Below are 288,358 nucleotides of genomic sequence, written 5' to 3'. Positions count from 1 at the left end.
TCTTCTGTCATCTCCCTGGGACTGTTTCCCACCATCAGCTGGATAAACTACAAGGAGTTTGGGGATCTCAGAGAGATCCAGTAATCTGGATACCAACAAAGGGAAGTGCTCCTCAGGAATCCTGTTGTCTGCAAGCTCATATTAGTTTATAAAAGTGCCTTGCTGACAGAAATTACTTTTCTGATTGAATAATCCTGCTATATGTGATGCCATTTCTGTAACCTACTCTATTTCTGGGATCAGTGAAGTTCTGCAGTATAATGTTTAACCACTCATCCTCTAGATGATTTACCCCCCTTCCTGACCATGCCATTTTTTGCGTTACAGTGCTGCGTTACTTTAACTGACAATTGCGCGGTTAAGCAATGCTGTACATAAATTACATTTCTGTCCTTTTTTCCTACAAATAGAGCTTTCTTTTGGTGGTATTTTATCACCTTTGCGCTTTTTATTTTTTGCTCTACAAATAAAAAAATTCCGACAATTTTGAGAAAAAAATATTTTTTACTTTTTGTTATAAAATGTATCCAGTAAAAAAATGTAAAGAATCTAATTTCTTCATAAATTTAGGCCAAAATGTATTCTGCGACATGTCTTTGCTAAAACAAATCCCAATACAAGTAAATTAATTGGTTTACGTGAACATTATAGCGTCTACAAATGGTGGTATATGTACTGGAAATGTTTTGTTTAAATATATATACTAGTAATGGCGATCAGCGACTGCAGGGGGCATTCTGACACGGGGGGGAGGGGGGGAACTGACTAACTGGCATTGACATCCCACATCCCAATGACACTAATACAGTGATCAGTGCTAATGAAAAGCACTAACACTGTACTAATGACACTCGGCAGGAAGGGGTTAATATCTGGGGTGATCAAAGGGTTAACTGTGTGCTGTTTTACTATGTGTACTGTGTGTGTACTTTACTGTGTAAGCACATTGCTTTGTATTGCTCTGCATAGCAGAGCAATACAAAGCAATGTGCAGAAGCTGACAGGGGAGAGATCTGTATTGATTACATACAGGTCTCTCCCCTGTCAGTGATACTCGTCAATCGCCGGGTGCCGGTAGTGAATCACCAGCCAGGACCCAGTGATTGCCAGCCAAGGCCGCCAATGGCAATGCAGGTAGGGCATCTGTGCGCCCCCTACCCGGAAATGCAAAATCACCTATATATACATGATTTTGCGCAGACCTGCCACCCTGTAGCAGTATTTTTGCTATAGGGTGACAGGAAAGCGGTAAAAGCCCAAGTTTGTTTTTTTTTTTAATTTTTTTAATTAGTATAAGGGACAGCAGGGGCAGACTGACAACTCATGGAGCCCCCAGGCAATAGGGGATCATGGGGCCCCTGTGTCCTTGCCCACACCCAAAAAAGCCTATGAAAAAGCCAATGAAAGGTACCAGGGGCATCTCATGGGGGCCCCCTACTGACCCCGGGCACTTGGGCAGTGCCCGAGTGCTCAAATGGTCAGTCTGCCCCTGAGGGACAGTACTTACATCTTACAACGAGAAATGTCTCTTGTGCTGGTTGCTGCTCTCTTAAGTTGAAATCTTCAGTCTTCTACCCCCCATACCCCCCCCCCCAATACTCCCACACCGGTAATCTTCTGGTGCTGCAGGGGTTAATACACTGACACTGTACTAATAACACTGGGCAGGAAGGGGTTAACATCTGGGGCAATCAAATGGTTAACTATGTGCTGTGTGCTGTTTTAATGTGTGTGTTTTACCTGGGAAACATGCTGCTCTGCAGAGAAATACACAGCAGCATGTTACTGCTGGCAGGAGAGAGACCTGTGTTGTACACACAGGTGTCTCCCTGTCAGGGATACTCGGTGATCGCCGGGTGCTGGCGGGGAATCTCCTTCCGGGACCTGGTGAAAAGCATCTGTAGCCGCCAATGGCGCTGCTGGTAGGGCGACGCACAGGCGCCCCCTACCTGGAACTGAAAAATCACATATATATATATATATATATATATATTGTGACAGTGTGGTGATCTGTCACCCTGGATTCTCAACAAGGCAGGTTGAGGGGCTCCAGGGTAAAGGTTTGATACGGAGGAAAGTGGCTTTTCACTTTCCTACTTTGTTTGTAAGGTCCATTTTGGGATCTGGAGCCTGGAGATTTTGAAGTGATTTGGGAGGGATGAAATCTCCAATCCTGGGACCAGGTGTTGGAATAGGCCAGGAGACTGATTGCACAGGTGTGTGCAGGCCTTTAGATAGAGTCAGGACTAGGGTTCTGGGCTCCACCCCGGCAGATAGGAGTCAGGAGGGCTCCACTTGGAAGACAGGAGGTCACTGCCTGGAAGTCAGGTGGGCTTCACCTAGGAGAGGTGGAAGCCAAAAGCAGCAAGGGGCTGCTAGAGACTAGCTGTGTGCTAGTGGCCAGCTGTGAGCAAGAGCCATAATTCTTTAAGAAGTCTGCAGGAGGCAGACATCAAGCTGAGTGTAAGCCAGGAGGCTGAATCATTGTTTTGTTTGATGGTGGATACCCCTGCGTGGGAAGCTTTATGTTCTGGGACATTTTCTGTAAATAAAATTGGGCAAAAAGGCCCTTAAAGAAAGCGAGTTGCTGTGTGCGTTAACAAACCTCTACCACTTTGAAGCGAGTTCCCACAATATATATATAATGTGTGTGATTTTGCGCAGCCCTGCCGCCCTGTAGCAGTACTTCTGCTATAGGATGGTAGGGAAGTGGTTAAGTACCATTTGTTGACCCCTCCCACTTTTTGGGCACTCTAGTTAAAGCCCAACTCTAGGAAAATAAAAAATGATCCCTTACAGTGAGTCTGCAGTCTAGATCGATCTGCATTTAGACTGTCATTAACATTGCACTGACACTTGCTGCACATTGCAAGGGCAGTGCAGTTTGAATGCGGTACAGGAAACATGTACAGATTGCAGGTTTCCTGCACTGCATTCTAGTGTGAACCAGGGTTAACTGTTGACATCAGGACCCTAGATCAGTGGAGCATGGGGGTGCAGAAGATGCAGGGACCAGTCTAGGTGGAGGGAGGAGCAGAGGATTGGATATGTTGGACAAAAATATGGAAACGCTACATGATTTGCAGATGTAAAAGGGGCAACATGATTTGTGTTGAAAGTGGAGGTGATAAAACATTCTTTCCCAACTAGCTAACATTATACTGATTACAAATGCATAGAATGCATAGATCCCTGAGACTCAGGCCTAACAAATAGGATTCCAATTTGGATACCGTAACTTCAATGTAGATAAAGAGCTTACTTTGGTGTATTATTGTTCATTTAGTGCATAAACAAACCACAAATATAATATATCCTACACTTTTATAAACAGAATAATACAAGAAAAAAATAAAGTTCAATTTTTTTTTTAGCCTGACTTAGAGAATTCAAGTGGTAGTAAAAATTATTAAAAAGAAAAACTGGTCCTCCTGCAGGTTCTTGTCATTACGTGCTAGGTTGCATTGCATACTAGCACATTATGACAGACTTACCTACAAAATGGATCCCTACAGCGGCGTGCTGTCACCGCTGACAGGGGTTCCATCTTTACCTGGTTTCCCTTCTGGGTTTGTGGGCTCCAGCAGTTTGAGTGGCTGAGCCATAATGACATTGCGCCACAGATCTCTCAATGGAAGGCATGCTGTCTATTGAGAGCATAGTGCACTGGTAACGTCACTGGCTGCTACACATGTAATTATCTCCTTAACAGTAAATGTTTAGGAGATAATCATTGTACCTACAGGTAAGCCTTACTATAAGTCAGAGAAGACAGGATCCAACATCCTTTTTACATAATGCAGAGGATTAACCCCTTAGGTTCCACAGTGAATATAACAAGCATGCTTTACTGCATATACAGACTGATTTTATTGTTGTGGGTTTAGTAACACTTTAACACACAATTTGCACAGCACCCACAGAGGTGACAGGACTGATTGTCCTCTAAAGGCTGCACTGGAGAGGAAGGTTGTCACCAAGGGGAGGAAGAATTGAGTCCAGAATCTCCAGACCAAAACGCCAGATCCTGTCTCTCCTCCTCTCTGCATGTGCTTGCAAAGGTGACAAGGGGCTCAGTGCTGGAGGCAGCAGTGGTGGAGTATGCAGTGGCAGAGTTTCTAGCTGGCAGAAAGGTGTTCATTTGAAACAGAACAGGTGCAGTATCTGGGTTAATGGGGTGCAGTGTCTGGGGTGCTGGGAGGCAGGAAGGTCCACAGTCAGTGGTCAAAGAGGATGCAATGGTGAAAGTGTTGGGTGGAAGGGAGATGCATACGAGGGTGCGGAGTGCCAGGGGCATAGGTCGTAGGTCTGAATGCAGAAGCAGCATACTCATTAACCTGCAGAGAGGCCTCTTTGACTGAGCACCATCAAGTATGATGTAGACTCCTGGACCACAGCATCCACTGATTTCAGGTATTGCAGGTGAGTTTAGCATGGGAAGGTCATTAGGATTAAGGTATTTAGAAGTATAGTTGGTCTTTAGGCCTACTTCAGGACTTATACATTGCAGTAATGTGTGTTTTAACGCAATGGTAACACATGGTTCTTGGTGTGGAGCTATTTATTTATTATTGTTACTTTTTGTATCTATTCTGTTTCATTCATCACCACACATACAAGCTCTCCCTTCATCACCACTGCCCTACACACACACACACACACACACACACACACACACACACACACACACACACACACACACACACACACACACACACACACACACACACACACACACACACACACACACACACACACACACACACACACACACACACACACACACACACACACACACACACACACACACACACACACACACACACACACACACACACACACACACACACACACACACACACACACACACACACACACACACACACACACACACACACACACACACACACACACACACACACACACACTTTTTCTCACCACCATGCCTGAACACCTCTTCACCGCACTTTCACCATAGCTGCCGACTCCCATCCTTATCACCCCCACACACCAACCCATAAATCTCGCCACTGCACCAACACCTACTCTTGCACTCGCTGCCACTGGACTGCTGCAGTGTACCAATGCACATTCCTGTGCTTGGCACTGCTGCAGTGACATGCCCTTCTGTATTCAGCCCCTTCAACTAACAAGCAGGCTTTTGCAAGTAACAATATGCTATAAAGCATAATAATGAAAGAAGAGGTGCAGACAATGCAAACCAGGCCAGTTAAGAGTCCAATAATAAACAAAGAAAAATTATACTTGCCACACATGCCCAAAAAACTTCAAAGTACACCTGGTGTATGTAGCATGTCCAGGCCTTCTGCAATGATGTCCCCTCCTCCCACCTGCTGGCAATTCTCAGCTTTGAAAATAAAGCTGTGAATTGCTGTTTAAGAGCCGGTTCACATATATGCTGATTGAACCACATCCATTCCACATTACATGTGAAATAATATTGCTTCTTATGATGCCTGTTCACAGACGTCCTGTGCACTGACAGTGCAGATTTGATGCGGATTGAAAAAGAGTGCTATCAGATTTCTGAGCAGTGCGGTCTGGTTAAGGTGCAAATAAAGGCTCATTGACTACTATGGGAACCGCTTCTGTATCACACATGTCCAGAGGCACTGGGCACTGCCCTAGGGCCCGGGGTCAGTAGGGGGCCCCATGAAATGCCCCTTGTACCTTTTTTTTATAGGTTTTATTTGGATGTGCTTTGAGTGTGGGCAAGGACACAGGGGCCCCATGATCCCCTATTGCCCGGGGGCCCCATGAGTCGTTAGTCCACCCCTGCACATGTCATGAGTTTGTGAACACAATTTCAGGCCAGTTTTCTCTCCTGATCCTGACCTGATCCTGATCTAAACCTGACCTGATGCTGATCTAAAGCTGATCTCAACCACTGAACAACTACTTTGTAAATTGGCTTCAATTTGCACAGCACGTGTGAATCCACACTATAGTGCCTTGAAAAAGTATTCATACCCCTTGAAATTTTGTGATGTTACAACAAAAAATGTAAATGTATTTATTGGGATTTTATGTGATAGACCAACACAGAGTGGCACATAATTGTGAAGTGGAAGGAAAATGATAAATGGTTTTCACATATTTTAACAAATAAATATGTGAAAAGTGTGGTGTGCATTTGTATTCAGCTCCCCTGAGTGAATACTTTGTAGAACCACCTTTTGCTGAAATTACAGCCGAAAGTCTTTTTGGGGATGTCTCTACCAGCTTTGCACATCTAGACAGTGAAAGCCCATCCTTCTTTGCAAAATAGCTCAAGCTCTGTCAGATTGGATGGAGAGCGTCTATGAACAGTAATTTTCAAGTCTTGCCACAGATTCTCAATTGGATTTAAGACTGGACTTTGACTGGGCCATTCTAACACATGAATATGCTTTGATCTAAACCATTCCATTGTAGCTCTGGCTGTATGTTTAGCGTCGTTATCCTGCTGGAAAGTGAACCTCCTCCCCAGTCTCAAGTGTTTTGCAGACTCTAACAGGTTTTCTTCTAAGATTACCCTGTATTTGGCTCCATCCATCTTCCCATCAACTCTGACCAGCTTCCCTGTCCTTGCTTAAGAAAAAAAGCATCCCCACAACATGATGCTGCCACCACCTTGTTTCACAGTGGGGATGGTGTGTTCAGGGTGATGTGCAGTGTTAGTTTTTGCCACACGTAGCGTTTTGCTTTTAGGCCAAAAAGTAAAATTTTGGTCTCATCTGACCAGAGCACCTTCTTTCACATGTTTGCTGTGTCCCCCACATGGCTTCTCGCAAAATGCAAACAAAACTTCTTATGGTTTTCTTTCAACAATGGCTTTCTTCTCGCCACTCTTGCATAAAGGCCAGATTTGTGGAGTGCACGACTAATAGTTGTCCTGTGGACAGATTCTCCCACCTGAGCTGTGGATCTCACCAGCTCCTCCAGAGTTACCACGGGCCTCTTGGCTGCTTCTCTGCTTAATGCTCTCCTTGCCCAGCCTGTCAGTTTAGGTGGATGGCCACATCTTGGTAGGTTTGCAGTTGTGCCATACTCTTTCCATTTTCAGAAGATGGATTGAACAGTGCTCCATGAGATGTTATAGTTGTAACTGTTTAGATGTTTAGTTGTTTCAATATTTTAGTTAGGGGTGTCAGCGTAAAGGGGGCTGAATACAAATACACTCCACACTTTTCAGATATTTATTTGTAAAAAATGCTGTTTGAGTTGATTGTAGCCGTATTAGTGCATTTGCGACAGAAACAATTGAGTACTGACGTGATACTTTTTTTATTTGCACCAACATACAATTTTGAGGATAAGCTTTTGGGGAATGTCCCCTTCTTCAAGGTCTAAGCAGTACTACTCTCAAAGTTAGCAGAATGTTAGAAGAGATGAAAGAAAAAAAAAAGGAGGCGGGAGGGGGGGATACTACACTCACACAGAGGGAGTCGAGCTACAGCTAATAGTCATAAAAATGTTGGATAATGATTGAGGAATCCCATGTCCAAATTAAGGCCCTTATCTCTTGTGTCAAATAGATTTATCATTCTTGGTTCAAAAGTTTTTCTTTCCTGAATAAACAGGTAAATAGCAGAAATTTAAAATCTGTTCTGGCTCATAAAGGGTGTACAGATGTAGTGAAGTGGTTAAAGTAGGTGTTTTTGTGAATATTTATTAGTTGTAAATCCTAAGTGAATTGCATTTAATTTAATAAAGCACTGTTTACCATAAACAACTGCATTTGTTTTTAATCACATATCTATATTCATTTTTGTTTTTCATCCTTTGTTACACCTCTGTGCTGTTGATCTCCTTCAGCCTCTTCACAACCACTTCCTGTCTACATGCATGCACTCTGGCATTGATTGTATGGTATTTCTCAAGGACAGGTTTTGTGATGATGACAACAGTGGACTAGGTCTGCATAATGTGGATTGAAATGGCCACTTGTAATTTCCAACAAAAGGTCAGAATATTTTTGCCAATTAACTGGAAGGCCCAGACAAGGACCTTTGATTATCTTACACTGTTGGAATATATATAAGAATTTATTGACTAGGTTTACATATTCTTTAAGGGCTGCATCATTCGGCATAATATCTGCAATAAATGTCCAACTATTCTGAAGAAATGATCCAAATAATTTAAAAGTATAAAGACTAATGGCATATACACTATATTGCCAAAAGTATTGTGACACCCCTCCAAATCATTGAATTCAGGGGTTCCAATCACCTCCATGGCTACAGGTGTATAAAATAAAGCACCTAGGCATGCAGACTGCTTCTACAAACTTTTTGTGAAAGAATGGATCGATCTTGGGAGCTCAGTGAATTCAAGCATGGTAACGTGATAGATGGACTTATTAAACAGGTGGCAACCTGTGAAAGTTCCTTGCTACTAAATATTTCATGGTCAACTGTTAGTGGTATTATAAAAAAAAGTGGACGCAACTGGGAATAACAGCAACTCAGCCACGAAGTGGTAGGCCATGTAAAAGGACAGAGCGGGGTCAGTGAATGCTGAAAGGCACAGTGCGCAGAAGTCACCAACTGTCTTCATCAATAGCTAAAGACCTCCAAACTTTGTGTGGCCTTCAGATTAGCACAAGAACAATGCATAGAGAGCTTCATGAAATGGGTTTCCATGGTCGAGCAGCTGCATCCAAGCCTTTCATCACCAAAGCGTTTGATTCAGTGGCGTAAAGCACGCCACCACTGGACTCTAAAAAGTGGAGATGTGTTCTCTGGAGTGACAAAACACACTTTTCTGTCTGACAATCCAATGGACTAGTCTGGATTTGGTGGTTGCCAGGAGAACAGTACTTGCCTGACTGCATTGTGCCAAGTATAAAGTTTGGTGGAGGGGGGGATTATGTTTTGGGGTTGTTGGTTGGGCTTAGTTCCAGTGAAGGGAACACTTAAGGGGTCACCATACCAAGACATTTTGGACAATTTCATGCTCCCAACTTTGTGGGAACAGTTTAGGGATAGCCCCTTCCTAGTCAAAGATGACTGCTCCCCAGTGCACAAAGCAAGGTCCATAAAGACACGGATGAGCGAGTTTGGGGTGGAGGAACTTGACTGGCCTGGACAGAGCCCTGACCTCAACCTGATAGAACACATTGGGATGAATTAGAGTTGAGACTGTGAGCCACAGTGGACTTTTGTGGACTGAGTTGCGTCAGCCCTGCCCAGTTGTCTTTTGATAAACTACTAAAACACTTCCCTATACTATTCTGCAAAACATAGAGGCTAATTCTTTTGTCATCTAGGATAAGAATTAATTCAGAGGAATTCAAAACAGCCCTAATGGCACTTTTCTGGCAGTATTTCCCTTAAGAACTACCTGCACCTAATTCAAGCAAGCATTTGTACCGGAGTTGGTAGCATTTCTGACACGTGTGGAAAATCCAGGTAGGCTTTACTACCACCACTTTAATAGTCTGTTACTATGGCAGCAATAAGTTCTTAAAGAAGTAAGGCCAGATTAGGAAACTGGTAGCAATTAAGACCAACTCTGAGCTGGCATACAGAGGTACATCAGTAGTCAGAACATGCTGTGTCTGGGCTGGGAAGCTGTTAGCCATGCAGGGATGTATCCACAGCCCTGTTCAGCTCTCAGCCTAGAGATTCCCCAGATGAAAGCTCAATGTAAACGGGAATACAGGTGTTATGGGCAATCTCCATACTTGGCAAATAACGTTTCAGTAGGCGGAGAACTGACAGACAAGTTCCCCATCAGGTCTATTTTATTTTTCATTGACAGGATTGGGAGGATTCAAAAGCCGCTATTGGACTGAATAGTGGCTATATATCTGCCCACAGTTGTATACTGTCAATCAAAAGTGAACTAATCTGTCACTTCCCCATCAGACTCCCCCCCCCCCCCCCCCCCCCCAGTACAAAACTCCTCGGCCATGTGCCTGTTAGTGTGACGGGTGCAGTGACCCAGGAGGGAGTGCACTGAGGAAGCAGTGTGGACATTCCATGGACACTCCTTTCTCAATGCAGACAAGGATAGATTAATGTACCTGTCTGCGACAGGTGCATGATCAGGCACGAGCACCAACAATTTCAGTGCTGAATCTCGACTGACTTCTAAAGGGTTACTATGACACCCTTTATAAATTCCCCCGAGTGAGATAACACAAGAAGGCTTGCACAAGACAGAGCAAAGTTCTGAGTTTAAGGCACGATCAACAGTTTCTTTAAAGACAGAACAAAACATTTTAATTGCGCATTTAACAGACTAAAGGGAAACAAATGAGAGAAGTCTTTATTAGGGTTTACATACATTTTAATATGAACATGTTTTACGCTTTTTCTAACTAGACAGGTTATCATGAGTTGAACAAAAAGTATCCCTCAAGAAATCCAATGCAAAGCACATTGCAACCTTCTTAAAATAAATTGTATCTGAATGTGTGACTTCAGTTAAAAAGAAGGCAATTATTCCTTATGTAAGGATAGTAGGCAAAGCCATGAAAATCATCCTTTTTTTTTGTCTCTGGGCTGCTGGGCTGACCATGTATCCAGCACAGAACAGAAACTTATTTTTTTTACAAAGGTTGCATTTGCAAAACCTAATCCTTACCATATAAATGATATATAATGAGCAGTACAAGTACGAATTCAAGTAGGGTACTCAAAGTCTTTCCATAGGTCAGTGTGGTGTAGTGCCATAATATTGTGGCGGTAACATAAGCTTAGTATGTACAGTCCTTGAAATCAAAGAACAGAGGCACAGCAGACACTCCACTTCAATTATTCATCTAGGCTGCCTAGGTATATCCCACTAATGCTGTAATTATTGCAATCCCTCCCAGGAATAAAACAGAAGATGCAGAAAAGAAGAAAGGCCACATTTAATAACAAGGTACTGCTTACTCTGCATTGAAGTCACAGAAAATACAGCAGAGTTAAAAAGGAATGTAATCCAAGTGAACTAAATACATGTGTTTACTTAAAGGGTAACTCCACTGTCATGGGAAAAAAATATAGCCAATACAAAAATTACATAAAGTAGATATATGGAGTATGAAAAAATAAACATACATGCTCACCTCTATGCTGCAGCATCAGTGTGATGCTGCAGCTGTCCCGCACTGGTACTAAGCCTGAGAACTGAGCAATCACATGACAACTGATGGCTCAGTTCATGATCTTCTCAGAACTTGGAGTGGTGACTGTCAGTTATCGCTGTCCAATCTGCCCTTCAGCATTCATTGGAGTGCAAGGCTGGACAGGGGATGGGCGCAACAGGCTTTGGCTCTCAGTCACGCCAGCCGAATTTCAATCAGGCAGCTAGGTGGGTCTCAAACATATGGCTGGTATCGTTCCAGAGTCTGGAGCGGCTCTGTAACATCAAAGGTAAGTGCACTCCTGTGACCCAAAAATGAAATATGGCCAGAAAAGCTTTGGCCATACATCTCTTTTAATATAACATATACAAATAGCTACACAAGCCCTATTGTAATTCAATGTTAATAAAAGTTACCTTTGCTTTTCAAACTGCAGCCACTGTACATTTTCTACAAAATCCAATGCAACATGGGTCCTGGGGGTGTTGCATACACAGCTGGGGTCCAGAACACCTCCAGAAATGTCATCTTCTGCTTGTGTGAAGCATTCTGCACTAAGACACTAGGCAAGTTTTAGGTATCCTCTGCAACAAACATTTTATTTTTGATGAGATGCTCCCTTAAGCCTGGTACACATGATGAGAATATCAAATGAATGATCATCCTTTTTTTTTTTGCATGTTAGTCTCATATAGAAAACGAATAGGTTACTAGAGTTATGAAAATTCTCGTAAGACAGAATACAACTTCCATGATGATGTAAAGTATTGTATTGTAATGTATTCTTTCATTTCCAGGCATGCACAGTCTTGGTCACACGCTTGATCAATCGTTAGTTCTGTTGTCTTACAAGATAATTTTTCGTGCTTGTCCCTTCAAATAATTTAGCATGAACTGTTCTGATTGGCTCTCAAAAGCTGTGTACTAATGATTAAATTATCAGACAATAAGCCCCCCAAATTTTTGTTTTTCGTGCGATTCTCTTCCATTTGTCCGTTTTTCATCCATCCGTTGATGGATGAAAAAGGGATATCAATGCATCTTAATGGGAAAGTGAATGATCATCCATTGACATCCGCTTACATCCACTTCCATAAAAAATGGAAGGAACGGAAAATGGATTTAAACAAATGGTCCATTTTTGCATCTGTTTTTGCACTGGTAGTGAATGTAAAAAACTGTTGTAAAAACTGATGTAAACTGATGAAAAACGATTCCATTTTTTCTTTGAAAAAACATGACTGAACTGATGAAAAAAATGGAACACCCGTGTGAAAGGACCCTAAGGGCTAAACGTTTTTAAAAGGATGCAGAAACTACAGCTTTGCTGACCAGAACACTCCAAGTGCACCAGCTGATTAAAATGAATTAATTACACCCATTCAGAATAAGTATCCCAAAGACATAATGGAACAAACAGCTTTTTCTTCAAAAATCTCTGCAGTGTACATTGATCACCCACAAGGGACTATTTTTTTTCTCAACAAAAGTGGAGTGACTCTTTAAATGGAAGCTGTTACACCTCTGAAATGCAAGTTACCTAGCTGTCTGTGGCATCAAAACTTTGAATCACTGACCTGGAACAAGCATGCGGTAGGTTGGTCAGAACTCCTGATCTGTATCCTTGTTCAAGGTAAGTTAGAAAGTACTAACGTCAGTGGAACAGAATAACAGCCAGGGACCAAGCATATTTCTAGGGATAGAGAACAGAATGGCAAAAAAAAAAAGTTTTTGCAGCTTCCCATGTCCCATTCTGAAAATTCCCTTTTACTTCATCTGGAGTATGCAGCTCAAGTTTGGGCACCAATTCACAAAAAGAACATTGGGGAACTGGAGTAAGTACAGAGAAGGGTAACCAAACTGATAAGAGGCATTTAATCTCCAAGCACGGAAAGGTTTCTTCACAGTTAGAGCTATAAAATGTGGAATAGACTTCCTCAAGAGATGGTTCTGGCCAGCTCAGTGGATTGCTTTAAAAAAAGGCCTGGATTTGTTCCTAGATACACGGAATATAACTGGATATAACATTTATAGGTAAAGTTGATCCAGGGAATATCTGATTGCCTCTCAGGGGATCAAGAAGGAATTTTTTTCCCTGCAGGAGCAAATTGGATTATGCTTTTCTGGGTTTTTTTGCCATCCTCTGGATCAACTGTGGGTATAGGATTATAACTTTTTTTTATGGTTGAACTGGATGGATTTTTCAGCCAGACTAACTATGTACCTTCTTGTCTCAGAAATACAATAAGACATTAGTAGAAATCTCTCCAAAGTGAGAAGTAAGGGAAAGTCCCTGCTTAGTCACTAGTTAGTTGAGCAGGTGTACCCTTTGGAAGATTTACCCACACCTTCTGTTTCAGGGACAACCATAAAATTTTGGGTCCATGATCACCAGGATAAATAGAGAAGTGAATCTTCCCAGCAGGGACACGAACAGCAATTAAGATCTTGACTAGCGGGTGTAATGATATGTAAGTGCTGTTCTGTGCAGCAGTGCTGTGAGTCCAGGCCGGCATGATGATTGCTGGACATCATTCAACCTGAAAGAGTACTGGAAATGGACTACAGAGCAGTAAAGCTGGCCATACACTGTTCAAAATTTAGCTGGTTCAGCAGGGCCAGCTGTGTTTCATTCAGTGTTGGCAGCCCTGCTCAACAGAAGTCCATCATTTAAATGTCTGCAGCCATTGATCAGTGTATTCTGACAACGACCGGTGCAACTGCCAGAATACAATGTATGGGCAGTGGGGAAAGGGGGGATTCTTTAAGTCACCTCGTTTTTGTGGATGAAGGAATCTGTTTTTTTAACCCTGCTAGATCAGCAAACAAAAACAAAAGCAGTGTATGGCCAGCTTAAGTTTTCCAGTTCAAGATTAAAATAAAAAAATCAATGGTTACTTTGGACCTTTCTTCCAGTTTTACAGAATTAACATTAAGGGGCAAAGTACTAAAGGCAAACAGGGTGCTCACTTTGCAATGGAAGTTGCCCTTTACAACAGAATTTTCACATAGATTAGTGAAGGAAGTGAAGCTCCACTGACTTTCATTATCCAATCATGTACATACAAAATGCTGTTTTTTTAAAACATTTTCCTTGCATGTAATTTGATATTCTTTCAAAGTGCAATTTCACCACATACCCCAAGTTCTGGGGAAAAAAAAATTCCTTGCAAAGTGAACAGCTTATTTTCCTTTAGTAAATCCATGTAGAAGAGGAGTGTTACTGAACCACAGAGCAGAAAAGCTGACCTTACACTGATAGAGTTTCATTCAGCAGGGACCGTCAGAGTTTCAATCAGTCTGTGGCGGCCCCGCTTGGCAGAAGTCGGTCCTTTGATCAACTTCTTTCTATCAGGGGGAAACTTTTGTCGATCAGTGACTGCAATTGCTGATCGGTGTATTCTGAGAGCACCAGGTTCCATTCCATGTAAGAATACAATGTCCGAGTGGAGGGATTCCTCCATCTGCCTCATTTGTAGGGATGGAGGAGTTATTTACTTTTTCTTTTGTTGGCTGAATTTTGCACAAAAGCTGCACTTTTTAAATGTGCTAGGCAATTTATATTTTGTTTCTAAATATTTGGGGTAGAGGTAAATGTATTTTATTATTTATTTTTAATATTATTAATACACAAATGCCAATGTTACAAACCTATCTTGGTCTGAATTAATGCTGGAGCTAAGATGTCTAATTATTAATCATTTTATGACTGTTGGCACTGGCACATACTGTACATGAACATATTGACAGCGAAGATATGGAGATACCATGAGCACTTATACATGATTGTTATACCTGCAAACATACACAGTTCCCTTCTGCAGGACGGCACATATCTTAGATATCTGTGCAGAGAAACCTCTGGGAGCAAACTGATAAAACTGCAAGAATTCTCTTTGCTGTGCAAAGTGTTTACTAGATAGAAGATCACACATACTAATCTGGAGTTAGCTGGAAAAATACTTGCTCTTGAATCCATGCTAGTAGTTTATATCTTCCAGACACAACCAGGATTGTTTCACAACATCCCCCATACACCACCAATAGCTTTTAGGAGCCTTTCACTGTCAGTTTTTCAGATGGACCTGATTAGAAGTTCCATGTAAGTCTATGGGCAGGCGGACTTTTGTCATGTTACAACCAAAAACATAAATTTATTTTATTGGGATTTTATGTGATAGACCAACACAAAGTGGCACATCATTGAGAAGTGTAGGAAAATGATAAATGGTTTTAAAATTTTTTTTTATTTGTAGTCAGCCCCCTTTACTCTGATGCCCCTAACAAAAATCTAGTGGAACCAATTGCCTTCAGAAGTCACCGAATTAGTAAATAGAGTCCACCTGTGTGTAATTTAATCTCAGTATAAATACAGCTGTTCTGTGAAGCCCTCAGAGGTTTGTTAGAGAACATTTGTGAACAAACAGCATCATGAAGGCCAAGGAACACACCAGACTAGTCAGGGATAAAGTTGTGGATAAGCTTAAAGCAGGATTAGGTTATAAAAAAATATCCCAAGCTTTGAATATCTCATGGAGCACTGTTCAATCCATCATTCGAAAATGGAAAGAGTATGGTACAACTGCAAACCTACCAAGACATGGCCGTCCACCTAAACTAACAGGCCAGGCAAGGAGAGCATTAATCAGAGAAGCAGTCAACAGGCCCATGGTAACTCTGGAGGAGCTGCATTGATCCACAGCTCAGGTGGGAGAATCTGTCCACAGGACAACTATTAGTCGTGCACTCCACAAATCTGGCCTTTATGGAAGAGTGGCAAGAAGAAAGCCATTGTTGAAAGAAAGCCAAAAGAAGTCCTGTTTGCAGCTTGCGAGAAGCCATGTGGGGGACACAGCAAACGTGGAAGAAGGTGCTCTCGTTACATGAGACCAAATTTGAACTTTTTAGCCTAAAAGCAAAACGCTATGTGTGGTGGAAAACTAACGCTGCACATCACCCTGAACACATCATCCCCACCGTGAAACATGGTGGTGGCAGCATCATGCTGTGGGGATGCTTTTCTTCAGCAGGGACAGGGAAGAGTTGATGGGAAGATAAATGGAGCGAAATACAGGACAATCTTAGAAGAAAACCTGTTAGAGTCTGCAAAAGACTTCAGACTGGGGAGGAGGTTCACCTTCCAGCAGGACAACAACTCTAAACATACAGCCAGAGCTACAATTGAATGGTTTATTCATATGTTAGAATGGCCCAGTCAACGCCTAGACCTAAATCCAATTGAGAATCTGTGGCAAGACTTGAAAATTGCTGTTCACAGATGCTCTCCATCCAATCTAACAGAGCTTGAGCTATTTTGCAGAGAAAAATGGGCAAACATTTTACTTTCTAGATGTGCAAAGCTGGTAGAGACATCCTCAAAAAGACTTGCAGCTGCAATTGCAGCGAAAGTTGGTTCTACAAAGTATTGACTTTGGGCTAAATACAAATGCACACCACACTTTAACATATTTATTTGTAAAAAAATTTGTAAATTTGTAAATCCATTTATCATTTTCCTTCCACTTCACAATTATGTGCCACTTTGTGTTGGTCTATTTTATAAAATCCCAATAAAATACATTTACGTTTTTGGTTGTAACATCACAAAATGTGGAAAATTTCAAGGAGTATGAATACTTTTTCAAGGCACTGTAGATCGGTATGAAAAGGTCCACTGTCAAAATGCAGAAAAAAATAGGTGCCATCTGTCCCGTTCTACCTTGATCCAGCAGGGTATCTGCTGAATGGACCAGACCCAGTCCATGTGAAAGGCCCCCTAAGGTTTACCTTTCCTGGGACGATTATGTGGGCTGCTATTGCTCCATTTGAAAATGCTAGTTCCTTGGCCATTATGCTGATTTCCTTTCAGTACTTTCACACAAACTGAACTCAGTCCCCAGCACCCCCTTGGGTGAGCACATCGCTGGATCCTGCTACAGGTAAGTGTCTGATTATTAAAAGTCAGTAGCTACAATTTTTGTATCTGCTGACTTGAAATTTTCAGAAAACTGTCTGCAGCTCCTTTTTAAGGTCCCCGTATTGTACATGAGGACACCAAGGATCTGCCTGCAGAATGGAGCTTTAACCTCTTATTGCTGCTGCCTCCCAGCCCTTTACCAGGATCTAAATGATGGGAGGCGAAGGCAGGCATTCCGATCATGTGACGGCTGTGATTGGCAGTCACGTGATTGGAGGAGCTTTCCAGTAGCCACACATTACTGTGCTGGGAGCGTGCTCCTAGGGATGCATATATGAGACTGCTTGGTGTTAAACCCTACGTGCTGAGAAGCCACAAATATGCATACGGAGGGCGAGAAGAGCAGAGTGCCAAACTCCACTGCAGCACGATGTAAGGCGAGTGATAGAGCCTCTTCATCTGTCCTTCAGATGTGAACATTTACCTCCGCAAAGGTGGATTTTCTTCATTTCCCTGGAGTCTTGCCTTGTACACCATGTAGACACACTCAGTTCATGGTACGGCACATGTCACTTCTGTCTCATCCTATAAACCTTTCTCCCAGGTTGACGTCTCTGGAATTGGCGCTGGCATGGTGCCTGCTTGCTATGGACGCCTCTGTCTCACCCTATAAACCGTTCTCCCAGGTTGACGTCTCTGGAATTGACGCTGGCATGGTGCCTGCTTGCTATGGACGCCTCTGTCTCACCCTATAAACCGTTCTCCCAGGTTGACGTCTCTGTAACTGGCGCTGGCATAATGCCTTCTTGCCATGGACGCCTCTGTCTCACCCTATAAACCGCTCTCCCAGGTTGACATCTCTGGAATTGGTGCTGGCATGGTGCCTGCTTGCTATGGATGTTCCTGTGTCTCACCGTATAAACCGTTCTCCCAGGTTGACGTCTCTGGAATTGGTGCTGGCATGGTGCCTGCTTGCTATGGACGCCCCAGTGTCACCCTATAAACCGTTCTGCCAGGTTGACGTCTCTGGAATTGGTGCTGGCATGGTACCTCCTTGCTATGGATGCCTCTGTGTCACCCTATAAACCGTTCTCCCAGGTTGACGTCTCTGGAATTGGTGCTGGCATGGTGCCTGCTTGCCATGGACGCCTCTGTCTCACCCTATAAACCGTTCTCCCAGGTTGGCATCTCTGGAATTAGTGCTTGCATGGTGCTTGCTTGCCATGGACGCCTCTGTCTCACCCTATAAACCGCTCTCCCAGGTTGACGTCTCTGGAATTGGCGCTGGCATGGTGTCTGCTTGCCATGGGCGCCTCTGTCTCACCCTATAAACTGCTCTCCCAGGTTGACGTCTCTGGAATTAGCGCTGGCATGGTGTCTGCTTGCCATGGACGCCTCTGTCTCAGCCTATAAACCGTTCTCCCAGGTTGACGTCTCTGGAATTAGCGCTGGCATGGTGCCTGCTTACTATGGACACTTCTGTCTCATCCTATAAACCGTTCTCCCAGGTTGACATCTCTGGAATTGGTGCTGGCATGGTGCCTGCTTGCTATGGATGTTCCTGTGTCTCACCCTATAAACCGTTCTCCCAGGTTGACGTCTCTGGAATTGGTGCTGGCATGGTGCCTGCTTGCTATGGACGCCCCAGTGTCACCCTATAAACCGTTCTGCCAGGTTGACGTCTCTGGAATTGGTGCTGGCATGGTACCTGCTTGCTATGGACGCCTCTGTGTCACCCTATAAACCGTTCTCCCAGGTTGACGTCTCTGGAATTGGTGCTGGCATGGTGCCTGCTTGCCATAGACGCCTCTGTCTCACCCTATAAACCGTTCTCCCAGGTTGGCGTCTCTGGAATTAGTGCTTCCATGGTGCCTGCTTGCCATGGACGCCTCTGTCTCACCCTATAAACCGTTCTCCCAGGTTGGCATCTCTGGAATTAGTGCTTGCATGGTGCCTGCTTGCCATGGACGCCTCTGTCTCACCCTATAAACCGTTCTCCCAGGTTGACGTCTCTGGAATTAGTGCTTGCATGGTGCCTGCTTGCCATGGACGCCTCTGTCTCACCCTATAAACCGCTCTCCCAGGTTGAAGTCTCTGGAATTGGCGCTGGCATGGTGTCTGCTTGCCATGGACGCCTCTGTCTCAGCCTATAAACCGTTCTCCCAGGTTGACGTCTCTGGAATTAGCGCTTGCATGGTGCGTGCTTGCCATGGACGCCTCTGTCTCACCCTCTAAACCGTTCTGCTAGGTTGACAAATCAAAGAAACAACAATTTAACCTTTCCCACAGGTGTTCCTCAAGTAGAGCAGCACATTGTAAAATTGAAATAATTTGGGAGTATGGATGTTTTCTATGGAATGACAAAGGTGAATGACAAAATAAATGCCCCTAGGGTATAATGGGAACCAAAACTTTCAGCTGTCATTTTTCTATTGTCAAAAAATAACTATCATTTTCAACTGTCAAAAAAACCCTCATTTTTCAACCCTCTTTTTTGCCACTGCCAAAAATGAACTATAATTTTTTGCCACTGTCAAAAATAACTGTCATTTTTCAACTGTCCTGTTTTGCCACTGTCAAAAAATAACTTATTTTCTACCACTGTCAAAAAATAACTGTAATTTTCTACCACTGTAAAAAATAACAGTCATTTTTCATCTGTCAAAAAAACCTCTTTTTTAACTGTCCTTTTTATGCCACTGTCAGAAAAACAAACTGTAATTTTTTGCCACTGTCAAAAATAACTGTCATTTTCAACTGTCAAACAAACTAATATTTCAACTGTCATTTTTTGCCACTGTCAAAAATAACTGTAATTTTCAACTGTCAATAAACCCTCATTTTTCAGCTGTCAATTTTTGCCACTGTCAAAAATGAACTGTAATTTTTTTCCATTGTCAAAAGTAACTGTCTATTTTCAACTGTTAAAAATCCCCTCTTTTTTAACTGTAATTTTTTTGCCACTGTCATAAAAAATAACTGTAATTTTTCAACTGTCATTTTAAACTGTCAAACAAACAAATTTTTCAACTGTCATTTTTTGCCACTGTCAAACATTAGCTGTCATTTTTTTTGGCCACTCTCAAAAATAACTCATTTTCTGCCACTATAAAGCAATTAACTGTCATTATCAACTGTCAAAAAACCTCTTTCAACTGCCATTTTTATCCACTGTAAAAAATGAACTGTCATTTTTCAACTGCCAAAAAAACTTTTTTCAACTGTCATTTTTGGTTTATGTAAAAAATTAACTGTCATTTTTTGCCGCTGTCAAAAATAACTGTCATTTTTCAACTGTCACCCTCTTTTTTCTACTGTCATTTTTTGTTACTGCCAAAAATAACTGATTTTTTTTGCCGCTGTCAAAATAACTGTCAAAACACCTCTTTTTTTCCAACTGTCATTTTTTGCCACTGTCAAAATGTAACTGTAATTTTTTGCCACTATAAAAAATAGCACATTTTTTGCAACTGTAAAAAAATTACTAGTTTTTTGCCACTGTAAAACATTAACTCTCATTTTTCAACTGTAAAAAAACCCTCTTTTTTCAATTGTCATTTTTTTTGCCACTGTCAAAAAATAACTCATTTTTCAACTGTCAACAATTAAGTGGCATTTTTCAACTATAAAAACTGTCGTTTCTCAACTGTCATTTTTTAACTGACAAAAAATAACTGATTTTCAACTGTCAAAAAAAATAATTTTTGGACTGTCATTTTTTTTCCACTGTCAAAAATAACTGTCCTTTTTGCCATTGTTAAAAATGAACTGTACTTTTTTGCCACTGTTAAATATTAACTGCCATTTTTTAATGTCAAAAATAATTGTTCTTTTTCAAATGTCATATTTCAACTGACAAAAAACCCTAATTTTTCAGCTGTCATTTTTTGCCACTGTCAAAAATGAACTGTAATTTCTCAACTTTCAAAAACCCCTCTTTTTTCAACTGTCATTTTTTGCCACTGTCAAAAATAACAAATTTTTCAACTGTCAAAAAACCCCTCTTATTTCAACTGTAATTTTTTGCCACTATCAAAAATGAACTGTCATTTTTACCACTGTCAAAAATGAACTGTCATTTCTCAACTTTCAAAAACCCCTCTTTTTTCAACTGTCATTTTTTGCCACTATCAAAAATAACAAATTTTTCAACTGTCAAAAAACCCCTCTTCTTTCAACTGTAATTTTTTGCCACTGTCAAAAATAAGTGTCATTTTTCAACTGTCAAAAAAACTTTTTTCAAATGTAATTTTTGTCACTGTGAAAAATTAACTGTCATTTTCAACTGTCAAAAAAACTAATTTTACAACTGTTGTTTTTGCAATTGTCAAAAATAACTGTCATTTTTCAACTGTCACCCTCTTTTTTCTACTGTCATTTTTTGTTACTGCCAAAAATAACTGATTTTTTTTGCCGCTGTCAAAATAACTGTCAAAACACCTCTTTTTTTCAACTGTCATTTTTTGCCACTGTCAAAATGTAACTAATTTTTTGCCACTATAAAAAATAGCACATTTTTTGCAACTGTAAAAAAATTACTAGTTTTTTGCCACTGTAAAACATTAACTCTCATTTTTCAACTGTAAAAAAAACCCTCTTTTTTCAATTGTCATTTTTTTTGCCACTGTCAAAAAATAACTCATTTTTCAACTGTCAACAATTAAGTGGCATTTTTCAACTATAAAAACTGTCGTTTCTCAACTGTCATTTTTTAACTGACAAAAAATAACTGATTTTCAACTGTCAAAAAAAATAATTTTTGGACTGTCATTTTTTTTCCACTGTCAAAAATAACTGTCCTTTTTGCCATTGTTAAAAATGAACTGTACTTTTTTGCCACTGTTAAATATTAACTGCCATTTTTTAATGTCAAAAATAATTGTTCTTTTTCAAATGTCATATTTCAACTGACAAAAAACCCTAATTTTTCAGCTGTCATTTTTTGCCACTGTCAAAAATGAACTGTAATTTCTCAACTTTCAAAAACCCCTCTTTTTTCAACTGTCATTTTTTGCCACTGTCAAAAATAACAAATTTTTCAACTGTCAAAAAACCCCTCTTATTTCAACTGTAATTTTTTGCCACTATCAAAAATGAACTGTCATTTTTACCACTGTCAAAAATGAACTGTCATTTCTCAACTTTCAAAAACCCCTCTTTTTTCAACTGTCATTTTTTGCCACTATCAAAAATAACAAATTTTTCAACTGTCAAAAAACCCCTCTTCTTTCAACTGTAATTTTTTGCCACTGTCAAAAATAAGTGTCATTTTTCAACTGTCAAAAAAACTTTTTTCAAATGTAATTTTTGTCACTGTGAAAAATTAACTGTCATTTTCAACTGTCAAAAAAACTAATTTTACAACTGTTGTTTTTGCAATTGTCAAAAATAACTGTCATTTTTCAACTGTCACCCTCTTTTTTCTACTGTCATTTTTTGTTACTGCCAAAAATAACTGATTTTTTTTGCCGCTGTCAAAATAACTGTCAAAACACCTCTTTTTTTCAACTGTCATTTTTTGCCACTGTCAAAATGTAACTAATTTTTTGCCACTATAAAAAATAGCACATTTTTTGCAACTGTAAAAAAATTACTAGTTTTTTGCCACTGTAAAACATTAACTCTCATTTTTCAACTGTAAAAAAAACCCTCTTTTTTCAATTGTCATTTTTTTTGCCACTGTCAAAAAATAACTCATTTTTCAACTGTCAACAATTAAGTGGCATTTTTCAACTATAAAAACTGTCGTTTCTCAACTGTCATTTTTTTAACTGACAAAAAATAACTGATTTTCAACTGTCAAAAAAAATAATTTTTGGACTGTCATTTTTTTTCCACTGTCAAAAATAACTGTCCTTTTTGCCATTGTTAAAAATGAACTGTACTTTTTTGCCACTGTTAAATATTAACTGCCATTTTTTAACTGTCAAAAATAATTGTTCTTTTTCAAATGTCATATTTCAACTGACAAAAAACCCTAATTTTTCAGCTGTCATTTTTTGCCACTGTCAAAAATGAACTGTCATTTCTCAACTTTCAAAAACCCCTCTTTTTTCAACTGTCATTTTTTGCCACTGTCAAAAATAACAAATTTTTCAACTGTCAAAAAACCCCTCTTATTTCAACTGTAATTTTTTGCCACTATCAAAAATGAACTGTCATTTTTACCACTGTCAAAAATGAACTGTCATTTCTCAACTTTCAAAAACCCCTCTTTTTTCAACTGTCATTTTTTGCCACTACCAAAAATAACAAATTTTTCAACTGTCAAAAAACCCCTCTTCTTTCAACTGTAATTTTTTGCCACTGTCAAAAATAAGTGTCATTTTTCAACTGTCAAAAAATTTTTTTTCAAATGTAATTTTTGTCACTGTGAAAAATTAACTGTCATTTTCAACTGTCAAAAAAACTAATTTTACAACTGTTGTTTTTGCAATTGTCAAAAATTAACTGTCATTTTTTTCCATTGCCAAAATCAACTGTCATTTTTCAACTGTCAAAAAACCCTCTTTTTTCAACTGTCATTTTTTGTCACTGTCAAATTCACTGTCATTTTTTGCCACTGTCAAATTCACTGTCATTTTTTGCCACTGTCAAAAATAACTAATTTTTCAACTGTCAAAAAAACCTCTTTTTTCAACTGTCATTTTTTGTCACTGTCAAAAAATAATTATAATTTTTTGCCACTGACAAAAATAAGTGTCATTTTCAACTGTCAGAAAAACCTTATTTTACAACTGTCATTTTTTGCCATTTTTAAAAATTAACTGTAATTTTTTAACTCTCAAAAAAAACCCTCTTTTTTCAACAGTAATTTTTTGCCACTGTCAGAAATTAACTGTCATTTTTTGCCACTGTCAAAATTAACTGTCATTTTTCAACTTTCAAAAAAAACTTTTTTCAAATGTCATTTTTTTGCCAGTATCAAAAATTAACTGTCATTTTTCAACTGTCAAAAAAACTCTTTTTTCAACTGTCATTTTTTTGCCACTGTCAGAAATTAACTATCATTTTTTGTCACTGTCAAAAATAACTGTCATTTTCAACTGTCAAAAAAACCTAATTTTACAACTGTCGTTTTTTGTCATTGTCAAAAATTAACTGTCATTTTTTTTCCACTGTTAGTTCAAAAATGACATTTAATTTCTATCAAAAAACCTCTCTTTTTTCAACTGTCATTTTTTGACACTGTCAAAAATTAACTATAATTTTTTGCCACAGTCAAAAATAAGTGTCATTTTTCAACTGTCAAAAAACCCCCTTTAAATGTCATTTTTTGCCACTGTCAAAAATTAACTGTCAAAAAAAATTTTCAACTGTCAAAAAAAACCATCTTTTTTCAACTGTCATTTTTTGTCACTGTCAAAAATAACTCATTTTCAACTGTCAAATAAACCTCTTTTTTCAAATGTCATTTTTTGCCACTGTCAAAAATTAACTGTCATTTTCAACTGTCAAAAAAAACCTCTCTTTTTTCAACTGTAATTTGACTGTCATTTTTTTGCCACTTTCAAAAATTAACCGTCATTTTTTGCCACTGTCAAAAAAAAAATTTTTTGACTGTCATCTTTTGCCACTGTCAAAAATTAACTGTCATTTTTCAACTGTCAACAATTAACTGTCATTTTTTTAACTGGGAAAAAACTCATTTTCCAACTGTCATTTATTGCCACTGTCAAAAAAACGAATTTTTCGACTGTCATCTTTTGCTACTGTCAAAAATTAACTGTCATTTTTCAACTGTCAATAATTAACTGTCATTTTTCAACTGGGAAAAAAATCATTTTTCAACTGTCATTTTTTTGCCACTGTCAAAAACTAACTCTTTTTTTTGCCACTGTCAAAAATTAACTGTCATTTTCAAATGAACCAAAGAAACATGGAAAGGCCAATTATGGACTTTAGAGGCACTGCAACAAAAATATCTTTAAAATCACTTTATTATTTGAATGTAGACCATCACATACAGGTTACTCCACTAAGAATGCAAGACTCCCATGAAGGGGTGGAGCATTCTATGCAGATTACAAAACTTGTCAATAATAGTTAAAATTAATACAAAAATACCGTATCCCGGTAAGGGTATCAAAAGACATAGATCAGATGTCAATGTTAGTAATCGCTCTGTAGTTACTCGACATGTTTCGAGAAAGTATCGCTTCTTCAGGAGTCACTACATAAAAGAAGGATTAAACATAAGTATAACATAATATAACATAATATGATGCTATTAGTTGTTAGTTGTATAATTCCATAAATAACTTGAGGTATCGGCTACAAAGCAAAGGGTGTGTCGGGATAGATGGTAATGGAACAACCACGTGTCGGGCAAGTCAGCAGGGGGATCTCACAAGGATGATAGACCACTAAGTAGTCCTTGAAAGGGAGGTCTTTAATTCTAAGAAAGGTATATAAACCATGAAATAAGTAAGAAAAAAAAAGAAACGTAGCAATTATTATAAAGGTGAAAGATGTTGTGCTAACCATCCAAAATTGAAGACTACAAAATTGATATTATCGTCAATTTTAAAGCTCAAAAGGGGCGCTTAAAAATATTCCCTGAAGTAAACAACATAGAAAAGATATATTAAGGCCTCGGGAGATTCCACTCAGCCAAAATGGTTACTAACCAGCGTTTGTAAAATCTGAAAGGATCAAAAAAAAAAAAAGGGGGAAGAAATAATGAAAATTCTTATTAGGACGGGTATTTAAACATATTACCATTGTATTAAGGCCGGTCAATGTATGGACCACTCCAATATCAAGTGGTAAAGTACTAACCTTATTAGGGTACGAACAGGGGAGGCGCTACAAGGACATACGACCAATGATAGTGTACGTTGGTCTCACAAGATAAAGATATAATAAAGCATATGAGATAACTAATCCAGCTCATATCTGAAAAATAAAGTAAAAGAACCACCAGGGTCCAAAACTATGTAAAAAGGTAACTACACAGAACAGTGTATGAAAAATAATAGTATGTATCTTGCATACCTGAACCGGGAGATCTGGACCTGGCCGGTCTCACCTAAAGCACCTCCTGTTGTGGAGGTCATAGATGGGTCGAAAAATTTTTGGGCAAAAAAAAAAAATCGGCCAGTTTTCGCACCATTAGTGGGTTAATTGGTCGGCCGTTTTTAGGGATTTAGACACATTTTTTTAAATCGGTGAAGTTGGAAATAAAATCGTCCGATTTTATCGGCAATGATGTGCAAATTGGCCAATCTTTTTACTGATAAAAAATCTGCGCATGAGCCATGACCTGCAAGAAGAAGAAAAAGAAGAAGAAGTAGAAGAAAAAGAAGAAGAAGAAAAAGAATTCCAGTCCGCTATTATATTTGACATGAAAAAGTATAGCGGTTGCAACAATATATCTATTTGTATCCAAATAAAACCATCTGTATCTGAAATGGATACAAATAGATACATTGTTGCAACCGCTATACTTTTTCATGTCAAATATAATAGCGGAGCTCTCTGCAGGGACAGAAGTAATTAAATGCCAGCCATAGACGGGATGAAAATCGGCCGATTTTTTTATTTACCGTTGGTGGTAACATCGGCCTATTGAAAGACCGATTTTTCATTTTTTTTAAAAAAAAACGTCCGGTTTTCAACCCATCTATGGCCTGCATTAAGGGCCGAACTGCCCTGCTGACAAGACTGCCTATGATGGTATGAAGATGTTTTATGTAGGAGCCCGCCGCTTTCCGTCCCGCTGTAGCTGCAGGACCGAGAGAGGCAGCTCCCTCTTACGGGATCCCAACGAGGGACGCCAGCAGCGCCGTGTTGGGGCACATGACGTCACCACGCTCGCCCAAGAACGGCCGCGCATGCGCACAGCGGCGCATCCCCACCACCAAGAGGGGCAGGAACATGCCCCGAGTGACACTCGGCCACCAATTTTACAAAGTCTGGTTAGTAATCATTTTAGCTGAGTGGAATCTCCTGAGGCCTTAATATATCTTTTCTACGTTGTTTACTTCAGGGATCATTTTTAAGCGGCCCTTTTGAGCTTTAAAATTGACGATAATATCAATTTTGTAGTCTTCAATTTTGGAAGGTTAGCACAACATCTTTTACCTTTATTATAATTTACCTTAATTATAATTATTATAATTTTTGGGGAAAGGGTGTACTTATTTCATGGTTTATATACCTTTCTTAGGGTTAAAGACCCCCCTTTCAAGGACTTCTTAGGGGTCTATCATCTTTGTGAGATCCCCCTGCTGACTTGTCCAACACATGGTTGGTCCAAATGTATTTATGGAATTATATAACCAACAACTAATAACATCATATTATGTTATATTATGTTATACTTATGTTTAATCCCTCTTTTATGCAGTGACTCCTGAAAAAGCGATACTTTCGCAAAACATGTCGAGTAACTACAGAGTGATTACTAACATTGACATCTGATCTATGTCTTTTGATACCCTTACCGGGATACAGTATTTTTGTATTAATTTTAATTATTATTGACCACCCCCTCCTGGGCGTCTTGCATTCTTAGCGGAGTAACCTGTATGTGATGGTCTACATTCAAATAACAAAGTGATATTAAAGATATTTTTGTTGAGTGCCTCTAAAGTCCATAATTGGCCTTTCCATGTTTCTTTGGTTCATTTGAATAATTATTATGGGATGTGGCATATAGGAGCCTGCTATATGCCCTCACAGTTTGTCACTCTGTGCTGAGTATTTCTTTCTGTCATTAACTGTCATTTTCAACTGTCAAAGGGTCCAAAACTATGTAAAAGGTGACTACACAGAACAGTGTATGAAAAATAATTGTATGTATCTTGCATACCTGAACCGGAAGCCACTGTCAAAAATTAACTAATTTTCAACTGTCAAAAATCCCCTCATTTTTCAACCGTCATTTTTTGCCACTCTCAAAAATAACTGTCATTTTTCGACTGTCAACAATTAACTATTTTCAACTGTCAAAAATAACTGTCATTTCTCAACTGTCATTTTAGAACAACACATTTTTCGGCTGTGCAAATAAAATTCATTTTTCAATTGTGCTTTTTTGCCACTGTCAAAAATTAACTGTCATTTTTTGCCACTGTCAACAAATAACTAATTTTTCAACTGTCCACGATTAACTGTCATTTTTCAACTGTCAAATATAACTGTCGTTTTTCAACTGACGAAAATAACAGTAATTTTTCAACTGTTAAACCCTTAGCAGACTACTCTCCACTTTCAATGGTGATGTTTAAAATTGAGATGAAGTGGGATTATCATTGCTTTCTATACAATGAGAGAGGTGGATGACAGAAGGGAATGCCCATAGACTATAATGAAAAGCAAAATATTAATGTACTTGCAGCCAGATCTGTGTCATGTAGTAAATAACTTTTCCCACAGGTGTTCCCCAAGTAGAGGATCAGATTGGAAGAATTATATTATTTAGGATGTTTTCTATGGAATGACAGATGAATGACACCAAGGAATGCCCAGAGAGTATAATGGGAAGCAAATTGTGGCTAGACATATGAAATAAATCCTTAGCAGACATACTCTCTTTGTTCAGTGGTGATGTTTAAAATTGAGATTACATGGGTTTAATATTGTTTTCTTGTAGAGTATGTCAGCTAAGGATTTATTTCATATGTCTAATGGTTCTGATGTTGTCACATCTTACTTCCCATTATACCCAATCAGCATTCCATTTTGTCATTCACCTTTCTCATTCCCTAGAAAACAGCTATAATCCAAGATCACTTCAGTTTTACAATCTGCTACTCTGCTGGGGGAACACCTGTGGGAAAGGTGAAATTGTTACATGGCACAGATAGGTCTGAAAATACATTCATACTTTGCTAATATTATACTCTATGGACATTCCCTTCTGTCATTCACCCTTGTCATTCCATAGAAAGCCATCATAATCCCGCTTAATCTCAATTTTAAACATCAACACTGAACTTGGTATGTCTTGATCATTTTTTTTTTTATACACCTAATGGTTTTGACTCCAAGTTACATCTTGCTTCCCATTATATTCTATGGGCATTCTATTCTGTCATTCACCCTTATCTTTCCATAGAAAACAATAATAATCCCATCTAATTTTAATTTTAAACAACACCACTAAATGTGAAGAGTATGTCTGCTAAGGATTTATATGGTATGTTGAATGGCTCTGATTCCACGTCACAAATTGCTTCCTGTTATACTCTATGGGCATTCCTTTGTGTCATTAATCTGTCATTCCATAGAAAACAGCTATAACCCTAATTTATTTCAATTTTAAAATCTGCTACTCTACATGGGGAATACCTGTGGGAAAGGTGAAATTGTTATGTTTCACAGATTTGTGTGCAAATTAGATTTATTTTGTTTTCCATTATTGTCTATGGGTATTCCCTTCTGTTCCATTATTGTCTATGGGCATTCCTCTCTCTCCCATTATTGTCTATGGGAATTCCCTTCTGTTCCATTATTGTCTATGGGCATTCCCTTCTGTTCCATTATTGTCTATGGGCATTCCCTTCTGTTCCATTATTGTCTATGGGCATTCCTCTCTCTCCCATTATTGTCTATGGGAATTCCCTTCTGTTCCATTATTGTCTATGGGCATTCCCTTCTGTTCCATTATTGTCTATGGGCATTCCCCTCTCTCCCATTATTGTCTATAGGAATTGCCTTCTGTTCCATTATTGTCTATGGCCATTCCCTTCTCTCTTATTATTGTCTATGGGCATTCCCTTCTCACCCATTATTGTCTATGGGCATTCAATTCTCTCCCATTATTGTCTATGGAACTTCCCTTCTGTTCCATTAGTGTCTATGGGCATTCCATTCTCCCGCATTAGTGTCTTTGGCCATTCCCTTCTCTCCCATTATTGTCTATGGGCATTCCCTTCTGTTCAGTTTTTGTCTATGGGACTTTCCTTCTATTCCATTATTGTCTATGGTCATTCCTTTCTGTTCCATTATTGTCTATGGGCATTCCCCTCTCTCCCATTATTGTCTATGGGAATTCCCTTCTGTTCCATTATTGTCTATGGGCATTCCCTTATCTCTTAATATTGTCTATGGGCATTCCCTTCTCACCCATTATTGTCTATGGGCATTCAATTCTCTCCCATTATTGTCCATGGGCATTCCCTTCTCTTCCATTATGTCTATGGGCATTCCCTTCTGTTCCATTATTGTCTATGGGCATTCAATTCTCTCCCATTATTGTCTATAGGCATTCCCTTCTGTTCCATTAGTGTCTATGGGCATTCCCTTCTGTTCCATTATTGTCTGTGGGACTTCCCTTCTCTCCCATTATTGTCTATGGGCATTCTCTTCTCTCCCGTTATTGTTTATGGGCATCCCCTTCTCTTCCATTATTGTCTATAGGCATCCCCTTCTCTTCCATTATTGTCTATGGGCATCTCCTTCTGCTCCATTATTGTCTATGAGCATTCTCTTCTGGTCCATTATTCTCCATAGGCATTCCCTTCTCTCCCATTAGTGTCTATGGGCATTTCCTTCTGTTCCATTATTCTCTTGGCATTCCCTTTTGTTCCATTATTCTCTATGGGGATTCCAGTGCCCTGTTAAAGTCTATTGGCATTCTATTCTGTCATTTGGGCAGCACAGTGGCTAAATGGTTAGCACTTCCACCTGGCAGTACTAAGGTCATTGGTTCAAATCCAAACCATGGCACCACCTCCCTGGAGTTGGCATGTTCTCTCTCTGCCTGTGTGGGTTTCCTTCAGATGCTCTGTTTTCCTCCCGCACTCCAAAGACATGCTGGTAAGTTAATTGTCTCCTGTCTAAATGGGCCTTAGTATGTGTATGTATAAGTGTATATGTAGAGTGCTGTGTAAATTGACGGCACTATAGAAGTACTTGTAATAAATAAATTGAATTCCTTTTAGTATGTACCTGGCATGGTGTAGACTCCTCTGTCTCACCCTTTAAACTGCTCTCCTGGGTTGACGTCTCTGGAAACAGAGCTGGCATGGTGCCTGCTTGTTATGGACGCCTGTGCCACCTCTGTCTCACCCTATAAACCGCTCTCCCAGGTTGACATCTCTGGAGATGGAGATGGCATGGTGCTTGCTTGCTATAGACGCCTCTGCCACCTCTGTCTCACCCTATAAACCGCTCTCCCAGGTTGACGTCTCTGGAGAAGGAGATGGCATGGTGCCTGCTTGCTATGGACGCCTGTGCCACCTCTGTCTCACCCTATAAACCGCTCTCCCAGGTTGACATCTCTGGAGATGGAGCTGGCATGGTGCCTGCTTGCTATGTACGCCTGTACCACCTCTATCTCACCCTTTCAACCGCTCTCCCAGGTTGACGTCTTTGGAGATGGAGCTGGCATGGTGCCTGCTTGCTATGGACGCCTCTGCCAGCTCTGTCTTACCCTATAAACCGAGCTCCCAGGTTGACGTCTCTGGAGATGGAGCTGGCATGGTGCCTGCTTGCTATGGACGCCTGTGCCACTTCTATCTCACCCTATAAACCGCTCTCCCAGGTTGACGTCTCTGGAGATGGAGCTGGCATGGTGCCTGCTTGCTATGGACGCCTGTGCCACTTCTATCTCACCCTATAAACCGCTCTCCCAGGTTGACGTCTTTGGAGATGGAGCTGGCATGGTGCCTGCTTGCTATGGACGCCTGTGCCACCTCTGTCTCACCCTATAAACCGCTCTCCCAGGTTGACGTCGCAGGAGATGGAGCTGGCATGGTGCCTGCTTGCTATGGACGCCTGTGCCACCTCTGTCTCACCCTATAAACCGCTCTCCCAGGTTGACGTCGCAGGAGATGGAGCTGGCATGGTGCCTGCTTGCTATGGACGCCTGTGCCACTTCTATGTCACCCTATAAACCGCTCTCCCAGGTTGATGTCTCTGGAGATGGAATGGTGCCTGCTTGCTATGAACTCCCCCTGTCTCACCCTATAAACTGCTCTCCCAGGTTGACGTCTGAGGAGATGGAATGGTGCCTGCTTGCTATGGACACCTCTGCCACCTCTGCACACACCAATGTGACTGGAGCAGCCTCCACAAGTGTTTTATTTCAGTAATCTCTGAATAAACAAACTATTCCCTCATACACTGCCACACCTGCATTCCTAGCTGCCTCCCTTCAGGTTTTCCTACTGATACATGAGGCTGTACATAGAGCTGTGTGCAGTGTACATCCCACACATAACAGGGAACAGTGTGCGAGGCTCCAGGTGAAGGAAGCTTTCCACACACACACACTGCTCTCCTCCCCTCCCCCTCTTTTATTGACTGATCGGTCCGGGCTGGGCGTAGCAGACCTGATCACACAGCTCACCCCGGAAGCTGCAGGTACTTCTCATTCTACAGGAGACATGGGAGAGGTCAGGACTTCTTCTCCACTCTTCTAGCTGTGTTCGTGGCTGTACCTCCTGGAGCATGGCTGTCACACAAGAGGTGGTGATGAACTTTCTCCTGGAGCAGGGAGGGAAGGTGAAGAATTCTGAGCTGCTCAAGAAGTTTAAGCCTGTGCTGGATTCCCCTGATCCTCAGGAGAAGGCAAACAACAGAGAACTCTTCAAGAGGTTTGTGAACACTATAGCAGTGGTGAAGGAGGAGGATGGGTGTAAGGTGGTGGTGCTAAGGAAGAAATATACCCATTTACTGGCAGACTTAGTACAATCTGCAAACACACAGGAGGATGAGGAAATTCAGAGCAAAGGAGACCTGGAGGAGGAAGCACAGCCTCTACCTGTAAGTGACAACACACTGGAGCCATCAGTCAGCACTGACACTGAAAGGTCCTCTCAGAAGGACTTCTCTGAAGCCCAAAATCATACCTTGGACTCTGGTGCTGGAGAACCTGACCCCGCTGATCAGGAGGATCTAAGCAGCTTCCAGGAATCAGATTCTGTTACACAGCATGAAAATGAGCAACCCAGGGAGTCTGTTTTCGATATTGTGTCTCGCATGGATCATTCAGGACCGGTGCCTGTTCCCAAGTCATGGTCTGATGGACAGCCCAAAGAAAGTCAGAAGCCGCACATGCTGCCTTTGCGGTACGCGCAGACGTCTTTTGATGCTCTAGAGGCAAACCAGGATGAAAGCACATCTGTGCTGCTATCAAGCTGCCCACCGGTGCTTCAGGAATCTCCACCACCACCATTGAATCTGCCTCTCCCAACTATTCACGAAGCCCCCTTGCCTAGATCACCACGAGTGGGCAGGAGACACCTCGATGATGTGGGTTCCAAGTCCCCCCATATGAAGAGGGCTTCCAAAACGATGAAAGCTAGCGAAGAAAACAGATATTCTGATGTGGTGCCGTTAATCCAACGTGAGCATGAGTGGTTGGTGTCTGCCACCAATGGACGCTGGAACCATAAACTTCTGGGTTTTATGATGATTGACAGCGAATTGGCCGATAAGAGAGACTTTATTTCGGGGTTTACTGCTCTGCATTGGGCAGCCAAAAGCGGCAACATAGAGATGGTTAAAGTTTTATTTGAATCAAGCAGAAAAGGTGGCGCTAACATTAATGTCAATGTGAGGTCCTTTGGAGGGTACACCCCATTACATATAGCTGCCATTCATGAACATAAGGATGTTATAATCATGCTGGTCAAAGATTATAATGCGAACATCCATATACGAGATAACAGTGGGAAAAAGCCTTACCATTATTTGAAGAAAGGATGTGCTGTGCCTGTACGATATATACTGAAGGATCCAGCCTTCTTAGCTATGGAAAATTCTAACCCTCTGAAAAGGAACTCCAAGGTTGGAACCTCCATATTGGGGACCACTAGCACCTTTCTTGGTGTCATTTCTGATGACGTTGCTTTCCATGACTTGACGAGAGGCCTCAAAAAGCCTTCTTCCCTAAACAAATTTTTTACAACACCCTCAGGACCCAAGAAAAAGCTAAAGGCCAGAGACAGCTATCCGTCCATATCGTCTCTTTGTGAAGAACCTGAGGAAGTGGAGGAGGTAGCTGGAAAGCGCAGACCGCTTTCAGAATTTTTTCAGCATTAACTATTAACTGGCTCTACTGCTATTTTGGCACTGACAAATAATCTGTTGTGCACTTTCTTCACCTTGAAAGTAGACTTGGAGGGGTTGATTTACCAAAGGCAAATAGACTGTTCACATTGCAAGAGAATTTGCCCCAGAGCTTAGTAAATGAGGTGAAGCTCAGCTGACTCTGCTGACTCATTCAGTCATGTGCAAGCAAATAAACTGTCTTTTTGTTTTCACATGATTGGGTATTCTTTGCAAAGGGAAACTTTATCATATTCATTAAGCTCTGGGGCAAATTCTCTTGCAAAATGCAACATCCCTTAAAACAGCCTATTTTCCTTTGGTAAATCAACCCCATAATGTCAGACGGTGGTATGTCTGTAAAACTGGAGGAAATGTCTAAAGCAGTGTTTGTCAACTTTTATGATAAAGAGGGTCTCAGGTGTGGCCCCTGTCATTGCCAAAGGGCCACACATAATATTTAGTGTGATGCTACAGAGACTGAAGACAAGCTTCAGGAGATAGTCAAATGAGATGGTCAAAGACTATAGGAGTTGTTGGAGACTGGGGAGATTCTTCAGAAGACAAAAAACTAAGAACACTTTATGTAAGGATGACTAGAAATCACTGCTATTACAGGGTTGAGGGGAAAAATAGACTGCTGTCTGCAGGGGCCTCAATGGCCAGCAGACTGGGAACCAGGGATCTAAAGCAAATATTTTTTTTCTTATTGTGGAACACTTGCATATGGATCTTCGATTTCTTTCAAGAGTTTTTATGATAGTACCTAAAGGTAAAGCTAGCCATACACTGATCGAAATGTGTCCAGTTCACCAGTGACTGACCAAACTTCCATTAGTGTATCGCTGTCCCTGCTCAACAGAAGTCAGTCATTTGAACGACTTGTGTTGGACATGCTGGAAAAAGTTTGTTGATCAGCTGCTGCAGTCACTGATCAGTTTATTCTGACAGTGCCGAGTCTTGCTGTCAGAAATACAGTGTCCCAGTGGGTGGGGGAATCCTTCATCACCTCACTTGTATGGATGGAGGAATCATTTTTTTTTTCCCCGTTCACCCTGCTGGGCATATATGGCCAGCTTTAGGCCTCTTTCACATGGGCAGACTCCAAGCGGATCTGCTTGCTCAGCGGGAGATCTATCTGCTGATCCCCTGCTGCGCAGGCAAATGACAGGTCATGTCCGCTCCACTTGTGCAGAGCAGACATGGATACAACCCGCTGTTCTATATGGAGCGTTCGTTTGCAAACAGACCACCTGTCCATTTTAAATCATCTGATCCACTAGATGGATGGGGAACGGATCCCCATATGTGTTTTTAGTGGATTGGATCGGATGTAGGCTAGTGTAAATGGACACAAGTCCACTTATATCCACCTCTCCATAGAGAGCACTGGATGGTCTGATCAGGTCTGCCTGAAAAATAGAAAGGCAGACCTGATCGGTCCACTCGAAAAATAGGCAGACCGTGTGAAAGTAACCTTATACATAGATATTTTTCCCTGCAGTAAGCAGCCTCAGACCTGAACTCACAGAATCAAGGTTTCACCTGGTTGCTGCAGGGGCATGTATAACGTTTTCTGTTTGTATTGCCTTTGATGAAGCTACATGTAATGTGTTTATTTAATAAGGGAAGGAGCAAAGTCAAACAGCTCTAGCAGTCATTCTGCAGTAACAGGTATTGTTCTGACTTCTGTAAATTCATCTGATTGGCTAATATTGATATCTGTCATTTATGCACCATCACTGCTCTTTGCCCTGTCTAGTTAAATAAGCCTAATATAGTACTCGATAACAGAATCAAATATTGGTAATACCAGATAATGTATGACAAGAGTTCTCATGAGCACAAGCTCATCCAATTTTCTAATCATGTGTCAGTATATAACCACACAGTACATGTGACTCAGCAATTCTAGTAACTATGTGGAATTTTTTAAAACTTTGGATTTCATTTTCAGTAGGGTTATATATGTATGGGAATGGTGCATTTCTGTGTCTGTGATTTACAGAGTATCGTTATGTGAAAATTATTTAAAGGGCAAGTGGCTGCAGAAAGTAACGTGCTGTTTATAAATTAAGCCTATTCTCGAAAAAGTAGTATGTTAAAAGCAAAATATGTTTCTCTTGTGTTTACTAGTTTGTGTTGATTCCTGTTCTGTACAAGTGTACAATATATACTTTTAAACTGAGAATATGAACCAAATACAGACCTCTAGAGGTTAATAGACATCCCTCCTATTGGTCAGCAAGGCTGCCTATCATATACCCACTGACCAGTAGCAAGGATATGGAAGCAGAAGGGTACATGGCTAAGCAGCAGTGTTAAAGTGTTACTAAACCCAGGACCCTGCATTCACTATATCTGGTTTCCCACAGTACACAGAACATGGAAATGCAATTATTTTAGTAAATATAAACTGCTAAATACCTTTTCTTATCAGCAGTTAGAGCAGTCTTGTGACTTCTATTAGTGTCCTGCAAAGCACTAGTTAATCTTGTAGGAGGAGTTTTCAGTCTTTTCTGACTGTCTTATGAGGCTGAGCAACCCCTGATCCTCTGTCCAGACAGCACTCATTGGCCCTGTGCTGAGCACATGCACCCCCCCCAAAAAAAAAACCCTCTAGCAATACACACGAAGCTGAGCATGTGCAAATTGCCTCCTAGGGCTCTGTACTATCAGTAGATGGATTGGGGACAGTAAAAGAAGGGGAGGATCAGAGAAGACAGGATCAAACCGCTTATTTACACAGTTTGGAGGAGCCCCTTCGGTTCCACAGTGAATATAACAACCATGCTTTACTGCATATACAGACTGATTTTACTGTTGTGGGTTTAGTAACACTTTACGCCTGGTGCACACTAGAAGCTCTTTTTTGTCTTTTGTTTTTTTTTGTTTTTTTATTTCAACCCAGGCTGAACAAAAAAAAAAACCTGAGAGATCGCTGTACTAACACAAGCAATGTTAGTGTGGCGATCTCCTCAGCTGTGCCTTTGTGTTTTTACAGGGGGACTGCCCCCCTGCCAGAACACACTGATTTGCATTGGCAGCAATTGGCTGCCAGCGCTGATCAGATGCTGGTTTTTTAGCATGCCCGTTCAACAGAACACACAGCTGTACCCACGAGCCAGTAGTTGGCGGGTTTCTGCTGAACCAGCCGTTTGTTGGCACAAGTATACAAGGCTTTATGGAATAAGTTCTGTCCCAAGGTGACACTGTACTGTGTCTGTAGTAGAGGTGTGTTTGGACTAGGGAACACATCTTCATAACATTGGGGGTAGGTGTTCTGCCACCCACAGATGTGAACTGGGTAGGGTTGATTAGTTGAGAACATGCAGAGAGCACAGGAAGTTAGCCCAATGGATTTCTGGCAGGATCAGCAGGTATATTTCTGTACTTGCTTACAAGAGGCAAAACATGGGATAAGTGTGTGTATTGCAGAGATGAACTGCATATTTTGTTTTTTTATCCTTACACTTTAAGTCACGGGTGTCAAACTGGCGGCCTTCCAGCTGTTTCCAAACTACAAGTCACGAGACATTGCAAGATTGACAGTTGCAAGCATGACCCCGAAAGGCAGAGGCATGATGGGATTTGTAGTTGCGCAACAGCTGGAGGGCCACCAGTTTAACACCCCTGCTTTAAGCAATCCCAGGGTGCTCTGAAGATATCACAAAGCTTGCACAGACACGTCTTGGTTCCTGCATTAAAGGGATTCTCAAAATTCATTTAATTTTAAATAGAATTTCAGTTTCTTATTGATGTCTGTGTCCTTAATGGGGAAACTTTACTTATGTGCTATTAAAAGGTATTGCTACAAATGGAACTTCATGCTTGCTTCCTTCCTGACTGCATTCTCCATGTAGTCATCTGATGAGTCTACAGAGGACTGGTAATGGTGTCAATGTATACAGTATATCAGGTATAAATGCTATTTATAAAGGCATAAGCAGAAAGATCTACCTCTTTTCTGTCACCTCTGGCAGCTGGCACTGTCCACTACTCTTCACTACTTCCAATATGTGGACGAGCCCTTGGCATCCTTAATTTACAATGCATTACATCTGCCTAACCCTAGCATGAGATGAGGGGCACAATATACTAGGGTTCATTTACTAAAGCGGGAGAGTGCAAAATCAGGCTCACGTCTGCATAGAAACAAGTCAGCATCCAGGTTTTATTGCCAAAGCTGTACTGAACAAGCTGAAGTTAGAAGCTGATTGTTTTCTATGCAGACGTGAGCCTGCTTTGGCACTCTCCAGCTTTAGTGAATAAACCCCACTAGTGTATATATAATGTCTTTTGCTTACTGGAGTTTATAAATGTTGTTTTCACTTGAATTTGGCGAATATTTCAGTACACCGACGATTAGGATTTTGCACATATGTGGTTCATATGCAGATTGGAAATTCTGATTTATTTGCCTGCATACTTGTTTCATGGGAGTTACTGATTTAGAAAGTATGAAAGCCATAGACAGCCAGACAGCTAACATTTCATCTTGTGACAGATGTCCTTTTTAAAGAGGCTTTGTACTGGATAAAAATAAAATCAGTGTAATACATATTCAGGTGCTTCACTCTTTACTTTCCAGAGGTCTATCACTGAATCCCCATTAACATATGCAGTGTGCTTAACATTTAAACATAAATAGAAACTTCAGACATCAGAATGTGAAGATTTATTCTACTGTAGGTCGTGCATGCAAGCCAACTAATGACGCCATGAAACTACATGATAAATGCACTCCTATGCAGGTGGAAAATACAAAATGCAGGTAGGAAGGTTGAAAATGCATTTAAAGGATAAGTTCACCTTTAATACCATGTTACACCCATATTCAGGGTGTAAGATGTAACGATCAGACCGGCCCCCACTTTAATAGCTAGAGGGGTATCTTCTCCCCCCTCACTAGCTATCAAATTTTTAAAAAATGCGGCCATTCGGGGCTCTGCCCACCTGGCCATGTCATTCATACACAGCCCTCTGTGAATGAGAGACTACAAGTCTCAACAGCCTTGTCGGTTTGTAGTCCTCAATTGACTACCGTTGTGGAGTATATTTTCTTGCTTGTACATCCCATATGGGCAAGCAGACATACTGACAGATCTGCAGGAGACCTGCACAGCACCAGCAATCTGCTGATCACTGGTACAGGCTCCTGCAGACAAAAAATAATAAATATGCATTTTATTTACCTGAAAAAAAATGTGCATTTATTTTTTATTAAAAGGTGAACTTATCCTTTAATCCCTGGCTATGTAATTGTCCGGAGAGCACATACAATGTGGGGTGAGTGGGCCTTCTTTAAGTGGTATTAAACCCAAAAACAAAAATGTGATATACTGCAGCTTTCCCGTTTATAGATGTGGTGGCTGTGTTTAGTTTTTTTTTTCCTTTATTCTGACCTGGTGATCTTACCAGTAAGTTTGTTATTTTTCAACTTCCTTCAACAGGCCAAATTTTCCAGAAAAAGCGGCAGTTAGAAGGTTGAGACAAACCATTTAACACTGACAGGGGTGATTACAATGATCAGCTTGTATTCATTTATGTAATACCTTTTATCCTAAAAAAATAAAAACCGTTTGCTGTAACCACTTAAAACATGTTAACTGGAGTTTGGCTTTAATTTGTTAGTCAAGTCCAAGTAAATCTGTTTGTACCTAGAGCATCTAACGTTACTGTCTTCCCAGACTGACAATGTTGCTGTCCAAAGGTGTCTTCTTTGCATTCCAGTCAGTGTAAATGTTGTTTATTAAAAATCTTACAAACAAACAACATCATAAAAAAAACATATTTACATATATACAGAATAAAATATAAATATATATAATTAAACAAAAACAGCTTACTTCAGCAAAGAAAACAAACAGCTTTTTTGCCTGAAAAAAACAAAACCGAACCAATCATATTTAAGTATCACTATTATCATCATCTTTATATTGCATCTTAACAAAACCTGACCATCACCTAAACACACCATCAGGCTAAGAAACGATTAAACACTGATCTCATGCATGCAGCCTTTCTTCAAAAATCTGATCTTACAAACATCTAGGGCACTGGTGGGCAACCTTTTTTTTCAACTGAGCCAAAACCACGATTGAAATTTATTTTGAGAGCCACATTTTTAAAACTGAAAATACATCCCCCCTATAGTAATTCATCCCCCCCATAGTAATTCATCCCCCATATAGTAATTCATCCCCCTATAGTAATTCACCCCCCCCTATAGTAATTCATCCCCCCTATAGTAATTCATTCCCCATATTGTGTCAATTCACTTACCTTTGCTCCGCGCGTTCCTCTCGCCGTGTTCCTGCGCAGTTCCGGTCTTCAGGGCGGACTGTGAGAGGAGAGGAGTTCGTCACGCTGCCCCGCCTACATCCTGACAGCCAATGTTTGCCACGCTCCGCGGGCTGGAAAAAAAGGTCCGGCGGGCCGTAGTTTGCCCATTGCTGGGCTAGCTGCAGAGTCCTGACTTTTGGGGCGGCCGCCCGAGAGGAGGGAGGGGAGCGGGCGCCCGGCACACAGAAGAGCCGCATTAAAGTTTGTAAAGAGCCGCATGTGGCTCGCGAGCCGTGGCTTGCCGACCACTGATCTAGGGGATGTGAAAGGACAGAAAGAGAAGCCACGCCCCCCAGAAACTGACAGACAGCAGCTACGGGGACCTGACATTCCTCCACGCCTTTGTCCAGGCACCCGGGCGCCACCTGTCCTTCACAAGACCCGAATCTTTCCAACCCTTCCAGTCAGTGTAGACCCCCTTAGGGCTCATGTATGCTGCAGCTGATAAACTCGTGTACATGTGTTTTGCATGCGTTTTTGATGAGGTTCCATTGAAATCTTTATTGTAAAGTGCTCAGCAAAGGGTTTCCGCTATATAAATTCTGTTTAATAATAAGTCTGTTACACGCCAAACACAATCTGGTGCAGGAAAAAAAAAAGTCCCTGACCCGTTCAAAAATCTGTGCACCAGCTCAAAAGGCAGAGATGTGAACGAAATCCATAGAAAATTATGTTATATGGACTGTAGTGTGTTTCTGCAAACTGGCAAATGACCTGAAATCCACATAAGTAGGAACCCACAGGAAGAGTATTACTAGCCGGATCACCAGGTGAAAAAAAAAAAAAAGACTAAAAAAAACAAACCTAATGCAGACACAACATTGACTAAGCTGCAATAAATTAAATGTTTTTGAGTTTAATACCGCTTTAATTCTGTGCTTGATGTATTAGCAATCAGAAACAACTTTTCAAGGCAGGTTTTATGGCTCTGAGTAAGCCATTTCTCTGAAGTTCTTTCAGACACTTTAAAAGATCAGGCTTTTTGCATCAAAGACAGAAAGCAATATAACATGGGTGTGATTAGAAATGCTGTTTTATTACTAACAGGCAAGTAAAATGGGTTCCCAGAATGCAAAAGAAAACAGGGTGGACTACCCTGAGCATGTATGTTATGATCACTGACCCCAGAGACTTTCAGTTTTGAGTAGAGTGTGCTTTCAAACCATTGAAAATGGCTACAGGAAATCAGCTACAGGTTGGCCTCTGTAGTCTGAGAACTGGCATTTTCTGTGAAGAAACTACATCTCCCACAATCCCTGGATCTCTGTGTAGTGTTCTGCAGGTGAAAGTGGCATAATAATTAGATCTGAAACAGGCACAAGCAGGCAGAACAACTGAAGGGAAGAGATGTATTTTCATCACATTAGCACTCCCATGTTTGTGATGCAACATAGAAAAATGGCTGGGCAAGGATTGGATGCTGCGTGACCTGGAACAAGAAGTTGCCTGTCCCCTGACCCTACGTTCACACCTAAGTGTTTTGCGTAGCGTTTTGCAAAAACACACTATAGTCCATTTAACATGATTTCCTATGGGACACGTTCACATCTCCGCGTTTTCACCTGGTGCATCTTTTAAAAAGGGTCTGGGACTTTTTTAAATGCAAAAAGTTGCGTTTTTGGTTCTATAGACTTCAATGGAAACGCTGCAGAAAAGCATGTAATGCGTTTTGCTGCATTTTTTCATGCTTTTTGAGTTCTAAATCTGCCTAGCAATAAGAAAAAAAACAAAACACATCAAAAAATGGCAAAAACACACTGCAAAACGCACTACAGAACCGGAGCAAATGCAAACTGCATAGGTGTGAACCTAGCCTTAGTGAATATGGCCAAGGTAGGTGAATGAATACATGGACATATGGCAATCAATCAGCCTTGACACTACAAACTGTGGCCACGTGTAAGCCTATCATTACTAGGCAAGACAAACAACATAGGGAAAATAACTAAACTAATACCTAGTTAAAACAACAAAAATGTTTGAGAGTGCGAAATGCCTTTATGGTAAATTTAGTTGCATTTGCAAAGTTTGTTGGATACCTTCGTTAGCTAACGCATTGATTTCCCTTGTTTGATATTGCTATTTAAAGTACATTAGCTGAACTATAGACCAGAAAAGACTCAGACCTATATATCAGCATATTACTTGATTGAATGAGATTACGTTACGCTATGAAGTAGACCTTCTCCTGTGATGTTGGAGTTGCAGAGGTTACATTACGCTACGAAGTAGACCTTTTCCTGTGATGTTGGAGTTGCAGAGGTTACGTTACGCTACGAAGTAGACCTCCTGTGATGTTGGAGTTGCAGAGGTTACGTTACGCTACGAAGTAGACCTCCTGTGATGTTGGAGTTGCAGAGGTTACGTTACGCTACGAAGTAGACCTCCTGTGATGTTGGAGTTGCAGAGGTTACATTACGCTACGAAGTAGACCTTTTCCTGTGATGTTGGAGTTGCAGAGGTTACGTTACGCTACGAAGTAGACCTCCTGTGATGTTGGAGTTGCAGAGGTTACGTTACGCTACGAAGTAGACCTCCTGTGATGTTGGAGTTGCAGAGGTTACGTTACGCTACGAAGTAGACCTCCTGTGATGTTGGAGTTGCAGAGGTTACGTTACGCTACGAAGTAGACCTCCTGTGATGTTGGAGTTGCAGAGGTTACGTAATGCTACAAAGTAGACCTCCTGTGATGTTGGAGTTGCAGAGGTTACGTAATGCTACAAAGTAGACCTCCTGTGATGTTGGAGTTCCAGAGGTTATGTAACGCTACGAAGTAGACCTTCTCCTGTGATGTTGGAGTTGCAGAGGATCCTGGGAAATCTTTTCTTTTCAGTTAAAATTTTTGAGCTGAAAATCCTGCATTGAGCAGCAGATCTGAATAACTTCTTTGCCTACCTGGAGATTGAATAATATTACAGCAGACTAGGCAGAGTCCATGAATTATGAATTGAATAATATCTGAATTTGTATATAGTGTGTGTTTACATTTCCAGGTAAATACTAAAATACTTGATTTAAAGCTCAGACACAGTTCGAAGTGGTTGTAAACCCTTACGTATACCCAGTGAAGTGACTGTCCGTAGGAGATACACAGAGATCAAACAAATTCTACATAAGTTGTACCTGTTTATCTGTATCATAAAACATATTTTACACAGCATCGGAGCACTGAAAAGCAGGGGCCGGGGATTTGACATCACACATAATGCAGAGCTAGAGCACAGATTGGAGGAAAGGACACACGCCTCTAACAGGCTCACAGGCTTATAGAAAAAACATACAGAGCTGAGGCTATAAGTGACCTGCTGTGCGCCATTACTAAAACTAAAGTTTGTATTCTCTGTAAATGTTACGTTCCCTATCGGCCACTGGTGCGTTCCATGCATCATATGACCCATGCTACTATAGGTTGAGACAGCGAGGCTCCTGCTAGGATCCACTGTCAATTAAAATTAGTAGGGCTGGGGACATGTCAACCAGGCTGAATAGTGGGTGACAGTTCAGATCAGGTGCTGAAGAATGCAAAGTGATGGCACAGCACAAATCTATTTCCATTATTGGTGTGATCGAAATACTGCAAGAATATAAAGGGACTGGAAGGATCAACAGGTATTTACTCCTAATTATCAGGATTTACATAAAATAAAGATACTGTATATACCCGAGAGTTACTATGGGCAGATAGATGCAATTAGTGAATCTCTAAATTTGTTCACTTCAAATAAAGTACAAAAAAAAAAGAAACAAGTAAACAGTGAAATTCTCTGAAACATGCAACATACCATCCCCTCACCACTGCTTACTGCAGGTAAAAACTGACAGCTGCCTGCATGCTAGAACACATTTAGCCTGGGTTCACACTGATGCGGCACAAAATTTGCACCGGTTTCTGTGAGATATCCGCACTGCATCATAATCGCACCGCGTTCAAATGAATCATTGCGGGTGTGTATTTTAAGTTATCGACACCCTGAAATCAGTTCAAAAAACGCAGTGCGATGTGGCTCAAATCACACCACACAGAATTTGCTTGTGATTTGCACAGGAATGTGGTGCGGTTCCTGTGCAAATCACAAGCGGTATGTTGCACTGCACAAGTGTGAACCCATGCTTAGGTTCCATACACACTAAGGTTTTTCAAATCACGGTCGGAATCGCCACAATTCTGCCTGCAATTTGAAAACGCGCTGTAAAAGTGAAAACACGCAATCGCATATTCAGGTGCCATTCATTTCAATGGCACCTAAAAACACAGGGTGTTTTTACCACGGTTGCTGCGCGTTTTTCTGTGTGGCAAACGCGCCACGGTTGCGTAAACAACATCACAGGATGTGCGACACCGAAAACGGGTTCCAGAACATTTTTTGGACATCGCGCATCCTGTAATTCTGTTTGCGCAATTGCGGTGCTTTTTCCAGATGGAAGAAAAAATGCACTGCAATCGCAGCAAAAAAGCCCTGCATTTTCCGGTGCCGTTGAAATGAATGACACCTGAAAACTCATTCAAGCATTTTCACAATTTTACAGCGTGTTTTAAAATCGCAGGCAGAATTGCAGTGATTCCGCCTGCGATTTTAAACACCCTAGTGTGAATGGAGCCTCAGGGTGCGGACACTGTGAACAAACTGGATAGTAATGAGCAGGGGCGGACTGACAACTCATGGAGCCCCCCGGGCAATAGGGGATCATGGGGCCCCTGTGTCCTTGCCCAAACTCAAAAAAGCCTATGAAAAAGGTTCCCAGGGGCATCTCATGGGGCCCCCTACTGACCCCGGGCCCTTGGGCAGTGCCCGAGTTTCCAAATGGCCAGTCCGCCCCTGGTAATGAGTTTGCTAAAGCACTGTTCAGTAAACGGCACTGATCTCGATCGGTTTCCTGATGGTGACAACAGTGTACCATGTCTGTGCATTGTGTGACAGCATGACAACTTGTAATTTATACAAGGGGTGCAGGGACTGACAAGGAGCACACCTGAGAGACAATTGTCACCCTGTAATAGGTGCCTATACAAAGACCTTTGTGACAAAATCTGCAGCTTATGTTTAAAGTAGAACTAAAGGCAAAACATTTTTTTTATAGTTTTGGATAAAGGGGATAGGGATTAAAACACTTGTCAGGTTTTTATTGCTAAACATGAAAATGTTATCATTTGGGACAGTGAACTTTATTACTTATTGTTTACATTTTTTTATCACTGACGGCATAATTGTTATTGTTTGTTTAATTTTTGCGCTGTAATATTATTTTCATGTTTGGTGTTTTTTACCTTATGAACAGCGGCATTAATTGTTTGGATTATATAATAATTTTAATTTTATATACGTTTTTGGTTTTTATTACTGCCTGTGTCCCCATTAGGAAGATTCATCCTTCCCTATTTGTCCTGTACACTGTTGTCACCTAGAGTGAAAAAAAATTCCAAATTTTGGGTTGTCCCCAGGACAGTAATAGAGGGGACATCTTCAAATGGGGACATTTGTTCTGATGACCCTGCTGATAACCAGTGATTCCCTCACTTTGGAGAGATTTCTTCTTACTTTCTGTTTTGGCTATGAGACAAGAAGTGAAAAGAAATCTCCCCCAATGGGACACAGATGAAAAAAAAAACCTTACAGGTTATACCCTCCCTTACTCTATCCAAGATGAAAAAAAATAATGGTTTACCTACTTTAAATTTAAGCTGGAAATTTTTAATTAACGATTAAAACATATTTGAAATTACATGTTAAATCTATTTTTTATCTACTTTAAATCAAAGTAATTATAAAGTACATATTTATCAGTGTTGCAACATGTGATATAAAACGCACAAGTCCTGGCAGGAGCACATTAAGGAGAACTTAGCTTAGAGCAAGATATGACACTGTGAATTAATTTTTAGGTTCCTTTGCAGCTCTGTTGTAAAAGCAATTCCAACAGATTAACCGTTTCAAACACACCATAGAGTGCAATGCATTTTTTTGCCATCTGCCTGAGCACACATACAAACTGCAGGACATTTGATTATATCTGGGATGATCGCATGAACAAAGTGATGTGCGAGAAGTAAATTCAAAGATTACTGGTCACAATGATGGCGGGCTTAAATGAAAAATAAAACAGCATCTCTTTCCAAATCACAACTCTAAAAAATTCCTTTCATTCTTCAGAACTCGAAGCAACTTGCACGTGTTATCTTGTATGAATGATTCAAAGTATTCCTAAAGCCAAGATAAAAGTGTAATTTAGACTGTAGACTACACAGGTCTGCGACTAAAAAGCTGTTTGAATATTTTCATCTAATTTCTATGTATTTTGGTATGCTGAAAACAAATAAAATATTGAAAAAACTCCACAAAATGAAAAATTGTCTTCAAATTTATCAAATTTTTTTAATTTTTGGTTTTTTTTTATATTATGGGTTTTTAACCAAATTTAAAGTCCAAATTACTATTAATTAATTCACATAAGTGCATTTAAGATATAAAATGCCAAAAAAACCCTTAAAGGGGTTGTCCGAGTTATGTAAAAAAAAATATAGCACTGTAAATCTGATGGTCAGCAATATACTGTATACATAAGCTAAGCAAGTTTTAGGGAAAAAAAAATTCTATTTCCTCATTTCCCTAGTTCTCTTCTGGCCCTTTGTTGTTATTTGCAGGTAAACAATCTCTTCCCCTCCCCCCCTGCAAAGGGGGTGAATACAAGTGCTGTTCTGAGTGACATGTCTGACTACTGGGATACTCAGCAGCATGCTGTATGTGTAAGCCTCAGCCCTGAGTTTGTGCTTCTAATGGTAGAGGGGGTTAATCTTTCCTGAAGAATCTAGTGGGTGGGATACCAAATACCCTTTTTTTCTGTGTCTATGGGACAGTCGAGACCGACAAAATCACTGGACCAAGAAGAGTTGGCAGCCGAGGGTGCTAACAGTCGGTGAAAAAAATGTCCTCCGAGAAACTTTGGTACCTTCCCATAAAGTTCTTCTACCACCTCTCCACATAAAATTGGGATTGATGAAGCAATTCGTAAAATCACTTCCAAGAGATGGAGAATGCTTCAAATACTTGGTCACCAAGTTTCCAGGCCTGTCGGAGGTTAAATTGAAGGAAGATGTGTTCGTCGGACCAGACATTAGAAAGCTTATAGGTGATCAAGAGTTTGTCAATACCATGACGGATCCTCAAAAAGAAGGGTGGATTGCATATAAAGAAGTCGTACAGAAATTTTTAGGCAATAACAAAGATCCTCACTACAAAAAAGATCGTCGGACGAATGCTGAAAGCATTTCAAGCTTTAGGTTGCCTGATGAGTTTGAAAGTGCATTTCATCCAGTCCCACCTTGACTACTTTCCTGAAAATTTTGGAGCTGTGAGTGAGGAACAAGGTGAACGATTCCACCAAGACATTAAAGAGATGGAAAGGAGATACCAGGGAAAATGGAGCATTACAATGATGGCAAACTACTGTTGGATGCTTCAGAGAGACATTCCAGATGCTACTCACAAGCGTAAATGCACCAAGAAGAGCCTCACAGGGAAGAGGAATCGAGTTTAGTGTGTGTAGGTGAGCTCATTTCAGTTCAAAAAAGGATTTTCATGAAAACATTGTAATAAAACTTTAATTTTATAAATCTATTTCCATTTATTTTGAGGTATTGCCTTATTTAATATAGTTACCTAAATTGTCAGGAAACGGGATGTCCTCTGACAAAATGGAGGTCATTTTCGGATTCAGCGCACCAAAAAACATAAAGATTACGTGCAATAACCAAAACAGCAATTTTTTTGCAGACCTGTGTTATCAGTCCTTAGATGAGCTTGCTGCACTCAGGCTACTTTCACACTGATCCACCCACAAAAACACAGCAAAAACACATAGGTGTTCTCAGGCATTTTTGAGGCGCTTTTCAGGTGTTTTTCAGAATTTGTTTTCTATATCAAAAGAATAGGAAGAAGTGTTTTTGGGGATTTTTTTTTAACTGAACAAAAATGCTCCAAAGATGCTGCAAGCAGGAGTTTTTACACCGCAACGAAAGCGCAACACCCCAGTGTGAACACATACATAGACATACTTGGGAAGCATTTTTCTTGAGCTTTTCAGGTGCTTTTTTAATTCAAAAACTCCTCAGTGTGAAAGTAGCCTAAGTGTTAATTTTTCAGGCTTATTTCCCCATATATTTAACTGTTGATTCTGCCAGTAACATACTTCCTGTTCTAGGTTACAATGCTCCCTCACTGCATTGTCACCCTAGGACAGGAAGCGTCTTGGGACTACTGAACACCTCCCTATCACCATATCTCCATAACATAGTGGAGAGATGCTCAGTAGTTCACAGAACTGGGCAGGACTGATAACACCGCAGAGTGCATGGGAAGTCTTGAGCAAGATGAACAGGTATTTTTTGCACATAAAACACTTTCAATGGTATATTTAATAGACCAAAAGAGACCAAATAATTGAGGTTTGATGTCAGGATTGCTATACATTTTAAACACATTTGTTGCTTCCGAACGTTTTTGTGGATATGGCAGAAGCATAGCCTCTCCCTCCTCTCTGCCTGCTGTTTTGTTATGGCTGTATGGAGTTTCAATTAGAGAGAGACTGTCTACTAGCTTCAGCTGAGCTCTCTTTTTTGGAAAATCCATAATGCTTTATTAAACCAGTATCATGTGTGTACCTAGTATAAAACATTTGGCATTGACATGGGCATGCTGCAGGGTGAAAGTCATGGTTGCACGCATGGAGATGCACAGGTGTTCCATGCATGCCCATGCAGGCAGCCCCATTTATATCTATTGGGACAGAGTAGCTGCATGCACACAGCTGCTGCTCTCCATGTAGACAGTGTGCGTTTAGGGCCGTGCACCTTCACGGCTGTCATAATAGGAGCAGCGACTGTGTCCATGCAGCCGCTGCGTCTCATTTCGGCTACCTGCACAGAGGCTGACACCTGAGCAACCCCATGCGGGCAAACACGTCCCATGCTGTAGCACACCCATGTGAACGTGGCCTTAATCATTAATGTAAACATTTGTGCAAGAAAGAAAATTGCTCGATCCCCCCATTAACACAGTCAGTGCTAATGGTGGAATACCTTCTGCCGTGCTATTGTGTTCTTGTGCTCTGCTGGTGGGGAGCCTTCCCTCCTGGCAGAACACAATGAATACTTCTGGCGGCTATAGCCACCGGCAGTAATTGCTGGTTACACTGGTGTTGATCAAGGAATGGACTTCAATACAACCAGCCTGCCTATAGATGGATTTAACCACTTTCCTACCGGGCACTTATACCCCCTTCGTGCCCAGGCCAATTTTCAGGTTTCAGTGCTGTTGCATTTTAAATGACAATTGCGCGGTCATGCAACACTGTACCCATATGACATTTTTAAAAAAATGTTAACACACATAGAGCTTTCTTTTGGTGGTATTTAATCGCTGCTGGGTGTTTTATTTTTTGCGCTATAAACAAAACAAACAAAAAATTTGAAAAAAAAGTTTTTCTTTGTTTCTCTTATCAAATTTTGGAAACAGGTACTTTTTCTCCTTCACTGATGTGCATTGATGAGGCTGCACTGATAGGCAGCATTGATGGGCACTGATGAGGTGGCACGGATAGGCAGCACTGATGGGCACTGATAGGCAGCACTGATGAGGTGGCACTGGTGGGCATTGATGAGGACGCAATGATGATGCTGCACTGAGAGGCGGCACTGATGGGCAGCACTTACTGACAGCCCTGACTGGCAGCACTGACTGATGCCACTAACTGGAGGCACTGCTAGACACTGATAGGTGGCACTGATGGGAGCACTAATGGGTGGCACTTCTGGGTACTGATCGGAGGCACTTTTGGGTGACACTGCTGGCCACTGATGGGAGGCACTGCCGGACACTGGTAGGTGGCACTGTTGGCACAGGTAGGCGGCATTGCAGGGCACTGATCATCAGGGCACTGATCATCAGTGCCGATGTTCTCTGTGGCAGCTGCTGGTTATCGGCAGTACTTTCCTCACGCTGTGACATTGTATCCGTGATCATTGGACACAGGTGATCATGTGGTAAAAGGCTGTTGTGATTGGCCTTTTACCTCATCATGTGATCAGCTGTGTCCATAGGACACAGCGATCATGAAGATCACCGGGTGCGCACCCGTGACACCCTCCCAGAAATGGGTAACCGTGCTGTAGCCGTCATTCGGTTACAGCGCGGTTACTAAGTGGTTAATCTTGGCTGGTATCTGCTGAACTGACCAATCCATCTATGGTCGGCTTAAAGACACCAAAGCTTTTCCTCTTAGTAATTAAGTTTTGGTCCTAATTCTCCTCCTCCCATTCTCTAATCCTTTTTCCTATATTTAGGTTCGACTGTCATGTTGCTACTGAAAAAGTAATTTGTAATGTTCATTTATAGTTAATTACATACGAAGACTGTATTTAACAATCGTTATCCACTAATCAGGGCATGAAAGGCCACTTCTGTGCTAAAATCAATGTTTTACTTGGGTAGAAAATGAATAATAATAGGTCATGTCATTTAACACCTACATTCCTCTTAAATGTGAATGCAAACCGAGAACATATTTATGCTGGCTGTAAGCCAGGTGCTTAGGTTAATGAGTTATAAATACACACAACTGCTCTCTGAATGATTTCTATATTTAGCCTGTGCAAAGTACAGTATATGTATTTATCTGATTTATATTTACATCCCCATTTTCAGCCTGATCATGGGAGATTGGGAGGAGCACAGTCCCGGTTACTCTGTGTTATTAACCTACATACTGTACCTAGATTTATTCCAGCTTTTCAGATCTTGCCATATATAAAGAACTATATGTTAACACCACACAGCGCAAAAAATATATATAAATTCAATAAAAATCATATATGCATATAAAGAAGTCCAAAAGAAAGTCCCAAAATTATAAATGTGCTCCAATCACAAAAACAGTGCTCAAAGAAATCTTCAAAGTACTCACACCATCCGTGATTGACAATCTAATCCCCACTCACCAGATGGAGTGGACGCTTTGCTGGTATGGCTAAAGAGTCAAACAAGCTACAAAGATGGGGTGCATCCTCCCCAGATATGTCTGTACTTGATGTCCTCCAAAACGATCCCCACGTATAGATAGCAATGGAAGGAAACAAAAAACACACTATAGACTATTTATTAATTAAAATCATTGCTCATAATGCACTCACATGGTAAAATATATAATCACGCTTTTTTGTAAAAACCCTTCTGAGGCTCACAGCATATCTCATAATGGCAAATCAACTTCATATAGATCGCTCCTTAGGAAGTGAACTGGCAGCAGTTGAAAAAAATCAATCTCCCTTCAGGAAAGGCAGGAAATGGCTCAGGAGCGCTGCAAACCAGCGTGCGCTACACTCACCAGACATGACGTCACTACGCCTCCACCAGAACTGGAAATACATCAACACATTTCGCCCCTCTTCCAGGGCTTCTTTGGTTGTTGCTTTCAACATATAGGCCTCATGCACTCTTGAAATTTTTGCTATCTTTCCTAGACGCCTCTCCTGCTGACAGAAAAAGCGTTTTGCAGAAAAAGCGTTTGATTCTTGTGAACACATGTAATGCGCTTAGGTGCATTTAGGCAGGTCAAGCGATTAGGAACGTTTACACACATTTATAGACGTCAAGCCTCTAAATGCCTCTGCTTCTAAACTTTTGTGTATGCATGGCCACAAAGGTTAACATCCAGGGGCGTTTAGTGGCAGAAAAATAAACGCCAGATGCCCTTAAGAGCAGCGTCAAAAACGTTCATTGTGCATGAGACCTAAAACATATTGTGCCTTTTTGTATAGTAAGCTTACATTTTTGTTTTCTACTATGGCTCCTTTAGATGATTTCGATATGACACTTTTAAACTTACTTTTTAAAATAAATACATTCCGGTTTAGTTATACTATATAGATAGAAGAATTAGACATAATATATAATTTTAAAGTGAATAAGTGGCCACACTACAGACCAGCCTTTCTTAACATTTTCAACACAGAGGAACCCTTGAAATAACTTTCCAGTCTCAGGGAACCCCTGCTAAAAATGACTATATCTACAACTCATGATACATTAGTGTGATGATCAGTGGGAAGAATGCTCCTTACACATGTGGTCATTGGGAAGACTTATCCCCTTGTAGATAGCTAAAAAGATCAGTGGCGTTAGTGGGAACTTATCTGAGAGGCAGAAATTGCTCATTGCTCACGGAACCCCTGGTAACCTCTGGAGGAACCCTACTTGAGAAAACTTGCTATGCATATTCAAGTATCTACTGTTAACCAGAAGTAAGTGGGCTTTTAAACAGGACACTGACCTCTATAGCTGCAGGCAGTGTGGAGAAAAGCATCCACAAATTTCACAGCAGAAGCACTGAGTTCCTTGCTGTCGGTTTTCCCAGCAGCTCAGCTCTCCCTGCTTCCCAATACCAGGTCACCTACAAATCACCTACAAAAGTAGCCTGCTATAGATAAAATGCACTGCAGCAGTGGCCAAAGTGTCAGAGCTAATGGATAACCTTCACATGTGTTACATAATTTAATGGTAGTATTGAATGAGGGTAAACTTGCCCTAGAATCTTCCAGACCTCCACTGAAAACATAAATATATCAAACTCCTATTAATTTACAGACATGGCCTCTTTAATCTTATTTTCCTAACAAGAACCCACCCCTAAAGCTAAACTTTACCTGTACCCAGGGGCAGACTGACCATTTGGAAACTCGGGCACTGCCCGAGGGCCCGGGGTCAGTAGGGGGCCCCATGAGATGCCCGTGGTACCTTTTTCATAGGCTTTTTTTAGTTTGGGCAAGGACACAGGGGCCCCATGATCCCCTATTGCCCGGGGGCCCCATGAGTTGTCAGTCCGCCCCTGCCTGTACTTACACCTAATCTAATATTTAGCCCAACCTATCAACATGCACATAGCAATTTGAGGCTTCCTGATAACTCCTTAGTCAAGCATTTCAACTGCAGCTTAGTTATGTGTGATCTGTGTAAAGTGTTTTCCTGACTATTCCTCCTAGGTTGTAAGCTCTAACGAGCAGGGTCCTCTGTTTCCTCTTGTACCAAATTGTATTGTAACTGTAAGGTCTACCTTCATTTTGTAAAGTGCTGTGCAAACTGTTGGCGCTATATAAATCCTGTATAATCATAATAATAATATTCCATGACAGTATTCTAATGGTTGACTCTGCCCTACCCTCTAGTTTCTAGTTCATTCTCATTTGTATGCTGTCATGAAAACTGAAAAAATATTGACCGTTGACAAATATTTGCTATAATTTTGCTTTCCTGATCTATCTCTTTGGCAGAATAGGATCCCTCCCAAGTTGTAGAGGAGTAATATCTATGGAGCCTGTTAACTGGAAACCAGGAAACATTTATAACAGCATGGTCGTATAGAGTTGAGGATGAGGTGAAGTCAGCAATTAGTACAGTTTGCTTTATTTTATTTGTGGAATGCTTTATTTTTTCATTACATTTTAATATTCAAGGTCTAAATTATTTTTGCTCAAATGTAAACTTTAAATTTAGATAGAAACATAATATTTAACCACTTGCCTACCAGGCACTTATACCCCCTTATTTACCAGGCCAATTTTCAGCTTTCAGCGCTGCCGCACTTTGATTGACAATTGCGCGGTCATGCAACATTGTACCCATATGAAATTTTGCTCATTTTTTTCTCACAATTAGAGCTTTCTTTTGGTGGTATTTAATCGCCACTGGGCGCTTTACTTTTTGTGCTATAAATAAAAAAGGTGCAAAAAATTTGAAAAAAAAAAAAAAGTTTCTTTGTTTCTATTATAAAATTTTCCAAACAGGTAATTTTTCTCCTTCACTGATGTGCGTTGATGAGGCAGCACTGATGGGCACTGATAGGCGGCACTGATGGGCACTGATAGGCAGCACTAAAGGGCACTGATAGGCAGTACTAATGAGGTGGCACGGATAGGCGGCACTGATAGACAGCACTAATGAGGTGTCACGGATAGGCGGCACTAATATGCAGCACTGATAGGCGGCACTGATAGGTGACACTGATGATGGGTACTGATAGACGGCACTGACTGGCATCACTGCTGGGCACTGACTGGCGGCACTGACTGGCACAACCGCTGGGCACTGACTGGTGGCACTGACTGGCAGCACTGCTGGGCTGCACTGGTGGGTGGCACTGGTGGGCAGCATAGGTGGGTGGGCACAGGTGGGTGGCACTGGTGGGCGGGCACAGGTGGGTGGCACTGCTTGGCACAGGTAGGTGGCACTTCTGGACACAGGTGTGTGACACTGCAGAGTGGCACAGGTGGATGCACTGCTGGGCACAGGTGGGTGCACTGCTGGGCACAGGTGGGTGATCTGCTGGGCACAGGTGGGCGGAGCTAGTGGGCGCACTGCTGAGCACAGGTGAGCAGAACTTGCGGGTGTCACTGCTGGGCACCGATCATCAGGGCACTGATCATCAGTGCCCTGATGATCGGTGCCGATCCCCGCTCTGACAACTGCCGGTTCTCGGCAGTACTTTCCTCACAATCTGACAGCGTGAGGAAAGTGCAGCCGAGAACCGGCACTTGCATTTCCCTCTGATCAGCGTTTCATTGGACACCGCTGATCAGGTGGTAAAAGGCCGCTGTGATTGGCCTTTTACCACATCACATGATCAGCTGTGTCCGTAGGACACAGCGATCATGGAGATCGCCGGGTGCGCGCCCCCTGGGGCGCGCAGGAGAGCGCGTTCTGGTGGGACGTCATATGACGTCCACTCAGAACTGGCCGGCCGCAGTGCAGCCGTCATTCGGCTATCTGCGGTCGGCTACTAGTTAAACATGTTCCTGAAAGAGGGGTGGGTGTAGATTAGAATTTACCTTTCCCTAGTTGCTTGGAAGATTTATAATGACATGGTCCTATGGGGTTGAGGTTGGGGCAGGGTGAACAGTTAGTATACTGCTATGGAGATAGGAATATTATGGTTAGTATTTGTCAAGAATTTTCTGTTATCTTACAGTGTAAGAAATTCTAATTCTTTACGTATTACATCAAACACTACCACAGAAATGTACAGTGCTTTGAAAAAGTATTCATACCCCTTGACATTTTCCACATTTTGTCACGTTACAACCAAAAAATGTAAATGTATTTTATTGGGATTTTATGTGATAGACCAACACAAAGTGGCACATAATTGTGAAGTGGAAGGAAAATGATAAATGGTTTTCAAAATACCCGATACCCCTAACTAAAATCTAGTGGAACCAATTGCCTTCAGAAGTCACCTAATTAATAAATAGAGTCCACTTGTGTGCAATTTAATCTCAGTATAAATACAGCTGTTCTGTGAGGCCCTCAAACGTTTGTTGGAGAATATCAGTGAATATCATGAAGGCCAAGGAACACACCAGACAAGTCAGGGATAAAGTTGTGGAGAAGTTTAAAGCAGGGTTAGGGTATAAAATAATATCCCAAGCTTTCAACATCTCACGGAGCACTGTTCAATCCATCATCTGAAAATGGAAAGAGTATGGCACAACTGCAAACCTACCAAGACATGGCCATCCACCTAAGCTGAAAGGCCGAGCAAGGAGAGCATTAATCAGAGAAGCAAACAAGAGGCCCATGGAAACCCTGGAAGAGCTGCAGAGATCCACAGCTCAGGTGAGAGAATCTGTCCACAGGATAACTCTTAGTTGTGCACTCCACAAATGTGGCCTTTATGGAAGAGTTGCAAGAAGAAAGCCATTGTTGAAAGAAAGCCATAAGAAGTCCCATTTGCAGTTTGCGAGAAGCCATGTGGGGGACACAGCAAACGTGGAAGAAGGTGCTCTGGGTAGACCAAACTTTAACCTCTTGGCCTAAAAGCAAAACGCTATGTGTGGTGAAAACTAACACTGCACATCACCCTGAACACACCATCCCGACCGTGAAACATGATGGTGGCAGCATCATGTTGTGAGGATGCTTTTCTTCAGCAGGGACAGGGAAGCTGGTCAGAGTTGATGGGAAGATGGATGGAGCCAAATACAGGGCAATCTTAGAATAAAACCTGTTAGAGTCTGCAAAACACTTGAGACTGGGGAGGAGGTTCACCTTTCAGCAGGACAACGACCCTAAACATACAGCCAGAGCTGCAATGGAATGGTTTAGATCAAAGCATATTCATGTGTTAGAATGGCCCAGTCAAAGTCCAGACCTAAATTCAATTGAGAATCTGTGGCAAGACTTGAAAATTGCTGTTCACAGACGCTCTCCATCCAATCTGACAGAGCTGAGCTATTTTGCAAAGCAGAATGGGCAAAAATGTCACTCTCTAGATGTGCAAAGCTGGTAGAGACATATCCAAAAAGACTTGCAGCTGTAATTGCAGCGAAAGGTGATTCTACAAAGTATTGACTGAGGGGGCTGAATACAAATGTACGCCACACTTTTCACATATTTATTTGTAAAAAAATTTTGAAAACCATTTATCATTTTCCTTCCACTTCACAATTATGTGCCACTTTGTGTTGGTCTATCACAGAAAATCCCAATAAAATAGATTTCCATTTTTAGTTGTAACATGACAAATTGTGGAAAATGAAATGTATGAATACTTTTGTATTAAATGTATGAATACTTTTTCAAGGCACTGTACAGTTTTATTCTACCCTTACATCTTTATTGGGAATATATTTAAATACTGTGGGGGCCATTTATCAAACAAACTAGCAACAAAACTACTACAAGCTGCCTCTCGTTTAGCAAAGTGTATGAGACAATTTTACTGTGTATTTGCGACTCCTACACTTACAGACCTGTGCAAAAGATTTTCAAAGTTAGACAAAATTAGCAATTAAGATGAGAGAATTTTACACTATGCAAACCCACATTTTAGAAGTTGTCTGGGCCAGTTTTTACAATATTCTGTCCCAGATGAATGAATTTAAGATTCAAGCTGTAACCTTGTAGCAAATCTGTTGCACAATCTGTCTTGCTGCCCATTTAGCAATGCCTTGTTGTGCAAAATAGTAGATAAATGTCCTCCTCTGTTCCCATTTGAATTTTTAAAATAAAATGCTATTTACAAAATATATAATTCTGTATAAAAATAAAGTACACCTTGTTTGTAATGCACAGACACAGAATAATATAGTAAAATAAAATAAACCTTTTTTTATAGTGCACTGACAGTAAATAATCTCAATATGCATCAATAAAAACACAAAATAAAAAGAGTGTGCTAAAGGTGTAATAAATACTACAGATGGAAATGCTGCCAGCACTGAATATAGGATACATTATAAATTAGCAAAAATGAATACAAAAGTGCAGCACTTTTCCCAAAAGGTGATATTAAAGTGGTACTTAAGGCTCAAGGGTTTTTACCTTCATGCATTCTATGCATAAAGGTGAAAAACCTTCTGTGTGCAGCAGCATCCCTAGCCCCCCCTAATACTTACCTAAGACTCCTCTCGATCCAGCAATGTGAATTGAAGCCTTGGCTATCTCGGGACTCCCTCTTCTCATTGGCTGAGACAGAAGCGGGAGCCATTGGCTCCTACTACTGTCAATCACAGCCAGTGAGTTAATGAGAAGAGAGAGGGGGCAGGGCTGAGCCACGGCTCCATGTGTGAATGGATACACAGAGCAGTGGGTGCCCGCATAGCAAGCTGCTTGCTGTGGGGGCACCAGATAGGAGGTAGGGGCTAGGAGAGCCTGAGGGGGACCCGAGAAGTGGAGGATCCGGGCTGCTCTTTGTTATTTTTTTCTTTAAAAAAATAAACCTTTATAATCACTTTAAACAATACATAAATAGAATGAAATGTGGTTATTTGAAAATGAAAAGTGCTTCTCTTACTCAATTTCAATACATAGCAGGCTTATAATTAACCATATGTGTTTCATCAGCTAGGGGCCCCTGAAGAAGTCAAATCTGACAAAATGTGTAGAGTGGAGTCGGAAGCCGTGATGTCACTGCTCATGCGTGCTTTGATACCAGGGATACTGTGAGTTGTGGTTTTCTCTGTAGAACGCTGTATGTTACACTTTTGAAAACTTTTTTGCTCTTTTTTTATGCTTTTACATATTGAGATGGAGTTGGAAAGAAAAGCCAGAATATAAGCGGTGGAATGTCATCACTCCATTTGTTATACCAAGCCACAGTTTGACTTGTCTTGTCAGTCACATTCCCTTTGGTAAACCTCATAGTCTGGCATGGTGAGTAGGCATAGTGAATAGGGTTAATTGTAAGCCTGCTGTGGGATGACATGGAGTATGACAAGCACTTGTCTGTTACATACCATTATGGACTGTAGTTTCATATAACCATATTTTATTTTATTAATATATTGTTTAATATCACTTTTTGGGAAAAGCACTGCACTTTTGTATTTATTTTTTGCTAATTTCCATATGCATGCTGATTAATTTGTGTATTACTTTGTCCCAGCAAAAGAGTACCGGACAGTAATCTTGAAGAAGTCCTCGGCCTGATAGCACCCTGTATACTAAGCTGCTTGGCACCCTATGTGACTGCACTGTCAAACCAGGTCTATGCACACTGCTGTGATGGTGTCACACTCCTGTGATGGGGGGTGACACCACCCGTAGGATTACTGAGGCATCAGCTGTCCCTCATCTACACTAAAGCAGGCAATAGAAGCTAATCATGCAATGGGAATAGAGATCCCTCAGATTAGGTAAGTATACACCTTTTATTACAGGGTAGTTAATATAGGACTTAGGATGGGGGTGGGGGCAAGTTTAAGATCAGATAGGTTTAGACTGGACTGTAATAACGCAGAGAGCAGTGTTGATGTCATTATTTTTCCAAAGTGTATTGTCAATGCAGAAAGTTGTGAGGACGCACACCCTGGGCTCAGTAGAAGTAGGTTGAAATATGTTCCTCTATTGACACAGAGACTGGTACTGGACCACAGTGAGTGGTCAGCTTTTTACCTCTTATTTCAGAATAAGTGCTGGAATACTTGTGTAGGTCACACTCTTGTAGCACCCCTCAGATATGTTGGACCACAAGCTATGCCAAAGTTACGGCAAACAGCCTTAAAGCGGAACTCCACCCAAAAGGGGAAGTTCCTCTTTAAAGATTGGTCCCCCGCTCCCCATTAAGGATTTATGGCCTTTGAGGAGTGTGGGGGGGGGGGAACAGGTACCCGACTTTGACAGGTACACGCTCCCACTTCCGCTGCGATCACCTAGGTGATCAGAAACGGAAGTTGTCTTCCTACCCTCCCTCCCCGAAGTCTTGTGGGACACATGACAGGTCCTAGAAGATGATGGGGCCATTCAGGAAGCGCAGCGCTACTCACACATGCGCAGTGGGTACCCGGCTGTGAAGCCGTAAGCTAGCACAGCCGGGTGCCCACACTGAAGATGCCGGCCTCCTGGAATACAGGACGGCCAGTGAAACGGGCTGCGGCGGGGGCAACGCGGGACCGAGGGACAGGTAAGTGGCTGTTTTTTAAAAGTCAGCAGCTACAGTTTTTGTAGCTGCTGACTTATTCTTTTACAGAATGAGTGGAACGCCGCTTTAATTATAGCATGCTTGCCGAAACAAGTAAGTAAACCAGATGTGCTAATGAAAGCTATGTTTTAGCAAGGACATATGTCAGGTGTGCGCCTCTCTTTCTTGGACTAGTATGGCTTGTTTGGGATCAGCACCTAGGGCTGCAGCACCTACCTCTACACCTGCCATTTGCTTGGCTTCAGGTGGTGCGTGTTTTTTGGGACTGCCAATAGAGCATCTGTGGAAAGAGCTGAAAAAACAAGTCTTATCCGTGGAGGCCCCACCGTGCAACTTACAGGACTTTAAGAATCTGCTACTGACAGCTCAGTGCCAGATACCACAGCATACCTTCAGAGGTCTAGTGGCATCCATGGCTGGAACGTTCAGGGCTGTTTTGGGGGCAAAAGGGGGACCTACATAATACAGGTATTAGGTGGCTGGTCATAAAGTTATGGCTGATTGGTGTATGCCTCACAGACACTCAAGTCAGGACACACATTGTTAATCTGATTTAAATGCACCATGTATAATATAATATGACCACACAATTTTTGTACAATTTTAGATTTATCAAAACTGAAATGTAATATGAGGTTCTACCTAAACTATCCAATTATTTTTTATCTGTCAAGCAGACCCTTGCACTGCATATTTGTTGGTAGATCTAAAGGACATTGTACAATCAGGTTGTAATGTGTATGGTGAACCTTAGCCCACCACAACAAGCCATCTGAGTTAGACAGTTATAGCAGCAGAGAAGCCCAGACTGTGTGTGCTGTATGTCCTTATCCCAGCAAATCATGTACAACCATGAACAAAATATGTAGTCATGGTTTTTGTGTGGACATATAGAAGAGAAACTGAGTACTATAAAAATAAATGTATTATGTACCATTACAAATCTATTACACAACATTAAAAATGACTCTCCACACAGGGGTTCGCAGTCTGAAAAGCTTCCAATTACAATTCACATGTGGACTTGGTGCGGTTTGGGAATCCTTCTTCAGGAGCACATGTGACTTGAATAGAATAATATCAATTAGTAGGGTAGACGGGGTGGGTTGTGTGAACTGAGTTCATTTCTAAGACACTTATCAAGAGCCCCCTCTTTGGAATATACTGTATGTGCCTTGCCTACCATGCTGTCTTTATGGTGACTTACCTACATTGGGTCTGGATGGTCCCTCATTGGGAAGTGGGTCCTTCTGTTTTAAGATTATGTATACAAGACCATTGGCTGTTTACTGAATGTACCTGAATTTCCCACCTGAGAGACTGTGGCCCCACCTTAGTTTACTCATTTGCACCTGTATAGGCAATATACACATGCTATGAATTCCAGTCTACCCTACTGATTGATTTTGCTCTATTAAAGATTAGGAGTGGGCTCCAGTGTACGGATTCTGTCACACGTTCTCCCGAAGAGGGATTCCCAAAACTCATTGGAGATTTAGTAAAGCTGGTGCACACAGAATCTGGTGCAGTTGTGCATGAGAGCCAATCAGCTTCTAACCTCAGTTTGTTCAATTAAGCTTGGAAGCTGATTGGTTTCTATGCAGAAGTGCACATGATTCTGAGTGAACCAGCTTTAGTAAATAAATCCCATTGAGTCCACATGTGATTTGTAATCAGAATCTTTGCATGTTGTGAATCACTATGTGGGGAGTCATTTTTAATGTTGTGTAATAGATTTTTAATGGTACATAATAATGTTGTTTTTACGGTACGGTTTCTCTTCTATAGGTCCACACAAAGTCCGTTACTACATATTTTGTTCAAAGTTGTACATGACAGGGGTGTGGAGAGTTTTGAAAAAACTACTTGTCCAGGGACTAAATTAATGTCCCAATCTACAGTACTTGTCCCTCATGACAATATGCTTGTCCTGATCAGAAAAAAGAAAATCAATTTTAACCAAAACCGTATATAAATACGAGGGGCTGTTAGGAATGTCTGGGACTGTTAAAATCAAAATGGGCTTTATGGTGACTTAAACGTTTAATTACTTTAGCATTGCGCTGTTTATCTCCTCCTCCCCTCCCTGTCTGTCTCCAGCACCACACTCAGGGTCTAGCAGGGAGGGGAGAGACCTTGCAATGTAATGAGCACCAATTGGGTGCTCATCAGGAAAGGGGAGTGTCAGGTTTATCCTTTATCCCTTTTGCTGCCAGAGCTATTTTTGAGCTTTTTGTACGTTTAAAAAATAATTTTAGGCTTGAAGATTACACAAAATCCCCAAACATGATATATTTTCTGAAATCAGAGAACCTAGATAATGAAATAGTGGTCGTTCCAATTTTTTATGTCTCATGATATTACCACAAAGGTCTAGGGAACACAAAATATCAGTAAAAAAATACACAAAATTAATTTAGGGCACAAAAAAGCAATAAATTACCCTATTTTTTGCAAAGTATAAAAGATGAGGTTCCACCAAGTAAATAGATATCCAACATGTCAAACTTTAAATTTGTGTGCGCTCGTGAAATGGCTACACACTTCAGTACCCTATATACTTTATAGGCGACCCTTTTAAAGACCCTTATAGGTCATTAGTTTAGTGTTCTGGAGGAGAATTATTGCTCTCATTCTGGCGTGCATGACGATATGTAACATGTGTATCGTAATGGACGTTTTCATGTGTAGGCACCCCGGTGTGTGCTTTTACTTTTGTACGTGCGTATATGTGGGGGTCTCAATTTTTTTTTTTTGAGGGGATGTTATGTGCTTGGGTGCAACTTTGATTTTTTTACTATTAAAAAAATGTTTCTACTTAACTTTTTTATTCATCACATAGGGGACAAAAAGTGAATGGGGACCTGGAAGTAAAGTCAAACGTCACTTCTGGGTCAGGACAAGAAGGGGAGGGAAGCGGACGTGTTTGCTCTCTTCCCTCCCCTCTAGATGCCGACGCACACTGAGCCAGTCCTGGGCCCACAGATAGGCAAGCAGAGCCGGGGAGACTTGGCAAGCGGGGTGGAGGTTCACACACTTTTGGAGGCTGGCACTGTGGGCTGTGTGGAATCAGTTGGCAGCACCGTTGCCGTCCGAATGCTTCCACCTAACAGGTGAGCCCACTGCTTGCCTGCAGCAGGGCTAAAGATTGTAAAACACTACCTGCCTGATGCCCGGAACTACATGTCCTGGGCATCGGGCGAAACAAATTCAACATCCCTGCGTGAGTCAGAGTATTGTTGATGGGTATTCAGTAGAGCTGAGTTATTGTCACACTTACCCTCCTGCACTCCCCCTAGGACAAACCCCCAAAGCAGACACCCCCTCAAAACTCACTCATTAGCTGATCATGTACAGGGGGAGCTCAGAATGAAGGAAATGTGAAGCAGGGAAGGAAAGTGATGGGTGAAGCAGGGGGAAGGGGGCAGGGGCGGACTGACAACTCATGGGGCCCCTGGGCAATAGGGGATTGTGGGGCCCGTGTCCTTGACCAAATTCCAAAAAGCCTATGAAAAAGGTACCAGGGGCATCTCATGGGGTCCCCTACTGACCCCGGGCCCTCGGGCAGTGCCCGAGTTTCCAAATGGTCAGTCCGCCCCTGGAAGGGGGATTTCTTTTCCCTCTGAGCGCCTACTATCACTCAAGCAGCAGATGTGGATTCGCTGGGGGTGCTGCAGCCACCCGACTTTTTCTTTTGTATTGCAAGGCGCTGCAGAACATGAAAAAAATGAATGTCAGGAGACAGCAGCATTCCCAGCAAGTCTGCACCGGGTGTGGATCATACCCCCATTAGTACGCCATAAGTTCAGTGTGCTCAGTTGAAAAAATGTGTTCAAATGAAAGAGGATCAAAATAGCACATAAACACAACCAATGTCACTGGGAATTTTGAGCAGATCCAAAAACTTTAACTTCTATTTAATAAAGTCATGTATGTGAGTAGCAATGGTCTGTAAAACAAGGATGACAAAATAGTTTGGTCAGAAAGCCCACATCATATGAGCCTTTTCATGACGCAAAAGATTGTTTTGTTTTTGTCTGTATTAGAAGTTGGCTCTAAAATTATTTCCCCATTTTAGCCATAGGTCAGCTCTCTGTGCTTTTTTTTCTGTGTAGGAAAAATGGTCAGTCCGCCCCTGGTAGGACCTTGTCATGTCATTTTTATCAAAGACCTACTACCCTTGGCTGTGATCTGACTGCCCCGTGTCCATACCAAAAGGGGTTAACAGTACTGTTTGCTGAAATCTGCTACTAAAAGCTGAAAATAGCCGAGGTAGACTAATTTGTCTGCCGAATGTGTCTAATAGTCAGACTAGATATAGCAACTAGTGAGCTAAGCAGGCCGTGGGAAGAAGGCTACAGCCAGTGTTGCTGAATTCCCTTCGATCTGGGTATTGTTAAAGCAGTAAAAATGTAAGCACTGCAGTGCTGTAATTACCTATTGTATGTACATTATGTTCCTTCATAGCTGCTTTTAACTATTAACTATAAAAGGTACTTATGGACTGGTATAGGCAAGAGAATAGGACTTTCACTATACAGGTCTCCCTGTAAAACAAAGATAATTAGTCATTTGATATGTCTTCCAGTAAAAAGGTAGGCGCTGTCAAAAGTGGATGTAAAATTTCTTGTATGTCCGAGGTGGTGTCAAATGACCATTACAGGCGTACCTCGGTTTACAAAGTTAATTCGTTCCGCGGGACTTTTCGTATTGCAAAAAATTCGGAAACCAAAACGCAGTTTCCGATAGGAATGCATTGAAAACCGTTCTGGAGGTCAGAAAAAAGTAAAAAAAAAAGTCTTTTATCTGTTCAAAATTCTTTATAAAGTGCACTTTAAAGGCATAAATACTGTACAGGGACATGATTAAAAATGTATTCGTAAATGCATTGAAAACCAAATCGGAGGTGAGAAAAAAGAAAAGTCTTATCTGTTCAAAACTCTTTATAAAGTACACTTTAAAGGCATAGTACTATACAGGGACATGATTTAAAAAAAACGTAAATGCATTAAAAACCAATTAATCTGTTCGTAGTGCGAAAAAAATTTGTAAACCAAGCCATTATTTTCAATGGATTTTCATTCATAAACCAAAAATTACGTTAACCGAGGCGTTCGTAAACCGAGGTATACCTGTATTATTATTATTATACACGATTTATATAGTGCCAACAGTTTGCGCAGCGCTTTACAAAACGAAGGTAGACATTACAGTTACAATACAATTTGGTACAAGAGGAAACAGAGGGCCCTGCTCGTTAGAGCTCACAATCTAGGACCATCCGTGTGTATGCTGAAAATGCTGTGAGGTCAAATCCAACAATACTACATCCCTTTTATAAAAGTGGAAAATAAATGGAGGAATTGGCAGTCCAGACAACAGAATGAAGTAATGCCCATAGTTCACAGCTGATACGGTTTTGGCATGGAGGGGGGAAATTTCCCAGTTTGGACCCCAATCAACCTGACCCTCATTCCTCTACAGCTGTCCCTCTTGTAAGTACGATATGCAGATCTGCAAAAATAAAAGCACTAATCCTTCTCCACTGTGTGTCATTTACTGAAAATATATTTGTACAGCCTTGGGGCACTTCCCTACTCGTTTTGTTTAACAAGTGAAATTAAGATTTATACAGTTGTGACCAAAATTATTCAACCCCCACTGAAATTGAGTGTTTTGGCCAGTTTGACATTGCTTTTGATCATTCAGTCATCTTGCTTACATTTACATTAAAGAGGCACTTGTAGGTCAGACAAATATAACATAACAGTTATAATGAAATAACCACAAATGTCTTTTCTGTGCTCACAGCATTATCAGTTTTATTCAACCCCCAAGTGACATTCAATCTTAGTACTTAGTACAGCATCCTTTTACAGTTATAACAGCTTTTAAACGTGAAGCATAGCTTGACACAAGTGTCTTGCAGCGATCTACGGGTATCTTCGCCCATTCTTCATGGGCAAAGGCCTCCAGTTCAGTCACATTCTTAGGCTTGCGCACTGCAACTGCTTTCTTTAAGTCCCACCAGAGGTTCTCAATCGGATTTAAGTCTGGTGACTGCGATGGCCACTCCAAAATGTTCCAGCCTTTCCTCTGCAACCATGCTCTAGTGGACTTGGAGGTATGCTTGGGATCATTGTCCTGTTGAAAGGTCCAACGTCTCCCAAGCCTCAGGTGTGTGACGGACTGCATCACGTTTCCATCCAATATCTCCTGGTACTGAAGAGAATTCATGGTACCTTGCACACGCTGAAGCTTCCCTGTACCTGCAGAAGCAAAACAGCCCCAAAGCATGATTGACCCTCCACCATGCTTCACAGTAGGCAAGGTGTTCTTTTCATCATAGGCCTTGTTCTTCCTCCTCCAAACATAGCGTTGATCCATGGGCCCAAACAGTTCTAATTTTGTTTCATCAGTCCACAGAACACTATCCCACAACTTTTGTGGTTTGTCCACATGGCTTTTGGCATACTGCAGTCGACTCTTCTTATTCTTTGGAGACAGCAAGGGGGTATGCCTGGGAGTTCTGGCACGGAGGCCTTCATTACGCAGTGTGCGTCTTATTGTCTGGGCTGAAACTTCTGTACCCACATCTGACAAATCTTTTCTCAGTTCCTCAGCAGTCACACGGGGACTTCTCTCCACTCTACGCTTCAGGTAGCGCACAGCAGTCGAAGTCAGCATCTTCTTTCTGCCACGACCAGGTAGCGTTTCAACAGTGCCCTTTGCCTTGAATTTGCGAATGATGCTTCCTAAGGTGTCTCTTGGTATGTTTAACATCTTTGCAATCTTCTTATAGCCATTGCCCTTCCTGTGAAGAGAAATCACCTCTTCTCTTGTCTTCCTGGACCATTCTCTTGCCTTCACCATGTTTGTAACCACACCAGTAAATGTCTAGAAGGAGCTGAGTATCACAGTCATTTTAAAGCTGCCTAATTGGTGCTTATTATGCTTGATTGCTGCTCGGTGACATCCACAGGTGTTTTCAATACCTGATGGAAAGCACCTGTATGAACCTCTGTTCTTCAGAGTGGTAGTCTTTAAGGGGTTGAATAATTGTGGCAATGAAGAAACCACATAAGAACCATTTACTACTGTATTACATAAACAATTGATGTCATTTTAGTTGCATTTGGGTAGTTACAACGTCCTTGTAGGATTTGATTCTGAATACAATTCCAAATGTACACTATAGTCCCTAAACCCCTTTACAGCATTGGGGGTTGAATAATTTTGGTCACAACTGTAGTAAGCCATTCAAAATTACATTGCAAATCTATAGTTAGTAATTGATACCCATCAAGCTTACATGGAAGTATATAACTCTTGAATGATTTTGAGCCGCTAACTAAACAGAGACCAGTGATACATGACTATATTTTTTGGTCATGGCATTTGTCAGATACTGAAAGTATAACAAAGCCTACACAGCACACAGTTACTGCGTAGGCCACATGCTGGAAATAGAGGTCCCAAGTAATAAAATAAATAAAAATTAGGAAGAACCAATTAAAGGGGAAGTTTTTTTTTTTTTTTGGAAGGGTAGGAGGGAATACAGAAGCAAACACACCAGTTATATGTAATGGTGTGTATCCCATTACCTACAGGCTGCTGCTCTTTGAAAAATCTTTCTTTCAGTACCTCCTTCATAACTGCTGGTTATTGTCCTGAGCCGGTGTTTTCTGGTGCAGTAAGAGTTAACAGCAGCCGTTGCTACTTAGAAAGGTTACACCCCTCGCCCACTTTACTATTCTTGCGCAATGCACTGCGTTCTGTGAATGGAAGAGGAACAGTTGAATGATGGAATCTTCACCGTCCATTCACAAAACATTGTGGGAGAATAGTAATACAAGTTCTGTGAATAGCAGAAAAGGCAGAAGAGACCAGCCAAGTGGTGTAACTTTTTAGAGTAGCAGTGACAGCTGTTACCTTTCACAGCACCAGAAGATAGCCGCTCAGGGCAGTATCTGGCAGCTATGAAGGAGGCACTGCAGGAAAGATTGTACACCAGAAGCACCCAACCACCTGAAGATAATGAGATACACACTATTACACATGTAGTGCTGTGATAATTTCTTTGCCCATTTTCCAGTGCATACTTCTGTTATGCAGTGTTTGTTTTGCTCTTTTCCAATATGGCTGCTATGCTCTCTGGGCACTGAGGATGAGGTCATCAGAGAGAGCACTTGTGCAAAAGAGAGGTTTGTGCATAGCTGGCAGAGAGAGAGCTCAAACTGTAAGTGTTGCAGCCTCCCCTCACTGAGATATGCAAAAAAGACTGTTAATGCTTTAATGTTCCTGTTTGGAAGATACTTTATGTTGGATAGTTCACTGAATGTGATTTCTTCAATACATGGACTTTCATATACAATGATGTGTGGATTACTGTCTATGTGGATGATACATTTCTCAGTTGGGATTTCACTTGTTATCCACAAGCCCCAATTGAGTGGAGGCACTAGCTCTTGTTAGAGATCTTGTCCTGATCACACAGATTATAAGGACTCTGCTCCTAAATACTATACAGGTGGCGCCATCATACCCCAGTAGCCGCAAAGAGTGTACAAATAGCGCTACACACATAACTAATGTGTTGGTTCTTTATCCCGAAAAATAAATACACTTCAATTCCCTTAAAAGTGTCCTAATCAGTGACATGATACTCATAATGCTAGAGACAACCTGCCAGTATTGACTGAGACATTATAAAGCAGGTACCAAACACTACCTGCACAGACCTTGGACTGCTCTATGAATCCCTGGCTCCTGTTGCATGTATAATGAGCGGACCTATACCTTCTTCCCATCCTATTTCATTTGGTTTATCCCTAGTGTTTGACTTACTGACCAAAAGGAGCAGGAAAAGTAACAAGAGATGGCCCAGCCCTGAAAACTACTAAGAAGGGTTTTGCATGTTGCAATGGCTCTGGATTGAGAGTACCTGAGAGGCTGTGTGGAGTCATATGCAAACAATGCTGCACTGTAATGCTGTTTAGTATTTGTTTGGTCAACAGACTAAGAAGCATAACTAACAAGTTCAACTTTGAAAAATTAAAACAATGCAAAATCATTATACAGTGGGGAAAATAATTATTTGACCCCCTGCAGATTTAGTAAGTGTGCAAATTTCCAAAGAAATTAAGGGTCTATCATTTTTATCATAGGTGTATTTTAAATGATAGACAGAATATCATCAAAAATCCAGAAAAAAAACACAATAGAAATGTTATAGATTGAGTTGCAGTTCAGTGAGTAAAGTAAGCAAGCAAAACATGATTTAGTACTTGGTGGAGAAACCATTGTTAGCAACCACAGAGGTAAGATGTTTCTTGTAGTTGGTTACCAGGTTTGCACACATCTCAGGAGGGATTTTGGTCCACTCTTCTTTATAGATCTTCTCTAAAATCTTAAGGTTTCTTGGCTGTCAGTTGGCAACTCGAAGTTTCAGCTCACTCCATACATTTTCTATAGGATTAAGATCTGGAGACGGGCTAGGCCACTCCATGACTTTAATGTGCTTCTTCATGAGCCACTCTTTTGTTGCCTTGGCGGTATGTTATGGGTCATTGTCATGCTGGAAGACCCATCCACGATCCATCTTCTGTGTTCTGGCTGATGGAAGAAGGTTCTCATCCAAGATTTTACAATACATGGCCACGTCCATTGGCACCCCAATGTGGCAAAGTCGGCCTGTACCTTTAGCAGAGAAACAGCCCCAAAGCATAATGTTTCCATCCCCAAGCTTGACTGTAGGGATAGTGTTCTTAGGGTCATAGTCAGCATTTTTCTTCCTCCAAACATGGCATGTCAAATTAATGCCAAAGAGCTCAATTTTGGTCTCATCTGACCACAGCACTTTCTTCCAATCATTCTCTAAATCATTTAAATCTTCAATGGCAAACTTCAGATGGGCCTGTACATGTGCCTTTTTGAGGAGGAGAACCTTGCAGGCACTGCAGGATTTCATTCCATAGCAGTGTATTGTGTTACCAATGGTTTATTTGGTGACTGTGGTCCCAAATGCCTTGAGATCATTCACAAGCTCCTCCCATATAGTTCTGGGCTGATCCCTCACTTCTCATGATCATCCTTACCGCATGAGGGGAAACCTTGCATGGAACTCCAGACCAAGGGCGATTGATGGTTATTTGTATTTCTTCCATTTGCAAATAATTGCTTCAACACTTGTCTCCTTCTCACCAACTAGTTGCCAATTCCATTCCAGCCTTGTGCAGATCTAAAATCTTTGGTTTCGCCCATGATGGTGAGGTTTGAAGAAAGAAATTCTGTGGACAGGTGTCTTTTATACACACATAATGAGTAGTGGTGCACCAAAATGAAAATTCTGGTGCTGAAACCGAACATTGTGGATGCACTTGGCCGAAAACCAAAAAACGGACAGTTTTTAAAAATTAAGTTATATTTTTGGAAAAAAATACTTTAATGATAAAAGAGAAAAAAAAAACCCCAAAATATTTACCCCAATTTTTTTGTAAATTAAGAAAGTTGATGTTATGCCGGGTAAATAGATACCCAACAGTCATGCTTTAAAATTGCACACACTCGTGGAATTGCATCAAACTACGGTACTTAACAATCTCAATGGGTAACGCTTTAAAAATTTCTACAGGTTAGCAGTGTAAAGTTACAGAGGAGGTCTACTGCGAGAATTATTGCTCTGACGTTTGTGGCAATACCTCACATGTGTGGTTTGAACACAGTTTACATATGGGGTGTGGCTACGTATGCATTCACTTTATCTCACTCATCCCTTTAAAAAAAAAAAATGTAATCACTTTTATTCCTTTCACAAGAAATGCATGCATCCACTGTGATAGAAACAATTAGTAACAGGTCCTCTTTATAGAGAGATATGGGGTCAATAAGAGCCCACATCTCTCCTTTACAATGTAAAGCATTAGATCAAAAAGAGCATTGATTTAGTGCTTAAAAAAAATGTCCTTGTTTACAAGGCTCTGGAACTGGAAGGGACATCAGAGATGAGTGGAGGCCATCTTTCCTTCACTTATCTCTATGCCCAGCGCCAGGATCGTTTGGTGGTTTCTCACGTAAGGCTGAGAACTACCGAGCGGCGTCCAGTGGCATCAGCGGCAGGAGGGTGGCTGCAGCGGCGAGGGGGCGGGGTTATTTTCAGCACCTGTATCGGTGCTTATTTTCATATTGGCTAACAGCCAATAAGGGTGTTTTAGGCCGAAACATTTCGGCCACCAAAATTTCAGTGCACCCCTAATAACGAGTTGTCATTAGGAGCACCTTCTTAAATTGACAGAACTAATCTGTGTACCACATGAGAACATAGTCTGTGGGAACCGGATTTATTGTTGGTTGGTAGGGGATCAAATATTTATTTTACTCACTGAACTGCAACTCAATTTATAACATTTCTATCATTCTTAGATTGTAAGCTCCAAGTAGCAGGGCCCTCCTATCCCTCTTGTATTGAACTGTATCATTGCTGTATTGTCTCCCCTTATATTGTAAAGCGCTGAGCAAACTGTTGGCGCTATATAAATCCTGTATAATAATAATAATAATGTGTTTTTCTGGATTTTTGCTTGATATGCTGTCTCTATCATTTAAAATACACCTATGATAAAAATGATAGACCCTTCATTTTTTGTAAGAGAGCAAACTTACTAAATCTGCAGGGGATCAAATAATTATTTTCTCCACTGTAAATTATTACAAAATGTTTGAACTCCAGTCAAATTTTTTATTTTTGGATAAAGTGGGGAACTTTGGTTGTACGTGAAACATTTTTTTTTATAAGGATTTGCACAATGTTTCAATGATACAATCAGTATATATACACACACCGTTACACAATTGCTTCCACGGATATTGGGTATAGGTAATACTAGCATTTCATACAATGTACATTCTATCCTTCTTGCTTATGCATCCCTTGTGGGGTGTAAAGGGCCTGTGTCAATTCGCTTCACACATTTTGCATTCCCATACAAGTGTAACACAGGTCTTACAGGACTGGATAGTGTGACAACCAGCTCTATTTATGCCTGTTCTGGAGTGTTGGGAGTCCCCTGGAGGAAAGTTATAATGACAAAGAGGCACAATTTGCATTTTTTTCTACTGTTTTGCATTGGAGAGTCATTGTCAATAGCTATTAGGTCTTAATTGTTCTCTGGGTTCCTGGGAGGATTTCCCATCACCTCCTGTCACATGACAACTGACATTGGGATAGACAGAGTCTCAGCAAAAGTAGACAGGGATACAAACCCCACTCTAATAAACAAAGGATTTCCTTTCACTATCTGCATCCTCTTTGGACAGATTTTGTCTCACTTTGTACCTATATCAACAAGCTTTGGTTTGCATCAGACAGGTTTTGAATTCCCATACAAGTCTTTAGGAATGCAAAACTCACTTGATGCAGGTCAGAAGGGGGTTAACAGCAGGTCAAATGTACATGTTAATGACTTCTGAAGGATCTCAGCAGCATCTTAAATTGATGTCATTGACACAGGCCCAAAGCCCATTGATACAGGTCATTCTTCTCTTCAGTCTCCTGTCAGAGACAGGCAATATGGAAAATCCTTTGTAAAAAGGGACAAAGAGTTTTGGTTAGAGTTCCAGTTTGATTTTATGCTAAACATCACAATCACACCAAATGAAAAAAAAATGAAAGATCGCTGCTAGAATTACACATTTTTAATGAAATAATTTGTGTCAGTCAGAAAACCGAAGGACATGGACACTATCACTTATAACAACAACAATAATCAAGACAAAACATTGATAATTTATTCAAAAAAAGGCACACTTTTTTAAGTTATGTAACTTTCAAACCTTTATGCCAACGAATTCTCTTTTATTTTAAGCTTGATTAACACTGTCACAAACACTTTCAGTAATAATCCTATTACGACTTAGCAGCAGCATAATCAACACCGAAAAACTTCATATCAAAGCCCGAAGGGCTCTGCGTCATGTCATAGTATGCCAGTAAGGATGTGGCCTTGCATTCTGCTGGCTAATTAAGGAGGAATGCTGTTGTGAAGACTCTCCAACTGTTCCTCATGAAATTTAATCTTTTCTTCCAGGTCTTTCTGCTCAATCAAGAAGTATGTATTTAACCTCACATAGTGTTTGTAGTCCTCTAGCTGGGCTTTGCTTAGATATTTGGCCAGAATTCCAGTGACCACTTGCTCTCTGCGGTCCAAGTTGTCCTTTAAATCTTTGGCATCCTCCCTCTGTCTGGATAGGAGACTGTGACGTTCCTTTAGGGATTGCTGATTAGTAAAGTAAAAAACATAATCAGACATGTACAGAGTAAAATATAGAGCATCCAACACTATTCACTTTGTAAAACAAAAACTGAATTGTGAAATAAGACCTATAAAAACAACCTAATTACCTTTTAGTATAGTTCTGTCATATTGTTTTCAACTTGCAGTGTGATGCTTTTACAGGGTTTTTAACCACTTGCTGACTAGCAGTAGTACAATTACTGCTGGCTGGTGGCATGAACAGGCACAGTGACATACTCGTCCTGCTCATGCGCATTGGCATGCCCCCTGGGGTGCACAGTGACACGATCCTATGACTGTGGGGCCGATGGACTCAGCGGATCACAGTGCTCACAGCGGCTTGGATATCATGTATTCACTTTAAGCAATCATACGCTAACATGTAAACAAAACTGTCATGAATGGAAACCATTCATGACAGCTTGCTTACTATTGTGATCTGTCGCATAGCACAAGGCCATTCACAACGACCTTGTACCATGTGATAGCTGTAGCCAATCAAAGCATCACAATGGTAAGTAAGCTGCCATGAATGAAAGCCTTCCATAACAGTGATCATCACTGTTATAAGTAATCAGAGTGTAAAAAAAAAACACTATAGTGACACTGAACTACTCTGATGAGTGTATGTAAAATGAAATTGTAAAGAAAAAAAAAATTGTACGAAAAAAAAAAAGGAAATACAGTTTTTATTCAAAAAAAATGTGACCAAAAATTGCAACTTCAAAAAAACTCACCATGCCTCTTACTAAATACCTTCAACTGCCTACTTTCAAAAAGGGGCCATATAGGGGGTATTTGTACTGACTTGGCATTTAGGACCTCAGGAAAGGAGACAGGCAGTCAATTTTATATATATATATATATATATATATATATATATATATATATATATATATATCTCAATCATAGATTATAGACTAAGAAATATAACCGATCTTGGTTATTTCTACCAAAAAATGTGGCAGACTAAAGAAAATTTAGTTTTTTTTTTTTCAAACTGTACAGTATTTTTTTGTTTATATAATAAAAAATATAAAACCCCATTGGTGATTAAATTCCAGCAAGAGAAAGCTCTATTTATGTGAAAAAAAAATGACAGAGCAATCGCTGAAAATAGCACAGTGCTGAATAGCAAAAAAAATGGTCTGGTCATGAAGGGGGTAAAACCTTCCAGAGGTCAAGTGGTTAATAATTTATTTGTAATCAAATAGCTTGTTCACTATGCAAAGTTAAGCAGCCCATACATTTGTAGTTTTTTTTTTGTTCAACCTGCAGGGAAAATAATTTATTTTTTTTTTTAAAGTTTCAATTCCCCCATTCATCTGTCTCTCCTCTACACTGAAGCTGGTGCTGTGACCTGATCATGTGACCCGACAAGAGCGGCTTCAGAAAAGGTAAGTATAGACATCTTTTCTTTTACTAGGTAGATAAAATAGTCCAAGAATGGGGGTGATAATAGATTTAGGCTCATTTAAAATTTGACTGGAATTGCACTTAAAGATTGAGGGTTAGGCATGAATGCAGGGTCTCATTTGCAGTTATTTATGATTTACAGGTTAGGGACAGTTAGAAAAAACACCAGGCTATCAGCACCAAAAATGTGCTTCTTTAAATCATCCAATCATAGTATAGGACTATAGTAAAGCCAAATAATCTCTAGTCCTAACTGAAGGAAAAAAATCATCCCTTGTGATGTATTATTATTATTATTACTATTAATATTATTAAGAATTATTATTATTAAAAGGGCATCATCTTATCTCCATTAATGTACCATCACAGTAAGTTTGCACTGGCGAATCAGAAATTAAAGTAGACCCCAAATAAAGTGTTCACTTTTTGTCAAGTTACACATAGCCCTAAGACAGGAAAGTAACTTTCCGATGATAAAATCTGGAATTTACAAAAACAGGATTCCCACAAAGGAAATCATTATGAAGTTAAAAACGAAATGTATAATTACTGGTGTCTGTCAGTGCTGATTACATTAGATTTCCCTGTACACATGTAATATGATTTAGTACTGCCCACTGGTGTGTGAATTTATTACTGCAACTCTGAAATACAGCCTCGGGAGATTAAAGCGTAACTACACTGCACTACAAGCAAAAATGTTTTTTAACTCATTTTTAATATTCAAAGCAAAGCAATCTCCTTCCTCCATGTATGTCTCCATCTATTATTTTGCAGAGAAATCACTTTGAAAAACACCCCACTTAGCAGTTAGGGCCATGGCCACCTAATGTAAGGGCAGATGATTCATGTAGAATTTATTTCCTGGAATATATCTGCCCTTAGTTCAGGCATACAAGCAGGAGGGCGTGCTTAGCTGAGAAAACTTCTCCTCCCCTCCATCCCCTGGGATGTAAGACATCATTTGCCTAGGCAGCAGACCAGGAAGTAACTGAAGAAACGTAATGTACACATACAGTAAGAAAGGAAAACCAACAAAGCCTGCAGAAAAATACATATAAACATTTATTCATTTTTTCTGATGACAAAGTGATATTTATTTTTTGGACAATTCCTGACAATTGACTATTATAAACTGCTCAAAAAAATTAAAGGAACACTTTGAAAACACATCAGATCTCAATGGGGAAAAATATCATGCTGGATATCTATAGTGATATGGACTGGGTAATGTGTTAGGAACGTAAGAATGCCCCATCATTTGATGGAAATGAAAATCATCAACCTACAGAGGACTGAATTCACAGACACCCCGAAAATCAAAGTGAAAAAATGATGCAGCAGGCTAGTCCATTTTGCTGAAATTGCAGCAATTCAAAATGTTTTCTATTTTGTTTTCTGTATGTTTAACAAGTATACACAATCTTTGTTTTACAAATACATTTCCAGAGAACTTTGGGTTAGCTAAAACACATCACAGCAGTAATTCTTTTTTTTCTGGCAGGCTGTTACTTAAAGTTGAATTCCAGTCAAATTCTAACTAAGCCTAAGGGCTCATGTACACTGCAGCTGATAAACTCACGTTTAGGAGCTGTTCAGCATTTTTTTTCAGCAGCCCCTGAACTCACCCTAATGTTTTCCTATGTGTCCATGTACACATCGTTGTTGACAGGCATTTGAGTTTACAGTCGTTTTTTTTAATGCAGAAAACCTGCGTTCAGCAGTCGATTTTATCAGTGTTTCAATGCAAAACGCTTGTAAACACTTGTAAACGCGGAAAAACGCGTTTATTAGTGTTTGCATTTGAACATTTTTTTTTAACCACTTGCCGTCCGCCTGCTGTTTATAAACGGCAGGGCGGTGGCAGTCCAGGGTCGGGTTGCCGTTCATAAACGGCACCCGCCTTTTCTAGCTGTGCGCGCTCCCTGGGAGCGCGCACCACCGCGATCCGGTGCCCGCTGTGTCCTCCGGACACAGTGAAACACCGATCGTCGGACGGGACCTCTGTACGAGGTCCCGATCATGTGATCACTGATTGGCGAATCAGTGATCACATGCAAAGTAGTAAGCAAGATGTCACTTGTGACATCATTGCTTACTATGTGTGAAATCTGTGAATGATCACAGAGGTCACATGGTACAAGGCTATTCACAACAGCCTTGTACCATGTGACAATCTGTGACCACTCACAGCTCACTCAGTAATTCTCAATGACTGCAAGAATGCAGACAGAGAGAAAGAGAAATGATTGCTTTTACATCCTATATGGGTGTAAAAGCAATCAGTGTAAAAAAAAAAAAAAAAAAAAATCTTCATCACCCTCCACAAGTAGTACAGTGTCACCATGGTGACAGTGTACTGCTAGGGTGACAGTATGTAAAAAAAAAAAAAAAAAAAAAAAAATAATAATTTAAAAAAAATAAAATAAAATGTAAAAAAAAATGTTTAAAAATTATAATTTTTGGTTATAAACTAATTTGGATTTTTTTTTTTACTAAAAAAATAACGGAATAAATTTTGGCTAAGATTTATGATGAAATATTATTTATTTGCAAAATTTTATTTAAGGAAACGCTTTTTTTCATTTACATAGTAAAAAAAAATAAAAATCCCAGCGATGAATAAATACCACCAAAATAAAGCTTTATCTGTCTCAAAAAAATGGTAAAAAATTCATATGGGTACAGTATTGTATGACCGCGCAATTGTCATTCAAAGTGTGATAGCGCTGAAAGCTAAAAATTGCCCTGAACAGGAAGGGTTAAAAGTGTCCGGACAGGAAGTGGTTAAACTCTTCCAGTTCCCGATGCTGTCCAGAGCGTTTTTTCATCATGAAAAATGCATGCAAAGCGTTTTCAAGGTACTCAGATGGACAAAACACTCAACACAGGATGTTCCTACCAAGCTTGTCACACAATGACCAATTCACACCTCAGACCTCTCCCACCCTTGGAAACAAAAGATATGTTAATGACCATTAAGCAGCACACAGGTGGTGCAAACTCCTAGGGCATTATCTAAGGTTTATAGTGGCAAGAAAGAATCTGATATCTATGCACACCTGTGTAGAAAATATGAACTTACCATCTCATCAGCATCCGTATTTTCATCTGTTCTGCTCAAAGCATTTTCCACCCGTGCTAACCTTGTGGTCAGACAGAAAAGCAGGCTCACTACTTTCTCCAGGTCTCCGATAAACATCATGTAGCGCTCATACTCATTGGATTTACAGACCTCTTTCACTATGGCTTCCATATTGGTACCGTGAGATGCGTTGTCATTGATCTCAGACAGAAGGGATTCCCTTTGGGCAAAGAGTTCTTCCAGTTGTGAGATTATGTTGGACATAAGTTCCATCTGAAAAATAAAATAAAAGAATTTGTAAACAAAAAATATTTGATGTCCTATCAAATGATAAAAGTGATTCTATAGGCTTCCTTTTTATTTTTTTTAAATAACAAAAACATGTCATACTTATCTGCTCTATGCAACGGTTTTGCACAGAACAGCCCCGATCCTCCTCTTCTCAGGTTCCCTGCTGGTGCTCCAGGCCCCTCCCCCCTGCAGAGTGCCCCTATAGCAAGTCGCTTGCTATGGGGGCACTTGTGTGTGCTCACTCCCGAGACAAAACTGTGTGTCCATAAGACAAACATAGCACAACTCAGGCCCCCCCCCCTTGGCTGTGATTGCCAGCAGCATGAGTCAAGGGCTCCCGCTGCTGTGTCTGAGCCCATGAAGAGAGAGAGATGAGAGAGACTCTGCTCTCATGCACATCGCTGGATTCAGATCGGGCTCAGGTAGGTATTTAGGAGGAGCTGGGGGGGGGGATTCGGCGGAAAGCTGCTTGCAGAAGGTGTTTTAACCTAGAAGTGGTTGTAAACCTCACATCAAATATGAACAAAGCATATCCCTCTATAGTGTGTGCTTATCTCAATAAAGAGCACTAAGCGTCTCTTCTGTCTGCTGCTTGGTTTCTCTGCTATCAGCATGAATCAGTTCTGACAAGTTTTCCTGACACCAACAGAAAATAAAGGCGATAGGGGAAGGACCTCCTGCAGATTGATAACCTTAGCTCTGTTCCTGTGAGCTGTGTGAAGAGGGGTGTGTCCCTTCCCTCCAATCAGCTCTCAGAGCTCTCCTCACTGAGCTCTGCATAGTGTAATTTCAGCTCTCCACCCCCTTTTTTCTCACTGCTCTGACAAGCTTTATAAATTCTGGACTTTAAACAGCTGTATAGGAGAGAATACTGCAGATAGACAGGTACAACTTATATAGGAGGAGTTGTTTCATCTCTGTGCACCACCACCAGCCAATCACTTCACTGGGTATATGTGAGGGTCTACAACCACTTTAATGCAGAGAATGCATCATGAGAAAAAAACCTCTGTCTTTAGAACTACTTTAAGGAGCACTGGTTGCTTTTTGGCAGCTATTTGGCTTTGCTGTGTCATTATTAAATTTAAATCTTTCCCAGGTGAAATGAACATCCCATATTCCTGAGAGTCCATGGGTGGCCAACCTGTGGCTCTCCAGCTGCTGCAGGACTACAAGTTCCATCATGCCTCTGCAAGTCAGTAACTTCCCATCTTTACAATGCCTCATGGGAAATGTAGTTCCACAACAGCTGGAGAGCCACAGGTTAGCCACCCCTGCCTGAGACCCTTAAGGTAATAATATTCAAAATTCCCATCTTCACAGTCCATTACAGGGTCCCCCCAAGTAACTTCCAAACATTACCTAAAGCACCTCCTGCTGGTGATATGTGGTGTTGCATATCGAACTATAAAAAAGGGACACCTGTTATGTGAACTACTGTGTTACAATGGTCAGAACAGTCTGTAAAGCACTAATCTCACGTTTACAAATTAGTAGCAGGAAGGGAGGCCCCCTCTTTGTTACTACTGGGAGGATTTCTAGCAAGTATTAGATTAATTTTTTTTTTTTTTTAATCTCATTTCATTCTGATTCAAATCAGTATTGTGACCAACCTTTTTAGCGGTGATTTCATTCAGGCTTTCATCAGACATCCTCTGAAGCAGCAGCTTAGTCTTTGAATGTGATTTAGACATACCTTCAACATTCACCCTACTGGAAAGAAACACATGACATTATACACAAAGTAAGGCATTCATTTGACAGCTGGAAGAAAGAACCACAAGCTATCTGAAGTGTGTCTGTATACTGATAAAATAAACAAAAGAACATGGCTGTTATAATGATAAGCTGTATAGTTAGTCCTCATGCACACTGGACGTTTTTTACAGCGGCTGTTTTTGGCTTTTGACGTTTTTACTACAGCCAGTAAACCCCCCAGCATGTTATCCTATGTGTCCATGTATACATAGACTGTAATCAGTGTTTTTTGGCAGGGACATTTTTTGGCTGGAAAAACCCCCCAGAACTACTGGGTTTCTACAGGAGTTTTTTAGCTGTAAAAACACTCTAACGTTTAAAAATGCAGCAAAACGTGGTGAAACGCGGCAAACCAGCGCTTGTGGATATTTTTTTGACCAAAAAACCCTCTAAAAATCAAATACATGAAAAAAACGCAGCAAAACGCCACTGAACGCTAATACAAAAACGATGAAAAACACATGTTTTCAACATGACTTCACACAGTTAACGTTACCAGCGTTAATAAAATGCCCAGTGTGCGTGAGCCTTATGAGTTAACAGTTTGATGAAATTTAGAATAAAAAATGGACTGGTACTGTATTGGAAATCCAGTTTTAGTATAATCCCAAAGCAGAAATCCAAATTTGTGCAGCTTGAGATACTTTGACATATTCTGCCAAAGAAATCAGAAACCATATTGATTACAGATACAGACAGAGGTTTTACTGTCCATAGTTTCTCAGGGTGCTATCTTATTTACATGAATATTTAGGGAATTATGTTTTTGCATCAACTTCCACAAGATCTTTTAGGCTTGGTTCAAAACCATGCGTTTTTTAGTGCGTTTTGCAGAAATGCACTACAGTCCATTTAACACGGTTTCCTATGGGACACATTCACATCTATGTGTTTTTCAGCTACTGCGTGTTTGGAATTCAATAGACTTCAATGGATGCAAGGCAGAAAAGCGTGTAGTGCGTTTCTGATGCATTTTGTGTTTTTACCTTGCATAACAAAAAACAATGCATCAAAAGCATGTCAAAAACACTGCGCAAAAATGTAAAACGCACCACAAAAAATGCAGAGACGGATCAAACGCAACCTTCATAGATGTGAACCAGGCATTAAAGTTAGTAATGTACAAATTATTTAAAAGCAATTACATATTTTTTTGGAAAAATATTAGTCAAACATTTATTGCTTATTCAAACTGGCATGGCAAAGCATGTTACAATTTACCATGGCACCCTAACATACAGTAATGCATATAACATAGTGTGATGTGCTGCAATTAAATTCTCTCTGAATGGCACCCAGATGGACTGTTACAGTTGAGGGCAACGCAACCACACTGCAGAGAACACAACACACTTGCTGTATGGTACAATTAAAAAACAAAAAACATGCATCTTAATGCCTGGTAATGAACTGAAAAAAACCAAATGAACATGTGAATAGCCAATGTTTAAAACAGAATAAAAGTTTGGTGTTCTATAATAGTAGCAGACTGCAGCTAATACCAGTCAATCAACATCTGTTTAAATATTCAGGACCCAGGTGAATAATCCACTTGTATCCTGAACACAAAAAACGCATTTATATGGTCAACTGCTTTTGTTGTACATCTGCGAAATCTGGAGGTTGAACTAATGGTCATGAACATACATCCATAACTTGAAGTCTAGCTTTACACAAGCTGGGTTCAAAAGTCATACCGTATAATGAAAGAGCTCCCATTAACCACAAACACCTGGTTTAGGCAATTAAATGCTAAATGGATAATTCCATTATGGCAGATGTTGGAGTCCCCAGTTATACCACACACATGCCCTGTCTCTGCAAGTGCTACATCTTTTTTCTGTATTCTGTATTAGGTAAAGCAAGTGAAAACTGTACCAGGCATAGTAAATACCTGCCCTTACAAATAAACAAACCTAAAAGCCTAGGTATTTATTAACAGAGTTTTAGACATATAATTAGTCACCGATGATTAAGACCACCATTCAAAATAGCAGGTCAGTTTTAGGAAAAATGACCCGTTAACACTTCTTTAGCAAATCATATTAAAAATATCAGGCTTACCTATGTGAATTAATAATATATTGATCATATCAAGGTTTAACAACAAGCTACTGCTCACCTGCATGGGGTATCAACACAGATATGATTAAGACCTACTGGGGGTTGATACACGTGAGCCTGGAGGACTGTATGTTGTATTCCGTATCTCAAGAGCTATAGCAGATGATATTTTGAATGGTGGTCTTAATCATCGGTGACTATATGTCTAAACTCTGGTAGTAAATACTTGTGGTTTTAGGCTTGTTTATCTGTAAGGGCAGGTATTCACTATGCCTCGTACAGTTTTCACTTGTTTACCTAATACAGAAAGAAGATGCAGCACTTGTAGAGACAGGGCATGTGTGTGGTATAACTGGGGCCTCCAACATCTGCCATAATGGAATTATTCATTTTGCATTTAATTGCCTAAACCAGGTGTTTGTGGTTAATGGGAGCTCTTTCATTCTACGGTATGACTATATTTATTCAAGCAAAAAGACTAGTTTGTGTTTGTGTAAGTGTACAAACTGGAAGACTGTTCATAAAATGACTTACCAATCTTTCTTTAGTTCCCGATTCCTGCATTTTTCCAATACTGAAATATCCACATGGAAAAGGCTTTTCATGAGACTGATTGCAGATGTCCTCACAGGGAGAGGTTTTAGAATGTCCACCAAGGACTTGTCTTTGGATACAATCTCTTTAACCAGTTCTGAACACCTCTCCTCTGCAAGGACCTTCATTGTGACTCCAGTCAAGTCCTGTTTGGCAGAATCTCTGCTCTCCTGCATACTGGCATCCATTTGTTGCCTGATGGATCCATTGCTCTGGCTGTCTTCATCATAAACCGCAGAGCTGACTGTCTGTGAACTGATCACCTGGTTGCTTGGGTTAGGACCTAGCTCCTCCTGCCGTATGCTGTGCATTGACTGAAAGCCAGTGGATTTTATCTGTTTATGTACAACTACAGTGTTGTGATCTCCAGCTGTAAGGAAAGGCGGCTCTCTGACTGCTGAACTTTCACAAAGGTCCTTCACATCAGCTCTCACCTCATTATCATACCCTGGAAGATCTTCATCAGATGGTTCAAAGCTTAAAGAAAACAACCACAAGTTATTAATGATTAGTGTCCAAGGATCACATTAGATAATATGAAACCGATACAGTGTGTACTGTAATAATGAGCTAAAAAAAAAATATATATATATATAAATAAAATATATAAAAATATCACACAAGTTAGTCAATGTGCCGACATTTAAAAAGGACATACAGCTCCTGAATTGTTTGAGCCTTTTCTAGTTTCTATGAACCAAAGTACATGTCCATTCCTCCTACTGGCTCCTGCATCTCACTTCCTAACTCTGAAATCCACCTACAATCTGTCCTCTATAACTAGGAAATATACTATGAAAACAATGAAAGAAAAGTTTGTCTGCCCAATGAAAGCATCATTAGGGGTTAAAGTCAGAGCAATACACCTAGACATCAACTTCTCCCTGTCCTCTGTACATGTGCTCCATCCATTTGTCAGCCAAGTCAGATAGAAGATTGTGCTGGATCTTGATGACAGATAACCTTATCAAGTAAAAGTAGACCTCCCACTCACTGCCCTTTACTTACAGTGGGAGATCTGGGCTAAACTTAAAATCCAAGCATGCTTGTAAAGTGTACATTTTACTGAGTAGCTGGGAGATCAAACCTATAAATAAATGTGTAAAGCCTTTCTGTTTCATAGTTCAACCAGCAATGACATATTGTGTTTCCCAAAGACAAATCAAAGAGGTTACAACCATTTAATAGATCACATCAGATGTAATATTATTATACAGTATTTATATAGCGCCAAAGGTTCGCTCAGCGCTGTAATATGCAATATACAGCGGGTAAAATAAGTACTGAACATGTCACCATTTTTTCCAGGTAAATATATATATATTTTTTTATTGACATTAAATTTTCACCATGTGTCGGTAACAACCCATGCAATTCATAGATACAAAGAAACCAAAACAAATAAGGTCAGAAATTAAGTTATGTGTAATAAAATGTAATGACATATGGAAAAAGTATTGAACACTCTAACTGAAATTTATTTAATACTTCGTACAAAATTATTTGTTGGTAATGACAACTTCAAGACGCCTCCTGTATGGAGAAAATAGTCGCATGCATTGCTCAGGTGTGATTTTGGCCCATTCTTCCACACAGTCTTCAAATCTTAGGTTCCGTGGGCCTCTATGAACTTTGATCTTTACTTCTTTCCATAGATTTTCTATTGGATTCAACTCAGGTGATTGGCTGGGCCATTCTAGCAGCTTTATTTTCTTTCTTTGAAACCAATTGAGTTTCTTTGGCTTTGTGTCTGAGATCATTGTCTTGCTGAAATGTCCAGCCTTGTTTCATCTTCATCATCCTGGTACAGTGGGGATCGAAAGTTTGGGCACCCCAGCTAAAAATTTGTATTAATGTGCATAAAGAAGCCAAGGAAAGATGGATCCAACCCCATGCTTAACAGTTGGACAGAGGTTCTTTTCATTAAATTCTGTGCCCCTTCTTCTCCAAACGTACCTTTGCTCATTCCGGCCAAAAAGTTCAATTTTAACCTCATCGGTCCACAGAACTTGTTTCCAAAATGCATCAGGCTTGTCTATATGTTCATTTGCAAAGTTCAAACGATGATTTTTGTGGTGAGGACGTAGAAGAGGTTTTCTTCTGATGACTCTTCCATGAAGACCATATTTGTACAAGTATCTCTTTATAGTGGAATAGTGTACCACAACTCCAGTGTCTGCCAGATCTTTCTGGAGGGATCGTGCAGTCAAACGTGGGTTTTGAATTGTTTCTCTCACAATCCTGCGAGCTGTTCTGTCTATTTTTCTTGGTCTTCCAGATCTTGCTTTAACTTCCACTGTTCCTGATGACTGCCATTTCTTAATTACATTCCGAACAGAGGATATTGACATCTGAAAACGCTTTGCTATCTTCTTATAGCCTTCTCCAGCTTTGTGAGCGTCATCTATTTTCAGTTTTAGTTTTCTAGACAACTGCTTAGAAGAACCCATGGTGCTGATTGTTGGGGCAAGGTCAGATGAGTCTGGGCATTTAAAACCTTTGAGATTGACATCACCTGGTCTTCCCAGACGATGATTGAGAACAATCCATGACACTGGCAGGTCTCAGCTTGGCAAAGGGGGCAGTGCATGCTATAAATTCTGCAGGGTGCCCAAACTTTTGCAGTCGCCATTTTTTTGTTTTCTGTTATTTTGAAAGTGTAAATGATGGAAATAAAATCTAACTTTTGTTGACATATTATAAGAATGTCTAATCTGTAATTTGATGCCTTTTGGAGATTTTTCCATCTTTCCTTGGCTTCTTTATGCACATTAATACAAATTTTTAGCTGGGATGCCCAAACTTTCGATCCCCACTGTACATAGCAGCAGATTTTTATCAAGAATGCCTTGGTACATTTTTCCCTTTATCCTTCCTTTTGTCAATGATATGAAGTTTGCCAGTACCGTATTGCTGAAAAACATCCCCATACCATGATGTTCCCACCTCCAAACTTCACTGTTGGTATGGTGTTTTTGGGGTGATGTGCAGTGGCATTTGACCTCCAAACATGGTGTGTATTATGGCATCCAAAGAGCTAAATTTTTGTCTCATCTCACCAGACTATATTCTCCCAGTATTTCACAGGCTTGTCTAAATGTTGTACAGAAAACTTTAAACAAGCTTCAACATGCTTTTTCTTCAGCAATGGAGTCTTGCGTGATGAGTGTGCATACAGGCCATGGCAGTTGAGTGCATTACGTATTGTTTTCTTTGAAGCAATTGTACCTGCTAAATTCAGGTCCTTCTGAAGCGGTCTACAGATGGCCCTTGGACAACTCTTCTGATAATTCTTTTCACTCCTCTATCAAAAATCTTGCGAGGAGCACCTGGTCATGGCCAGTTTATGGTGAAACAATGTTCTTTCCACTTCCGGATTATGGCCCCAACAGTGCTCATTGGAACATTCAGAAGTTTAGAAATCCTTCTGTAGGTGTAATACCTTGATAATGAGACACCTTTTTATAGGTCATCAGTTGAAACTGAACCAACTGATATTAATCTGCACTGACAAGGGGCAGGATTGCTTTCTAATTACTGATAGATTTCAGCTGATGCCTTGGCTTTCCATGCCTTTTTGCACCTCCCATTCTTCAAGTGTTCAATATTTTTCCCTGTGTCATTCCATTTTACTCCACTTTAAATAATGTGTAATAACAGTGAAACTGTCAAAATAAGTCAGCCGCTATAAAAACTGTAGCTGCTGACTTTTAAAAAACAGACAGACAGACACTCACCTGTCCCTCAATCCCTCGGTGTCCTCCAGTAGCCCGTTTCACCGGCTATCCTGTGTTCCTGGCGCTGGCATACCAGTGTGGACACCAGGCTGTGACAGCGTGCGGCTTCACAGCCGGGTGCCCACTGCATATGTGTGAGTAGAGCTACGCTTTCTGAATGGTCCTGTAGTCTTCAGGGACCTATCACATGTCCCAAAGTACTGCAGGGAGGTAGGGGATGAGGACAACTTCCGCTTCTAATCGCCTAGAGGATCACAGCAGAAGTCAGAGTGGGTACCTGTCAATTTTCGGGTACGCACTCCGCAAAGGTGCCAATCCTTAATGGGGAGTGGGGGACCAGTCCTTAAAGTAGAGCTCTGCTTTAATTTCTGAACTTATTTGTTTTGGTTTCTTTGTATGTATGGATTGCATGTGTTACTACCAACATGTGGTGAAAATTTCAAATCAATAGCACCTTTAGAAATATATTTACCTCGAAAAATGGTGAATTTTTCAATACTTATTTTACCAGCTGTATAGGTCCTTTATTTGAGGTCTTCAATAAATAAAATGATGACCATTAAAAAAGTAAAACATGAGCAATGTCAAATTTTCATCTTTATCCATTTAAAGTATTCCATTTTCAGGAATAAAGCAGGAAATCCTTTCAGCCCCTTAATAGTTGTTGGCATTGGGGATCCCTACATTCAGGTCTTTACCACTCTGGCAGCTCATAGCCGAGGGCCTCTTGGAATGGACAGAAGAATTCCATCCTTTATAACTTTCAGAGAAAACTAGGTTTAATGACAAAGTATATGAATAATTTCTTGGTATTAAGAGACTATTTCAGGCTCTATCCATTGTTTCAAGGCGTAACAGTCTAGATCAGGGTTTCTCAACCAGGGTTCCATGGAACCCTAGAGTTGCTCCAGAGGTTGCTAGGGGTTCCTTGAGCAATTTTTTCCTCTCAGATAAGTTTCCATTGACACCATTGATCTTTTTAGCCATCTGTAAGGGGGTAATTCATCCCAATGACCACAAGTGTAATGGGCATTCTTCCCACTGATAATCACACTACTGTATCATGAGTTGAAGATATAGTAATTCTTAACAGGGTTTCCTTGAGACCAAAATCTGAAATTTGCAAAACCTTTCACAAAAGTTAAAACCATTAGAAGAAAGAGGTGGTGACAGAAGATGTACCAGGATTATACATTGCAATGTTTAGTTTCATACTAAGATAGTGAATATGTATTACATTTAAAGGGTACATACATTTTTTTTTTTGGATAGAGTGGTAAGGGGTTAGGACCCGGTCATGTTTTAATAGCTACTCTCTACTTTTCCTGGTAAGCATGATCATCAAGACTGAAAGTGAGGGAAAATCCAACAGTTTGATTTGTCATGAAAACAGGAATAGAAGAAAATATAGGAGGAATCTTCCTGTGGGGACTCTTGCTCCTGTGACATCTGTATAAAAGGGAAATTTTCTCTTCTTTTTGTTGGGTCTATAGGAAGGGAAGTGAAGGGAATTCTCTCCAATTGGACACAAGTGGCAAAAACCATTACCTACTCTATCCAAAATGTAAATAAATAAATTTGGCTTTAGATATACTTTAAGGGAAACTTGTCATGAGACTGTTGACCTCTTTGAAAATGCTACTTGTCTGGTTTTCACATTGATCCAGTGGATTCAATTCATTCAAAGCAACTGATCAGCTACTACCAGGTAAGAGAATGACTTACCTGGTCTGAATCTTTGTTCTGGATCCATTGACTGAGGAAGTGTGGATACCAGTTTGATCAGCATTTTTACAAGGTCAGCTATGACAGGCCCCTGTATTTAAGTCTCAGTCTCTATAAATATACAGTACCTCCAGTATTAAAGAAAGCAAACATTACCTTGATATATGTGTATTTAGATGGACAGGTAAGGCACCAGGTGATGGTGAACTATCCTCAGAAGTATAGTGTACATTCTGTTTCTGCTGCATGAGGTTAAAAACCTCATCATCTTCTACTTGCTGACAGGGTGAAATCTCAGTAGCCGTAGCGTAAATTTGTGAAGGAAGAGGGTTGCTGGAATTGTCTGAGGAAACAACACTTCTTTTCTGGGCCCTGGAATGTTTCTCTTGTGGCAAATTTTCAACACCTGATCTGTGAGGCTCCAGAAAGTCCTCCTGACTTGGTTGTCTGGGCTTCTTTCCTGATCCATGCTCAGCACAGGCCTTAAGCTTGTCTCGATGGAGCACAGCTGTGCCACTTGTCGAATCTGGCTGGGGCATCAGCATGGCGACTTTAATGTGGTAAATCTGATCACTGCTTTGACTCAGCACAGAAAGCCTTGTTTTGTCTGAGCTTCCTAATTCTTCCATGGACTTCCCCCGACTTCTGGCTATCAAAACTTTTTCTGTTTCACTTGCATCATTATCTTCCATGACAGACAATCTATGTTGGGTGCAAATATATAGGTCAGTTTCACTTTCAAAGAAACATAAAACATAGATCAATAAGAAAATATGGAGTAATAATTAAAATGAACATTGTAAGTATCCTTTCAAGAGGCCAACATAGGCCATATTGACAGTTTCCACCTCAATGGGCCTTTTAAAAGCTTTTTCAGTCAAATTATTCCACAATGTTTGTTTGGTAGCCTGAAATCAGAAACCATTCACAGAAAAGCTGGGCAACAAAACTACCAATTTTATGACCAGTATCAATGTCAAATTTGTATCTTCTCCCACCCAATATAAAAATAATTTTTGGTTATACATCGGTCTGTGTTACCTATTCCTGAGCTATGCACGTTGTGCGATACGCGCTTCTGAACCCTGTGTGATAAGTACTCCTGAATCCTGCACTCTGTGAAATACGCACTTCTGAGCCTTGTGTGATATTCACTCCTGAGCACTGCACAATATCCTGGAGCCCTAGACCCAGTCTGATGCGCACTCCTGGACCCTGCATCCCGTGCAATACGCACGTCTGAAACAGTTGTAATATGCACTTATGAGCCCTGTACTCTACGCATTATGCTGTGCATGCCATGTTGCTGCTCTCTACCAGAAGAGTACCTGTGTAATTATATGGCCAAAAGTTTTGAGCATGACATAAATATTCATTTTCACAAAGTCTGCTGCTTCAGTGTTTTTAGATCTTTTTGTCAGATGTTACTATGGTATACTGAAGTATAATTGCAAGCATTTCATAAGTTTTGAAGGCTTATTGACATTTCCTTGAAGTTTATGCAAAGAGTCAATATTTGCAATGTTGCAATGTTGACTCTTCTTTTTCAAGATCTCTGCCATTCGCCCTGGCATGCTGTCAATCAACTTCTGGACCACACCCTCATTGATGGCAACCCATTCTTGCATAATCAATGTGTGGAGTTTGTCAGAATTTGTGGGGGTTTTTTGGTTCAACCACCTCTTGAGGATTGGCCACAAGTACTCAATTCATCTGGCCAGTTTCCTGGCAATGGACCCAAAATTTCGATGTTTTGTTCCCCAAGCCACTTAGTTATGACTTTTGCCTCATGGCAAGGTGCTCCATCATCCTCGAACAGGCATTGTTCATCACCAAACTGTTCTTGGATGGTTGAGAGAAGTTGCAGTTGCAGTCTGCAGTTCGCCTCATTGTGCGTGCAGATGCACTCACATCTGCCTGCTGCCATTCCTGAGCATGCTCTGCACTGGTGGTGCCCTGATCCCGCAGCTGAAACAACTTTCTCTAAAGTCCCGCCGCTTGCTGGACTTTCCTGGGTTCCCTGAAGCCTTCTTCACAACAATTGAACCTCTCTCATTTAAGTTCTTGGTGATCCGATAAATGGCTGATTTAGGTGCAATGTTAGTAGCAGCAATATCCTTACCTGTGAATCCCTTTTTGTGCAAAGCAATCATGACTGCACGTCTTTCCTTGCAGGTAACCATGATTAACAGAGGAAGAACAATGATTTCAAGCACCACCCTCCTTTAGGGCGAATTCACACTACATGCATTTCAGTGTGCTTTTTTTTTCTGCATCCAAAACACACAAAGTAGGTTATATGGTTGTCAATATCATAGTTCACATCAGTGCTTGCAGTTCCATTGCATTCTGGTTGCAGAAAAAAAAAAAAAACGTAGAACAGATTGCATTTTTCCTGCACAGAACTGTACAGGAAAGAGGTAAAATGCATCAACAACACCCTGAACGCACCAAAAAATGCACTGGAATGCACATGTCCCTATTTAAATTGAAGAAAAAAAGAGGGAACGTGGCCAAAACGTGCATGCAGAAACGCATCTGGACTGCGTTTCTCTGGTGTGAACCTGCCCTTAAAGCTTCCAGTCTGTTATTCTAACTCAATCAGCATGACAGAGTGATCTCCAGCCTTGTCCTTGTCAACACTGATACCTGTGTTAACAAGAGAATCTATTCTATGTTTATTTCGGGTGGGCTGAAGAGCAGCTAGTACCACATCCCATCACCACTTCCCATATTGTGAATATCCAGTATTATATGAGAAGAAAAGGGATTTTTTAGGTGCTCGACAAAATTTGACACTTAGTATGTACTAAAATCAATACAAAGCTTTATTCCATATTAACATAGAAAAAAAACTACATCACATTAGTAGTTTTGAAAACTATAAAACCAACATGATACTTCATATGGCTTGAAGTTCACAATACAACAATTCCAACTCAACATGTTTCGCAAAAGTTCTGGCTTCTTCAGGAAATTTACAGGTAGTTCATTGTAATTGCAACTAGAAAACAGGTGTGTCTTGATATATGGAAAACCCAACAAACAAACATCCACTTTTATACCCTCATAAGTGGCAAATACATGCAACTGCCTGTAAATCTCCTGAAGAAGCCAGAACTTTGGCGAAACATGTCGGGTTAAAATTGTTGCATTGTGAACTTCAATCCATTTGAAGTATCATGCTGGTTTTATATTTTTCAAAATGTATTCACCCTGAGGTGAACACACAGGACAAGGGGGCAAACTTTACATCTAGAGGAAAAAAAGATTTAATCACCAAATTCTGAAAGGTTTGTTCACAGTAAAAGCTGTGAAAATGTGGAATAAACTCCCTCAAGAGTTGGTTCTGGCCAGCTCAGTGGATTTCTTTAACCGCCTCCCACCTGCCATATAAGGTAATGACGGATGGGCGGTGGTTCTCTCGTTTTGGGAGGACATCATATGACGTTCTCCCACTCTAACTGCGTGTGTGCGCCCCCGGGGGCACGCAGCGCAGTGGTTGGTGGTGCGCTGTGTCCCTGGGACACAGCGGATCACCGATCAGCAGAAAGAGCCGATGACTTTGGCTCTGTCATGTGATCAGCTGTGTCCAAACACAGCTGATCGCATATAAATAAGGAAATGCTGGTTATCGGCATTCCTCTCCTCACGAGCTGTCACGCTTATGAGGAGAGCTGGTGAGGAGATGAGAGATGGTAATCGGCATTCCTCAGAGGGGACATTTACACTGATCATCACGGTACTGATGATCAGTGCCTTGATGATCAGTGTAGCCCCATCAGTGCCACCTGTCAGTGTCCATCAATGCCAACTGTCAGTGCCCATCAGTGCACATCAATGCCACATATCAGTGCACATCAATGCCACATATCAGTGCCTATCTGAGCTGCCTTTCAGTGCCAACTATCAATACCAGTCAGTGCCACCTATCAGTGCTAGTCGGTGCCACCTATGAGTGCTGACAGTCAGTGCCACCTTATCAGTGCCGCCTAACAGTGCCAGTCAGTGCTGCCTAACAGTGCCAGTCAGTGCTGCCTAACAGTGCCAGTCAGTGCCGCCTAACAGTGCCATATATGAGTACCGCCTTTCGGTGCCCATCAGTGATGTCTGTCAATGCCCACCAGTGATGCTTGTCAATGCCCATCAGTGCCACCTACCAGTGCCTCCTTATCAGTGCCCATCAGTGCAACCTATCAGTGCCCATCACTGCAGCCTCATTAGCACACATCAGTGAAGGAGAAAAATTACTCATTTACAAAATGGTATAACAGAAACTAAGAAAAAACTATTTTTTAAAAAAAATTTCTGTTGTTTTTGGTTTGTTTAGCAAAAAATAAACCCAGTGGTGATTAAATACCACCAAAAGAAAGCTCTATCTGTCTCAAAAAAATTATAAAGTTTTCATATGAGCACAGTTTTGCATGACCGCGCAATTGTCATTCAAAGTGCGACAGCGCTGACAGCTGAAAATTGGCCTGGGCAGGAAGGGGGTGAAAGTGCCTGGTAAACAAGTGGTTAAAAAAGGCCTGGATTATTTCTTAGATACACAGAATATAACTGGATACTAACATTTATAGGTAAAGTTGATCCAGGGAATATCCGATTGCCTCTCGGGAGATTAGGAAGGAATGCTTTCCCTTGCAGGAGCAAACTGGATCGTGCTTTGCTGGATTTTTTTTGCATTCCTCTGCATCAACTGTGGGTATAGGATTATAAAGACGTTTGTCTTTTTTTCAGCCGGACTAACTACTGTATGTAACTATCTGATCACTCTTCATAACATTGTGGAATATATGCAAATTGCTAACACAAAAACCGAGAATGACATATTTATGTAATTCTCAAAACTTTTGTCCAGGGTTGTGTGTGTGTCTATATTATATATACATATACATACACACATACATACACACACACACACACACACACACATACACAAACCGCCAAGCTCAAATGAACCATTGTGCAAAGTTTTATCTCATCTGGCATAGCTTCAAGAGTTCAATAAACATGCTTGTCCTAGAGTCCTCATATAAAAGTACTGTACTGTCAGCACATCCTAGATTTTTTTTGTTTTCTAAAGCTAGTACGGAAAAACACTGTTGCACCACACATTTCTGTATGTGAACATATGTACTGTATACACACACTCATTCCTAAACTCAGCTCTGAACCACTTTGCAAAGGTTTGTCTTATCGGGCACGCCTATGTTCAATAAATGTTCTGACCTTCATCCTCAAAGTACTTAACAGCCTGTACATACCGGCATGAATTGCCAAATAGTGTTCCCAGCTACTCATCACATTGCTTTCGTGGCTGTAGGTCAGAAGGCACAGTCCAGCACAAATAGTAGAGTGCCCAACAGTACAGAAATAACAGATAAGAATATATACTCAGATCAGTCCTGATCCATGTGAAAGCTGCCTAAAAAAATACAACGCAATACATATTTGATACAAAAATCTGTAGTTACAGCCACAAAACAAGCTATCACTAAAATTAATTAACTCACAATTTTTTTTTGTTAGAAAAGCATAATCATCTGGATTTTGATAAGAACAAAAACAGGCCTCCGAAATAACTAGTGGCTCAAATTTCTCAGGATCCTCACCCCTGCTCATGGTAGAATTCAGACAAGTCAAATGAAGATTAATAGAATAATACTGTCTCAAGCTTTCAGATCTGCCTTGCCCCTTTATCTTTATAAAGTAATGACACTGTGGATATTCCTTCCTCAGTGCACTTACTCCCTCCGTCCCTCCCCAACCACTGTGCCCATCACAATGACAGGTACATGACCAAAGAGTTTGTACTGCGGTGGGCAGAGCCTGATAGAGAACTAGCTCCTCATCAGGTCTGCTTTACTTTTGATTGACAGTGCATGACAGTGGGTGGATCCATAGCCACTATTCAGTAAAAGAGCAGCGTTTGAATCTGCCCCCTGCCATGCAATGTCACCTTGACAGGGATCAAGTCTCTCAGTTCCCCATAAGGTTCCACTTACCCAGTGACCATTTATTTCTCAAATATGGGCGTTGGTCATATTTGGGTAATGACCTCACCCTGTTTTCCGTTTGGGCTGGGGAATCTCCCAAGTGACAGCTAAATGAGATCAGCTACATGACATAATAATGGGAATGAAAATAAGGGTACATCCAACATTTTGAGTTGATACCAGAACAAAAATAGAGTGAATAACCTTCCACTGGGAAAGCATGTTCCCGTAATTAAGAGTGGATTTCCCTTACATGAGAAAGATATCTATCTATCTATCTTATCACGTGCTGTTTAGTCTACAGGAAATGAAAGAAAATGTTCCTAATAAGACACAGCATTTCTACCCAAAATGAAGACATATTTCAAGTTTGAGGGCTTGTTCACACCAGATGCTTTCAGGTGCATTTTTAAATGTGTCCAGAACGTATGCACAATATAAATAGTGTCAGTTCCATTAATAATGTATGCCATACAAAGCATGCTGGGTTTTAATGTAGAAAGCCCAGCACAGGCCACCTTCATGGAGACACCCTTGTTATGTACAGATACAAGTTTATTTACTGTGAATGGTGGCGTGGACAAGAGACAGAACAACATTGGAGCAGGGGTGGACTCATGGGGCCCCCGGGCAATAGGGGATCATGTGTCCTTGCCCAAACTCAAAAAAGCCTATGAAAAAGGTACCAGGGCATCTCATGGGGCCCCCTAATGACCCCGGGCCCTCGGGCAGTGCCCGAGTTTCCAAATGGCCAGTCCGCCCCTGTATTGGTGGAGAACTCGTGGCACCTACTTACATTGCAGTCAACACTGGATTTCGCAGACACTACATTTGCCACAGACCTTGGGTTTGAGCGAGAGCAGGTAAAAAGTTGTAGCAGAAGAAATTAAAAGCAAGAGTGGCAATAGTGGAAATATTATAAGTAAAGGAAGATGCATAGGAGTGCACGACATGGAACTTCACATGGGAGGAGACAATCAGAATAGGTGGCATGACATTGCACACCGGGGAACAAAATACAATGCATAATTATGTACATGTTTTGCTATGTGCACGGTTATCAAGAGCGCAGACACAGGATATCATAGAAATTACATCTCAGTGCTATACTCTGTTAATCGAGATACTCGAACCTGTTACACTTCTCTAGTGCATGCCACCTGGTGGCTCATAGTAGTAAATATGAAAAGGACAAACAGTACTCAGCATACATGAGTACACCTCAACAGATTTGTCAGAAAACCTTTACTTTCCTTTCAGAATCAACTTTTTCTATGCAACACTATACTACACAATACTCCCACAAATGTGGGCAATTGATTTCAAACAAGATTTGTTATTTTGCACTCACAAAAAAAGTTTTTTCCTAACAAATTCATTCAAGACAAAAATGAATACATGCCAATGAAAGTCTTAGGAGCAAAGCTAAATTTTAGACAATAAAATCCTAATAAACAAGAATTCAACTACAGGTGAGTCTAATTATTCATTAAACAGATGTCCAGCAGACAGCTAATTATAAAAGGTGTTACTTAACAAAGAAAACCCCTTCCCATTTCATGCTGTCAGCAATGGCAGCACATGGAAGAGAAATGTCACAAGGCCTGAGAAAGAAAATCATTTCTTTACACAAGAAAGGTGAAAACTACAAGATGATCAGCAAAGCTTTACTTTCAGTCAAAATACTGTAGCAAAAGTGATACAAACATTTAAGAAAGATGGAACTGCAACCATCTCAGAGAGACGTCCAGGCTGTCCACAAATATTAACACCTCGACACATCTTCTGATGAGAAGGGTTGAAGAAAATTGCCATGCAAGTTCACTGCAGTTAGCTAAAGAAGTAGAAAGCCAAACTGAGATGATTGTTTCCTGTGACACAATACGGTGTACACTGCAGAGGAATGACATGCATGGGTGTTGTCCATGAAGGAAGCCTCTCCTAAAGCCAATGCACAAAAAAGCTTGCATAGAATTTGCCAGGGCCCATGCTGAAAAAGAAGACTACTGGGACTCTGTACTCTGGAGTGATGAGACCAAGATAAATGTTTTTGGAACTGATGGTTTTAAAAACTGTATTGTGTTGCAAAGGTGAGGAGAACAAATAAAAATGCATGGTGCCTACAGTGTAACATGGTGGCAGTGTCCTTCTGTGAGGCTGCATGAGTGCTGCTGGGGTCAGGGAGCTGCATTTCATTGATGGTATCATGAATTCACAGATATATTGCTCTGTATTGAAAGAGAAAATGCTACCATCACTCCGTGCCCTTGGTCGTCATGCACTTTTTCAACAAGACAACGATCCAAAACACACATCTAAGGCCACTGTTGGATTTCTGAAGAAGAACAAGGTGAAAGTATGTCTCCTGATCTGAATCCAATTGAACACCTATGGGTAATTCTGAAGAGACAAGTTGAGCATCACTCTCCATCCAGCATCCAGGCTCTAAAAGAGGTCATTCTTAAAGAATGGAAAATTAGATGTTGCAATATGTCGCCAACTTGTTCATTCCATGCCTAGAAGACTTGGTGCTGTCCTTACAAATCATGGAGGTCATACAAAATACCAGATGTAGTAGTTTTCATTGTGGGGTGTAATAATTTTTGTATCAATTAACTTAAGTAAAACTGAAGATTTTGTAATCTAAGTTATATTAACCTTACTTTCATGTAATCAGCTAAACAAATGTTTTATAAAACTCAGTTTTGTCAAGATGTTGTAAATTGTTCTTGTGTTCATTGAGATATTGACTAAAATCTTACTTTTCAAAAGGGGTGTACTCATTTATGCTGAGCACTCTATGTAATCTTTAAAAGGTTACTAAAAACAAATTTTCCATTGAACAGCAATTACAGAAAACACCAAAAGGTTTTTTCAAAAAAAGAAAAGAAAAAAGAGAAGATTCTGATAACTACAGGCGTTTTCCATGTAACTGATTGATTAGGCTATTAGTTCAGTAAAGGTAAGGAAGACAATTACATGTATAACTAATATTAATAACAAAATAATGGAGACAACCTAAGATCATATCTTCTGAGTTGATTATGCAGAAATCTAAAAGAGGATAATTGAATAAGAGTTCATAAACTAGCAATAATGCAAAAAAAAAAAAAAAAAAAAAAAAAAAGAACACTGCACAAATTATTTTTTTTAAGGGAAATTACACAAACTAATTCTTAATTCTACTAGCTGATCCACTTGTAACTGTAGCAAGTTGTTGAAAAGTCAAGTCTAACTAAAATGTATTGTAATTGTTTTAGGTAGTCTTTAAATATTTGGGTGAGTTTCCCCTAAGCAGTCAGTAGATGGAGCTCCAAGACTTTAAAAATGTAAATATTTCCCAGTTGGCTGTTGAAATGACCATTAAGAAAGAAATAAAATAAAGTGATGGGGATGTACAACACACATTTACTCAATACTCCTTTGAGAAATTCTATCATAACAATAACACCCAAAGCACAGTGAATATCCCATCACCTTTTAAATGAAAGGCAGGCGTAATCAGTAGGGTACAATTCAGAATTGGCCAAAGTCTTTCATTGAATATCACAAAGGATCTGACTTTTCATGGTTTTAGCTACAGCACAACTAGCTTTGAACAATTCATACTGTGGAACATTCTGTATTCTTCTATGGAAGATTAGTTGACTTTAATGTAAGTTTTGCTCCCACCACTGTTCATAAATAGTATGCTTTTCAACATTTGGACAGGATTTGTCTGATCATGTGTAAAACAGAGGCTGGTGGCAGGATTAGATATTCTTGCAATCTACCCTTACTATAGTAATTAGCACAGATTGTCAGCACTGCATTTCTTGAACCATTACACTTTATCCACCTTAGATCATGCAGCATTATACTTTAAGCAAGTCATACAGTAACATTACCTTGTTAACATGTTATCATTTGACATCTTTTAAAAATGTTATATTTAGCACGCTCATATCTCATGTGCAGAGACTGGCAGTCACTAGAGGGGGCACATAAAATTGTTAGTGAAGTGACAGGGAAGCCAATAACTATTGTGGCACTAACATATCCTAGAGTCCTAGTGCCCCACCTGCAGCCCTTTGGTATATGATGTGCAGCCCTCGGTAGTCTGTAGTGGGAACACTGAATAGGGTAATAGCATTGATCTCTACCACCCTCATGTAACATGTTCCCATCTTTGTATTGTCTTCTGCAGCATATCCCCAGCCAAAAATGTAGCATGTGCACACTCTCTGACCCTCATTTCCTCTATTAGGTCTACAATTTCTGGCAAGTCAAGCATTTCATATATTGAATAGAGAAAACAGAGGGCACACCAGCCTAGTGCATTACCTTAAAAATATGTTTATTAAATGTTAAAAGTAGGTATTGTACTCACAAATTGTCAATACAGTCAAAGGCACATCATGAAGGAACAGCTCTGTCCAATTCGCACTACATATCTGTCCGTAATGGGAACTCTGGACATCCAACAGTCTGACGTGTTTCGAGGACTAGCCTCTTCCTTCGAGGTAATGCACTAGGCTGATGCGCCCTCTGTTTGTTTTTCTCTATTCAGCATATTTGGACTCCCCCCAGTCTTTTGAGGGCAGCAAGGCATGCACATCCCAAGAATTTCGTTATGTGGTCCTAACAACATTGAGTCCATCCCTAAGCGCAGGAGTATGTGGGTTTTCCATTTCTACACTGCTATTTCATATATTGAACATTATGTGCAGATCTTTGGTGATATTGGGGACCACATTTGACAGCTAACAGCTGTGCCTGGAGTTCCTTTTTAAAGCTGAATCCAGGTATAGCAATAATTACATAGCTACAGTACATTTTTTCCAGCTTGGACCAATGTTAGTACATATGTGCCATACCTGTGGGATCCCCCTAGAACAAGGGCAAGCAACCTTAAAGAGGTGGAGATCCACCTGAACAACATGGGAGAAATCAAAGATCACCAGGCACAGTGTCGCTTCCTCACACCTGATTTAAACCTCTAATTGTCGTACTACTATGTCACAATTGTGTGCATTGTATGGCATGGGTTTAAAGCAGGTGGTGTGCAGGCAACATATCACCTCCTAACCACCTGTCAAACACACTTGAATCACTTTTCAGAGGAGCAGCAGTGCCTGCTACACTTGTGAATAAGCCCTTAGCTGCATTAAGCAGAGGCACCCTTAGGGCTCATTCATATGTAAATTTGGGGGTGGTAAAAACCTGCAGTTTTACTGGCCCCAATCCTACATCCTATAGCTTCTGAGTCAGCAGCCAAAGGTGTACACATGTTGCAGCAGGAATTAAACCCCATGTTGTATTTGACGGGTGCTACCACCTGCCAATCATGACCTATTCAAGTATACGGGGCACTCTGCAAGCACTCCGCAACTGTATACTTCTGCAGGGTCCAAGGGGTTAAAGCAGGTAGTGCTGCCTACTTTACCCATTGTTTGCTGTACTGCACAAGGTTTCAGGACATTTGCAGAGTGGCCTCATTCAATTGAATGGGTCATGCTTGGCAAGTGCTATAGCCACCAACCATGACATGATGTACAACTTCTGCTACAGCTGCCACGTGTACACTCCTGGCCACTGCTACTAAAGGGGGTGAGGTTGGGACAGGGATGGTAAAAACATGTCTTAACTATAGGATTTTACTACACCCCAAACTGCAAATGTAAATTAACCCTTACTGTTCTAAGCCCAATATAAGGTTAGGCTGTTTTCACACTGATGTACTGCGGTTTACCTGCACAGCGGGTGCAGTGCAGTGCATCTGCAACTTTCCTGGTTAGTTGTGATTTGCCATAGACTTTTAGGATATCCTGCAGGTGTAGTGCACTTTTTGAAAGGGCACCAAAATTCTTGGCGTTTTGGTGCACTTTCAGAAAGTGTGCCAAACCTGCAGGATATAATAGAGGTCTATGGCTAAGTGCAGCAAACTCGCAGAAAAGCTGCAGGTACACTGCACTGCACATCAGTGTGAAAGCAGCCCTATACTATTATGGGCAGTCAATTGCTTCACACTGAACTGAAGATCTGTTCTTTCCTGCTGCTGGCACCACTCTGGAGACCGCTAGCCAGAATAACAAGTGGAGAGCAGTCGGTATCACTCCACATGGGACAGGAGCCAGCACTACAGAGGAGGCATCAGCTTATGCGGCTCTTGCTCCCTACTACAGCTCCAAGTTTACAATAGTTCCTCTGCATTGCACTCTGATGCTCTGGGATGGTGGGTCAGCAAGCCCAGATCACGATCTACCAATCACCTGGCCGTAATCAACTGGTTGCTGACCTCCACCCTAGAAGCTGGAAATTACTGTAACAGGTACCACTACTACAGTGATCTCCATTTGCTTCAGAGTCCTGTACCAAGCAGCTACCCTACTGCATTGTGAACACAGGAGGTAGCTCAATCGGCAGAGGTACCCTTAGAGAACAAATTTGAGAATGATTGAGAAAATGCTAAGCTTTTCTGTTTCTTATTAAAAGCAGTACACACATTGATATAAATACAGCGGGTAAAATAAGTATTGAATACGTCCCCATTTTTCTCGGTAAATATATTTCTAAAGGTGCTATTGAAATGAAATTTTCACCATGTTTGTAACAACCTATGCAATCCATACATACAAAGAAACCAAAATTTAAGTTTTGTATCCTACAGTAAAACATGGAGGTGGTAATATCCTGTTATAGGGGGTTTTCTCTGCAGCAAGAACTGGAGCACTTGTCAGGATAGAAAGAAAAATGGATGGGGAAAAACTTTCTGCCAGAAAGTTGTCAATGGGAATAAGGTTTACCTTCCAACATGACAATGACCCAAAGCACACAGCAAAAAATGACCAAACAGTGGTTGAAGGATCAAAAGGTGAATGTCCTTGCATGGCCTAGTCAGAGCCCAGACTTAAACCCCAATGAAAATCTGTGGAATGACTTGAAGACTGCAGTCCACAAATGGTCACCATCAAACTTAACTGAACTTGAGCAGCTCTGCAAAGAAGAGTGGGCATATATTGCAAAGTCTAGATGTGCAAAGTTAGTAGAGACATAACCCAACAGACTAAAAGGGTGGAATTAAAGCAAAAGGTGGTTCAACAAAATACTGACACGGGGTGATCCTACTCCAACTCACTGATTCTGCTTTTGAATTTTTAAATTTTTTTTCTGACATGTTGGTGTCCCATCTTTCACTTGGATTTATAAGTTGCACTAAGTAAATACAGCTGGATAAAACAAAAACCGTGTGTTTTCATATCAGGCTGTAAAGTAACATATGATTATTTTAAAAAGGGGGTGATTGTTTTCTATACCCAATGTACATATGATTACCTATGTGTCGATAACACTGCTGCACATATGGTGGTCAGTGATATTAGTTATGCACCGCATGGCCTATCTGACCACTCCCCCATTGGTGGTGCAGGTTCGTGCTAGACCCTCTACTATGCTGCGGCAAGCTCCCTGGAAAATGAATGCTTTTTGGCTTCATCTATTCCCCTCTCCAGACCGCATAGAGTTGCATATTTCTTTATTTTTGTGGAAAACTGTACATATTATTTTTTAATATATAATATAGTGCAGGCTGCTCCAAGGCAGGTGGGGCTGGAAACAGGAGATGGGGGAATTTGGAGTACCACTGTATGATATGTGTTATGTTATTAATGGCGACTTACCTTTTTTCTCTGGAAATCACATACCCTATGTAAAATACAGTAAATTAAGAAGAATGAACTGCCTACAGAATTCTGTAAGGAATATATCATCTATAGGAAGTCAAGAAACTCTGGAAAAAAATCTCCATAAGGCTACTAGAACTCAGAATGAAATAAGCATTCATAACAGGAATTCAGAGCTTTTAGCTTTCCCTAGCTACTATTCCAGCTCAGCGACTTAAGCTAGCCATAAACATCAAAATTCAGCCTGTTCAGTGCATGGCCCTCCCTGTTTGACAGAAGTCGATTGTTCGTATGCTGGGTCCCACTGTCAGAATATAACTCAGCAGGAGGGATTCCTACCTTGTTGGTGTAGATTGAGGAATTCTTTGTTTCATGAATGAAAAAACAACAACCTGTCTATGGCAGTTTTACAAAATAGTGAAGCCATGATCAAAATGACAACCATGGAGCCTGTACTATGTCAGTAAGGTCAACTACCATATCTTCATCCGTACATAGTTTAATTGTCTAATAACATTCTCAGTTGCATCCGGATGTAGATATGTTTCAATATGAATTTATCCGGGTTTATGGATCCATGTTGCTTACCTATTTTTGGAAAAATTGCTATGATTTTGTAGTGCTGATGTTGAGAGAGTCAGGTTTCCAAGAGAGTTCTAAAGAAAAGCAAAAAACCATTATTGGTTAATTTCTAAAGTGGCTTTATTGACAATATAACATGTAGGAGTCTTTCTCACAAAATGTACCATTTTATTGGGCAAATGATACCATTTCAAACAGACTTCTGTGAGTACTCACAGCATTTTTCTTACAGGTGCTCATGCTAAGGGATCTCTGCCCCCTACTCACAGAACGTTCTTGGGTGTTAAAATTCTGCAACTCAGAATCTTGGGTTTATTTCTCAGCAACTGTACAAATCTTTTGGTTTTTTTTTGCCACAGGGCGTGAGAACAATAGTAGAGGTATGCCTAGCCAAGCAGAGTATATTTAAGTGCTCTTTGCAGTTTTTTATCAATGCTCTTTAAATCCCAACTCTGGGAAACAGGAAATAATCCTTTGCAGTGGGTCTACACCTGCACCTCAAGGCATTAATTGCTCATTTAGGTCTAGGGGAATTACTTGTTCCTCTGTGTTGTTATACTGGTCCCACAGCATCTTCTCTCCTACACTTGAGTGGTCTAAGATCCTGACATCTTTAACATCAATGTAGGGTTTATAGCCTTGCATTGGATATGATGGCGCCGAGGGGTAATCCACTGACAGAGTGTGGGGGTGCACCATCTGCCAGGGGAGTGGAGGATCAAGTAAGTTAAAGTGTTTCTCCTCACCCCTAGGCTAAAACAAACATTTAACCCTTGCAGTGCAGGTGCAGCCCCATTACAAGGGATAATTCTTAAAGTTGGGCTTTAAGAAGGATAACAGATTCTTTAACCGTATTTCACGTACCAAACTTTAACAGTGGAATACGTTTGGCCTTATATATGAATGAAGTAGGTGAAAACTAGAACCAGCAGGGCTAACAAGAGGTATGGTCTAACATCACCATCTAAAGTGAATGTAATAAAATAAAAAAAGAAGAGGTTATAATTACCTGGAGAGAGAAAGAGAGAGGTGAGCGAAAGAGAGAGGTGAGCGAAAGAGAAAGGTGAGCGAAAGAGAGGAGGTGAGAGAAAGAGAGGAGGTGAGAGAAAGAGAGGAGGTGAGAGAAAGAGAGGAGGTGAGACAGGTGAGAGAGAGGAGAGAGAGAGGTGAGAGAAAGAGAGGAGGTGAGAGAAAGAGAGGAGGTGAGACAGGTGAGAGAGAGGAGAGAGAGAGGTGAGAGAAAGAGAGGAGGTGAGAGAAAGAGAGGAGGTGAGAGAAAGAGAGGAGGTGAGAGAAAGAGAGGTGAGAGAAAGAAAGAGAGAGAGAGAGAGAGAGAGAGAGAGAGAGAGAGAGAGAGAGAGAGAGGTGAGAGAGAGAGGTGAGAGAACGAGAGCTGAGAGAGGAGAGAGGGAGGAGAGAGAGAGGTGAGAGAAAGAGAGGAGGTGAGAGAACGAGAGGGAGGTGAGAGAACGAGAGGGAGGTGAGAGAAAGAGAGGGAGGTGAGAGAAAGAGAGGGAGGTGAGAGAAAGAGAGGGAGGTGAGAGAAAGAGAGGAGGTGAGAGAAAGAGAGGAGGTGAGAGAAAGAGAGGAGGTGAGACAGGTGAGAGAAAGAGAGGAGGTGAGACAGGTGAGAGAAAGAGAGGAGGTGAGACAGGTGAGAGAGAGAGGAGGAGAGAGAGGAGAGAAGTGAGGAGAGAGAGGAGAGAAGTGAGGAGAGAGAGGAGAGAAGTGAGGAGAGAGAGGAGAGAAGTGAGGAGAGAGGAGGAGAGAAGTGAGGAGAGAGGAGGAGAGAGAGAGAGGGGTGGGGTGAGAGAGAGAAAGAGAGAGACAAAAGATAAGAGAGTGGGGGGAGAGAGAGAGAGAAAGAGAAGAGAGACTCAGCAGAATGTCATGTCCATGCTGCTAAATCCTGCAGTGGTCACGTTTCAATTATATTGGTAGGTAAACCTCGAGAGCCAACCGATCAATTTTACTGGAAAGCCTTTCACTGGATCTTAAAGCCAGTACCAAGCACACAGCTTGACTTAACCATTTTTCTACCAAGCCATTTGGAAATGCCATTTATAAAACATGGGTAGTCAAGTGGTTAAAAAGGACCTGTCACCAGCACTATGCTACCATATTAACATATAGAGGGCTATTGGTTAAAAAAAAAAAATTATATATATATATATATATATATATATATATATATATATATATATATATATATTTTTTTTTTTTTTTTTACAGCCAACACCTCCAAAAACATGCACATACATGCGTATAAATACCCAAAAGGCATGTGTTGGGTTTGACCATGTATGAAAAAGATTACCGTACATTACAAATGTTACATATTGCTACATGCACAGGAGTGATAGCTGTAACCATCATTGACAGTTAATTCTAGATGACCTGTAAAGGCTTTTAGAGCTCATTTACACATGCAGCAAGGACTCCTGCACCTCTGAAAAGTGATCCACTTGAATTGGGTCAATTCAGCTGGCAGTAGTGCCTGCCAAATGTAACAGGAGGGGGGGGCTGGTTAATTCATAGCCCTACAGAAGTTTGTAACTGTACACTATAGCAGAGCAAACTATTTTCTTTAAATACGTATGATTCATTTTGCAATGTAAAGATTTGTCCCAGCTATTTACTAGTAACTGCATATGCTGTGATTTTTCTAATAAGGTCTATGACGCAATCATCTATATTAAACTGCAGTACACTACACAACTGAACACTTAACAGCTGACAGCATAGTGACTGTATTTAGCACCCCTGACATGTGGCCACCAAGCCAAGAATGATTTTATTTCCATTTGATAGCTCTATTTTTAACTCTAGGATCTTTGCAATCTCCCAGTGAAAAAACTAATAGAAGTAAAGTACATGCAATAGATCCATGGCATCACCATTTTATTGTATTTTCCCTGAAGGGAGAACAAAGTGATTACTGTTAGCGGCTATAATAGCCCCTAGCGATAACTGCATGTAAAATCCGGCAGGCTGGTTGTACCCAAGTTGATTGATCGATTGTACATTCAGCTTGCCCATACATTGTTCTAATCTCGGCCAGTCCTTGCTGAAGTGGCTGAGATTTGAACCATCTACAGCCGGCTTTAGTCACTCACGACACAAATATAAGGATAAAGGAGAGTTTTTAAATGTTAAGATAGTACTATACAAATTCCACAACATAACTAGAAGAAAACATACATGTTACCTGTGTATTTGTACTTGCCTTTAATCTTTCTTGGCAGCCAGAGGTGGAAGACTCTTTAACATAACTTTTGCTGTCATCTAAAGTACATTGGTCAAAATAAGTTGTCTTTTCCCCCATTGTGTCTGCTGAATGTATCTGTTCTCCTAGAAGAGACATCTTTACAGATCTGTCATTCCATGTAACTGTGGCATCATAAGAAGAGGAAGTTCCTGTTGATCTCCTGTGATGATATATTAAGGAATCATCACTGCATGAGGTTTCATCTGTAATACTTTTGCATTCAGGAGAAGATTGTGTTCCTAAAGTCTTTTGCAAATTGGACTGGTGAGTGTTAAGTGACCTTCGATTTGCTTTTCGCTCCATATACTCAACAAGTGCATTGTGTTGGATTTGTTTTAACTCTGTTTTTGAAATATTTGAAGAAGAAAGGGTCCGTTCTTTATCCAGAGATTTCATCCTATAGTGATCCCCAGATTTATTTTGAACTGACCCATCACTGTTCCAAAGCAAGCCCGAATTATGGATGCCAAGATGGTCAAGCTTCTCTGGTTCCGAGTAACATAATTTCCTTTGTTCTTTTGTCAGTCTTTTCCTTCCTCCTATTCTTATAACTATAGCTTTCTCCGACTCATCTTTTTTGTGACCCTTATCTGCAGAAATATTTGGTTGTGTACATTTAGCATCTTCATTTGGACTGGATAAAGAATATGATCTTATATGGTCAACTGAAGGTCTTTTAGGAGGATTAAGTTTTAGCCTAACAGGTAAACTCATCTGCAAGTCCCTTCTTTTAAAAGAGGTTTCTCTTAAGACTTTTTTTTGGGCAATCTTAAGTTTCTCTCTATAATCAAGCATACAACTATCTTCATATGAAAAGGTTGGGTCACCTGTGGTATCACAGTCCGTGAGTTCATTTCTAAGCTTTTCAGCAAGTTGTGACTGGCTTTTTGTTTTATGGAATGGTTTCTGCAGTTCAGCCATATGAGAAATAGAAAAATGGCCTTTCTTTTGAAAGGTATTAGATTCTTCACTTGTATCTGGTTGCTTAGTTTGTTTTAAATTGTTCAACATTGCCAAAGAGTTGCTACCACCAGCAAGATGATAAAGCATTGGGGTTGAGGCCTTGGTGATTTTTTCACTGGGTAAATCACACACATTAGCACATTGAGGAATAACCTCTTGCTTTTGGGAGAGCAAAGGGATAGGTTTTATTGTTGCATCTTTCTTGAGGTTGTGAGCTTTTGGTTGCTCACATAAATCTTCACCGTGCACAGTATAAACTGCCTGGCTGGTTCTTGTGTGATGACGTCTGTATTTGATATTGCACTTTCCAAGATTGTCAAAGTCAATATCCTTTACGTTCTGGTCCAGGAGTTGATATTGTTCTCTCTGTTGTTGATTAAGTGCCAGTTCTTCACTTTTTGTTCTTTCATAACAATTGGTCTCTTTACCTTGTTTCCAAGAACCAGCTTTTTTCTTATACCCACGAAGTTTCTCAGTCACAAAGTCATTCCAAGAACGCCTTGCGCTTTTTTTGGTTTTGCTATCCATTTGGGGATTGTCAACAGGTAAATCAAAGCGATTATTGTGGGTGTTCTCTTCCCTTTCTATAGAGAATGATTTTCCTATATACATATCCATTTCTTGAATACAGTCTTTATTTGATTTGTCAGTCTGGGAACCTTGGTAATGCTCATCACAAGAGCTAATGACCTCATCGAGTGCCATCTTATCCTCAGAAGGAGCTACAAATGTTGAACTTGGCAAATGAGAACGGCTGTTTCCTTCCATGTTTCCAGATTGGCTCAGTTTGTTTTGGACTGACCGTCTTACCCAAGGAGGGCTGTGACCATGACCTTGGTGTCTGCTTATTTTGTGCTCCGGTAAACAAAGGCTGCTGTTGCTTGTGGGACTCCTTTTAGTTTTATGACTAATGTGATCTTCAGGGCCACTGCTAGCATCTTCCTTAGAGTCCTCACAATGCAGGTGCTGTTGTAAATTATTGTGTTCTATTACACTCGGATTATAAATAGCCTTTACATACTCTGAGTCCATGTACGATATCTGTTCATTGTTCAAATTACAGATATCATGTTTAAATGAAGTCTGATAATCGGCAACATAAGAACTACCAGAAAATGAGCTATAAGCAGAATCCACTATGGCAGCCATAGCATTTACAGGCGTGAGCCTATCTGGAAAGTCACCTGAGATCAAGTGGTGTCTAAGAGCAGAAATGCCACTTGTGCTTCTTGTACTCCATTCATCTATGGCATTACTAAAAGACGACATCACTAGGTGAGAATGCTGATTGGATAAAGCTAAAAATCACGTTAAGTCCTCATTGCATGGTCATCTTTGTTTGATGATCATCTTCCCATGCATTGCATTCCTGCGAAAAAAATAAGAAATGTGGTTTTTGTTTTAAATAACGAAATAGGTAAAAAAATGTACATTTGCAAATAACAGACAATTACGTTTATCATTCAGCATGTTAGTGCTTTTTACTAACTCCAGGCTAATTTAAAAAAAAAATAAAAGGTAGCACGTAGTTGAATAAACAGTACAGTAATGTTGGCATAACAGGCCTCCCCTGCGCTGAAGCCAAGCATATTGGGAACAAAGTCACTGATCTGCTTCTGAATGCTGTAAAAATGAGCTTGCCACGAACTAGGCATTCATGCCTACCGGGGGAAGTCTGGAGAACAGATGCTCCATGATTCTCCCCTTTCGGCATCCTAAAGCCATCCCTAGTGATCTCAGGCTCCCAGGAGTGGTCCCAGGGACAGTGCGGTTGGTAGTTTTAGAATGGGGGTCACACACTGATCAGATAGCTGTAAATCACTTACACACTATATATAGCAGGTCTGTATTAATTGAAAACCATGTTTACAGCTGTTATTGGATTGGTGAACTTATTTTAACCCTTTCTCTACCATGATGTGTAAGACATATCCTTGACAGTCAAATTGGGTAAAATTTAGGTTGGGTTAGAGACTATGCATAAGAAGATCATCAAATTTTAATACAGCAGGTGCAAATCCTATTGAATGATTGGCATCCCATTCCAAGTGTACTTTGTACCAAAATTCGTGGAAATATATATAAATTAGAAATCTAAAATAAAAGAACCGAGAAATCCTGAGGGTCTTGATCTAACGTAGCATGAAGAGATCATAAAAATGCAAGGTCACTTGGTAAACTAGGCCCCACATAGACCCACAAAACACCATGTTTTTTTCCAATAGAAATTGTTGATATTGCTGTTGGCTTCTGCTTAGGGTACATCATAAAAAAAGTATTACTTTTTTTGGTTTTATTATGGAAAACAAGTTGCCACAGATTATACAACAGTCACAATATACACTTGACAATACAATAATAATATACACTTGACAAATCAGAGTGGTTCTTGATTCTGAGATTTTTAGGGTATGAGAAGCAATCCCATGCAATCTCATGGAACGCCCTCCCCCACCCCTCTTTCCACCACCACCGCAATCTTTCGTGTGGGATTAATACAGCTAACGGACTGTCAGGGGCTCTCATCAAGAGAGCTTAACTATGCTCCTCCTTCCTGTCAGATCTGCTATTCATACAAGCCGTACTACAGAGTCGATCAATGACACAGGATCTCTGAATGGAGGGGGCAGAGCTATCAATCATATGCCCCTCAGTTTGTTTGCTGGCTGGAAAATTAGCTCGGAATTTCTCTCTTTTGTTGTTTGACATGCGTCGCCCTTCCATGTGCTCCTTGCTGTGAAGGCCAGTTATAGACTGGGGCAGTGGCCATTTTTTGTACAAACATATATCCATCCCCTATTCAGAGATCCTGTATCAGTCATAAATATAGTATACCTTCTTATCTATTTACTAAGACTAGCAACATATAGAATTAAAAATAGTAAGGCCCTGTTCTCACTGTTGTGCTTTTGCCACACTAAAACACACCTTACCGTTTAAATCCCCTGTAACTGTTCACATCATCGCACTGTGTTTGCGCTGAATTTTGAAAAGTTCTGCTGCATCTTTGTTGCACCTTCTATAGAAGTCAATGGGAACGTACCAAATACATGTGGGCAGGGCCTACTTGCCATGCACATGAGGGTACCTTTCAAGTGTGTGTGCACTCCTCAATGCCCAGGACCAGGCAGGGCCGCCTTTTTTTTTTTAAGTCAACATTTTGGTGGTATCTTGGCTTAGAGATGAGCCATATACAATGTTCAGTATTTAAATGTACAGAGTCCCTCTGTAAAACGTGCTCTCCCAGATTACCACACGCCTTACTTGTGAAACATTGCATTTAGGAGGGACACCACTGAGCCTATGCACTCTCCACCAGTTCACAGTATCTCTGCCACCTCACTCCTAGTGACAGAATGGGTTCCCACAGTGCACCTAGTGTGGACCTCAAGCGTGCACATTGTTAACTCCTTCTGTTCTCACGTACCATGAAGCTAAGCCTGTGGGGTCTCTGTACTGCAGGTTCGGTCCCAGACACATTTTGGGGGAACTAACCATTTTGTAGGGAGCCTGTGGCCAAACCCTCCTGCAATCAGAGGATCTGTTCCCTACACTAGGTACCACGCTTTACTGACAGGCTGCTGTTCACGTGTCACCAGTTCTTGATTACCTATAGCAACCATTCTCTTCCTCCAACTCTCCTGCCAAGTAAACCTTTTGTAGTGGCCTAACTTTAATACCCATGTGCACTATACAGGCCCTGTTATTTTGATAAGACATGTACCACCATGGACCCCTTTCAATGTCTTCAGACCTCGGCTTGAAACAGTTGAAAAGCTTTACTAAAACACACTTAGAAACCGTGCCATATAAAGTGCAGCATAGTCCTTCTCACCAACTGTGTTGTGGCAGCCCAGGCATACTAGTACAGATGCAAGTCCATAATTGCAAAGTGCATCCCAGGTGAAGCCCCTAAGGGTGACGGATGAAGGTTGCTTCAAGCTACACCCTTCACGGTGGTTCAGATCTTCCTGCTTCCCATGCAGTCTTGTCCAGAAGCCCCCTGAGCCTGGCCTTCCCCATATATATGGGAAAGCAAGGCATATACAGGAATTAAGGAAGAACCCAAAAAGCCTGGGAAACTGGTGACCAAGAGCTTAACCCTTCCCTAACCTGGACAGTCTAATCTTACTAGCTTATAACAACCTACCCTTAGTAGGCACGTGCCTACACTTGCATCAAAATGCACTGAAAACAATATGCATTGCACTGAAATTTAGGACAACGTATTAAAAACACATATCATGTTTTTAAGAACACCAGTGTGAATGGGCCCATAATGTTGATCAAGCGACTACAGTTAAAGTTTAATAAAAATAAAGTTTATATATATATATATATATACACACATACACACACACACACACACACATATATACATACATATATATATATATATATATATATATATATATATATATATATATATATATATACATATATATATATATACACACACATATACACACACACACACATATACATACATACACACACACACACATATACATACATACACACACACACACAATGAATGCTGTGTATTTACACAGAGTATTTTTGTCCTTAAAAAAAAAAAAAAAGTAAAAAATATTTAGGTTGGAAAATTAGTCATTAAGTTATAATACGGTTAACTGACACATATAGTTGCTGCTAAATTTGGCCTATGACCTCTGAGCAGGAAAGGGTTTAGAACTGAACTGATCTGGGTAATCATCATTGCAATAGCAAGCGAGGATGAACACACAGTAGCAAGGGTGGTTTGCAAAATTTAAAAAAATCTTGCGATGTGATTGGGAAACTTGGTTGTAGACATCATTTGCATTGTACAGTCACATACTGCTTGGGTTTTGCTTTAATAAGGTACAAGCCACACAGCCTCATTCCAAGACTGGACATTTCTCAATCATTTTCTCACAGTCCTCAATTATAAAAATGGCATTTTTATCCTAATCTGCTGAGTAATTTGTTAAATTTCATCAGTCAAAAATGCCAGAAATGTTCTGGTAATGTGTACAGATGGGATAAGGGGCATTTGCACATTCTAGACAAGTCCCTAACTTTTAATGGGGAGAAAATACATTCCTTCATACATGGTATGCTAAACAAGCTATAAAAGGATAATTTCACAATGTTACCAATTTGAACAATTTAATATTCTTGTATACACGTGCCCAATTTTTACCCTCTTTTTGGTCAAATGACTGGAGTGTTAATTTTTTTCACCACCAAAGATTTAAAGGGACACTAAACAATCTCTTTATTCTCAAAAAATATTGCCTTCTTGAGCTCCTCAGCCTCTCCTTTTCCCACTCATCCATTTGTTCAGGACAAACAGTACGCATTAGGTCCAGTTATGTGCACTGCTCTGTGCGCATCACAATACATATCCCACAGTCACTATTCCATCTTGAAAGTGAGCAAGAGAGGGTGGCTGTGTTCCTACATAGAGTTGGAGAGTGTGTTTCATGGTAGGAGAAGAACTGTACAGGGGGAGCTGCATAAGGGGAGCAGTAGGGAAATAGGGAGGATTTGTAATTGGGTTGGGTGGTTGTGGAGATCCACTGGAGGAGCTGTACTAAGTTGGGAGAATCTGTATTGGGATGGAGCAGTACTAAGGGGAGGATCTGTTAAGTGAGGATCTGTACTAAGGAAGGAGAGAAAGAGCTGCATTAAGGGGGGAATATGTACTGGTTCTTCACTGCTGACCCTGGCGATCGTTGGAAGGGAGGGGGATGAGGGGAATCTGTACTATAGAGGGCAACTGTACTGGTTCTGCACTCCTGACCCTGGCACTCAGTACAATGCACACTCCAGACCCTGGTGCTCTGTGTGACACTTTCCTGCTTTTTGTGCATTACACACTCCTGACCCCTACACTTTGTGTATTAGAAACTCCTGACTCCTGTGCTGTACACACTTCTGACTCCTGCATGCTGTGCATTATGCACTGGCCCCTGAGGTATACTGTATACGCTATGCTATGTATTTCATACTCCTGACCACTGCACCATTTATGCTATATTGTAAAACAATTGCTGGTTGCTCAGTAGTAAGTGACTATGTTAATAAAATTCTTCAAGGTAAACTGTGTGCAGAAAAACATATGTAATAGCAATAGCTTCATTTTTATTTTTAACAAAGGATTGTGCAGAGCTTTATATGTGTCTGTTAGACATTTCCTTGTGGCAAATGACGTTTAATGTTGATAAATGTAAGGTTATGCACTTGGGGGCTAAGAATATGCATGCATCATACATACTAGGGGGGGTACAACTGGGGGAATCAATGGTGGAGAAGGATCTGGGAGTTCTGGTAGATGACAAGCTTAATAATGGCATGCAATGCCAAGCTGCGGTTTCTAAAGCGAGGGAAATCCTCTCTTGTATTAAAAGAGGTATAGACTTCAGAGAGAGAAATATCATATTACCCCTGTACAAATCATTAGTAAGACTTCATCTGGAATATGCAGTACAGTTTTGGGCACCAATTATCAAAAAGAACATTGGGGAACTGGAGAAAGTACAGAGAAGGGCAACCAAACTGATAAGAGGCATGGAGGAGATCAGCTATGAGGAAAGATTAGAGGCACTGAATTTATTCTGTCTTGAGAAGAGGAGATTAAGGGGGTATATGATCAACATGTATAAATACATCAGTGGTTCATATAGTAAACTCGGTGTAGAGCTATTCACCCTGAGGTCATTACAGAGGACAAGGGGGCACTCTTTACATCTGGAGGAAAAGAGATTTAATCTCCAAACACGCAAAGGTTTCTTCACAGTGAGAGCTGTGAAAATGTGGAATAGACTCCCTCAAGAGTTGGTTCTGGCCAGCTCAGTGGATTGCTTTAAAAAAGGACTGGATTCTTTCTTAGATACACAGAATATAACTGGTTACTAACATTTATAGGTAAAGTTGATCCACGGAATATCTGATTGCCTTTCGGGGGATCAGGAAGGAATTTTTTTCCCTGCAGGAGCAAATTGGATCATGCTTTGCTGTTTTTTTTGCCTTCCTCTGGATCAACTGTGGGTATAGGATTACACTTTTTTTTTTTTTTTAATGGTTGAACTGGATGGACTTTTGTCTTTTTTCAGCCAGACTAACTATGTAACTATGTAATAGTTAATGTATATGTGAACCCTCACCTTGTAAAACAACCCATTCAGTTTAAAATAGAAATGAAGGCAAAACATGAATGTATACATAAAAAAAAACATTAAAAATACCTTCTCTCCCTTTTTATAAGTGATCACATACTCTTGGTTCTCAGCTGCAAAAGAGCCAGGGAAAGAGAAGCGGCAGTACACAGATCTTCCCAGTGAATAACTGTGCGGGGGAAGGGGGACGTTTCAGCACAAGCCTGTTCATTGGAGGAGAGCAGGCTGAGTTTCCAGCTAGAAAAATGAACATGCTGTGCTCTCATGACTAGTGTGGTCAATTTTTAATAGGAAAGCAGAGGGACTGTCAGGAACACCAGGGATTTTGCAGAAAGGAAACAATACAAAGAGAACATGATATTTTTTCCATACACGTACATGGTACAGCAGTCACATATCAGGAATATGAAATGTCGGGTTTACATATTATTTAAAAAAAAAAAAAAAGTATTATTTTGGATACAAAGACTCTTGCAGATGTTACTGTTTACACAGTGAGTAGGCTCCAGTTTTAAGCCCACAATACACTGTAGCCCTGTGCATGTGCCAGTTTTCCTTTGCCTATCCATAGCTGAACCCCAACCTCAGGAATAAAATCATCTACCACCCTGTTTGACCCATATGTGTAAATGTCCAAGCTTGAATTGTGTGAATATAATCAAATTCAGAATGCTGAAACAGGTTCTTCATGTCATCTTATTGTAAATGTGTTTTTTTCATCATTGGGTTTTAAACAACAAATACATGTTTACAATATATATAATAAAGTATTGACTACACATGCAGTATTTTATCACAAAAGTTCTGATTGTCAGATAGTGAATGTTATTGTCCTGTCACATTTACCATAGTCACACAGCATCCAGAATTAGGACAAAGGAACTACTTTATCTGATCTGGTTATCTCCATACTGGTCCTGACCTTCCAGTTCCAGTATGCAGGGAGTATTCTTTGTTAACAAAGAACTCTTATCTCCTCTACATTTCCGTATTTTTCCATCCATAACTCCACAGATGTTTTCTGCAGATAAGGCTGATTTACACTACCTACCACTTGTGAGATTTTAATCTAGGTTAAATGAGATAGGATAACAGGTGATAGGAACAGCTCTAAATATATTGTATATTTTGTTTCTTAGATATTGGTGGACAATAAAATAGGATTCTTGACTTCCCATAAAATCCTTTGCTAGGGTTAGGAGGAATTAGACACACATGGGTTATACTGCTGCCGAGAGGAGGACTGGACATTGGCTAATTAAAAAGCTGATAGTCAGCTAGGTATAACCCTTCCTACTCCAGCCATACAGTTCTGAGGAAAAGCAGTAGTAGGAGTGGATCATAAAGACAGAGGGGTGGAACCTGTGCCCCTTAACCACTTGCCTACAGGGCACTTATCCCCCCTTCCTGCCCAGGCCAATTTTCAGCTTTCAGCGCTGTCACACTTTGAATGACAATTTCGCGGTCATGCAACACTGTACCTATAATGATTTTTTATTATATTTTTGAGACAGAGTTTTCTTTTGGTGGTATTTAATCACCTCTGAGTTTTTTATTTTTTGCTAAAGAAACCAAAAACAACTGAAAATTTTGAAAAAAAAAATGTTTCTTAGTTTTTGTTATAAACTTTTGTAAATAAGTGATTTTTCTCCTTCACTGATGTGTGCTAATGAGGCTGCAGTGATGGACACTGATAGGCTGCACTGATGGGCACTGATAGGTGGCACTGATGGGCATTAACAGGCATTGATGGGCACTGAAAGGCAGCACTCATATATGGCACTGATAGGCAGCACTGACGGGCACTGATATGCCGCACTGACAGGCACTGATAGGCCGCACTGAAAGTCAGCTCAGATGGGCACTGATATGTGGCATTGATGTGGCACTAATGGGCACTGGCAGGTGGCATTGATGAGCACTGACAGCTGGCATTGATGGACATCGACAGGTGGCACTGCTGGGGCTACACTGATCATCAAGGCACACTGATCATCGGTGCCCTGATGATCAGTATAGATGTCCCCTCAACGGGACAGCTCGTGAGGAGAGAAATGCCAATAACCGGCATTTCTCTATTTAAATGCGATCAGCTGTGATTGGACACAGCTGATCACATGACCGAGTCGACATCTTCGGCTCTTTCCATTGATCCACCGTGTCCGAGGGACACAGCTCACCACCGATCACCGCGCTGCGTGCCCCGGAGACGCGCATGCACGGTTAGAGTGGGAGGACGTCATATGACGTCCTCCCAGAACGAGAGAACCACCTTGCACTCGTCATTACCTTATATGGCGGGCGGTAGGCGGTTAATGTACTCCATGGACATTAATTTATAGTCAGACAAAAATGCTTTTTTTTTTTTTTAATTCATGAAAGGACACAGAATCAGAAGGAATTCTAAGACATATGGAAAGCGCAAAGGCGGTGCAATACAGCAAACAAAACACTAACATGCCGATGAACGCCAACAAGGTGGAAAGAGCTGGGAGCTGCTTGAAGGACATTATGTCTGAAACTGGCATCAGATGAGGTCCTGAACATCTACCTGGTAAAACTTTGTGAAAATGTAACAGATGGCCTTGCAAATCTGTGAAACGCCAAAGAGTCACCTGAACAATGATCTGCCTGAGTCACCTAGAAATGGTGGAACAAAAAGGTAGGTTGTCCCTTACAGGACAAGCTACCGGAATGATGAAAATGGAGTCAGTTTGAAAAAAAAAAAGCATCCCAGAGATAAATTTGAACAGCTTTAACTATCTCTTCAAGCAATGGAGTGAAATAGGCTTGATTGACCAACAGCTTTTTTGTTTGACAATGTCCAATCGTCCTGTAGGCAGTAGCACAATTCATACGCCTTGGAATTTCTTCTGACCCCGAGTCCTTAAAAAATGGTTAAGAACCTACTTTTTTTTTTCCCCAAATTTTGGTGTAAACTCATTCCCTCCTATATTCATATAGCACACACAGACCCTGATGATCCCACCATTAAGGATATACATATAAGGCGCATATTATATGTACTTCTGGTAACTGCATCACTTTACCAGATTCTGGCACAGATATTACAAGTCACGAAGCACGGATTACCACACCCTATGGACGTTATTATCTTGAGATTTGATTTTTAGTAATGTTATGTTGGTATAATTCCATCACCCATAGACGTGATTTCACTGCACTTACTGTTGTGCTCAAATTAGCACTCCCGCAACAATTTATCTATATAAGTTTCTCCTACTGTTCAGCGCTGCATATCCATTTATTTGCTATTCTTTGAGGTGTTGAGGTTTACCTTTCAATGCTAGCTGCTCCTTTTAGGGATTAATACAATGTGCTCACATTATTTCTTTATACATATTAGGCTGTTTTATGTTATGTTATTTTCATGAATAGTTTGTCTGGATTTGTGTTCATTGCTATGCTGAGGTTGGCAGCATATTTTTTGCCTGCCTGCGAAGCAGATGGTGCAGTAGTGTTACCATTTCTAGTGCCCCTGCTGATGTATGGCTACATGTACACATGAACTACCCTAGACGTTTAGATCTTCTGGCAACAGAAAAACACTAAACGTGGCAAGAACACTTCTAAACGCAGAACTGCGTTTAGCACTTGGACATTTATTCATTAGATTGGTCAGAGTATTTTCCATCGACATGAATATATGCCCAAGCCCTAAACACAGCTAGCGTTTAGGCACATTTACAGGCATTTTTGCCATGTTTAACATTTTTTGGACAAAACGTTCCTATCCTGAATGTGGTTCTTCTGCATTCAGGTGAGGAACGTTTAACTGCCCTTAACTGCTTGCCTGCCGCCCTAAAGCAGATGTACTGCTACAGGGCAGCACGGCTGCGCAAAATCATGTACATATATACGTGATGTGCATTTCTGGGTTGAGGGCGTGTGTGCACCGCCCTAAACATGCCACGATTGGCTGCTGGGAATGTCAATCACCCGGTCCCGGCCAGCAATTCCCAGCCGGGACTTGGTGATCTTCGGCAAAGCTGACAGGGGAGAGACCTGTGTGTAAACATGCTACTTTGTATCTCTCTGTACAGCAGAGAGATACAAAGCAGCATGTCTACCAAGTAAAACACACACACAGCACATAATGTAACACACACACAGCACACTGTTAACCGTTTGATCACCCCAGATGTTAACCCCTTCCTGCCCAGTGTCATTAGTACAGTATCAGTGCTTTTTATTAGCACTGATCATTGTATTAGTGTCACTGGGGATGTCGTGGAAGTTAGTCAGTTCCCACCCACTGTTAGAATGCCCTCCGCAGTCCCGCTATAATTCCGCAGTCCCGCTGTCATTACTAGTATAACATTTTTTTTTCAAAATTCCAGCATATATACACCGCCATTTGTAGACGCTATAACTTTCATGTAAACCAATATACACTTATTGGGATTTTTTTTTTACCAAAGACACGTTAAAAAGCAGCAAAAACTGTAGTGGCTAAAAAAGGAGAGGGATTTAAGAAGGTCCCTGTGGTAAAGAGTACATTAGAGTTAGCTTTAAAAATAGTAGGATAGAAAGAAGAGATTTGGATATGTCCCCCTCCTGAAAACTGTTTAACCTGCTCTGTCTCAAGGTAGAATTGGAATGGAAAAGTTTGGAGGAGGCCATGCCAGGAGCCTATGTAATCCAAAACATATTTACTTTCCTAAACCCTACTGCTATGGTACACCATGCATTTAATGTGCATTCCACTAAAGCAGCCTATGTATTTGAAATGCCTGCCTAATACACCAAAACATGGTAATCCGTTAGCTAGGGTGCCATTAAGAATGAATGTCACTGCAACACACCAACAAGCTTGCTACCTCAACGCAACAGTGTGAACCCAGAAATGTAACATCAAACCCTTAAGCCAAAGACCATAAACTCAAAACATGATCTTGAACCACAATCCCTGAAATTGAATACTGAACCAGAACTATAAACCCTAATTAGAATCCCTAACTGATAAAAGAATGAATAATGTAAGTACTGAAAAAAAAGTGCTGGCTATGAATAGCACTCACAACCTTAACATTTTTTGTTATTTTCATTAGAAAGGACTACAAAATTATCACATTAGATCACACCTGAACATTTTTCATTTTGGGGAAAAATCACTGCAGGTGTAAAATCTAATATTTTGGAAAAGAGCATATGGCTGGGAAGAATAGTTATATTGTTAGTGACTTACAGTCTGCTCGTTCTAAAATGGAAATGTGGAATTTGATTTAGGATGGTGTTAAGAACAAAGCAAACAGTGTTGCACACTGTGGAACATTATGTCATGTTCATAAGTAACCTATTCTTTATCAAAGTGCAAATACTCCAGGTAAATATCAGTCCAGATTCTTCAAATGCCAGACACTTGCAGAGCCTGTACCAGAAGACACTGCCCTCTGCAGAAATTACACATCACTAAATACTGCTCATGAACAGAAACAATTTGTTGACTCATCATAGCCCTCCCGTAACACATCATACATCCTACCTAGCCACCCGCCATACATGCTCACAATCGGCTGTTGAACTGCATGCAATGCATACCAATTAAAGTGTATGGTAAGCCAACATTTCATTTATTTTGTTTTGGATAGACCAGGAAAGGTCTAAAGCCCCTGTTAGTTTGTTATCTGAGGTATTATTAGGGAGATTTCCCTTCACTAGGGAGGAATATCCCCAAAAAGGAGGAAACCCCCTTTTCTCTTTCAATATTCTTTATTAATTTTCAAGACATAACGTAATGAGCACCAGTGTCACCCACACAGGGGCTAAAAAAGAAAGTGATACAAAATATCGGACACAATGTGGTGTAAAATACAACTCAAATTATATAAAGAACAAATGAGTGGGAAGCCCAGTTGAGATGCCTCAGAAGGAAGATTATCAAATATCCTGCTTGTTAGCTTCTCGGCATGTAGCCCAAAAGAAGGAGGGGGGGACCCCGGAAAAGAGAAAGAAGACCAGAGGGGAGATGAACTGATGAGGAGGGAAGAGAAGGAGTAAGAAGGGGTGACATGGACATTGGGGCTGTCTCCAGCGTCAGTCATAAGCGGCTGTCTTGGTGTAAGGAGGGAAAGGAATACTGAATCTAAGGTTCCAAACTTTTGAGAAACTTGGAGTGAGTCCTTCAAAATACTAGACATCTGTTCATTGATCTTTAGTGTTGTCATGCTGTCTTTCGCTCCTTGGAACGAAACTGTAGGTTTCTTCCACGCCTAAGCAATGGTTTGCTTGGCTGACAAAAATAGATAAGATGCCAATTTCTGTTGGTGAGCGTATAGGACTGGAATGGGACAATGTAAAAAAGCTAGTTTAGCATCCCTATAGATAGTTAAAAAAAACAAAGTATGCAGCAGGCCAAAGACCCAGGACCAGAAACCAATCAATAGTAAGCAAGAACACCAGGTATGTGGGACATCTCCTTGATGGTCACAATTTCTAGAGCGGAAATCTCCTTTTTACCCCAGCCTCAATTAGCCTTTACCTCCGCTCTGGTCACAAGCTGAAAATTTTGGATTTCCCATCACTTTCTGTTGAGTTTTGCCGAAAATGAGTTTTAACAGACCTGTAAATAAGAGAGTTGCTGGATTCACCAGATTTTTCAGTCAATACACTATCTTGTCTCAAGAGGCACAACAGGAAGTGGGAAAAATCTACCCAAAATGAAGGGAAATCTCACCTTTGACTTGTTACTAGGGAGAATTCCACTGCTCCAGTGAATGTTTTACAATCCACTGCCCATTTTCTGTTCCCGTTGACAAATCACCAATGAATCTCCTCGATGGGTGGTATAGGCAGAAATTAAAACCAAAGGTTTTCACCTTTCCCTATTAAAAACAAGATAAAAAATTTTGGTTGGATTCGGTCTTTATTCTTGCCTCCTGCACAGAAGATAGAAGATATATAAAACATAGCTTCTTAAAAAAAAACTGATTGACTAGGAATTTTTCCCACATGCAATTCTCAGTAAGAAAATCTGCAGGAACAATGTCAGTCTGGTTAATATTTACCAGGAACATAATAGAATACTTGTTTGCCTGTGTGCTAGACATAACTGTAAACTGTGGTTCAAGCATTTGTAACTCCACCTGAGGAATGTGAGCATTTTACGGTCCGATCATGTAAATAGTCTCCAAACAACAGCTTGCTTACAAAAGACATGAATGTGTACCGTGTGTACAGCACTATGCGGTAACTTTTACCCAGACACAATTTTATATGTTTACTTCAGTTACTTATATAGGGCTGTCAATTTACGCAGCGCTTTACATATATATATTGTATATTCACATCAGTCCCTAACCCTCAAGGGGTGTACAATCTAAGGTCCCTCACTTACATTCATTCATACACATACTAGGGCCAATTTATACAGGAGCCAATTAACCTACATGTGCAAAAGAGTATAAATGTATCCAGCAGAGAATGTTAAAAGATCTCAGAAAGAATAAAAGGAAACTTATAATATTACAGCCAAGCAGCACCCTTTTATGTTTCCTATCAATATTACAGGCAAGACTCTTGACCAGAAGATCAGCACATAGATCTCCCACAAACCAAGGTCACATGCAACTTGAAAATCTAGTAGCTTGTGGAGCATAGCATACCATATTATTAAGTGGTATATGCAGTGCTAGGGACTTCCTTTACTTCTTTGGTACTTATTGTGTTGAACTTTTTGCATAGGGTAGTAACAACTAGAAAGTAAAGAACATATTGTGATAGAGTAACAAGAGCATACAGAACGCACCTGGCGAGAACTGGGCACAATAGTCATGGGTTATCTAGGACATAGCTGATGAAGCTAAAAGAATCTGCAAGGACAGCACTAGTATTGTAAAGTTACATGAAGGGTTCTTGTTAACCCAGTCATATGTTGAATCGGGAGATATAATTAAAAAGATGAGTTTGGTGTTCTGGTGTGGGATAGGGAGTAGGGGGAGAGTAAGGTAACAAAAAGATAGGTAAGGACATGAGAAGAGGAACATTGCAGGGGGTGGTGGGGAGGGTTACTCCATCATGGCTATCTTTATTCTGGAGGGTTATCGTCCTAACTCAAATCCTGGAACACAGACCAGAAAGTCAATTTTTTCACTGCTCTTCCCTGTCATTTTCCTGGAACAACAGATGCTCTAGGTTCCTGATAGAGTCAAGTTCACTTGCCTATTCCACCAGGGAAGGTATTGGTTGTGGTTTTCCGATGGTGGGGAATGATCATCCTGGCCACAGCAAAGAAATGCCTCTAGATGTTTTTGGCAGATTTAATAGGTCCTAGTATCACGGAGAGAAGTGCTAGTTTAGGGGATAAAGGAGTTTGGGTTGCCATTATCTTACAATAAAAGATAAGAATTTATGTCCAAAACACCTGGATATGAAGCATAGTTCCTTTAGACGTATGGCACCTTCAGAGAAAACAAATAAAAAAATCAGGGTTGTGCGATTAAACTGATGGAGAATAGCAGGACATATGCATCATCTGCTAATAAGTGTGAACCCTTTTTTTTTTTTTTAATTGCAAGGTTGCAATTGATAATTTATGGGTCAAACTGAAACATTTTTCCCAATCAGCATGGATAATGTTGTTTTGGAGTTTTTTCTCCCAGATCTGCATCTAAGAGGGGAGATCCAGGTGTTCCAAGGAAAGGAGATTGAAGTACAGCTGGGAGATAGTGTGGGTTGGTAGGGTGTTTTGAAGCAGCGGTGATTCAAATTTGCTTGGAATAAAAAAAACAGTAGAAAGTCCAGCGGTAGAGTGTAAAAAGGATAAGGTCTGCCCTTGTAGCCATTGTGTAGTCTCAAGCAGGCGACTACCAGAAGAGTCTGTGGCTTCAGAGAAATGATGATGGAGATTATTCCAAGGGCCAAGAAAAATTAGCCATGTGAATCTGATAGACAGATCAATTTGAGCTAAAATCAAGTGGGAGATTTGAAACATTATAGTCACATGGGTGAAAATAAAAGCTCTATTTACTATACTGATGGATACTAATAATTTTTTTCCCTGGACACTTTCACAAATATTTGACCTATCCTGAAGTCTGCTTAGTATGGATAAACAAACTGTTCCACATAAAGCAAAATCTAAATTGACCATGATTTTTGCAGTCAGCAGACATTCTTGAATGCAAAATCCTTAAGCCTTCTCTTACAGAACAATGCAGAAACCATACACACAGTGTTCACAGCAAGAACGTGAGCTTGCTGGCCTCATATCCTTATCCTTGCATTAGGCAACTGCTTCAGAAGGTGCAGTATTAAAAAATAAACAGGGCCCATTCTTAAAACACCAGTCCACCGCTAATGGGCAACCGGGGTCCTTCCATGCCTCTCAGGACTGTATAAGAAGTGGTAAAGGGGTCCAGTTTTTGTTATATATTTTGCTATAGACAAATAATTCTCTCCCCACCCTGAAGCATGCAGAATGGTATAAACATAGTTTGTATAGAGATACCAGTGCTTATCCTTGGTGTGTAAGATTGGTATATTTCATGGAAAGAATTATATTATTTTAGGAAAAAGGGTACAATGCTGGAGAACTATAAGATCTAAGCTCTATAAGCAGGACTAGATTGGGAGAACTGCATTGACATGGATGGGAGAACTGCATTGACATGGATGTGCTCAACTCTTTTCTTTCACAACACCAACTATCAATAAAATCTATTCCCCAGAAGGTTGTCATGCTCCTGTTTTAATTTTTTTTATCATGATCTGCTACACTACAGTTTAAATTGCTAGCCATGGTTTTCATATGCATTAAAGGACCATGTGGCCAAAAACTAACATGGCCCATCATTATTTGCCTAAAGTCAAGGACGCTTTTTACTATGCCTATAGATAGGAGAATCAAAGCCCACCTGGTTAAATCAGCATTACTTAACAAATAACTTCTGTCTACTGTCATCTTTGCCTACAAAAATGAAATGTCAACTTTTACCCATGCCAAGGCTGATTAGAAAATAATGAAAACCAGATTTACAAATAGGCATTTAGATCAGCTACTTTTTTTTAGCTTTCAGCCCACAGATGCTTGGTTTCTAGCTATGTGAATGTGAACTAATGCCTTCTGTTATAAGGAACCCAATACTGTGCTATGTAATTCTGAAAATTCAAAACATCTACAGCCATCATTCTATATTATGAAATTGTTTCCATTTTTTGTTGAGTTGGCAAGTATACCTAAGAAGCCAAGAAAGCAGCTGTCAACCTTAGTCTAGCAATTTGGTGATACACAATCTCCAGAGGGTATCAGAGGTTTCTATATTAGCCAAGAACATTTTTCAGGGTCTAGAGGCAGTGAGAAATTGTTCAACATTCTTTTAGGATCTAGTATACTGTATCAGGTATAATTGCATTTACAAATTAGGTACACAGTGACCAAAAGTATAGGGAGATTTGATCTGCATGCTCTACGTGTTTTTATACTGGGAAAAAAAGCCTTACCAACAGATGGAACAAATGAATGAGTAAAACAAGAATATATATAGTTAACCTTTTTTTAAATATAGAAACCGATTTTATTTAACATCTTGTACTCTAAAAAGTGGTGTATAATAACTTGACCTTATTTTGTCATCTCGCTCATGCATATTTTACCTATGGTTTTAGCTACCAGAATCTGTACTTACCTCTGTAGATGTGTAGCTTTCACTGGCCACAAAGCTGTTGCAGCAGTCCAGGGAATTGAAAGCCGTGGTCTTGCGCCACTTCTTTCCTTAGGGATGCTGATACAGATCAGAGCGATTGTGATTGTTCTAAGTGGTCACGTGCCAGCATGTGATCAACTAGAATTGCTGTGATCTGTCCCAGAAGATGATTTAGGTAAAAGCTAATCATCCACAGAGGTAATTGCAGCAGGGAGGTGGGGAGAGTGTACAGTGTTAGTTGACCTTTACATTTTTTGAAAAGGTGAAAAAATAAATAAATAAATATATATATATATATATATATATATATATATATATATATATATATATATATACACACACACACACATTTTAAAGTCATTATAAAGGCAAGAAGTTTTTTTACCTTAATGCATTCTGGTCATTAAGGTATGAAACATTTCATTGTCTGTTTCTTAACCCACCCCCAAACACTTACCCGAGTCCTACCTTGATCCAGTGCTTTGCCCATCTGCAGCTCTTCTCTCTCCTCTGCCTGCTCTATAGGCATCACTGAAAGCAGTGGGAGCCATTGGCTCTTGCTGCTGTCAGTCAAAGTCAGGGAAGGGGGGGCGGGGCTGAGCTGTATGTGTGTATGGACGCACACAGCTCAGCTCGGTAAAGCTTCCACGTTTGTCCCTATAGCACACAACTTGCTATAGGGGCACACACAGAAGTAGAGGAGCCAACAACGATGACAAGGGACCACAGAAGAGGAGGTATGGGGCTGCTCTGTGCAATACCATTGCAGGGAGTAGATCAATATAACCCTTTTATTTTAATAAAAAAATAATAATTTTGACTTTACAACTGCTTTAATAACCTGCAATTCGCTCGCAAAAAAGTAAAAAAAATGCCATGTTTTGCTAAAACACATGGTTTTATCTGTGAATAGTGATATGCCTATCATAGTGACAAAATGTCAAAAAAAAAAATGACCACCAAATAGTAATTAATAAAGGGGGAGGATATGTTCAATATGGTCTCCTCTCCAAACCATACCATTATTAGGTCAATAATGAGCAGAAGATGAACCCATTAGTGATAAAAAGTGTAGGGTAAATACAAGGAGCTGCTCTGTTAATCCAAACTGTACCTTTATGTTCCAGCATTGCATCATTCCTGGACTTTCCCTATACCACTGTGTTCAATATCGCTAGATATATGCCATAAAATTGCCAACAGGAAGTCCTGTAGCTAAAGCTGGCCATACACTGTTAAAAATTCACTCAATGGGTGGTTCTGTTGAACACCTCCTACCAGACATCCCTTTAGCCCTGCTGCAGAGAAGCAGCAGGGCTCACCTGTCAGGTGGAAATATTTGGGCGGCTGCACTGCCACCTGAATGCTTCCACACACTCCGCTACAGTGTCAGCCTCCAGCTGCCCCCCTTCCCTTCACTATGTCTCCTGGGCTCCTCTTGCCCATCTGCGGGCCTGAGACCAGTTCAGAGGGTGCCAGCGGATATAGGGAGGAAGGAGAGCGGACACTTCCCCTGCCCTTCATGTCCTGACCCGGAAGTGATGTTTTGACGTCACTTCCGGGTGCCCGTTGATAGTTTTCCTGGCCATCGAGGCTGGGAAAGAAAGTAATACAGTGCGACGTACACTGCATTACATTCAGTGGAATAAAGGGCAGAGATCCAGGGTCTTTTAGACCCTGGATGTCTCAATAAAGAGAACCTGTCACAAAAAATCACATAGCGGACTTATGTGAAAAAAAATTTAGTTTTTTTAATTGTAAAAAATTAAAGTTACACCCAAGCACATAACCCTCCCCCCCCCCCCCCCGAAAAAATTTTTTTGAGACCCCCAATATATTGCCAAAAGGATTGGGATGCCTTTACATGCGCATGAACTTTAATGGCATCCCAGTCTTAATCCGTAGGGTTCAATATTGAGTTGGCCCACCATTTGCAGCTATACAAGGCTACAACTCTTCTGGGAAGGCTGTTCACAAGGTTTAGGAGTGTGTCTATGGGAATGTCTGGCCATTCTTCCAGAAGCGCATTTGTGAGGTCAGGCATTGATGTAGGACGAGAAGGCCTGGCTCGCAGCCTGCACTCTAAATCCAGAGGTGTTCTATCAGGTTGAAGTCAGGACCGTGCAGACCAGTCAAGTTCCTCCACCCCAAACTTGCTCATCCATGTCTTTATGGACCTTGCTTTGTGCACTGGTGCGCAGTAATTTTGGAACAGGAAGGGACCATCCCCAAATGGTTCCCACAAAGCTGGGAGCATGAAATTGAATAAAATGTCTTGGTATGCCGACGCCCTAAAACTTCCCTTTACTAGAACTAAGAGGCCAAGCCAAACCCCTGAAAAATACTCTACACCATAATCCCCCCTCCACCAAAAACTTTACACTTGGCACAATGCAACCAGGCAAGTATCATTCTCCTGGGAACTGCACTTAGTGATGTAAGGCTTGGATGCAGCTGCTCGGCCATGGAAACCCATTCCATGAAGCTCTCTACGCATGTTTTTGTGCTAATCTGAAGGCCACACAAAGTTTGGAGGTATATAGTTATTGACTCTACAGACAGTTGGCGACTTCTGTGCACTGTGTACTTCAGCATGCACTGGCTCTGCTCTGTCATTTTACGTGGCCTACCACTTTGTGACTGAGTTGCTGTTGTTCCCAGGTGCTTCCACTTTGTTATAATACCACTAACAGCTGACCATGGAATATTTAGTAGCAAGGAAATTTCACAGATGGACTTATTGCACAGGAGGCAACCTATCACAGTACCACACTTGAAAACACTGAGCTACTAAGAGCGTCCCAGTCTTTCATAAATGTTTGGAGGTGATTGATTTTATACACCTGTGGCCATGAAGGGAATTGAAACACCAGAATCCAATGATTTGAAGGGGTGTCCCAATATTTTTTGTAATATACTGTATATTTGCAAGTACAAAAACATAAAAGAATGAAAACAACGGATCCCGAAGCCGCACATTCCCAGGGAGCACGCACAGGCAGGGAAGCGGGAGGACGTTTATAAACAGCCACCCGCTCCTGCACTGCTCCCGTCCAGCCATTTATGTACATGGGTCGGACTGGAAGTGGTTAAACGTGCAAAAAACCGCAAATTGACCCTGGCAGTTAAAGGGATAAAATTTAAGCCCGACACTCCTCTTTCCTGAGGAGCAGCCAGTCGGTGCTCATTACACTGCAAGGTCTCTCCCCTCCTTGCTAGTCCCTGGGTGTGGTACTGGAGACAGTCAGGAAGGTGGTGAGGAGATAAACAGCACAATGGTAAAAATATTAAACGTTTAAGCTGCCATAAAGCCCCTTTTGTTTTTAAAAGCCTCAGACATTCCTAAAAGCACCCCAGATTTAAATATGGTTTTGGTTAAAATTGTTGTTTTTTTATCATCTGAATTTGACAGGTACCCGCTCTTACTTCCGCAGAGTTTTTTTTTGATCTTACCTGTTCCTTTATCCAGCCGCGCACTGTCTTCCCGGCTTCTGTAGTGTGGGCGCTCGTCGGACAGCCGGATGCCCAGTGCGCATGCGCGAGAAGCGCTGCGCTTTGTGATTGGTCCGGCGGCTTCTGGGATCTGTCATGTGTCCCAGGTACCGCCTTACCATTCACAAAGAGCACTGCTTCTTGCGCATGCGCACTTGGGACCCAGCTGTCACGCACACTACAGAAGCCGGGAAGACAGCGCACCGCTGGATAGAGGGACAGGTACGGTCCCACTGCAGAGCTGAGCGGCCGGCCCGGTATTCTGACACGGCGGCAGTGGAAATACCGGACCGGCCGCTCTATATTCGCTCCATAAGACGCACTGACATTTTCCCCCCTTTTTTGGGGGAAAAAAAGTGCGTCTTATGGAGCGAAAAATACGGTATTCTCCTGGCGTGCCCACAGATAAGGCTCGGCGTGCCGGCTGTGGCACGCGTGCCACGGGTTCGCCATCACTGCTCTAGGTTTTTCTGTACTCCCTCTGCTGGATCATATTGAGAAATTCAGATGGACAGTTGATGAGTGCAATGGGAAATTGCCTGAGCAAAGGCCTCTCTGTTTGGTTCCCTAGTTCATGTTCCTATCTTTGATACCCATTTACAAATACCAGACCAAAACTGTAGTTTAACCACAGCATCATTTTTATATCAGATTCTAATACAAGCCATTTCCTGTAATAAAATATTACACAAAGGAAAAGAGAAGTAGATTGACTACCTGAAATACCTGAAATATCTGACTCATGATGTCAGTAAGAACTTTAGACAAGAAACTACCGGTAATCATTGCTAAACAAATATAAGTAAACAGATACACCTTACAAAGAATTACCAAATATCCAAACACATGTTCAGGGTCCTAAAGCACATACAGTCACAGCCAAAAATATTGGCACCCCTGCATTTCTGTCAGACAATGCACCACTTTGCCCAGAAAATTGTTGCAATTACAAATGTTTAAGCATTTTCATGTTTATTTCTTTTGTTTGGATTGGTATGACACAAAAGTGGAGAAACAAAAAGCCAAATCTGACACATCCCATGGAAAACTCCAAAAATGGACTGGACAAAATTATTGGCACCTTCTCAAAATTTAAATAATAATTGCATTAATAAATTGTATGTATTAACCATTTGAAGGCCAAATTTTTAAAAGAAAATAGAGCTTTCCTTTGATGGTATTTCATTTTAATATTTTTTTTTTACTATATAAAAAGGAAAAAAGACCGGCAAACCCCATCCACCCACCACGGTTATCTGATTTTTTCCTAAAATTTTGGGGAAATGAACAGACTAGTATTTTGGTGGGGTTAAAACATGGAGTCACACATCACATATAATGGGAGGATGGAGATTAAGGGGTTCATGTACAGATGATAAGGCAGGTGAGGTGTATTTGAATAGGTTCCTTGTTCCTGGTAAGTTATTACTTAGCCCAGGGACCTTTCCCTGTTTGGTTTTGATAAGTAATGGATGTTCATGTTTTCCAGGTGGATTATACTATATGAAGGATTGAATGGGATGATGGTGTTTTTTCTCTTGTATTTGTCATAGACTTAAAGCACTTCTCCAGGATGTGAGGAGTGATGATCGATGTGCTTATTAAGGACCTTTTACATCTGCTGATTGATAGTTTGACCCTATGTATTTTTTTCCCACCAGTTAGTATGTAATGTCTGATATCCAATATATAGATATCCAATTTAGTCCAACTACTAGTTGGTAGTTCTTAGATGTGCTTATACATATGTCTTGCAGGCTATAGGATGTAGAATGTGTATGAGATAAACACACCACACTCTCTGATTGCCTATGATTGTGGTTTTTGCATGTGTTGAAAATAAGCTGAGCTAGGCTTACCTGGTAAATCCTTTCATCTATATATATACTACATTGCCAAAAGTATTGGGACCCCCCCATCAAATCATTGGATTCAGGTGTTCCAATCACCTCCATGGCCACAGGTATATAAAATCAATCATCTAGCCATGCAGACTGCTTCTACAAACATCTGTGAAAGAATGGGTTGCTCTCAGGAGCTCAGTGAATTCAATTGTGGTACCGTCATAGGTTGCTTCCTGTGCAATAAGTCTATCCATGACATTTCCTTGCTACTAAATATTCCACAGTCAACTGTTTGTGATATTATAACAAAGTGGAAGCAACTGGGAACAACATCAACTCAGCCACCAAGTGGTAGGCCACGGAAAAAGACAGAGCCTCCCCACAGCCTTGGGGTCCATGACCATCTCCCCAGTTATATGATGTTGTTACGTGTAAGTGCATGTGCATTTTTTTTTTCTTTCCTCATACTCTTCCCCTCCCAGACTGTATAGTATCTATATGTTTATATGTCTTTCAAGCATGATTAACGATGAATAGCAGTAAATTCTAACTAGCAACCTATGCAATGTACTTATGTTTGCATTTTTGACTTTTAGATTGAAATACATGTAACAAGGCACCTGTCATTGAAAATGTGAAGTCCTGAAGCAGCGGCAACGACTGCGAAATACATTGACTGTTTGGAAGGACGACAATGCCATTTGCTACGTTTATACCTAAAAAAATATCTGTAGATGGTGAGGTCATTCTGGATTTATATGACTTTTTGTAATAAAATATACATGTTTTTATTAATTCAGCGTTGCTTGGATACTGATGGACCATCCTTGAACAACCTCCACTTTCCTTTTTTTCTTGATGCTATATACTAGATTGGGTTGATGAACTATCAGTATAGAGTGGGTTAGCCCTTTCTACCATATAATCCTCCCATACTTTTTCTCATCACTATCCACCTCTGACACAATAATCACCAGGTCAAAATAAATAAATAAATGTGTAGCTATACATATTCCTCAAAATATTTAAGTTGGTTTCTAAATTAGTGTACGTACACAGTATATACTGTATATCTAAAATCTTTGAAAATACTATACATTCTCTTTGAAAATACTATATAGTCCCATTAAGGGTAATCACTGCAATAGCAATGCAGACGATTTGCTCACTATACTGTATATACTCTGTACCGGGGGTCAGCAACCCCTTGATTGCAGTCATCTCACAGGTAGATTGCGACCTGACATGCTGTAAGCTCCTGACCGCACCTGTCAGATCAGAGCAGTGATCTACAATAGCTGAGCTAAAGTCTCATGGTTGAAGATGCACAGCAGTGCGCACAGATCACCGCCACTGCCCAGAACACAATGTGTACAACTTGGCTCTAGTGTAGAAGGAATACATTCTGTCAGGTGGAGTGATCTCCACCCGACAGATGATTTCTAGTCCTAGCCTCAGACTTGCTGTCAGAGGCTGGGAGGCTGGAGAAGAAGAAAGAGTGGCGCCAGCAGCGTGAATGCAAGTAACAAGTGTAATGTTGTGTTACAGTGACTGGGAGGGTTAATTAATAATGACATTAGTAATGTGCAGCATGAAGAGGTTGATGTGCTGCTACTGGTCACTGATGCATTAGTGACCAGTGGCAGTTAATTAAACCCTTTGTGGTGCATTATTGACACCACTGTCTGTGTTAATTAACCCATTTATGCTGCGGAGGGGGTTAATAAACACTGCCATTGGCCACTAATGCAGCATAGAGTCCATTAACACTGACAGTGGCGCCACTAATGCAGCATAAAGGGTTTAATAAACTGCCACTGCCCACCAATAGGGAGGGTAGTTTGAAATAACACCACCACTGCTCATCAGTGCAGAGAGATTAAAGTAGAATGCTGACTAACCTATTTTCAGGCAGCTCCAACCTGGTCACGTTATCTCACCTGTGTAAAAAAACAGGGGGGCACTGCACCCCGGTGATCTTCGATCTCTTCCATATTGCTCAGGTAAATCTCTACCTCTCAAAGGTTGCCTACCCCCACTCTGTACTCTCCCTTAAAGTGTGCTTCCACTTTTCCACCCTCCAGCAACAAAAATCCTACATAGTTCTCTTTGTTGACAAGGGGGCTGGGCAACTTTGCTTGCCATAATTAACCCTTTCTATACTGTGCAGGTAGATCTTGAGATTTGAACACTGTCTTTCCTAACAAAGGGCTAAAGGTGTGGTGGCTTGGTTCCTTGCATGTCAATGGGACAGACATTGGACAGGCTCACTCAGACATTGTACCCTTGCAGTCAGTTATGACGTGTGTTGGGGTGCCATTTACAAATAATGCCACTACACATAGAGCAGGTATGTTGCCATGCATTGGTGCCACACCACAACGCAATTGTGAATGGGCCCTTAAAGTCACCTTTGTCAGCACAAGGTCACTTGTAACCAAAACCTAGGGTTGCCACCTCATCCCTTTAAACCCTAACACATATTAATTACACAGGTTCTGAGGCTAATTTAATGCAGATAAGGCACTAGGTGATCTTAATTACCACCTTAATCAGCCACAGAACCTGTGTAATTAATATGTGTTTGGTTTTAAAGGGATGAGGTGGCAACCCTACCCAAACCATATCTGCCAAACAAAGAGGAAATATACTTACCTTTCCAGCGGCCCTTGTCTTGAAACACTGCTGCCTCGCTGCTCCAAGTATTTGACTGGTCAGTAGGGTTGAATCCAAGTTTAAACCAACACATGCAGGATTCCTCCTGCCATCTTGTATGTCCAGCATTGACAAATGAGCCATTGGAAGGTGCCAAAGAGTGTGGCAGGGGAGTACATATTCCAGACATCCAGAAGTGTGAAAATACTTGAACCAGCTGTGCAACAACATAGCAGAGACATTTCAAGATTCGGGCTGTCAAAAACTGCAAGTATATTCCTTCTCTTTTTAGCAGGTATAGATTTGGTTACAAGTGACTCTGAGCTGCAAGACAACAATGCTTGCTACTCTGCTATAAATGTTTTCGATTGCATTTTTAGCAGAAGTTTTTATCCTATTTATTCTGCTCAATAAGCAGTCTGGGAAAAGGTTTGAACAGAAGGCATCTGTATGTAATAATACACTAAACAAATGAGATTTTAGAAAGCCATATTGCAAGTAAAGGCTCCTTCATCAGATAGTAAACTTCTCTTCCATTTGTCAGTAAGAGGACTGATAACATTTCCAAGCTACAGGGCAGACAGGGGATCTGGTTGCAAATAAGGTACAGGACAAAGCAGCTATTGTGACCTCACATTAAATAAATTATAGAAGGGAAGAGGAATTCAATTACCCAGCAGATTCTAAATAGCAGGAACACGGAAATACCAAGTGATGGTTTGTTTTGTTTTGAAGAACCTTTTCCACAATGATAGGCTAATATACAAGACTTAGTAACACAGTTTTACCAGTTTTGCATGCTTAGAAACCATCTATTTGCTGAAACACATACCATTAAGCAACATCATTTGCTTCTACTGCATCATTCATAATGACCATGTTTTGAGACAATGTGCACCCCATCAGATGGCTAATACTCATTTGAAAAATTTACGCAAGGTTTTTTTTTTTTTACAGTAGCTTACCACATTAAACCACCCAAGGGCGAATAATAAACTTCACATCAGGTTTAAATTCTGACCTGGTGTACATGTAGGACATGGCTTGGTTTGCCCAACATATCCTTTTCTAATAGCCAGCATTGAAAAAATGACTATCATTTAAAAATGTTAGCATTGCTCTTATGTACTATAATCCCCAGCTGTACCCATAACTTGTTCACCAGACGTGTGTTTCCCTTCTCTGAACACCCTGGATGCTCCCAGTCTTAAGCCTGGTACACATGATGAGAATATCAGAATGGTCGTCCGTTTTTTTTTTTTTTTTTTATGCATGCTAGTCTCATACAAAAAACAAATCGGTTACTAAAGTTACGAAAATTCTTGTAAGACAGAATACAACTTCGGAAGTGATGTAATGTATTCCTTAGTTTCCGGCCATGCACATTCTCATTTTCTCATAGTGTATACTAGGCATCAGTCTTACTAATAAGGAAGGGGTTCCATTAAACAGTATGGCACACTCCACAATGAGGAAATCATAGGTACAAGAGTTTTTGCAACTGGCAAATATTGTAATGAATTACAGTTATAGCAGTGTTTGGGATAGTAAGAAATACCTCAGATTCCTAGAGAACAATTGGTATTTGATTTACATATATACCTCACATATGGCTTGTACCTCTGGAAATGTTTTAATGATCAAAGGATATCTCCTAATATCCCATAACCTCAATATGTAGCTGTTCTCTAATGAATATTACTACTACATGGCTGCAGTGATCAACTGGAGCAGGGAAAACCTCAGAAGGTTGCAGGAATACCGCCCAAAGGCTATTGGGTGCAAACTACAAGGGTGCTGTATAATCTTACAGTGCCTTGAAAAAGAATTCATACCCCTTCAAATTTTCCATATTTTCTCATGTTACAACCAAAAACATAAATGTACTTTATTGGGATTTTATGTGATAGACCAACACAAAGTGGCACATAATTGTGAACTGGAAGGAAATTGATGAATGGTTTTCAACATTTTTTACAAATAAATATGTGAAAATTGTGGCATGCATTTGTATTCAGCCCCCCAGTCAATACTTTGTAGAATCACATTTAACTGCAATTACAGCTGCAAGTCTTTTTGTGGGTGTCTCTACCAGCTTTGCACATCTAGAGAATTAAATTTGTGCCAATTCTTCTTTGCAATATAGCTCAAGCTCTGTCAGATTGCATGGAGAGCGTCTGTGAACAGCAATTTTCAAGTCTTGCCACAGATTCTCAATTGGATTTAGGTCTGGACTTTGACATGTGTTGACTAACACATGAATATGCTTTGACCTAAACAATTCCATTGTAGCTCTGGCTGGATGTTTAGGGTTGTTGTCCTGCTGGAAGGTGAACCCCTGCCCCAGTTTCAAGTCTTTTGCAGACCCTAACAGGTTTTTTTCCGGGTAGGGGGCGAGCACGTCCTACCCGCGGCTGTCAATCACCAAGTCCTGGCCAGTGATTACTCGCCAACGCCCGGTGATTACCAAGCATCTCCGACGGGGAGGAGGACTGTTTTGTTTACTAACAGTTCTCCTCCCTGTCAGCTCAGGCACACTGCTTTGGATGGCTGTGCTGTGCATAACCATCCAAAGCACTGTACTTACAGTGATGTACACTGACCCAGCCCCCTAGTAAAACACTCCCTGCACAGTTAACCCTTTGATCACCCCTCATGTTAACCCCTTTCTGCCCAGTGCCATTAGTACAGTGTCAGTGCTTTTCTTTTTTTTTTAGCACTGATCATTTTATTGGTGTCACTGGGGATGTCAGTGACACCAAGTCAGTTCCCCCCGTGTCAGAATGTCCACCGTAGTCGCTGATCGCCTCCATTGCTAGTAAAAAAAAAATATATATATATAGTATCTATACTGCCATTTGTAAACACTATAACTTTCAAGTAAACCAATGAATTTACATGTATTGGGATTTTTTTTTTAAGAAAGAAAGCTCAATTCGTGGGAAAAAAATAATGTAAATTAGAATAATAAGAAGTCAGCATTGTCATCCTATGTCACCAATAGTGGTTTTCCTCTGACTTAGTATTGGAATTATTATCAGTATACATAATTTATATAGCACCAAAAGTTTGCTCAACACTTTACAATAAAAAGGGAGACAATACAGCAAGGATACAGTTCAGTACAAGAGGGTTAGGAGGGCCCTGCTTCTTCTAAGAGTGAGGGGCTAGTGGTACAAAAGGTAATAACTGTGGGAGATGAACTGATAGAAGAGATAGAAGATTCGGCTAGTAGCTGAAGGCGGAGAGGATGGTTTTTGTGATATTTAGAGGCAAGATTGGTGATGTAATTTGGGGCAGACTTTTAAGTGGCTTTATATGTTAACGTTTTGAATTTTTTTTGTTGGGCAACGGGAAGCCAGTGGAGGGATTGGCAGAGAGGGATGGCAGATATTGAATGGTTGGTAAGGTGGATGAGTCTGGCAGCAACATTCATGATAGACTGAATAGGGGATAGCCTGCGATGAGGTAGGCCAATGAGGAGGGAGTTACAATAGTCAAGGCGAGAGATAACAAGGGAATGAATAAGTTGTGGTTCAGTGGTTAATAAGGAGTGTATCTTGGAGATGTTGTAGAGGTGAAGTCTACAAGACTTGGACAGTGATTGGATTTGGGGCTGAAAGGACAGATGGGAGTCCAGGATTACACCTAGTACCCTGGCATGAGGAGAGGGACTGATGGTTGTATTATTGATCTTGTTGGAGAAGTCAGGGGAGGGGGCATGGGCTGGAGGGAATAGTATGAACTCTGTTTTAGAAAGATTTACTTTGAGGAAGTGGAGTGACATCCATGCTGATATGTCACTTAGTAGGTTAGTAATGCGAAGAGACTGAAGTGGTGAGGTGAGGAGTAAAAAGCTAGATCTGTGTGTCATCCGCATAGAGATGGTACTTAAAGCCATGGGAGTTAATCAGGTGACCAAGGGAGGAGGTGTAGATGGAGAAAAGAAGGGGTCCAAAAGGACAGAACCTTGAGGGACCTCTACAGAAAGAGGAAGTGGAGAGGAGGAGACAGAGTTATAGGTAATGCTGAAGGAGCGCTGCGATAGGTAGGAGGAGAACCAGGAGAGAGAAGAGTCTCGTAGGCCAAGAGAGTGGAGTTTTTTGGGGAGGGGATTGTCAACAATATCAAAAGCCTCAGAGAGGTCAAGTAGCAAGAATATGGAGTAGTGGCCATTGGTTTCAGCAATTAGTAAATCATTAGTGAGTTTTAGTAGAGCAGTTTCAGTGGAGTGTAGCGAGCGATAGCCAAACTGTAAAGGGTCAAGAAGGTTGTTGTCAGTGAGGTTGGAGCTCAGGCGATTGCAGACTATGCAATCTAAGAGTTAAGAGGTAAACGGGAGCAGGGAGATGGGTCTTAAATTGTTCAGATTGGTGGGGTCCAGTGGGGACTTTTTAAGTATGGGAGTGATCTGTGCATGATTTAGAGGGGAGGGGAAGGCACCGTTAGAGAGGGAGAGATTGACGATGTGAGTGAGGGAGCATAGGACAGAAGAAGAGGGTGACCGTAGTAGTTGTGAGGGGACAGGATCCAGGGGGCAGGTGGTGAGACGGGCTTCTGAGAAAACTTTAGTGACCTCTTCGGCAGAAGTAAGATCAAAAGAGGAAAATGTTGAGGGAGGTTTAGTATAAGGTATTCTAAGTGGGATAGATGCATCAATCTTGTTTTTGAAATGATTGTCAATCTCGTGAGAAGTGAGTGAGTTACTGGGTGGAGGTGGAGAAATAGTTAAAATTTGCTGGGATTTAGTTTTACGCCACAGTTGCTCCAATGCACAACTATGTCTCTTAAGATTTCTGGTGTTATCAGTCTGCCACGAATGTAATGGTCAGGGCCTGATACTTTGTGTAGTTAGAGGAGCAAGTTAGTCTAGTGTGGATGAAAGCAAAATGTTGTAGACAGAAGTGGCCAAGTCAAGGCAGGACAGGGGAGAGATTCTGTCATAGAGGTGGTCAGTTTACTCAGTATTGGAATGTATGAACCCCCTAAAAATTGTTTTGCTTTTGAGCATTTGAACAGCTCTCACAGTCTATCCTTTTTATGGAAGATAGTTAAGACTGGAAGTTGTAAACTGAAAAATCATAGGTCTTGGTAAAATTTTCAAATTCTGCTGAAGCAAACCAGAAGACATGGTTTCTATATGAACTTTATAATGAGAAAAAAGGCTTTAAATTTTGAAGTTACAGTGAACATCAAGGTGTTTTATTCTTACATTATATTATACTATTTACAGTTCTCTGGTTCAGCATCTTAGCTATATTTAGGTTATCAATTCACCTTCATCAAGTCACTAGCATTTCTGTAGCTGGAGCAGCGTAAGACAAGTTCCAATGGCTTGATATCTCATTCTCAAAATGAGGATGATGTGGTTATAGCAGGGTTCAACACAGTGGGCCCTCTTATACCTACAATTCCATTTACAAATCAGGGCCTTGTGTCTTTGGGGTTTTTGTTCTGGCCCTAAACATAATACATTATTCAATCCCATTGGATAGCCCTCCTCATCTCTAAAACACAATCTGATAACACTTCTCACCCCATGAACCCATCTGATACCACTCCTCATCTTGTGACCCCATCTGATACCACTCCTCATCCCATCACACCATCTCCTCCCTTTCCTGAACAATATCTAATATGCTAATCTATAAATTGACACCTCCTTATCTTCTCTCACCAAGCCGTATGGTGACAGGACAGTGGCCTCTCCCAACATGATGCCTTTAAGATCTCGCTGGATCACTCTCCCCCTCTGGGGGCACAATCACACACTACGCAAGGTCAGAGTGGCACTGGAATGGATTCCAGTCATTACGGAGAGATGGAAAGTGCTGCTTGACTGGGCACCTTTTGGCAGCAGGAGGTGCAAGTACAGCTACCCACACTGGTCATACCGAACATATCCTATGTTCCTCCATAGTTTGAAAGCCACTGCTTCAATATGACCTTTAAAAAATTAGATCGGCATACTGATTAAATCTTTTCCATTCCTCTGAAAAGTTTACACTAACATACAATTGGTAGTTGCATGACGACCTTTGCTTTTAATACAGTGCATTTTAGTGAACAGTTCCTTGTTCTGAAAAATCTCCAGTGTTTGTAAACTTTTCAGTTGTATGATTTTATGCTTCGCATCCAGACAAAAGAAACCAATACTTATTGCACCAATGTTCAGCATCTCAGAAAGGTTAACCAAAATGCCTCTGGTCACACCAAAACAAGTCCATTTATTTTGTTCACTGCAGTATGTTACAGAATACTGTTCTTTAAATGTGTAACCCATATTTTTAGACAGGCGGAATGTAATGGAAATACTTACAATGGCCTGTGCCTGGGATGACAGTCCTAGAAGTACAGGGGCAGAAAGTATGTGCTGATGTGTTTGAAAGTATATTTTTTTAAAAGTTCTGACTGATATCAACCACTTCTTCCTACCAGCACACAGCAGCCTCTGCTTGTACTAACTTAGCAGCACCCAGACATCACCATATCTATTTGCATTTGAATCTGACAAGCAACATCAGAACATGTTAACCTGAAGTGTTAACTATGCACTACTTAGCCTTGACCCACATCAATTGCTAGATCATCCACAAGGTCACTTCGGAAGGAGCTTAGGGCCTGATGGATGTCTATAAGTCTGCCATAAAAAGCAGATAGTGAAATTGGTCCAAGTTGTGCACCTGCTTGTCACATCACAAGGGAGGATTTACTTGTAGGCAGATGGGATCATGCCAGTACAGTCAATACAAATGGGGTGGCTTCTCATTGCCTATTGCAGCCCTTATCAATGACGATCAAAGAAATGGTGGGGGGATGGGGGGGGGGGAAAGCAAGGCAACTACCTTGACCAGGGTCCTATGCTACCTAAAATCCATCTCTGCCCATATTAACTAACGCATTTCGCAGAATTCACTTGTGATTGAACTGTAGTGCTCAACATTTGTTGAATGACAAAGCAAGTCGTCATTTTAGAGCAAGGGGCATACATCTTACACAGTGTACGACTGACACACATTATATAGTAAAAACAAAAAATCTGCTATTAAACTGTCAGAAACTGTGACTGGGCTACCTTTTAAAAGGCCATTTTAACAAGAATGGAAGGGCTCCTAACGTGTACGGAAAGGATTTCAGGATTGTATCAATAAAATTAATCACAATCCATGTTTAAGAGCTTATTACCCAAAGGCCCACCTTGTTCATACCACCAGGTCAGCAGGAAAATATCAGCATAGTAGGCTATTCAGCAATGGAACGCTGGGTGATTAACTGTTCAATACATGTTAAATATGACATCAGCTGTAGCTGCTCCATAAAACTAAGGAACTTCCTGCAATAAAAATGACAGCTCCACATAAGCCCACTCCCAATGTGCTCCGTAATGTGCTACTTCAAACACACAGCCAACATCTCCTCCCTGTTAGTCAAGGTGAAACAGTAAAATTACAGCCAGACAACAATCTGAGACAGAAGCCAGTTATTCTGTATCTAGCTCCATGACATCATTTGTTTTATATTAAAATCATTGAACCACTGATGATTTCCTAGTTTTAAATATTCATAAATCTTCTCTTTCCTCTCCATGAACAAATAAAACACAGTTATTACCCATTCATGTTTTGTGTGCTATGGAGCCCCTTAAGGGTAATGAAACCTAGTAGGGTGGCCATAGGGCTGCTTTTACAGTGTTGCCTCCCCCTAATGTGTCCAATGTTTCTAATGTGTCCACTCCTTTTCTGGGAACAGTTGATGGTAGTGTGATATGGGCATGGCTGCTGTTAAAAACCAGGGGGCCCCATACAGCCCCCCCCCCCCCAAAAAAAAGTTTACTATTCTTCAATTATGAATGAACACAGTGAGTGATTGGTATTGATCACTCATTGTGTTCATTCAGGAAAGAATGGGGCTCGTAAATGTAACATTTACCAGCAGCTTCCCCCCACTCTTCACTTTGCAGGGTTCTAGAACCGATCCCCTGTATGGCTCTCTCTGCAGCACCTGAAAGCCAGCAGGAGGGAGAGGAGAAAAAGCCGGCTTTCAGCTGCTGCAGAGACAGTCATACAGGGGATCGATTCCAGTATTTGCCCCCAGCTGTGCCCAGGCAGCTGGGTCAATCAGATGTGGGTAGGGAGGGTGATTGACTCTCCCTGCCCACAGCTGATTCACCCAGCTGCCTGGGCACCATACAGGGGGACTGGTGGTTCCCCCTTATCCACAGCCCTGGATAAGGGGGATGTTTAGCTTAGTGGGAGATACCTTTGAGTCAGAACTGTGGTTAGGGGTTTGCAGGTCCACTTTTATTGAAAAAGGAAAGTCCTAACAATCAGGTTGCCCAAGCAGGGGATTGTCATCAACACAAGAAAGAAAATGCTAAGACACCTGGCTCATTCTTCAGTAGCTCTGTTCACTGGTCCCTCACGCCGTATCCCCAGTTCTCCTGGCTCAGTCAACCTACAGTTACAGCATCTAGCTGCATGAGCCCACTCTGGCCTCTCAATATATGATCTTCTGGTACCCCTATTTCACTCAGACTCGCAGAATCCCTCATTCCCCTAGACTCGCCTAGTTGCCTCAGCTTTCTCAGTCTCCCAGACTCGCTCAGCTGTTCTGACTCTTCTAGTCTCGTAGACAAGGAATCTCCAACATGGAGTTCAGTCTCTCGAATTAATCACCACTTCTCTCTCCATATGGGTGCACATAACTGTCTTGTAATGGGGTACACCTCCCTTCTGGCTCCCTTCTCGTTTATAATGAGTGTGCACAGCTGGACTGAGGATTGAAGGCTCTGTCCCATCCAAGATGCTTTGAAGCCTTCAAGCCTAAGACCTTGATCCGGGATTGTGAAACCCAGAGAAAATTGAATAGCCGGTTTTCTCGACTCGGTCACAACACTCCAGAGCCCTGCTTTCTGCGTTTGTGTTGATTTTCCCTATATTCACCCAGTCGCAGGGCCTAGCACTGTCACAGGATATAAATATACTTTTTATCACAGAGGGTAAAGCTACTTGCATTTCCTGGCCAGGGTGGCAATAGTAGCGTGATAGTGTCATCTGGTACAAAAACTGGCTGGATTTTCATTAGTGTGTGGCAGTTTGATTCACTTCTGCTGGAGGGACATGTTAGAAAACTTTTCTTGGTCAGCGGGCAGCAGCCAGTCAGCTGCTGATCAGTATACGCTGACAGAGGTAGGTGCCCGTCAGAATACAATGTTTCGGCGTGGGGGATTACTCTATCCACTTCATTTGTGTGGATGGAGGAATCTGTTGGGTTTTTTTTCCTTTTGCCTGCTGGCTGAACAGAAAGAAAAGAAAAAAAAACAAAAAAAACTATGGCCAGCTTAAGGGGAGCAATAGTGAGAGGTGCAAGCATGGCCTCTCTTATGTACAGGAGTGGCATGCTGCATTACAGACTTGGAGATAATTCAGTGGCAAAGCCAAAAACAAAATGACTAAATTTGAAGCAGTAATAGGGTTACGAATCAGGGACTAAGAAGTGAAGGACGTGAATACGATATTGAAATGTTCAATGAGAAGCGCAGAGGTCAAGAGGAGAGTGTGGCATGTTAGTATCAAAAGGCAGAAGAGAGAAATAAAAATCACAGGAAGAAAACTAGCTCAGCTACTCCAGCACAAATGCAAGCTCAATTTTGTTGTATAGGAACATAAAGTTTATACGTCCTTGCAACACTGCAAGCGAACACTGCTGCAAAGTTACAATGGTAGGCAGTAACTAATTCTGCATAACCAAGATAGAATTATTTACTTTTCTGTAGAGTAAAGAAAATGAACTTTTCAATGTGTGTGCATGCAACGTGCCATTGGCTGCATTGGGAAGACTATTTAGGAGTAGGCTTAAAGGAAAGATCTGTTCGGTTATGGCCACCCTTATAGAGGAACACTAATATAGATACTAAATCTAATCAAAGGTACAGTTAACATTCTGGCTGACAGGTATATATCTTCTTCTTGGCAGCTATTCACCTGTCCTTTTCAACAGGATTCCAAGGCTATCTACATCCCTCTTCCCACTGCCACTTATCTATTAATGTCACTCAGTATTGCCTCATTGACTCTGCACTGGCTCACCGACATGCATCTGTCATGTATATATCCATTCATACACTGCTCAGTACTTTTCTTTAGATAGACTGCCCCACACATTGCTCATCACTTCACATCATTATCTCAGGAAAGACTACAATGCTTTCTTCTTATTTTCTTTTCTTAGTAATTATTACCAGCTTCCATATGGTGAATGAAGAAAAACAATTAATATTTTCCCCAAAATAAAAACTGGCCCATCTAATTAGCACTCAAAAGGAAAAGAATGATGAGGTGTAAATTAGACAATAAAAATAAAACATTAACTGACATTAAAGAATTTATCAAGGTAATTTTTTTTTTACATTATACTTACCTGCTCTGTGTAATGGTTTTGGACAGAGCAGCCCCGAGCCTCCTTTTCTTGGGCCCTCCACTGGTGCTTTTGGCTCCTTTTCTTCTTTGTGAGCCCCCCTAGCAACCACTTACTATGGGGCAAACCTGCGATCCCAAAGCCAGGCTGTGTGCATCTATTGACACACACAGCACGGCTCAGCTCCCACCCCTACTTTCTGTCCACAGGATTTGATTGACAGCAGCAAGAGCCATTGGCTCCCACTGCTGCCTCAGTGAGCAGAGAGAGACGAGAGACGCTGCAGACGGGCACAGTGCTGGATCGAGATTGGATACTGATAAAATGGGAATTCCCCCAGAAATAAGCATCTCTCCACACCAGCATCTCGGCACCCCCGGAATGTGACATCATCCAGGTGTGTAGGCAATGGTAGCGGCGGCTTTTCCTCCCCAGGCACAGTCAGCGGACCTATTCCTGAGCTGTAGTGCGTGTCGCATTAAGCTGGGCTAGTCTTCCCCGGCACCCTGAGCCTCAGCGTGGAATTGCGGTCACTTTAGCTGCCAGTATATCACACTACATGCTCTCTGCTTCATGATGTTTGTCAGGGCATTTACAGATTTTTAAATTAGTAATTAATTACAGTTGTGTTCAAAATAATAGCAGTCAGACGTCACTAACCTGATCAATCACTGTTTTTGGTAGAAATGATATTTCTACATGGCAAATAATTTACTAGCAGGTGTAGTAGAGTAATAGAAATCCAACAGACCCAACAGTCATGACATGCATGCTGCTGATTCTGTGTAATTGAATCACTAATTGAAAGGGGCATGTTCAAAATAATAGCAGTGTGGAGTTCTATTAGTGAGGTCATTCATTCTTTGAAAAACAGGTGGCAATTATTGCCCTTATTTAAGGAAGGAAGGCAGCAAATGTTGTACATGCTGGTTACAGTGCATTTCTCTCTGAAATTCTGAGGAAAATGGGTCGTTCCAGACATTGTTCAGAAGAACAGCATACCTTGATTAAAAAGTTGATTGGAGAGGGGAAAACATATAAAGAAGTACAGAAAATGATAGGCTGCTCAGCTAAAATTATCGCAAATGCTTTAAAATGGCAACCAAAACCTGAAAGACATGGAAGAAAGCAAAAAACTACCATTCGAATGGATAGAAGAATCGCCAAAATGGCAAGGACTCAGCCAACAATCAGCTCCAGGAAGATCAAAGAAGGTCTAAAGTTACCTGTGAGTACTGTTACAATTAGAAGATGCCTATGTGAAGCCAAGCTATCTGCAAGAAGCCCCCGCAAAGTCCCACTGTTGAAAAAAAGACATGTGCTGAAGAGGTTACAATTTGCCAAAGAGCACATTGACTGGCCTAAAGAGAAATGGTGCAACATTTTGTGGACTGATGAAAGTAAGAATGTTCTTTTTGGGTCTAGTGGCCGGAGACAGTTTGTCAGACGACCCCCAAACACTGAATTCAAGCCACAGTACACTGTGAAGACAGTGAAGCATGGTTGCACAAGCATCATGATATGGGGATGTTTCTCATACTACGGTGTTGGGCCTATTTATCGCATACCAGGGATCATGGATCAGTTTGAATACATCAGAATACTTGAAGAGGTCATGCTGCCTTATGCTGAAGAGGAAATGCCCTTGAAATGGGTGTTCCAAAAAGACGACCCCAAACACACCAGTAAACGTGCAACATCTTGGTTCCAGACCAACAAGATTGATGTTATGGAGTGGCCAGCCCAATCCCCGGATCTTAATCCAATAGAAAACTTGTGGGGTGACATCAAAAATGCAGTTTCTGAGGCAAAACCAAGAAATAGAGAAGAACTGTGGAATGTAGTCCAATCATCCTGGGCTGGAATACCTGTTCACAGGTGCCAGAAGTTGGTTGACTCCATGCAACACAGATGTACAGCAGTTCTCAGTTTCAGTTTATATAGTGAATGTTTGAGTTTGTAAAGAAGAATACAAACATTGCTATTTTTTTGAACAGTTTAATATTCACTTTTCTTCAATTTTTTTAGAGGAACAACACAAATTTGATATATTTTTCTTCATGTTTTGATTTGGAATAGAATGTGTAGTGTTCCCAATGCATTTGTGTGTATGGAAATAAAAGCTATTAGAAGGATTTTGAGCTTTATTCACTTTTTTCAACACACTGCTATTATTTTGAACACAACTGTATGTATACTTACTACACTATGATATTTTTGTGCTGGATTGCTCTTTCTTTTTGTTTGTCTACATGATCCTGGGCTTCCAACCCGGTCATCTGGAAACATTGGATCTTTGCACCTTACAAGAGATGCTGATTTCATAGGTTTTCCCATGACCAATAAGCTTATTAAAACTGCTTCCATACAGTGTGTTTTTGTCAGTTTATTTCATGTGCATTAACCACTTCAAGTCCGGACACATTCACCCCCTTCCAGAACAGGCCAATTTTCAGTGCTATCACACTTTGAATAACAATTGTTCGGTCATGCAACACTGTACCCATATGAATTTTTTAGCATCTTTTTGAGAGAGATAAAACTTTAATTCGGTGGTATGCTGTATATTCACCACTGGGGATTTTTACTTTTTTCTATATAAATGAAAAAAACAACAATTTTGAAAAAAGTGTTTTACTTATAAAATTTTGCAAATAAATAATCTTTCTTCATAAATCTTGGCCAAAATGTATTCATCTATCTTTTTAGTAAAAAAAAAAAAAAAAGTAACCCAAATTACTTTATAACCAAAAATTATAAATTTTTCAAAAACGTTTTTTACATTTTTATTTTATTTTTTTATATTATGATTTTTTTTTTTAACATACTGTCACCCTAGCAGTACAGTGCCACCATAGTGACACTGTTCTACTTGTGTGGGGTGATGAAGATTTTTTTTTCTTTTTTGCCACTGATTGCTTTTACACCCATAAAAAGGCAAAAAAAAATAAAAAATCTTCAGATACAAGGAATTGTAATTATTTTCCTGATGTCTGAGGTTTTCCTGAAGTCTGAATTTATCACAGTTATGAAAACCCCCCTCAAAAAAAAAGCAAAAACATTGGGATTGATTTACTAAAGGCAAATAGGCTGTGCACTGCAAGTGCACTGAAACTGCAGTTGCTCTAGATCTGAGGGGAACATGCATTTTTGCTTGCACATGATTGGATGAAAGAAATCAGCAGAACTTCGCCTCATTTCAGATCCGAGGGGAACATGCATTTTTGCTTGCACATGATTGGATGAAAGAAATTGGCAGAACTTCGCCTCATTTCAGAACTTCACCTTGGAACTAAAGCAACCGCACTTGCAGTGCACAGAATACAGTATTTACCTTTAGTATTTACATTGTGGAAACAGTCATAATAGTGTACTTGTCACTCATGGTGGTGGCAGCTTTGAAATATCAATCTGGATCATATTCTAAGTTGTTGAGTTACAGATCTCTAGTTATCCAGTAAATTCATGGAGCATTTTGATGTGACCATAAGGAAGCTGAGGTTACAGCCCACATACAGTAAATGAAACATTTAAAAGAAAACATTTAATAATCACTTTATGGTAATAGTAGCTAGAGTGTGGCAATCATGAACACAGGAATTCAAGCGTCAGGAGGGATGGGTCAGGTAAAAGGGTCAATGAGAGAGGTGAAAAAGAGGTAAGAGGGGTATAGGGGCTGCACTATAGCTTCTATGAATGAAAAATGATCTATGAACAGAGGATGAATGGATTAAAAGGTCTGCCTCCTCCATTCATAAAGCAGTTTTTATTAATGAAAGCCATGTATGGCTTCTATGATTGGAGGAAGAGGGAGAAAAGCCAGGCATAGTCAGCTCACTTGAGTGTCTGTGACCAGTCCATTGGCTCTATTAACCCCCACCACAACAGAAGATTACAGAGGTGGGGGGGGGGGGGGGGCAAATCGATGGAGGAAGATGTCAATGAATTAAAGGAGACAGCAGCACAAGGGACACATCAGTTTATTACTCAGTAATATCCCTTGTGCTGTTTTTATTTTACATTTTGACTAAACATAGGATTTAAAATGTATTTGTGATAGACAATATATGGGCTGGCAGAACGATCCTGTCAATCTGCTTGGGGTAAGCTTTATCCCTAACTATTTCTATTACTTGATGTATGGAGGGAAGCAGGTCTGAACCCACCATTTATAGGAGGTTGTGAGCTAAAGACAGAATGTCTAGTGGGCAGTCACAAGTTGCAGAATGTGTCATAGGTAATTAAGTGAACAAATGAGTGCTTCTGCATGTGGAATAGAAAGTAAGAAGTAGAGGAGTTGTAGAGAATTTTTAAAGGTCAAGGGAGGAGTCCATGAAGTTCCTTATGTCCTCTGTTAGCCAGTCCAGAGGGGTAATGAAGTCAATAACATTAAATCTGTCTTTCATTTATAGCAATTTAAGTTACAAAAAACATTTATGCGTACTATATCCCTACTGTAAATCATATCCAGTGCTGAAAAACTTTAAGGTCTTCAATTTTACAAGCTTAGGCTCATACATTGGGGCTTTATAACAGGGCACCTGGCAAGTGTTCCTGGTGCCCATCAAGTGGTGTTACAAAGAAACAAAGTAACAGAGAAATAATAAGTTGAAAATGAAGAATATTTGCAAATCCTATGGTTTTATGGAGTCCAATTGATCAATAAAAAACAGTACAGTGGCTCTTTCACGTCTGGTTAGATGATCCTTGGTTGATGTTAAAAGGTCCTGACAATCATCCGGTTTAAGGGTGGTGGCTGGGAGGTCACCATGTTTATGACCAAGTCTCAAATACAGTTTCCTATAAGTATTCTTATTTCTGAATACCTACATTTACAGCCTGCTAACATGTAGATTATTGGCCAGCATGAAATTAGCGTCGGTATAGATATGACAGGTCTCGGATATCTATTTCTCTTAGTAGGGGTGTGGAGGCTTAATCCACTGTGGTACCTCCAGCATAGGCGTGTTGGAGTTCAAAATGCTACCCAATAACTGATGATGGTGAATATGTCTATATTCTGGCCATGGTATCATTTTTTCATGAGCTATGAAATATGCTAAGGTTTTAGCTATTAATGACTAGATATCTGTCAGTTCTCTGAATTGCTCAAGCTTGCGAGGGTGACAGTTTTTGGGGTTTCCAGACTGAAATTGTGGATTGGGTAATGGAGAGGTTTGTGTGTCCAGTCAATGGAATGATAAAAAAAGTCCTGGCATCAGTTAACAGTTATGTATTGTGCCCAGTGGCTTCTTGGGGGTCGATGTAAAATGTGATCATTGCTGCCAATAAACCTTGTGTTACAAACTGTCATGGGTGAATTCCAAACAACATGGCTGGCACATACACAGCTTTGCGACGGCCCAGTCCACGCTACCATTACAGATGTGTAAGGATCCAAATTACTGAGTACAAACTTTATTTGCCAGTGGTGCTTTTGCACTGTTCCAGGGCCTGGACTGTGGCTGGCCATAGGGAAACACTGGTTCTTTCAGCAGGAAAGAGTTTGGAGAACCAGGGTGCCTGTAGTTACACAAGAAGTAGATGCTCTGGTACATCCTGAGCTCTTCCCTTACTGTATATTTGAGATGCATTACTGCAACAGACATCTTTTTCTAGAGGCAAATCTCATATCTGAGATCTCAGGAGATCTACTTTTCAACATGACATGGATACAAAAAGATTTTGGCTTCTTTGAGGTCTAGTGGAATCAAATCCCTCGCTGCAGAGAGGCAAGCTTGTGCTGATCTTGTTAAAAATTATAGATTGTATTCTCAGCATCTACTGTCCAGTAATATTTCTAAAAGAATTTGGTATTTAGTTGTATACAAGAGAGCCAAGTGTTGAAAGATGTATATTGCTTAAAACACATATTTCCGATATGGATCACAAAGAAAACAACATAAAAAAGTTAAAAATAGTAGTAAGGGCAAATGAATGGGCCGCCTTAATAGAAAACGTTGCATTGGATCGGTTAGGTCTGAAAGAGACTTTGGCCTTTAAGTAATGGACTTTACTAATGTTAGTTTCCCATCTGTCTCTGGCTTCACTATTTCTGAGTCACTGAACCAACATAATATTGCACCCAGTAAAGTCAAGAGTTTCTAATTTTCGTGCTTGTTCCATGTCAGTATCTCAAAGTACTCATGTAATAGCCATGTAACAGCCAAACAACTGTATTTTCAGATTGAGAGGTCAGCAATGACAGCCTTCATATACAGTATCTCTTATTACAGTTTTCCTTTTACATATTACCTGCAAACTCTCAAGAGATGCTATACTTTATTTTAAGGCAGGAGTCTCCAAACTTTCTAAGCAAAAGGGCCAGTTTATGGTCCCTCAGGCTTTAGTGGGGCCAGACTGTGGCCAGTGGGAGTAGAAAACTCCCTGGCATCAGTACCCCATCATTGGTTTTAATGGGAGGAATATTGCCCCTTGTTTATTAATGAGAAGAAAAATGCCTAATTGATGGTGTCAGTAGGGGAAATGGTGATCCATCATTGGTGTCAGCTGGTGGAATACTACCCCAAGGGCCAGATAAAGCAAGCAATGGACCATATCCAGCCCCCGGCCCACAGTTTGAAGACCAAGGACTCAGAATGGTAAAGAGCTCAACAATTTCAAGTACATACTTACCAGCCATAAACCACAGTATTTGAAGTTCTATCCAGCAGTGCAAGCTGTCAATATAAAAATGGGGAATGCTGTCCAAACCAGAAGCTTTCATTGGTAATTGTTTAAAATTAGGCTTGTCAACGGAAGACATTTAATTATGAAGACTGCTAGCAGTGGCAGCATATCTTAGCTCATTTTGTGAATGTGTGATCATTAAAAGGGATCATTCTTACAAGTGCCCATCCACTGATCCACCCTCCTAAAGAATCCCTCAGAACCTGCACATGTAACAAGGGTGGGGAAAGAACTAAAGTATGGACAATAATCCACTACTACACTGTCACCACCACCCACCAAGTTCATGTGTCACAGACATCACAAGTGCAGGTAGAGTGAAAAAACAGACTTTTCAGTATACACAAATAAATGCACTTGTTGTTTCACTAAGAAAGATAGTATGATCAAGAAACATTTAAAAGAAGAATAGCATATTTAAAAGTGTGCACAATCACAAGCCATACTTAGATACCAAATACAAGTTATACATACAATGCATTTGTGTTCTTTTGACTAGATCATTAATTTGGCTGTATAAAAAGAGAGAAAAAAAATTAAGCTAGTTTCTGTACAGATCACTTTGCAAAGTCACAGCTAGAATACGGGGTGCGGTTTTGGAAACCTCATTTTATAAAAAGATCTAGGATTTTTGGAAAGGTTTCAGAGGTGGGAAACTAATGAAATAAATAGGAAGGAAAAAAGGCTTACTTACAATTGAAAACGTTACAAATGTGGTATGTTCCTGTTTGAAAAGGGCATCTTAGCAATTAATTAACATGTTCAAAAACGGTATATCTAAAGTCAGTACAATGATTTGGTAAATGTCCCTTTTATCCAAAAGGACTGTACAGGAGGACAAGGGAAAAGCATTTGTGTACAGAATACAGAAGACTGTACCTCCATTAGGCTAGGTTCACACCTATGCAGTTTGCATTTGATCCGTTTCTGCAGTGTATTTTGCGGTGTGTTTTGCGTTTTTGCACATGCGTTTTTGATGCATTTTGCATCAAAAAAGCACTACATGCATTACTGCAGTGTCTCCATTGAAATCTATTGAACCAAAACCGCACCCCAAAACACCCCCCAATCTCTCCTCTGACTGACAGCAGCAGGCTGGCTCCTGCCTGTGTCTCCTGTAAGAAGATGAAGAGAGGAGAGCAGGGCTACAGACAGGACAGCATTGGATCAGTGGAGGAGACGCATATGGAGAGTGGAGGAGTCAGGTAAGCATTTAGGGATGGGAAGTAGGGGGGAAAGGTAAAAGGTAGTTTTTTTTTTAACTTAATGAATAGAATGCATTAAAGTGTATGGTATCCCAACAGTTCATATTCCTGACATGAGTCTGTTGTACCCAGGGCTGTGGATAAGGGGGTACCACCAGTCCTCCTATGTGGAGCCCAAGCAAGCATGGGGGGCCCAGGCAGCTGGGTGAATCGGACGTGGGCAGGGAGGGTGATTGGCATGGTGGGGAGGGAAGGGGGTGGCAGTTACTGGAAGTGATCCCCTGTATGGCTTTCTCTGCAGCAGCTGAAAGCTGGCTTCTTCTCCTCTCCCTCCCACTGGTGTTCAGCTGATGCAGAGAGAGCCATACAGGGGATTGATTCCAGTAATTGCCTCCCACTGCATCCGATCCGCCTCCCTGTGCACCATACGTTTCCCCCTACTGCCTAGGATCCCCTGTGTGCTCCCAGCCCTGTAGTGCTATCAGCTTCCTTCCTCTCCTGTCCACCAGCAGCTGCAAGCACACAATATGATCCTGCAAGATGGAGAGGTGGGGGAAGGGTCTGGTACATATGTCACATTTACCAGGCCCTTCCTCTCCTGAATGAACACAATGAGTGATCGGTATCGATCACTCACGGTGTTCGCTCATAATTGTGGTGTTTTTCCTGTCAGGTTGGCTGTAAGGAGCCCCGTGGTTTCTAACAGCAGCCCTGGTTGTACCATGTACTTGTGTTAAAAAGTACCCTGCTCTCTTTGTATTTCTTCCTTTGTGTGAAATACCTAATGATCCTGCCAGTCCCCCTGCTTTCCTATTTAAAACTGACAACACTAGGCATAGAAGCATATCCTTACCAGCGTGGTCAGTTTTCTGCCTGTCCTCCAATGGCAAAGACTTGTGCTGCAACGTCCCCCTGCACAGCTGTTCAACGTATGTACTGCTCTTTCTCTGCCTCCTGCTGACACGCCCCTCTGCAGTCTCCACCCCTACAAAGCACAGAAGCAGATTCATCCTTGCATGGTTGGTGTGCATCCCTGGGATCCTGCTGGGAGTTACAGCCTGTATCTCCTGTAGCCAGTGACTTGCTTCAGGAGCCTCACTGTTAAAACTGCAGTGTAAGCAGACTGGGAATTGCTTCAACACTGTGTATGACCTTTATACACTACCCGCCTGCTGAAGTTATCCAGATTGGGTTGGTGGAACTGTGTGCTCTGAGCAGAGAAAGACAAGCAGGAGGCAGAAGAGATCCCAGGCAGCACCCAAGGCCATTGATGAGAGGGAGATGTTATGTGTATAGGGGCAGAGAGGCACAGCAAGAGGTACTGAGGATCCCAAACAGCTCCTGGCCCATTCAGGAGACGGATGACAGCAGGGAGAGTGGACTATTCCTTCACATGTATAGGGATGGAAAGGTCCAGCAGGAGGCAGCAGGGATCTCATGCAGGGTCCAGGCCCATTCCGAAGAGGGAGGATAGCAAGGTGATGGACCAGGGAGATGCTTTCACATGTATAGGGACAAAGAAGCAGCATGGATCTCAGACAAAGCCCATGCCCACTCAGGAAAGGAAGGACAGCAAGGTAAGTAAATCGGCAAGAAGCCTTGACATATAAAATGGCAATTAGACCTTGCGGGAGGCAGCAGGGATCTCATGCAGAGTTCAGGCACATACAGTACAGGGAGTACAGCAAAGTGAGTGGACCGAGAAGATGCTTTCACATTTAGTCCTCATACACACTGGACGTTTATACAGCGGCTGTTTTTGTCTTTGACGTTTTTTTCTACAGGCAGTAAACTCCCCAGCATATTATCCTATGTGTCCATGCACATGTGTCCATGCACACACAGACTGTAATCGAACTTTAGTTGTAAAAACGCTCTAACACTGAAAAACGCGGCAAACCAGCGTTTTTTGGACCTTTTTTTGATGAAAAGAGTCAACAAAACTCAAAAAGAATGCAAATGTGAAAAAACACAGCAAAGCGCCGCTAAACGCTAATACAAAAACACTAAAAAACTCACGTTTTTAATGTGACTTTACACAGCTAACGTTACCAGCGTTATTAAAATGCCCAGTGTGTATGGAGCCTAAAACTGATTCTAAAGGTTGTCATTTTTTTTAAATAAAAAACATGTTTTACTTACCTAAATAAAATGCAGCAGTTCAATAATATATCAGAGTATAGTAAACATTCAATAAGTGAATATAAACATTCAAACATGACATTGCGCCTCCGTTTCCAGATTGGCGGCCATCTTTGTAAGTTCGGCCGAGTGTTATTGTTTGTTTTCCACGTGGATAATCTTAATGTCTGTATGGCTCAATTTTAAAAATAAATACTGCACTACATACTATTTTTCGGGGGCTCCATGTGGTAAGCTTTTCTGCACAGGGCTCTTGCTTGGTGGAAACGTTTTGGAGTGGAGACCTGAGAGCTAATGTGCCTGGATGAAAGACTGATGTTACATGCTAATGTGTTTATTAGCTATCTGGTGAGTGAATAGAGGTGAACGATCACAGTTTCTTGGTTGGACAGCAAGCACCTAATTGCACTAGGAGTCACCATCACTAATAGATTTTGTATATGATATAGGAGACTTTCTATGGACTTATAGCTATTGAATGAGCACATGTACTTGATTATCATTTTGTACATAATTTTTTATCTTGTTGCACTTATTAAGGATTTTTCATATCAATATATACAGTATATGTTGGTTTGTATCACTGTTGCAAAAAATTTAAATTTTTTTATATTCACCTATTGAATGTTTACTATACTTTGTGTTTTATATTATTTAAGTGCTGCACTTTATTTTTGCTATTTTCTATATAAAGTTTGTGTGTCACCTTTTGTGCTAGCTGCTCTCGCCTCTGAGCGCTTGCTTGTCTTTCTAATTTGATGGTACACTTACCTGCTCTTCTGTTTGGGTCCCCCGCTGTCCTGACTCCTCCCTCAGCTGAATGCACTCAATAGCACGGCACCACCTGCCTGGAGTTTGCATGTTCTCCCTGTGCCTGCGTGGGTTTCCTCCCACACTCTAAAGACATGCTGGTAGGTAATTGGATTCTGTCTAAATTGGACCTAATATGTGTATGTATGAATGTAAGTTAGGGACCTTAGATTGTACACCCCTTGAGGGTTAGGGACTGATGTGAATGTACAATATATGTGTAAAGTGCTGCGTAGATTGACGGCGCTATACAAGTACCTGAAATAAATACATAAATAGCAAGCCTCTTGATATGGGGTACTCGAGCTGGCTTGCTCCTGAGCCATGCTCCTGTGAATGGACATACAGTGTTGCTCAGCTCCACTCCCCGCTCTCTCCACATTGGCTCACTGGCTGTGATTGACAGCAGCAGGAGCCAATGGCTCCTGCTGCTGTGTGACCCAATAAGGAAAGAGAGACCCAGGAGAGCCGCAGCTCTTGTTCACATCACTGGATCGAGATAGGGCTCAGGTAAGTATGGGGGGGGGCTGCACCCAGAAGTTGTTTTACCTTAATGCACAGAATGAAATGATGTAAAAACCTTCTGCCTTTAGAACCACCTTAAAGAGGACAGGCCCAGTGGGGGGTAGAAGAGATCTCATGCAGGACGTAGGCTCATTCCAGAGAAGGGGGGGGTGAAAATGACGAGACAACCACTAGCAGAGTGTTTATTTAATTGAACCACATACACTCTTTTATACATATTCTGAATTCCCACACATTTATGCTGTGAAAATAAACCTTTTGTTAGGGCATGGAAGCTATTTGAAAAAAACTTGCCATGTCCTGGCCTTAAAAAAGTTGAGAACAGCCACTGTAAATAAAAAGAATAAAAAACGGTTTCACTTTGAAAACCAAAAAAAAAAAAAAATACAGACGTGTGAAACAAACCCCAATACAAGGCTAATCCCTATATAAAAACATTCATTCATTTCTAAAAATCCTAACATATAATTAAGATACTAAAAAGAAAACCAATCCGTATAAGTGCATATAATAAAAGCTATGTATAAATTCAGCAGCCAAGGAATTCAACAGAGAAGGTTTTATACAACAGACTTTGGCCCTATAAATCTATCAGTGATCTGAGGCATGCTTGCAAGGCTCGCCATTAATACAGAGCTCTTTGGGGCATAATAAAAGGCACATTATTGCAGAGCATGGAATTCCTAATCAGTTCATCAGAATGCAGGAGCTTTGCCGTACCACATGGACACTTGTTGAGCAGACGTGCCAAGCCAGGGCGGGTATGAAATCTGAGGTCTGGCTATAAAACTGAGGTTTGATTTGCACAGGACAAAGCTGCAGTGCGGTGAAGAAGAAAGAAAGATTATGGGTGTGTGCTATATACATATCTCGCAGGCTTCTAGTTTGTCTTATTATAAGTGTAACCATATGTGCTGCAAAGGAAATGGATATCATAATGGGCATAGCTAGCTGCCTGCCAAAGTCTCTCGTGAGCCAAATTATGCAGACACAGACAAGTATATATACTTTGGGCATGTTTGTTAAAAATAAATATAGTAAAATATAATATATACACATAATATATACACAGTACTGTGCAAAATTTTAACAAAATGGAAAGTTAATGAACAGAAGAGAAATCCAAATCAAATCAATTCAATATTTGGTGTGACCACCCTTTGCCTTAAAAACAGCATCAGTTCATCTAGGTACACTTGCACACATTTTTGAAGGAACTCAGCAGATTGCTGGTTCCACACATCTTGGAGACGTAGCCACAGATCTGTGGATGTAGGCTGCCTCAAATCCTTCTGCCTCTTCATGTAATCCAAGACAGACTCCATGATGTTGCGATCAGGGCTCTGTGGGGAACAAACCATCACTTCCTGGACTCCATGTTCTTCTTTACACTGAAGATAGTTCTTCATGACATTGGCTGCATGTTTGGGGTTGTTGTCCTGCTGCAGAATAAATCTGGAGCCAATCACATGCCTTCCTGATGGTATGGCATGATGGATAAGTAACTGCCTATATCTTTTAGCATTGAGGACACTATTTATCAAATCTCCAACTCCATTTGCAGAAATGCAGCCCCAAACTTGCAAGGAATCTCCACCATGCTTCACTGTTACCTGCAAACAGACGCTCATTATTGTACCCCTCTCCAGCCCTTCATGAACAACCTGCCTTTTGCTACAGCCAAATAGATTTAAAATTTTGACTCATCAGTCCAGAGCACCTGCAGCTATTTTTCTGCACCCCAGTCCCTATGTTTTCATGCATAGGGCATAGAAACAATGCTAATAGACTCAACTACGCAGCCAATGACATTAAGAACTATCTTCAGTGTAAAGAAGAGCAAGGAGTCCTTGAAGTGAGGGTTGGGCCTCCACAGAGCCCTGATCTCAAAATCAAGTCTGTCTGGGATTACATGAAGTGACAGAAGGATTTGAGGCAGCATACATCCACAAAAGATCTGTGGTTAATTCTCCAAGTTGTTTGGAACAACCTACCTACCGAGTTCCTTCAAAACCTGTCTAGGTTCACACCTATATGTGTTTTAGTGGTGCACTGAAATGAAAATTCTGGTGCTGAAACCGAAAATTCAAAATGCATTCGGCCGAAAACCGAAATGTGCAGTTTTTAAAAATGAATATATATTTTTTGGAAAAAAATACACTTCGATTAAAAAAAAACTATATATACTCCATTTTTTTGTAAAATATGAAAGAGGATGTTACGGCGAGTAAATAGATAGCCAACATGTCACGCTTTATCAGTGGTCTTGTATGTCTTCCATTTTCTAATTATTGCTCCCACAGTTGATTTGTTCACACCAAGCTGCTTGCCTATTGTAGATTCAGTCTTCCCAGCCTGGTGCAGGTCTACAATTTTGTTTCTGGTGTCCTTCGACAGCTCTTTGGTCTTCACCATAGTGGAGTTTGGAGTGTGACTGTTTGAGGTTGTGGACAGGTGTCTTTAATACTGATAACAAGTTCAAACAGGTGCCATTGATACAGGTAATGAGTGCAGGACAGAGGAGCCTCTTAAAGAAGAAGGTACAGGTCTGTGAGAGCCAGAAATCTTGCTTGTTTGTAGGTTACCAAATACTTATTTTCCACCATAATTTGCAAATAAATTCTTTCCAAATCAGCCAATGTGATTGTCTGGATTTTTTTTCTCATTTTGTCTCTCATAGTTGAGGTCTACCTATGATGCCAATTACAGGCCTCTCTCATCTTTTTAAGTGAGAGAACTTGCACAATTGGTGGCTGACTAAATACTTTTTTGCCGCACTGTAAAGCATTGGATCAAAAAAAAAAAAAAAATCATTCATCTAGTGCAGTGGTCGGCAAGCCGAGGGTATATACCAGTGTGCAGAGGGTCCTTCAGAATTTCCACATGCGGCTCTTTACACGCTTTAATGCGGCTCTTGTGTGCCGGGCACCCGCTCCCCTCCCTCCTCTCGGGCGGCAGGGACTCTGCAGCGTGATCCAAAAAAAAAAAAAAAACAGCCAGGGCAGCGCGGTCAAATGCAATGATTGTCCAGTCTCGCTGCCACTCACATCCTGATAGCCAGTGATTGGCTGTCAGGATGTGTGTAGGCGGGGCAGCGTGATGAACGTGAGAGGAGCTAGGCCGCTAGGTCCGCCCTGAAGACCGGAACGGCGCGGGAACACGGCGAGAGGAACGCGCGGAGCAAAGGTAAGTGAATTGACACAGGGGGGGACTTGGCTTACTACTTGCTACTTACTTACTACTACTACATGAGGGATGAATTACTATATGGGGGATGAATTACTATGGGGGATGAATTACTATATGGGGGATGAATTACTATAGGGGGGATGAATTACTATAGGGGGGGATGAATTACTATATGGGGGATGAATTACTATATGGGGGATGAATTACTATGGGGGATGAATTACTATATGGGGGATGAATTACTATGGGGGATGAATTACTATAAAAACTTATTGAAACTAAAAACAGTGTACCATCCTATGTATTTTCAGTTTTAAAAATGTGGCTCTCAAAATAAATTTCAATTGTGGTTTTGGCGAGATTTGGCTCAGTTGAAAAAAAAAGGTTGCCCACCACTGATCTAGTGCTTTAAAAAAATAAATGAATAAAAATGGCCAGCTTTCCTTCACTCATCTCTATGCCCAGCGCCAGGATCGATGGTTTCTCAGGTAAGGCTGAACTACCGAGTGGTGGCCGGTAGCGGTAGCAGCCGGCGGGCCACCTGTATCGATGCTATTTTTCATTTTGGCCAAAAGGGGTGTTTTCAGCCGAAACGTTTAGGCCACTGAAATATCAGTGCATCCCTAATGTGTTTTCCATTTTGCAGAAATGCACAGCAGTCCATTTAACATGATTTCCTATGGGACATGTTCACATCTCAGCGTTTTCACCCGCTGTGTTTTTTGGAAATGGTCAGGAACATTTTTAAAAACGCAAACTGTTGCGTTTTTGGTTCAATAGACTTTAATGGAGGCGCTGCAGAAATGCATGTAGTGCGTTTTTGATGCATTTACATTTTAATCTGCCCAGCAATAACTTGGGGAAAAAACGCAAGACGCATCAAAAACGCAAGGGCAAAAATGCAAAACGCACCGCAAAAAGCACTGCAGAAACGGATCAAACACAAACTGCATAAGTGTGAACCTAGCCTGAAAGCGTACCTAGAAGAATTGATGCTGTTTTAAAAGGCAAAGGGTGGTCACACCAAATATTTAATTGATTTGGATTTCTCTTCTGTTCCTTTATTTACATTTTGTTAATTGATAAAAATACATTGTTAACACTTCTATATCTGAAAGCATTCCTAACACAGCATTTTTTCACACCTGCCAAAGACATACCGTATTTTTCGCTCCATAAGACGCACCTGACCATAAGACGCACCTAGGTTTTAGAGGCAGAAAACAGGAAAAAAAAAATTCTAAACTAATGGACTGCAGACATAGTACAGGAGATGACCAGAGACTGCGGACACAGTACAGGAGATGACCAGAGACTGCGGACACAGTACAGGAGATGACCAGAGACTGCAGACACAGTACATGAAATGACCAGAGACTGCGGCCACAGTTCAGGGGATGACCAGAGACTGCGGCCACAGTACAGGAGATGACCAGAGACTGCGGCCACAGTACAGGAGATGACCAGAGACTGCGGACACAGTACAGGAGATGACCAGAGACTGCGGACACAGTACAGGAGATGACCAGAGACTGCGGACACAGTACAGGAGATGACCAGAGACTGCGGACACAGTACAGGAGATGACCAGAGACTGCAGACACAGTACAGGAGATGACCAGAGACTGCAGACACAGTACATGAAATGACCAGAGACTGCGGCCACAGTTCAGGGGATGACCAGAGACTGCGGCCACAGTACAGGAGATGACCAGAGACTGCGGCCACAGTACAGGAGATGACCAGAGACTGCGGACACAGTACAGGAGATGACCAGAGACTGCGGACACAGTACAGGAGATGACCAGAGACTGCGGACACAGTACAGGAGATGACCAGAGACTGCGGACACAGTACAGGAGATGACCAGAGACTGCGGACACAGTACAGGAGATGACCAGAGACTGCGGACACAGTACAGGAGATGACCAGAGACTGCGGACACAGTACAGGAGATGACCAGAGACTGCGGACACAGTACAGGAGATGACCAGAGACTGCGGACACAGTACAGGAGATGACCAGAGACTGCGGACACAGTACAGGAGATGACCAGAGACTGCGGACACAGTACAGGAGATGACCAGAGACTGCGGACACAGTACAGGAGATGACCAGAGACTGCGGACACAGTACAGGAGATGACCAGAGACTGCGGACACAGTACAGGAGATGACCAGAGACTGCGGACACAGTACAGGAGATGACCAGAGACTGCGGACACAGTACAGGAGATGACCAGAGACTGCGGACACAGTACAGGAGATGACCAGAGACTGCGGACACAGTACAGGAGATGACCAGAGACTGCGGACACAGTACAGGAGATGACCAGAGACTGCGGACACAGTACAGGAGATGACCAGAGACTGCGGACACAGTACAGGAGATGACCATAGACTGCGGACACAGTACAGGAGATGACCATAGACTGCGGACACAGTACAGGAGATGACCAGAGACTGCGGACACAGTACAGGAGATGACCAGAGACTGCGGACACAGTACAGGAGATGACCAGAGACTGCGGACACAGTACAGGAGATGACCAGAGACTGCGGACACAGTACAGGAGATGACCAGAGACTGCGGACACAGTACAGGAGATGACCAGAGACTGCGGACACAGTACAGGAGATGACCAGAGACTGCGGACACAGTACAGGAGATGACCAGAGACTGCGGACACAGTACAGGAGATGACCAGAGACTGCGGACACAGTACAGGAGATGACCAGAGACTGCGGACACAGTGCAGGGGATGACCAGAGACTGCAGACACAGTACAGGGATGACCAGAGACTGCGGACACAGTACAGGGATGACCAGAGACTGCGGACACAGTACAGGGATGACCAGAGACTGCGGACACAGTACAGGGATGACCAGAGACTGCGGACACAGTACAGGGATTGACTAGAGACTGCGGACACAGTACAGGGATGACCAGAGACTGCGGACACAGTACAGGGATGACCAGAGACTGCGGACACAGTACAGGGATGACCAGAGACTGCGGACACAGTACAGGGATGACCAGAGACTGCGGACACAGTACAGGGATGACCAGAGACTGCGGACACAGTACAGGGATGACCAGAGACTGCGGACACAGTACAGGGATGACCAGAGACTGCGGACACAGTACAGGGATGACCAGAGACTGCGGACACAGTACAGGGATGACCAGAGACTGCGGACACAGTACAGGGATGACCAGAGACTGCGGACACAGTACAGGGATGACCAGAGACTGCGGACACAGTACAGGGATGACCAGAGACTGCGGACACAGTACAGGGATGACCAGAGACTGCGGACACAGTACAGGGATGACCAGAGACTGCGGACACAGTACAGGGATGACCAGAGACTGCGGACACAGTACAGGGATGACCAGAGACTGCGGACACAGTACAGGGATGACCAGAGACTGCGGACATAGTACAGGGATGACCAGAGACTGCGGACATAGTACAGGGGATGACCAGAGACTGCGGACAGCACAGGGATGACCAGAGACTGCGGACAGCACAGGAGATGACCAGAGACTGCGGACAGCACAGGAGATGACCAGAGACTGCGGACAGCACAGGGATGACCAGAGACTGTGAATAGTACAGGGGATGACTGCTGACCTTTGGGGAGGGGGGGAGCGGGTACCTGAATTTGACAGATACCCGCTCCCACTTCCGCGGAGTTGTTCTTTCATCTTACCTGTTCCTCTATCCAGCCGCGTGCTGTCTTCCCGGCTTCTGTAATGGCGCTCGGCATGACAGCCGGGTGCCCAGTGCGCATGAGCGAGAAGCACTTGCGCTTTGTGATTGGTCCGGCAGCTTCTGGGATCTGTCATGTGTCCCAGGTGCCGCCTTACCATTCACAAAAAGCACCGCTTCCTGCGCATGCGCTCTTGGCACCCAGCTGTCATGCCCACACTACAGAAGCCGAGAAGACCGCGCCGCTGGATAGAGGAACGGGTAAGATGAAAGAACAACTCCACGGAAGTGGGAGCGGGTACCTGTCAAATTCAGGTACCCGCTCCCCCCCTCCCCAAAGGTCAGCAGTCATCTCTATAAGGTCCCGCTGTAGAGCTGAGAGGCTGTCCCGGTATTCTGACACGGCGGCAGTGGAAATACCGGACCGGCCGCTCCATATTCGCTCCATAAGACGCACTGACATTTCCCCCCCTTTTTTGGGGGGGAAAAAGTGCGTCTTATGGTGCGAAAAATACGGTATACACAGTACTATGTGTGTGTATAAATACAGTTAGGTCCATATATATTTGGACATAGGTACAATTTTCATACTTTTGGCTCTGTATGCCACCAGAATAAAATTTAAACAAAACAATCCAAATTAATTTGAAGTGCAGACTTTCAGCTTTAATTCAAGGGGCTGAACATAAATATCAAGTACAAATTTTAGGAACTGAAACCATTTTTGTACACAGTCCCTCCATTTTCAGGGGCTCAAATGTAAATGGAGAAATAAATATAATCATAAATAAAATGCTCATTTTGAATATTTTGTTGAGAATCCTTTACTGGCAATGAAGTCTGCCTGAATTCTGGAACCCATGGACATTACCAAAGACTGGGTTTCCTCCTTTCTGATGCTTTACCAGGCTCTAACTGCAGCTGTCTTCACTTGGTCTTTCTGCCTTCAGTTTTGCAAGTGAAATGTATGCTCAATTTGGTTGAGATCAGGGTATTGACTCGGCCATTGCAGAATATTCCACTTCTTTTCCTTCAAAAGCTCTCGGGTTGCTTTTGCAGTGTGTTTTGAATCATTGTCCATCTGTACTGTGAAGCGCCGTCCAATCAACTTTGCTGCATTTAGCTGAATCTGGGATGACAGTAGATCTCTAAACATTGCAGAATTCATCTGGCTGCTTCTGTCTCCAGTCACTTCATCAATAAACTCCAATGACCCAGTGCCACTGGAAACCATGCATGCCCATGCCATCACACTGCTTCCACCATGTTTTACAGATGACGGTGTGTGCTTTGGATCATGAGCTGTCCCAAGCCTTCTCCACACTTTTTTCTTCCCGTCATTCTGGTACAGATTAATCTTAGTTTCATCCATCCAAAGAATGCTTTTCCAGAACTGGTCTGGCTTATTTAGATTTTTTTTGGCAAAGTCTAATCTGGCTTTTCTATTCTTCAGGCTTATGAATGGTTTGCACCTTGTGGTGAACCCTCTGTATTTGCTCTCGTGAAGTTGCTGCTATCTCTCTGATGGATTTGTTTTGTTTTTGAAGCCTTACAATGTGTCACTTAAATGGACAGCTCCTTTGAATGTATGATGTAGGTTCACAGCAATAGATTCCAAATGCAAATACCACACTTAGAATCAACTCCAGACTTTTTAAATGCTTAATTGTTGAAGAAATAATGAAGGAGCAGCCCACACCTGGCCTTGAAACAGCTTTTGATTCAATTGTCCAATTACTTTTGGTCCCTTGAAAAAGGGGTGATGGCTACTCTTAAGAGCTGTAATTCTTAAACCCTTCCTGCAATTTGGATGTACATACCCTCAAATTAAACCTTAGAGTGTGCACTTTCAGACCAAATCCATTATATAACTATAGCTTGAATATGTTTTGGTAAATACCTGAAAAAAAAAAAAAAAAACTAAAATTGTGCCTGTGTCCAAATATATATGGACCTAACGGTATATACAGTCAGACAGACACGCACTTACTAAATAAAATATATAAATAAAAAGACAGGTTGATTGATTGGGAATCATGACTCAACAGTTTAGTCTAACAGCTTACAGTTTTAAAGGTTTCTCGTGCTCACTGAACTTTCTTACTAAGAAGGTAAAGATGAAAAAACATGAATCTTTTAGGTGTGATTCTTAGACTTAAAATTATTGTAAGCAATGCTTAATCAATACAACAATAACTGTGATTTCATCTCTATGACCCTCCGTTGCTAGCTGCTGTCAAAATGCAATAGCAGACCACCAAGAGACCCCGACACCAGACTACAGAACCGGAGAGACCCTATGAGTGCCCAGACACAATGCCTTGACCAGCCAGGCTGTGTTCACCCAATATTGAGAGCACAGTATAAGTAACAGGATTCAGACTGGGGCACAGCTCTCTCCTCATATCCAGATCAGCAGAGCACACATTCCACAGCAGGAGACCTATACACTGGAGGGTGCAGAGTAAAAGGGGGCCTGTACTGGAGGACAGATTAAAGAGAAGGCCTTGTACTTGATAATACAGAGTAGTGGACCTCTGTACTGGAGAACAGAGATCCCATAGTGGAGGAATCAGAGACCCCCCACATCTGAGAACACACAGACCCCCAAAATGAAGTAATAAAAGTCCCTCGGTAGTGGAAATATTTGGAGTAAAATAAAACCCCTCTCATCCATGCAGAAATACTGCCCCCCCCCCTCCAAGAGAAAGAGACCCCTTAACAGGAGGAGTGCATGAGGGTAATTAGAAGGGACCCCTCCCATCCATTCCGAAATACTGACACCCCTTCCCCAGAAAGAGACCCCTTAACAGGAGGAGTGCATTGGGGTGATTCTATATAGGAATACTGACCCTCACTCCAGGAGGAGACCACTGTATAGGAGCAGTGCATGGGGGTGATTAGAAGGGACCCCTCCTATCTATCCAGAATTCAATAAAATTAGACCTCTATCCAGGAATCCAGGACATCCCCTCCCTCCACCCGTTAAAGAAGACCCCGTAGGAGGGCTGCAGAGGGACTGTTCAAGGGTGACTCAGTCACAGACCCCCTACCACCTCCCTCCAGCAGATGGAGACCACCAGTCAAGAAGACTAAAGACAGCTACCACATAACACCCCCCCCATAGAGAAGTTGAATGGTGTCTGCAGGGACACATTTGGGGCTGTACACACATAGGAGCCATGGTCACTGTCCTGGATGCAGTGCAAGGGGGGTGACTACTAGTGCTGCAATGGAGCAGGAGAAATCCCGCAAAGCCCCGGTGTGGCCACAAAGCGATGGAGGCATGGGGCTATCACCACTGCTGCTCCCGATGCTTAGTCTCTTTTTACACTGAAACACTTCACCTCTCTCACTTTAAGCAGAGCAGCCGATCTCAGATTCTGCACAAGGGGGCAGCTGCAGGATTCGGAGGGGAGGCAGGTAAGGTGCTATGATGTGCATTGAGCTCAAGTGAGCCCCCCGAAATAATTAATTTGCACCCAGGCACATGCCCCTTCGCCCCCCCACCTCCATTGTCCAGACCCTGGCAATTAGGTTCCCCCCTGCTCAAACAGGCTCACTTCATCAGCTGTCATCTTTCCTTCTCTTCTGTCCATTACACAGGCAGTTGTTTGCACAGCGAACAAGGGAAAAAAGGTAGAGAAAAAAGTGGTGGGTAGCAGACATGCACTAGATGTAAGGCTGCTTTACACCAAAGGACTCAGGTTTACCAGCTGACATGTATACATACTGTACACTTTGCCAAAACTAAGCAAAACATCAGGAGGAGTTTAAACATTGTAATTAGTTGGTTAAGGCTACATTCACACTTGAGGGTTTGTATCATTGGTGTTTTTTTTTATGCATTTTTAATCTTAAAGTGGAACTTCACCCAAAAGTGAAAGTTCCAATTTAAGTCGTCCTCTCTCCATGTCATATTTGGAACACTTTTTTTGGTGAGGGGCAAGCTGTCACAGCCAGCTTCCCACACTAAAGATGATGGCGCCAGGAACCCAACTCTAGTTAAGAACTAGCTCAGATGAGGATGGCGCTGGATCCCTGGACAGGCAAGTGTCCTTTTATTAAAAGTCAGCAACTACAGGATTCGCTAAGCATTTTTGTTTTAGATAAATGCAAGTCACTAAAAGGATGTTACGGTCATTAGGTGCAAAATCGTTTTTATAAAGCTCCATTTGAAATCTATTTGGGCCAAAAACATGCGATAGTGCTACAATGAAGCTCCGGTACTTTATCTGAACAGGCGCAATAGCAAAAAGGGAAATCTGTGCATTGAGCACTGGAAGTTCTTCTGGAAACATGCTTCAGAATGCTCAGGTGTGAATGGGGGGGAAGTTAAGCCTTGGTTCACACTGATGTGGGGCAGAATTCGTACCGGTTTCTGTCAATTCGCAAAACGCAGTGCGATGTGCAGAATTGGATCACATGGGTGTGAATACCCATGCGATCCATTTCCAGTGCAGATCAAAAAAGGGTCCTGCACCTTTTTGGTGCGGATGTGGAGTGATTTGGGCCATACAAAATTGCTCAAATCGCACCACACAGAATTCGCATGTGTTTTGCACAGGAATGTGGTGCGGTTCCTGTGCAAATCACATGCAATATGCAATATAAGTGTGAACCCAGGCTAAGGGTTGGGTAAAAGTGTAGCCAAAGTCATTGTAGTTCTTGTAGATGTTATATATACAGTTTAGAGGAACCAAGCATGTCTTCTGTATTTTGTTTCCAGATGCCAAGGACATAAAATATTACAATAGAACACTACAGCCAGTTACATCACTGGGGTGATCACTTACACCATTTATTCTTATCAAGCCACGGGCATAATAGATGGAATGCAGAAAAGTGAAAGGCAAGGAAAGTGTTGTGCATGGATACTTCCAAGTAAATGATGAAAAGGAAAGTGTGACATTTAGCATTGTGAAAGAACCTGAATGGCCTGTTATTTCCTGTAGAAAAAATATTTCCTGACAACATCAGAGGCAAACCTAGATTTTTCTTGAGATCAGAGCTATTGTATACCTGAAAAGACAGCTGGTAAGCATATTCACTTATACAAAAGACACTGGAAGCACATGTCCACCAGGCTGTTACATTGTTTTATGTAACACCATAGGGGTATGAACTAATAATCCAAGCTGTATTCTAGATGCATGAACTGAGTACTATAACCATTAACCACTTGCCCTCCAGAGGATTTACCCCCCTTCCTGACCAGGCCATTTTTTGCAATACAGCTCTGCGTTACTTTAACTGACAATTGCGCTGTCATGCAGTACTGAACTCAAATGAAATTTATGACCCTTTTTTCCCACAAATGGAGTTTTCGTTCGGTGGTATTTGATCGCCTGTGCATTTATATTTTGTGCTAAAAACAAAAAAAGACCGCCAATTTTGAGAAAAACAATATTTTTGACTTTTTGCTATTAAACATGTCCAGTAAAATTTTTTTTTTTAAATCTAATTTCATCATAAATTTTAGGCCAAAATGTATTTTGCTACGTTTTTGCTAAAAAAAAAAAAATCCCAATACGTATTTAATTGGTTCACGTGAAAGTTAGAGTGTCTACAAATGGTGGTATACATACTGGATTTATATATATATATATATATATATATATATATATATATATATATATATATATATACATATACACATACATATACACACACACACACATATATACACACATACATACATACATATACACACACACACATATATATATATATATACACATATATATATATATATACACATATATATATATATATATATATATACATACATACATACATACATATATATACACACACACACACATACATACATACACACACCCTCGAGTAATGGCGACGATCAGAGACTTATAGCGGGACTGTGGTGGAAATTTGACACTGGGGCGGAGCTGACTAACTGCCACTGACATCCCAATAACACTAATAGAGTGATCAGTGCTAATAAAATGCACTCACACTGTACTAATGGCACTGGGCAGGAAGGAGTTAACATATGGGGCGATCAAAGGGTTATATATCTCTATAACTACCACTTCCTTAAGTATAATACGTGACAAATTAAAAAAAAAAAAAAAAAAAAAAACAATATGCAGCAAAGCTTACTTCCCCATAGCACAAATAAAACCTTCACCCAAAAAAGTCCAAGCAAAATTAATATAAGTCCAAAAAAATTCCAAAAATTATAAATATAAAAAATGAAACTGAGAAATCCTTTCAATCCTTCCTTTCTCACGATAAACCTCAAACAAAAAGAAAATATCACATAGTGTATTATCTTTATAATATAATAAAATATTCGTGACAACACTCTGGTGATTATCCAAATAAAATATAATTTATTTTTCTAAAATAATTAGTGTAAAAAGTGAACCAAGTGCATCAATTTAATTAATTAAAAAAATATATATAAATTAATTAGTGCAAAACACTGTGTACTGTGAATCACTCTTCCAGTGCTCCAAAAACAAATCCACACTGTGCCACTTCTATTATAGTAAGGAATATATACCCTTACCAACACTCCTCAATAAACCTGCTTTCAATAATCATCCTATGGATGGGATCCTCCTAGAGTGCTCCCCCAGATTCCACTGTATTCAGGGCACTATTCCAGCAGGATTTTCCATATCTCCATATCAATGGTACCATATAGATAGAAAGCATATGAGGGACAAATAGTGTAATACCGCCAAAGTAATGTACAGAGAAACTTTATTAAAACTGCTCACATTTCAAATAATTTAAAACCGCTTTAAATACCGTAGAAACCGCCAAGCTACCATCCAGGGAACATCCAGGGACCAACACACAGTCTTTATCCTCTTTTCCCTTTTGCAAAATGGCCGCCGGTCGACTTCCGGTTCCGGTATGCGTCTTGACGTCACAGCCCTTGACGCGTTTCGTCATCGACTTAATCATAAGGGATCCCTTATGATTAAGTCGATGACGAAATGCGTCAAAGGCTGTGACGTCAAGACGCATACCGGAACCGGAAGTTGACCCGCCGACTAATTACTTTATGAGGTGAATTGTATAAGTAGTTATCTATTTATGTAATTTTGACACATTTTCATATTGTGATTAAAGGGTTAACTGTGTGCTGTGTGTACACTTTACTGTGTAAGCACATTGCTTTATATTGCTCTGCTATGCAGAGCAATACAAAGCAATGAGCAGGCGCCGACAGGGGAGAGAGATCTGTATTGTTTACATACAGGTCTTCCCCCGTCAGTGATACTCACGCGATCGCCGAGTGCCGGCGGAGAATGACCGGCTGGGACCCAGAGATTGACAGCCGAGGTTGCCAATGGCGGCGCAGGTAGAGAAAGCGCTCGCACCCCTACCTGGAAATGTGAAATCGCGTATATATATGTGATTTTGCACAGACCTGCCACCCTGTAGCAGTATTTTTGCTACAGGGCGGCGGGAAAGCAGTAAAAGCCCAAGTTTGATTTTTGTTTTTTTTGTAATCAGTACAAGGGACAGTACTTACATCTTACAACGAGAAATGTCCCTTGTGCTCTCTTAAGTTGAAATCTTTAGTCTTCTGCCCCCCATATTCCCTCCCCCCCACATTGGTAATCCTCCGGTGCTGCAGGGGTTAATACAGCCACTGGACTTGTCATAGGCACTTGTCAAGAGTGCCGACTATGTCAACCCAATGTTTCCAGTATTGAAAAGTGCTCTATGAATGGAGGATAGGCAGATGAATGAAAGACCAGCCTCCTCCATTCATACAATGCTGAAGAGGATTTAGGATTTCAACTAAAACAGCAAACTTGATTCATTTTCCTAGATATACTAAAGCAGTTGAAGCTTAACTCCGCTTTTGTTGAGAAAAAAATAATCTGAGTGATATATATACATTGCAAGGAGTTTAATAAGCTTTCTTGCAGTTTCCTACCTTTTGTTCTTCTGAAGAAGAGGTTTGTTTTCTGTGTCTATATGCAGAGTGAATCTGTATGCGTGTGATTTCCTAATTATCAATCAGCTGCTGCACCTTCAGGGTTCTAATGAGGAAAGTGGCAGGCTCTGCATCCCTTTAGATGTGATTTCCCTTTTGGAGTGAATATCTCACCAAAAATTACATTTTTGTTGCTGGGGATGCTCAAAATCTGACTTTAATCTTAGTCTAGGTTCACACCTAAGCGTTTTGCAGAAACGCACTACAATCCATTTAACAAGATTTCCTAAGGGACACGTTCACACTTCTGTGTTTTCACCCAGTGCGTTTTTTTGGAAAGGGTCAGGGACATTTTTAAACGCAAAATGTTGCATTTTGGTTCAATAGACGTCATCGAAGATGCTGCAGAAATGCATGTAGTGTGATTCTGATGCATTTTGTGTTTTAATCTGCCCAACAAGTTGACAAAAAAAACCCACAAAACGTCCAGTGTGAAGTTTCCACAGTCTGTGTTGATTTGGGGAGCCATGTCATCTGCTGGTGTTGGTCCACTGTGCTTCATTAAGTCCAGGGTCAACGCAGCCGTCTACCAGGAGATTTTGGAGCACTTCATGCTGCCTTCCGCAGACGAGCTTTATGGGGATGCTGGCTTCATTTTCCAGCAGGACTTGGCACCTGCCCACACTGCCAAAAGCACCAAAACCTGGTTCAATGACCGTGGGATTACGGTGCTTGATTGGCCAGCAAACTTACCTGACCTGAACCCCATAGAGAATCTATGGGGCATTGCCAAGAGAAAGATGAGAGACATGAGACCGAACAATGCAGAAGAGCTGAAGGTCGCTATTGAAGCATCCTGGTCTTCTATAACACCTCAGCAGTGCCACAGGCTGATAGCTTCCATGCCACGCCGCATTGAGGCAGTAATTGCTGCAAAAGGGGCCCAAACCAAGTACTGAGTACATATGCATGCTTATACTTCTCAGAGGTCCGATATTGTTCTATGTACAATCCTTGTTTTATTGATTGCATGTAATATTCTAATTTTCTGAGATTGTGGATTTGGGGTTTTTATGAGCTGTAAGCCATAATCATCACAATTATGACAAATCACGGTTTGAACTATCTTGCTTTGCATGTAATGAGTCTGTCTCATATATTAGTTTCACCTTTTAAGTTGCATTACTGAAATAAATGAACTTTTGCACGATGTTCTAATTTTTTGAGTTTCACCTGTATAGTGTGTACAATATATGTGCCGTTTTGGGATTACAGACGATGGTCACATAAAAGGCCATCTGAATCTGATGTCGGACTAGAAGTATGATTTGCCTTGATTCCGTATTGTGAATGAACATACTATAGATGGAGATGGGCTTGAAGGAGCCTCTACAAAACATTTTTTAAAAACGCCAAAGATTTCAAGATTTGATAGCCCACAACAATTTGGACTTGATGAAGGAGATAATATTTGTGTAAATCACAATTATACTGTAGAAATGCCTCACAGACTTTGAAATCGTGAGTCTTCACTGGAAGTCCGATTGGTGTGACCGGGGTGTAACAGTTCACATCATCAATGTTTTACTGCTTTATTTACATTTCCTGGTGCATATTAAAAAGGGGTAAACGATCACTGCCGCACAACTGCTTAAGTGTCTAATAAAATTTTGCAAGCGTGAATCACTTTGCTTCTTTAAGATTAATACGGCAACATTAACAGGTTTGCTATTATACGATCAGTGAGCCAGCCTAGACTGTTAACTTCATAATTGTAACCTTGGAAAGCAATCAGCAAACTTTACTTCTAATGAATAAATGAATGGATGCATTCAACAATTACTTTGTGTTATATTATTGTATCTATTCATCCGGCCAGCATTAATAGTATAGCAATGAAGGTGACAATGGTACAAACCGTAGCTAGATCCAGTGCAGGTGACCCCCCCCAACCAATGTATAGATAAACAATCTCAGTACAGAGGGGCAATAGATAAGGGAACAGGAAAGAAGAGATTGACACAAGGCAAGGGAATGCAGTGAGTAACTAGGGAGCAAACAAAGATAAGGAACAGAATTCTTGCAGCTCCCAAACAAACAGGTACCATTGGTACAATGAGTGCGGGGTACAAGTGACCATACTTAACCACTTCCAGTCTGGACACTTTCACCCCCTTCCTGTTCAGGCCAATTTTCAGCTTTCAGTGCTATCACACTTTGAATGAAAATTGCGCGGTCATGCAACACTGTACCCATATGAATTTTTTAGCATTTTTTTGAGACGGCTAAACATTTTATTTTGGTGGTATTTATTCACCACTGGGATTTTAATTTTTTTGCTATATAAATGAAAAAGTCCAAACATTTAAAAAAAAAAAATTTTGCAAATAAATAATCTTTCTTCATAAATCTTGGCCAACATGTATTCATCTACATCTACATCTAAAAAAAAAAACCAAAAATTAGTTTATAACCAAAAGTTATAATTTTTCAAACTTTTTTTTATATTTTTATATTATTATTTATTTTTATTACCATACCGTCACCCTAGTAGTACAGTGTCACCATTTTCTTTTTTTACACTGATTGCTTTTATACCCATAAAGGCTGTAAAAGCAATCATTTCTCCTTCTCTCTGGCTGCATTCTTGCAGCCATTGAGAAATACTGACAGCTGTGATTGGTCACAGCTTGTCACATGGTACAAGACTGTTGTGAATAGCCTTGTACCATGTGACCTCTGTGATCATTCACAGATTTCACACGTAGTAAGCAATGATGTCAGCAAGTGACATCTTGTATACTACTGTTCCTGTGATCACTGATTGGCCAATCAGTGATCATATGAATCGGGACCTTACACAGAGGTCCTGTACAGCGATCGGTTTTCCGCGGTGCTGTGCGCTCCCAGGGAGCGCGCACAGGCAGTGAATGCAGAGGCCATTTATAAATGGCCACTCGCTCCTGCACTGCTCCCGTCCGGCCCACGTACATAAATGGTCGGACAGGAGTAGTGCAGGAGCGAGTGGCCATTTATAAACAGCCTCCGCATTCACTGCCTGTGCGTGTTCCCTGGGAGCTCACAGCACTGCTGAACACCGAGTGGTTTAAAGCAGTATTAAAACTAAAACCAAAAATGTACTATACTGCCGCTTTCCAATCTTTGGATGAGGTGGCTGCATTACCTTTCTTTATTTTAGGCTTTTCCCCCCCTCTGTTTTCACCTGGTAATCTCTGCCAGTAAGGGCTCAAGTACACTGCAGCTGATGAACTCACATTCAGGAGCTTTTCTGCATTTTTTTCAGCAGCCCCTGAACTCTCCCTAATGTTTTCCTATGTGTCCATGTGCACATCGTCATTTACAGGCAGATGAGTTCACAGTCGTTTTTTTGAACACACCAAACTTGCATTCAAGAGTAGATTTTATCAGCGTTTCAAACGCCAAACGCTTGTAAACGCGTGTATAAGCGTTTTCGTTTAGAAGCGTTTTCCATTTCCAAATGCTGTCCAGAGCCTTTTATCATCATCAGAAATGCATGCAAAGCGTTTTCCATGTATTCAAATGGACCCGGTACACCAGCGCAGTCAGTTCCAGGTTTTGCGTGAAGGAGAAAAAAAAATGGTAGAACGTGCTGCATTATGCTCACAATGGGATCCACAGTGAATTCAACCAGAAAAGACAGGTCATCTCAACACATACTGCTCTCTCTCTTTCTCTCAAAATGTCTGAAATAGTTAATTTTTTACTGGGCATTCTGGAAGTTCTCCTGATGTGATCTTTAAAAACCGCTTCTAAACGCAAACGTGCATATACGCGGGTTATGCAAACGCGGCTAAACTGACGTTTTTAACCTACATTTTCCAGCAGTCAGTTTCCATCATTCTGAAGTGTTTTCCAAACATCTCGTGTACATGAGCCATAACACACCTCCTGTATTACAGTGCCCCCACTCTGGATGAAGGAGCACAGGATGCACCTCTGGACAGCAGCATTGCCAATCTGGTGGGAAGGGAGTATTAGATGTACTAGCAGATGTAAATAAACTTACAAATTGAGGGCAAACTTCAGCTCACACTGCAGTCACACAGGTGGTTACAGCAATAGTTTTGTTCCTTTTGAGATTAAGGTTTTACATAAGTAGTAAATAGTTAATCTCAACCCTCTTACTGTAACATTTGAAGGAGAACATGCTCTGTTTAAAAACAGACTTACTGGCCAGATCACCCGGTGAAAAAGAAAAGAAAGCCTAAAAAAGAAAATGAATGCAGCCACCGCCTTTAAGAATTAGCAATCTTCAATATAATGTCAATTTTTAGGGTTAAAACTGCTTTAAATTAGACTTCAAATGTCAGTGCTCAAATGATAAACCAGGTAAACCCTATTTTATTCAACCTTTTAGTCTAGGATCATTTTCCTCCCTGTGTTGTTTGGACCTGTATAGCTGTATGTGTCACTTTACTCTTGATCAGTGACTTAACTGAGTAGGGAAGCAAGGATAAACAAAACCGACAGCCATGCACCTTTAAAAGCAAAGGATGACAGCCCTCCATCTGGCTAGGGTTCCCTCATATATCCCGACAGTTTCTGTTAAATGTTTCCCATATCATCTAGATCAGAAAATTAGACCATACAACGATCGTTCTACTTTAGCGCTGATGAAAAGCACAGTATTCCACATCTTTCGTTGCATACGAATCAACCAATCCATGCACTGTGCTTCTGTAAAGCTGTTAATATTTCTGTTCTTTTAGTGGCCCATCCCAACTAGTTAGTTATAAATTCTAGATATGCAGTGTGTACGGTCAGGAATTGCAAGCCTTTGAGCCATTCTACAGGGTTACATTGCAAGCCTTTGAGCAATTCTACAGGGTTACGCAGTTCACAAATGCCAGGCAACGTATGGAAAATACAAATCTTCCTAGCACCTAGCTAAATGTCTGTGTCTGGGGCTGCTCATTCGTTTCTGTATGCATGTAAGCACTTGAATGTGTGGTTCCATGCGTTCAGCCTGTCACTGATTTGTGGCTGCATGCAAACACCTGGGACTCCGGGGTTTAGAAGTATGCTCCTTTGTGACAGTGTACAGCCCTCTGCAGCTGAATGAGGCCTGAATTTGTCTATTTTAATCTTTACACCAAAGCTCATGGAATGCCCAGATGCAAGACTAAAGGTCTCACAGGGTGTTTTCCCAGTTCTTCTAAACAACTTTCCTCCTGGCAGCACGTGTTGGAAGAAAAAACACTTTACGCGTGTAAACACGTCTAGACATGTTTAGGCTTCACATGAGCCTACCCTGACCACCGGCCATGGGAAACCGCAAATCACGGCAAAAACGCGGTACCAAGGTTGGCACATTTTCCCACGGTCGGCGGTCAAAACGTTCCTATCCTGTACGCAATTCTTCCGCATTCAGGAGAGGGAGGTTTAACCTCACCTCCTAAACTCTGCTAAAAGTCTGTGTGTACATGAACACATGGGTTTTATGAAGTTGAGTTTAGGAACTTTGGCAAAAAAATACCAAAAGCTCCTAAACTCCGAAACCTTAAGCTCCATGTACACAAGCCTACCCTGACCACCGGCTGTGGGAAACCGCAAATTGCAGTACCACATTTTGGCCGCAGTTTTGCATTTTCCCGCGGTCGGTGGTCAAAACGTTCCTATCCTCAACGCAATTCTTCCGCATTCAGGAGAAGGAGGTTTAACCTCACCTAAACACGGCAGCTCCTAAACTCTGCTAAAAGTCTATGTGTACATGGACACATAGGCTTTTATGGAGTTGAGTCTAGGAGCTTTGGCAAACAAATACCAAAAGCTCCTAAACTTGAGTTTAGGAGCTGCTCGTGTACATGAAACCTTAGGCTCCATGTACACGAGCCTACCCTGACCGCCAGCCATGGGAAAATGATAGCCGCGGCAAAATGTGGCAACCGCGGTACCATGTTTTCCCACGGTCGGTAGTCAAAACGTTCCTATCCTGAACACGATTCTTCCACGTTCAGGAGAGGGAGGTTTAACCTCACCTAAACTCTGCTGCAAGCCTAAGTGTACATGGACACATAGGCTTTTATGGAGTTGAGTCTAAGAGCTTTGGCAAAAAAAAAATTACCAAAAGCTCCTAAACTCAAGTTTAGGAGCTGCTCGTGTACATGAGCCCTTAGGCATTCAGGATAGGAAAAACTAGAAACGCAGCAAAACCGCTCTGCCGTGGTTGCCGCATTTTCCTGTGATCGGCTGTCAGGGTAGGTTCGTGTACATGGAGCCTTAGGCACATTAAACGCTTGGGCATTCATTTATATCATTGGCCAAAATAATATATTCTGGACATTGAAATGAATTAACACTCTAGCGTTATATGCGCCTAAATGTGCTTATGTGTTTCAAGTTTTTTTTTCTGCCAACACGCTGCTGCTCCTGGATGTGGTGGCGGTTTTTTTTTCTGCCGCTAAACGCCTATGTGTGCCTGGACAAAAAAAAAAAAAAAAAAAAAAAAGGTAGATGCCTTTAAAAGCAGCGTTTTAAAACAGAGTGTACATGAAGCCTTATACCTATATGGAACATAAACATTTATAAACTGCAAAAGTCCTGGGCATTCTTAAATATGTGCATCCTAAAGCCGGCCACACACAGGTCGAATTCCGAAAGAATTTGCTTTCGAAAATCTTTTCTAAGAATTTTCGGTCAAATTTTGCACCATTAGTGGACCTCAGAAATGGCCGATTTTCGTGTAATAATCAAATTTGCGTGATCGGGCATGTTGGAAATTTTTTGAAAAACAAACAAATTTCTTATCAATGATGGGAGAATCGTGTGATAAATATGATCAAAAAAGAAACCAGCATGAGCTGTGACTTGGAAAGAAAAGAAGATTCTTGCCTACGAAAATCCTTTTCTGTAGCAACATGTGAAATTGAAGGCTTGGTTGGTTGAATTTAGAAATCAATGGTGGCACCATCGATTTACAAAACGTACAAAATTTCTGATTTTCTAAAGAAAATGCATTCGGCATTTGACACATGTATGGTCTGCATCAGACTAGGATCACATCTGTGAGTTTTTCAGTTTTGCAGAAACGCACTACAGTCCATTTCACGTGATTTGCTATTGGTCATGTTCACATCCATGCATTTTCAACCGATATGTTTTGTATTTTAAAGGGTCAGGGACTTTTTTTTCCGCTGCACCAGGTTGTGTTTTTAGTTCCATAAACTTCAAAGGAAACACGTCAGATCAGGGGCGGACTGACAACTCATGGGGCCCCCGGCAATAGGGGATCATGGGGCCCCTGTGTCCTTGCCCAAACTCAAAAAAGCCTATGAAAAAGGTACCATGGGCATCTCATGGGGCCCCCTACTGACCCCGGGCCCTCGAGCAGTGCCTGAGTTTCCAAATGGTCAGTCCGCCCCTGGTCAGAATATACATTTCTGCTGGTTTCTCCTGCATGCCAACAGACAGCTCCCAAAAACGCATGTGAAATACAAAGGCCCTGCTGGGAAAAAAAGTTGAACGGACAACACCCGGTATGATGTAAATGAGTCTGGAGGGGGTGGCAAACGTTGGACATCAGGAATGGGCACCCCCATAAGTAAAACGAGGAACACCATACATGTCCTTGCCTGTTACAACCTGCTGATCGGCTCACATGTCCGGGGCTACTTCTTGATATAGTGTCAATGGCTTAAGCAGAAAGTACCAAAACATTTGTTCTTCCTGTGCCAAGTAGATGACAGGGATTACATATATTTCTAAAAATTCCTAGAGGGGAATTTATCAAAACTGAAACTGTGATAGGGCAACCAATCAGCTTCTAGCGTTTCATCGCTTACCTGAACAAGTTGAAAATAGAAACTGATTGGTTACTATACACAGCAGCTCCAGTTTTAGTAAATTCCTTATACGTAAGGAATACATAATCCTGTACATTTCGGTCTCTGCTTGCTTACAGGTAGCCTCTTTATAAAACCTGGAGCAGACAACTAGCGCCGTTGCCCATAGCAACCAAGATCTGTTAATCATTTTGTACTTTAATGCAGGCTAGAGAAATAAACACCTGACAAGAAATCTACTTATGAAGAGAAATAAGTGCCCGGCGGGGGCGGACTGACCATTTGGAAACTCGGACTCTGACCGAGGTCAGTAGGGGGCCCCATGAGATGCCCCTGGTACCTTTTTCATAGGCTTTTTTGAGTTTGGGCAAGGACACAGGGGCTCCATGATCCCCTTTTGCCTGGGGGCCCCATGAGTTGTCAGTCCGCCCCTGGTGCCCGGTCATACCAGGTGCGACTTGCCATACGATTCGCCATGCGAGTTTCAAATTGCATGGCAAGTCGCACCCTACTGTCCGCAATTAAAGAGGTCGTATCGATGCGATTTCGACCTGGTTGGAGCTGCACCGATTTCTAAAGTAGCGCATGCACTACTTCAAGTGCGACTTGCATCGACATCTGTGTCTTGCAAGTAACACCTCAAGCCGGAGTGACATCCGACTTTGAAATGGTGTGACTTCACTGAAAGTCACACGATTTCAAAGTCGGATCGATGTGACCGGAGTGTAAAACCCACTTCTATTATGATTTGTGCGCCTTTCAATATGTTGGGTTAGAACTCGGAATCTCACCACCAAGTTATTTTTATATGATTTGTATTACACTCCGGCCACACTGATCTAACTTTGACATTGTGTGACGTTTGCTGAAGTCAAAGTCAGATGGCATTCAGACTTGAGGTGTGACTTGCAAGACGCAGATGTCTATTCAAGTCACACCTGAAGTAGTGCATGCACTACTTTAGAAATCGGTGCGGCTCCGACCAAGTCAGAACCGCACCGATATGACTGCTGTAAGTGCAGGCAATTAGGTGCGACTTGCCATGCAAGTTTCAAATCATATGGCACGTACCGGTTAAAAACGCATAGATGTGAACGTGACCCATAGGAAATCACATGAAATGGACCATAGTGCGTTTCTGCAAAACTGAAAACACACTGAAAAACACATAGTAGTGATCCTAGCCAGATGCAGACCGTACATGGGTCAAATTCCGAATAATTTTCTTTAGAAAATCAGAAATGTTGTATGTTTTGTAAATCGACGGTGCCACCATTGATTTCTAAATTCACCCAACCCTTCAATTTCAAAAGAAATTTCATAGCCAAGGATCTTCTTTTCTTTACAGGTCACAGCGGACTGACCATTTGGAAACTCGGGCACTGCCCGAGGGCCTGGGATCAGTAGGGGGCCCCATGAGATGCCGCTGGTACCTTTTTCATAGGCTTTTTTGAGTTTGGGCAAGGACACAGGGGCCCCATGATCTCCTATTGCCCGGGGCCCCATGAGTTGTCAGTCTGCCCCTGGTCACAGCTCATCCTGGTTTCTTATTTGATTATATTTATCACACGATTCTCCCATCATTGATTAGAAATGTGTTCATTTTTTGATTTCTAAAGTAGCGCATGCACTACTTCAGGTACGACTTGCATAGACATCTGTGTCTTGCAAGTCACACCTCAAGCTGGAATGACATCTGACTTTGAAATCGTGCGACTTCACTGCAAGTCACGCGATTTCAAAGTCGGATTGGTACGACCTAAGTGTAAAACCCACTTCTATGATTCATGCGCCTTTCAGTATAATGGGTTATAACTGATTCTCACCAAGTTATTTTTATATGATTTGTATTACACGCCGGTCACACCGATCCAACTTTGAAATTGTGTGACTTTTGCTGAAGTCACATGATCTCAAGTCAGATGTCATACCGATTAGAGGTGCGATTTGCAAGACATCTGCGCCTTGCAAGACACAGATGTCTATGCAAGTCGCACCTGAAGTAGTGCATGCGCTACTTTAGAAATCGAAAAATGAACACATTTCTAATCAATGATGGGAGAATCGTGTGATAAATATCAAATAAGAAACTAGGATGAGCTGTGACCAGGGGCAGACAGACAACTCATAGTCGCACTTGAAGTAGTGCATGCACTACTTTAGATATCGGTGCGGCTCTGACCAATCGCACCGATATTATTATTATTACTATTATTATACAGTATTTATATAGCACTAAAAGGTATGCTCAGCACTGTACAATAGCAGGGGGACAGAACATGAGACAATACAGTAACAAAACAAAACATGAGGGGTTCAAGGGCCCTGCTCTTTCGAGCTTACAATCTAGGACCGCTTTCAGTGTGGACAATAGGATGCGACTTGCCGTGCGATTTGAAACTCGCATGGCAGGGCAAATCGCATGACAAGTTGCACCCGGTTTGGCCGGGCACTTAAAATCGCAGTTCTTAAGCTGCCTACATAACATATAGGAAATACATCACAATCCCCCCAACTTTTTTCGTGTTTACCAATCAACAGGAACACAAGAATACTATAAAATACAAAGCATGCTCTTTATAACATACCTATACAGCCTGATCAGACCTTGCTGATCAGGACAGAAGAAACTAATACACTTGGAGGGATCACAGCAAACGTCATGAGAAGTAACATGCTGTCTGCCATCAAGCATATCAGTTCACAGCTCCTTGACATTCTTCACTGTTAATAAAAAAGAGTCCTAGCAACAGTTCCCCTCTTACCTGACTTTCAATGAGGATCTATTGAAGATCTGCACACATCCTTCTGGCCCTCATCAGAGCCCCATGGAGGAATAATCAGCACTCAGTGAGATCAGATCAGCCATATGCTGCCTGCTAAGAATCAAATGGCTTCGCCTGGTGGAAGTCCAAACTAAACAGTGTCAGCCCCAGCCTGGGTTTCTGCTATCCTCCACACTACTTCTGACCAGAAAGGTAACTGGCAGGCTTGGGGCTTCTAGACCAATCACAGTGCAGGGGAGGGGCTGGGAGCACAGACCTGAAACTCTGATGTCACACTGGAAACAGTTTAACCTGTGCCAATAACTGGAGGGGAGCAGGCTGTTGTTTGACATGGAATCAGTGCTCAGAAGAAACTGAAACGCTCCAGTCCATCAGGGGTTAATCCCTGGCTGTCACAAGACAAGGCCTGGAAGTGCTCTGGTTACCGATGAGTTAAATCTGTGATGGCTGCAGGAATAACATTCATTTCTTTTGGTTACAGAAAAAAAAAAGAAGCGTAGTTCACTTTTTTATCTTCTGAATTGAATCCTGCTGTTCAGGCTGTTATCTGAGATTAGTTAACTATTAACGCTAATGCAGAAACGCTAAAAAACGCTGAAAAACTCCTGTTTTTAACGTGACTTTACGCAGCTAATGTTGCCGGCGTTATTAAAACACCCCGTGTGTATTGAGCTTTAGAAAGCCGGAGAACTGTGGCTACACTATTGTAACACGTATGTCAGAACACGCTAATAGTATGTCATCAAACAATGTGATAGCCTGTTCACATCTGTGCGTGGTGCTGCAGCACAATTTAAAAAATAGCTCAGGTCCCTTTTTTTTGTCCGCTTTCATGCGTTTGGAGATCCATAGAACGCGCTAATAGGCGTCATCAAACACTGTGATAGCCTGTTCACGTATGTGCATGGTGCTGCAGCACAATTTAGAAAATAGCTCAGGTCCCTTTTTTTTGTCTGCTTTCATGCGTTTGGAGATCCGTAGAACGCGCTAATAGGCGCCATCAAACACTGTTATAGCCTGGTCACGTCTGTGTGTGGTGCTGCAGCACAATTTAGAAAATAGCTCAGGTCCCTTTTTTTTGTCTGCTTTCATGCGTTTGGAGATCCATAGAATGCACTAATAGGCGTCATCAAACACTGTGATAGCCTGTTCACATCTGTGCGTGGTGCTGCAGCACAGTTTAGAAAATAGCTCAGGTCCCTTTTTTTGTCTGCTTTCATGCGTTTGGAGATCCATAGAACGCGCTAATAGGCGTCATCAAACAATGTGATAGCCTGTTCACGTCTGTGTGTGGTGCTGCAGCACAATTTAGAAAATAGCTCAGGTCCCTTTTTTTGTCTGCTTTCATGCGTTTCGAGATCCATAGAATGCGCTAATAGGCGTCATCAAACACTGTGATAGCCTGGTCACGTATGTGCATGGTGCTGCAGCACAATTTAGAAAATAGCTCAGGTCCCTTTTTTTTGTCTGCTTTCATGCGTTTGGAGATCCGTAGAACGCGCTAATAGGCGCCATCAAACACTGTTATAGCCTGGTCACGTCTGTGTGTGGTGCTGCAGCACAATTTAGAAAATAGCTCAGGTCCCTTTTTTTTTGTCTGCTTTCATGCGTTTGGAGATCCATAGAACGCGCTAATAGGCGTCATCAATGTGATAGCCTGTTCACATCTGTGCGTGGTGCTGCAGCACAGTTTAGAAAATAGCTCAGGTCCCTTTTTTTGTCTGCTTTCATGCGTTTGGAGATCCATAGAACGCGCTAATAGGCGTCATCAAACAATGTGATAGCCTGTTCACGTCTGTGTGTGGTGCTGCAGCACAATTTAGAAAATAGCTCAGGTCCCTTTTTTTGTCTGCTTTCATGCGTTTCGAGATCCATAGAATGCGCTAATAGGCGTCATCAAACACTGTGATAGCCTGTTCACGTATGTGCATGGTGCTGCAGCACAATTTAGAAAATAGCTCAGGTCCCTTTTTTTTGTCTGCTTTCATGCGTTTGGAGATCCGTAGAACGCGCTAATAGGCGCCATCAAACACTGTTATAGCCTGGTCACGTCTGTGTGTGGTGCTGCAGCACAATTTAGAAAATAGCTCAGGTCCCTTTTTTTTGTCTGCTTTCATGCGTTTGGAGATCCATAGAACGCGCTAATAGGCGTCATCAAACAATGTGATAGCCTGTTCACATCTGTGCGTGGTGCTGCAGCACAGTTTAGAAAATAGCTCAGGTCCCTTTTTTTTGGTCCACTTTCATGCGTTTGGAGGTCCGTAGCACACGTTAATAGGCGTCATCAAACAATGTGATAGCCTGTTCACGTCTGTGCGTGGTGCTGCAGCATAATTTCGAAAATAGCTCAGGTTCCTTTTTTTTGTCCGCTTTCATGCGTTTGGAGATCCGTAGAATGCGTTAATAGGCATCATCAAACAATATGATAGCCTGTTCACATCTGTGCGTGGTGCTGCAGCACAATTGAGAAAATAGCTCAGGTCCCTTTTTTTTTGTCCGCTTTCATGCGTTTGGAGATCCGTAGAATGCGTTAATAAGCGTCATCAAATAATGTGATAGCCTGTTCACATCTGTGCGTGGTGCTGCAGCACAATTTAGAAAATAGCTCAGGTCCCTTTTTTTTGTCTGCTTTCATGCGTTTGGAGATTCATAGAACACGCTAATAGGCGTCATCAAACACTGTTATAGCCTGTTCACATCTGTGCATGGTGCTGCAGCACAATTTAGAAAAGAGCTCAGTTCCCTTTTTTTTGGTCCGCTTTCATGCGTTTGGAGGTCCGTAGCACACGCTAATAGGCGTCATCAAACAATGTGATAGCCTGTTCACGTCTGTGCGTGGTGCTGCAGCATAATTTAGAAAATAGCTCAGGTCCCTTTTTTTTGTCTGCTTTCATGCGTTTGGAGATCCGTAGAATGCGTTAATAGGCATCATCAAACAATGTGATAGCCTGTTCACATCTGTGCGTGGTGCTGCAGCACAATTTAGAAAATAGCTCAGGTCCCTTTTTTTGTCAGCTTTCATGCGTTTGGAGGTCCATGGAACGCACTAATATGCGTCATCAAACAATATGATAGCCTGTTCACATCTGTGCATGGTGCTGCAGCACAATTTAGAAAAGAGCTCAGGTCCCTTTTTTTTGTCCACTTTCATGCGTTTGGAGGTTTGTAAAAGTCAAAGGAAATGTAACAACAAATGTATAATGCATTTTGCATGTGGTGACAAGCCTAAATATTTTTCAGTGAGCCAATGTGAAAAAAAAACATGACACGTGAAAATGCAAAAAGCATTGCAAAGCTCGGTCAAAAACGTTTAAAACTGTAAATGCAAAAGTATTCTCCCTGGGCTATATTACGCGTATGTGTTTTCTTCCAATGCGTTTTTCTTTGAAATCAATAGAAGTGCAAACAAAACCTGTTGACGCATAATCACTTCATTAACCTGCATTGCCAACACTTTTTTTAATGTGTTGAAATGTGCTTTGTATTGGATGTCAAGGCAGATCATGCTGCGCAAGCACAGCATGTGCTATAGATGCGTTTTCATTTATTTCAAAGGAAAACACATCAAGCAAAAACATGTCCAGGAGGGTTGATTCACATGAACAGTGTGCAGATGGGCTTGTTCACACTAGGAGTGTTACAACTGTTGCGGGCAGTCTTGCCCAGCTCACTCCTAACAAAAGATAATGCAATTTGCCTTGTTTAAAATCAGCTCAGTTCACACCACTGCATCAGTGCATGCTGGTTATGAATAAGCACAACTTTGTGTGAAACGCGTCAACCACTGCTACATTGTGTCCTTTTCATTGGCATGCTGCCATATTCGAAATATTTTTGGAATAAAGGATCATACGGCTTTACGATGATCCTTCTTATCATTTCAGTGCTGAATAAAAAAAAAAAAAGAAATCAGCATGCAATACTTTTTTTCAGCACAGGAGGCCAAGGATAGCAACACAGGAGGTTAACCTGAATTTTTACCACCCCCATCTGCCAATCTACAAGCAGAAATGGCAGCCAACAGAGTCTGTACTTTTGCCGCAGCAATTGTAACTCCTGAGTGCTTCCTGAGTTTGATGGGCCATCCCACCTGTCAGACTCACCCACTGCAAGAACTGAGACAAACACTTACCCCTGGTTAACATATCCGCGTTTCTGCGGGCCGCGTTTTGCGCTGGAACAGGAGCCCATTCATTTGAATGGACTCTCTTGCCCCAGGGCAAACAGGGAAGAAGTCCTTGCACTTTGGAAACCGCAGCCCGCACGGGAACCTCGGTTCCCAGTGTGGTTGCGATTTCCAGTGCGGGCGGCGTGCCATTAGAATTAATGGCATCCTCCCGCGGGTCCGCATTCTTCTGTGTAAATGGTGCGGCTGCACGGTTTTGTTTGCAGATCCGCAGCGGCACCACCTGCACATATGTGAACCTAGCCTTATGGTTTATGGTTGCGGCACAGTATTTCAATACAAAATCCCTCTTGGGATTAAAAAAAGAAAAGAAATAGCCAAAAATAAGAACACGTATTCAAGAGGAAGCATGATTGCCTCCTACTAGCCTGGAAGCCGCTGCTCTACCTCCCTTCAAACAGGGATCCACGGCAGATTGATTTTCAGGCCCCTTTAACATTGGCGGACCAATTGGGTTCCCCTGTCTGATTTTTCAGGCAGACCCATTCGGGCCATTCACTATCCTCTATGGAGTGGCGGGTGTAAACGGACATGTGCCTGTTTACACCCGCCTGCATCTGAACACCCGCCTGCATCTGATCTGCTAAAAACAGCTGGATGGGGGACAGGCGTTCCATTTACATCCGACTGCCCATGAAGGAAGAAAGCAGGCTGTGTCCGTGTCCACTCTGCATAAGCGGAGCAGACATGGACCTGTCATCTGCCTGCTCGGCAGTTACCAGTGGACAGATCCCCAGCTAAGCAGGTAGATCCGCTGGTGGAGTCCACCCCGTGTAAAAGTGGCCTGAGAGGGCAGTAAAGACAGCTGTCCATGTGAAAGGAGAATTGAAGGAAATGTATCTAAGGCCTCGATCACACTTGACTTTATTTTTAACTCTTGCCAAACGGCCCTATAGCATTTGACAGGCGTTAGGGAAGCGTTTTTAACGCTGCTCAAACGCCCTATGCACGGTTTTGAGGCGGTTGATAGGCATTTGCCAAGTGTTAAAACAACACCACAAACTCCTATAATGAAGTTAAAGGATATTAACACTCCGCAACCACCTCGCAACTGCGTCACAACCGCACCGCAAACGCCTGCCAGGCATTTACGGAGCAGCACCATAGACTTAAATGGGAGGCTTCAACTCCACCTGACTCCACACGAGGTGTCAGTTTTGCCGCGACGCTAACGCTTCCGTGTGAACAGCGTTGTGTACTGCCATGTGCAGAATTTTCATAAGCGTTTGAGAAGCGTTAAAAACGCTTCCCAAACGCCTGTCTGACGCCTGCTGACAAAGCTAGTGTGAACGTAGCCTAACTGTGGAGAGATTTCTTCTCATTTCCTTTTGTGCCTACAGGACAGGAAGTGATGGGATATTCAATGAACAGGACACAAAACGCAAAAAAAGCAAAAGTCCCAGTTTTAACCATTCTAAATAGGAAAAAAGTTTTGTCTTTAGTTATACTTTTAGGGCTGTTTCACACCACAGCACAAGCATTATTATTATACAGGATTTATATAGCGCCAACAGTTTGTGCAGTGCTTTACAAAATGAAGGTAGACATTACAGTTACAATACAATTTGGTACAAGAGGAAACAGAGGGCCCTGCTCGTTAGAGCTTACAATCTAGGTGGAAGGATTGAGTGATACAAAAGGTATGACATCTGTGCCGAGATGCATTACAGTGTGTTACTGTGACGCGTTGATGCACATTCCCTTAATGCTTGTTATGTCTAGGGGATGATGAATTAGATGATTTACTTACCTTATTCCTCACTCCCCCAACAGCTGACACTCTTCAACACTGCCAGGATTCGGATGGGCCCCAGATGTCCCCACATACTTGATGACATTGGAAGAAACAGCAGCTAGGAAAAGTGGCTCTGGGGGAACTGGTTTTAGAGAGAGGAGGGAGCCTTCCAGAGATGCCTTTTGGTGCGCTTTTGGGTTGCCTGACTCCTAGTATGCACCTGTAAACATGGCCATGTGACTCAAAAAAGGACCAAAAAGGCATATGCCATGCGTTTTTGGTGTGCTTTCCATTGATTTCAATGGGAGATGCATTTTTGGTGAGTTTTCTTAAACATGGCATCAAAGATGCAGTGTACTGGTGTGAAGCGTTCCACATGATTTAAAGGAAATATTTTGATTGCATTTTTCTTGTGATTTTAGCAGGGTAAAAGCGCGGCAAAAATGCATACAGTAAGTGTTTCACCTCATTGTAGTCTCCTAAACCAGGGGTCTACAGCCTTTCAAAAAAAAAAAAGGCCAGTTTACTGTCTTTCAGACTTTATCAGGACCAGACTGTGGCCACTGAGAGTAGAAATTGTCCTGGCGGCAGTGGGAGTAAACAGTGTATCTGTGTTATTTATTTATTTCAGGTACTTATATAGCGCCATCAATTTCCGCAGCACTTTACATATATAATGTACATTCACATCAGTCCCTAACCCTCAAGGGGCGTACAATCTAAGGTAACAGTGGGAGGAATAGTACCCCATCATTGGTATTCATAGGAGGAACAGTTCTTCATCATTGGCATTCGTAGGAGGGATAGTGCCAGGACACCCTATGACTAAGAGCACCTGCTCGAAACGCATCAGAGTCGGGCTGTAGCTGTTTTGACGCCTTACCGCCGGCACCACAAGGGGTCCCGGCGGCAGCTTGCAATCGGTCAGTAATCTATTTTATTTGCTTTCTTGCTGTATACATACCCATTGTGTGGAATAAACATCCTAAGGCAATATTGCACTACTGGCCTCCTCTGTTGTTTCTTTCTGAGCTCCTGTGGGAGCCAGGTACATCCGCAGAGTGGTTACCATTTGGGAAGGCTAAGTGCAAACCGTGGGATAGCGAAGGAGGCATTGACAAGATCTGACCAGACCTTTTTGATGAGATGTCTGATGTCTGATGTCCTTATTATATCATACAAATGCGCAAAAAGGTTGCGTATCTGGTGAGTGCTCAATCTACACTTTAATTGTCTCACCTTATCCACAATCTGTGTCTTTTGGATACCAGAAGATCATTTGAGATCTCGTTCACACCTGCACTCTGGACTTATGTTTTAGACACAGTGTTTCTTTCACGTTTATATTGGCCACATATTCTAGTGGCACATACATAGATGCACAGTGTCACTTTATATATTTGTGTGCACTTTCTTACATGTTTATATATGTATTTATTTATTGGTTTTAACAGCGCTGCACGTTTATGTTTTTTATCTGTTTTAGAGGTCTTATATGGTGCCTTTTGTGTACAGATGCTGTAATCTGGGAATTGATAGACTGGAAGGCGCTCACTTTATATGTTTTAGTACCCCATCATTGGTATTCATAGGAGGAACAGTTCTTCATCATTGGCATTCGTAGGAGGGATAGTGCCTGATCGTTGGTATACTCAGGTAGAATAGTGCCCCAACATTGGTGTCAGTGGGAGGAGTAGTGCCCCATCATTGGTGTCAGTGGGAGGAATGGTGCCCCATCATTGGTGTCAGTGGGAGGAATGGTGCCCCATCATTAGTGTCAGTGGGAGGAATAGTCCCCAATCATTGGTATCAGTTGGAAGAATAGTGCCCATCATTGGTATAATTGGGAGGAAAAAGGCCCCTTCCTTGATATCAGTGGGAAAAATACTGCCCCAGCATTGGTGTCAGTGGGAGGAATAGCGTCTCATCATTGGTGTTAGTGGGAGGAATAGTGCCCCATCATTGGTGTCAATGGGAGAAATAGTGCCCCAACGTTGATATCAGTAGGAGGAATACCTCTCCATCACTGGTATCAGTGGGAGGAATAGCGGCCCTTTGTTGGTGTCAATGGGAAGAATACTATCCCATCATTGGTATTAGTGCGAGAAATAGTGCCCCTTTGTTGGTGTCAATGGGAGAAATAGTGTCCCATCATTGGTATCATTGAGAGGAATAGTGCCCCATCCTTGGTGTCAGTGGGAGGAAGGGATCCCCAATATTGATGTCAGTGGGAGAAATACCTCTCCATCACTGGTGTCAGTGGGAGGAATAGTGTCCCATCATTGGTGTCAGTGGGAGGAACAGTGCCCCGACATTGGTGTCAGTGGGAGTAATAATGTCCAATTGTTGGTGTCATTGGGAGGAATAGCGCCCCAACATTGATGTCAGTGGGAGGAATACTTCCCCATCATTGGTATCAATAGGGGAGTAGTGTCCCATCATTGGTGTCAGTGGGAGGAATAGTGTCCTATCATTGGTGTCAATGGGAGGAATGGTGTCCTATCATTAGTGTCAGTGGGAGAAGTAGTGTCCCATCATCGGTGTCAGTGGCAGTAATAGTATTCCATCATTGGTGTCAGTGGGAGGAGTAGTGTCCCATCATCTGTTTCAGTGTGAGGAATAGTGTCCCATCATTGGTGTCAATGGGAGTAATAGTGTCCCATCATTACTGTCGGTGGGAGGAGTAGTATCCCATCATCGGTGTCAGTGGGAGGAATAGTGTCCCATCATTGGTGTCAATGGGAGGAATAGTGTCCCATCATTAGTGTCAGTGGGAGAAGTAGTGTCCCATCATCGGTGTCAGTGGCAGTAATAGTATTCCATCATTGGTGTCAGTGGGAGGAGTAGTGTCCCATCATCTGTTTCAGTGTGAGGAATAGTGTCCCATCATTGGTGTCAATGGGAGTAATAGTGTCCCATCATTACTGTCGGTGGGAGGAGTAGTATCCCATCATCGGTGTCAGTGGGAGGAATAGTGTCCCATCATTGGTGTCAATGGTTGGAATAGTGCCCCAACGTTGATATCAGTAGGAGGAATACCTCTCCATCACTGGTATCAGTGGGAGGAATAGCGGCCCTTTGTTGGTGTCAATGGGAGGAATACTATCCCATCATTGGTATTAGTGCGAGAAATAGTGCCCCTTTGTTGGTGTCAATGGGAGAAATAGTGTCCCATCATTGGTATCATTGAGAGGAATAGTGTCCCATCCTTGGTGTCAGTGGGAGGAAGAGATCCCCAATATTGATGTCAGTGGGAGAAATACCTCTCCATCACTGGTGTCAATGGGAGGAACAGTGCCCCGACATTGGTGTCAGTGGGAGTAATAGTGTCCAATTGTTGGTGTCAATGGGAGGAATAGTGCCCCAACGTTGATATCAGTAGGAGGAATACCTCTCCATCACTGGTATCAGTGGGAGGAATAGTGGCCCTTTGTTGGTGTCAATGGGAAAAATATTGTCCCATTGTTTATGTCAGTTGCAGGAATTTTGTTTTTGAGGAATAGTGTCTTGTAACAGTGGAAGGGAGAATGCCTCAAGGGCCAGATAAAGGCAAGCAAAGAGCCACAACTGGCCCCTGGGCCGCAGCTTGGAGACCACTGCCCTAGACAAAACAAGCATTAACCCTTGCAGCGAGGAGAGGGATCCACATTTTTCTCCATCCCAGAATTCAGCTTTAAAGAGAGTGCTTGGCTACAAGATTAAAGTGTATCTAAACAAAAAATAAATGTACTACAACTTACCTTTCATTAGATGGGGTAGTTTCATTTGTTTTCTTTTCTCACCCTTTTTTCTTTTCACCTGCTGATCCTGCCAGGAACCCACTTCCTCTGTCATGTGTAGACACACCAGATAGATGGTACTACTCTAACAATGGAGGTCGGTTCAGGTAAATATCAGTGTATTCATGAGGTAGTGAGAATGACCCAGCTGTACACAGCCACTTGCTGGTGTCGTCTGCTCTTAGCATGAGCTCTGTTTCCATGGCATCATCTGGTTTCCAAGTAATAGTCAGGTGGAAATTGGAAACTTCAGATAACCACTCTGTGTAATATGTGCAAGAGTAAAACGCAGCCTCCGAATATGGCGAAATCCAGAGCCACCGCTTTTCTGAAAGTTCTGATAAAAAGGAGAGCAGAAGGGAAATTCTAAGCTGGATTTCAGGAGGAGACAGTAGCTGACCTTTATACAAGAATGTGATCAAACTCCTGCTGTTTGTGTGTGTAAGGAGCACCATCATGTGACGGCCACTTCACAGGTCACATGACACTTCAATAAAGGGAGAATGTTTCAAAGAAGTACATCTATGAAAAAAATGCCTATGAGAACATGTTTGTAGCCTGCAATAGAAAAATGATGTTTGGAATCTGGTGGGTATTGGTTACAGCAAATACACTGTGTGCACAATTATTAGGCAAGTGAGTATTTTGGCCAAATCATCATTTTTATGCATATTGTCCAACTCCAAGCTGTATAAACTTGAATACTTATTTTATTTAACCATTTCAGGTGATGTGTATTTGTGTAATGAGGGAGGTTGTGGCCCAAGGAGCTCAAAACCCGGCCTATATCAAGGCGTGTATAATTATAAGGCAGCTTCTTTGTCTCAGGCAAAATGGGACAAAAAGTTTTTTAACTGACTCTGAAAAGTCAAAAATTGCAAAAGGTCTTTCAGAGGGTTGCAGCACTCTTGAAATTGCTAAGATTATGGGGCGTAATTAACAGAACCATCAAACGTTTCATAGCAAATAGCCAACAGCGTTGCAAGAAATGTTGAAAAAAAAGGCGCAAATGAATTGCCAAAGACTTGAGAAGAATCAAACATGAAGCTACCAGGAACCCATTATCCTTCAGTGCTGTCATCTTCCAGAACTGCAACCTTAAAAGTGATTAACAAAAATGCAGTGCTAATCAATAATACAATAAAATATCAACATAAAAGTCCAAATAGATGTTCAAGTAAATGAGACAGGTTGCAGTAGAAGATTCTGGCGTCATAAACCGTCACCAAACACCCGAATAAATAAGCCCCTTACCAGACGTTCAGACCGTATAATATCGGTCAATATGAGCAGTACATAAGGAATCAATGAGGTAGGTAATTTTTCACTAAGAGTCCTCCCTAAGGTAATGAATACTCCTCCTCCTTAAAGATCCCCATTAAACCTTAGTAATTAGTTTTTTTTATTCAATTTAAGTGTGCTTTTCTTATGTCTTCCGCTTTATTAGTAGTTAAGGTGTGGGCGGGCCCCTTTCGTGGTCCGTTCCGCTCCTTCTTCCTGTTTCAGGTATGCCTTCCGCTCTGTGGAACGCATCCCGATTAATGGGAGTGTCCCTCCATGTCCTATATATAGATGGCGGTGCGTCCCATTGACCATGCCCCTGACGACGTCTTCCTGATGACGAAATGTGTTGGGTGGAGCGTGTTGGGTGACGTCACCACGTTCTGGAGGGACAGCGGCCATATTTTCAGTTTGAAACATTTCACATTCAATGCTGGTTGTTTTAATGCTTGATGTACGTGGATCCTTTATTAAATTTGTCAAAACTTTACTGAAATACTACACTATGAGTTGCTTTTGTTTTATATCCCTTATTTGAATATTGTATGGGAGTTTTTACTGCTTTTGAAGATCTTTAAGGAGGAGGAGTATTCATCACCTTAATGAGGACTCTTAGTGAAAAATGACCTGCCTCATTGATTCCTTATGTACTGCTCATATTGACCAATAGTATACGGTCTGAATGTCCGGTAAGGGGCTTATTTATTCGGGTGTTTGGTGACGGTTCATAACGCCATAATCTTCTCCTACAACCTGTCTCATTTACTTGAGGATCTATTTGGACTTTTATGTTGAAATTTTAATGTATTATTGATTAGCACTGCATTTTTGTTATTCACTTTAAATTTGCCTTTTGTGTGCAAACTGCTTTTCCTTACTGTTTTGCTCTTTTGAATTTAGAGTGTAGTTACATCCAAGCGCAGGTTTTTTGTGTTAAGTGGTTAACAGATGAAATTAAACAAGATGGGGAAAATTTAAATTTTTTATTTAGTTGCATAATAATTCTGCACACTAATAGTTGCCCAATAATTGTGCACACATAGATATTCTGCTAAGACAGCCAAAACCTCGCTTTTACTTTCTTAAATATTCAGGTTTGAGGTTTATTAACATTTTGGATTGACTGAGAGCACTGTAGTTGTTCAATAATGAAACGAATCCTCAAAAATACAACTTGCCTAATAATTGTGCACACAGTGTATGTTCATGTTTTAAGGTGCTACATTCATTTAGATGCATCTATATCAATTAGACTTAAAAGAGGGACAAAAGATGAAAGGTCTGTCATTTTGCTGCTAAATATAACCAGAAACGCGTTCCACACCCATAGGAAACAACTAGAAACTGATACACTTTTCTGTAAGAGGCGCAGCCACACATTGTTTCCAACTGAGATGTTAAGGCCTCATTCACACAGGCGTACTACAGCGTACACTCTTTAGAGGGCCGTGTGTGCCCGCTTGGGGATGTACAGGTATTCTGTGTATTCCCATGCAGGCAGTCCTATTTGTGTCAAATTGGACCCAGCTAGTGCTCCCAATCTGACAGCTGCACGGGTGCAGGCGCACGGCCCCGAACGCACACTGTCTGCATTTAGTGGCTGTGAAAAGTAAGAGACCCCCACGCAACAGTGTAACCTACACAACAAAATCACCTGGCTAGCTGCTGCTCAGTTAATATGAGAACATATCCGTTATAAAACAAAAATAAGAGCTGTGCTTCCCCAATCTTACTCCTTGTGAACGTTAGACTTTACACATACACAATGTTACTGCTGTAGCATATAATCAATAAACCCTGAATATTATTAAAATTCTAAGTCTCTTGTAAAGTGCTAGTGCATATCTATATATTCAGTCGTACCCGACCCCTGGCGATTGCATGGACTATCACACGTAAGCAACTTTTTCCATGAATTTTCTTAGCACTTATTTTACAGGGTAGGTTGCCAGGTCTTTCCCCAACCCCTACCATGGAGGCGATCCCGCATGGCCAGGGATGAAACTAGGACAATTTAGACAGGAGCCAATTAACCTACCAGCATGTCTTTGGAGTGTGGGAGGAAACCGGAGTACCCTGAGGAAACCCACGCAAGCACAGGGAGAACATGTAAACTCCATGCAGGAGGCGCCATGGTTGGGGATTGAACCCATGACCCATTTACTGCACGGCAGAAGTGCTAACCACTAAGCCACTGTGCTGCCCTGCCAGTGCATATAGAAAAGTTAAATTAAAAGTAATTTACCTGGTTTAGGACCAAGATATTTAAAAAATAAAAAATAAATGTGTATGATTCTATCAATATGACTGGCTGCAGCTCTAATAAGGTGTTGTACCTTTAAATTATGTATACTATTTTAGGCGCTGCCTAGTCTGTGCAAAAATTGTTTTACCTTCCGAACATGTGAAACTATGTGAAACAGCAATTCAAATTCAATGCATCACTCATAAATACTACATACAAATAGTTCTTTGAAATCAGTTCATATGCTTGTGCTTCTTCAATCATACTGCGGCAAACACCCGTATTTAACCCCTTGGCGCCGGCGCCTCCCGGCCCTTTAAGGGTTTCAGAAGCCGGGAGGCGCGGCGTGGTTTAGGGTCATGTGACCACCGTAACATGTCATCACGGCGGTCACATGATTGGGAAAGGTCCCGCTCGAAAGAGGAGATCGGGACCTTTCCGTGAGTACCCGACATGTGTGCTCTCAGCACATATGTTTTTTTTTAATAGAATGCAAATGTGCGGCCACTCGGCGTCTAGGCCCAGGCTGCACATTTGCATTCGGCTGGTGCCAAGAGGTCAATAAAGTGCTTTGTACTTCTCTTATTTTAATGAATATTTTTTATAGCAAAAAATCAAAAATATTGTTTTTGTTTTTTTTTAAATTGACGGTCTTTTTTTGTTTATAGTGCAAACAATAAAAAACACACAGGTGATCAAATACCACCAAAAGAAAGCTCTATTTGTGGGGAAAAAAGGATGTAAATTGTACAACGTTGCCTGACCATGCAATTGTTAAAGTAACACAGCGCCGTATCACAAAAAAATGGCCTGATCAGGAAGGGGGGTAATTCCTCTGGAGGGCAAGGTGCAGATATTGTGCTCCCCTCCAGTGCTCCCCCTCACTCACCAGAAGATATGGACTCTTCAACTGAAATAAGAGTCATATGCGCTGTGTCACAATCCTGGTCAGTCTGGCACTTGTAGTCCTCCTGGATAATTATGTTCAATTTCTCACATCAATATATCATGCCACTGATGGTTTATCTCATGATGCATGCAGGCAAGAGATAGCAAAAAAGATGCATGTAGGGTAATTCCATTTGTTAAAAATGCATTTAAAACAAACCATATACACTCACATTTGCATATGATATAGAAGAAAAAACGCCAGACATCCACATGTGTTTTCCACATGGAAATTACGTCAGTACAGTGGTTACTGATGCGTTTCGCCCCCTAAGTAAGGAGACGTAGTATAAATAATCTATCACCAGCAGCTTATCCTTTGAGAATGCTCTGGAGGAGGGGCGAAACGTGTCAGTTGACCATTTCGCTGCCATAATTTCCAGTCGGTGAGACGCATGTGAATGGTCCAATTCCGGCCCCCTATCTGGAAATGCAAATCACATATATATACGTGATTTTGCACAGCTCTGCCGCCCCGTAGCGGTAGTTCTACCATAGGGCGGCTGGCAAGAGGTTAAGGGCTTGTTCACACCATATCCATTGAGCTGTGTGTTTCTGCTCACATCTGCAGATGTACGGTGTGAACATGGCGCACAGGACACAGTTTTTAAATTGTATTTGTGGTCAAAATGTAAAATCGTACATTCATTTCTAATTATTCTAAATGATCTTGAGGTGTGTAAACTAACTTTGGGAAGATCCCCACACATTTACTTCCTGGAATTCTGTGACATATATGGACTGCGAGCAGGTACTGCTGTGTCACACATTGCACAGAGCCTACCTTCTGAACTACAGCAGTGAAGAGGGGAAGAGTTTCAGGAAGCAGAGTCATTATAGGAATCACTGCTGACTGGCAGCAAGGTGCCATGGGACATGTAGTCCTTAGAAACTATAATGAAAGAAAGTGAAAGTGAGCGCTAGATAAGAAGCTGCTAAGCGCCAATAGGTACCAAAGGACTCTACAAAGAACAAATGAAAAATGGGGCGCAGCGCTAAAATATACCTGATACACATATATATATAACAAACAGAATTATTGAAAAGATAAGTGATATAGTGTGCCAAGGAAATTGTGCAAAAAAGCATTCAAAAGTCCTTAAAAAACAGATGGTGATTCAAAATATGTGCGTCTTCCGGTGATCAAATTAATGAATCATGCACTCACCAGATGCATAATTCAAATATGCATATAGATGGTATCCCGATATCCAAGCGGAGTTATCCCAAAATCGGATATGGCATCATAGGATCATCATCTGGGCACATCTGTCCGTCCAGGTTCTCCTTGTGGATCGTGCGTTTACACACTAAAACACCTCTCAGCTATCTCCCCAGGTGGCTCTGCGGGTATAGGACTCAGCAGGGTCCCAAGAAAGAAAGCCAGGATGGTGTGATATCGTTTTAAATGGAAAATTTATTGATCCAAAACAAAGACAAGGACTGAATAAACAAAACTGACCATAAAGGTGTACAAAGATGGCCGCCGCTCCATGCGGTGGCGTGATGTCTGGGGTATGCTGCTCTTACCCTGACGCGTTTCGTGCCAAATGCACATATTCATGGGGAGTTTGTCAGCTAACCAGACATCTGCTCAAAGCCCTGTATATATAGTGTATGGCGTTCGCTTAAGCGCGCCCGCCATTTTCCGGGCGCCCTCGCGCATGCACAGAACAGACATCGCTCCGACGTCTGCATAATAGTCCTGCGCCATTTTGTTGTAGTCTTAACTATAACCACCGGCGGCTATGTTATCAGCCGCAAACACAGCTGTGTGATGAACATAATGTTATTACACCATAGTCCTTAACAGCTGTTTAGCCATAATAACACAAACAGAGCAAGAATAAAACACAAAAGATACAGTGAAGACACCCAATAGATCCATATAAAGAATAAAAGAGCTATAACAGCAATAAACATACATATACGGATGAATTAACATTCATATATGTTGTATGCACAAATGTTGGTATAAATATACTCCATAAAAATGGACCAAGCATACGTGTTAAAAATAGAAGAGTTAAAAATAACCTTAACATAATCATATGGTGTCTCCATTGTAGATAAACAATAAAATACAGTATAAAACTGTGACAAAAGATATATATTAAAGTATCTAAACACATGATATATAAAATTAAAAAAACATTAATATATTCTAAATATACAACAAAAATGCAAATGAATGGAGTACATAATATCCATACAAGTAAACATAAATAAAAGATCAAGATGGCCAAGAACCACACCTAGGTAAACCACATAAATAGGTAATATGTGCAATTAATAAAAAGTCAATAAAGGATAGGGTTGCACTAATTTTACAATAGATGATAAATATAAAAATACATAAAAAATCACTAAAATGTCAAGCATTAAATGGCATAAATCAACTGAACAATAAAGAGTGTGTGGTAAAAATTGATATAAACCACAACACAAATAAGTATGAATCTATAGAGAATAAGATAGCACAGATTCAATAAATAATCACTAAAAAATATTAAATAAGCATGTGGAACAATACTGAATCCACAAAAAATCAGGATGTGAATATTAATAGTGATATTAAATAATAAAAGACTAGCCAAATAATCATTCTTAAAATCAAATAAAAATTAATATAGAATAGAATAGCAAAGAATGAGTACTGATATAGGTAAATGAAAATTCTAAATGGCGACATATATAAATGAATGGCCAAAATTAGCTGTTATCAATAAAATTATTAATATCAAACTCAATGTTATGCCCTTTGGGATAAAAAGTGTCTAATTCATAAATCCACTTCGATTCTTTCTGCGAGACTGATCTCTTTTTATTAGTGCCCCTCCAGTGTGTCTTGATAATATCAATTCCAGCAAACATCAGTGAAGTGGGGTCCTTATTATGAAATAACCGATAATGTTTAGACAAGGAATGTTCCTTGTACCCCTTTCTAATATTACTGACGTGTTCTCTTAAACGGTCTTTTAGTTTCCTCGTAGTTCTTCCAATATATTGTTTTTTACACGGGCACTGCAATAAATAGACCACAAATCTACTATTGCATGTAATGAAGCAGTCAATATTATAACTTTTTCCTGTTACTGTTGAGTTGAAATTATCAATACTCCTTTTTCTGATTCCATTACATCTACAAATAATACATTTATTACAAGGAAAAAATCCTTTAAGCCCTGAAAAAAAGGAAAAGCTACTGGGGGGATTAACAACATTGGGGGCTATCTTATCTCGCAATGTTGATGCCTTTCTAAACGCTATTTCTGGCTTATCAGGCAAGAAATCAGTTAAGACAGGATCGGCTTTCAATATTTTCCAATTTGCCTTAATTATTTTGGAAACAGCCTTATGTTGAATTGAAAAGCCAGTTACAAACGGGCATATTTTCTGTTGTCTCTGCGTATTAACTCCATATAAGATTGAATCTCTCTCCAAATTGGTTACATCTTTAATAGTGCTATCCAGTTTATTCTCATCATAACCCTTTTCTAAGAAACGGTCTTTAAGGATAGAAGCCTGAAGAAGAAACGTATTCTTATTAGTACAGTTTCTTCTAATCCTTAAAAATTGGCTTTTAGGTATATTACTCAACCATGTCGGATGGTGACAATTATCGAGGGGGATGTAGCTATTTCTATCTGTAACCTTAAAAAAGGTTTCAGTAACAATACTCCCCTCATGGTTATACAAAGTCAAATCCAGAAAATGAACACTAACTGTACTATATTCAAATGTGAGTTTGATATTAAGTGTATTGTAGTTCAAAGTATTAAAAAAGTTTAATAACGCTTGTTCTTCACCGTTCTTCATCATTAGAAACTGAAGAAAAAAATAAAATCTGCAAAGCATGCAGGGAATCCAGGAAGTTGTGGAAAGTGGCAGCCAGCAGACAGGCAGAACTCACAACACGAAAGGAGATTGTTCAAGTAAGTTTAGACAGGTTTGTCAAATATAAATGTTATTTGTATTGTTATTACAATGCTGATGATAACAAATGACAGTGTAAGCAGTGACCATATATTTCTTTTCAAGTGGTATTAAACCCAAAAGCTAAATGTTATTACATTGCATCTTACATATTCCTAAATGTGGTGGCTGTATTCATTTTATTTTTTAGGCTTTCTTTCTTTAATTTTCATCTGGTGATCTAACCAGCAAGTCTGTTGTTTTCAACAGAACAAGCTGTCTTGTAGATGTAGCAGTTAGAGGGTTGAGACAAACCATTTAACACTGACAGGGGTGCTTAAATGATCAGTTTTTTTATGTATTTATAAAACCTTTATCCCAGAAGGAACAAAGCTGTTGCTGTAACTGCTTAACCTCTAGATGCCGAGCGCACGCAAATATGCAGCCTCTCAGCATCTTGGCCTTGGTGCCGAGCGGCCGCATATTTGCGTGCCATTAGAAAATACATATGTGCTGAGCACTCCCAGCACATATCTCCATGACTCACGGAAAGGTCCCGATCTCCCCTTGCGATCGGAACCTTTTCCGATCATATAACCGCCGTGACGGCGAATCACGGCGGTCACATGACCCTAAAACCCCGCCCGCCTCCTGGATTCTGAAACTCTTAAAGGGCCGGGAGGCGCTGGCGCGAAGGGGTTAAAAAGTATTAGCTGGAGTTTGGCTTCAATTTTTTAGTGTATCCAGATCTGCCACTAAATCTAACCCCTCCCCCAGAATGACAATGTTGCTGTCCAAAGGTATCTCTGATGATCCTTCATCCAGACAGGGACACTGTAATACAGGAGGTGTGTTACTAGTCAGATCTCCTGGTGAAAAAGTCTAGAAAAGAAAACTAATGCAGCAACCACATCTAGTGATTGGTAAGCTACAAAATATTAAATTTTTGGTTTTGGGTTTAATATCGCTTTAATTGTGTATTGGCAGACTCTGTGAAGTTTGATGTAGAACTTGTTTCCCAGGATACCATCTAGGGCACTCTAGATACCCAAAGGAGTCAATATCTACATCTTAAAGTGGTTGTAAAGGCAAAAGGTTGTTCTTTTACCTTACTGCATTCTATCAAGTAAGGTAAAAAACCTTCTGCATGCAACTTCCCCCACAGCCCCCCTAAATACATACCTGAGCCCGATCTCAATCCAGCGAAGTGCCCGACAGCCGAGGCTCTTTTGGCTCTCTTGCTCCTCATTGGCTCAGATACAGCAGTGGAAGCCATTGGCTCCTGCTGCTGTCAATCGCAGCCAGTGATGGGGGCTAGGGCTGAGCCTCGCTCTGTGTATCCTATGGACACACAAAGCATGGCTCAGAAGCAAGCACACACGGGACTTTTTACTTCTCTTCACCAGGAAGCCTTTAGGCATGTCTGCGGCCGAAGCGGTGAGGCCTTTTTACAGTGGATCAAAATGGCCTGAAGGGCAATTGCCCATTCTGCAGCCCAGGGCCAGTCTGCTCCTGCTGGAGCCCCTCACTGTCTGACAGAGTGACAAGGTACAGCACTGTCACAATGTTTTCAGGTGAAAAATGGACAGCAATTCATTTCTGACCAGGGGCGGACTGACCATTCGGGCACTAGGGCACTGCCCGAGGGCCCGGGGTCAGTAGGGGGCCTCATGAGATGCCCCTAGTACTTTTCCTAGGCTTTTTTGGGTGTGTTTTTGAGTGTGGGTGAGGACACAAGGGCCCCATTATCCCCTATTGCCCGGGGGCCCCATGAGCTGTCAGTCCGCCCCTGTTTCTGACCATCCGTGTACATCCGCCTGCATCTGTGTCCATTCAGGTCAGAGTCTTTTTCTTCTGAGATGAAGGTGAACGTATATAAACAAATGTCATCCATTTACGTCCATTCACTTTATATCTGTCTTTAGGCAAGGACTATATTTTTTGTTTATACTTTCATCACTTATCATTAGTTTTTTCAACAATCAAAATAATGAATGCAAAATCTGATGTAAAATGAACTGCTGCAATGCAAACTGAACAGAAGACAGATGTAAACTGATGTCACCCATATTCATCAGTTTATTCTTGGCAAAAAATGTAACTGAACTGATGACATCAGTGTGAAAGGACCCTAATTTATGAGCCAGGTGTCAGTCAGTGGATGTAATCAAGAAACACAATATGGGTCACCACTACAACTCTTGAGATAAGGGCCATTACAATTGCCTGGTGGGAAAGGTGAGGAAAGAGAAAAGAAAATATAAAAACTGAAAAACTTATTGGAAATTCAGTGAAATGCTTTTATAGAATGGAAGCAGCTGGAAATATAAAGATGCCAAGCTAAAAGGAGGCATTTTTAGTCCATTCATGGAGAGAGACTCATTTCTGTTGCCACAGATATGTGTCCAGAGAAGGTAGGCTTACTTAGTGCTGTGAGTCTTTCAGGGAAAGCAATTACAAATTTGATAAGTCCCAAAAACATCCCTCTGTTTCTGTGGCACTTGACGAAAGCAATAATGTCCTTGACATGGCACAACTTCTGATTTTCGTTCCAGGACAAGATAATCAGTTTGCTGCACTACAAAGCCTCAAAGGAACAACAAAAAAGAAAGTATCTCTATGAAATGATTTGCCACATGACTTGGGACTCTACTGAGCTATGCCAATCATAGCCAATGGTATTCCACGCATGGTGGATGCCATGAGAGGAGCAGCGTATGGGCGGGGCTTAAGACACTCTAGTGGGGACAATGTGGAACTGCACTTTCTAATGCCTGAATCACAGGCATGAGCCGCGGTCATGTGAAATCAGCATTAAGGCACAGTAAACTCTTTGTAATCCATGGCCAAACTTTTCAAACTGTTAACACTAAGTATTTGGACACAACATCTGTTACTCTCCAGGTGTGCTGCATTTCTAAGCCGGTACCGCGGAGCATGTGCCCATCTCCACCAACTCACTTCCAGTGACAATGTCTGTATGTTACTATTGAACACAGCAAATGTATTTCTCCATAACTCCATGCTTGTTCTCCTGGGTCCCCTATTCATCTCTCTTCATGACTCCAAGATATGTACCTAAGTCTCAATATTTGGAGAACCAGTTGCTAGTGAAGGGACCAAGCATTACACCCCTTCACTACAAGAACAACTGTCACCACTGCCATTTCACCTATTTCCTGGCTGGTTGGCTTCTTTAGCAAGTGACACAAATATGGTAATCATTAGCAATGGCAATCTAGCTTACTCTGGACAGCATTCTGCTGGGTTCCCCAAAGGGGTTGCTCAGGCCAACAGCATAACAGTTACATTTTGGCAGTCTTTTCCCTAAACAACCTCTCCTAGGGCACAGAATGAGCCCTATTTATATGATAAGACCTACAGGGGGCGGTAACCTTCTGAAAAAAATTGAGAAAACCTGGCCAGCAGCATTAGTCATTCCTTCTCAGAAACCACTGCTCAGCAGGTCAGCCTAAAGAAACAGTACAACAAATTTAATTCAAAAAAACCTCCTGCGCTTATATGGAATCCTACTCTAAGAAAGAAAGCTGCTGACACTAAACTTATACCCAAAATAAGTGAAAAATCTGAATAAACTAAACAGTGCAGCGCTCCAAAGAAGTAATTAAATAAATATAAATATAAATAATCAGTGATCACATGATATAATAAATCAGACTCAATATACTCTTATATAAAATAATCGTGTCATGCGTATATGCCCTTATAGGGAATAATTAGTGCAAAAAAGTGACAAATCAAGTCATAAACCATAAAGTGACAGAACACATACAGTGCCCAAAGAATAATAATAAATAAACCAATCTTCAATAATAAATAAAGTCCATATATTATATATAATGAAAATGATAGTGATGTAATGCTTAGTGATGATCTTCACACTCCACTCCACTTGTCATGCAAAATAATGTGCAGTGTGCAGGATTCACGCGTGATAATCCTTAAAGGCCAAAGTGCCCCCTCACCTCCTTGATTAGACCCCAAAGGGCCAGCACGCTTTAAGGATCACACGATCCTAATAAACCGGATTCCTCTCTGGGGTATCGCCTTCCACCTCCAGCATCCACCAGATTTAGCAGCCAGCTCCTCCCAGGGTCATGATGAAACACAAATAGAGACCCTCCATAGTGCAACAAGTTTTATTCAGCAATAAATTAGTAAAAAGTAAAGTTCCACTCACATTGAAGATGACAAAATCCAGCCTCCTACCACATGCTATGGGTGTACTGCATGGGTAATGTACAGGGTGATCCAATATGGCCCCCACGCCGGAAATGACGTCAACGCGTTTAACGGAAGCTCCTCCCCACGTACTGACGCGTTGCGTCACGCTTAGCACGTGACTTCATCAGGGACAACAAATTTACGTTGTAACAATTTGCAACATAGTTGACCTACCTAACCTCCGAACATGAACACAGCAAAAGAAAACTCTTTAGACCCCTCTTGGAAGTATCTGCTTACAGATTGATGACCAAAACCACTTATGGTCAAATGCTATACACAGTGCTTCGTCCACCAGAAAGTACTGTGTTGTAAAAATATTGTAAAAAATAAATGAATCAATCACTTCCTGTAACCATCAATGAGTTTCAATGAGTCCCTGCAGTGTGGGTGCGTTGCCTGCTACTGTAATAGTGTGTTGGTTGTCATTCAAAATATTCTATCATGTACTATGGCAATGCAAGGATGTGAATGGACCTCTATTGTAGGGGAGAGTCAATGTCTCTAACAATCAGGAAAATGTCGAAATAAAAAAAAAATAGACACCGTACATAGCCACTTTTGTTTAGAGTGCCATATCTTCCCAAAAGTACATTGTGAATGTCACTGGAACAGAGTGTAATGTGCATAGTTCAATTAACAATGTAAACTACTGAAGTACAATTTGATTCTGTGTAATACAAGAAGTAAAATAATTCAGAATTATGTTTTTCTTACTTACATACAAATTAAAGCCAGTAAACATTTTAGCATATTATCTCACCATGGTCCAACCTACTTTAGTTTGAATGTCCATGTGTTGTTCCGTAGAGGTCCAGCTTACAAATATTGGAATATAAATATAAAGTTGATGACCTGCCAAAATTAGGATACTTTTAAAGATGATCTTTAATGTCACTGCACACACAGATTACTAATTATTACATTTGACTAACACTAAACTTGTCACACTCACATAAAATGTAAAATATATACATATGACATTAGTCACAAGCTTTTCCAATAAATTCTATAAACACGTAGCTTTCAAAAGACATATAAAAGGTTAACAGGATGCTTTCCAAAACCTTGAGTTAGGATTTCAGCAGGTACAGCTGATAAAATGAAACTGGCAATGATTAACTAAAGCAGCAGCACATGCTAGGTAAACAGCTGCTATCCCAGTTTGGAAATCTCCAATTAACTATCAAATGTCTGTTTGTCAGACCAGGTAGCAGTCAATTCAACAAATCACAACTGATGTATTTACATTTTCATTGTTAAATATTACTTAGTATTTTTTATAGAGATGGCCCAGAGGAAGCACCTGGGGGCAGCGAAAACAGAAGCTAAAAAGGATAAGGAACATAAAAGGGAGGAGACCGAAAGGAGGTAGGGGGGGAAGAGATCGAACAAAAAAACCTTGAGAAGACAGGGTTGTACCAGCAAAGTAAAAGTAAGAAATGAAGTTGAGCCTCCTGATATTATCAGTCTCGGCAATATACTGTACTCCTATATGAGGACCACATTTCATTGCTGAATAAGGGGTTGTGCTTTCTGACCAATTGAAGGGTATAAGGACATCTGCGTATTTCTTGGGGGGTTAATTTTAAACTCAAGTATGCCCCAGGGGATGACAATTGTTCACCTAACATTGACTCTGAGCTGTTAGATCCTCAGGAGACTGACAATTTGCTCCCAAAATGCTTGATCTTCCTCCCACTTTGTGCCTAAATAATAAATCTAAAAAAATTCCCCCCACTTAGTCACAAACACTACCAACAGATGTTCTTCAAGGCTTTTACACAGGATATCCGCAGAATAGACTGGGATCAACAGGAATACTGCCTAGACATTCTGACAGTAGGCGAAAGAAAGACCCTGGAGGAACTTAGAAGGGATCATGGCTATATTATCAAGCGTAGTTACAAATCAATGATAGACTGTGTAGGGCCTTTGAAGTGAAACTACTCTCCAGAGAGGAACTGGAATATCTGCAGTGAAAGAAGTAAGTATTTGATCCCCTGCTGATTTTGAATGTTTGCCCACTCACAAAGAAATGATCAGTCTAAAAATCGAATGGTAGGTGTATTGTAACACTGAGAGACAGAATAGCAACAAAAAATTCAAACGAAATGCATGTCGAACAAATTATGCACTGATTTTCATGTTCATGAGGGAAATAAGTATTTGATCCTATATCATTCAGCAGGATTTCTAGCTACCAGGAGTCTTTCATACAGGTAACAAGCTGAGATTAGAAGCAGTCTCTTAAAGGGAGTGCTGCTAATCTCATTTTGTTACCTGTATAAAAGACACCTGTCCACAGGAGCAATCAAACAATCAGATTCCAAACTCTCCGCCATGGCAAAGACCAAAGAGCTGTCCAAGGAGGTCAGGGACAAGATTGTAGAACTACACAAGGCTGGACTGGGCTACCAAACTATCGCCAAGCAGCTTGGAAAGAAGGTGACAAAAGTTGGTGCAATCATTCGCAAATGGAAGAAACACAAAACAACTGTCAGTCTCCCTAGGTCTGGTGCACCATGCAAGATCTCACCTCGTGGAGTGTCAATGATCATGAGAACAGTGAGGAATCTTCCCAGAACTACACGTGAGGATCTTGTCAATGATCTCCAGGCAGCTGGGACCACAGTCACCAAGAAAACAATTGGTAACACAGTACGCCAACAAGGATTGAAATCCTGCAGTGCCCGCAAGGTCCCTCTGCTCAAGAAAGCACATGTCCAGGCCTCTTTGAAGTGTGCCACTGAATGATGCAGAGGAGGACTGGTTGAAAGTGTTGTGGTCAGATGAGATCAAAATCAAGCTCTTTGGCATCAACTCAACTCGCCGTGTTTGGAGGAGGAGGAATGTTGCCTATGACCCCAAGAACACCATCCCAACTGTCAAGCGTGGTGGAAACATTCTGCTTTGGAGGTTTTTCTGCTAAGGGGACAGGACAACTGCACCGCATCAAAGGGACGATGGATGGGGCAATGTACTGTCAAATCTTGGGTGAGAACCTTCTTCCCTCAGCCAGGGCATTGAAAATGGGTCATGGATGTGTGTTCCAGCATGACAATGACCCAAAAAACATGGCCAAGGCAACAAAGGAGTGACTCAAGAAGAAGCACATTAAGTTCCTGGAGTGGCCTAGCCAGTCTCCAGACCTTAATCCAATTGAAAATATGTGGAGGGAGCTGAAAGTTCGAGTTGCCAAACATCAGCCACCAAACCTTAATGACTTGGAGAGGATCTGCCAAGAGGAGTGGGCCAAAATCCCTCCTGAGATGTGTGCAAACCTGGTGGCCAACTACAATAAACGTCTGACCTCTGTGATTGCCAACAAGGAATTTGCCACCAAGTACTAAGTCATGTTTTGTGAAGGGGATCAAATACTTATTTCCCTCATGAACATGCAAATCAGTGCATAATTTGTTAGACATGCATTTCTTTTGAATTTTTTGTTGCTATTCCGTCTCTGTGTTACAATACACCTACCATTCGATTTTTAGACTGATCATTTCTTTGTGAGTGGGCAAACATTCAAAATCAGCAGGGGATCAAATACTTATTTCCTATACTGTACGTGCAGGAAAAAATAACATCCTCACAGTCTATATGACACCCAAAATTCACAATAATGATAACTCCCCCCTCCCCGGCAGACTGATTATCTCTGAGGTGGGAAGCCCCCTGGAAAGAATAGAGAAATATGTAGACAAACAAATTAAACACCTGATGTTAAAGCTTCTGACCAAAACATATTCCAGAAATTTGAAGACTTGATCATTCCTGAGGAGTTCATGTTGACAGGCATAGATGTAGAATTGTTATACCTTTCAATTTCACATGCAGTGGGGGTACATGTGGTGTCCCAGCGGCTAGAACTCAGACATCCCCTGGCTGGCCCCCATGATAAATGTTTGATAGAACTTTTGGAACTTGTTTTGCCAAATAATTATTTTAAGTTCCATTGCAAGACAAGGGGAGTTGCCATTCGAGCTGCATGTGCCCCTTCCTATGTCTGCCTACATTTGGGCTGGTGGGAGAAAAATCTACTCTTCAAAAAATGTGTTGGGTATGATACATTGATGACATGCTGTTGGCGTGGAGGGGTACAGTTGTTCAGTTTTAATCTATTGTACATGAAATTAACATCAATTATACTATTATCTTTCTTACATATAAAGTCAGTTCAAAAGAGAACAATTTTCTGGATCTAATTATCCAGGAAACTGGAAATTCAGTGAAAACAAAGACTTTTTGTAAGCTAACCGCAGGAGCTACCCTCCTTCACACCATCAGCCATCACCCCTGTCCACTCATCAAGGGTATCCCTATAGGTCAGTTCATGCAGACTCGCAGGAACTGTTTTGACATAAAGGACTACCATCATGAAAGTAGAGTCCACAAGTGTAGGTTTAGGGTACATGGCTATCCCAATTCAGTCCATAGAAAAAGTAAAGCCTTGGCATTGGCTAAAAATAGATCTGATATTATAAACTATTCCAGTTGAAGGACATAAATATAAGTAAGAACAAAAAAGAAAAATTAGGAGTTGTCACACTTTATGATACCCATTGGACAACACTGAGATTGCTTTAAGAAAAGCACTGACATACTAATGTTGGACAAGGAAATTGAAAAAACTTTAGGCCCCAGGCATTCCTCACTGCAAGAAGTTCTCCAACTTTAGCCAACATACTGATCCACAGTGAATACAATATGTCCCCACCTCTCCTTTAAGTTTCCTAACTAGGAGACCACCGATTAGTATGTTTAAGTGAGGATAATGTTCCATGTGCAAGTTTGTGCACAAGACAGATGTTTTCTGGGACTCGGCATGTGAGAGATGTTTTACTAATCATTCTTTTCTTCACTGTTCCTCAAAATGGGTGGTCTATATGATTTTCTGTTCTTTCCAAAAAATTTTTATGGGGAAAACAAAAAGGGAACTGAGGAGAAGGATAGGGGAACATATTTTCAACAATGAGTGATCCACCCACTTTCTATTTATGCTATGTGAAATGTGCTTCAGGGCTGATCCCATACAAGCACAGTGACCCAGTTGCCTATTTTTTAGCATGGTTGCTGGGTTGTGTTACTTGATCCAGTGCAGGCTAGGCACAGCGCCTGGTCCACCTGATGATCTTATACTGTATATCAGTTGGACTTTCTCCAGCTATACATAGATTGCATGACCTCCTTTAATGAGCTTTACTTACGGCATATTGAACATATACAGCATAAGAATTCTCACTTCTGATATTTGTTCCTACTGCTTGAGCAAAGAGATCCATACAGGGATTTACTGTATATGGAAGTACATCGACATCCATGGACATCATACATGTTTGGACCAGATCTATCTATGCAGCATGTCCATTATTTAAATGTTCTTGCTTTATATGTATTTCTGTATGGATGAAGTGGGTTTTACCAATCTGTATCTGCCCACTATCATCACCACAGTAGAGTCTGTCATCTTATTATATGGATTGCACACATGTATATGGCATGTTCTTATGCCTGTGTACATATATCAGCTACTCCGTGGCTTTTTTCACATATGGCAGTTGTTTAGGCTTTACTGATGCAATATATCCACTAACTATTGTATACTATACTATTTCCTCTCTGTAGGGAAAGTTTCTTTTAGGTGGGGACCACGTGGTGCTTCATATTTCTTCTTTGGCTCCGGGTCGTTCGGTGGGGAATTGTGGAGATGGTTGGGAGGGTGAGGGATGGGAAGGTGAATGGAGAAATGTTGCTTTTTCATAGTTTTTAATATATTCTGGGTATAACCCACATACAAGTTTTTATATTCTTTATAATAAATGATTTGGTAGCCTAAAATTGGAGTCTTTTACACTGTTCATTCTCTATATAATAGCATTTATTTTTGTGGTGACGCCACCAAGATATTATGGTCAGGGCATCGTAATCATTATGTGTGAACTCCCCCAGCCAACTGGTTTTCAAGAGTTTGTGCAATACAAGCATTTATGCTGCTTTCATTACACCGGGAGGTGGTGTGTGGAGGGGGGGGGGATCATTAACCCAGAATTTTGCTTTTTCACTCCATCCCAAAAAAAAAATGTCTAGTGTTAAGCTTTCATACAGTTATGTACTCATTGAAAAATAATGAAAAGTATTTTTAAAGCGACTCATGTGAATACCTGAATAACTTGAATAAACAAGAACACTGCTTTGGCAGAATAAATTCAAAACACCTACAGTATATGAAATGCCTCACCCACTTTAATGTTAATTTTGCAAGAGGAATAGCTTGTGACAGGTGACAATGACTAAACTACTGTAAATGCCAGAATTCTCTGTTGCTCCTGCAACCAAAACTGAAATCTTTATTAGTCAAGGATGCCAAATCAGTCCTGTAAACTATTACACAGACAATTCAAATGCCTGAAATGCAGCCCTGGCCCACTTCTATGTCAAAGGACATCAACAGTCCATACAGGGATACAAAAACAGGAAAAATCATGAAACTTCTCTGACAAAAATCAACACTTCTACTTCAACAAGACATCTAGGAACCTCCTTGAGAGTACACTAAAAATAACCCATTTTTTTCTATTGCACTGTAAAGACACAATAGATGCATTGATATGAAATACGTTATACAATTGTCTTGTAAAATTTTCCTTTAGATTAACCAAAACCATATATTATGAGATGAAACCTAAACAATTTCAGTTTGTATGCAATCAGGCAGGCCCTTGCACTACAAAGTGTAACCACTTGCCCTCCGGAAGATTTACCCCCCTTCCTGACCAGGGGAAATTTTTTTTTGCGATATGATGCTGTGTTACTTTAACTGACAATTGCGCCATCATGCAATGCTGTACATAAATTAAATTTATGTCCTTTTTTTCCCGATAAATAGACCTTTCCTTTGGTGGTATTTGATCACTTCTGTGTTTTTTATTTTTTGCGTTATAAACAAAAAAGGTCTGCCAATTTTGAAAAAAAACCCCCGATATTTGTTATTTTCTACTATAAAACATATCCAATAAAAAATTTGAAAAATCAAATTTCTGCATACATTTAGGGCAAAATGTATTCTGATACATATTTTTTGGTGAAATTCCAATAAGAGTATATTGATTAGTTTGTGCAAAAGTTATAGCTTACAGACCATGAGACATATACTGGAATTTAAAAAAGAAAAAAATTTATACTAGTAATGGCGATCAGCGACTTATAGCGGGACTGCGATATTACGATGGAAATTTTTACACCAACTGACACTTTGTGGGAACCAGTGACACTAATACAGTGATCAGTGCTAAAAATATGCACTGATCACTGTACTAATGACACTGGTTGGGAAGGGGTTAACATCTAGGGCAAACAAAGGGTTAAATGTGTCCTTGGTGTACACTACAAGGTGCTCTTACTACAGGAACTGAATAATCGTGCTTTGCAGAGACACACGATCCTTCGGTTCACCACCTGTCAGAACAGAGCTCTGCCTTCTTGTTCTGTCTTCTGCTCAACAATCGGCGTGTGTCGGGACTCACAGATCAGCTTCTGCTGTGAGTGTTCACAGCAAAAGTGAGCCACTGGTGATGCATGCACACCCCCATAGCGAAAGAGCAAAATCACATATACTGTATATATATATATATATATATATATATATATATCCTTGCAAGTGTGATTGATTCTCACATTTATGGCCAGTTCTAGTCTTTTAGATGCTGTATGTCCTGTTGGCTAGCATCACCAATATAAGTGTTGACTGATATGCATCATAAAAAATAAGTGCGAATAACTTGTAAGATATACAAACTATAATGTGCCATTTTGTGTGTGCACCCCTGCCTGGTACTATCTATCCTTTAAAGATGTATTAAACCCCAAACACAGAATGTAATATATTGCAGCTTACTAATCAGTAGATGTGGCGGCTGCATTAGTTTTCTTTTTTTAGGCTTTTTACCTCTGTTTTCCCCTGGTAATTTGGGCAGCAGCTCACTTCCTGTATAACTCTGCAGGAATAAGCACAGGGGCACAGCAGACAGCAGCATTGACAGCTGGGGCAGAAAGGGGCTCTCCCATCCCTGCACTGAAGCTGGCAGTTCCGCCAGCTTATCATAGAGGTGATCTTGGACCAGTAAAAAATGATCCTGTGAATATTATTGGTATCCATGTAAACAATTCAGTGTGTACTCCTTGGGGAGGAGTTACAGTGCTGACGTCATGCCGCTGCACGATCCTGTGTCGGCGCAGCCATAAATGTAAGCTGGCATATTTGTGTTTACCTTTATTTGTACATTTAATAAATACTACACTATGGAAATCAAGTTTTGCTCTTGGTGAGCCTTATTATGCTAGAGCCTGCACTAGAGAGGATGTTCTTTTTACACCGATTTACGTGACAAGCTGCATCTGAAACTGGAGTTTATGCTGCTGTAATGGCAGCCGATAGTTCCGGGGAGTTTGCAATTCACTTGGAGACGGTGGTGGTATTCTTGTTACTTATTTGGCTGCCTGCTATCAAGAACACTCTTTGAGAGTGGTGGATCAACACATACTTACTGGACACTGAATTGTGTACATGGACACTGATAATATTCACATGACCATTGTTTTTTTACTTTAATTGATTATTAAGCGCTGCGCTTTATTTAGTTATATTGGACCTATATACTACCTATGGTGCTAGCTGCTTCATTTTGGCAGTCATTACGGATATCTGTTTTTTATTTTATTGGATCAATAAAAGTGATTAAAAAAATTAAAGAGACAGTGTAAAAGTTATATTTAAATAAAATAAACAGTAAAAAAAAAATAAACATTTTTTTACAAGCCCCCATTCCACCATGCATGTGCGCAAAGGTGAACACGCATGTTGGTTCCGTGCCAGTAGGTAAACAGTGATCACACCACACATATGAGGTATCACCACAAATGTCAGAATGAGAGCAATAATTCTAGCTCCAGACCTCCTGTATAGCTCCAATCTGATAACCTGTAAAGGCTTTTAAAGCGTTGCCTTTGAAGATTTTTAAGTACCGTAGCTTGGCTCCATTCCACAAGCATGTGCAATCTTAAAGCATGACATGTTAGGTATCTACTCAGCATAACATCATGTTTTATACTTTACCAATCAGTTGGGTAATATCAGGGGCGGACTGACCATTTGGAAACTCGGGCACTGCCCGAGGGCCCGGGGTCAGTAGGGGGCTCCATGAGATGCCCCTGGTACCTTTTTCATAGGCTTTTTTGAGTTTGGGCAAGGACACAGGGGCCTCATGATCCCCTATTGCCCGGGGGGCCCATGAGTTGTCAGTCTGCCCCTGGGTAATATATTGTATTTTTTTGCATTCAAATTCATTAAAGTGTATTCTTTCCAAAGAAATTGTGTTTGAAAAACTGTTGCACAAATATCTTGTGATTTTATAAACTGCAACAACCACCATTTTATTCTCTAGGGCCTCTGCTAAAAAATATATATCATGTTAGTAATGTTAAGTAATTTTCTAGCAAAAAAATACTGATTTTACTTGTAAGCAAAAAGTGTCAGAAAAAGGCCTGGTCTTAAAGTAGTGAAAACCCAGCCCTAGGCTGTATGTTCCTCCCATTTATCAACTCCTCCTAACCCAGTTGCCCCCCCCCCCCTTTCTCCTTGCTGTATTTTAGGGCTCATGCTGATAGACATTTGACATGCATTTGGAATATACCTCAACGCAGGTCAACATAATCTCTTTAAAACAGAATTAAGATCTGTATTTTTTTATATTAAATGGGTCCGCAGGAGCTTTATGTGTTAATGTGCCTGTATGCACTACATATCAGCACAATACAGCAGACTTACCTGTCAGACAATACTGTTCAGAGCGGCACTGTCAGTGCTCTCCACTGTCGCCGCTGGCCTTCTATGTTTGGTCTGTTCGGCCTCTCAAATGCTTGGAAAGCAATGATGTCACTCCTGCGCATGCGAACAGGAGTCACATCATCACAGCACAAAGGGGGAGCCATAAATGTATGTTAAGCTGAGCATGCAGAGTTCAGTACACATTGCAGCTGTCAGGTAGGGAGAAGAATTTATAACAGAAGAGACCAATAGGGTCTCTTCTGTCGTAGAAACCCTACCTGTCAGTTAAATTTCACTTTAACTTTAAATTAGCAGTACGCAAGGCAGTTCGGAGGCTGCATTTGATGCAAACCCCTATGTTGCTTTTGTTTTTATATAAAGTGGTGCTTCATCTTCACATCTGGGCTGGGCGGCCCTTACTGATGCAGACAACGGTGATGAAATGATGAAGTCAACACCACTCTGTATACCAGTGTAGCACCCTCTAGAGTGCTACTAGGGTAGTGTAGATAAATTTATTGTGTATGACTCATGGGGGTTTATTTACTAAAGCTGGAGAGTCCAAAATCAGACTCACTTCTGCATAGAAACCAATCAGCTTCCAGGTTTCATTGCCAAAGCTTCATTGAACAAGCTGAGGTTAGAAGCTGATTGGTTCCTATGCAGAAGGGAGTCTGATTTTGGACTCTCCAGCTTTAGTAAATAAACCCCATGGTAACTGTGTGTCTGTAATTAGGTTGGGCTACTGCAAGTTAGGGTGGATGGCTTAACAGGTTGGGACTCTATCGCTTCCACCTGGTTCTGGAGGACCATGGAATCTTCCAGAAGCCAATGGGCAGAAGGAATGGAGACCTAATCTGCATGTTTATGGGAGTCTAACCAATCCAAGGTTTGGCAGCGCTGGTAGAGTGGTGAGACCAACCCATAAATATGGAAGTCAGGCTGGCAGGCGAGTCAGGTGGAAGATGGAGTGCAGATGAGACTGTCAGTGGCCTGTGAGGGGTCCCCTAGGTCTAGGGGGGCTGGCTTCCAGGCTGGGCTCAGGAGGGTCCATTCAGCATCATGACATGAACAGAATCAAAGCCTGGGAGCAGTGGGAGCAAGGAGGACAGAGTGAGTACATCAGCACATCCAAGGGGATAGACTGCCACATGAAGCAAGCTTTCAAAGGACAGCGCTGTGCTTAATCCGTTATTCTTGTCCTGGGAGATCTTCAGAGCAGCCAGGACGGCTGGTAGTGTCTGCAGGCTGTGGAGCTGGGAGCAGTTTTACAGAGAAAAGGAGACATCTCTGCATGTAGTTTGCAACAAGCTAAGCTAATGTTCAGAGGGACTGTGAGTCTCTAGCCTGTAAGGGGCTGTTGCTACTGATCTGCAATGACTGACTTTTCAAGGAAAGGAACAGTCCAGCATCAGTTTCTGTATATAAGAAGGACGTTGTATTGATTTATTCAAGTTGGGCATCCCATAATCCCTATTACCCCATCCAAGTTATTTCCCCTAATAAAATAACAAGAACCAAGCTCATGGACTGTTCACTGATTGTGGATGCAAGTGTGGAAAATGTGTATTGCCTGGCTGTGCAGAGCTTAGGGGGACCTAGAAGCACAGCATCCCTAAAGAGGGTAGCGCTACACCAGCATGTGGGATACTGTAGTGATGCCTCTCAGGGGGCAGCACCATGACATCTTACATTCACAGCTGAGTCCTCAGGCTTGCATTGAGTGATGATGGATGTCGTTTAACCTGGAAGACTGAGAACATCTTGTGCACAAGAAGATCTGCTCCATGGGACAGCTCCAGCAAGACTTACTTATTATTTTTTATCACCTCAGGGACCTGTTTACCACTTGAGTCCCCAGTTCGTCATTTTAAAATGGTGCTGGGATAGTAGCTATTCAGCCCAATGCCTTTTTAAAATTGTTGATAGTCTCTGACAGTTGATACAATCGGCTCCTGGGCTTTTGATGCTTCTACCTGCAGCACCCTCCCAGGTAGGTGCTAGCATTAGATAGCTAGCATTAGTTATGCTTTTGATAGGCAAATTTAATTGTCTCTCAGTAGTCAGAGTGGCTGTAAATATTCTTATGAAAAAAGCATGGTTAGCTCACCGTAATGAGTGAGCTGTGATCATTTAGTGAGGTCTGTTCTGTGTGCTCAATTGCTGCTAGTCTGCCTAGCTTTCTCTGTGTCCAGAAGACTGCAGATGTTTCTGGATGAAAGATGTGGAGCTATGCAGATGGCAGCATGAATATTGATACAGCCTCAGCCTATCCCAGATAGAGGGGCTCTAAGGCACGCTGAGTAACTGTATATATTCAATGAGCACACGGTGGTCTGGGTCTTTCCTGGCTATGGTTGCCCAAGCCTAGGAGAGGGCAAGTTGCCCTCTCAGGTAGTTGCAACCATAGGCCCAGGGCTGGATCTAGCCTATCTGATCTGAGTGTGCAGTAAAAAAGTCAGGGAGCATAATGTCAACATTGTGTATGAGTCACTGACTGTCACAGATGCAGTAATCCTCAGTGAGCTTCTGTACCACAAATCACAACCTGGAAGTAACATCTGACAGGCAGTGCAGAGGCATTTCAAGAGTGAACAGGGAATGTACTGTAGGTATTGGACAGTTATTAGATTGGGATGAATAAGCAGAACCTGTGCCCCTTATATCAGGTGATCTATCACAGTCCCCCTTTCATATCAGGGTCCCCATCAGAGTGCCACTTTACATCAGATTTCCCTATCAGAGTGCCACCTTAGTTCACCTGTCCCCATCAGAATACCTCATGGATCAGTGAATGCACACCAGGGTTGCCAACTCCCAATTACTTTTTTTGGGGGGGAGATAGGACGGACAGATAGATAGATAGATAGATAGATAGATAGATAGATAGATAGATAGATAGATAGATAGATACAGTTGTTCTCAAAAGTTTGCATGCCCGGGCATAAATCGTGAAATCTTGATATTGAAAATATGACTGATCATGCCAAAAACTTTTATTTAAGGATAGTGATCATATGAAGCCAGTTATTGTCACATAGTTGTGACAATAGTTGCAGCAATGCCATAACAAAGCCTGGTTACAATATTCCTGACAACACCTTGACTTTTTTGTGGCATTGGCGCAGTAAAATTTCTTTCTGGCAACTTGACCATGCAGTTCATTTTTGTTCAAGTACCGTCGTATTGTGCTCCTTCAAAACAACAACACCATCTTTTTGCAAAACAGCCTATATTTCTCCCGAGGTTACCTGTGTTTTTTTCTTTGTATACCAAACACATCTTCTGGCAGTTGTGGCTGTAGTCTTTCTTGGTCTACCTGTACTTAGCTTGGTATTAAAAGATCCCCAAATTTTCCACTTCTTTATAATAGCACTGTCTAGCATAATCAAGACTTTGGGCATCTTTTTATATCCTTTTCTATATTTATAAAGTTCCATTACCTTGTTACACAGGTCTTTTGACAGTTCTTTTAAGTAATTTCAGTCATTTCAACCTAAGTGTGTCACCTTCTGTGTCTATACCAAGGACAAACATTCCAGGGTATAAAAACTTTTGAGCACACCAGTATAGATGAATAGGTAGGGTAGATAGATAGATAGATAGATAGATAGTAGGGAGGGGGAGAGTCTGATCATAGTGCTCACTCACATGGATGGTCCCTGGAAGCTCCACTGACTCAGAGGCATCACATACACAATACAGCTGCTGGCTGCTCTGTTTAAAATCTCTTGCCCACACATCCCCTTCACAGACACAGCACTGGCTGCATGGACTGGAGTGTGGAGGGACATAGCGGGAGAGGGGCATGGGGAGGCAGATCCAGCCTTTCCTCTCCCATTAGTGCGGAGCAGAGGGGCTGTGCTGCTGGGCACGGTGAGAATGTAAGAGACATGGACGTTTGGCAGTACCAATGAGAGCATCAGAGACCTCTGGGGGGGGGCAAAACCGAAATCTGAAGGGGCTCAACCCACCCCAGTACACCCTAGATCCGGTCTTGCTTAGGCCTCAAGTGGGCTACCTGAGGTCCTGTATTGCTGAGACCCGGGTTCTGCTAAGCTGACTGAGGGGCTGCCTACTGAAGATCTGGTCTGGTATCATGGAGGAAGGCATAAAGTTGCTCTTGGGCCTTGTGACTACAGACATCCCTAAGAGTCTTATGAAGGCCGTACATGGGTCGAACTCCGAAAGATTTTTCGTCAGAAAATCAGAAACGTCGTTAGCTCAGTAATCCGATGGTGCCATCAATTTCGAAAGTCGACCGACCAAGTCATAAAGTTCACCCCATATAACAGGCAAAACTTTTGTTCCTTCCAGATCACGGCTCCTGAGCATATTCTTTTCGGAAGAACAATCATACGATTTGACCATCATTGAGTAGAAAATCGGTAATTTTTCACTAATTTTCCAGCATGCCTGATCACCAAAAAGGGGAGGAACCACGAAAATCGACTGGTGCCATTGACCCACTTACACAGCAAAAATCAGCTGATTATTCTTAGTTCCGATTTTCGGATGAAAAATCTGTCAAATTTCGACCCGTGTATGGCTGGCCTTAGAGGCTGAGTGCTGTTTAACCCCCTCTGGTGCTAGGAAGTCAGCTGAGTGTTTAGCAAAGGGAATATCGGCTGGTGTTCCAAAGACTTCTGTCTACCAGTCCACTACAAATTAAAGGGACACTGCTCTGGGCTCTAAAAAAGTTATGGCTGTTGTTGCTACTACTTGTTGCTACTTTTTAAAGCTGAAGTCCCCTATTTAATTCAAGCACGGATATAGCTTGTTCTGAAGATTAGACAAAGTCCTCATTGTACATAGTTCCTAATTTGAAGTTTCCCACTCATCCCCATCATTCCTATCCCCATTCTTCAAAAAATAAAAACAACACCCCTAAATTGATTATTGTACAAATGAGTGAATGAGCATATGTGCCTGGCTGTGGGACAAGGACAAGGTATTTGGGGAGGATCTGAGCAATATTCCTGTGGCTCCTGTCAGAGTTAGCGCTACATACAGACAACTTCATACATTTGTGTTGTAGATGTAAAGGTAAACACAACACTTCTGTATTGTGCTTGCATTGGGAGGGTAGTGACATCACATCGCTTCCTCTGTGCAGAGGCTGGGAGAGAGCTGTTCACAGCTCTGTCTAGCATCTCCTTCCAGCAATAGATCTATTGCTATAGTGATCTATTGCAAAGTGATTGCAGCCAGTAACACATTTTATTAGAAGTGATCTGCTGCTGCACATCTGCTATTAGGGGATTTTGTCTGCTCAGTAGAAACCCCCCTCCCCCACAAGAAGAACAATGAGAAATAAAAATGTGGGGAAAAAAGGAAATTAAATACTATACACTATATTGTCAAATGTATTGGGACACCCCTCCAAATCATTGGATTCAGGTGTTCCAATCACCTCCATGGCCACAGGTGTATAAAATCAAGCCACAAAAATAGAACAGAAACAAGCCACCTAAAATGACACGAATAGCTAGTGTCATTATCATATCTCCGACTCACTTGTATAAGTGTGGATCCATAAACCCAAAAAAATGCATACTAGACAATATGGTAGTGTGACAAGAGCACCCCAAATAAATAGAAAATAGAAGGTTACTAAATGATCCACGCGGAGTAATATGAATTCAAAAAATTCCAACAATACTTTATTTGATCACTTAGATCATACGGAGGTTAAACATGAGCACGGTGAACATGTCAAACAATTAAAATCATGTTTAAAATGCACTAGGCGTCTTCATTGTAGGGTCATTTTGGCAAGTAGGGCACCATATAAGGCGATGTGGGGTAGTGGTGAGGTAATGCTCCTAGATTTCCATGGATTTCCAGCCTATATTGGAGTAGGCCATGTATACAGCAGATATTTTCCAATATATGTCAGGAACCTCCTGGTAAGTGGAAGCTGGAACACAGACAAAACACAATATATGTATAAGAATATAGGAGTTAAATCACCTCCAGGCCTCACCACACCTCCCTCTCCACCAAAAAATGGAAACTTCAATTACCTTCTCAGTTGTAAGACTGTCATACCCGCTTCTCAAATATAGGGACCTCCTGGGTAACCACCCCAAGTGAAACAGTGTCCACAGTACCAGATGATTCTGGGGATATATGTGAAAATGAATATAGATATATAGATCACAGGCATCAAGTGAACCCAGAAAGCAAAAAATATAATATGGGTATATTACCATCAATGAAGATCAAGAGGACATCCGTCGACTTGAAATAAGATCAGGTCCTTGATGCTTGTACAGAAGTGCATAAGGGGGTGGGAAGCCAGGTAGTCACAGTACATAAATACCAGACACGTATACTGTGTATACAGCAGGCCGTGAGAACCTGAGTCTATATACCCAATGGAGGGTTTCCAAAAAATTACTCAATCAGAGAGAATTGAAGCGGTTTCATTAGGATATGGCTATGTCACAGCATACAATGCCTAAATAGGGTAGCGTGTATATATATATATATACATATTATCCTCATGAAGAGGATTTCAAAACATTCCCCGTGTGCACAGGGTAAACAGGGCCCACATAAGATACCTTCTGAACTCCATATATGCTCTATGAATCTAGACAGCTATAAGCTTAAATAACTTGCCACCGATGGAAGATATATTCCCCTAGGGGATTGCCGTTTGCAGACCGCTGTAATAGTAGCCTTATGGTAGTTGTTCAGAGGGCCTCATGTCTTCCTAGCAAGGAGCTGTGACACCGCCGTTCCTTCCCACCTCGTGGACGCCACACCCTATGAAGACGCCGAGCGTAGTGACGTCAATACGTTGACGCGTTTCGCCCGCCAATCACCGCAGACTTCGTCAGAACTGGGAGGGGACTTCAATCCTTTGCCTTATATGGTGCACTAATTGCATACCAAAGAGTCTCCACCTCGCCATCTTGTGTTGAAAGAGTATCACTACATTTGAAATATCCAAAGTGAACTAAAACACACATACTAAATTTAAATTGGCTGCTGGAAATAAAAAAGAGGTACCATATTGCTGTAAATCAGATCATCTTTAGAGAGGATAATGGAGAGAAAACTATTATTATAGTGATTATCATTCAAATAGGGAGACATCAAGACAAGGTTCAACTTCCCAATTATAATATCAATCTAATTATTATAGAAATTTAAATATATAATGGGAATGGAAAGAATCACATAATTAGATACATACTTTATCCAAGTAGATCAAAGTTTCATTCCCATAAGTAGTTCCCCAATACAGGTTATAACTCAAGGTATACTACAGGTTCCAAAAAATCCAATTCAAAAACACCCCAAAATTGAGTTCTGTATTTAGTCCATATGGGACAAGTGCACCCAGGGTATAGATCCAGAACTTTTCTTTTCGTAGGAGGACCTTATCAAAGTCCCCCCGACGAGCTGAAATATTCAGCAGGAAAATCCCTTTCACTTTTAGACCTTCTGTTTTACCCCCGTGTACTTCTTTAAAATGTTGTGCCAGTGGATTCTCTTTCTCTCCCTTTCTTATATTCCTATTTTCATTTCTGATATCTCTCAGATGTTCACCAATCCTAGTCCTAAGATTCCTTTTCGTTTTTCCTATATACATCTTCTTACATGGACACTCTATCATGTATATTATTCTGCTGCTAGAACAATTAATAAAACTTCGTATCTGGAATGCCTTGGATTTATCATTGTTAAAAAACTGATTAGACTTATGTACAAATGGACAAATTTGGCAGTGGCCACATGGGAACATACCACATAGGCCCGTCCTCCTAGTTAACCAATTTCTTTGTGGTGCCCTCTGAAACTCTGATTGTACTAGTATATCATTTAAGTTCCGAGCTCTTTTTGCTACCATTTGTGGACTCTCCCCTACCACTCTTGCTATCTGTGGATTTTGGGTTAGTAAGTACCAATGAGAGTCCAGGGCCTTCTTAACCTCACCCCATTGTTGTCCAAATTTAGTTATGAATCTCACCGGTTGATTTACCGAATTCGCCCCTACCTTAGTTTTTGATTTATTTATAAGCTCATCTCTTGTTTTACCGAGGGCTCTTCTTTTTGCTCTTTTAAGGGATCTATGTGAGTAACCTCTTTCTCTAAACCTCTTGTAGAGCTGAATAGATTCATTTCTATATTCAGCTTCTTCTGTACAGTTCCTTTTTATTCTCTGAAACTGACCAATGGGTATTCCCTGTTTTAAACTCCTTGGATGATAGCTATTAGCATGTAAAAGTGTATTGGCCGCTGTTTCCTTTCTAAACGTTTTGGTGACTAATTTATTTCCGTAGACAGAGATTGATAGATCTAAAAATGTTATTACCTCTCTATCAGCTATGTAAGTAAGTTTGATATTCCTATCATTCTCATTTAAAAATTCCATAAATTTTTCTAGGTCATCTATACCTCCATCCCAAACCATCAGGACATCATCAATGTATCGCAACCATTTTATTGCATGTTGCTTATAGGGAGTGGAGGGATATACCAACTCCTCTTCCCACAGCCCTAGATGTAAACATGCAAATGCCGGGGCCCAGGGTGCTCCCATGGAAGTACCACATATTTGCTGGTAGAAGGAACCCAGAAACTGAAAACAGTTATGGGTCAACATAAATTCCAACAGGTCCGATATAAATTCATTTTGAGCCTCCATTTCAGGGAATTATGTCTCCAAAAAGTGGGCCACAGCTCTCCGTCCCCAAATGTGTGGAATAGAGGTATATAATGATTCCACATCAATGCCCACCAGAAGTGCATCCTTTGGTACTTTTACATTTAGAATCTTTTTCAGTACATCTCCCGTATCCTTCACATAGGATCTGAGTTCCAAGACCAGATCCTTAATTAAATCATCTACAAATTTACCTATTGGTTCCAACGGACCTCCGATAGCCGATACTATAGGGCGTCCCGGTGGTTGAGTAGGATTTTTGTGTATTTTTGGAATTACATAAAAGGTGGGAATGTTATAAGCATCAACTGTCAGCATGTCACATTCCTGTTTAGTTAATAAGTTTGCTTCACGTGCCAGTTCCACTTTTTTATTTAGGGCAACCACAAGTTTGGGGAAAGGATTATTCTGTAGTTTACGATATGTATCCGGGCTCTTCAGCTGTCTAAGTACCTCCTTTTCATATTCCACACTCTCTAGTAATACTACATTTCCCCCTTTGTCACTTTTTTTAATCACAATGTTTTTAGCATTCTTAAGTTCCCTAAGGGCTGTTCTTTCACCTCTAGTAAGATTATCGGTGTTCCTCAATGTCCAGTCTATCTTTCCAAGATCATCGTGTACTAGGTCCAAAAAAGTACTTAACCATTTATTTTCCCTAATATTAGGCATTCTTTTAGATGGAGTTTTAAGTCTAGTATGTCTTTTCCACTTATTTGAGACATCCACCTCCCCAATCTCACCACTTAAGGGAGTCTCTTCAAGAAGACTAATAAGATCACTTAGTGCCTGTTGTTCCCTCTCTGAATTAAGGTCACAGGGATTTAGTTCTTCTCTAGGTAAATATGGAATTCTTAAAAGGATCTTTCTCAGGAAAAGATTTAGATCTTTATAAACCTCAAACTGGTCCATTTTATCCGTAGGAGAAAAGGTCAAGCCTTTCCGTAGTAAATCATAATGTCTTTTTTTCAACGTAAAATTGGAAAGATTAATTACCTTAAGGTCATTGGTTCCCTCCTCTAGGTTAGTCTTTATCTCTTGTGGCTTCTGGTTCGATTTTGATTGGATGGTTTTAGGACAGCTAAAGTGCTTCTTTCTTCCTTTGTCCCATTTATTTGTTTGTTTGTCTGTTTTAATATCCCCTGGTTTTCGCCAGCCGTTTTTTCCTCTAAAAAACTGACAGATCTCTTATTACTTTCATCGTCGTCTTCACTCATTGACGAATATCGTCTATTATTCCTCGAGAAATGTTTTCTGCGTTTTGATCGACTCCTTCCTCTACTATTTGTTAGATCGAATATCTCACCTTTCTCCCAGTCCTCTAGATCTCTTCTAAATTTTTGTTGTTTTGTAAATTTCAGGTTTTTCTGTATTTTTTCTATCTCTTTTCTAAGGAAGTCATTATGTTTATCAAACTCGGGATCGTTCTTCAGGGGATCAAGTGATTTTGCACTCTCATTAATTTCATTAGAGAGTTCATTCAATTGAACCTTCTCTTCTTCCACAATTAATCGCATGATCTCTATGCCATGCTTTATACAAGACTCTTTCCACCTTTCCAGAAATCTGGGAGTGTGAAGATGTTCAGCTGGGATTACTCTTTCCCTTAATCCCCTAGGAACAATTCCTCTCTCTATATATGATTCAAGGGATGTAATATCCCACTTTCTATTCAAATATTTGGTAGTAAGCTTCTTATGTAATTTAAACCTAGTCCTGATGTCTCCCTCATTTCCCTCAACCTGAGGGTCTAAGTTCTTTGTGAATGCAAATCTAATTTCGGCATCCATCTCCTCATTGATCTGATAAGCCATTTCCACCCCTAATATTCTCCCTTCCCTCGGAAGGGAGGGGAATACAACCTATCTTATGGATTTAGTCAAAGAATATTACTTATCCAGCAGTCAAAGTACACCGTGCTTATGTTTGAATAAAATCAAAACCTCCAGGGTGGCAGAACAGGTTATAAGAACCTTTAAGAGAGTATGTCACAAAAATAGAACAGAAAGGTATCTTATGTGGGCCCTGTTTACCCTGTGCACACGGGGAATGTTTTGAAATCCTCTTCATGAGGATAATATGTATATATATATATACACGCTACCCTATTTAGGCATTGTATGCTGTGACATAGCCATATCCTAATGAAACCGCTTCAATTCTCTCTGATTGAGTAATTTTTTGGAAACCCTCCATTGGGTATATAGACTCAGGTTCTCACGGCCTGCTGTATACACAGTATACGTGTCTGGTATTTATGTACTGTGACTACCTGGCTTCCCACCCCCTTATGCACTTCTGTACAAGCATCAAGGACCTGATCTTATTTCAAGTCGACGGATGTCCTCTTGATCTTCATTGATGGTAATATACCCATATTATATTTTTTGCTTTCTGGGTTCACTTGATGCCTGTGATCTATATATCTATATTCATTTTCACATATATCCCCAGAATCATCTGGTACTGTGGACACTGTTTCACTTGGGGTGGTTACCCAGGAGGTCCCTATATTTGAGAAGCGGGTATGACAGTCTTACAACTGAGAAGGTAATTGAAGTTTCCATTTTTTGGTGGAGAGGGAGGTGTGGTGAGGCCTGGAGGTGATTTAACTCCTATATTCTTATACATATATTGTGTTTTGTCTGTGTTCCAGCTTCCACTTACCAGGAGGTTCCTGACATATATTGGAAAATATCTGCTGTATACATGGCCTACTCCAATATAGGCTGGAAATCCATGGAAATCTAGGAGCATTACCTCACCACTACCCCACATCGCCTTATATGGTGCCCTACTTGCCAAAATGACCCTACAATGAAGACGCCTAGTGCATTTTAAACATGATTTTAATTGTTTGACATGTTCACCGTGCTCATGTTTAACCTCCGTATGATCTAAGTGATCAAATAAAGTATTGTTGGAATTTTTTGAATTCATATTACTCCGCGTGGATCATTTAGTAACCTTCTATTTTCAGGTAGGGGTGCTCTTGTCACACTACCATATTGTCTAGTATAAAATCAAGCATCTAGGCATACAGACTGCTTCTCCAAACATTTATGAAAGAATGGGTCGCTCCCAGGAGCTCAGTGAATTCAAGCATGGTAACATAATAGGTTGTCACCTGTGCAATAAATCCATCCGTGAAATTTCCTTGCTACTAAATATTCCACGGTCAACTGTTAGTGGTATTATAACAAAGTGGAATCAACTGGGTACAATAGCAACTCAGCCACAAAGTAGTAGGCCACGTAAAATGACAGATTGGGGTCAGTGCATGTTGAAGAGCACAGTGCGCAGAAGTCGGCAACTGTCCAATAGCTAAAGACCTCCAAACTTCGTGTGGCCTTCAGATTAGCACAATAACAGTGCATAGAGCTTCATAGAATGGGTTTCCATGGCCTAGTAGCTGCATCCAAGCTCTACTTCAACAAGTACAATTCAAAGCATTGGATGCAGTGGTGTAAAGCACGCCACCACTGGACTCCAGAGCAGTGGAGACATGTTCTTTGGAGTGATGAATCTCACTTCTCTGTCTGACAATACGACGGACGTGTTTGGCTTTAGCAGTTGCCAGGAGAATGATACTTGCCTGATTGCACTATGCCAAGTGTAAAGTTTGGTGGGGGGGGGATTATGGTGTGGGGTTGTTTTTCAGGTGATGGGCTTGGCCCCTTAGTTCCAGAGAAGGGAAGTCTTATGGCATCAGCATACCAAAATATTTTGGACAATTTCATGCTCCCAACTTTGGGGGAACAGTTTGACGATGGCTCCTTCCTGGTCCCACATGACTGCACACCAGTGCACAACACAAGGTCCATAAAGACATGGATGAGTGAGTTTAGGGTAGAGGAACTTGACTGGCCTCAACCCAATAGAACACTTTTGGGATGAATTAGAGCAGAGACTGCGAGCCAGGCCTTCTCATGTGCAAGCAGTGACTGACTTCGTAAATGTGCCTCTGGAAGAATGGTCAAACATTCCCATAGACACACCTTTATATCTTGTGGACAGCCTTCCCTAAAGAGGTGAAGCTGTTATAGCTGCAAAGGGTGGGCCAACTCAATATTGAACCCTACATACTAAGACTGGGATGCCATTAAAGTTCATGTGTATGTAAAGGCAGGCGCCCAATGTAGTGTGTGTGTGTATATATATATATATATATATATATATATATATATATAAAGTCTGTAATCATGTTAATGTGTATCCTCATCCACCCAACATGTTACTTTAGTGTTATTCTAACAATTCACGCAAACCCTTTTTTTCTCTGTGTGCAGCACAATGTTTTGAAAGGTGGTGGCTCTCCTAAGGTAAACGTATATATGTTCACCTTGAGCTCTACCATATTGCTACATTACATAAAAGTCACACCAATGTGATATGATTTTAGTCATCATACTGATTTTATTTTATGATAGATATCTGGGAGTGTGCAAATTACATAAATGTTGTTCTAGGGAAAATTACAGGAAAATTTAATTTTTTTTCTAACTACTACCAAATTAATGTCCTATCTGTCCCCCCAAAAAAGATGTATAATATGAGAGTCAATGGGGATTTATGTAGAAAAAAAGCTTGGGAACTCAAGGGGATAAATAGAAAAACAAACTAGCACACAGTTGGGCTTTAAAGCATATAGTATAAAGTATATACTTACTTTCCTTTCTCTCTGTTCCTCTGCTGGGAATGTATGGAAAGCCTTGTGTACAAGTCACCGGGTTGCTCTTCCATGCCTGGAAGTACCCAGTATTTCCTTTGACTCCAGCGCAGTAGGGATTGAAGGAAAGGTAAGTATATCTTGCTTAGGATGTAGGGTTAAAGCAAACATGAAAGCACATTTTCTTGAAATGTATATAGACTTTAAGTTAACAATAAAATTCATATTCATTTCTATCATGTATAGCGGCTGATTTATTAGAACTTGAGGAAAGAAAAAAAGATCTGAGTTGTTGCCCATGTCAACTGATCACATCTCTTTAATTTTTGCATATCATGAAATATAAAACCTAACTGGTTGCTGGCAACAACTCCACTTTCTGGCCTATCTTTTCTCAGTTATTAATGACTCAGCCACATTATAATTTAAAATACTTGGCTTTAGGACTTCTGTATCAGCTTTCCTAGCATCTCTATGCAGAGATGAAATGGTTAATCCCACCAGTGGTGGAAATCAGATGAAACTAATTTAAGGAAGTAAGTGGCAGAGCCAGCTTGCCTGGAGCTCTCTGTGAATGGACATGGAGGGATTTGGATAGTTAAGCCTATTCTCCTTCAAGGAATGGCTGTGACACTTTTTGTGTGCGTCTGCTATTGTACCTGGCTGGCCTACTCCTCTGCAGGCAGTTCAAGACTGGTGTATGACAGCCAAGCCTATAGTCTGCTACCACCCTTGCTTAAGGAGTTGTCAGAGCGCCCAGGCTGGAGGGAAGGAATGCCAGGCCCTCAATCAGTAGCCATCAAATACATGAAAAGGCTGTACAAAATGCTGGCCACCAACGAAGGAGTTCCCAGGGCCCATAAGAGCACAGACTACAATACGGTCCGTCTATTTACACCAAGGACTGAGTGCAAAGTGGGACCAAGAGAAGAGATAAAAAGTCAGTATCAAAAGTGGTAACAATCCACACCTTTTACTAGTATCTTTTTCAGCAAATGACTTAAAAATATTTGTACTTTCTCCTTTTAAACCACAAACAATATTTTCACGTGTTTGTAATAAGCCAGGTCTAAATGCAATTGCATAATCTATTAGTACTCTGTTGCAGTAGATCAAGAGCTGATTGATTGACCTGGGTTACTACACCACCTTATCATCCCAGTTATAAAATGGCATTTGTGCGCTCCCATTTCACCAAATTCCTTCTTAAAGCAGAACTTCACTCTCTCAATCAACATTGACTATTTTTAATCCTTCTGCTGCTAGCATTTGTAAATCGATAGGGAAGTGTATCATATTTATTTGTGTTTTTTAAACTTTTTTTTTTTACATTTCTTCAGTTACTTCCTGGTTTCCATGCTTAGGCAAATGTCATACATTCTAGAAGTTTTTAAGAAAAGGGGGGGAAGGTTCTTGGCTCAGCCTACGCCTGAGTTAGTGGCAGATGGATCCTAGGAAGTAAATGCTACATGAATCATCTGTACTTACTCAAGATGGCCACTGTCAGGAGTGCCAGGGTGTGTTAATCAAAATGATTTCTCAGCAAAATAAAGCATGGAGACATGGATGAATGGGTGAGTTTGCTTTGAATATTAAAAATGCATTAAATCGCATTTTTGCTTTGTGGCGCTCAGATGCAGTGCAGCTCCACTTTAAAGTAGCCTGTGGATCAAGTACATGTAAATAGTATTTCCTGACCATTTTTTGTGGTACAGCGCTGCATTACTTTGACAATTGCGCAGTCGTGCAACACTGTACATAAATTCAATTGATGTCATCTTTTTCCCACAAATAGAGCTTTATTTCGGTGGTATTTGATCACCTCTGCATCTTTTATTTTTGTGCTATAAACAAAAAAAAGACCAATTTTGAAAAAAACAAAACAAAACCATATTTGACTTTTTGCTATAAAACATATCCAGTAAAAAATAAAAAATTTCTTCATACATTTAGGCCAAAATGTATTCTGCTACATAAAAAATGGCAATGCATGTAAATTAAGTGGTTTATTTGAAAGTTGTAGCGTCTACAAATGGCGGAAATTTTTATATATATATATATATATATATATATATATATATATATGGAATTTAAATTTTTTTTTATACTAGTAATGGCGAGGTTCAGTGACTTTGACTGCAGTGGGCATTCTGACACTGGGTGGGAACTGCTACTGACATCCCAATGACACTAATATGGTGATCAGTGCAAATGAAAAGCACTGACTCTGTACTAATGACAAGGGCAGGAAGGGGTTAACATCTGGGGTGATCAAAGGGTTAACAGTGTGCTGTGTGTTTTTTACAACATGTACTGTGTGTGTTTTACTAGGGAAACGTGCTGCTGTGTATTTCTCTGCTGTGCAGAGAAATACACAGCAGCATGTCCTTGCTGGCAGGAGAGAGACCTGTGTTTACAGACCAGGTCTGTCCCCTGTCAGTTTTACTTGGCGACTGCTGGGTGCCGTGGTGAATCTCCGACTAGGACCCGGTGATTGACAACCATATATATATAATTTTGTGCAGCCCTGTCGCCCTCTAGCAGCAGTTCTATTATAGGGCGGCGGGAAAGCAATAATGTCATTTGCATTTTTGTTACCCATTAGGGCCCATTCACACTAACTGCATGCTAAACTGACTGGGGGGAGAGGTGTGAAGCATGTTTCAGTGCGTCAGTGTCCCATATATATATATATATATATATATATATAATTTTTTTTTTTTTTTTCATTTAGCAACATGCCTACCTGTGCACTGAGCTAAAATGCAGCATCTGGACTGTGTTACAGTACATTACAGTGCACATAGAAAACAATTGCTCATGAGGAAAAATGCCAGTCACTGCAGTATGTGTGAATGAACCCTTAAAGGATAAGTTCACCTTTTGAAAAAAAAGTAATACATTTGCAGGTAAAATTGTGCATTTTTTATTATCGTTTTGATTTATTTATTTTGTTTGTTTTTGAAAGGAGCCTGTAGTGCATTGCACCCACAATCAGCAGATCTCGGGTGCAAGCGCAGGTTCTCCGCATAGCTGTCTGCCTGTACAGGCAGGCAGTTAGCTGAGAGCAGCAAGTATCCGTGAACTACCAGTACCCTTGTAGTTCATTCAGATCAGGAACTTGTAGGCATTAATTCATAGGGAACAGTGAATGAATGTTGCTGGTGTGGATGGAGCCCCACACAGCTGCTATGTTTTCAAATAGTGATAGTGGGTGTGGGGAGAAGATCCCCTGTCTGCTGTCGCAGGGAGGAGGGGGGGGGAGAGAGTCTTCAGATGCTGAAACATGTTCCACCCTAAAAACGGGTGGAATATGTAACCTGTACTAAAGGTAAACTTATCCTTTAATCTTATGTATACATATTAGAAATGAACATTTATATTTCCAATTGGCTGCCTATGGAATCCTTTTGCACAAACGCATTATGCTATTTGGTAAATGAAAATGCTTATTGTGCCACCTTTTCTGCCCTTAATAGATGTGAAATCCCTGGACTTGTTGTTCAATATTGACAGTGTCTCTACAGTGGAGCAACCTCTTCGCTCTGTCTTGGTTTACTCTGTAGGTAAACAACATTCCTCTTCAAATATTTCCTGCACCTGTAGCCTGGAGTTAGTTGATCAAGAGACTGCAAGTCCTGTCTGTCCTAGACTTCTGTATACATCTGAATTTCAACTGCAGACAAAGCAAAGATGGATTGAGATTGATGTAACCACTTTTCTTCAACCTTTTGTCTCATATCGGCTAAACATTCACCTGTTGTTTAATTTAACATGTATGAGGAACAAGGTTAACTACAGTTTTGGAATAGGGGGACCATTAAGAAAAGCAAGATCTCCACCATGTTTGCTCCTTTATTTAAATGACACCAGAAGTATGGCTTACCACTGGGAAGAGCTGCATATAGGTCCTCCCGGCTGGCAACAGAGTGGGCATATGATTTCAAATCTCATTGATTTAGCAGAAAACCTCCAAATGCATAAAGTCCTTCGCCAACGAAGAGGTCAAGACACGGATGTGGGCAGTCCAACTGTTGGGTCAATTGCATTTAATTTTAGTGAGATGGCCAAACAATTTGTGCATCATCAGAATGAGTGTGAGCTTCATAGATTTCGACTCAGTTTCAGCCAACTGAACTGGGACAAATGGATCTTGGCACCACATCGATATAGCCCGGATTACTGCAAAGGAGTATGCCCTAGGGTTCTTGGCCACAGGTACGGTTCTCCAGTACATACTATGGTTCAAAATATAATTTATGAAAAATTTGACTCTTCTGTACCCCGGCCTTCTTGTATTCCATCTGAATACCGACCCATGAGTGTTCTCATCGTTGAATCTGATAAATCTATAGCATATAAAGAGTATCAAGATATGATTGCAACCAAATGTACCTGCCGTTAGCCTTCATTTCCATAATCTTAATCTGTGTGACCAGCCATAAGCACCCTTTCAAATCAGGTTTTATGGAGACAAGGCTAGCAAAGTTTAAAGGGCAAGTTCACCACTAGGAGCATGTTACACCCATATTTAGTGTGTAACATGCTCCTATGCACCCACCTTCCATCACCCGCTCTCTCCTCTCGGTGACCTTCTCCCCATACCTGCTGTCAGAATTTGAAACCGGCATAGCCATGTGGGGCTCCACTCACATTGCCATATCATTCATTCACAGTCAGCCATTGCTTGTAGTTCTCAATGAACTGCAAGGGCGCTGGTGATTGTTCCTGGACTTCAGTAATTGGTCCGTATGGGCAGGCGGCTGACTGAGTCTGCAGGATACAGGCATTGCACCCACAATCTCCTGATTGTGGGTGCAATGTAAAAAATAATAAATGCACTTTTTTTTTTCTGCAGTGCATTTATTATTTTTCTTTACAAAAGGTGAACTTGGCCTATAATGACAGAATAGAATTGTACATCCACCCACATCCAAAAGGTGTTATTTTGCATTATGTTACCATCTTTTCACCAGCGGTATGCAGATAGGTGGCCTCTTCGGCAGGTGGGCTATACCTCCAAGAGGCCACATGTGGCCTCATGTAAACCATTTTCTTTGCTGAGAGCACATTCCCTGTGTGCTCCCCAACACAGTTACCAGCAGGGACCAGAAAGCTTGCAATGCATAGTTGCGATCAGCGGCTTTCCAATGAGGTGACTGCCAATCACAGTGGCCACATGATCGGAATGCCTGCCTTCAACACTTGGCATTTAAAACCTTTAAATTGCTGGGAGGTGGTGTTTGCGAAGTGTGCTAATTAATAGTTGTTCCAATCCTGTTTCCTGCCGGTTTTATGGTAAAGGTACATTTAAATTCACATGAAAAATTCCTTCATCTTCAATGTAAGCCTGAGAAAGAACTGCTTTACAAAGAAAAAACTGACCTTGTTGTATTAGTTTTAGCTTGCATAAAAAGTGGGTACGCTAAATGTTTGACAAAGCACTAGTTTGAAACAAATTTCTTGAGGTTTACAAACGCACCCTCCAACTTCGGTTCAAGTAAAATCAGCACAGACCTCAGTGGGTCTGTTGGCTGTCCCTTGAAACATGCTGCTAGTAGGCTTCATCAGGCTATTTAGATGCTTCCACACTACTTGATTAGTTGAAAGCTTGCTGAAGCCTCCTAGCAGCTTTTAAAGTGGCATCCAGTAACATGCATTGAGATCTGTGTTGAAAATCTCCAAACTGAAATCTCAGACCCCTCAAAGCTGGCTAAAAGCTTGTGAAGAAGCTTGTGAAGTTATTTTGTCAAAGCTTACTATACACATTACGCTTACAGAGGCTGAAGCCTGTGTACAAGGCCTAAGGCCCAAATACAACAATAAGGTCGAACAAAATAAGCTATGCTTCTTGCTTAAAGGTATTTTAATGATGCTGTGTTAAATATCTAAAGGACTCTAGATACCAAGAAGGAGGTTTTAAGATTTCTGGCGTCGCTTTTAAATGGCCTATGTTCTTTTAAAGAAAAGGTCAAATGGTTGTCTCTGAGACAACCGCCCTCCTTCACTTGTGGAATCTGAGAAAAAGTTGTCTAAAACTGAAGACAACTTCCTTTTATGCAACACGGTGAAAATGTTCTTAGGTGGACTGTAACTAGTGATCTCTAGCAGGTTTTTGCAGAAATACATGCAAAACACTTTGAGCTACAATGTTGCAAGCAAAGTGCTAGTACTTAGCATTTGAACTTTGCAAATATTTGTAAATGTAGATTTTAACATAACTTCTTTTTGGATAGAAGAGAGGCAGTACTGCTACACTTGGGTCGAATTTATAAAGCTGTGAATGTGGCATTTGCCAAAAAATTCATCGGGCAATCATTCACTTTGTATTAAAACATTCACCAGGAAGATTTACCTGCAGTGATGGTTTTGTTACATTCACTGCTTTATATACAAAAAAAGCCCCTTGGACATAACTTTAAATATTGGGTTTGTAGAGAGCAGTATTGGTGATGGTATGTGATAATACTACTTTACTTTTCTCAGCATAGCAGGCTCACTTGGTTGATATAGAATATCTAAACATTAGAGCTCCTATTGTGTTTGTAGCTCTTTAACTTTGCTGCATTTGTAAGTAGTATTGCTACTGCCATATGATATAGAATATCTGCAAATTGGAGGTCTTATCTTGTATGTAGCTCATTTTAACATCTCTCTTTAGGTATACTTTTTCATGATGTCTTACTTTTTGAGGTTCCCCTAGCATTAGCAAGAGGGCCTTCAATAAAAAGTAACGTAGGTAGGTTTATGTAATTTATAATACTAACACTTTCTAATTTATTGTTGGGGTGGGAGGGGGAGCTTTTCTGTTAGCACAGCAATTTAATTGACACTCTTAAATGTCTTGTTCAGAAGAAGCTGCTGTAAAAAAAAAAAAAACATGACTACGTTTTTCATATTCCCAGTATAAGTAGTCAGAGTAATGGTTATCAATGATGCAATACACTGTATTTTTCCTAATGAAAATGTTGACTGCCACTATATTTGCAATTAAATAGAAAATGCAATGCTGTGTCCGTTGATTTATTTCAAATTGTCTTATTCTGTTTTTGCATGCATCTGCCTTATGTACCCCTTCTGGAGATGAAAGAATATGAAAGGGTGTGTAAGTCAAGTGATATTGATGACTGTGCTGGTAATGCTCAACAAGATTTCCCACATTTGACTCCATGTTCTAATTATTTGAAGCTAGATTATATACATTGGTGTTCAAAAGTTTGAAATCCCAAACAAATGTTTTTGAAAGCACTGATTTTTTTTTCGAGGTGATATGTTGATTTAGAAAAGTATTACAAAAATAACTAATGTTGCAGATGGCTATAATTTAAAACTGAACTATGGGCAATGTGTTTTTTATTTTTTTGGTTTTTTTTTCTTTTTCTGCTCATTTTATTTTATTTATTTATTTTTTTCTTTCTTTCCTGGAGGATTGAAGGATCAGGTGAGTAGAAGTTTTGTGCTTACCCCTAGAAAAAAACAAGCAGTTGACTCATGCAGTTTGACTGCATAGGAAAAAAACATTTGCCCAGAGTTGGGTTTTAGGAAAATCTGATTTTATAATTTATCTACATATACAGTAACTGCAAAACTCCATTTTCAACAATTGCTTTGATGCCGAAAGGTAAACTTTAAAACGTAACCCTTTACAATTCGACTGTACAATCTTCTTTAGTTCTGCAAACAACTATGTAGTGCAAGGACCTGCCTACTTGGATACAAATCTATTGGACAGTTTTGGCAGGTACTTCAGTCGTATAATTTTAGTTAATCTAAAATAGATTTTACAAAGCAGAGGTGTAGCTTGAAGCTTGTGGGCCCTGATGTTGAGAAACGTTGACCTGCCCCCTCTTCCACCAAGGGCCAAGATACTCCAAGTTGGTAAAGCAATAATCGGCCATAGATGATACAATTTTCTTTCCTATTACTATTGTGTTCTGCCAGTGGGGAGCCTTCTCAGCCAGCAGAACACAATACTCACTGCTAATGGCTATAGCCACCAGCAGTGATTGCATGTAAAAAGAAAAAAAAAAGTGCCCCCTCTGTACATATTACCCAGTAATATGTACAGAGGGGGCACTTTTTTTTTTTTTTTTTTACATGCAATCACTGCTGATGGCTATAGCCATTAGCAGTGAGTATTGTGTTCTGCTGGCTGAGAAGGCTCCCCACTGTACATGTTACCCAGTTCCTGTACATATTACCCCCCCCCCCCCCCCGTACACAATGTTTCCTTCTGTACAGATAACCTCCTCCTGTACACAATGCCCCCTCCTGTACAGATAATCCTGTCCCTGCCTGTACACAATGCCCCCTCCATGTACACACTGGCCACATCCCCCTTCCCCTACACCTTGCCTTCTTAACCTGTCCCCAAAAATATCAGTTGCTGAGATGCTGCACTGATTACTCCTCAGCCTGGCAAGGGTTAAAGCTGTTCGGTTGCACACTGGAGATTCCAAAAGAAAGCTGCAAGTCAGGCTCTCTGTTCACATTTCTGCCAACCTACCCAACTCCCCAAAGTACACAGCAAAGATGACAGAAATGTAGCAGTGTGTAGATTGGAGGCTTACCAGTGGCAGCTAGAGTGGTAGAGATCTGACTTTGTGTTGCAGAGAGCAGCTGCAGGTACAGTCCAGAATCACTGTACTAGACCTGCAGCGGCTGCCCCGGCTACCTGGACTTGGGCAGTGCTGTAGGTGCAACCCTTGACCCTAGGCCAATGGTATAAAGATTGTATAGTCTAATTACAACATGTATGGTTTCAATGGTCCTTTTAGCTCATGCTTGCATGACAGCTTTACTTCTGGTGAAGTTGTTCTTCAAGGCTTCCCCTTAACTGTGCTTACCTCCATCCCCCTTACACAGAAAAATCCCAGCTGGACCCAGTACCTACTTTGTACAAGCACTGCATACTCATTCATTCCTTTGGCTGGTTTGTACCTGGGCAGCTTCAGTTATCTACAGGAGTAAATGTGAAACTTTTTTAGAAGCTTGGCTTTATAGAACAAATAGAAAATAAAGCTGAAATTGAGCTTTAAAGCCCAGCTCTGGGGGAAAAAGTCTCCCGTCCAGTGGGATTGCATTCAAACTGCAATACTTAACTGCTCATTTAGGTCTAGGTGGCACAGAAAAGATTTACTTACCTGTTCCTCTTCTCCTCCAAGCTACTATACAAATCCCTGAACATCCACTCTCCCATGCTCCAGTGGTCTAAGATCCTGATCTCCATTGGCATCAATGCGGGGACCAATGCCCTGCAATAGATGTGATGATGCTAAAAAACAGTCCATCAATGGAGTATGGGGGAGCAGAGGTTCAGATAAGTAAAAGGGCTTTTTACTCTCCCCTAGAATAAACAAGCTACCAACCTTTACAGTGTGGGCATGACCCCAATGCAAGGGAGGTGCAAATACCAAGTGCAATGAGGTTCCAGGGGATATGTAGATAACCACAGTATGGGCAGCTGCAACAATGTATCCAACCAGCAGTGAGACATGGGTACTAGACAAATAAAGGAGCACATGATCTTTCTTTCTTGAAGAAAACACTGCACTCTCCTGCATTGGTCATCAAGGCCTAGGTCTTGGGTCATGTTCCATCTGCTGAAAGGGAGATTCAGCCAATCTGACTTCTAAGCCTGACTTCATTAGAGAACCTATAGGGTTCCTAAGCTAGTCCTGGAGTGAACCTGATGCAGCATTTTCCCAGGACAGGCAGATCAGCCTTTGAAAAACTTTGTTGATCAATTCCAGTAAAACTGTTTGGACTGGTTTACACCAGAACATGGTGCACTAGAACTAGTTCCATGCACATTTCTTGCATTGCACATGAACGTGCTGCCCTTGTGAGATGCACGTGGTTGCCATCAATTTTTAATTGCAACTCAAGTGCATCTTGCAAGTGCAGTGAGTATTAACCAACATGCAGCAAAAAGAGTGCTTGCATTACTTTTTCCACATTCCTGTGCATTTGGCAGCCCATTCAAATGAATGGGCTGCGAAAATGGAACCCATGGGAATGTGTGTGTTCCACTGTGAACCTGCCCTTTCAAGCATATCTACAGGAAAAACTTTTGTTTTGGACAGACTGGAGAGAAATTAGAACACCACCTGTGAGGTTTTTATTGCTGTCATTGCCCCGGTTATGAAGATTTGCTCCCTCTATTTGTTATGTTTACTATTATCATTGGAAGTGACAGAAAATCCCAAACTTTGAGTTGTGCCCAGAACAGTAATAAAGGTGAAATCTTCCAATGGGGACAGTTGTTCTGGTGACAAATAGGGATTCTCTTCTATAAAGGAAGGGAAATCTCTCCAATGGGACACAGATGGCAAAAAACCCTCCCTTATCCAAAATGAAAAAGTTTTGCCTTCTGCTTTCTTGTGCTTTATTGTACTAAAAACACACTATTTACAATGACACAAGGGGGTTGATTTACTAAACCTGGAGTGTGCAAAATTTGGTGCAGCTCTGCATAGAAACAAAGCCGCTTCCAGATGTTATTGTCAAAGCTTAAAGGATAAGTTGACCTTTTCGAAAAAAATAAAAAATGCACAATTTTTTGCAGGTAAAAAAGAGTGCATTTATAATTTGTTTCTGGAGCCTCTAAAGCATGGCACCAGCGAAGAGTAGATTGCTGGTACCATGCAGGTATTCCTCCTGACCTGTCAGTATATCTGCTTGCCCATACGTCCTGAATGGGCAAGCAGATTCTTAATGGCAGGAAGGCTCAATGAACTACTATGGTGCGCTGGGGTAGCTGTTTGAGAACTATAAGCCGACAGCCACAAAGGTGTAGTTTTCCCATTCACCGAATACTGTTTTATGTTTATTTTTTTAATTGTGACAGCCAGCGGGGGGAAAAGACACTCACTAGCTGTCACGACGGGGATGGGGCTGGTCCAGTTGTTACATGTTACACCCTGAATATGGGTGTAGCATGTTACGAAAGACAAACATCCTTTTAATTGAACAAGCTGAAGTTAGAAGCTGATTGGCTACCATGTACAACTGCACCAGATTCTGTGTGCACCAGTTACAGTAAATCACTACACTGTACCTAAGCCTTAAGTGTATCTATGCTTTCCTTTACAAACCTGCACTGCCTAAGCCTGAGCGCTATTCCACTTTCCCCTCAATATCAAAATTGCAACTATGTTTTCCACCGTTGGCTCAGGGTCGTACACTTGAAAGGTAATGCTTTTAGACCAATCTTTGCTCACCATGTTGTGATTATTTTAGTAACAATGTAATACTAGAATGTTCTGCTGGAGACAGAAAGGGCTCTTGTTTACACATCAATCAGCCATAACATTATGACCTCCCACCATAATCTATCAAGCCATGAACTCCACTAGACCCCTGATGGTGTACTGGGGTATCTGGCACCAAGTTGGCAGTAGCAAATCCTTTAAATCCTGTAGGTTGTGCAGTAGGACCTCCATGAACTGTGCATCCCACAGGTGTTGAGATCTAGAGAATTTGGAGGCCAAGTCAACATCTCGAACTCGTGTTGCTCAAACTATTCTTGAATTCATTAGATCAGGCCACCTTCCATTGTTCCATGGTCCAGTTCTGATTCTCATGAGCCTATTGTAGGTGCTTTTGGCTGTGGACGCAGGTCAGCATGGGCACCCTGACCAGACTGAGGCTACACAGTCCCATGTGCAACAAACTTCCATGTACTGTGTGTTCTGACACCTTTATATATGAACCAGCATTAACTTTTTTCAATAATTTGAGCTACAGTAGCTCTACTATTGAATTAAATAGGCCAGCCTTCACTTCCCATGTGCCTCAATGAGCCTTGGCTGCCCATGACCTATGTTGCTGGTTCTCCTTCCTTGGGCCACTTTCGGTAGGTTCTGACCACTGCATACCAGGAACATCCCACAAGAGTTGAAGTTTTGGAGTTGCTCTGACCAGATCATCTCCCCATTACAATATGATCCTTGTCAGAATCTCTGAAATCCTTACACTTGCCCATTTTTTTCTACTTTCAACACATCAATTTCAGGGTCAACATATTCACTTGCTGCCTAATATATCCACCTACTTTCAGCTGCCATTGTAACAAGAAAACCAATGTTATTCACCTTACCTGTGAGTGGCCATAATGTTATGGCTGATCACACCAATCAGCCATAACTATATGGCCACTCACAGGTAAGGTGAATAACATTGGTTTTCTTGATCTACCATATCTTTTGCTCTATAAGATGCATCTGACCATAAGACACGCCTAGATTTTAGAGGAGGAAAACAAGAAAAAAAATATTCTGAACTAATGGACTGCGGACATAGTACAGGAGATGACCAGAGACTGCCGAGCTGCGGGGGGCCCGTATCTGAATTTGACAGGTACCCACTCCCACTTCTGTGGAGTTGTCCTCCTCCCTCCCCGTAGTCTTGTGGGACACGTGATAGTTCCCAGAAGACTACGGGGTCATTCACAAAGCACAGCGCTTCTTGCGCATGCGCAGTGGGCACCCGGCTGTGAAGCCGCAAGCTGTCACAGCCAGGTGCCCACACTGAAGATGCTGGTGTGATGGAGAAAAGTTGGCCGGTGAAAGCAGGACACTGCTGGACTGAGGAACAGGTAGGATGGAGGAGCAGGTTCTTCTGCACAGTAAAGCCGATCAGCCAGCCCGGTATTCCACCACAGCGGCGGCGGAAATACCTGACCGGCCGCTCCATATTCACGCCATAAAATGCACAGACAGTTACCCCTTACTTCTTATGGAGCCAAAAATATGGTACTTTGTTAGGCCTGGTTCACACCTATGTGTTTTTTGTGGTGTTTTTTTCAGAAATGCACTACAGTCCATTTAGCATGGCTTTTGGTTCGATAGACTTCAATGGAGATGCTGCAGAAAAGCATGTAGTGCATTTATGAAGTGTTTTAGATGTGTTTTGGTGCATTTTTTGTTTTTCAATCTGCCCAACCAGACAGTTTCTAGAAAAAAAAAAGCATACAAATTGCAAAATGCATGAAAATGTATCAAAAATGTGTGTGCAAAATGCATCGCAAAAAGTGCTGAAGCAATGGATCAAAAGCAAACTGCATAAGTGTGAACCAGGCCTTTATGGTACCGAGCACCACAGAAAAGAGAGGAGAGATGGTTTCCTGAACTGTAAAGAAGATTCTGACTCCCCTCATAGTCTGTGTACCACCTGCACCTACAACAGTTCACTTGTTGAATTTACCACACATGTCCAGAAATGGCTACAAGACGGAGCTGGAATAAAGAGTTAAAGGATAAGTTCACCTTTTAGAACAAAATAATAAATCCACTTTTTTTGCAGGTAAAAAAATGTGCATTTATTATTTTTGTCTGCAGGAGCCTGTAAACAATTGCAGCAGTAATCAGCAGATCACTAGTACCATGCAGGTCTCCTGCAGGTCTGTCAGTATATCTGCTTGCCCATATGGGATGTACGAGCCAGCAGATACACTGACAGGAAGAATCAATGAACTACCACGGTGCTCCACAGCACCATTGTAGGTCATTGAGGACTACAAGCTGACAGCCACTAAGGCTGTCTGGGCTTGTAGTCTCTCATTCACAGATGTCTGTGTCCCTGAATATGGGTGTAACATGTTACAAAAGGTGAACTTATCCTTTATGGCAGAGTAGCCCCTAGGTAGGTGGCAGCTTTGCCCCAAACCACCTCCATCCTTTCAAATGAAATTGGCAAGGATAGCAATAAGCAAAGAGAAGCAACCTTGTTTGCATTGTCTGTATTGGCATAGCTGCCCTTTCTGACACTAACCTCCGTGACAGGTAGGTAAATGGTAGGTATTCAGGATGTAACATGTTACGTTCAGACCGGCCCCTGCTCCCCCCAGATCCCTGCTTTGACAGTCAGTGGGGGATCTTCTCCACCCCTCGCTAAATGTCAAATAAAAAAAAAAAACATGGCAGTGTGTGAATGAGAGACTACCAATCCCGACAGCCTTAGCGGCTGTCAGCTTGTAGTCATCAATGAACTACCACAGCGCTGTGGAATGCAGTGGTAGCTCAGTGATTCTCCCTGTCAGAATAGATGTTTGCTCATACATCTCGTACGGCAAGCAGATATACTGACAGATCTGCAAGAGACCTGCATGGCACCAGCTATCTGCTGATCACTGGTGCAATGGTTTACAGGCCAGGCCCGGATCTAGGGGGGTACTGGGGTGGGCTCATCCCCCAGATCTCTTGAGAGTGCATCCAGCTGAGCCAGAGACCTGATTAATGTAAGGGGGAACTCTGATAGGAATAGTTGATGTAAGAGGGAACTCTGATTGGGACAACTGTTGTAAGGGGGAACTCTGATTGGGACAGTTGATGTAAGGGGGAACTCTGATTGGGACAGTTGATGTAAGGGGGAACTCTGATTGGGACAGTTGATGTAAAGGGGAACTCTGATTGGGACAGTTGATGTAAGGGGGAACTCTGATTGGGACAGTTGATGTAAGGGAGAACTCTGATTGGGACAGTTGATGTAAGGGGGAGCTCTGATTGGGACAGTTGATGTAAGGAAGCGCTCTGATTGGGACAGTTGATGTAAGGAAGCACTCTGTTGAAGCAATTGATGTAAGGAGCAGACTGAGAGGAGCAATTAATGTAAGTGGGTACTCTGATAGGCATAGCTTATGTAAGGGGGCACAGTGGACAGTTGATGTAAGGGGGAACTCTGTTGAAGTGATCGATATAAGGAGCACTCTGATGATGACCCCCAATGTAAAGGGGGACTCTTATATGTACTTTGTAAAGAGCAAACTTTGAGGAGGATTCCTGATGTAAGGAGGGGCTCTGATAGTTACACCTGATATAAGGGGCACAGGTTCTGTTTAATCATCTTAATACATACTAGTGCTCTCTATTCACCCCCTTTCCGCCTCTGCACTATCTGTCAGATATTACTTTTGTGTTGTGACTCCGTGGTACACAAGCGTGCCGAGTGAACAAGGAATCCGGCTTCTATGCTTCTCTGTCACACTATTGACATTATGGCCCCTTACTTTTTTTTACTGCACCCCCAGATCAGTTAGGCTAGTTCCGGCCCTGTTACAGACTCCTGCAGACAAAAATAATAAATGCACATTTTATCACCTGCAAAAAAAATGTGCATTTATTATTTTTTTCTAAAAGATGAACTTATCCTTTAATCAATCCCTGCCCCAAATCCTGCCATCCTAAGCCCTAGCCTGCGAGTAGAATACAGTCTATCAGCATTATCACCATGCTCAGTTTACCGCGGTGCACTCCAGAGCTTTCTCTCGAGTAGGCAGCAGAGGGCGCTCATACGCCTGGCAGCCGCCTCCTACACTTCAATCAGCAGGTGGCGCACGCTCTCCGCTCTCCTCCAATTCAATCATGTGACCAAGTTTGCTCTCGGAAGAGGAAGCCGTGTGACCGGAAGTCCCTGCTCGACCTGAGTTTGGCATTGAGGCGACAAGGTGAGTGTTGTGACTGTCCTGGGAGAGCGAAAGTAGTTGAGGAGCCGTGCACGACACCTATAGAGCAGCATACGGCGTACAGGGGTGATGTTGGAGGTCTACACACACCTCTCTAATGTCTTCTCTGCTCTCAATGCCACTGCGGCTTCTGGTGTCCCCTAGTGCCTGAATATTTCACGTATTGCCTTGGTGGTGTGAGAGTTCATATTCAACCCAGCCCAACGCATAGAAAAAGTGTTGTTAGTGATAGGACTTTGTTCCTATGTGGTGTCTTGGTCTGTTGGCATCAGGTGACATTAACCACTTGCCCTCCAGAGGCTTTACCCCCCCTTCCTGACCAGGCCATTTTCTTGCGATACGGCACTGCGTTACTTCGACAATTGCACGGTCATGAAACACTATACATAAATGAAATGTGTCTTTTTTTTGCCCATCTAATAGAGCTTTCTTTTGGTGGTATTTGATCACCTCTGCATTTATTTTTTGCACTATAAACAAAAAAAGACCACCAATTTTGAAAGAAAAAAACCTATTTTTTACTTTTTGCTATAAAACGTCCAATAAAATTTAAAAAAAAATCAAATTTCTTCATAAATTTAGGCCAAAATGTATTCTGCTACATGTCTTTGCTTCAAAAAAAAAAATCCCAACATGTAAATTAATTGGTTTATGTGGACGTTATAGCATCTACAAATGGCGGTATATATACTGGGATTTTTATTTTTTTTTATACTAGTGATGGCGGCAACCAACGACTTCTAGCGGGACTGCGGTGGGCATTCTGACACTGGGCGGGGAACTGACTAACTGCCACTTACACCCCAGTGACACCAATACAGTGTTCAGTGCTAATAAAAAGCACTGACACTGTACTAATGACACTGGACAGGAAGGGGTTAACATCTGGGGCGATCAAAGGGTTAACTGTGTGCTGTGTGTGTTTTACTTGGGAGACATGCTGCTTTGTATCTCTGCTGTACAAAGAGATACAAAACAGCATGACCATGCTGACAGGAGAGACTTGTGTTGCTTATCCACAGGTCTCTCCCCTGTCAGCTTTACCCAGTGCTCATTGAGTGTCAGCTGGGAATCGCTGTCTGGGACCCGGTGATTGACATCCCTAGCCAATAGCGGCGCGGGTAGGGCGGTGTGCACACCCCCTACCTGGAAATGCACATCACATATATATATGTGATTTTGCACAGCTCTGTAGCAGTACTTCTACTATAGGGCAGCAGGAAAGTGGTTAATATAGAGAGTGTGTGCTGGAGTGTTCTGGGAATGTAGATAGCACTGTGGTGTCCCCTCATCATACCATGGAACATCTGATTATTCCATTGTAAAACCTAAAGTAACAAATCTGTCATTTATTGTGTGTATGATGACCTCTTCAGATTGTCTTTAGTGAAAATCTCACACACAGCTCTAGTCATTCTATATCTATCTCACTTTTTCTAGAAAAAGGTTCAGTTCCTGTCTGAAAATCTGCAAAACAGTGTTTTTAGGCCAATTTTTTTTTTCTTTAACCAGTTTACAACACCCAGGTGCGTTCCACTGATATCAAATAATAATCATTTAGTTATTAAATTAATTTATTATTATACAGGACTTATATAGCGCCAACAGTTTGATCAGCGCTTTACATTATGGAGGGAGACAGTACAGTAACTATACAGTTCAGTACAAGAGGGATTAGAGGGCCCTGCTCCTTGGAGCTTACAATCTAGGAGGGAGGGGATAGTGGTGCAAGAAGTAATTAGCTGTGGGGGATGGAGTGGTAGGAAGAGTAGAGGATTCCAATATTAGCTGGGGTCAGGGTATGCTTTCCTGAAGAGATGGGTTTTCAGAGTGCGCCTAAAAGTGAGCAGTGTAGGCGATAGCCTGATAGATTGGGGTAGGGAGTTCCAGAGGATGGGTGAAGCCCTTCAGAAATCCTGGAGACGGGCATGGGAGGAGGAGACAAGGGAGCTAGAGAGTAGGAGGTCATGTGAGGAGCGGAGAGTATGGTTTGGGTTATGGGATATGTGCTAATACCTTGTACAAACAAATCTCCTAACCAATATCCATATAAATCATTTGTGATCCTACTATAAATAGGTGCTTATTTCCACATAACCGTGAAACATTAATACATGTGCAAACTTATAGCAACAAAAAATTATATATATTTTATGTCAAAAATTCCTTCAAAACAAAATATAGATAAATTTCAAAAGTCCATTCTGTGATACGTTCTCATTAAGTGCTCCTTCACCAGTGTGCGCTCACCTTGTTTTTTTGACCAAACCGTTAAGTGAGGTCAAAAACAGCTTGTGTCCCTATAAATGGACTTGTAGGTGATTTTAGGGCTGTATCCATGTCCCAGATGGATGGATGAGTGTAGTGATACCCCTCTCTCCAGCAGGGGGTCTTGATATTATCCAGAGACCTGATTTCCTGGATTTAGGTGGATGGATTTCTCCCTCTCTCCTCCAGGGGGTCTTTCCACTGCTGACTGACACTCCACTGCGCCACATACATGTTGATCACAGCTCTTATTTATAGCAGGATCACCAATGATTTATATGGATATTGGTTAAGAGATCTGTTTATACAGGGTATTAGCACATATATTCATTTATTAACTAAATGATTATTATTTGATATTAGTGGAGCGCGACACAATTTTATAATATTTGATTTTAGCTACACACAAGTATGGGTATGGGCTGCCCACTTCTAGGTTTTAAGCGCCCATGTGCAACCCCCCCCCCCCCCCACCAGCCGGCACCAGCTGTGATTGTACAATCACAGCGGGAGCCTGTCAGCAGGTCCAGGCCAATGATTCATGGCTGTGTCCTGCTGATTGGCTGTGTACAATCACAGCCCAGAGCACTGTGTTAGTAAAAACAGAGATCTGTACACAGGAAACGATCTGTAAGTTTCTCAGGGACGAACAACTGAGAGATATAGTAGTAAAAGCAGCACACATTACACATTGTCAGGCACACATTTAACCTCTTATCACCCTACATGTTCCTTCCCATCCAGTGTCATTAGTACAGCAACAGTGTATCATATCAGTGTAATAACGTCACTGGTGATGTTAGTGTCAGATTACCCGCCACACTCCCGCAGCCCCATTATAAGTCGCTGATCACCGCCATTAGTAGTATAAAAAAAAGTTCCAGTGTGTATGTATATATGTATGTTTTATTTATATATATATATATGTATGTTTGTAGGTGCTATAACATTCCAAACCAATAAATATGTAACAGAATACATTTTAGGACAAAATTTATAAAGAAATTTTAATTTTTTTTATTGGGTATGTTCTATAACAGAAAGTAAAAAATATTGGGTGTCACGATCGCGGCGTCAGACCCCAGCCCTTCTCACCAAACTCGTGACCGAAGGACTAGCCAATCTGAAACCGCGCTGTCACGTGCGTAACAATGCTGCACACTGCACAACGATTTTCCAGCTAATTGGACCACAATCAATGTATCGGCAGCCTGAGCGATTGTTACTGGGTCAGGTTAATTACACAATTAACCCTTCACACTGCCCCCACTCCTTTTTGTACAGAGAGGAAACTCGGTGATATCAGCAATACTATAATGGTTGAGATAATCGTCTGCATAATACGGTCACCGCAGGCCGATTATGCAGAGGGTTAAACAAACACAGTAGCATTCTCTTTAGAGTTAGGCATTCGTAAATTGCAATAAAGCGCTATAGAAACAGTTCAACGCTTTCAGAAGGAAGGATTTATTACTAAAAGGTCAAACGGGTGCAATAACAATATTTACAGAAAAATGGATTTTAACAAAGGTTATCTGATCGTATTTCCTTGGAATGTTCTTTGAATTCCTGGGAAAGCTTGCCTTATCTTATACGAGGTGTTAAATGGCACAGGTTCCTCAGACAGCCAGGCACCTTGCTCAGAGAGGTGTTTTATAGTTCTGGGCTCCCTGCTGGCTCTAGCCTGCGAGAGACCCACAACCAATTGTCAGTGTGGCTGAACAGAGATGGGGGGGAGAGCATGGAGAACTCTTAACAAAATGGAGGCTGCGTCCTTCACTGTGTGTACGCTGGTTACATTGGGTTTTTTCAAAATTTTTGGTCTTTTTCTCATTCATATTTCAAAAAATAAAAAACCCAGCGGTGATCAAATACCACCAAAAGAAAGCTCAATTTGTGTGAAAAAACCTATATAAATTTCTTTTGGGTACAGCATTGTATGACCGCACAATTACAAGTTAAATTAGCGCGGTGTGGTATAGCAAAAAATGGCCTAGTGATAAAGACTTTTATGGTCATTGCAACACAAATTACAATGAAGTTCTATTAAAAAAAAAAAACTCCATGTATACAGTGGTGTGGAATTTTTTGAAAAAAATACTTGTCCAAGGACTAATGCAGGCCATAGATGGGTCGAAAATTGGCTGATTTTTCGCACTGTTAATGGGTTAAACCGTAACCGCTGCAACAATGTATCTATTTGTATCCGAATAAAAGCATCTGTATCCGAAATAGATACAATTTTGAACCGCTATACTTTTTTTTTTTTTTAAACCGTTGATGGTAACGTTGGCCTATTGAACAACCGATTTTTTTGTTTTTTTTATTTAAAAAAACGTCCGGTTTTCGACCCATCTATGGCTGCATTAGTCTGAATCCCAATCTAATCTTCAGTGCCTTTAGGAATGTCTGGGGCTTTATGGCGACTTAAACATTTAATTTTGTTAACATTGCGTTGTTTATCTCCTCCTCCCCTCCCTGCCTGTCTCCAGCATCGCACCTGGGGACTAGCAGGGAGGGGGAGAGACCTTGAAGTGTAATGAGCGCCGATTGGGTGCTCCTCAGGAAAGGGGAGTGTCTGGCTTATCTTTTATCCCTTTCACTGGCAAAGCCACAGCAGGACTGAAGGTTGAAAAAAAAACTACCTGCCCAGCGCTCGGAACGATATGTCCCAGGCGTCAGGCGATACAAATTCAACATCCCTGCGCATATGTGAACATGTAACATCCTCAACATACACGCATGTGAACATTACACCCCTGCGTATAAAAGCATAAAAGTAACCCTACCACAACAACAAGCCAAGTCACTTGAAGCTAGATAATATTATTTCAAAATTGCCATTTAAGGCCTTGATAGCTCTTGGAAAGAAACTTTCCTTGAATCGGTTTGTCCTCACCTTTATATTTCTGAACCTCCTGCCACATGGCGGTAGTTCAAAAAGATAATTTCCAGGGTGGGAATAAAAGGAGTAAAATCTTGTATGCGGCCCTACGGAAAAAATCCAGTCCAGTGGGGCCTACACTCAGTACCCCATATTGACGAAGTGAAAACAAAATTTTAGAAATGTCTGTGAATTTATTAAAAATAAAAAACCGAAATATCACATTGGCATAAGTATTCAGACCCTCTGCAACAACACTTGAAATTTAGCTCCATTGCCTCTGGGGTTTATGGCTGAGTGACTAGATGGAAGCCTCTCGTCAGTGCAAAACACATGAAAGCTCGATGAGAGTCCTTCATGTGGTTTTTTTTTTTTCTTTAATGTGTTTGGGTTTCAGTTTGTGCTGGTGATTTCTGATCTCCTCTGATACAGAGGTATCTGTACCACCAAAGTGCTTTATGGATGAGATCATTGTAGTTGATTGAGGCCAGGGGTTGTCAGGAGGAAATTGTATCTTACAGCTTTTCTTGTTTCTTCAAAAAACAAAACAAAAAAAAAACCTCTAAAAGCAAAGATTATTGCAAAAGCAGAATAATTTAAAAGAGTCTGCGAAGATAAGAAAAATGTGTAGGCTATTATTACTGACAACCTTTGGATCGAATGCTAGTTGTCTCTGACTTCAGAATTGACCAAGGATGAGTCAGTCAGTGAGTCATTGGATCATCATAAGAACTGGACAACCAACATTTAAAAAAAAAACAAATCAGCAATGGCAGCCTCGGTATTTTTCTTACACAAATTTCCTTCAATGCATGCTCTTGTATACTGTTGAAAGATCTATAGAACCTAATAGAGTAATGGTAATGTGTTGACATGCCTTTTGGTGTAAGTGAAAAGTAATTGTGCAAATATGTGACCTTGTTTTCTTTCTTTTTAGCAAATAAACCATGGGGCTGCACTTTGGAAACCTCGCTAAGGTGCGACATATCATCACTTTCAGCTTGTCTCCTTTTGAGCAGAGGGCATTCGCCAATATTTTTTCAAAAGGCATTCCCAATGTTTGGCGGAGGTTCTCGTCAAACATTCTGACAGTAGTGCCACGTAAGTGTCAGACCCAACCCTACAGGATGATATATATGTATGTGTGATAATTGTTCTGCATGAGATCAAAAGGAAAGGGGTAAATAGATGGGGCTGGTTTATTTGATAACTGTGCAGCATCTTCTAATGTAAACAGATTTACTGGGATTTGTGAATGAGGGTATCAGGCTTACTAGACACATTCAAGTGCACCATTCATTAACCATGCAGTTGCATAGCATTCCAGTTTACTTCTATGGAGGAGGAAACGCATTTAAAGAACAGCAGAATAGGACTATTCAATTTTTCTTTTTTGTTTTTTTAAAGTGCAGTGCAAAGAAGCATTAATATACACACTATATTGCCAAATGTATTGGGCCAGCCCTCCAAATCATTGGATTCAGGTGTATAAAATCAAGCACCTAGGCATGCACACTGCTTCTACAACCATTTGTGAAAGAATGGGTTCTTTCTCATTTAATTCAAATGTAGTACCGTGATAGGATGCCATCTGTGCAATAAGTCCATCCGTGACATTTCCTTGCTACTAAAGATTCCACGGTCAACTGTTAGTGGTATTATAACAAAGTGGAAGCAACTGGGAACAACAGCAACTCAGCCTTGAAATGGTAGGCCACGTATAATGACAGAGCGGGGTCAGCGCATGCTGAAGCGCACAGTGCACAGAAGTCGCCAACTGTCTGCAGAATCAATTACTAAAGACCTCCAAACTTCGTGTGGCCATCAGAGTAGCACAACAACAGGGCGTAGAGAGCTTCATGAAATGGGTTTCCATGGCCGAGCAGCTGCATCCAAGCCTTACATCATCAAGTGCAATGCAAAGCGTCAGATGCCGTGGCGTAAAGCAGGCCGCCACTGGACTCTAGAGCAGTGGAGATGTGTTCTCTGGAGTGATGAATCACGCTTCTCTGTCTGGCAATCCGATGGACGTGTCTGGGTTTGGCGGTTGCCAGGAGAACGGTACTTGCCTGACTGCATTGTGCCAAGTGTAAAGTTTGGTGGAGGGGGGATTATGGTGTGGGGTTGTTTTTCAGGGATTTGGCTTGGCCTCTTAGTTCCAGGGAACTCTTAAGGCGTCAGCATACCAAGACATTTTGGACAATTTCAAGTTCCCAACTTTGTGGGAACAGTTTAGGGATGGCCCCTTCCTGTTCCAACATGACTGCGCACCAGTGCACAAATCAAGGTCCATAAAGACATGGATGAGCGAGTTTGGGGTGAAGGAACCTGACTGATCTGCACAGTTCTGACCTCAACCCGATAGAACACCTTTGGGATGAAGAAAAGTGGAGACTGCGAGCCAGGCCTTCTCCTCCAACATCAGTGCCTGACCTCAGAAATGCGCTTCTGGAAGAATGGTCAAACATTCCCATAGACACACTCCTAAACCTTGTGGACAGCCTTCCCAGAAGAGTTGTAGCTGTTATAGCTGTAAAGGGAAGGCCAACTCAGTATTGAACCCTATGGACTAAGACTGGGATACCATTAAGGTTCATGTGTGTGTAAAGGCAGGAGTCCCAATACTTTTGGCAATGTTGTTTTTTTTTGTGTGTGTGTGTAATCACTCTAATTTTATGTCTTTGGTACAAATTGTCCTTTTAAGACATGTTCACACTACCCCCAGCCAAGCAGCTTCTACAGGGAAGCTGCTTGAAATGGGGGAAGTAACAGACCAGGTGTGCTGCACTCAGAAGAGATGGGGTTCATTCTTTAACCGCTTTCCCACCGCCCTATAGCAGAAATACTACTGCAGGGCTGCGCAAAATCACGTGTGTGTATGTAAGCATGCATGTATGTGTGTGTATATGTATATATGTGTGTGTATGTATGTATGTGTATATATATATATATATATATATATATATATATATATATATATATATATATATGTGTATATGTATGTGTATGTGTATATATATATAGGGGCGGACTGACAACTCATGGGGCCCCCGGGCAATAGGGGATCATGGGGCCCCTGTGTCCTTGCCCAAACTCAAAAAAAGCCTATGAAAAAGTTACCAGGGGCATCTCATGGGGCCCCCTACTGACCCCAGGCCCTCGGACAATGCCCAAGTTTCCAAATGGGCAGTCCGTGTGTGTGTGTGTGTGTACACACGTGATTTTGCATTTCCGGGTAAGGGGCGTATGCAAAACCCGTGCGCCTTACCAGCGCCGCCATTGGTGGCCTCATCTATCGATCACAGGGTCCTGGCTGGTGATTCCCCACCAGCACCTGGCGATTGCCGAGTATCACTGATGGGGGAGAGACCTGTATGTAAACAATATAGATCTTTTCCCTGTCAGCTCCTGCACATTGCTTTGTATTGTATTGATTGCCTAGGATGGTAAGCCCTTCCTGCCCAGTGTTATTAGTACAGCGTCAGTGCTTTTTATTAGCACTGATCACTGTATGGATGTCACTGGGGATGTCAGTGACAGTTAGTCAGTTCCCCCCAGTGTCAGAATAAAAAAAAAAAAATCCAGTATATATACCGCCATTTGTAGATGCTATAACTTTCACGTAAACCAATTAATTTACACATATTGGGATTTTTTTTTTTAAGCAAAAACATGTAGCAGAATACATTTTGGCCTAAATTTAGGACAAAATTAGATTTTTAAATTTTTTTTACTAGACATGGTTAATAGCAAAAAGTAAAAAATGTTGTTTTTTCTCCTCAAAATTGTCGGTATTTTTTTGTTCATAGCGCAAAAAATAAAAACCGTAGAGGCCATCAAATACCACCAAAAGAAAGCTCTATTTGTGGGGAAAAAAATGACATAAATTTAATTTGGGTGCAGCGTTGCATGACCGCGCAATTGTCAGTTAAAGTAATGCAGTGCTGTATAGCCTGGTCAGGAAGGGGCGTAAATCCTCTGGAGGGCAAGTGGTTAAACACCACTTACACCAAAGTTACAGTTGTCCATTAATATGTTTCTAAAGCAAAAGCTTTTTGGATGGTCTTGTTTTATTGCCGTCTGGGTCCTTTCTGGAGAGATCAAAGCGGAACTTCACTGCCTCAATCAATATTTAATTATTTATGCTGATTAGCATTGGTAAATAGGAAAGTATGTCATATTTAGTAGGCATGCACTGAAATTTCGGCAGCTGAAAAGTTTCAGTGGAAAATACCCCTATCTGCTCTGCAGCAGCTGGGCATAGAGATCAGTGAAGGAAAGATGGCCTACACTATATGTAAACGGTGTTCAGACCACACGTGAGGATCCGGTGATTGACAGCCGCAAAATCGTGTATATATGCGTGTTTTTGCGCACCCGTGCCGCCCTGTAGCAGTATTTCTGCTATAGGGCTGTCGGGAAGCCGCTAAAGTGTATTTTTTCCCCAACAAATTGCGTTTTGAAAAATATATACATTTTTAAAAACTCCGTTTCGGAGTGCATCCTGAATTTTCAGTTTCGGCACCAGAATTCACATTTCTATGCACCACTAGTATTAAGTAGTTTTAAACTTTTTTTTTTTTCCTGGCCTAGGCAAATTATGTCATACATTCCAGGTGTCTTCAGAAGGGGAGTAGAGGTTTTCCTAGCTAAGCACACCCTCCTGCATGCCTGGGCTAAGGGTGGATGGATTCCCAAAAGTAAATGCTACATGAATCATCGGCCTTTACTTAAGATGGCCGCAGCCAGAAAAGCTATGTGCTGTTTTTCAAAGTAATTTCTAGACAAAATAATACATGCAGACATGGATGGATGGGGAGTTTGCTTTGGATATTAAAAAATGATTCAAACCGCGTTTTTGGTTGTGGTGCTCAGATGCAGTATAGTTCTGCTTTAACCTTCACTGTTGGTTCTGGTTACCATTGCCACCAGAATTGAATGTGAAATTCAAATATTTAAGTAGTCATCAGAACAAAAATCTAGGGGCACTTTTCCAGTGGGGATAAATGAATGAATACAAAGTTTCCTCTGTTTGGCTGAGGTGGAGAGGCAGGCTGATGAAGTCATACTCTCTTATTTGGCCATTCGGAGGCAGGTTTGTATGTTATTCACAGAACAGTGCCGCCCAGACCGACTCTACTTTGTTCTGAATGTGAGATGGGAATTCTCGGTCTTCCCGGCATGTATGCATGCAGATGAAATTACATGCAGTACATGTACAGTAGAGCTTATAGCCAGTGCAGCACTTCGTGAAGGAAATAGTTTGGTCCAAACAAACTGTTTAAAGTGACCGGAAACCAGGAGGTCAGCTTTAATGTACTCTGCTTTGTATGTACAGATCACAGTATATATTTAACGGACTGAAATTGCTGTAGAGATATGCCACTCCCTTAGATAGAAATCCTGATATGTGCTAACCTGGCTTTCTATTCTCTCTCTTGCTCTCCTTCCTTTTTTTTTTTTTAGCCTTTGCTTTGGCGTATATAACTTACAGCTGGGGGACAAAAGAGCATGAGAGACTGAAGAAGAAGGACCCTGCCATGTATGAGAATGACCAGTAAAGACATCTGAACTGGATCAATATCCATCCACAACTCTGTGTCCAATATTTATTGGGATGTTTAATTGTACCTTTAAATACATTAAAGATCTTTCATTGTTTTGCCCTCAAGTTTTACTCCCTTTTTTTTTTTTTCATCATTTATGTGAAATATATTTTTCTACCCACTTTTATAATGACAAAGCATCTGTCTATCTTGACCACCCTGCAGCAAAGCAAGGTATGCATTCATACACATTGCACTGTCCATTGTTGCAGTCTACTCCTGTTTGGTTTTTTTGGTTTTTTTTTATTTCTGGCTTAGAATGTTGAATGTTTTTTTGATCCTATAGCTCAGTAGCCAGCCATCGGTGCTCAATTATTCGTATCCTAAAGAAGCTGGGAGTGTGCATAACACATGATCCACAGGCAGTGTACACAAAGAAAAAGTTTGTACCAGACGGGGTCTTCACTGTATGGCCCCACCTGGAGCCACGCAGCTTTTTTTTAGAAAATGGACACTGAATGCCACACTCTGAATGATCACTTGAGGGTGACATGAGTATGGCTTTCCAATAGGAATCCATGGAATGGGGCTGTGGTGCACATGAAGTGGCCACTTTCAGAGAAAGGTGTGTACGGCTGAGTAGAAACACACAGTGAAGATTGCTGGATCGTGGTGGAAGGGTAAGGGTAACATCTAGTGATCAGCACCTAGGGGGTGGGGGGACAAATTAAAGAAAAGCATATAAAGGTACACTTGTCATTATGCTGACAATGACATAAACAGAACATAGGAACAGTGCTTCCTGTACTTTTGGTGAAAAGGTAAACATCTGTTTTGGTTGGATTTATAGAACCACGTACAATAAATCCAAACTAAATACTCTGTTTTATACCTGTGTGATTATAAAATAGTGAACTACCATTGCTAACTTTGTTGTTAAAGTGATATTAAAGGCAATTAACCCCCCCCCCCCAAAAAAAACTAATATCATACTACCTGCCCTATGTAATGGTTTTGCACAGAACAGCCCCGGTCCTCCTCTTCTCTGGTCCCCTCACTGGCACTCCTGGCCCCTCCCTCCTGCCTAGTGTCCCCAGAGCAAGCAGCTTGCTATAGGGGCACTCAAGCAGGTTTGCTTCTGGGACGAGAGCCGCAGCTCGGCCCCACTCCCTCTCTCTCCTCATTGGCTCACTGGCTGTGATTGACAGAAGTGGGAGCCAGTGGCTCCCACTGCTGTCTCAGCCAATGAAGAGGGGGAGTCCCCAGAGAGCCAAGGTTCTCATGCATGGCTGGATCCAGAGGGGGCTCGGGTAAGTATTGGGGGGGTTGCTCCACACAGATGGTTTTTTTAACCTTCATGCATAGAATGCATGAGGGTAAAAAACCTTGAGCCTTTCAACCACTTTAAAAGTGAAGGTTTTGGTGATGTCAACCTAATCTTGATTTTACTACTTAGTGGATCACTAACCTGGTGCAAGTATGCACCCAGTGGATTTGAACACCTGTTTTGCCCAGGTCAGTGATCCATTAGGCAGTGGACTTTACCAGGGACTAAGTCATGAAAGAACAATTGAGGCAGCTATTGCTAAACTCTGATTTTTGAGTGCTAGTTATTGGCTTCAGTGGAACTTCAATCGCTGACCTATAACAAATAGAGAGATGAAGTTCTGACACTTTTCTATATACTAGTATGCTTGTTCAAAAGTAAGACAGAGCCTGGCAGGCAGCATTTTCAATAGGAGCTAGCAAGAGCAGGGGCTTGTTCCCAGCAAATGTGTTATAAAAAAAATTAAAAACCGCATGTCCTGACATGTTGATTTTTTTCTTTTTTTTATTTTGGAAGATCCCATTTCATTGATCTTGAAATGCTCAATGATTCAACAAAAAATTAAACGTTTTGTTTTTCTCTAATGCAGTGTGTTGGTGGAAACAGGTTTTACAGAGAACTGTGTTTTTCTATAGATCACACCACAGCCACTTGCCTTTGAAACACCTAGCGGCCTAACTTGACTCTTTTGACCCCTCCTATGATGCTTGCTTCTCAGATATACAGTGGTTGTGTTGTAGCGGTTGTGCACCCACAGCTGGACAACACAGTCACTAGTGCTCATACAGGCCACAGTTATTAGAGCTTTTGATGCAGACAACTGGTAAACCTGCTGAATATTTTAGTACTGGCTAATCACACTCACAGGCTGGGGTTCTCACAAATTTTGTTTTGAAGGAGGACTTTTACAAGGTGGTATCTGGGTTGTTTGGTGCAGCTTCTGCATCCTGACAAGTAAACCAACTACAATCCCAAAAAAGGCAGGTCTGGTCAGAGTAAGAAAAAATATTCAGTACATTGCTGCAATAAACTGTACTCGCACATTTCCCCATATTTTGTATCTTTATATAAGTGTAAGTACAGAAAATTACCCATTGAACTGCTAGAAATCAAAAGAGCTCCTGATTTCTTCCAGGGAGCTTACCCAAAGGAACAGCAAGAATACTGTTAAAGTACAACTAAAGGCAACACTTTTTTTTTTGTTTTGTTTTAGATGGAGTGGAGAGGGATTAAAACACCTGTCAGTTTTTTACTGCTGTCTGAATCCTTGTTAAAGGATATGTTCACCCTTGGGAACATGTTCCACTGATTTTTAGGGTAGAACATGTAACATGTTCCCATTGCTGCAGCTGCTGCCTGATTTTTCCCTCCCTCCCTGTGACAGCAGTATGTGGAGAAGTTCCCTATACAAGCTGTCACTTTTTAAAAACAGCGCAGCTTCGTGGGGCCCTGCCCACACGGTTGCGTCATTTATTTACAGAGTTCTGTGAGCGAATGAGCTACAAGACCCGACAGCCTTAGCGGCTGTTGGCTTGTAGTTCTCAATGAAGTTGGTAGTTCATTGATTCTTCCTGTCAGTATATCTGCTTGCCAATACATCCCATACAGGCAAGCAGATTGACTGACAAGTCTGCAAGAGACCTGCATAGCACCAGTCATCTGCTGATCACTGGTGCAATGCTTTACAGCAGTGGACTCCAACCTGTGGCCCGGGGGCCAGTTGCAGCCCTTTGCTTGGCCCTTAGGGTACTATTTCTCCCACTGATATGAGACACTATTCTGACAATAATGGGACACCAGTTCTCCCACTGATACCAACAATGGGGCACTATTCCTCCCATTGATACCAACGATGGGACACTATTCTTCCCCCTAATATCAAATGTGGTGTGATGTTTAAGTCCACAGATGCCAGGAAAATTTCCACTCCCTCTGGCCACACTCTGGCCCCCCTAAAGTCTGAAAGACAATAAACTGGCCCTTTGTTTAGAAAGTTTGGAGACCCCTGCTTTATAGGCTCTTGCAGCCAAAAATAATAAATGCATATTTTTTTTTTTAGCTGCAAAAAAAAAAAAAAAATGTGCATTTTATTATTTTTTTTGTCAAAAGGTGAACTTATGCTTTAATGAGATTCACCCTCTCTATATGTCCGGTTTACCATTATCATTGAAAGTAACAGAAAATCCCACATTTTCGGTTTTCCCTAGAAAAAGTAATAGAGGGGAAATCTTTCAATGAGGACATTAGTTCTGGTGAACTGGGGGTCCCCTAGGGATTTCCTTCATTTGTAGGTATTTCCGTTCACTTGCTGTCCTATAGCCAAAACAAGGGAATTTTCCCTAATGGGACACAGATGGCAAGAAATAAACTGACGGGTTATGATCTTCTCTTGCTTTATCCATAATAAATTAAAAAGAAAAAAAAATTGCCTATAGTTCTACTTTAAGACCTGCACTGTGGAATCCATGCCAATAAAAACTCAAGCACAGAGCAAAGAACTATTTGCCGGGATTACCTGTAGGCACCTTTCATGGTTCTGCACTGTCTGTGTGGAAGCAGACCTCTTGCTAGAGGCCTTGTGCTTTGCTTCCTGATATGAGTTACCCCTCTGGGTATCAGACACTTATACACGTCTCGATCCTGTTCACTGCACAGTTTCTCTGACCATTTGTAGTTTGCTTTAGCTGTACTTGTAGCTTAGTTGTACTAATTTACTTCAGCTCAGTGCATTCTTGTCAGAACTGAAAGTGTACAAAGTGTGTTTAAAATCAATTTGGTAATGTCTAAGGGTACGCCTCTATATAATATTAATTGTGTCTGGCAGGTACTGGAGTGCTGCCCAATTCCAAAGAACAGACACACTGATCTGATGCAAGGCAGTCACCTTATGTTACACCAACCCTGTCCAGCTGGCAAGGCTTTTGGCTCCCAAGCGTGATCTGCAAATCAGTCTGTTACAGGGAAATTTTCAAGGGATTACATCTGACCTTATATGTTTCACTCATATGTTTATAATTTATATTTCTGTTAAGAGATTTCCTCTCCCTTGCCTTCTTCCCAAGTGCATGCCTGTTTATGCTTGGTAAGAGGCTGACATGAAACAAGATTTACTTCTATATAGCTTAAAGCGGAGCTCCAGTCAAAGCTAAAAAATAAAAGCAGTTACAAAAATGGTAGCTGCTGAGGGGGCGCATGCGCGGAGTCCTGCTAAGCAGACATGACTGCTTAGAGCTCCACTCCCGGAGGACACTACAGCCCGGATCCTGAGCCCATCTGGGCACACCACTGCACCCCAGAGCCCCGGACTCACCCTAGATGCAAGCGGGATGGTTTTGGGAGGCTGAAAACAAAGTCCATTAAGGACGCTCTGACATGGGCCTCAGCCAAGATGGTGCCAGCACCCACCCTTACAGCAACACCTTCAGAGCGCCCAGGTAAATGCACCTCATCCCCACCGGACTCCCAGGGTGAATCGGACGGACAACAACAGGCCTCGGGATGCTGTATCCCCGGTTCTCCTTAAGCATATTGAGCGCATACCTCACAGGGCCTTAAAGCAAACTTCAGACCACATCACAGTCTCACCCGAGAAATAAGAGTTCGGCCACCGTACAGCTGAACTTGAAACCAGGGTGGATGAGTTAGAAACACATACCACCACTTGGCGGAATTTGAAAATCTTAGAGAAGAAAACCTCACAATGCAAAGTAGACTGGAAGATTATGAGAATAGGGCCAGGCGTTCTAACTTGCATATTCGGGGTATCCCGGAGTCCATTTTAGACCTCCAAGCAACTATGCTGGCCCTATTTCAAGAATTACTTCTGGCTATACCTGTTGAGCGTTTGAAATTGGACAGGGTTCACCGAGCTCTAACGCCTCAAAAGTCGGAAGGCCAACCCAGGGCTAAATTCCGTTACTATTGTACTAAAGAATAATTCCTAGTGGCAGCCAGAGGTAAAGAAAATTTTTATTTCCAGGGCCACCAGTGTCAAATTTTCACAGACCTGTCTCCTCTTACCATCTCTTCTCCTAAATTTCCAGCAACGCCACATTCCCTATCAATGGGGTTTTCCTTTTTTTCTCCTCTTTACATATCAAGGTTCCAAACGTTTGTCGCTCTTCAGAGGAGTTGCAGATCATCCTATAGGATTTGCAGCTCATGGAGCGGCCCCGCTACTCTGAAATTGTACACCGGCGGTTGACCTCCAACTCTTCACACAAATCTAAGCCAGCTTTTGTCGGAAGAAATCACCAAAATGCTTACAAATGTTTTGCTTCCACGACAGTGGAGGACTCGATGAACTGATGACCATTCCTATACATCTGTGGATTCTCTGCTCCTCCATTTATCCTCCCAGCAGGGTGCTACTTTCACCAGCTGTTGACGTTCACAATCCTCATCGGTTTGAGACCTGTGCAAGTATACTACCTGCTACTTCTATCAACATCCTCTTCTTTCCTCCTCCACACTAATCAACATGGCCCACATTTGTTAAGTATCATTGATCGCAAATGCTTATTAACCACTTCAAGTCCAGACACTTTTACCCCCTTCCTATCCAGGTCTATTTTCAGCTTTCAGCGCTATCAAACTTTGAATGACAATTGCGCGGTCATGCAACACTGTACCCATATGAATTTTTTTGCATTTTTTTGAGAGAGATAAAGCTTTATTTTGGTGGTATTTATCCACCACTGGGATTTTTATTTTTTTTGCTATGTAAATGAAAAAGTCCAAAAATTTTGGAAATAAGTGTTTTTCTTATAAAATTATAAAATAAATCATATTTCATCATAAATCTTGGCCAAAATTTATTCCGTTATCTCTTTAGTGAAAAAAAATAAAATAAGACAAATTAGTTTATAACCAAAAGTTATAATTTTTAAACATTTTTTTTACATTTTTATTTTTTTTTAATATTATTTATGTTTTTTTTTTAACATGCTGTCACCCTAGCAGTACAGTGTCACCATGGTGACACTGTACTACTTGGGGTGATGAAGATTTTTTTTTTTTTTTTACACTGATTGCTTTTACACCCATAAAGGCTGCAAAAGCAATCATTTCTCCTTCTCTCGGGCTGCATTCTTGCAGTCATCGAGAACTACTGTGTGAGCTGTGATTGGTCACAGCTTGTCACATGATACCAGGCTGTTGTTAATAGACTTGTACCATGTGACCTCTGTGATCATTCACAGATTTCACACGTAGTAAGCAATGATATCAGAAGTGACATTTTGCTTACTACTCTGCATGTGATTACTGATTGGCCAATCAGTGATCACATGATCGGGACCTCGCACAGAGGTCCTGTACGATGATCGGTGTTCCACTGTGTCTGGAAAACACAGCGGGCACCGGATCGCGGTGCTACGCACCCCCAAGGATCACGCACAAGCAGGGGGCGGGGAGGCCATTTATAAACGGACACCTGCCCCTGCACTGCCACCGTCCGGCCGTTTATATACAACAGCTGGACGAGAGGTGGTTAAGATATCCGCGGTGTTTCCCTTGCCTCCTTACTGTCCCCACACCCTTCCCCCCTCCATTTCCCGCTCCCTATCCCCCGCGGAGGCTTTTCAGAGGTGCTAAGATCTTTCCGCCTGGATGTGAGCATAATGGACTTCCTCTATTGTTCGGTTTCTCAGTTTTTCTTAAATGAGCCATTTTATTTAGTATTTTATTTTGTTTCTAGCGCTCTGCACTCTCCAGAGCCTAAGGAATTTCTATGTGATACACAAAACCGCACAGCAGGCTATATTGTTATAAATATGTTTTTTACTACTACCTATCCTACATCCTCGGCTGTATGTTGTTGGCTGGCTATGCAGCTCTTGGTGGTTGCCTGGGGTTCGTTGCTTCTTGTGCCATTAGCTTGCTTCCCTTTGCTCCAAGGGCGATTCCTCCCTTTTTCCTCACTCTTCTACTTGACTTCCCTTGCCCCTACCCCCCTTTTCTTTCTCTTTGCCTCTTTCCCCATCCCGCACCCCTCAGGATAGCCCATGGGAGCGATGGAGTGCAATGTTTATACTGGGTTCAGTAATGTTGTGATATTCAGTACTGTTATTTAGGGCTTTAATTTATCCGGGATTGTTCCTTGTGCCCCCATGTCAATACACCTAATTGCCCACACTATTTTGGTGCGCACCCAACAGTATCGCTTGAGCCTTTGGAGGATGGCTGGTTCTCCCTCCAATAGGTCCGCATTTCAGATTATAAAGTATTTATGTATGCTACATTTGGAATGCTGTTGTTTATTATGTCCTACTTTCTTCCCTGGCTTTTTCTGGCTTTTTTTCCCCTAATCTTTCCTCCCTGAGGGGCGGTGCTTCACACATGGCAAATCCATCTCTTCACTTGGGTACAATAATTGCCTTTCAGTTATGGCCCCCTTGAACATTCTATCCCTGAATGTTCAGGGACTCAATATTCCTCAAAAGCGCTCTAAAGCTTTTCGTTCGCTCGCAGGCAAGAAGGCCCAAATCATTTGTCTTCAGGAAACCCATTACTCGAGGCAAGCCACTCTTAAATGTTTTCATGCCCACTATCCCCAAGTCTATACCGTGTCTGCCGTAACTAAACAACATGGTGTATTGATAACGTTTCATCGCTCGGTACCCTTTACTCTCTCAGCTGAGGTTAGAAGGCCGTTATCTAACTCATGGATGCGGATGTCACCATTGTGTCATGTTATGCCCCTCACAGGCGCCCTACATCTTTCCTCTCCCACCTATTTGAGGTAGTAGCCTCCCATAGGTTGGGCACAGTCCTAATTTGTGGTGATTCCAATCAGGTTTTAATGCCCTTTTTGGATAAATCACCCCCTTAAATCGACCCTTAAAGAAAACAGCCACTCATCTGCCCCATGATCCAGTAGTCAATGCAGCAGGTTTCACCGACTGTCCTCGCTCTCTGGCATCTTAAGTGCGGTCACCTGGCTGTGACAGCTTGCAGCTTCACACCTGGGTTCCCACTGTGCATGCGTAAATGGTCCCCTAGTCTTCTGGGACCTATCATGTGGAGGGGGAGAGGGGCAGGACAACTTCCACTTTCATTCGCCTAGACAGTTGCAGCGGAAGTGGGAGCGAGTACCTGTCAAAATCTGGTACCCACTCCTCAAAGGTGCCAATTCTTCATGGGAAGCAGGGAACCAGTACTTAAATTGGAACTTCCCCTTATGGTTGGAGCTCTGCTTTAAGTTGTTTCATGTTACTAGTTGTCCTCACATTGTTCTTCATTGAGTTAATGGTAGTTTTATCTGATCTAGCCTCTGCTGTGGATCTTCAAGTGTGTGTGGACATGGTGAATGTGAAAATGGCAGGAGCTTGCTAACCAAACCTTTGGGGAGTAGTCACTTTCTCTTTAAAATGATAAAGTTTGCAATGACCCAGATAAAAAATGTATTTCTCCTAAAACACATATTCCCTGAGTGTCCAGTATGTTGCAGAATTTAAATGATCTCAGAGCTTCTTATTGCTTTCTGAAGTTACAATTGTATAAGTAAAAATCTGTACTAAAGAAAACATGCCTCCCCATTTCCCTTACATTGGTGTTCAGTGGAGAAATGTCTCCTTAGACTTGTAGTCACCCTCAGCGGTCAAAAACGGTGGGGGAAGAGAGAAGAAAAGGTGCACACAAATGGTGTGGCCACCATTAGGTTGCTTTGCCCTGTATGGGGAAAGCACATATTTGTTTTAAAGTTAACCTGATAAAACATAAGCACTTCATTACTGACCTCCTCCTGAAAATTGTTGGAGTCCAACTGGTCAGAGTGGCAGGAAACGATACTTTCAAAAGTATATGTCAGTATCCAATATGGTCACGGAGGAGGACACAAGTGGCAACAGAGTGTGGAAAAGGTGAGTGTGATTTGAAAAAAAAAAATATTCATACATGAGGGGAAGGGGGGATAATTTATGGAAAAAATAACCATTAAAGTGTTAACCAATGTACTCCAAAAACTGAAGGGTTAGTGAAGATATATTTCTAAACTATGGAGTGACCATAAATTAGTATACCTTCCTAAAGTACATTAAATATAGTGAAAAACAAAATGTCTTTGTATGATACTAAGGATGAAAGATATGAACGACGATGAAATGTTGAAAACTCTCAGATAAGGCTTTTGCCACAACTGGATGGACTTTTGTCTTTTTCAGCCAGAATAACTATGTAACTGTGATAGAATTACAATAAACAGATGAAAACATAATTAGTCAGACTAGTATATTCATGTCATACTTTATAGCAGCACCATACTTTTACTTCTATTGAGGTCACTGGGTATAATACGTGCAGCTCTGAAATGACCTGAAATATAATGGCTCCTGGATTACTTGGAAAAGGGAGGTCATCAAAATAAAGGCGACAGGCAGCTGTCTTCTAGAGCAATGGTCTCCAAACTGAGGCGCTTTGCTTTCCTTTATCAGGCCCTTCAATATTATTTCTTCTGCTAACACCAAGGATGGGGCGCTATTTCTTCCACTAACACCAATAATGGTGCACTATTCCTTCCATTGACACCAAGGATGGGGCACTATTCTTTCCATTGACGCCAACAATGGGGCACTATTACGCCCACTGACGCCAATGATGGGGCACTATTCCACCCACTGGTGCCAACGATGGGGCACTATTCCCTGCAACTGACACCAGCAATGGGGAACTATTCCCCCCACTGATGCTAATACATTTTCTGCTCCCACTGGCCACAGTCTGGCCCCAAAGTCTGAAGGACAGTAAACCTGGCCCTTTGTTTGAAAAGTTTGGAGACCCCTGCTCTAGAGGGTCATGGGTGCTGGTCAAATGTTTTATAAAAATACCAGAATGTTTGAAGATGTGGCTTAATAAACAATGAGCCCAAGCCTAATTATATTTATGTATAAATGTACTCCTCTACTCAGAGAACAAAGGTATTTAGGTTGGGTCCCAGGATCAAACAAATGGCCCTAACAGATGGAGATGATCTTAGAATGACTTTGGAGAAGATACTGGAAAAGACCAGGTTGTATTAGAAATTATTTTATTGGAAAAGATCATAGGCATATAACTAAAATCCCTGGAGAGCTTGGGGAGAGGTGCCTAGTGGGAGAACAAATGGAAATTGTGAGACGAAGAGCTGCGTGGACCAGATGTGCGCAACCTTTCCTGTTAGAGGTGGATCTGTATGTAGCCATGCCATAGACAGGTGATGACTGATCTTTCAATGCACTCGCTTTGATGACTACAGCAAGTTGATTACAGTATTACAGATAGTTTAAGATTATTATATCTACTTTGTTTCTCTAGGTGTGTGTATAGCTATGATTGCTGCTGTGATCTGATATATGTAAATACTTTTATTAATTTTCTAATTCTAAACCTTTACATGACTGTCTTGATTTTTTGCCAAACTGTCCCTAAAACCTACAGAGAATATTTTTTGCTGGATATTACAATAGTTTTATTTTGGGCTTTTCAGATTTTAATGGAAAAGGCTTTCTCCTGCCATTTGTAAAGGGGTAATACACATGCAACTACCACATTATATTTGGGCTTCTATACATGTTAGGCTGGCCATAGATGCCTAATTTTTTGTTGTTTTTTTGTTATTAGCCAGAGGGCTGATCGAAAAAAAAACACAAATGGTTTCCCCAATCCACACATGCGAGGTGTATGGAGAAACTCTCCCCACTGTGCCATTGTATGCTAATAGTGGGACTCTCCTCTGTCAGAATACATTGATTAGCAGCTGCAGCAGATTAATGATTTACAAAAGCATTCCAATAGTACCATTTGACAGAAGTCGATCATTAGGTCAACTTCTGTTGAACAGGAATGACCATAGATGGATCAAAATTTGTCCGTTTCCTGCTGAACTGGTCATATTTTGATCCATCTTTTGGACAACTTTAGAAAAATCATACAATACAAATTAAAAATATAAACAAGGCTTGTGAACAGTTATGAAACTAAAAGGGAGGAAATACAGATTGCTAATATAAATTCTTTTAATGACTGCATCATCAATACATGCAATGAAGACGATTTCTCATAGAGAAATGATATAGTATACATTTCCTCACGCTGTTGTGACTCCATTGATTTATAACCTGTTCGGACACCAACTTGGAATTTAGGGAATCACATAGATCTTCCTAAATAGAGAAAGGAAGAAATTATCATTTGATTAGCTATTTTTCCTGAGCAGGTAAAAAATAGCAATAGCTTTTAACCGCTTACTGCCTGCCAGACTACATTATACTACGGGTGGGCAGTTCATACAGGCACAATCACAGTCTTGTACTTCGACAGCTGGATCTGGGTTCAAGGAACGTGTGCTGAGACACGCTGCTTGACTGTGTTCAATCAAAGCCCAGAGCCCTGTGTTGACAAACAAGATAGAGTTCTGTACAGAGGGAATTATCTGTTTGTTTCCTCTCTTTGCAAGGCAGGGAGAAGGAACAAACAGATATTTAGTAAACAGCAGTATAGATTACACACATTCAGGGGCGGACTGACCATTTGGAAACTCGGGCACTGCCCGAGGGCCCGGGGTCAGTAGGGGGCCCCATGAGATGCCCCTGATACCTTTTTCATAGGCTTTTTTGAGTTTGGGCAAGGACACAGGGGCCCCATGATCCCCTATTGCCCGGGGGCCCCATGAGTTGTCAGTCCACCCCTGCACACATTACACAGTTAAACCTTTGATCGCACCTAGATGTTAACTCCTTCCCAGCCAGTGTCATTAGTACAGTGACAGTGTATAGTAGTATTTTCACTGATCACTATATTATTGTCACTGGTGATGTCAGTAGTTAGTCATTTAGTGTCAGATTGCCCACCGCACTATCACAGTCCCACTATAAGTCACTAATCACCTCCCTTAAAAGTATAAAAAAAATAAAGAAAAATTCCAGTATATATACCTTTTGAGAACATGCTGTCGCACTAAACATGTCAGGGGATCCATCATTTTGACGCCTTAACATACATTTGAGCCTGTGAGAGGGCCTTTTGACCAATTTATGTATGTGAGTGTAATTCAGTTCACTTTTTGATCATTCATCAATAAAGCAATATTACACTATCAGCTACTATTTTGCCCCCTGGCTCGTTACTCTGCGAGCCTTTCAAGGTTGGAGCTTTATGAGGAGCAGCATCAGGAGTCTGGACGACGCTGGACTTACCAGTGAATCTGAGGTGACCCCCAAGTGTGAATCAAGTAATTCCTGAGAGTCTACCACAATACCAGATGCCGTCTTAACCGATGACCAGACCTGGATGCAACTACGGATTATATACATACAACGCTCAGATTGTATGTACTTCTAGTAAGTGCATTATTGTACCACAACTTCGCACCGGATAGTTTATTATGGAACATTAAACACTATCCCACACCACTTGTTTTTTTCTGACTGTCGCAACACGGTCAGCTTTGGAGTTACCAGTACAGTATCAATTCTGGCCTTTCTGTGGACATTAAATAATTTATTTGACATTTGTAGCAAACATTATTCGTGGTTTGCATTGTTCATCATTTAGCGCTGCATATCTGTTTTATTACTTACTATTAAGGTGCTGAGGATTGCCTTTATATGCTAGCAGCTCCCTATCATTTTCATTCTATCTTTATGTTTATTGGGTTGCGCTCTTTCATTTACACATTTTATTATATACCATAGTTTGTAGGCGCTATAACTTTCACACACACCAATCAATATACAAGGTTTTTTTTTACCAAAGACATGTAGCAGAATACATTTTGGCCCAAATTTATGAAGAAATGTTATTTTTCTTGGATATGTTTTATAGCAGAAAGTAAAAATGTATATTTTTTCAGCAATATTAGTCTTTTTTGTTTATATAATAAAAAAAAATAAAACCCATTAAATACCATCAAATGAAAGCTCTCTTTGTGTGAAAAAAAAAATGTAATTAGAGTACAGATTTGCATGACCACGCAATTACCAGTTTAAGTAGCAGAGTGCTGAACAGCAAAAAATGGCCTGGTCATCAAGAGGGTAAAACTTTCCGGAGCCCAAGTGGTTAAATAACACAACTGCTTTTGGTACACACCCAAAAAAAACACTGCTCAAAAAAATTAAAGGAACTCTTTGAAAACACATCAGATCTCAATGGGCGAAAATATCATGCTGGATATCTATATTGATATAGACTAGGTAATGTGTTAGGAACGTAAAGATGCCCCATCGCTTGATGGAAATGAAAATTATCAATCTACAGAGGACTGAATTCAAAGACACCCCGAAAATCAAACTGAAAAAATGATGCAGCAGGCTAGTCCATTTTGCTGAAATTTCATTGCAGCAACTCCAAATGGTACTCAGTAGTTTGTAAGGCCCCCACGTGCTTATATGCATGCCTGACAACATCGGGGCATGGTCCTAATGAGACAACGGATGGTGTCCTAGGGTATTTCCTCCCAGATCTGGACCAGGGCATCACTGAGATCCTGGACAGTCTGAGGTGCAACCTGGCAGCGTCGGATGGACCGAAACATGATATACAGTCAGGTCCATAAATATTGGGACATGGACACAATTCTAACATTTTTGGCTCTATACACCACCACAATGGATTTGAAATGAAACAAACAAGATGTGCTTTAACTGCAAACTGTCAGCATTAATTTGAGGGTATTTACATCCAAATCAGGTGAACGGTGTAGGAATTACAACAGTTTGCATATGTGCCTCCCACTTGTTAAGGGACCAAAAGTAATGGGACAGAATAATAATCATAAATCAAACTTTCACTTTTTAATACTTGTTTGCAAATGCTTTGCAGTCAATTACAGCCTGAAGGCTGGAACGCATAGACATCACCAGACGCTGGGTTTCATCCCTGGTGATGCTCTGCCAGGCCTCTATTGCAACTGTCTTCAGTTCCTGCTTGTTCTTGGGGCATTTTCCCTTCAGTTTTGTCTTCAGCAAGTGAAATGCATGCTCAATCGGATTCAGGTCAGGTGATTGACTTGGCCATTGCATAACATTCCATTTCTTTCCCTTAAAAAACTCTTTGGTTGCTTTTGCAGCATGCTTTGGGTCATTGTCCATCTGCACTGTGAAGTGGCGTCCAATGAGTTGTGAAGCATTTGGCTGAATATGAGCGGATAATATTGCCCGAAACACTTCAGAATTCATCCTGCTGCTTTTGTCAGCAGTCACATCATCAATAAATACAAGAGAACCAGTTCCATTGGCATCCATACATGTCCACGCCATGACACTACCACCACCATGCTTCACTGATGAGGTGGTATGCTTAGGATCATGAGCAGTTCCTTTCCTTCTCCATACTCTTCTCTTCCCATCACTATGGTACAAGTTGATCTTGGTCTCATCTGTCCATAGGATGTTGTTCCAGAACTGTGAAGGCTTTTTTAGATGTCGTTTGGCAAACTCTAATCTGGCCTTCCTGTTTTTGAGGCTCACCAATGGTTTACATCTTGTGGTGAACCCTCTGTATTCACTCTGGTGAAGTCTTCTCTTGATTGGTGACTTTGACACACATACACCTACCTCCTGGAGAGTGTTCTTGATCTGGCCAACTGTTGTGAAGGGTGTTTTCTTCACCAGGGAAAGAATTCTTCGGTCATCCACCACAGTTGTTTTCCGTGGTCTTCCGGGTCTTTTGGTGTTGCTGAGCTCCCCGGTGCGTTTCTTCTTTTTAATAATGTTCCAAACAGTTGTTTTGGCCACGCCTAATGTTTTTGCTATCTCTGTGATGGGTTTGTTTTGTTTTTTTCAGCATAATGATGGCTTGCTTCACTGATAGTGACAGCTCTGTGGATCTCATCTTGAGAGTTGACAGCAACAGATTCCAAATGCAAATAGCACACTTGAAATGAACTCTGGACCTTTTATCTGCTCATTGTAATTGGGATAATGAGGGAATAACACACACCTGGCCATGGAACAGCTGAGAAGCCAATTATCCCATTACTTTTGGTCCCTTAACAAGTGGGAGGCACATATGCAAACTGTTGTAATTCCTACACCGTTCACCTGATTTGGATGTAAATACCCTCAAATTAAAGCTGACAGTCTGCAGTTAAAGCACATCCTGTTCGTTTCATTTCAAATCCATTGTGGTGGTGTGTAGAGCCAAAAATGTTAGAATTGTGTCCATGTCCCAATATTTATGGACCTGACTGTATTTTGATATGCAAAAGTAGTATAGGCTTTCGGGACTCTCTTCGACAGAAGCAACTGTATAAAAACATGGACAGACTAAATTAATTTTATGATACTGATATCAATTCCTCATCCATTCCAGGCCAGAACATACAACTCCAAGGAAAATGTTCTGCCTTAGAAGTGAACACATAACACCCCAGTTTGCTGAGTTATCCTGAAATGAGCATAAAGGTTAACACTTCTTTGTTAGCAAAATAAAAGTCTGTGTTGACCAGCTTTGTTGATTGTTTGGGACAACCAGGGGACTATTTGATCTTGCTATGTTATTGGATTATGTCAACAGGAATCAGTTAAATTTGAGCTTCACTGGCTCTTTGGATCTATTTATCATCAATTACTTGGACACTACGTTGGTGGCTGACTCTGATGCTTCTAAAGTTTTAAGTAGGACTTTTAGGAAGTCCTGTGCAGGCTACACTACAATTTTAGTCACTATTTGCCTTCCTAAACATATAATCAATGCTATCCCTGTAGGGGAATTCGTTAGAGCGATGACAAATTTCTGCACTGGCAGAATCAATTTTGTTACCACTTACTCTGTAGAGTACAATAGAATAGTGAATATAATCAAGAAAAGCATACCCATTTTATATACTGATAGGTCATTATACAACATCTTGTCCAAAGGTACTGCTTTCAGTAGTCATAGGGCTCCTACCCTACACTCCATTTTGGCACAAAGTCATGTGCGTTCCTATCAAAGTAAGAAAACCTGGCTTTCCTACCTGGGATCATTCCAATGTGAGATTAATACATGCAGATACTGCAGAATTCACAAACCTAGTAAAAATATTATGAAGTACTACCCCCTTAGGAGTCGCTGAGTCTTGGGTCCTCCTATAGCCCTGCACAGCCAAGCAACACGCATTTTCTTCAGACCTTGCACATGAGATAATAAATAGTCCTTGAGCTTCTTTTGTTTGTTTTATTAGGTGTAATGAACTTAGATGGGGTTAAGGGATGTATGGGATGCCCAACAGAACTGCAACTGAGGACTCCTTAGCAACTATGTACAAGTCCATAACAGCAAAATCTCTTTGTTGAGAGAGCTCTCCAGCCCTCCAGGTGTACCACCTCAGACCCCAGATGAATTCTCCTCTTCATCCAACTGCCTGTGGGAATCGCTGAGCAAATGTACAGTCCCAGATGGGAGCTAGTCAGGTTTCACACCAGAATGGCTTTTCCCTTTATCCAGCCCAAGGGGTGTAGAATTACTCACTATTCGCCTCCTGCAAGCTTGTTGGGTAGGTGGTTGCGTTCATGCCTTCTGCTGGGCTGGCTCCTTCCCTGGCTCTACAGGTAATCTTCTCTCCGGGGACCAATGATGTTAAGCAATCCACCTGTTCAGCAACTCTGCATCCCAGACTCTCACTTCATCTTCCAACCGAACTCTCCTACTGCTGAGCAGGCTCAGTCACACTTAAGGGCTGGGAAAGTAAAGGGAAAGGCAAGAGGGTAAAGAACTCCGAGGTGAAAGGGGGTCCAAATGAGGACAAACTGCAGCTTTATGAAACCAAATAATAGACAAAAATAATTTAATTAATTTGCAGTAAAAAAGTACAGATATCAAAAAAAGTATGTTTGGCATAAAATGCCAAAACATACATTCATAATTACCTCACCACCACCCAGGGGGAAAAAATTGAAGAACAAAATGACAAAGATCAACTTGGACAGCACGAGGCATGCAAAAAGTCCCATAAAGGTGTGATGAGCAATAGACTTGTGATAGATAGAAGGGTCCAGGAGTAAAACAGTTGGATAGAAATGACAACCAGATAGTGGTGTGAATAGCTCAAAAGGGTATGATGAGTACCAAGGACAAATGACTCATGTATAGATCGCATAAATATAAAGATACACAAGAAAAAAGGTGCATAATAATTAATCTAAATAAACATAATCCTTGATACAACAACCATCAAAAATAATCGGCCTAATCCCTAATATAAGGACAAGAAGCAGAAAGTCATTCCACAAATATCAGGTGATGTATAACAATATTGCAGATCTCTCATCAGAAATATGCGGTTAGGCTTGTGATGCAAAGTAATGCAGAATACGTTTCCTTAATATGTCAGGAATAGTTGAATAAATGATAGAATGATAATGGCAATATGTGACATAATATGCCCAGTATCACAAAGGTCATTTGAAAAGTTAATAATAATAATCATGGAGACATGAATCATACAGGTGGCGTAATTCCTTAATAGAGCCCGTTGTTATGCATGATATATAATTGCCTTGAATGATTGAAGCACAGGGGGTTATCAGATAAAGACCCAGTAAATTAAAGTCCACAAAGAATGCAGATATAGTAGAGTGGAGAGCTCATTGCAAACCTGCAACAGCTGATAATCGTCAACCGACCCGTAGCCCATACAGGGATAATTGCTGAAGTCAGTGGAGATGAGTCCTGTGTGTTAGCAGGTGGAGGTCCTCCCGATAAAGGGAAAGCTCTACTGGGTCAGACTCCTGTTGCCAGCCCAAAAAGTGCCATAGTGATAGGCAAAATAGATGTATAGCATACCGCGTGTAGCGGTGCAGTATGGCGGCTAAACATAGCGGCCGTACACGCTGCAGGGAAAGCTGTGGCTTCGCAGGAAGGATAAGGGTGTCGGGGCCGCCAATCAAAACAAGCCTCTCTGCAGGACTGCGCATGCACCAGCGTGTCCAGGAAGTGACGTTGACGCTTTTCGCCCACTACGTCACATGGGCTTCTTCAGATAAAGGCAGCCATGTTAATGGAGTCCTTATATAGTAATACAAAGCCCTATGATGGCCAATGAGTGTATTCTTTAAATTTAACAATGGCTGAGGGGGAAAAAAAGGATCAATGACATTCACCAATATCTACAATTTACAATTAAAAAGAAGGAAGAAGGAAGCAAAGGATCAAATGATATCATAATTGTATATATCTACCATCAATTAGCCATAAATAAATAAAAATCAAAATAGTAATATCAATAGAAAAAAGGTGGAAAACAGAAAATAAGGGATTTGGCACGCCCAAAAAAAAAAAAAGAAGGGGAAAGGATTATCTTGGTGCCATGGCACTCTAGAGGCAACAAAGTTAAGGCTTCAAAAATGCCTGGAGGCTGAATTCATTATTGAGGCCAAAAGGTACCATGGATCCTAATTTAAAGATCCATTCCTTTTCTTTTTGAATGAGAACAGTGTCAAAGCCTCCTCGTCTTGAGGATAATTTAAGCACATAAATGACCTTAGCACGCAAATCAAACGGGGAAGATTGGTGTTTTAGAGCAAAATGCTCAGCCACTGGGCTATGGTCTGTATTATTAGAAATACTGCTGATATGTTCCCTTATGCGTATTCTAAATGATCGCTTTGTCTTCCCTACATACAGTATATCTTATCACAAGGACAGGATAACATATATATTACATGTGTTGTTGCACAGTTCGCAAAATGTTTAATGTAATAAGACTTGATTCCACCAGCATCTGGGAAAGTGACAGTGCGGTCAACGACTCTGCATACAGAGCAATGGCCACACGGATACATGCCGCGGAGCGGGGGAAGGGAAGTCAACCAGGTTCTAGGAATAGAACGTGTAAATTCTGAATGGACAAGATGGTCTGATAAATTAGCAGCTCTCCTAGCTACCATAAGTGAACGAGGACCCACAATAGTGGACACCTGTACGATTCATGTCTCCATGATTATTATTATTGACTTTTCAAATGACCTTTGTGATACTGGGCATATTATGTCACATATTGCCATTATCATTCTATCATTTATTCAACTATTCCTGACATATTAAGGAGACGTATTCTGCATTACTTTGCATCACAAGCCTAACCGCATATTTCTGATGAGAGATCTGCAATATTGTTATACATCACCTGATATTTGTGGAATGACTTTCTGCTTCTTGTCCTTATATTAGGGATTAGTCCGATTATTTTTGATGGTTGTATCAAGGATTATGTTTATTTAGATTAATTATTATGCACCTTTTTTCTTGTGTATATTTATATTTATGCGATCTATACATGAGTCATTTGTCCTTGGTGCTCATCATACCCTTTTGAGCTATTCACACCACTATCTGGTTGTCATTTCTATCCAACTGTTTTACTCCTGGACCCTTCTATTTATAACAAGTCTATTGCTCATCACACCTTTATGGGACTTTTTGCATGCCTCATGCAGTCCAAGTTGATCTTTGTCATTCTGTTCTTCAATTTTTTCCCCCTGGGTGGTGGTGAGGTAATTATGAATGTATGTTTTGGCTTTTTATGCCAAACATACTTTTTTTGATATCTGTACTTTTTTACTGCAAATTAATTAAATTATTTTTGTCTATTATTTGGTTTCATAAAGCTGCAGTTTGTCCTCATTTGGACCCCCTTTGACCTCAGGGTTCTTTACCCTCTGGTCCTTCCCTTTACTGTCCCATTCATGATTAGGGTCCGAAGATACCACATACATATATTTATGTGAGCTAGCATTATTTATAACTGGGTCATTATCTCTATTTGGTAATTTGTGGACCCTGAGCCTTGGGAATCTTGGTGTATTCTATTTTTCATTTACACTTAAGGGCTGCCCTGGCCCCATGTCAAGCTACCTGCTTGGATATTGGCCATAGTCCCCTAAGTGTGCAGATCAGTCCCTCCTCACCCACACCCACTGCCTTCTAGAAACTTCTCAAGTCTCTAGAGCAGGTGGAGGTATCAGTGAACTGATCTGCAGAGCCCTCAGCCCTGACCTAAAATAACCTGGCTGACTCATCCCAGGCTGACTCAGCTATTCTGCTATTCAGCCTCTGCCTAAAAAAACTATATAGCTCCCCCTAGGTAACTAGAGGGGCGCTACCATTACAACCTTTGTCAAAGGGGGAAACATTTAACATTGCATCAGCTTTGGTTTGGACCATATGATATGTTTAGTTCAATGTACAATATGTGGAGTGTACCATACATCCCCTAAGTACACATATATATGAACATTATTGTGACAGTGTGAACTTTAATTCAAGGAATATTTCCAACGTGTCCAGTTTCCTCTTTTTGCTTTTGCTATCTGTAACCTGTAGTCAAGCGGGGTTTTGCTTTTTGCAATTTTAACTCATCTTTGTTGGTCAATCAAGTGACTTTTTTATTTATTTATGTGTTTTTGTATCATGTTTTATCATAACAAAAAGGGGGTTAAAATATGGATGCCCATGACCATGTATAAATGAATAATAACCAGGGGGATTCTTAACAGAATAGCCCCAAATGCTGCAGGATAGTAATGGCCGACTCACATGTGAATCACACTGTTGTGTCCTCGGAACCAAATACGACATAGAAAAAGGAGAGGGAGACCAAGGGAAAGAAACCCCTTGAGTCAAGAGGTCCCAATGAGGGCAAACTGCGGCTTACATGAAAAAAAACAGCAATGTAAACATTTATTGCAGAATAAACATGGCAAACATGTGAAAACCTTACAAAATGAGACCTCACCACCACCAACAGGGAAAATTGAAGGATGGAGATGATGTGGTCATCCAGAGTGATGTGTACATCCATGGGCTATTCCGTGGTTTTTCATCCCATAGTCGTATCCCTCTCCAATTACTATTATGATTGAATTCATGGAATATGGGTAGTTATTTAGAAGTGAGCGTCTTAACATTGTAGCATTACTGTTCATTTCCATCTATGCTATATCATGTATGATTAACAGTGTTCTATTGATTTCATTCATTTGTGGCATTTCTATTTCTTCTACATCTACATACTGCATGATCTTCCATGGTATAGTTTCTTTACTGAGGTGCAGGGACTTCTCGGAGCATGGGGTCACTCTGGATGACCACGTCATCTCCATCCTTCAATTTTCCCTGTTGGTGGTGGTGAGGTCTCATTTTGTAAGTTTTCACATGTTTGCCATGTTTATTCTGCAATAAATGTTTGAATTGCTGTTTTTTCATGTAAGCCACAGTTTGTCCTCATTGGGACCTCTTGACTCAAGGGGTTTCTTTCCCTTGGTCTCCCTCTCCTTTTTTCTATATCATGTTTTATCAGCCATGACTAAGGATTAGTGCCCGAAACGCGTAGGCTGTTTTTATCAGCACGTACATGTCATTTCAATAAAGGATTAAGATTTTCTGGATGTCATCCTTGTGCCCAACATCCATTTGTCTTATCTTGGTATGCTGGAGGTGTCCGCAGCCTTGAGGTCTGAGCACCAAGCGCAGCACGTATGGGGGAAGGCAGCAGAACACACACACACCTGTTCTTCTGTGTCAGCCAGCTTTGTGCCTGGGTTTATAGGTAGCTTTTTTTACATTCATTTGAGATGCTTATGAGATCATTCAGACAGGTGCATACAACATGATTGTTGATCTCCTTCTGACCTGCATTTGAACTGCTTCAAGTCACTTTTCATTCCCATAGACTTGTATAGGGAAAGAAACATTTTTTTATGCATCACAATTTTATTATAGAAAATTATGCAAGTTTTGGTCCTTTCATTAACTCAAGTAAGTACAGCCTGAAAGGTGTGTAGTGACAGAAATGTACTTCTGTGTTAGGACATCTACTTTAACCCCTTCACGCCTAAGGGTAAAACAGTTCTTAAAACCTAAGTAAAATTTTACAACTTTGACATGTGTTAGTAAAACCGTACATACCATCACAACTACTTTGTACATCCAGGTGAATTATACCTTGTTTTTTTTCCGGGCAAATTGGGCTTTCATTAGGTGGTAAATGGCAATGGATATCTCCTGATTTTTTTTTTTTTATCAAAGGAAAACTAGCCCAAAATAGTAAAAAATATATATTTTTTTAAATTTAGCTGTGTGTTTCTTGTTACTACCTTAACCTACCACCAAAGAACAACCCAAAATACATTTTCCAGCTCCTGACAATCGCAGCGATACCATATATGTGTATGTTATTTGTTGTTTGTACCTGTACTACAGCCCAGAAACAATAGTGTGCATTTTGTTTTTTGTTATTTTTACCTAAAATACACTGACACTCATACAGGCCACAGATGGGTCATTAATTGTCCGATTTTTCGGCCGAAAGAAAAATCGGCCGATTTTCGTACCGTTAGTGGATTAGTTCATCGGCCGTTTTTTGTTTATTTTGCACTTATCGGTTATCGGTTATGTTGGGAAATTTGCGGCCGATTTGGACAATCGGCCATATTTCCCGGCAATGATGGCCAAATCAGACGATCATTTTAACAATAAAAAATCTGCGCATGAGCTGTGACCTGAAAGGGACAGATGTTATGGGGTGAACTTATATGATTTAGTCGGACGATTTTTTTATTCGTTGGTGATAACGAACGACCGATTTTTTGTTTATCGTTCGAAAAATCGGCCGATGTTCGACTCGTCTGTGGCCTGCATCACTGACACTGATACCAACTTAAAAAAAATAACATAAAATAAAAAATCCTGACCTTTGACCCTGACCTTGACCCAAACACTAACCTTGGCACTGAAGTAGATCAAACCTTGATATAGGTATTTTTTCTTTATTTTTTCTTTTAGTTTTTAATATTTATGTATTCATCTTTCTTTCTTTTTTTTTTTTTACAAACAGTTGTTTTTTTTTCTCTATGCAAGGAAAGAGAGAGATACAATGTATCTATCTCCTCCATTCAGAGAGAAAAAAAACTAAGGGGGGGGCTTCATAGTGACTGATCACTGTGATAGCCAATCAGAGGCTATCACAGAGATCATGTGACCTGGAATCGTGAGTCCCCATCATTAGAACAGCACTCGTGGCTCTCAGTGACACCCCAGTCTTTGTGCTGGGAGCACGCTGTGCGGTGCACTCCCAGCACAAAGACAGGTACGCAAATATGTGGATCCACGGAGAAAAGCCCAGTTATGTGAGGCTGCATATTTGTGTGATGTCAGTGCCAAGGGGTTAAGGGCCAGTTCACACCTCAAAAACACAATCTGGATGCATTCCAGATGCATTTTTGCTTACAGTTCAAACTGTACTCCATTCTGGTGCATTTTTGATGCGTTTTGCTGTGTTCCAGTACAGTTCTGTACAGAAAAAATGCAGCATGTTCTACTTTCTTTCTGCATCCAAAACTTACTGGAACTTACTACACTGGAATACGTGGAAAACATTGTACATGCATTTTTGATGCAGAACAAAAACGCACTGGACTGCATCTGGTGTGAACTAGCCCTAACAGAGTGCAATGCTAATCTAAAGCTAGCAAGATACTTCTTCGCATTAAAAAGGGTATGGACCAGGGGAGGACTGACAACTCATGGGGCCCCCGGGCAATAGGGGATCATGGGGCCCCTGTGTCCTTGCCCAAACTCAAAAAAGGTACCAGTGGCATCTCATGGGGCCCCCTACTGACCCCGGGCCCTCGGGCAGTGATAGAGTTCCCAAATGGTCAGTCTGCCCCTGTTATGGACTCAACAGCAAGACATCATTTTCCTCCCATGCAAAGTACTCATAAGACCTCCTTTTAAATGTAGTTCAGTTTTCAGCACTAGTGCACAAAATGGATGTCCTGGAACTGAAAAGCATACACAGAAAGGTTGCTGATAAAGTGGGCAATGAAGTGAACCTCAGGAAAAACAATTCATTTGCCTGAATGTACTCACCCTAGAGACAATATTGATTGGGATGTGATCATATATGATAAGTATATAGCATTACCAGGGGCGGACTGACCATTTCGAAACCAGGGCCCGGGGTCAGTAGGGGGCCCCATGAGATACCCCTGGTACCTTTTTCATAGGCTTTTTTGAGTTTGGGCAAGGACACAGGGGCCCCATGATCCCCTATTGCCCAGGGGCCCCATGAGTTGTCAATCCGCCCCTGAGCAATACCATGTACAAAATTCAGTGGAAAGCTCAGCCCTTTAGAGCAGATCAAAAACTGACTGTGGCAGTGTCCCAAAGGAACCTTGGGAAAGTCCTGTTAGGGGTTTATAGATCTCCCTTTCCTATACCTTTAGGAACCTCTGATATGAGGTCCAGTACAGGGTTTACCTCTCTCTGTGGGCAGTTAAATCCACCTGGGACCTATAGCCAGAGCTCTCGGCCTCTGAATCAGACAAGTCCTGTCTGGAGAGCTGAAAGGTTGGTGGAAACCAACTGACTGTGTATGTTGTGGTTGACAAGTGGTAGGCTTGATCAGTCTGGTAGTTAGGACCTCCATTACCGTGCAGTGAGAGCCGGGACACGGCTAGGTTTTTTTTTATATTTTATATTTACCTGCCCTGTTTGTTTTGTTAAACACTGTATAGCACTTTGTATATAGTCTTTTGTAAATAGCACTAATAAACACCTTCACTGTTTGCTACTAATCTTACTGGATTTGGTATCTGTGCCTGAAAGATTTCTTACCCCAAGAAGCATATATCCTGACTGCCTATCCCCAGCTCACATGACTTAGGCTAAAGCGTTTTTAATGCTCCTCAAATGCCTATGCAAATGATACTATGGCCAGCACACAGTGCTGTTTACATTATCTAAACATGAATCGTTAACATCGCGTTGCGCCTCTTCAATATTGAAGCCTCATTTTGAGTCTGACGGAGTTTGAAGCCTTTCAACACCTCCCATTTTAAGTCTATGATAATGCTCCACAAACACACTGGCAGGCGTTTGCAGTGTAGTTGTGGTGTGGTTGCGGCGCACTAATAACACTCCAGTTTATCATAGGCATGTGTTGCGGGATTAATGCTCCTTTTAAAATGTGTCAAATGTGCCAAAAACGCACATAGGGTGCATGGTTTTTTTTGTGTTTTTTGTAACAGTTGTGTTTATTGCATGATACAAAACTAGAAACACACCAAGGTACATGAGATGGGGAGCATTTTTAACCACTTCCCATCCGGCCCATGTATATAAACGACCGGAAGGGGACAGTGCAGGAATGGGTTGCTACAATGGAATGGTTTAGATCAAAGCATATTCATGGGTCAGAATGGCCCAGTCAAAGTCCAGACCTAAATCCAATTGAGAATCTGTGGCAAGACTTGAAAATTGCTGTTCACAGATGCTCTCCATCCAATTTGACAGAGCTTGAGCTATTTTGCAAAGACGAATGGGCAAAAATTTCACTCTAGATGTGCAAAGCTGGTAGAGACATCCCCAAAAAGACTGTAATTGCAGTGAAAGGTGGTTCTACAAAGTATTGACTCAGGGGGGCTGAATACAAATGCACACCACACTTTTCACATATTCGTAAAAAAAATTCTGAAAACCATTTTATAATTTTCCTTCCACTTCACAATTATGAGCCACTTTGTGTTCTATCACATAAAATCCTAATAAAATACATTTGTTTTTGGTTGTAACATGACAAAATGGGTATGAATACTTTTTCAAGGCACTGTACTTGATGGTACCTTTTACAGTAGTTTTGGTGCATGGACTGCAGCAATCTGCATATGATTGTCTCCTGTTTCAAGAAAAGTAATTACTGCCCAACAATGAATGGGAGCCCTTGTACCACTGAACTTCAATGATTGGGGAGCACTTCACTGAACCAAATGTAATGGGGGAACGTAGTATGGCAGCCAATATGATTGAGGTATTTTCACTGTCCATAATATTATTGGGGGTATTGGTGGTCATTGTAAACATCCCTTGTTATAGGAAATTCTGCACTGAATGCCAGAGTTGGGGATCCTTTACTTAGAGAGATCTAAATGTTTAGATGATTTTTAAGGGAGCTTCCCATGTGGGTGGAAGGGTCTGAAGGTGGCTAAATATGGGGGGCTCACTTTGCAGGGGCTGGTGGTGGCTCACATTAGTGAGAATGATGGTGCCTTAATATGAGAGTGTCTTACATTTGAGGAGAAGGTAGTGTCTGCATAATGTTAGTTAAAATAAATCCCTTTTACAGCATTATATGGTTTTGCTGGCCAATATAATGTATCATTGTAGTCAGGGGCGGACTGACAACTCATGGGGCCCCCGGGCAATAGGGGATCATGGGGCCCCTATGTCCTTGCCCACACTTAAACAAACCTCTAAAAAAGGTACCAGGGGCATTTCATGGGTCCCCCTACTGACCCCGGGCCCTCGGGCAGTGCCCGAGTGCTCGAATGGTCAGTCCACTCCTGATTGTAGTTGTGTTCTTGCAGAGTGAGATTATACAGTGCATCCAGAATTCACAGCTCTTAACTTTTGCCACATTTTGTTATGTTACAGCCAGGGGCGGACTGACCATTTGGAAACTCGGACAGTGCCCGAGGGCCCAGGGTCAGTAGGGGCCCCCATGAGATGCCCCTGGTACCTTTTTCATAGGCTTTTTTGAGTTTGGGCAAGGACACAGGAGCCCCATGATCCCCTATTGCCCGGGGGCCCCATGAGTTGTCAGTCCGCCCCTGGTTACAGCCTTATTCCAAAATGGATTAAATAAATTTTTTTTTCTCAACATTCTACAAACAATACCCCATAATGACAACGTGAAAGAAGTTTGTTTTGAAATCTTTGCAATTTAGTAAAAATGAAAAAATGAAAAAAAAAAACACATGTACATAAGTATTCACAGCCTTTGCCATGACACTCAGAATTGAGCTCTGGTGCATCCTGTTCCCACTGATCATCCTTGCAATGCAATGTGAAATGGTTATGTGACATATTCACAAACATAAATATCATTTTGATTTGGAATGTTTGCATAAATTGATTACTTTCTCAAGAATCATTCTCATAGTTCATTCAGCTATAATGCACGTGCTACTTAAAATGACAATAACTGGAGCCCAAATATCATTCTGCACAGGGGCCCTTTATTGACTTTGTCCACCACTCATAACCAGGACAACCACTCCACAGCAGATCTCCATTTAATTCAACTGACTTTTCATCATCCCAATTATGTATCAAGATGACAATCCAAAAATGACTTTGCATACAGGACATAAAGAGGGATTGTGTGTTGCTACTTCACCTCCAAAGAGTACAAAACAAACATCTTTGCTAGATATGTTGTCTGTATCTGGTCATACTCCTTGATATGCATAATCCATGCCATAAACTAATCTTCAAAAGGCTAAGCATAATAATCAGCTTTACAAGTCAACCAAGTTTTCAATGAGGTCTTTTTTAAATAGTTTGCAACATCAGCATTTTAATATTGCATGATTCATGCACGTAAATGCTGCAAGGCCAATGGGTACTTGTGTAATGTTTCTCTATCAGCTGGCCGGCGTTTAAGGGTTCTTTGTACTGCAGTCATCTGGAATGATTTCAACTGAAGTGAAAAAAAAAATACTTTTAGTATCTATGATTATTACAGAAGGCCTAGAAGTGTTTGTGGGTTGATTTTGGCTATTTATATTTAATAAATTTCTGTTTTTGGTAAAACTCAAAAAAATTAATTGCGGTCTAGAAAGAGTTTGATTTAAAGGTTGGAAATGTTTTGCATTTAATGAATACCAGTTAGCAGTGTATTATTGGAGATAAGCAAATTGATCCAAAATCTGAACTGTCTTGTATTGCTATAGCAGAATATTGATGTTAGTCATGAGACATGTAGGATTAACTTGGTCTCGTTCCAAAACTCCAGCCCAGTTTTGAGCGCCAGGCTCCTCTGTTCCACCACTGTCTAGAGATGAAATCAATAGGTAAACAGACCTGTCTGCCTCCAAATGACCAGTAACCGTGTTTCCTACGAATCAATGGTTCTCAACCTCAATCCTCAAGTACCCCCAACAGGCCATGTTTTGGGAGCTTCCCTTAGATAAGATAAATGTCAAGTCATTGATATTGATTTAAAGCACTTGTGCAAGGTGAAGAAAAACCTGAAAACATGACCTATTGGAGGTATTTGAAGACTGGGTTTGGGAACCACTGCTATAAATTAAGGAGCATATTTATTAATTAGACAAAACGGGGGTGCCTTACTGTATAAAATTGTGATGTGTATGATGGCTTTACAATGAAGCTTGTTGGGAATAAAATATAAAACTAAATGTTGTGCTGTGCCTTTAAATAAATTAATCCATGTGCATGCCTTCAGAAGTATAGTATTATAATAAACAAAAAATGAACATTCACTGTATCCAATGGATATATAAAAAATAAATGTCATTTAGTGGATGACACCGCTATTTCAAAAGTGCCATAGGATAAACAATATACAATGCATCCAAAATATTCACAGGGCTTAACTTTTGGCACATTTTTGTTATGTTACAGCCTCATTCCAAAATGGATTCAATTAATTTTTTTTTCTCAACATTCTACAAACAATACCCCATAATGACAACATGAAAAGTTTGTTTTGAAATCTTTGCAATTTATTAAAAATAAGAAACGAAAAAAAAACACATGTACATAAGTATTCACAGCCTTTGCCATGACACTTAAAATTGAGTTCTAATGCATCCTGTTCCCACTGATCATCCTTGAGATATTTCCACAACTTGATTGGAGTCCACCTGTGGGAAATTCAGTTAATTGGACATGATTAGAAAAGGCATAAACGTGTCTATATAAGATCCCACAGTTAACAGTGCATGTCAGAGCACAAACCAAGCCATGAAGTCCAAGGAATTGTCTGTAGACCTCCAAGACAGGATTTTATCAAGGCACAAATCTGAGGAAGGGTAAGGAAAAATGTCTGCAGCATTGAAGGTCCCAATGAGCACAGTGGCCTCCATCATCCATAAATGGAAGAGGTTTGAAACCACCAGGAATCTTCCTAGAGCTCCAGCATTTCTCTGTGGAGAGAGGAGAACCTTCCAGAAGAACAACCATCTCTGCAGTACTCCACCAATCAGGCCTGTATGGTAGAGTGGCCAGACGGAAGCCACTGCTCAGTAAAAGGCAATGGCAGCCTGCCTGGAGTTTGCCAAAAGGCACCTGAGGGACTCTCAGACCAAAACTCTCTGGTCTGATGAAACAAAGACAGAATTGTTTGGCCTGAATGCCAAGCATCATGTCTGGAGGAAACCATGCACCGCTCACCACCTGGCCAATACTACCCCTACAGTGAAGCATGGTGGTGGCAGCATCATGCTGTGGGGATTTTTTTCAGCGGCAGGAACTGGGAGTCTAGTCAGGATCAAAGGAAAGATGAATGCAGCAATGTACAGAGACATGCTTGATGAAAACCTGTTCCAGAGCGCTCTGGACCTTAGACTGGGGCAACGGTTCATCGTTCAACAGGACAACAACCCTAAGCACACAGCCCATGTAGCAATCATGCATACAGAAATGGATGCGATCCTCCATTTTGTTAAGGGTCTTCCATCTTCTATCATGTCCTACTCCCAAATCAGCTTTCCTCATCCCCCCTCCCTCTCTGTTGAGTGACATGTGGTCTGTTTGATGCAGATCACAGGCAGCAAACTCATTGGGAGGGCGTCATGGTTATAAATCACACACTATCTGGTGCCCCTCTGTCTAGGAAACTCTTGCTAGTGAAGGGCTCGTCAAGCCATAAACCAAGTCCTTCACTGAGCTCAAAGGCATTCCAGGGAGTCGTAAAAACAGACTTACATTTAAAAACTCACTTTTTCATATAAGTTTATATCTTTAAATAGGACATAATTACATAAACATGGAGCACATATTTGGACAGCTGACATTAAGACAAGTCTCCTGGTATATCACACCCCCTATCTGGCATATACAGGAGAGCAGAAAATTATATCTCCTTACCATTCAAGCGGATATTTAAAATTTCATATGATTCTGCGTACTAATCTACTCATGGATAGCATGTTATATGTATCCAGGGTAAGTTATGAACCATAATATGATTTGTGCAGGCTTTGGTCATAGCCTGAGGTCTCCACCTACAACTCCCTCACCAATTGAGGCGATTGGTTCTCTGTTTCAGGGAGACACCCTGTGGAGTTGCTAGAAAAAGCTAAGCTGAGCTGAGTAAAAGAAGTTGAAGAATCTCCCTTTTTAAAATCGGAACTAACAGTGGGAGAAAAAAAGCATCCTTTTGGCTCTGAAACTTGGAAGCTGCTTAAACCAAGGCTGACTGGCAAGTACTTTATCTATCTAAATTCCTTTCTGTTATCTCTTTGCTGTGCTATTGCTTTCTGTATATTTATATATATATTGGCTACATCTTTTTCTGTAAATATTTTTATTGCACCCTTTTGACCTTTTAGTAATAAATCTTTCTTTCTGAAAGTGTTGAACTGTTTCTACAGCTCTTTTATGCAAACTAAAGCACCCGTCTCTGAGGAACGCTACTGTGTGTGTATTTTAAATGTCTGCGGTGACATTGTGTATACAAACGATTATTCAAACATCATAGTGTTATTGCTGATATTGCCGAGTTTCCTCTTTCTCTGTACAAAAAGGAGGTGGTGGCAGTGTGAAGGGTTAATTGCGTAATTAACCTGACCCAGTAACAATCACGCTCAGGCTGCAGGTACATCGATTGTGGTCCATTAGCTGGAAAATTCTTGTGCAGGGTGCAGCTGGGCGTGGCATTGTTATGCACGTGACAGCGCGGTTTTAGATTGGCTAATCCTTCGGTCACGAGTTTGGTGAGAAGGGCTGGGGTCTGATGCCGCGATCATCACATATTGGTGGCAGCAGTGGGATAGTTTGCGTTAGAGCTTCAGTGCAGTGTTAGGAATTAGCTTTGCACTGAAGGATTGTAACCTTTGTGGAAACAGTCCCTAGAAACAAGCGGTGCATATTTTTATATATATATATATATATATATATATATATATATATATATATAGAGAGAGAGAGAGACATATAGCAACAGCTCCTTCCTTTTTCTACTTTATATTCTATCTTTGCTTGCAATTATGCCTGGTGACGCAGAATACAGGAAAATGAGCAAGAGTGATTTGAGTACGGAATGTACCTCATGAGGAATGGACGTCGGTCGCAAAACTCGTGAAGATTTGATTCATGACCAACTGGAGCATGATATCCGAGCAGATCAGAACTCAAGGGAACTTGACCATGAAGGGGTTCTCGCTACCTCCGATCCCAGTGGCTCAGAGACGGCCTCGCAGGATGGGCATACAGAGACTGACACTGGAGGATCTGTATGCCTCTAACCAGCAGAGACTCTCCTCAGATGCAGAAAGCCCTGAAACGCATCATGGAGACAGATCCTATGGCATACTTGGAGCTCCTTACCCGTCAGGCTGAGAGAGCGGCTGAAAGAACAGCTGTGGAACGCCAGGCTGAGAGAGAGGCGGTGCAGTGGGAAGCTGATCACCGGCACGAACTGGAGATGGCGAGACTCCAGCAGCAGGACAGTCGATTGGTACTTGTAGTCCCACAGCAAAGGCAGCACTGAGGGGTGACCAACATTGCAACATTGCATTCAGCAGCAAGCTAGCTGTGAGCTTCCCTGCTGAGAAAGGTACACAACAGCCGGCTGGTACTTGTAGTTCCACGGCCAAGTCAGCACTGAAAAGTGGACTTCAGCAGCCAGCATGCTGTGAGCTTCCCTGCTGAGAAAGGTAAACAATGGCTTGACAGGGATGGTGAAATTAATGGTCTACCAGCAGGGGGCTTGTGAACTGAAAGAATGTCACCTGATCTGGCCTGTCACCGTGTATGAGGAACATCTGAAGCCAGGGAGGACACCACATCCAACTATTTCTGGCTTAGATTCCCTCCCCAAATACCAGACAGACGAGCACATGTCATGGGCAGTGACAGCACACCTGGGCTGAAAGTGCGAGGGGACTCATTGGAGTTGATAGCCGGCCCTCAGAGAGGGAGCTTCGGCCTTCAGCTCCAATCACCTTTCCTTTCCATTCAGGTACAGAAGCTGCTAGCAAGGCCTATGGTAGATGGTGTCTGGGTTCAGGGAAACCCGGGGAGAGCTCACCGTGCTGTTTATGAGTTGGACGGCAGGGTGTATCCTTCCCTCATGCCTTCGGCCCACCTCATCTCACAAGATGTGCAGACTGAATGGGCCAAGGAGACAGAGGGAATAGCGCAGTCAGGAATCCAGAGGTCCCGCAGAGTCTGGGCATCACCGGTATCTCGATCCCTAAACAGGATCAGATGACCAGGCTTTATGAGAACCTTAGAAAACTGAGCGCCAGCCCTGTGGTTGTGGCCCACCCCATGCCCAGGAGCCATGAAGTAATGAAGCATCCGGCAGGTGCCTGCTGTCTAACCATCATGGACCTGAGCAGAGGGTATGGGCCACCATCTCTAACCCAGGAGGCTCAGGACGAGTCAGCCTTCACCACCCCATGTGGCTTGCCTGAATTCATGGGAAAGCTAGTTGGGGTTGAGAACGCACCAACCACCTCCCCAGGGGTCAGGAATGACCTACAATGTGGAGTGGAACTGTGTGCAGTTGCCCACTTTAGGGGCCTTGCAGTGTTCAGCCTGGTCTGGGAAGAGCGACTTGGGCCCCTGTCACGAGTCAGGAACAAACTGCCTGTGCCCAGTCTGACAGTCGAGAATGGTAACTGTCAGAGGGGCACGTCAGTGGTTCATCACTGGGAACCACCGGTAGCAAGAGACACCCCGAGGTCTGGAAATGGGGAGGCTGAGGCAGTTTGGGCCTGGCCTACTCCCCAGGCCAAAAAGCAGGTTACGTCAGTCTTGGGTACAGCTGGCTATGGTAAGATGCCTGGGGCAACTATCATGGCTCAGCTGAACCAGTGACTGACCTAGCAGACAGGAAACTGATGGAAATGGTGTTCTGGATGCTAGCAGGTAAAGAGGACTGTTCATCTTGGACGAAGGTACCTGTGGACACATCTGGGAGGCGAGTTCCAGAATTCGCCTGTCCGGTTCCGGTGCACACAGGTGCCACTACCTTCAGGTCAGATGTAGTCATGGGCCTGAAGGAGATTGGAGAGGGAAATCTCATTCTCTACCTCGACAAGAAGCTACATCTCAACATGTTAGCATATGACACCCCTGAACGGAAGTGTTGTGTGAAAAGGTTGGCACCACAGCAGTTGCCACGATATCCGGGTAGTTGCAGTTTGTAGGATGTTGTGGAAAAAAAATAAATTTAATCCATTTTGGAATAAGGTTGTAACATAATGTGGCAAAAGTTAAGCACTGTGAGTACTTTCTGGATGCACTGTATTTCACTAAAAATCAATAGCATCAGTTCTTAAAAACCTCAACTTAAATGGTCAAATATTTAATGTGTGGTAGGGTCCCTCCACCATTACAAATGTTGCCATTATTCCTTGTGTTCAAAAATAACAACCACCGTAAACCACACCAGCACCTTAAGCAGCCTCTTACTAGATGGATAGACTCCAAATCATAGGTGGTCTATAACAGCATGTTCAACAGCAATCATCCATGCACAGCTCAGGAAACCATATGGAAGAATCACAGCAGTTAGATCTTAAAGGCACTTAGGAATCGCAGGGCACACCAATACAAACTCACCGTTAGCACCTCCATGCCACTATGTGTATTATGCCCATGCAAAAAATAAGCAAGCATTCCATAGTGCAACCTGCATGTTTATTTGTATAAAAGTATTGTACATCTACTCACATCGATTAGGAAAAATATTGCATGTATACAAAACTACCACCACCTCCGGCTGGTGTGATGACATCAGCACAGGCTCCACCTCAAATGCATTTCAAACAATAGGCCGTTATTGATAATGGACTATAGAATGCTTACTTATCTTTTATTATTGATTATTAGTGAAATATATTGTTTATTCTGTGGCACTTTTGAAATAGAGGTGTCACCCACTAAGTAACATACGTTGTGACTTTTTTAATATATCCATTGGATACAGTGAATGTTCATTTTTTGTTTGTTTATAATACTATACTTCTGAAGGCACGCACACACACATGGACAAATGTATTTAATGGAATGGGGCAACATTTAGTTTTATATTTTATTTGACACACTGGTGTTAAGTGGTTTTATGAGTACAGCATTTTTAATGATTTTTTTTAGGTAAAGCACTGAGCATTTTTTTTTTATAATTTGGGCTTGTTGGGAATAGCTTATTGGAATCACCATGTTCACTACCGCTAGCAGTCTGAACAGCTAGGATATGACCAGTTGTCTACACAGAATATTTTGTATTTGATGTACCTTGTTACCAAGTGCTATGAGAGGACTATTTGAAGGTGAGTGGGTTTAGGTGAGTGGGTTTATGTGACTTTAGGTTTCAAATAAATGTTTAACAAAATTGCACTAGTGGAAGCATTGCTTTCTATTTAAGAGGGAAGGCGGCACGGGGTGATTTGTCACATATTTGGACTTCTGTGAAGAGGTTTTTGGCAATTATTGTATATATTGTGTGTGTATATAAGAATGATATATTTATGTATTGTTCTTCCTTTTTTTTTTTTTGCTGTGCATTTACTTCATCTGCTATTAATTTGAAGTGTATTGAGCATGGAATTCTCCCACCATTCAATACTATATTCAATCTTCATTCTGCAGCTGCAAAAATGAATTACTGGTCACAGCTGTCCACAGTGTTGGCATCATGTTATCTTTAGTAGAGGGTACCACCTTACCTGGGGGGAACATGTAAGTTGAACTGAGTACATCTTTCCCACACCTCATTTCTGGCTCTGTAGGTACAGAAGACTCTAGTGACATAGGGAAGGTAATATAAAAGAGGGTCCTTATTTTCTAGATCCTCATTCTGAAGCACCAACCTGATGTTAACCTCCATGCAGGCTGTTATTACATTACAGAGGATCTGCATAAATTGTGACCCTCTATGGGAATGATAGTCCTTGCAACTAGTATGCTGGGTTGCTACCTGATGTGAAAACACATTTTAAAAACAACTTTATTGCAAAAAAATTAAGTCTATGAGATCTTTTTACATATGAACACAGACAATAGTGACCACCAGGACTAACAGTGTAGAGCCGGCCCTCCTGTATGGGCCCCAGGGCCCCATCAGTTCAACAGGGGAAGGGGGCTGGATAGATTTATGGTGCAGACAGTTCCAAGCTCAACGCTTTATTTATTTATTCAATACAGTTTTATCATTTAGATTTGACAGGAATTTTGTAAGTGGTGTTTATGTCTGCTTGTAGTGATTTAATTGTATTTTTAGCAACAGTATTGCTTTAACCACCTTCCGCCCGCCATATAGTACAATGACGGGCGCAAGGTGGTTCTCTCGTTCTGATAGGACGTCATATGACGTCCTTCCATTCTCAACACGCATGCGCGGCTCAGGGATCACGGAAAGAGCCGAAGATGTCGGCTCAGTCATGTGATCAGCTGTGTCCAATCACAGCTGATCACATATAAACATGGAAATGCCGATTATCTGCATTTCTCTCCTCTCGAGCTGTCACGCTGACAGCTCGAGAGAATAGGAGAGCCGGTAATCGGCTTTCCGCGGAGGGGACATGTACACTGATCATCAGGGCACTGATGATCAGTGTGCCCTGATGATCAGTGTGGCCCCAGAAGTGCCACCTGTCAGTGTCCATCAGTGCCAGCAGTCAGTGCTCATCAGTGCCACGTGCCAGTGCCCATCAGTGCCCCATCAATGCCACATATCAGTGCACATCAATGCCACATATCAGTGCCCATCTGAGCTGCCTTTCAATGTCACCCATCAGTGCCAGTCATTGCCACCTATCAATGCCAATCAGTGCCACCTATCAGTGCTGCCAATCAGTGCCACCTATCAGTGCCAGTCAGTGTTGCCTATCAGTGCGCATCAGTGCCGCCTATCAGTGCCAGTCAGTGCGGCCTATCAGTGCCAGTCAGTGCCGCCTATCAGTGCCAGTCAGTGCTGCCTATCAGTGCCATGTATCAGTGTCATGTATCAGTGCTGCCTTTCAGTGCCCATCAGTGATGCCTGTCAATGCCCATCAGTGCAACCTACTAGTGCCTCCTCATCAGTGCCCATCAGTGCCACCTATCAGTGTCCATCAGTGCAGCCTATCAGTGCCCATCACTGCAGCCTCATTAGCGCACATCAGTGAAGGAGAAAAATCACTTATTTACAAAATTGTATAACAAAAACTAAGAAAAAACGTTTTTTTTTCAAAATTTTCAGTGGTTTTTGGTTTGTTTAAGAAAAAATAAAAATCCCAGAGGTGATTAATACCACCAAAAGAAAGCTCTATCTGTCTCAAAAAAATGATAAAAATTTCATATAGGTACAGTGTTGCATGACCGCGCAATTGTCATTTAAAGTGTGACAGCACTGAAAGCTGGAAATTGGCCTGGGCAGGAAGGGGGTATAAGTGCCCTGTAGGCAAGTGGTTAATAAACATTTGCCCAACTATTGCAGGACCTAAGAAATCTGTAGCACCTTTTTGTTTTTTTGTTTTTTTAACGGTCCTATGTGTTCAGAATCTATGGTTTGGAGGGTCTTTTGCAAAAAAGTGTAAGAGAAAAAAAGGGACGCATTGCAAAAATTCTGATCACCTGAGTTTAAGAGCTGATTCACACATGTGCAGTGCGGATTGAAGCTCAGGTTTCACAGCTAATTGATACAGTAGTTGTTCACAGGTTCATGTCAGGTTTACATCAGGTTCAGGGTAGGATTAGCTCAGGATTATCCTGTTCACACATATGCACTTTAGAAATGGTTTCCATAGAAGTTAATAGCCTGTAATCCACACCTGAACCTGAGGGCACTGCTCAGAAATCGGACATGATTTTTGAAACCGCACTGAATCCGCACCTTTAGTGCACAGGACAGATGTGAACAGGCACCATAGGAGGCAATGTTTTTTCACATGTCATGCGGATTGGATGCGGATTAAACCACATCCAATCCGCATATATGTGAACTGGCACTAAAAGTGGAGTGCAGGGCCTGGCAGTAAAAGGGTTAGAAGCAGCAGTAGTTCTACAAATTGCAAAGTGCATACAGAATACACCTACAGTATACTGTGATTATCATGATAATGATGATCATATGCAGAGTGAGATTTTCTAATAATT

The 288,358-nt window shown here is 41.4% G+C and overlaps 4 protein-coding genes and 1 long non-coding RNA gene across 6 annotated transcripts; 4 read left to right on the top strand and 1 right to left on the bottom strand.

The window, feature by feature from the left end:
• Positions 1–32,205: 32,205 nt before the first annotated feature.
• SOWAHA (sosondowah ankyrin repeat domain family member A) lies at positions 32,206–39,613 on the top strand. Its single transcript, XM_089673047.1, has one exon. The coding sequence runs from the start codon at positions 32,403–32,405 to the stop codon at positions 33,996–33,998; it is 1,596 nt and encodes a 531-aa protein (XP_089529173.1). The 5' UTR covers positions 32,206–32,402; the 3' UTR covers positions 33,999–39,613.
• Positions 39,614–72,491: 32,878 nt separating this feature from the next.
• SHROOM1 (shroom family member 1) lies at positions 72,492–179,454 on the bottom strand. 2 transcript variants are annotated; one of them, XM_089673045.1, is made up of 9 exons: positions 179,272–179,454; positions 120,109–120,256; positions 105,244–107,617; positions 102,024–102,091; positions 87,932–88,477; positions 82,254–82,790; positions 79,511–79,610; positions 77,607–77,879; positions 72,492–73,087 (listed from the first exon to the last, which is right to left on the bottom strand). In XM_089673045.1, the coding sequence occupies exons 3-9, from the start codon at positions 107,515–107,517 to the stop codon at positions 72,833–72,835; spliced, it is 4,053 nt and encodes a 1,350-aa protein (XP_089529171.1). In that variant the 5' UTR covers positions 107,518–107,617; positions 120,109–120,256; positions 179,272–179,454; the 3' UTR covers positions 72,492–72,832. The 2 variants fall into 2 exon arrangements, with proteins under 2 accessions (XP_089529171.1, XP_089529172.1); XM_089673046.1 differs by lacking the exon at positions 120,109–120,256.
• Positions 179,297–223,071, top strand: LOC149466080 (uncharacterized). Its single transcript, XR_016312168.1, has 3 exons — positions 179,297–179,484; positions 197,292–197,401; positions 222,789–223,071. It is a non-coding gene; the product is annotated as an uncharacterized LOC149466080 (long non-coding RNA).
• A 2,351-nt stretch (positions 223,072–225,422) lies between these two features.
• GDF9 (growth differentiation factor 9) lies at positions 225,423–229,206 on the top strand. The gene is made up of 2 exons (XM_089673056.1): positions 225,423–225,741; positions 228,281–229,206. The coding sequence occupies exons 1-2, from the start codon at positions 225,423–225,425 to the stop codon at positions 229,204–229,206; spliced, it is 1,245 nt and encodes a 414-aa protein (XP_089529182.1).
• Positions 229,207–240,115: 10,909 nt separating this feature from the next.
• On the top strand, positions 240,116–251,087 carry UQCRQ (ubiquinol-cytochrome c reductase complex III subunit VII). The gene is made up of 3 exons (XM_089673044.1): positions 240,116–240,246; positions 246,354–246,517; positions 250,883–251,087. Exons 2-3 carry the CDS (start codon positions 246,364–246,366, stop codon positions 250,975–250,977), a joined length of 249 nt encoding a protein of 82 aa, XP_089529170.1. The 5' UTR covers positions 240,116–240,246; positions 246,354–246,363; the 3' UTR covers positions 250,978–251,087.
• Positions 251,088–288,358: the final 37,271 nt, after the last annotated feature.

Source organism: Staurois parvus, unplaced genomic scaffold (assembly GCF_062004578.1).
Source record: "Staurois parvus isolate SC_StPar_1 unplaced genomic scaffold, SC_StPar_1.0 ptg000133l, whole genome shotgun sequence".
Classification (NCBI taxonomy): domain Eukaryota; kingdom Metazoa; phylum Chordata; class Amphibia; order Anura; family Ranidae; genus Staurois; species Staurois parvus.
Note: the sequence above shows the minus strand (reverse complement) of the source record. Positions and strands in the feature narration are given on the sequence as shown.

What these genes read in the sequence shown, in the direction of transcription:
- SOWAHA (XM_089673047.1), top strand. Translation starts at nt 32,403, where the DNA reads ATGGCTGTCACACAAGAGGTGGTGATGAACTTTCTCCTGGAGCAGGGA.
- SHROOM1 (XM_089673045.1), bottom strand. Translation starts at nt 107,517, where the DNA reads ATGTCGTCTTTTAGTAATGCCATAGATGAATGGAGTACAAGAAGCACA. An exon ending in CTAAATACACATATATCAAG is followed by an intron (nt 82,791 to 87,931) that starts GTAATGTTTGCT and finishes GTTTTCTTTAAG; the next exon opens with CTTTGAACCATCTGATGAAG. An exon ending in ATACGGATGCTGATGAGATG is followed by an intron (nt 73,088 to 77,606) that starts GTAAGTTCATAT and finishes TTTACTAATCAG; the next exon opens with CAATCCCTAAAGGAACGTCA.
- GDF9 (XM_089673056.1), top strand. Translation starts at nt 225,423, where the DNA reads ATGGCTGTGACACTTTTTGTGTGCGTCTGCTATTGTACCTGGCTGGCC. An exon ending in ACCAAGAGAAGAGATAAAAA is followed by an intron (nt 225,742 to 228,280) that starts GTCAGTATCAAA and finishes TGCCCTTAATAG; the next exon opens with ATGTGAAATCCCTGGACTTG.
- UQCRQ (XM_089673044.1), top strand. Translation starts at nt 246,364, where the DNA reads ATGGGGCTGCACTTTGGAAACCTCGCTAAGGTGCGACATATCATCACT. An exon ending in CATTCTGACAGTAGTGCCAC is followed by an intron (nt 246,518 to 250,882) that starts GTAAGTGTCAGA and finishes TTTTTTTTTTAG; the next exon opens with CCTTTGCTTTGGCGTATATA.